The 286,414-nt window shown below is 39.6% G+C and overlaps 2 protein-coding genes across 11 annotated transcripts; both read right to left on the bottom strand.

Moving 5' to 3' along the window:
- Window positions 1-64,114: 64,114 nt before the first annotated feature.
- On the bottom strand, window positions 64,115-72,392 carry PRDM14 (PR/SET domain 14). Its single transcript, XM_061447582.1, has 7 exons — window positions 72,275-72,392; window positions 71,022-72,225; window positions 70,558-70,774; window positions 70,139-70,409; window positions 68,545-68,747; window positions 66,735-66,836; window positions 64,115-64,559 (listed from the first exon to the last, which is right to left on the bottom strand). Exons 1-7 carry the CDS (start codon window positions 72,390-72,392, stop codon window positions 64,335-64,337), a joined length of 2,340 nt encoding a protein of 779 aa, XP_061303566.1. The 3' UTR covers window positions 64,115-64,334.
- A 6,130-nt stretch (window positions 72,393-78,522) lies between these two features.
- NCOA2 (nuclear receptor coactivator 2) lies at window positions 78,523-272,338 on the bottom strand. 10 transcript variants are annotated; one of them, XM_061448305.1, is made up of 25 exons: window positions 272,032-272,338; window positions 262,334-262,413; window positions 200,628-200,872; window positions 171,256-171,353; window positions 155,899-156,000; window positions 154,886-155,058; window positions 132,610-132,713; window positions 128,015-128,192; window positions 126,442-126,627; window positions 125,435-125,536; window positions 125,205-125,345; window positions 121,670-121,817; window positions 118,258-119,527; window positions 109,179-109,388; window positions 105,908-106,118; window positions 103,629-103,844; window positions 102,941-103,070; window positions 100,341-100,506; window positions 98,137-98,415; window positions 97,200-97,277; window positions 96,438-96,672; window positions 94,891-95,068; window positions 92,444-92,642; window positions 86,816-86,905; window positions 78,523-82,333 (listed from the first exon to the last, which is right to left on the bottom strand). In XM_061448305.1, the coding sequence occupies exons 5-25, from the start codon at window positions 155,979-155,981 to the stop codon at window positions 82,322-82,324; spliced, it is 4,389 nt and encodes a 1,462-aa protein (XP_061304289.1). In that variant the 5' UTR covers window positions 155,982-156,000; window positions 171,256-171,353; window positions 200,628-200,872; window positions 262,334-262,413; window positions 272,032-272,338; the 3' UTR covers window positions 78,523-82,321. The 10 variants fall into 10 exon arrangements, with proteins under 10 accessions (XP_061304289.1, XP_061304290.1, XP_061304288.1 ...); XM_061448306.1 differs by having other exon boundaries at window positions 171,256-171,349; XM_061448304.1 differs by lacking the exon at window positions 171,256-171,353.
- Between the last annotated feature and the right edge of the window lie 14,076 nt (window positions 272,339-286,414).

Below are 286,414 nucleotides of genomic sequence, written 5' to 3'. Positions count from 1 at the left end.
ATTACTGTCTTCAGTTGACAGGTTAATTACAGAAGGTGCAATTATGGTACCCAACTTCACAATAAAATACAAATGTATAAGACTTATTATGCAAACTTTCTGCTTTTAAAATTTCACCATAGTGAATTCAAAATATATGGTATCACTCAAGCACAAAGCAATTAGTGTTGCAGAATGGTCTGTTTATGGCTACAACTGCAAAAGAACATAGCTCCCATTTTGCTAGATTAAGGACATGGGCTGACATCCAACTTTTGGTTTATATGTGTTAGCAAAAGACATTATTAAGTCAGGACTACTGGAAGACAGACCCTTCATCTTAACAGTTCCTATGTTCCCAGCTGACAACCTCCTTCCCACTTATGTGGGCTGCCCCTGCTGTGGTGGTGAGCACTTGCCCAGCACTCTCAGCTGCTCTTCTTTGAGGGACATGACCTCTCCTCAGAGGGATAGTAGCTGTGAGCAGAGGTTCCTTAATGCAGGCTGTCTTGGTCTCACAAGCTGTGTCAGTTTCAGAAGAGAAGAATGTATCTACAAAGGCACCATCTTTTTAAGGTCATGCTTCAGTTGTGACGAAATTGATGCTTTAAATGTCCTTGCTAATCCAGGGAGCTGTTGACACCCAACAAGGTGCCTCAGCCTGATCTGTTCCAGGCCACAAAGAGAGGGGAGAACTCAGCTGAAGGGGGGCCTGAGTTGATGGCTCTGCTTTTCCCTTAGTATTTCACATTTGCCAACAGATTTTCCACTCGATGCCACAGGTGCAATAAATCAACACACTAATCTTCCTTCCCCTTTTGCCTAACGCTGCTGCCATTTTTGGGCAACATCTGCTCTTCATTCCCAGCCTAATATTAATAAAGCAATAAGCAAAACAGGATGTGCATTAGGAGTTTAATGGGCTTTATGTCCTCCTGGAGCGTGAGCATTGGGAAGCATGAAGTGAAAGGACAAGTAACTTCACTCCTCAGGGACTCTCACCAAGCTAGTGTCCTAATGAACTCCTGAGGGCAGCTCACTGCTGGGAGGCAGCAGCTCATTAGTTTTATTTGGGCTGTCAGAGAGAGCACTCATAACAGCAGATCCTAAACTAAAGAGCTCATTTAGTATGAGAAATGAGCTTAACCACAGTCAGATACCGTTTAGATAAATTCACCTTAACGTTTGTTGCTCTCCAAAGAAGAGCTAGAGCTTCAGTTTCATGAATGAAATAAAGAAAACTTGAATGACAGGGAGGTGCAAAGCAATAGGGGAAAGGAAGAAAAGAAAAGGCAGAAATAATGGTTAGATTCAGGGGTGACAGCTGTCAGCATTGAAACTGTACATATCAGAGAAGAAAGGGCTACCTTTTCTCACTGAAGTTATTATTCTACATTATAGGTTGACCTGTGCCATGCCCTCCCACCCTGGGAGCAGCATCATGATCTACAGTGGGGCGGTGGGAGCAGAGTAGCAGGATAAAGGCCATGCCACCTGTATTAGTCATAGTGATGTTTCTTGGAAGCTTACGGTTATCTTTTAGAAGATAGCAAGTCTCAAGAGGTAAGTTACAGGGAATCTACTTGACATAACTGTGTAAGCAAAACCCCCAATGTTTAAGTGGGTTTGTCTGAAAAAGCTAGTTGAGCATTTGAAAAATGGGTCTAACTTGTGATTATTTATGTTTGTCTCCTATGCAAGTACACACAGAAAACCTCCTATTTTGAAAAATAAATTTAAGTGTAAAATGTCTCAGTTGTTCCTATACACAAGGAATAAAAAAAAAAAAAAAAGAGAGAGCATAGAAGAAACAAGGAGAGACTAAAGCATGTTTTCTTTCACTACATGCCGTTAACCTCTGGAGATCGTATCTAAGTGACAAACTAGGAGGCAAAATAATTCCCACTCCTGCAACATGTCAGACTGTGCTAGGAATTTGTCTAGTAGGGCAGAGGGAAGAGGGAGGATGCAGGAAGCTTTCAGAGTCAGCACAGGACCTCTGTATGAGCAGTCTCTCAGTTCCAAAGAGAGCTGTGAAGGCTCCCTCTGTCCTTGTGCTGAGAAGAGGAGCAGGCCCTTTCCTCCACTCTGGAGCAGGACTGGAGCCCCTCAGTCAAACGCCTCAGAGTGCTGAGGCTCTGGGCAGCTTTGAGCCACCTTTCACCCTGCAGCGCAGTGCTCTAAGTGCTGCACTCTTGCCCTAAGCAAGGAATATCTAAAGGCAGATAATCCACCAGCTAATCATCAAAGGTATTTTTTCCCCCAAGTTATTTACAAGTAAGATATACCAGATTATTAAACACCAGAGTATTTTGTTAGGAATGTATACAGGGCTGTCATAGCCCAGCGGCAGTAAAATGAGATATGCTATATGCTTTGAATGCAAAAGCCCTTTTAGTGCCTATAATTGTTTCCTAAGATCTATGCATATGGTTTTAAGTCTTTTTTGTTTTTTTTTCCCTACTGCCACAGCAGTATCAGGCATTAAGGACATATGAGATACTCACACAATCTACATGGGAGAGGAAGAAGGGAGTTGTACTGTGCCTTTCTATGCCATTTCTTTCTTTATGTTCACATTTTTTCCTCAAAAATCCCAGTTCCTCTACCACACCCTGCTTTTAAAATGATACAGGCATTCATCTGAAACTGTGGAAGCCTGTTTGAGCCCAGGATCAAAGCCATGAATAAAGACTAAACCAGATTTCACTCTCACTCTCATTCATAGAGATCTCATTTCTCAGCATCTGCTGATTTATTTCAATGTCATCTTTCAGTGGCCTTTTGGCAAGAATTCTGTATTCATGTATAAGCTAATGCATTTATATTTGGTTAATATATGCATTATGACCTTAACCAGCCTTAAACATCATTCTCCTCTCTACACTTACATGCCTTTAAGCGTGCTAGTTTTAAATGTAAAGTGACAAAGTCAAAATGCTTTGAAATAACAGTTTGAATCTGTATGAATTCCTTGCCCATATACAAATTCAAAATTATGAATTAAAATAGAACATTTGTTCATTGTTTTTTCCCCCACCTGATCATTAGTTTCTCTCAGGGGAAACACACTGGCAGAATCACAAAATATTAGTGCCACAATAGAATGGAAGAATGCCACTGAGTAAAAATATCCTCTCCAAAAGTCAGTAAACAGGAGCATAAAAATGTCTGGGAACTCCTGGGTCATCATCTCCCAATCCCAGTTACTGTGACTGCACAGACTTTTAGTCTGCTGTGTACCGCAGTGTGCCCTGACCACAAACACTACTAACTGCAGAATGTAGGGAGTTTAATACAAACCACCAAAAAACCCACAAAATCTATAATACACCATTAAACAGAGTACAAGAAAAAAAATCAATCTCATTGCAAGCTTCTAAGTAAATCACTGTGTGTCCAGAGGTAGTCACATTAAAATATACCTTTCTGGACTGTGCCAATGTCTCTGAATTGGTGCTCCAAGGTGTCACCTCTGCCAGTCACCTCTGCCAGTCACCTCAGATTGGAGTCAGTAATGTGCCACCTGCAACCAGCACTTGTGCCTTCACAGAAAGGGAAAGAGCATTTGTCCAGTGAAAGGGCATGTAATTCAGAACTGATGATTTTAAATAAAATCATGAGGAAGTGTAATTGGTAAATGGCAATAAAGTAATTGAACCTAGAGTAATATAGAGAAAGAAAGCACAAAATAAGAGTAACACAGGAAGGAGTGATGAGAATAGACTCTCATGAAGTACATTGCCATCTAAAATATGACAGTGTAATTGATTCAGTAAATCGGAAAATATTAAAAATGTTCTTCAATTGTGAGTACAGAGGCTAGGTTCCTCCTGTTTCAGTAGGCCTGAAAAGGGAGAAAACTGCTGAGGTGAGGAGAATTATACTCTGAGATAAGTCCGTAAGACTTCTACTCCCTACATCTGGAGTGGTAAAGCCAGTTCAAAGTCCTGGGGCTACTGTACATCTCCAGCACTTAAACCAAGTTCTCTACTTAGAATATGAAAACCAGAAAGGAATGTAGTGAGCTATTCACAATTGTCTGGTCTGAAGCAACACAGTGTAAAAATCAGAGATACAAAAAAGTAGTCAGGAAAGCAGCTGGTAAAGATGCACCAATGTTCAAAACAGATTCATACCAGATATGAGAGCAGGGCTTTGTTGGGTTTTAGGAATAAATATTTTGCTCATCAAGGCATGTTTTACAGCCTTAGGGTCCCTATACAAATAAAGCTTGCAGATCTCTTATAGGAATGCATGCAAAATTATCCTGAAGTTATGCATTTATTTTTATAAGGCTGAAAAAAGAACCAAAGGAAATGCTCTAAGAGGAACCATATGCTGCAACATTATTCACCTTTTATCCTTAAAAACATGTTTTTAATGTGGGCACTGTGAAAGCTTATTTCAGCAACCAATAGCCTCTGCAGCTGCTGACCCAAAGAAGCTTTCAGGCATGGCAGTCATAGAGGCTTATGTACAAAATCAAGTGATAAATTTCAGCCTCCTATTCCATGTTTAAGATCACCCTACTATTGCCCTGAGCAATAATCTCAGTGGCCAAATTCTTATCTGAGTTATAGGACAAAGTGATTCTCCATGTTCAGGACAATACTATTGGTTTGTTCTACCCATAGGATTGAGCTGCCACCAAGTATGAGCATTGACTCTGATCCAGTATCCGTTGTCTGGGCAATGGCAGCAGAGTGGAGATGTGGTGACCACTGACCTGGTGGGTCCTGTACACAGCAGGGTTGGTGTTTCTAGTATTTCCTGAGTGTCATCAGACAGGTGGAGAGGAGAGAAAGGCTGAGAGGACACCTTCTCAAAGGGGAAAAGCAAACTAGCACCATTTTTATCCCTCAGTCTCCTACTGCAGGCTCTACTGATGCCTCCAGATGTGATTCAAATGCCTTGCTGCTGTCAATAAGATGAAGGTGACTGTTGCAGTGCTTCTTTAAATTATGATATTCTCTATCAGATAAGCCAAGGCACCAGCCTGTGCAGCTCTTCATCTTAGGATAAGATACTTGGTGTCATGACATACTGAGGGAGACCTATTCTCATTTTAGCTTTAATTAGCAGGTAAAATCATAGCAGGAAGATGAGAAATTTTCATTAGAAATACTGGTTAGAATAGAGCAAGGCATTGCCAGAAATGGAATTGCAAGAGGGGCTCAGGGACTGAAGTTCCTTCTGCAAATGCAGTTTCCACTCTCCTGTGGAGGGAGAAGGCTCTATCTGGTCCTTTCCTCCACTCATCCTGGTTGGCAACATGGCCGTGTACTAAGTAGGTGCTATTTTGTCTGTTGTATCTCTGAACAATAATACAAGTTGCAAAAAAGTTAGGGACCCAGCAGGGTGGGTTGACCCAAGTGTGCTCTGGAGAATGAACCCATCTAGGCAAAGCCAGGCACTACAGTCCTCCTCTCACCCAGACAGTAATGTCTATATGGACCGTTAAGTCCTGGGTGTTGTGCAGTGCTCGAGGACACACTACTGCAGATTGTGACCTAGAGGCTCTCAGGGTGGGCTTGAAGTCATATAGGACATTGCTGGGACTGTGGCTCCCATTGTTAGCAGGAGCAAACACTGAGTTTCTTATTGCATTTACTAGTCCTCAGAAGCCTTTCTGATCCACAAGGACAGAGCTTGTGTTTGTATAAGAAAAGCTGCAGTGTGTTCACTTTCAATATATAATATTACCTATGGTGAATAGAATTAAATTATTTTACATATAAAATGGCTATGTAAAATTAATCCTAAATAAGGATTAATTAAAGGGAAATCCTGCTTAAAATGATGCTTCTAAAGCACATTTTCACTCAGATGTTTTTTGTCTGTCATTGCTGCAACTGCTGCTATTGTCAGTGGATCTGAAATGTCGGGAAATGGGCTTCCTATCTGTCACCTAAAGGAAGAGTTGCTCTCAGCATGAGAACAAGACGAAGTAAAGCTTCAAAGGCAGTATTAGCAGGCTTCTTTAAGTATTAAAACTCTTATTTAGAAGTAGAAATAATACTCAAGTGAAAGAGAAGACCATTAAAAACGCATGCACATGTGTGCACACACTTGGAGACTGCACTCACACTAGAATTAGATAAAGAGAGGGTTGAACTGAAGACTGAAAGAAAGGTTGTGAATTCAATGGAGCTGTATAAAACCACTGGAGAAAGCAATCCAAGCTGCAGAAGGCATTTCAATTCTCTCCTTATAAGGTCCCTAATGCTAGCTCTTTTACTGCTTATTGTGTAAGCAGAAATTACCACTGGCACATGTTTGTGTTCTGTGAATTAGCAGATGGGGGAAGTGGTGAATTCAACAAGGGGATTTTTTAAGTGTTAGCTACACCAAAGAGATGAAATGCTGTCCAAAGTCAGAGGGTACCCTCCAGGTTATTGCCTACTTCAATCCCCTTACTGTCTTCTGATAAACAAAAAACCTACATGCATCTGAAACCTCTTTAGGAGTGCCTTTGACTCTGTATCTGTGGAATCCTGAACACCTGGGCTAAAAATATATGGTCCAGACTTTTTAAAGGAGACCAGGCTGGAGAACTGGGAGGGCCAGTCCCATCCTCCCAAACATGACCTCCAGTTAGTGCCTCAGAAGTTAGTGCCAGCAAAGAACTTAACCCAGTGGTCTCAAAACATCAACCCCACTCAAACACATCATTGCCTCACTCTTCCCCACTGGCAAGAGCCAGGTCACAGTGTGTGGATGACAGAGCATATGTGCTGACCACCACTTGAGTTGCCTGTCCCTGACAGCAGGTCCTACAACAGGGACAAGTGGTGGCGGACAGCACCTTAGAAAATGTGATTTCCAAAGGACCCTGTTAAGAGGGGCCCTGTGCTGAGAAGTTCAACACCCCCATCCACCACTGTCCTTGGGTCAGCAATTATGTTTCAGCAACAAGCATATAATTCAAACATGAAGAGAAATATGGCTCCCAGAAGGATGACAGCAAAAAGCAAAAACACCTTTGCAGTTTTCAACTGTTTAAAGATGGTAGAAGTTAGGTTTTTGTGCAGGGGTTGTAGACTAAGAAATCACATTGTCCAGCAAGCCTTGAACAGGTGAAATCCTTGAATTTAGCAGTATTTTTGAATGTTTAATAGTGTTCAGGTATGTAAAGCAGAAAATTTCTGTCTCTCTTCACAGACAGCAGAGAGACAGCAGTAGACAGCAAAAAGCCATTCACACTCAGCTACCTCAGGGGACAAGTTTTGTGTGATGGGTCCTCAGAATTCAAAGTACAGTTTTCAGGTGCAAACAAATTCCTTCAACTGGCACTCTCTCAAGCTCCACTGCCATCATTTACAATTTGTCATGTCCTCCTGCATATTACCTACTTTCCTACCTTGCACTCATAAAAAAGGGAGGATGAGAGAAGTCCCCAGCTTTCAAATACTCTGTGGAAGACACTTCTGGAAAAGAAGACATGATAATATGCCCATCGTTCACAGTCTAAATGACAACATGCAGCATCAACTTATAAATGTCAAGGTCATTTGTGGTATTTCTATTTTGAGTAAAATGGCTCCTGCTGTTTCCATGGTTTCACCTGAAATATGTACTGAGCCTCATTGTTAAGAACCTTGAAACCCAATCATTCTAACAAAAAAGATAGCCATCCTCTTCTGTACATTTGAATTTAAATACAAAGCAGGCTGTATTTGCCCTAAATGGGTTTATGGATCTCTGCACTGCATTTGTGAACAAAACCAGATGTTTGAATTATCCAATTTACCCTTCTTTTTGGCATATTGTGCAATTATAGCTTTAATTATTTCTACAGCATAGATTGCTTCTGAAGCAGAAAGATCAGCTTCATTGTTTACTACACACAAAGAAATAGCAGCTTTATTAAAATAAACTATTGAGAAAACATAGCTCACAGTTATAATGAAAATGAAAAAGAAACACAATATTCTTTAGAGAGAGATTTTAAAAGGTGAGCTTTGCTTCAGATTGTATTCTGCATCTTCCCATTCAACTGTGGAAATACTAACAGTTATTAGGACTGCTGAATTTTGCAGGACAAAATGGTAATTTTCCCATCATTGCTGTTACTACTTAATAACTATTAATCAGAAACAGAATGCTGGAAGGAGGTTGAAGAATGACTCAAATGAATAAGGCAAAGAATAGTTTAATGAAATTTAAAACCTCAAAATGCAAAATTAAAACTGTGGATACTGAAAGACAGAAGATTTCCATATTAAGGCCTTCAGTACTGTTTATTTTGAGTTGCCAGTTTCAGTATACTCATATTTGCAGTATCACTGGCATAAACACTATATTTTGTCACCAAAATGAGGTTACAGAGATGTAGCTCCCCTCACTTAGAGAAGTTGGAGCAGCCACTGTATAGCGAAAAGCCCATTTGTTTCATTAAATGGACACCTTTACAGCCCAACTTTAAGCAGAATATAGGATATAATCAAGAGTTGAGCCAAATCATTATTTAAATTTTTTATTTCATCTCCTTTCCGTTCCTTTCCTGTTTTTTCCTGAAACGTATCTATCAGTAGACTGTCATCAGCTGAAGATGTCATCATTCATGTAACATCAGCCTGTGGTATTTTTCTCTTTTGCTAGTTAGTTACTCCTTTTGCAGCTCTAGAAGACAGAAAACATAAGCACATAGAGGAAAATTTCCATTTTATCTCTGATAAATATAGTAAAATCCCCACACACAATTTGTACATCTGTGCATTTTCCTACTCTTATTTAGCCAGCAATGTTGAAGAAAACTGGTGTCACCCTGGCTTACATTCTCCATTCCTCCTGTCTGTTTCCATCCTCTGCTTCATCCAGCCTTCCAAAAAGGTCTGTCCCATTGCTCTGCCAGCTATGCTAGAAGCCATAGGTTCTGGGGTCTGACCCACAACTCACCTTCTCCCTGCAGGTCCTGATCCCTCCTCATCCCAGAGGTACTTCCTGGCCCCACTCCCTGTTGCCTTCCTCCCACCTGGGACCACCACAACCACTGCCCCACAAGCAACAGAGTCTTGACCCAGAAGCACAGTTCTCATCTTGCAGCAGTAGAGCAGTCCCCCATTGCTCCTGAGCTGGTTTGTACCCATTTGCTAGAGGACTATTAGAAGAATAATAATTTTCTTTTTAATTTACCTGTTTCAGTGAAATATCAGGTTGTTTCTTAGATTTTATTGTTATCCAAATCCATGACATCTCTAAGCTTTTAACAACCATCAGTATAATTTTGCACTACATGTCTATTTTAAATCAGCAAAACACTGTTAATAAAACCCATAAATACACTATCAACTTAAGTGCAAAAGAACAAAAGCACCTGAGCAGCAGGAGCTAGTAGGACCCAAACACTGGTAATATCCAGTAAGGTTGAAATACCTAGTGGGAGCTTCTTACCTGTGCTGTGCTGTCTGCTGCATTTGATTATATCCTAGTCCTGGAGCTGTGGCTGTCATTTTCAAGCCAAATCCCCCATCAGTGTTAAAAAATTGGCCTCCCCATACAAACTAGCTAACAGTCTGACTCAAACTGATCCTACAAAAATATCCTACTGTTACTATTAGTAGCTGATCTATTTGAGGAAAGATGGACCGAGTGTGATGAAGAAGTTAAAAATAAGCTCAGAGATTTGTGTGCTTGGCCACCCTGCTTTCTGTCCCTGTTATCTAACGTGCTCACCTTGGAAGAAACCTCTAATTTAATTAGAAGTAGCAATCTGGGATTCATGCACTTACATAAAAAAAGCACCTTGGGAAAGAATTTTAAAAAGGCGTTTTTACCAAGAATGCTCTCCCCAGATATTAATTATTCATGCTTGTAATAATTACAGCATGGAACTGCACAACTAGCCAGCTCACAGCTTTGCATATGCTGAATTAAAATAGTTGCAGGCAGTGAAGGCCAGAACCTGTGTGATGCTGATCATCCTGCAGAAATATGATGGGTTTCCTCTAGCTTTCATTCTTCACTGATAAAATGGAACATTTTATTTTTTCTAAAATATATTCCTGCTAGAGTTGCTTGGGGGGGGGGGGGGTTGTATTATTATTTTTTATAGCCAGACTATCTGCCCTCCAGCCAAAAACTGGTTTAGCTTCTATTTTTAAATCTCTGCATTGAATGAGGTTTTGGGTGGTTTTGTGTTTGTCTTTTGTTTGGTTGTGGGTTTTTAAACTCACAACTGCCACTTAAAAGAAAAAAAAGGCAAGGGCCATGGTTCACTTCATTTCAGCGGATTTTTCTTAAATCCTGGCAGGTTGGCTTGGCATATTTTTGCAGAGCACATAGGACACTTGGGATTAAAATCACCCCTTGTAACCATGTCATTAGCATCATAGCAGCATGCAGGCACTGATTTTGTTCTCTCTGCCTTGCTCCCACACCTCTAATCTCAGAGCTGACCTGATTTATATCACTAGTTTTACATGGGCTTGTGTATATTGAAATCCAGGAGGGGAAAGGGCTGAGATTCCCTGAAAATAAACTCAGCTGGCAAAGAGATTAACCCATTTATAAATGCGTTTTTGTCTGTTGCTGAGTGTGCAGAGTTTCATCCATTTAAGGATCACAGACCTAAATCCAGATACTGACACTGCTTGGGAAGGGAGAAGAATGAAGCAGATGAAGTAGTAGTCCAAATGGAACAGTCACCAGCACAGCAATTTAAATTATTTGGGAGTCTTTTGGGAGGGAGGGAAGGAGAAGAGAACAACTTGCAGTAGTTGATGTAAGAAGCTATTCGTTTCCTTTCCAAGTATCACTCATTATAGGTTACTTTGGAAAACCTGATGTACCCTTAAAAGCATTCCCAAAGTAGATGCAATCAGTCATCACTGGCAGGGGTTTATGTAATTTCACATTTACAGTGGGGAAAACAATTTACAGAGGAGCATAAACATGAGACACAATGGCCCTCAGGCCTTTGTCAAAGGATTCCCAGCAAGCAACTCAGCTGACACAGAGATTAACTAGTTTCTAAGTGTACTCATATGTTTTTTAGCATGAAGAGTTTCACCTGTTCAGTGATCCTGGGTCTAAATCCAGGTTCTTCTAAGCTTGAAAATACATAACACAGCTTATTTCCGTCAAGACCATTTTTTTGCACTTCTATAAAAGCTGATGCTGAAACATCAAATACACAGGACTAGGTTTAAAAATAGTCCTTTGGGAATTATATTCACCCATAAGACTAGAATCAGCAAGATGTGTGTAGGGTATTCCCTGAGCTGTGTATGCCAGACACGAGTGGATGAGATGCGTGGATTCCAGATGTGTGAATGAGACCTTTTTGCGCATGGAGACCTCAATAATTGGGGAACCATGGCTGGGCAGGCAAAGCACCCATGGAGCTCAGCTGGACTGATGGGGACTCTGCTCACTCCCACATCTTGCTCTGCTTCCCTACTCTGGAAGAAGGCAAGTCAAGAACATTTATAGCTCTAAACTGTATTTTAGGCACTGTTACGTCAGTCCTAGCAGCACACCTGGCTGTAGACCTTGAAGGCTCTGCTAGTTGCCCAGGGTGCATCTTCCAGGCTTGTGGAGGAGAAGAGGGAAATATCCTTTCCTGGGACCCCAGGAAATCAGGCAGTAGCTGTGCCTGGAACAAGCACACCATGCTGATTTGGTGATTTCTTATAGTGACAGGACAGTACACATTATTTCACCAGAAATACTGGGGTTAGTCTCATTTTTCACCTATAAATATCTCGCAGTAAAATTTCCTGAAATTCCTGATAGTCCAAAGCAGGAGAATGACTTCTCCAAGAGATGACTCAGACCCTGAACATCGGTAGTTAGAATAATTTCCAATACCTTGAAATCAAATCAAAACTACATTAAAATTAATACAGGGTTAAGAAAAATTGACTGACCAAAATTCTTACCAGAATCAACTAAATAACCCATCCTGAGACTGTAAGAAGAACCATCCTGCCCTTGTCAGCCAGAAAAAAATGTGGTGGTTGCATTGTTATCAACTCTCTCCCTAAATAAAAAGCATCAGGTTTATTTTTGTACCCACTACTATTGCATGCCATATTAAATATGTGTAAAATTCCTTCTCAGGAGAAACATCAATTAAAAAAGGAATTAAAAAGCAAGACTAGTTTAGATGTGATGTAGTAAACGAAATGTAAAAAATGTAGGAGGAAGCCAGGTAACAATCTCATTTTAGATACTTTGTTATGTGTCCACAGTCAAGGTTTTCTTCAGACACTTACATAAATTTAAGTATGCAAATATTATATGGTCTCTGAAGGGTAATAAGAGAAACACATAAGACAGTATAACGATCACTTCAGAAATCTATTCTACATGTTAAGTAAATTTAAGGTTGAAAGCACTTGCCAATAATTCAAAGGTAAAATACATTAAGCAGCTACTGTAATCATCCAAAGCTCAAGCAATATAAACTGTGAAACAGAGTCAAGGAACTGATTATAAAAAAATCCAGCCATGAAATCATCGTTATTTTGTGGTTACTGTGTAGTGTTATGACAGGGTAGAGTTAAGGCCAGCTGACTGCCTCTGTTGTGCCTGCTTTGTCTACATATATGTTGACTATTTTAAATGTAAAATAACTATATATTTAAATGTAGCTATTTGTTGACCCTGGTGTCTCTCTAAGAGGCAATCAACCCCTCCAGAAAAACAGCACGACAGTCAGAACACAAATAAGGTTATTCCTCCATGCATGCAAACATAAACAACATACTTCAGTGAATTAGAGCAAGAAAGATTGAATTAAAAGACAACCCCTGGCCCCTGACAGCTGTGTTTCCCTTCCCACACGCAACCCAGAACAGGACATCTTGTGTGTTTGAAAACTGCCTAAAAGAAACTGATCTGTGTGTAAAATCATGGTAAACAGGCTGAAAGACCTCAGGAGTCCCACCTAACATATTGCTACACCCTAACTCCATGCAATGACTTTTTAGTAGGTCGCTGTCAAAGACAGCAGCAAAAGGCAATCAGTATTTAAAACAAATTACTGTCTCTGCCCTTGTTAATGTTTTGCCTTCTTAGCTATGACTAGACCTCTGAAGTAATAGATGTTCCTTTAGAAAAAATACCCTTTAAATATAAAGATGATGAAGTCCTCTAGGGAAAGTGCTGAAACTACAGATATCATAATCCAATGAAATAAAACCTGTGTGATGGGCATTGGTCACCCATTCTCATGTCCCCAAGCTGTTCAAAGTGACAGAGGACACCCCTGTCACACTTTGGCATTGGAAAAGAATTGTGATTTTGACTAGTTTTCCTAGTCTCCATACCATCAAACAAATCTGGGAAGCTGAAGAAAAAGGGAGAAATAATAGATGGCTTTTTGCTTGTCCAGCACCACCACTCACTGCTCATGACAAATCAAAGCTGATTAATTCTTGCAGCTTGTGTTTTCTTCCTAAAGAATATCCTGCTAATCAGATCACAACAAGGGAATAAAATCTCTCCACCTGAAATTCAGCCTCATTTAACCACCGCCAAAGATTGTCCCTGTAAGGTGACATGGCATCTATGTGCCTCATGCAGAGCACACAGCTGATGGCAAAACAGAAACAGGAGCAACAAAAATTGAAAACAATCCACTGCATTTATTCTGTGGTTTTATGGTTATAAGGATTTAAAAACATAGTCTGGATGCTTCTCTGTCTGCTATCTTCACCCAGGACCTTTGAACGATTGCCCTGAAGGAGGTTGTTGCAATAATGGATGCTTTCAGAGCTATCTACCTTCCAGGTTCTTGCTGATCACTGAAAAGCCAGTGCCTGATGCCAACTAAGGAAAGATTTGCTCTCAGCAGTGTGTGTGTGACCTTACTGGTCCCCAAGCCACCCTAGCAGCCTGACAAAGAGTATTTTCACTGTGTTCCTCTCTCTGTCCCAGGCTAGATGGTAGGAAGCTTAAGATAGGCCAGCTTGGAGGTAGATTTGCTGCTCCTAAAATGTTTGTTACATTGCGTTGAGAACATCTGCATTTATAGATATTTTTCTAGAAACAGACTTAATCAAACTTTATTCTAATCTAAGGGCTGGGCTGCAAAACTGGATGTTGAGATATAAAGAGGTCAAGCACACAAATTTCTAGCTAGTGTACTGGCTTCATCCCTGTCCCTTCACAAGCCACAGTAACGCTAGCGGACAGATCCTTGGTCAGCAAGTTCCTTGATTTTGGTCTTTTATTTTGTATTCCTCTTTACTTAGGAACACAATGAGGACAAAAAAAAGCATGGCAATAAATCTCAAAATCCTCCTGGTCCTTTGGGGATGGGGCAGCAGTCTAGCTTCATTTGTGTGTTCCTCCTTCCCTGCCCTTCTGCTCAAGGAGCTTGTAGTGTGCGTTAATAGGAATGGAAATGAAACAAAGTTTCCCTCCTAAATCAGGCAGTAATGCTTAGTCTTTAATATAAGTGCTAAGGAAGGATTCTTGATACTTCATTGTGCTTCTTACACTAATTAATTAACCAAAGGTCTTTATTTCGTTATAGAACATCAGAAAACACAAGCTTTGTCTGATCTTCCCCCACTGGGCTTTCCCATTGCAGTGGCACTCCACTTTGAGTCTCAGAGAAATGGTAATCAGGACAGCGGAAACTATGTTAATTGTCAGACCTCTTGAACAAAAGGGAAAGCAGTAGACCTGGAGTCAGATATGGAACAATATATGTTCAGTGTTGCCTCAAAAAGAATAATTTATTCTGTGCTTGCAGCAGTGACAATCTCCTCATTAGGTCTGATGATTAAAAATAGCATTTGTATTCATTGCAAGTAATGATCAAGATTACATTTCAAAAACATTCCTCAGTGTTTGACTGTCAGGTGGTACAAACTTGGCTGAGTTTATAGGAGCTGTGTCAATCAATTAAGCTATAAATCTGGCCGTTCAACTCTCAGCAGCCCAAATATTGAGTAAACACAGAAACTGTATTAACACAGTGGTAAACATTCAGAAATGCAGAGAAAGACCTTAATTAATTCAGCTGCAGCCAGTTTTCTCTTCTCTATAACCTCTCTAACATGCTCTGCTTTGTAGTTCTGCCATACACTGTTTTGAAGGTTGACCCAACACCCTTGGGTTTTGCTGCCCTATTTAGTACCACAGCTTCACCTCCAAGAATCAAGAGAAAATAGTTAAAAGAGGCTCCCTCTAATGTAGCCATTAAGGGTATTAGTCATACACTGTTTAATGGGCAGTGCATTTCAGCAATGCTGCAGTGAAAGCAACAAGGCAGATGCTATAAGTCGTTCTCATTTCCAAGAACAGCATTTGAGATAAGCTGTTCCTCCAGTGGCCAGAAAAGCTTTAGTAGCTGTGAATCCTTTTCGTGCTTGGCTGCAGGTATGTTACAAGAGCATGCAAGACTGATTCGGTGGTAGTGTCCTCAGGGATGATGCCTTCCAGAAAGCGTTCACCTGAGCTGTGATAATAAAGAAGGACACAAATAAGTCAGTGACTACATTACCCTGAACCTGCTCTAAAGACACAGAGGAACCAAATAAAGAAGAATTCACAGCTGAAAATAGCACAAACAGGGCCAACTGGCAAGTTTCAAATTGGGAATTTTCTTTGCAACTCCATGTCTTGATGCTAGATCCAAAGTCCCCAGGCCATAAGCTACACTGATAGAGTCGAACAGTCTGCAGCTTTGAGACAGGTTTGCCTGATCAGGTTTGATTGATTAACTGTCCCCACTTTTCTGTATGTGATTAAACCCTAAGAAATGAGACCTCATGCCCTGCAAGGCCTGTATCTTTCTTCCTCTCTTACTGTTTCTTGTCCTTTCTCTGCCAGCTGCTCTTTTAGCTTTTCCCTATGCAGAGTCCAATGTCACACTTGCAGTCACTCAGCCAGAGTGCCTTATCTCTAATAAACCCTGAGCCCAGGGGATCACGGGCACATTTGTGGGGGACATGGGAACTTTTTCTGCAGTTTGCCCAGCTTTATTCCCTTTTCTCTGGCGTCAGATAATATGAGCTTCCACTATGAGAAAGCAAGTGTTCTGCATTTTTAACTCATTGCTCACATAGGAATATATCACTTTTATACCAGTGAAAGTTATTCCTCAGACCTCTGAGCAGAGTTAGTCCCAGTGTTTACTCAAGGTTATGTAGCAGCCCTCTGTGGTGCTCTCTCATGTTTCATCAGCCATGTAACACAGGGTTGTCTAACTGTAATGGGTAAAGCAGGCTGAAGTGTGGCCTGTTAGTAGATCTGGTACAACCCCAAAATTCATAGGTCTGCTCTGCATGATGTGATTCTGCCTAGGGATGCTCAAACCAGATCCAACATCAAATGTCATTTATGATCTAAAGCAGGATGTTCTACCTTTGCTTGTCTATCTTAGTCCTCAGAGCAAAAATAACACCCAAAATTCCTTCAGAAGAAGTACGTGAAGAGGAAAGATATTTGGGAAATATTTGTTCATGTTTGGGTCGGCAGTACAGCAGTAACACAGTTAATGCTCCTACCACAGGCTCCTTGAGGATCACCTGTACCAATAAGACAATAAAGGATCTGGGCTCAGATCCAGCAACACCAGTGCCAAAAGTAAGCTCCTGCTCACCTCACTGAACTCTAAATTAAGCCCTCAGGCCCTGAGAGGCAGCTGCCCAGACAATTATGCTAGGCCATGGCTAGAGACTGGGCACTGCAGTCCTGGGGGTTACTGAATATTTTATAATTCAGTTGTTAAAAAAAGCGTGTATCAGACATCTATCAGTTTGTGTATCCATAACCCTGACTGCTCTTGGGGAATTGAGGGAGGACATTAGCAAAAGAGGTATTTCAGGACTACAGGAGTCTGCCTCCGAGAAGTCAATACTTCAGCGCAGCGAGGGACTTTGCTGGATATTCTTGTTGCTGTCAGTCAGGTGAGGGGCTGCCTCACACTCTGCTGCAGTAAACAGCCGTAACGGATTATTCAGCGGTGAGCTGCCCTGTCAATGTCCCTGTCCTCCTGGGGCAGAGCAGGGCAGGGCCAGGGCAGACACCTGCTAACAACCGCTTCCTCCCAGGCTTGTAGGTACACAGGGTCAGGGGCTTTTGCATGTGAAATAGGAGGAAAAAGCTTCTGGAAAGAGGCTGGATGCAGGCAACTGGACACAGTGAGGGCAGGTTCTGACAGGCAGCTCAGGGTACTCCTGTGATTTCAGCAATCAGTTCATCTAAACTGAATCAGGCTATTCCCAACACAGCCTTGGAGGTATTACTTTGAAAAATAGCATCAGCAATAACAGTTTCATAGTCATTTCTTCAAAACAATTGCAAATAAAACAAATCGTTGTTAATTAATTTTTATTAATGATTGTTAAAGACTGTTATGATATGAAATGCCAATAAATTCATTGTTTCTCAGATAAGAATAGCAATTCCTACTTGATTAATTCTAGTCTTAACCTAGCTGATCCAAGATGAATAGCGAAAGACATATGGGAAATGAAGTCTGTATCTAAAAAAAAAGAATAAAATAAAATTGTACAACCTTTAATTACAACAGCTGGTACTTTTTTACTGATTTAGTCTTTGTACCTATTATATCAATGTTTGTAAGACAATGGAATATTTCACACGTAGACAGAGTGGTCAAAGACAGTACCTATGTGCAAGTCCTGGATGTCAAAGCTCATCTTCTACAAAGCAATCCCTTAATGACCTCCCTCAGTACCGGTTACTGCCCTCACACAAGTTCTCTGGCTGTTCTAGCTGGCTGAGATGAGGCAGATAGCTCATCCATCTGGACACCATCTGCCTCACAGGAGTACCGAGTCATGCTAGTGACAGCTGAAGAGACCCCATACAAGCTGTAATGTGAATAACCCACACAGGCAAAGAAAATCCCTCTGCAATCCCTGCAAGGATGCCACAGATATTGCCCTTAATCTCTGCTGCAACTGGCAGAGTTACAGTGACGGGGCACCCATGGGGTCTTGCCTTGTGTTTGCAGTGCTAAAGGAACTCTACTTTTTCTGTGGTTTAGTTGGATGGCAGGCTGGTGACTGAAGCAGTTCCTGGTCTGCCTCACAGCTGACAGGCAGAAAGGAGATCTCATCATTTGAAAAAACAACAGTAAGCCTCTCTTGCGGTCTCTGAGGAGGTAAGGAGGCAGTGTGTGCTCGTAAGTATAGCCTCCAGACTGGATCATTACCTGGGAAGCAGAGAGCAGGAGCATACAATTGCATTTAATGTATATACATCTACATTTAAGAATTTCATAAGCCATTTTTAAAGTGATTCTGTGTGAGCCTCGTGTAGCAAAAAAAAAAAAAAAAAACAAAAAGAATACACTTGAGGACACTGTACATTTTACTCACTGCAACCTGCATTTCACTGCCCATCAGATGTGCAAGAGCCATGTGGAATGTGTTTCCAGCAAAACATCTCCCTCTCAACTAGCATTTGATGTCTCTTTTCCGCAATGCCTCTCACCATGTCATGCAGGAGGGAGACATCCCTGGCCACTCTACACAACACAAGTACTGGCCTAAGGTCTCAACCTGACCCAGCGAGGGGAGGAGAGGGAAATCAGAAATGAACGTGTTTGGAAAGTCTGGGTATTTTCAGCTGACTGCATTAAGGAAAATGAAATGTTCTCAGAGGATATTTTTAAAGCTTATTTTCATTAAAAATAAAACCTTCTGTGATCTTTTAAAGGGCAGTGGTAGTGTGGTAGACGTAACTGGTCAATAACTGCAATGACAAAACAGTCTTTGTAAATGATATGAATCATTTATATCAACATTAAAAAAACAGCATTATAGCAACACTTCCTACTTCTGAAATATTAATGAGGAAGGAACTTAAAGTGCAGTTAACTGTCTGCTGGATTGTAATCAGGGACCTGGTTCTGGCACAGGAATTGATCAAACTTTTGCTAGTACTTTCTGCAGGCTTTGCAATCTCTGCAAGAAAGGTCTGCACACCACAGTCACTCCCTGCTTTTGTCAGCCCAGACAGGACTAATTCAATTCATTTGTAAGTTAGGGTTGCAGCCCTAGCTACTGAACTTCCTTGTCAGTCAGTGGAAAGAAATAGGCACTTGAGGAAGGCACTTCATTTTACTTTAGGCGCTCAGTTTAAGATAGGATAACACATCCTGTGGAGATGCTTTCCTGCTTCTGACTAGGATCTAGGTGCCAAAACTGACTTTAAAAGGAAGAGATGAACTAAATAAGATGGGACTCTCGATAACCTTGCAAAATGGAAGGACAGGCACAAATGGACGGCAACATTGCCCAGCTGGACAAGTCGTACTTCAGTACCTTCTGCCTTGCTCTAGTCTCTCCTGCCAGCCCTGGGGTAAGCCCAAAAACTGAGCACCATCAGTGTTATTCCATGTTATTCTCCTATGGTTTCTGTCTTCTTGGCTGGCCTTTCCACTTATGGGTTCCCTGTGTACATGTGACACAGCCTAGCTTTGTCATGTTTAGGCTTCCCTATGCAACACCTGTCTTCATAATCTCTGAGATCACTACCTGGCCAAAATCACGACAGGTTTCAAAATCTGCTAGGGAGAACATGAGGGGAACATGAACACACACCCACATATGTATACTTCATTGATAGCAAGTCAGAAAAAAGATCCTGAACATGGCCCGAGCAGTCATGTCTCTTTACAGTGTACTGGTGGCATATATATTCTATCTGATCTCAGAGCTAAATGTAGGTATGTTCCTCACAATTGCTATCTTTTGCCTACTCACAGATATGCCCACAACCCATGTCAATTTTTTCATTATGCATACATTACATATGAATGGGCAAATTGTTGCCCATATTGTTTATATAAAAGTTTATAGCTAGATTGGAAAAATGTGCGTTTTCCTCATAAAAATTCCTCCTTTCTGTGCTTAGATGGTGGCTGACTTTCACTATTCTATCTGTAACCACATCTTAATTACTTCGACAGCTCTTTCCTATCAACACGTTACATTATTGTGCCATTTTTGCATGTGCTCTAAATCTATACCTTTCTGGATTCCAGAAACATGAGCACTTTTGCACTGTGTGCACTGCGCACTGAGTGTACCCTGAGTGTTCACTGTAGAGCAGGGCAGGATAGGAGGAAGTGAACCACCCCAATTTTCTGCTCTATTTCAGAAAGTGCTGTTGTCCTTTCATCCCCTTTTCTTGCTGACTGGTAAGAAACAATGATAACCTTCTTTAAATAGGTTGGGAAGTTGCTTGCGCTACGTTAAAATATATAGCCTTCCTACCCCAGCTACAATTGTACCTGCAGCTAAATACTTGAACCATCTGTCCTACAATTGACTAAGAAAATGAAGAGATGAAAAGATATGTTGACAAAATCAGCAGCTGCTCTTAGTAGGGCCATTTGTTTGCAATTGCTGACTGTTCTTGAAGGCTGTGCACTGGATTTTCACTAGTACAGACACCATTCAGGAATATGTACCAGACAAAATTCCAGTTATTATTAGATTTTGACATATATTAGATCTAGACTGTTGGGCATCTCATCCAGAAGTCTAGTCTTAGAAATCTGAAATATGTGGGTGCGAACTGCTAAATGTTATATTCACAGCCTGTGACACAATGGTAACACTGCTCTCAGCAAACCATTTGCACAACAGATTGCAGCTGTTGTGTTTGTTATATACAACTCACCTGCAAGCAATGCCCTCAGAAGATGGTATTTGCAGGGAGGATGTCATAAACAACAGCAAATAGGAACGATTACTGGGGAAATTGTTTCCATGTTCATACCTCTGACTTAAAAAAAATGAGGAATAATGCTGGAAATCATCAAGGGAGATCTTGGAGTAACAATCTAAAATCATAATAGCTATATGTTGTTCTGTTGTTTGAAGAATATGAACATCTTCCTGCATATCTTCTGCCTTACCTATGTGTGCTATTCATACCAGTGAGTCAACCCAAGCTAAAGTTATGCACCGAAGTTGTCCTTGGAGCCACACCAAGTGACTCAGCTGGAGTGAAAAGAAAAACTTCAGCTGGTTCTGGGGACAGCTTTAGACTCCTAATCTTCACAAAAAAAAAAAAAGGAATAAATAGAGCTGTGCAGTGACCCTATTTCACCTGCATAGAGAGGAGACCATTTGTGATTAACAAATAGTGCAGTCAGCAATAGTCACTTTGAAACTCAGTTTTTGAGACTTTAACAAAACATATACTGCAAATGAAGCATTTTACTTTATACCAAAAAGGCCAGCGAAGGCTGAATTATTTTTTAAAGGTGAACACCCCAAGAATGTCATACATTAAGCTCATGACTTAAAGCCCATTGACCTTTAAAACAAGTTTGCACATACCAGTTCAAACAGTGCTGCCAGGCTCATGGCCATCTTCAAAATAGTGGAGTTACAACAAAGTGTACCAGGGTTTCAGGATAAGCTAAAACTTCTGAAGAATCAGGGTGTTACATATTGTAGGCCCTATGACTTTAATCAGAGAAAGTTCAAAGAATCACAGAAGGGCTGAGGTGGGAAGGAACTTCTGAAGGTCATCTGGTCCGACCAGGGACAATCTAGAGTGAGTTGTCCAGGTGACTTCTGAGTATCTCCAAGGAGGGAGAATCCACAACCCCTCTGAACAACCTGTGTTGGTTGGGTGCTTGATCACCCTCACAGTAAAAAAGTGTTTCCTGATGTTCAGAGGGAACCTCCTGTGTTTCAGATTGTGCCCATTGCCTCTGGTCCTGTCACTGGGCACCACTGAAAAGGTTCCATCCTCTTTGCACCCACCCTTCAGGTATTTATAGACATTGACAAGATCTCCTGAGCCTTCTCTTCCCATGCAACCCCATGCAATGCTTCTAGATGGAGGAAGAGTGGCTGGAAAGCCCAGCGGAAAAGGACCTGGGGGCGTTGGTCGACAGAAAGCTGAATAGGAGCCACCAATACGCCCAGGCAGCCAAGAAGGCTAACGACATTCTGGGCTGTATCAGAAGGAGCACAGCCAGCAGGACCAGGGAATTGATTGTCAGCACTGGTGAGGCTGCACCTTGGATATTGTGTTCGGTTCTGAGCCCCTCAGTACAAGGAAGACAGTATGAGGTGCTGAAGCCTGTCCAAAGAAAGGCAACAAAGCTGGTGAAGGGTCTGGAGAACAAGTCTTATGAGGAGCAGCTGAGGGAACTGGGGTTATTTAGCCTGGAGAAAAAGAGTTTCAGGGGAGGATTTATCACTCCCTATAACTGCCTGAAAAGAGGATAGAGAGCTGGATGTCTGTGTATTCTCCCAAGTAACAAGTGATAGGATAAGGAAATGGCCTCACGTTGTGCTAGGAGAGGTTTAAATTGGATATTATGAATTTTTTTTTCACTGAAAGTTTTGTCACGCATTGGCACAGGCTGCCCAGGGAAGTAGTGGAGTCATCATCCCTGGAAGCATTTAAAAGATGTATATATATATGGCACTTAGGGACATGGTTTTGTGGAAGACTTGGTAGTGTTAACAGTTGAAGTCAATGATATTGAACCAAATATCTTCCAACCTAAACAATTCTATGATTCTGTGATTCTTCAGGCTGAACAATCCCAGCTGCTTCAGCCTTTCCTTCAGCCTTTCCTTACAGGAGAGATGCTCCATGCCCTTCATCACCTTAATTGTCCTTTGCTAGACTCTCTCCAGTATGTCCATACCTCTCTTGTGCTGAAGAGCCCAGACCTGGACCCAGCACTGCAGATGTGACCTCACCAGTACTGAGTAAAGGAGCAGGATCACTTCCCTCCATGACTGGCAACACTCCTTTGATGCAGACATTATATATATAGAATCATAGAATCATAGATATACCATTATATAGAGATACCATTAACCTCTTTGCTGCAAGGGCACATGGCTGGCTCGTGTTCAAGTTGGTGACCACCAGCTCTTTTTCTGTAAAACTGCTTTCCAGCTAGGTGGTCCCAAGCCTGTGCTGGTGCCAGGGGTTATGCAACACTTTGCAGTTCTCCTTACTGAATTTGATGAGGTCCATTTCTCCAGCATATCAATGTCCTTCTGGGTGGCAGCATGACCCTCTGTTGTTACTGATTTTCCTTCCCTCAGAAAAAAAGAACTCTGTCTCTGTTACCATGTCATCGCATGTAGCAGACATCTCTTTAACCTGCACATACAAATGCGTGGTGGGACACTTGTGTTTAAATGGAGCCTCACAAATTCTACCAGACTTGGTGCAAAGGTCTTTCCAGACAGGAATCTTTGAGATACAATTCTGCAGGACATCACCAGCCCAAAAAGCCTGTTAACATTAGTGGGAATTCTACACAATATATGCTTGAAGGCCAGGACTAATATAAATAAATATGAGCAAACCAATGACCTACATACAGACTCAGTGTTTGTCTTCAAGACTCTGCTTGGGTGGAGATGGCTGGATGAGTCCTGGCTCTGTGCTGTGTTTTGATCCCATGGAAATCAGAATTCGAGAGGAAAGATGCCAGATCTTGTCCTAGCTCCATAACAGGAGGGCTCAAAATAGATGTTCTCTCAGGTCTTGCTGTTTAATGTGCCTGCAGTGACCTCCATATGAACATTGTGATTTAAACCACCAAATAGCTTACTAATTCTGCATTTGGATTGTATATTTCACCCTAATGGTGAGAGCTTTACATCTTCTGACAGCTAACAAATAAAGTTCCACTATATTTAACACATTCACTGGCTCTGAACAAGTAATTCAGAGTCCCAAACAATTTCAAAGCTGGCTGAAAAAATGTCCTGCCCTGCACAACATAGCCCAGCTTCTGAACAGATGCAACGATGTCTGGCTTCTGCTTCAGGATTTTGGGAAGATGGGTGAAATGGCAAGCCAGTGCTATTCAGTAGCACACAGCAGACACAGATCAAGAAATCTGAACATATGCAACAGCATTATTTGCCCGAACAGTTATCCCAGCACTTCATTTTACACTGGGTGTAAAAGGACCTAAGCTGAATGCAAAGGGATAAGCTATTTGGTTGACACAGCAGTGGCAGGAGACCAGGTAAATCACTGGCTTCATCACACATGCCTGTAGGCTTCCTGTTTGCTCAGTGCACTGGGCACTGCGTATAATTTGGTGAACATATTTTTATCTAGCTGAAAAAAAAGGACAGCTCCAATTCTCAAGAGCTAAAACCTGAATGAACAATGCAAGAAAACCTTTCTGAAACCAAAGCCAGAGGAAGCCTGGTTTCTAGGGGAGTTGTAACAGCCATGAGCTTTTAAGGCTTCTGATGTCAGTGACATGGACAGTGGGATTGAGTGAGCCCTCAGCAAGTTTGCCAGTGACACCAAGCTGTGTGACTCAGTTGATACACTGGAGGAAAGGAATGCCATCCCGAGGGACCTCAACACGCTTGTGAGGTGGGCTGATGCCAACCTTATGAAGTTTAACCATGACAAATGCAAAGTCCTACACCTGGGTCAGAGCAATCCCAGGCACAGCTACAGGTTGGGCAGAGAAGAGATTCAGAGCAGCCCTGCGGAGAAGGACCTGGGGGTGTTGATTGATGAGAAAATGAACATGAGCCGGCAGTGTGCGCTTACAGCCCAGAAAGCCAACCGCATCCTGGGCTGCATCAAAGGAGTGTGACCAGCAGGTCGAAGGAGGTGATCCTGCCCTCTACTCTGCTCTTGTGAGACCTCACCTGGAGTATTGTGTGCAGTTCTGGTGTCCTCAGCATAAAAAGGACATGGAACTGTTGTAACAAGTCCAGAGAAGGGCCACGAGGATGATCATGGAGCTGGAGCACCTCCCATATGAAGGTAGGCTGAGAAAGTTGGTGCTGTTCAGCCTGGAGAAGAGAAGTCTGTGTGGAGACCTCATAGCAGCCTTCCAGTATCTGAAGGGGGCCTATAGGGATGCTGTGGTGAGGCACTGGAATGGGTTGCCCAGGGAAGTTGTGAATGATCCATCCCTGGCGGTGTTCAAGGCCTGGTTGGACAGAGCCTTGGGTGAGATGGTTTAGTGGGAGGTGTCCCAGCTGATGGCAGGGGGCTTGAACTAGATGATCTTAAGGTCCTTTCCAACCCTAACTATTCTGTGATTCTATGATTCTATATGTGTATTAATATTAATTTTCACAAAGCAATCTTCCTGTCAGATGCTGCTCACCCCGTGTTTCTGATAACTGAGCAGGTACAGTTGCAAAACAGTTACCGAGGAAATAGAAAAAGGCTGGATTTAAACCCTGTGGAATTTTAGCTGCAACTCAGTGGAAGTCGTTATTCATGCAGGACCTGCAGCCCACCTCAGCTGGGTGGTGAAAGTCTTGGCCACTCTAACACCCCAACTAAGGAGCTTGTGAAAGGCCTTGGCAACAGCAGAGCATCAGCCCTCTGTGAGAGACAAGAGCCTCAGCATCTCCTGGCAGCATCTTGGTGGCACTGTCTGTCTGACTGCGATAGCAGAAGAAATCCTAAATTTGGTCCCTTGCTAGGAGAGGACTTCCTTCCTCAGTTACTTGCAGAATGGCTGCAGACCAACAAACACCTCTGTTGCACCTGAGTTCTGTTTCCAAGATTTCCTCTGCTGCTGCTGTGAGAAAAACTGTCCTTTTTGTTACCAAACATTCAAATTATGCTGTGTACTCCAAAAGTGAGACACAAATCAGAAATTCATCTTCATCCACCCAAACTGGCATGTTCTACTATATGCAATGACAATTATTTTCCATGTAATATTTTCTCATAGACTTAGAAAAAACCCAAACAACAAAACAAACAAACAAACAAGGAGGAGGAATTTGGTTATGAGCTCTAATGGGCTCCAATGCATTTTGGAAATAGCCTGCAAATGGGTTGCGCATATTAAATGTAATCATAGGAGAGTACATTGAGCATTCTGTATCCAAAGGACAGACAATGGAACGGCCAGGGACAAACTGACCTCAAGTGTAAATGAATAGCTCAAGTTTTTCAAGTAGATGGTGCTGTCAATTTTCCCAATTTTAATGCAAGTCTCAAGATTTGATTTTAGTTATAAAAGGCACATCTCTGGAGAACAAGAAAATACACAGCATTGTGACCTTTTTTTTTTCTTATAAAAGTACAAGGTCTTTTCCCATGAAAAGATAGGAAGATTTTTTTATGAAAGAATACCTCAGAAAATTCATTTAAGAAAACACAGACAAAGAAAAAAAACCTTCTCTGTGTAAAACTGTCGCTGTCTTGATTTTGTGGAGCTTAACTTAGACTTCCCAGCACTTTCGTCTAGCAACATTAATTAGTGGTTATTTGCAACATGTGCTTGCATTTATGCATGCAGAAAGCATAGTGCAGTCATTTTTAGTTATCTACATCCCAGATTTGTGAGGTTGAGGAAAATCAGTGTCTCTGAGCTAAGGAACCACTAGTGCTTGATACTTTCAGCCACAGGGAGACACGGTGACCCCCGCCAGTGCATCTGCACGCAGGGTTGCAGAGCTTGCTGCCGTGGCTGCTGCTTGCTGCACTTTGCAATTATCACGGAGGTTTCTTAAGCCTCACTGAACATGACGCGTTCTGTAGCTGCTGTCCAAGCCACCTCGCGTTTTCTCGCAGGAGCAAGGCTTGACGCTTTGGCTGCGCTCTTTAACCTCAACCCAAAAAGTCATTTCCATATGTAGCCAGAAGAGGGCACTATTACGCCACATAAACCCCCCAAGGTCAAGCCAACTTCTTACAGGCCAGAAATCCGTGCTACGAAACGAAGGTGGAGAAGGAGATGAAGCTTTATGCCGATATAACATGGCATTTCTACTCCTTTTATAATTATATTGTTTTGCTCTTTGATATTATTCAGGTACGTGTCCTGTTAGAGCCCTGCTCGCCAGAAGAGCTTTCAGTCTTTCTGACTGCTGAAGCTTCCACGTGCAGGTCTGAAGTGATTTATCCTCAAACAGCAGGGGTTAATTTAAAGCATATGTGCAAATGCACTTGAAGAAGGGCAGAAACAAACAAAAAAAAATTATTTTAGGTTTTTGACAGTTCAGAGAAGTGAAAACAGTGGTCTGTGAAGAGGAGGTCAGTTCTCATACTACTGCACTGGCATTGAAGACCTGCATGTGTGTGAGGCAGTGGACATGGAGTGCACGCAGCCAGCACAGCCTCCATCCTCCCCACCTCTGCTTTCTGCCTTTTCATCTTTCTGCCTTCCATTTTTACCCAGTGTGTCCTGCTTGCCCTCCTGTCACAGACCTGTGCACCCTCTGGGTGCATCTGCTTCTGTGGTCCCCTCTGCACCCAGTTTAAGCACTTTCAGCAGTGCCACTCTGTGCTTTGCCACTTTCCCTGTGAATTTGAAGCCTGTGAAAGTAAAGTGCTTCTCACTGCCCCTTCTTCTGCCTCTCTGCTTCAAAGTTTATTGGGGAAATATCTCCCTCACTAATCCTGAGGAACAGGCTCTGAACCATAAGACATCCAGGGGGGTTAGGGGATGTCCCTCTTAAAGGTCTTTTTCAAACTCTCTGGGTGGTATCAATGCACCATTTTATGAGAACTTTTGGCAGATCAGAAAAATGTCCATTTACTGAACTAGGAAAGTGAGTAAAAGTCATTTCTATTCCTGATGTCAGTGCTTTTCACATGTAATGAGGGCCAAGGGGAGGTTCACACGGTGGAGCCAGGGATCAGGAGAGCAGCTGAATGGCAAAGAACCCTGTACCCAAGTGGTTTTTTGGAATTACCTCATATTCAAAGAACTTTTGCAGATCTGGGGCAAGTTTTCTGCAGACTGCCAGGATTTCTCTAACATTCACCCACCACAGATGATCTCTATCAACATTACCCCAGGGCAGTGCAGACAAACAGCACCCTACAAACAATTTACTGGTTTCAGTCTATTTTTTCATATCAAAAAGTCAAATCTTGCACAATTTGACATTTCTTTCAGAAACATTGCTTGCTGACTAACTACAAGCAAAATACCATGACTAGATTCTTCTAAAAGCTCTTTCATAGGATCTTTAGTTGTTCTGAGTAACAAGCAAGAAAGTAGCCTACTCCTGCAGAATCACTGGACACCATAACAACCATGCCTTGAGTAATTAGCAGCTTGTGTGCTTCAAAGAGCTGGAAAGAGCTTTACAAACACTAAATAATAAAGAGCATCAGCTCTACTGGCTAATATAACCAAGGAAAAAGAAGGCTCAGCTGATACACCATAGACATTCAGCTCTGGAGAGCACAGCAGCTGCACATTGGTTCAAGACAAAGAGTCAAAAAAAAAAAAAAACAACTATGACGTCTTAAAAATTAAGAGGGACTTTAATTTAGTCCAAATTAGGGATTTAGTCAGTCCAAATACATGCAGCTTGACCTAGATGTTCCTGTGAATAGCCCCTTGGAGTTTTAACTATTGTAAAACCAAGAACCTACTTGCATCCCATCAGCCCGACCAAAGGAATCATTGTGCAATAGTGGCTTACACGCAGGAGAGCTGCCTATTGTGTCACCAGCTGCCACAGCATCTCAGCAAACATACAGGGTCTAACTCGAACCAGCTCTGCTAATCCATGAGCTCTCACTAGTTCACTGCACAGGCAATAAGGCTGCTGCCTAACCTGAGAGAGAATTAGTGTCTGCTGACATTTCCTTGACCATAGTACTTGTCATAGAATAGTGCTACAGAATTTAAACTGTCAGCAAAGTCAGGTCACACCATCATCAGTTGTCCTGTTGTCCCTCCAGTACTCACGGGAATTCCTTCAAAGACAACAGTGATATTGCTGTATTTATGCATTTTCACCTCCATAAAAAAGGACTTGGGTAGTGTGGGCTGGTTATGAACCACACCAGTAGAAAGCAAGGTGTATCCTTGGCAAAGTCTGCACTACCAGAAACACAAAGTAATCTTGACAAGGCCTGGTCTTACCACTTACATGTAAGGAGGGGATGAGAGCTCTCACTAGGGTTTCTGAATGACAGCATTCTTGTGACAACACATCTGGAGCAGACAGCCCAAAAGGGGAGCTGTCAGCTGCAACAGAGCAGTGTCATGTGCTGGAGATAACTACTGAAGGTCCAACAGTCTGTTGGTCATTCTGTCAGAAAAGCCCACACAGCTTATACACATTGCATGTACCAAGAGTTACAGTTTCCTGGGTTCATGCTGTTGCTACACAGCCATATAAAAACGTTCAGTCTGTTGGTGAGAAAAAAAAAACATGATCACTGGGCAGAGCTAGTAAGTTGTTCTCTGATCTATTTTTTTACTTTCTTAGGAGCAGGAGGCATAATACAACTGCAGTGTCTTTACACCTGTCAGTCCTCTCGCTTCTAGGGATGTCTGAAATTCTTGGCCAGTTGTCCTCATAGACTGAGAGAGGTAAAGGACTCAAAGTTTTTGTGTTGCTGCAGTTTGCACAGGAACAGCAGTGTGGATAGAAATAAAACACCCCAGCCAACGCTTATGCAGAGGAAAAACAGCACCCAGCAACTTCTAACCAGGCAGAGCATGGACTCAGTGAATCAGCAATGTGGGGGGAGGTGGACAGTAGTGAAAGTAGAAAACCCACACCTACTTTACCTCCTTTTGAAAGCAAGCTTAATGGCATTTATAAAACTTTACTGTCCTTAGAGACACTGTCCTTTTTGCCTTTGACTAATGCAATTTATGTATTTTCACTGGTTTCTTGCATTTTGCTTTCCTTATCCTGACATCCAGCACCTGAAATATACTTTACTGTGTTTTATCTCCTAGCGCAATAAACCTCTATTCAATTCACTAGAATCATGAAAGTTAAGCTTGCCCAGAATATCTCAGCTCCGTTTTTCTTACTATTTTGAGGCTGGTTGATGCCTTTATAATGTTAGTTTTCCTCAAATGGCTCAATGATTTTGAGTCAGGCAAATCAAACATCGTAAAAACCCAGTATCCTGACCACAGTTCACTGGACTGCAACAGGGCCTCGGCTGCAGTTTATTGCCATGAAATGTCTGTCAATAGAGAGCTTCTGTGACTCACTCTTCTGTACATCATGATTTCTCTTTAAGGCTGTGTAGTGCCCACTTGAAGGCCCTGACAAAGCTTAAAGGAAAATTTCTTTGCACCTGATATACTATGGTCAGAATCTCCATACAGGGCTGTAGCTGAAAGCAAATCGGTTCACTGATAACAGGTAGTTATATGTATTATTAGGCAAAATCAATGAAACTTAAGTCCTTGCTTTTTTCCTTGTTTTTACCATTTTCTGCGTATTCACCAGTAAAGATGTAAAATTGACAGTTTATCATGACATAATAGCAATGACAGCTAATAAATTATTTCACAGGTTGAAAAAAAATATGAGAGGCTGTGGTGTAGTGGTTTGTGGGAGCCAGGAAAGTGCTAATTCCAATCACAAAGAGCCATTGACCAATGTCTGCGGTCAGATCACTTGACCTTCTTGTTCTTCAGTCATCCTAGCTGGAAAGTGTATTAAATGCATTGCCCCTGGAAAATGACAGTGTGCGTTCATGCATTAATGTGTGTTTTACCGCGTATAGGATATTGTACTTCTCCTTCCCCTTCAGTTTGTAGTTTCTGGTTTCCTAAAGTGTTATGCAGAATCCTGTGCAAGTGATGTTTTACATTTCCTAAACCTTTTACATCCTTGAAGTTTGAGAAATTAGATAGTATTAGCTTTCCTCTCTTGAATTTCTAAAGACATTTCAGGCTCTTCTTTTATCTAAATCATTTTATGGCCCATTAACTGAATAGATAACGTTTCTCAGTGAAGTCTGAAGAGTCACTTAACATTTTCATCATGACACAGAGTATTTTCAGGTGGTAGGATGAAAATTTTTACAGTTGTAACAACCAACAAGTGAGCAAGCCTTTGATACCCACTCTTCTGGATAAATGTAAACCTTTCCAGTGAAAATTAAGAAGAAAAAATAGGATTTTTGTTAAAATGGCATGAACTCTCATGAAAATTCTGAAAGGACAAGGAAGGCATGAATTACTGATTTTAATAAGACATAATAAAATCCCCCAAAGGCCTAGCTGCTGGCTCCCATGAAACTCAAAGAAAGTTTTCATACGTTAAGTAGTAAAAAATAAATTTTAAAGCAAAAATGTAGCTATAAGGTACAGTTCAACTCAAAATCAGTTTTGTAAGCCAGTTTAATCTCTGCTAAAGTGCTTTGTTAATCATCCAGTTAAAAGTGCTTCTTAAGGAATCACTGCCATTAGTGGTCTGATGGCACAAACAGCCTTAATGCCTTATGTTGGGTAGGCTCATATTAAGTCAAACAGATAAGACAAATTTCTTATAATTATTGGTAGTATATGTGCACTATTCAAACCAGTCAACCTAAGTTATGTTGAGTCTACTGAGACATTATGTTGCACCACATGCCAAGAAAAAGGAGCGTGCATCCTCCCTGGCATTCTTCAACCACTGCAAACTGGGACCTGGTCCTGTAATGTCTTGAAAATGTTCTGAGCTGACATGAATGGGATGATAAAATCCTCATGATTCTTTTAGGAAAATAGAAGGAAAACTAGGTTTAGGGGTCAAAAAAGTTCTGCAGGTCTAGCATTAGATCTTTGGCTAATGATCAGCTTTTCTAAAGCTAATGAAAATATTTACATTCTATAGTATTGGTTCTGTGGGCAATCTGCACCTGAGTTGGTGTAATTTGCAGTGGGTCTTTAATTTCTTGATTTTTAAGTAGCTACTACTTGTGTGGAAGATTTTTTTTAATGAGGTTGCACTGGGAAGGGAGAAAAGGTGTTGGCCATTCACCTGTACCTAATGATTAGCATGTACTTCAAATCCTTAGTGACCACATTCAACAACTACAGCAGGTGCTAATACAGGTTTAGAACCTCTGTGCAATGAGAATAGTAATTTACTGAGACAAAAGGTGTCTGATGTGCCAAAAGAAAATTCTGTAGACTTACAATCTTATAGAGAAAATGAGGGCACTCAAAAGAGCTAATTAGCTTTTAAAGTGATCTCTGATCATCTTCAAACTACTGCAGACCCAGAAAGGAGTTAAAAAAGAGTATTCCCTGCACACTTGTCTTTGAAAGCACCCACACAAAAGGAGAAGCAAATGAGCATTTACCCCATATGGTCAGAAAACTTTAGTATAGTAAATAGGCTTTGAAATGGTACAAAATACCAAGGAGACTACATGTGAATTAGGGCCTTGTGTAGTACTTTCTACTCTGAAAATACTACTTACAGAATCATAGAATCACAGAATAGGTAGGGTTGGAAAGGACCTTCAGATCATCTAGTTCCAACCCCTCTGCCATCGGCAGGGACACCTCACACTAAACCATATCACCCAAGGCTCTGCCCAACCTGCCTTTGAACACTGCCAGGGATGGAGCGTTCACAACTTCCCTGGGCAACCCATTCCAGTGCCTCACCACCCTTACAGTAAAGAACTTCTTCCTTATATCCAATCTAAACTTCCCCTGTTTAAGTTTTAACCCATTACCCCTTGTCCTGTCACTACAGTCCCTAAGGAAGAGTCCCTTCCCAGCATCCCTATAGGCCCCCTTCAGATACTGGAAGGCTGCTATGAGGTCTCCACGCAGCCTTCTCTTCTCCACGCTGAACAGCCGCGACTTTCACAGCCTGTCTTCATACAGGAGGTGCTCCAGTCCCCTGATCATCCTCGTGGCCCTCCTCTGGACTTGTTCCAACAGTTCCATGTCCTTTTTACGTTGGGGATATCAGAACTGCACACAGTACTCCAGGTGAGGTCTCACAAGAGCAGAGTAGAGGGCCAGGATCACCTCCTTCGACCTGCTGGTCACACTCCTTTTGATGCAGCCCAGGATACAGTTGGCTTTCTGGGCTGTGAGCACACAATGAAGCCGGCTCATGTTCATTTTCTCATCAACCAACACCCCCAAGTCCTTCTCCACAGGGCTGCTCTGAATCTCTTCTCTGCCCAACCTGTAGCTGTGCCTGGGATTGCTCCCACCTAGGTGTAGGACTTTGTACTTGGCATGGTTAAACTTCATGAGGCTGGCATCAGTCCACCTCACAGGTGTGTCAAGGTCCCTCTGGATGGCATTCCTTCCCTCCAGCGTATCAACCGAACCACACAGCTTGGTGTCATCAGCAAACTTGCTGAGGGCGCACTCAATCCCTTGTCCATGTCACCGACCAAGATGTTGAACAAGACTGGTCCCAGCACTGATCCCTGAGGGACACCACTCGTTACTGGTCTCCAGCTGGACATTGAGCCATTGACCACAACTCTTTGTGTGCGGCCATCCAGCCAGTTCTTTATCCACCATGTGGTCCATCTATGAAATTGATGTCTCTCCAATTTAGAGGCAAGGATGTAGTGCAGAACAGTGTTGAATGCTTTGCACAAGTCCAGGTAGATGACATCAACTGCTCTACCCCTGTCCATCAGTTCTGTAGCCCCACCATAGAAGCCCACCAAATGGTCAGCCAAGATTTCCCCTCAGTGAAGCCATGCTGGCTGTCACCAAGCATCTTGTTGTTTTTCCTGTGCCTTAGCATGCCTTCCAGGAGAATCTGCTCCAAGATTTTGTCAGGCACAGAGGTGAGACTGACTGGTCTGTAATTCCCTGGGACATCCATTTTCCCCTTTTTGAAAATGGGGGTTATATTTCCCTTTTTCCAGTCATTGGGAACTTCACCTGACTGCCATGATTTTTCAAATATGATGGACAGTGTCTCAGCAACTTCATTTGCCAGCTCCTTCAGGACCTGTGGATGGATTTCATCAGGTCCGACGGACTTGTGCATGTACTTACCTCCCAAGAGACTGGAAAGTCTCATATTTTTGAAATATTAGTTATATGACTCCATGCTGAAATGGGAAGCTGTGCAGTTCATTCTTGAACCATAAGCCAACAAAAAGAACTGTCTCTCCCTTGATTAACACACCAAACATAAAAGACCTTAGTAACAAGTTATAGAAGGGCAATTCAGGTTATTGTAGCAAACAGCTGCCTCAGCATGACATGGGACAGATTCTTGATAAAAAAATGCTCTATAGCCACCTGATTTTATGTATGATTTAATACTCAGGTGATAAAGAAACTTATAATCTGACACAAAGTAAATTAGTGCCTACGATAGTCCTTTTAGAGATGCGATTTCAGCAATGTAATCATTGAGAGAACTGAAAGACTGAATATGTCTTAGCTTTTTTTGTAAGACTATCAAATGGTACAATATTCTTTCTAAGAATCACCTGAACATCTTATCAACCACTGGGCAATAAATAAAAAAGACTTCAGGTATAATATAACTTAATATAATATAAGAAGAAGTAACAATGGTACCACAGAGACTACACAAAGTGCTGCCTGAATGAAAAGGCATGGCTTTCTGAACACAGGCTGTGGCCAAATGGCAAGCAGAAATATACATCCCAGGGGGGAACATAAAAAGTCAAAGAAAGGACTATTACAGTGGGAGGTGGAGGGTACAAAAAGAGCACTCACAGACTCCTGCACCCATTATACAAGCAGTAGAAAATGTGATGTCTTTTCCTTTACGTTGCATGATTTGGGGTAAAGCTAAGATTCAGGCAGTAGCAGGAATCTCAAAAGCAGCCAAAGTAGAAATTACTGAGTATCTAAACACATCTTTACAGCTGTGTGAATATTTTCACCTCTTTCTGCTCATTGGCTCTTTATTCTAATCCTCTTTCTTTTACTCCCCCAAGCTACTGTAACTAACAATGTTTGCTGCCATATCACAGCCAACTATGCTGTCTCATGACTTCCTTTTCCTCTTTCTGCACTTATCTCATCCATTTGCATTGAAAGGTCTCTGGGACAAGGGACACTCAAATACTGTGTTTTCTTAGCACCTCTAGGCCAACTCTGGTTCCTGAACTGATTTATAAGGCCCTAATCCACTCACTGTAAGAAGCCACAGAGTATCTTGACCAATAGCACTCTTAAAATAGATTATAGACTCTCACTGCTGAGTTTGAGACCAAAATAACACAATATATCAACTTTTTGTGACATTTGCAAAGTTTCTTCTAAATGCCAGAATAAAACAGGCTCTTTCTGATAATTTCTTATGTGCATGTCTTGATAGAATGCAAATCCTTTTTTACAGTGGGCACAGAGAACTGAAACCCTTGCAGGGAAATATTCTTTCTGTTCTGAAATGAAACTCCTCTCTGTTTTCCTCAGGCATGTTAGTAATGTGTCCACGTGTCCTTTCTCAAACATTAAACAGATTGATGATTCGTTGGTAGTGGGGTAAAGGCTTGCAACTGAAAAGCTGTGAGCTCCTGGTCTGGGTAGAGCTACTGTAAGTAAGTAAATTAAAATAGACGTGAACAGTAGATAAAATAGATGAGAGAGATGCAATCTGAGATTAGTGACTGAGGAAGCAAATACATCCCATTAAGACTGTGAAATAAAAATGTAGGGGCTCAAATACACCTTCTTTTCTAAGGATAAGTCTATGCTGCAGTCAGAATTGTGACCACAGCATGCATATAGAGCTTTACCTTTAAACTAGCCAATAGAGATGTTGATATCCATGGGGTCCAGTGAAAGCCACCAAATACCCAGAACAACACTGAGTGAGCAGCACTCATTCATTACACCAGTGGTCTAAGGTAAACACAACACTGAGTTCTCCATTCATTTGTTACACCAGAGGTCTAAGTTAACTCAGTTATCTATAGCCAAGAGATTTAACAAATGATTAGAAGATGATCCTTAGAGATTTTTCAGGTTATTCCATACAGCAACTTCTGCCCCTGAGAAGACAACAATGGAGAAGGAATGGATGGGGAGACCATTGCATAATTCATATGAAACTGAACGCAGTTATACTGCCATTTTCTCTGGGGCAAAAAGGTCTTGAGAAGTTCCTAATTCTCATTTTTCCCCCTTTCTTGCCTTCATGCAACTTGCTTCCCGTGATGAGGTTAGAGCCCACTATGCTGTGCTCATGCAACTATGTGGGACAGTGCTGCAAACAAAATCACCATGAGTAGGAATTTCAAAATCACACAAGGAAGGAACTTCCCAAACTGGCTTTGCCAGCAGAGAAAGCAGAGTACCTATACTGTATCATAATTTCTCCTACCAGAATTGTTGATTCATATAAATGGGACTTAAAATAGGTCAGCTTTTCTGTTACTGTGCAAGCCAGGGTATGAAATCTTGATCCCAAAATTAGACCACTGCTGTAGATGAACTTCTATAGTCTTATTTGTGCTTATCTTAACCAAATTATCAAGCTCAAGCTTGCCTGTCTTATTTTCTCCAATCTGTGAATGTGAATTAGAATTCTTCTAATACACAGAAGCATCAGTGTATTAGGAGAAATCAATGGAGACTTTGTAAAATGCAGTGTATTTGTACAGAGGCAGAGTTCTATACTAGGATTTTGCATCTTTTGGTTCATCAGAAAAATGTTAAATAAACAAGACCTCTGTACACACCCCCTTTATATATAAAATACATTCTTGTTATTTTTAATTGAATTTCTGTATTATTGTTAAACTATGTCTTCTAACTCCTAAAAGCTAGACTTGCATAAGCCTGTGTAACCAAAAAATTTTCTCAATGATATTTATATAGCTTTGATAATAAAGATTTTTTAAGGCATGTAAATAAGTATATTGTATAAAGCTAGGCCATACACCAGCTTTATGATGAAATCACTTCTGTTGTGTCCTTATCTGAATTTCCATATTTACTTAACAAAAGGTTTCGCTGGGGTTTTTCAGTCCATATTTACATAGATCCATCAAAGATGGCATAGTTAGACCCAGGATGTAGCTGAAACCAGACAATAGCACAGCATGGTTAAGGTATTGGGCTGCACCTAAAGCGTTTTGTTAGGAAGATCTGATAAGTGCTTAGACTTTTTGCTAAAATAAAGACCCTAACAACAGTGGGAATTCAACAAGGTAATCACACTTAATGCAGACTGTTTAGAGCAATTAGAGGTGATTGGCAGTGTCTTAAAGCCCTTAAACAGAAACAACATATAAAAGGACTGACCTCGATTGGATTTCAGCGTCGTTGACAATTTCAGACTAATGCATCATATCAACTGTTTTAATGCACGTAAGAGTATTTTTATTGCTGTTGTGGCCGTAAAGCATTGTTACTGAGACTTAGTCTGTTATAGAAATATTAAAATGCTTCATGTGTTACGCAGCCCTATCAGTAGACAGAATTCGTACTTGCCAAGGGATAAATCTCTCTTCCATGCTGTCCATGAGGTGTTTATCAGTGAATCAGAAGTGCCGCGGGGAAAGCAGGGAGACAGTGACAGATGATCCAATAGTAGAATGGACTACAGAGTGTGTTTTTAATGCAAAAGCAAAGTTTGTGCAGGCTTATTTTCGAACAACTCTGAATTTGTGCCTATAAATAACACACAGAGAGATATTTAAACTACAGTGGATGCAATACTCTGATTTAAATCAATGCAGGCATACTGAAGTCGCTGAAATACCGATGCCTTTTCCTTTCCCAAGGATTAAGCTCATAGCTCTGAGTGGAACTAGCTAATGTAATGAGTCACCAGGGCGGTTACACACACCTTAGGATCCTCGGCAGGGTACATTTCTTTGAGTGTCTTTTGGGCCCAAATTAGCTGAGGCACGATAACCACTGACATTACAAAATGCTGAGCAGTAGTCTGTCCTGGGTAAAAGAGCATTTTTGAAATTATGAGGTTGTGCTTATTCAGGTAGAGACAGGTTATGGCCCGAAAGACAAACCATCTACATGGAACAGTTTAAATTATGGTGGTCCAGGTCAAAATTGCAATACTCTCAGATGCAAGGCAAGAGTAGTTGTGTGCTCCTAAGTCATTGCAGTGAAGAACTTTGGTGGTTTAAAAGTTAAACGCTGCATTTAGGAGGCAATAAATCATTAAATCATGCTGTCCTGGTGACTTTTGAATCTCCAATACTACCCAAATTTTGTATGCATTTTTTATATTTCTATTTCAGCCTGTTTATAATTTTATTTTTTTTAATTAGGTTTTTTATTTTTATATATTAATATTTAGGTTTAGGTTTATATTCTTTATAGTTACACAATGCTTTTGTTTTGGTGTAAAGATGTCTTGTGTTGGTCCGACTTAGTCTGTTCTCAAAAGTTCTGTATTAGTATGTTACCACCACTGTAGCAGTATATCTCTTAACTATGGGTGTTGGAGCTGTTGTAAAGAGATGTAGGAAGGGAACAATCAGTCCACCATGACAGTCACCCCAGCGTGCTTCTTGGGCTCTAGGGGAAGGGGGCAATGCTGAAATGCACAGCTGGATACACTCCTTTGGCAGCAGAATTTACACAAGGTAGTTAATGTATATCTACAGGTTCAAAATAATGACCAAAAGGAATAATAATCCTCTGCCAGTTGGAATCCACAGTCAAGAGGCTTTCTCTGCATAAAATCTACATGCTGTGTAACATGTAGAGGGAGGCCAGTTGAGTGGGTCAGACCAGAAGTTTATCTGTTGGGCAGCTGAGCAGAGGTGATTCCCACCCTTATGTAGATGAGATTATGCTTGCTACACAAGCAACTTCACTCTAAATTTTGTTTGCATCTTTAAAGCATTAACTAGAGGCAGAGGTTTATAGCTACTTAGAATGTTACTTAATTAAAAAAGCGTTAAATTAACATCCTTTCCTTGCCACAGGGAGCAAATAGCCAGAGGATAATGAGTTTTATTAACTCTCATAATGTCAGTGTTGATTGCATCCAACTATTAGATCCATTATTTGTCAGTCCCCAAAGAACCACCTTGAAAAGCAAATGGGTCAAGGATTAATTGATTGGTGCAAGGTTCTCTCTGCCATGGTTTTTCTACTGTGCCATTTATTTGTGTATTTGCAAGATAGGAGAGTCAATGTGCTTCAAGACTAGGTTGTTTTTACACAGCACCTACCAGCATATCCCCCTCCTTTTTACTAGCTTCTGCATAGTCAGTGACATTACTGCAGCCTTTCAGCAGCTGGGAAATGCTGTTACAAAAAGCACTGGTCTCAACTGGGAACCATTGAGGAATTTTGTAACAAAAGGTTTGGATTTTTTTTTTGGTTTTGAGGTTTGTGTTTTTTTTAACCTCATGCTAATTTGTAGAGATGGAGACATTACCTGAGAATATACACCCCTCCAGGAAATTCTTACCAGGAAAGGAGCTATTCCTATAGCTCCTAGGCAGATTTTCCACAAATTCTTTCTTGTCTGCAACATCAATGACATTTTTCTGTCTTATGTTTATGGGTGAGACAGGAAGAATAATAAGTCTACCAAAAAAGGAGGAAACATTTCTGCTCCATCAATAGCTTCTTTGTGGAGGATCCAGGAAGCATCAGTATTAGCATAAAGGAAGCAAAGCACAATCAGGAATGAAGGAGCAAAACTGTGTTTAGTTGCAGGTAGCCAATAGTTCATGTGCATCAAGTCATAGCTTCACATCTCTCCCAACCTTGTTAGCCTGTTTTTTGAGGGGAAGGGAATTGGATTATGATTTCTTTATTCTTTTAAAAATACTTGGTTCCACCTCATTGAGGAATAGAAGGCTGGGAAGAAACATCACGCAGCAATTTTCCAGACAAGAGATTTTGGGGGATTTTATCCAGCTTTTATTACAAACAGCCCTGAGCTGGAAATGAAAGTGGCAAATCCCCGTGAAGATCCCATTGGTTTGGTGTCAGACATATTTTCTAACCTATAAAGAGCACGTACCCCTGCAAAGTCTAAAACCAGCACAGTTTTAAAGGACATAGATAAAAGCAGTTGCTTCCACTGTGCATTTCTGTCAGATGTGGGTAAATTTTCAGGGATTTGCCTCATTCCCCACATCAGGCCCAGTCATCTCTGTTGTATACATGTTGACTCACCTTTGACTCTTACCATGTACTGCACCAGTCAGCTCTGCAGCCAGGGCATGCAGTCTCAAGGAGGGACTCTCAGCTTTCTGAAATGAAACAGAAATGCAGTTTTTCCTACCCCTTAAACTGTCTGTAAAGTGCATTTTAGTTTTGTTTTAGCGCCTTTTCAAAGGAAAGTTGGGAAGCAGAACTGGTTGAATTGAAAAGAAAAAGATGTTTATATGGTATTTTTTTATATGGTATTTTTCAATTACAAGTTCACTTACGAGTCAGCATTTCCTAGCTCTTTGACAGAAAATGGTAAATATGATGTTGAAGCAGTTCAACACTTTGGATATGAAGAACTGAAATGCTCAGTTTCAAAATACACCATTATACTAAAAATAAGCAGTGAAATGTGAGTGTAAAAATATTTTTTTAAACTATGCGCAAAATCCTTCTGAATGAATTAAATAGGAGAAGCATTATAAATTATAGCACTTTGCAACTGTGTTCCAACAAAGTTTGTCCCATCTGCAAAACTCTAGTAACAGGTATAAACCTCATAGCAGCCTTCCAGTATCTGAAGGGGGCCTATAGGGATGATGGGGAGGGACTCTTCATTAGGGACTGTAGTGATAGGACAAGGGGTAACGGGTTAAAACTTAAACAAGGAAAGTTTAGATTGGATATAAGGAAGAAATCCTTTCCTGTGAGGATGGTGAGGCACTGGAATGGGTTGCCCAGGGAGGTTGTGAATGCTCCGTTCCTGGCAGTGTTCAAGACCAGGTTGGACAAGGCCTTGGGTGATATGGTTGTGTGAGGTGCCCCTGCCTATGGCAGGGGGGTTGGAACTTGATGATCTTAAGGTCCTTTCCAACCCTAACTATTCTATGATTCTATGATTCTATTCTATAAACACGGGTGTTCAATAAATATGTTTTAATTGTACATCTTCCCATGTTACTAAGAGCTGAACAATGTGATTATAAAATTACTGAAGTATCTTAAGCACAAACCTTTTAGCAGTGCATTTCCAAATGTCTTTTTTCCATTTCCATAACTATAGTTTAACACGGGCAATGTGAATGAGACATGCTCTGTGCCAGATTTGAAATCCAGTTTATTTAGTTTATACAGCTGATAAAGTAAATCCCCAATAGCAATGGTAAACTGTGACCCAGCAATGATCAGCACAAGCGTTCACTGAAAGGTAGTCATATGCCAGGCCAGTATGATATCCCCTTTTGTCCATTCATTCCGATTCTTTCTCAATGGCATGCTGCTCTCTGAGCTGATCTGATGCAGCTGCTCATAGGCACATCCTCTGCAACACACTGGAAAATTTACTCTAACAAATTAAAAATGCTTTAAAAAATAATCAAGAAAGCAGCCATAAACCAGCACCATGACTTCTATCAGCAACAGGAACACTATAAAAAGCAAGACAAAGGTGTTTTGTGCAGTCAGGGTAACAAACTTTGAGCTTGCTTATTCTCAAAAGGCTCAGCAAAGCTTCTACTTAATACAGTGAGCCAGCCTCTCCTTAAAATAGGTGATGTTACTGGATATTAACACTCACAGCAATCTGCAACTTGGAAAGCTGCATGTATTTTAGACAAGCCAAATCCTCCAGGGTGGCCTTGTTTTGTTAAAATGGATAGAGAAGCAGGTTAAAGGGTCTGAAGATAAATAATAAATGAGTGACAGCTCAAGACCACAATTAGGGCAAGTTAATAAGCATCAGTTCCAAAGGATAAGGAATTCATCTGTAAAAGTAACCACCACATGATAAATGTCCTACTACAGGCTTAATGGATAAACTCACTTGGTATTACAGTTGATTACAAAACAGAAAAAAGGTTCTACATAAGAAAAGCATAAGTAAAAGTCAGATGACTAGCATAACCTTTCATAAAGTCGTGCAGCAGTGTTTATTTACCTTCTTCACTGTATACAGTTGCAGTACACCCAGAGAATGCTATGAACAATTACAAGGCACATCTGCAAGCATTTTCTCCCTTACTTTTTCCCTTGTACTGCCTCAGCAACAGCATTATAGTCATTAACCAATGGGAAAAAATATAGCAGGGCATTTGTCTGTCCTCCTGTCACACAACCCGAATCCTCAAGAAGGGATCTTTCAGGCACAACTACCTTTGCTCTGTGTACCGCTGTCACCCCATTCTCAACTGAGAGGTGAAACACTTCTGTGGCAATTTAAAATTTGCTGATTAATAAGAAGTATATTAAATTCTGTTCCAGCTAGACTGGTAGGTCTTCTCAAGGCAGCTTGAGCAACCTGTAAAAAAAAATAACATTTCCAAAGCAAAAACGGTGAGTTAAATTAGATCTTTTTCTTTGCTTCTTTCTCTTCCCCTCTTCTATTCTTACTGTTTATTTGATCAAATTGTACTCAATGACAAAACATCCCTCTGATACGTCTGGCTCCTGCTGAGCATACTACCTTATCTGTCTTTTAATCCCATCTTTTACAAAATGGAACGCTGTGACAAATCACACCATTTCATACTGTTTTAAGTTCCTCAGCTCTAAATGACTTACTGTAATTCTACCTTTGTTAAAGGATGCAAGTCTTAGAGAAAAGATAAAGTATTACATGAGATCAAAATTATGACAAATTATGACTGGTAAGAAACAGAACTTTAATACGTGATTATAACACAAAGACAACAAAATGTCAGAAGAGACTTTCAGAAATTAAGATGTAAATCACACAATTAGTCAGGACTGACTTTATGCCTACAGCAGCGCTTTAGAACACTTCAACCAAGTGCAGGTTTTCACCATGCTGACTCCAAAAATGCTAATTCCATGGTCCTGCCATAATGATGGTTTATTGAAACTCACTAGAATTATCCTTCAAACTTACTCTCTGGGTCTAGCAGGTATTAAGCCAATTTTTTTACATGAAGCATTAGAGTTGGGAAGAATGGCCCATAAGTTACAACACAGCATATATGGGAACTTAGCAGCTCAACCATCTTTTTTTAATGATGGAACATAACACTGCTTAAGTAGCACAGATATTCTCCTACCTATCAGGTAGCCAGGAAGAGAGCTGGTCTCTAGCCATGAAGGTATCTTTGCCTAAAACATTTAGAATAAAAAGAATAAATAAGAGACTATATTATTGTTCTCTGAAGGAAAAGTAGTGCTAGGAGTGATACGTACATGCGATCAGGCATTTTAACAGAATGATATCCTCCAGCTAGTAAGAATTTAAGAGGCAAGCATTTTTCTTATTAAAAACAATTACTTCATGAAACTGCAAGCTCTATATCAGCCCCGGAGTATAATACTAACACTAATGCTAATAATGACAACAACAACTACTATCTGAGAGGTCATTCTACCAGCCACTGTTATTGCAGTCATAGTTTCTGCTGCTGAAGCAATGAAAAAGGTAGTGGATGAGGTAATACACCTCTTTCTGAGTGAAAATAGTCTTGTTAAGGACCTGGCACAATGCTGATATATACTGGCACCTCCAAAGAAATACCAGGTGGTATCAGCTCAGGTAACCAACTATCTCAGCTGGGTGATTAAATGGATTATAGCCTCATTTCACAAACATTTACCCAACACTCAGAGACTGTTAGAAGCCCAGTGATTCTAAAATACAAATTAATACTGGAAATAATAGATCTATTTTCTTACATATTTAAATGGAAAAGTCTTCACAAGGCAATAAATAATTGCAGCATTTGCAACTGCCCTTTTAAAATTTGGTGCAATCTCTCAAATATCACTTAAATGACAGTTTGTGCTGGGAACTGGAAGGAAGAAGTAGATATCACTAAACTAAGCATGAATAGAGAAAAAAACATGACCCCCCATGCTATGAGCACTGGATATTTCCAAAGCAACAGAGATAGTAGTAACTGGTTATAATTTTGAAAGGCTCTCAGACAGAGAGTGAATGGCAGTGAATGATTGACATGGTCCATTAAAAGCCTGCTTGATGTCAAACAGCTCTGCTTTTCACTGTTGTTACAGGTTTCCCATTTTCCCAGCTCACACCACTTCGCCCTGTCTGCCTGAGATAGAAGACTGTGGTAATCACTGGTGATTACCGTGATAAACTCAGCGTTAATGATATACGATGGTGTCAGCCCTTATGTTCATGTATCACCTACCTATAGACCTGCACACTCCCAACAATAGTGATTATGTTAATGATTGATACATTTACTTTGTGTCCTTTCAGATCAATCTAAAAGGCAAACACCTATCGGTCATCTTTATTATAAACCTGGATGACAAAAATCTTGTTTGTGCTATTAAAGCTTATATTTCCTCATTTTTATTTTTCTCCAAATCTTTGAGAATTGGTTTTGCATTAGGCCATATAGCCTACCTACCGGGAAGAATGAAAGTATGTATGGGCAGTACTTCCTCTATATACTAACAGCAGCCTGAAATTCAAGATTCTTTTACTCAGTCTCCATACAGTTTTTACACTATTGAAAATCTCATTAAATCAGTTAGAGTTTTGCCTCAATGAGGACATGACAGCTCCTGCAAGGATGATTTAGCCCCACTTGCGAGGTCATTTGAGTGATCATTGTATACAAAAGGATTACTCACCAGTGGGTGAAATAACTAGATAGATCAGGGACCACTATTGTTTTGTTAAGGTTTTCAGTTCTGGATTACTGCTGCCTAGAATATGACTGATAGTAGCACCAGGTGACAGCTCATCACAGACAGTGAGCCATGAAAAATGAGCTGGTAGTAGATGTCAAGTCCTTAGGGACCAGACATCCAAGTATGAAAGGAGAGTGGCAATGGTAGTAAACCCATCAGGGTCCAGCTGAGTGAACAGTAAGCATGAGCTCCCCAAGTGCTCACTTCCTGAGGCCAGGAGGGCCCTGGTACACTGCACATGAATTGCTCTACTTGCAGGTATAACTTTCATTTTCCATGTTGGTGGAAACCTGTGCTCTTAATTAACCTCTCATTTATAGCTGATGAAACTGCTTCTTTGCTGCTGTGGAGACATTCTACCCCTTCCTCATATGCAACCTGGTAAAGTAAAGCCAGACACATAAACTGTGGGATTACCTCTGTGTAACACATGTAACCTGAAGTAGATTCTTCTGTTTCTGTTAAAATTAAATTGTTAGGTTTAAAAAGCAGTGACAAGAAGAACCCTTCCTGCAGGGTACAATTACGCTCATTGCCATGGTTTTTTTTGGAGGGATGACAGCAGTAAAAGTTGTTCCAAAAACAATTTGATAAACTCATAGCAAAAATGTTACTCCAGGGATTGTGTCAGCAACAAGAGTGGAATGCAAACACAGCTCATGAAATTCCTAAAATGCAGGTGACAGGAAACTTGAAGAGTATATCAGGCATAGTCGTTTTCTATACTTGTCTTCTTTTCATATTTTCACAAAATTTAGAGCAATAACCACTCAGAGAAATAATTTCTTTAACCTCAGACCTGAACAAGTACTTACATTATCACCTCCCAAAAAAAGACAAAAATGGTCTTATGTTGTCTTTCTGCTTACGTGTAAAGGAAACTTGAATTATTTCTGGACATTGCATTTTTTTGAACTTTGAGATCTTATAAAAACATAGACTGTTTTCTGTCCTTTCCCCCCATAATTTTCAAGGGTATCAAGGATGATTTATGAAAGATGTAGCATTTCACAGGAAAGAGATGTGGATATATTTCCTACATTTCCTCCAAAATGTTAGCCAATAGACTTGGTGCATTTATTATGGTTTTTTTTTCCAAATAACAGAGCTGACTTATTTTCTATGGAATTTCTCCAAAGTGTTATCCTGCAGAGACACCTAAATGTTAGCAAACATAAGCAAATGTATGTAAAGATGTCTTTATATTTAGTCTTATTTTTCAGTATCTAGCCCTTTGAAGATACTGCTACTCTCTGCTTCATACTGTGGTTTTCCTAGACAATTAAGATCTGCAATGTATATGACTGTACATGTGAAGGACAGAAAGGGAGACCTTAAAGACAGTAACTTTATAGACAGACAGTAAAGACCATTGTGTTTTCCTGTTTGACTTCCGTAATATTTTATTAATTTCAGTGTTTGTGGATTAATAGGCTGATTTTCACTTTACAAATATTATTTAAACAAATTGATTTAATCCCCTACTACAGAGCTAGGTAAGGTCTGATTACGTCTCTCTCCAAAACTGAAAAAAAAAAAAAAAAAAAAAAAAAAAAGACAAAAAAACCCCGAGAAAACTATCTCAATCCCGTATTCAGGCCCACACATATGTATGAACAGAATTTAATTTCTCACACTGTACTATTCCAAAAATATATTTAAAGATGATTATCCCATTATTGCTGTATGGTTAATATGTACTTATTTTCTAGCTAACTAGTATTTCTTTTTTTGTTGTTATTATAAATGTTTTACTCCATTGTTTGGGTTGTTCGGGGTTTTTTGCTAGGCACTTGGGAAATCAAGATCCCCTCAGGTAAAGAGGTTGCATGAGAATGTCAGCTCATGAAAATTCAAATGCTTCACCTCCTCCTTTACTGAGCTCCTTTCTTCAGTGTCAGTTTCTTTAAATACTTACCTGCATTTTCCTCCAAAAGATTATTTTCTTTTTATAATAAAAAGATTAAAATGTGAGGATTTTAGTTTTGAATTGAATCAAGCATAAATTGCAGATTTTTTTTTCCTGAATTTACCAATAAAACAACACATAGTTGGACTCTGGATGTTAGTAAGCTTCTACTTCAGTTCACTGTGAATAGCTGGCATCAAATGTTAGATCCACCAGTGACTATAAACACGGAAGGCACATATTACATGCTATTTTTAGGCCATTAGTGGTTATTTCTTGTATGCTCTTTGCTGAAAAAACTCACCTTCATATTTGTTAATCTGAGAGCAATGAGCTGCAAAACACAACCAGAAAACCTATAAAACCTGCTTCTTAATGAAACCACTAAGGTTTTTTGTGTTACTGAGATTACTTTCAGCAAAGCAGTTAAGAAAGTTTGACATTAGGCCTTTTATAGTAGACACACAGTAGGCCACAAAACAATGCTTTCACATTAATCAATTTTGCCTTAACAAACATATTTGGTTTTCAAATTGGGTTTGTAAACCATGTTGCTTCATTCCATATCCTTGGGATAACAGCCCAAGGCAGTAAGAGAATGTGCTGTAGGCCCTGATGTTCCAAAAAAACCCAACCTCTACAAGTAAACATAGATTCCTTGGCAATTACACTTGGTGGACTGAATTCCTCTGACATGATTTACAAATTCATCCAACTTAATTTGCTGATAGGAAGCTGAGCACTGTACCTTGGTCATTTGGTTTGATTTATATCAGAAAAGTGTACAGAAGAAAATGGAGCTTCTCTATCTTGCTCTTGTCCTCTCCCAGACTCCTGTTACTATATAACAGGCATCCTTTTCCTTTAATTACCTTCTTCACGGCTTGAGAGTTTTGATGACTTGATTAAGCCTTGCAGTGTAGTTCCAGTCCCTACCCATCTGATTAATTAGCCCAAACCTTATTAACTTCCTAATTCTAATCAATAATGCACTGATGCTGAACTGTGCAAGGGCAAACTAAGAATAGCAATTTTATCTGAAGATACAGAGCCACGTGTGCTTTGTTCTTTTACCTGTAATTCTTCATAGCTGCAAAATTAAAACTACTCAAGAATATAAACAAGAATATATCTGTACAGGAATGCATCTTGTCGCACCTGTCCCACATTAACCACATCTGGAATAAAACTTATAGTGACGGATTCATATTGGTGGCACCTCTGTGCTGAGATGCCTTTTCCATGTATCTAACTGTTGCTGATGAAGAATGGTACCCAGTGTGTAGGGGTTGTAGTCTCCTGTGCAAAATGCTGATGGCACCAGGAAGGCATGGCAGACCCCTGTCCTTCCCTGCACACCCTCCCTTAGCATGTCTGGAGGCAGGGAGAACCAGCTGGTGTATTTTACTTCATTTTAATGATGCCAGTGGAGATATTTCAATGCCAAAGGGTTATTTCGGCAACTTCCAGCACAGCCAAAACAGCACCCAGCTAAGTCGATGCAAATTTCACAGTGGGTGGCTAAAATGGGGCTGGGAGGTGGTGGCACTTCTTTTGTGGCCCTCAGCTCCTCTATGCTAACTCTGTCACTGCACTGGTGATAGAGGTCTAAACACTACCCAAGTCTTGGCAAAAGGAAATCAGATGGGTTTTTTCCTTCCCAGCATGAATGTGATGCCAGAGAATTCAGCACAGCCGGAGCAGCTGTGAAATGTATCAGGCAATATTGTTTTTCAGGCTGCCACTTTCCCAGTCAATGACTGACCATTACCACCATTTCATACGTTTTCATCAAAAGCATTTGTTAGACCTAAACCCTGGTTGGTTTTGTTTGTTTTAATTTTCCCACAGCAGAGTTTACAGTGAACATGGCATTCAGAGGTCCCCAAAATTCAGCAGATTGCATATTAAAGTAGCAGTACCTGTTGTTATGAAAAACATTGCTCTTGTCTTCACTCAGTTCACTTCAGTTAGTCTAGCTTTCTTCAGCTACAAGGAGGGGGGGGGGAAGAAAAAGAATACCATTTTTTCCACCTGTAGTACATAGTCCTGGCAATAGCAAAGGTAATAAAAGATACAGCTTACAGTACACCTCTCAGCAATGCAAACCATGTCTGCTTTGCATCGTTGGAATTTAGGATAAGTGTTGGTGCCTAAGCCTGGTGCTTGCTGCTAACTATCCACCTTTTACTCTCCAAATGGAAACACACAACTTCCAGACTAAAAGCATCTGAATAGAAGACCTTAAAAGCACTGCATTGTGCTCAGAATGTTTGCAAGAAGAGAGCTGCACAGGTAGGATAGCCAGTGGCAGAACACCAGGGATTCTAATTAAATGTCATTGTTATTTTCACTGGGTTTTCATTTTCTGATCACATGAACAGCTTTTTCTCTTCTCATTAAGGTCTGCCTTTCTAAACAATCTATATACCAAGTACCTCCATTATGCTTTCCACAGGCCACTGACAACAAACCAGTTGTGTACAATACAATGTCTTGGAGGTAGTGGAGATCAAAGACTCTTAATAGTGCTATGGTGAGGATCAATTGTTCAGCTGTACAGTGCAGGAGTGTCTCCTGAGCCTTTCAGTGCCTGCCTTGCCTGCCTTTGTGTACAGTATCACTGATGGGGAGTGACACTGCTTTCTTAGGGAACCTTCCATTAGAGAGGCTGCTTCCAGGCAAATCCCATGGTGGAGTGTTTGGAAAACAAAGCATGGGAAGAAGTGGGCTTTTATCACATTTGGTCATGTGGTCTGATAAGGAATCAGACACTTTTCCTGGTACTCAGTAGAAACTCTACAAAAGTATTTTCTTTCCTGAAGTATTATTATTTCTCTGAAGTTTTAAATACAAATACCTGGCATCTCACTCCCAGGGTAAATTTCCTAATACAGAATTTAAGAAAAATTCCAAAAATTCCTTTGTGTCGCTGCATGTGCTAGAAGTTTTACATTAGCAACTGGTATTTGGGTATCAATGGCTTCAAGCTACCTCCTAGAGCTTTCTAAAGGTGTAAAATCACACTTTTTCATGTGTCTGTGCTGAGATTTATACAGTAGGCAGAGTTAGGCCAGGGTAGTAATTGTGTAAAGCTTATTTTGAAACAAAGCTGCAGATGAAGCTTCAGCCCCATGAAAAGTGTATCTATGCTGCAAGCAGATCTGGTTATGAACAACTCCTATTTGTACCTATGTATTCATACCCTTGTCAGTTTTGAGTCCAGCATCATGCTAGAGGTGTGAAGTAAGATTTGATCTTTACTGATGATGGTCTTTTACTGAATGTGGGCTTTTTTCTTTCATTAACACAGCCCTCCAAAGCCACCCCACAGATCCTTGGCTCCTAACCATCCTTGGAATATTAGGAGAAATGAAGCTGTAACTGAGGGACAGCAATGGATGCGTGAGACACAGGACTGCTCCTTTGTTAGTATTTTGAGTCACATTGCCCTGAAAGGAACTTATGAGAAGCTTAACATCATAATCTTTGTGGCTAAGCACCAGGGGATAGGAGGAAGCATCCATATAAGAGGCCATCCAGCCTCACTGTGCCTCAGCTTCCCGTCTACAAGCTGGGAAGAATGTGCTGATAAACCTGTGCTGACTATGAACTCCAAGAATGAGTGAGCAACATAACCTGGCTTCACTGGCAGGGGTTCCACATAGCTAGGGAAGATATGAGGAAATTATATTGTTGCAGAGTTGAGGTGCAAGTGGAATTCCAAGTTATCCAGATTGTGAACACTTTCTCTGTCCTGCTAAGGTTCACAAACAAGTGTCCCCAGGCAGGAAGATTTTAAGCCAGTTTTGCTGCTGACACCTGAGCTTTGTAGGGGAGTTTCATGCCCTGCTACTGCCAGCACAGGACCCTGAGGGTGTGCCAGGAAGCACTGTCAGCCCTGGCCGTTCTCCTAGGTCCTGCGCAGGGCAAAGAGTGTGCTTCACTGATTGAGATAAGCATTTAAGCAGCTTGTAAATCCTTTTATTCATTAAACCACAGTTCTGGCCTCTGAAACATTCTCTTCACCTTGTCCCTTCCTTCCTTCTCTCCTCCTGCCATTGTTTCCGTTTCCTCCCCACCCTCCATTACTCCCTTGACTTTTATACCTTGCTCTGATAGGATGCCTAAAAAACCCAGCTTCATTTTCATAGATATTCAGGTAGCACCTGATACCTTCTACATGTCTTTTTTTTTTTTTTGTCCATTACCTGTTCTTCCCCCTTTCCCAGTACCCTTCACTCAGAAACATGCAAGACAGATAACCATCACAGGACACAGACAGCAATCCTGCCAGCAGACAGCACTGAAAGAGCAATAAGCTCCCACTGCCAAGAACTCACATATGCCGTAAAGAGCTGTGGAGCTGAGTACAAGTGGCTACAGCAAGAAGAGAGGACAACAGGAGTTTGGGCAGGCATACAGAGACTGCCATTCCTTTCCCAGGGTCACTTGGTGAGAGCCTGGTTCATCATCTCCTTCCCTCCCTGCAGACACCAATTTGCAGGGCTGCCCTCTTTGTCCTGATACTGCCATGGAAGTGGTGGTCACCACTTCTGACATTGGGCCATACTGCTTCTTGTGGGAGCCATGTCCTCAGGAAGCCATGCCCTCAGGGAGTATATGTCAAGGCTCTTCCTAATCACTGACTGGGAATATGCTCCTTACACCATGAATGTCATTATCTGATCTGGTATGCATTTTCCTGCCATGTGACCAGACATGCCAGCATCAAGTGATCACAGCAAGGTTGTTATGTTAGGTCCTGCGAAAGATTTCTGTCTAGTGTAAGGAGGAAGGAACAGCTCAAGAGAAGGCTCCAAGGACAGCCAGAAGAGTCAGGATGGCAGGAGCCACAACATGGGGTTGATTCTTCCAGCCCAGACCTTCCTTTGAACACTCCCAGACTGTAAAACAGTCAAAGTAATTACCAATAATAATTACTTAGTAGTTATTCAGGAAAACTTGATATTACTCTATTACATTTGTTTTTTTCATTACTCTTCTAAAACCCTGTGTATCCCATTCCAATCCATGTTATCCTGTTTCAACAGTAGCTGCTGAAATTCCTTCTTCGTGCTCCTTGGGACTGCAACAACAAGCTAGTTAAAACCTACCTGGGCCTCTAATACTAAAGCTCCTTCTCAAATTATACGTTCTCATACCAGGTGGTTAGTTACCTGACAAAGCATTCAGAGCTTAAACAGGGTGAACTTGCTTATCAAGTATGGTAGCTCCATCACGCGTTAAAATCTTTTTCATTCCTCAGGTGTGTCAGGGTGGGAGGGGAGGAAACCCAGCACAACAAAATCCAGAAAAGCAGCAAAACAGCCGGCTATATGTAAAAGAAAGGAAAAAAACCCCAAACCTTTTCTGTTCATTTTCCCTCTATTCCTTCCTTCAAGTCTGTAGAAATATTGTTCTAAAGTACTTATAAGGGATGAGAATTAATAAAAAAAATTGCTACAAGATGGAAAGATCCAGTGAGCATGGATGTTACTACCCTATCAAAAAGTGACATATTTCAGGTTAGGATCCATCTCACTCAGCATTTATTTTAACAATTGGATTGAAGTGTATAAAGGGGCCTGAGCTATAGCTTTCATTCTAGGACACTAATGGAAGATTCCTAACCAGGCTGAGTTTACTAAAGCAAAAACAACTCAAGGTCACACTTCTCAGGATGAGATACGCTCAATAGGATCACTGAAAAGGGCACATATGTTCCATGCAGATGTACTTACAGATGTCAATCATATACGTTCTTACTTTTTGAAACCTGAAGTGTAATGAGAGTATATTTATGCTAAAAGGCATTAAAAAAAAATCAAGAAATCAATTTCTGGTAAGAAGCTTTAAGGAAGAGCAAATGTTCTTTCCAGCTCTTTGGGTCCCTTTTATTTCTTTCTTTCTTTTTTTTTTTTTTTTCTTACTTGGAGACATTGTGGTGAAGTACAGCAGGAGCTTTCTAACAGTTTATTGATGAGAAACAGCCAAGGACATCTGTGGTCTTGAAAACCCACCACCAAAGAAAATAAAAACCAACCTCAAAACCATGAAGTGAATTTTTAAAAAGACCACAAGAAGCTTGAGTTCACCCCTCCTGGGATCTCCCATGGGAATTCTTCAAAAAGTTGCCCCTTATTTTCTGCTGTGATTTTCTGTATCAGTAAGAAACCTGGGGTTTCTGATGCCCTGGGATGCAGAAGAATTCAGCCTATTCCTTAAAGTGAAACATGCCATGAGTGGAGGAAACAAAGTTCAAGTGCTATATCTGGAGCACTATATGTTTTCATAAGAGGAGTAAAATATTTTCAGATATGGAGATTCTGGTCTCTCATTTCAGTGCTGATCCATGAAATTCCCAAGACAAACTTCACAGACATTGGTTAAGTCCAGTCTGGAGGGCCAGTTCTAGGATTTACCCTTCATAGTACTGTTTTTCTCCAAAAAAACCCTGCACAGTCCAATCACTGACAGACAGAAGAGTTTTCTTGATTCATTGATAGAAAAAAATCAGAAACTGAAATGATCAATTAAAATGATTAGGATTAAGAGAGGTCAGAATGGCACCTGGACCTCTGGCTACAGGCTAGAGCATAATGGACTTTGAACTCCAACACTAGCAAAACCGTGCCAAAAAAAATGATTAAAATTGTATGTGTATACAGTCATACACACACCACCCCTCCAATCTTGTAACTGCAGACTCTATAATGGTGTCACAACAGCTTGCAAAGGCACTGGTATCACAGTTCTATTAGACTCCCTTTATTTTCTACTTCATTAGAAATATGAAATTGCTGAAAATTAATGCGCTAACATTATCTTTAGTTAATTAACACGTATCAAAATATGTATTAAAAACTATTAACGTGTCTATTTATTGAATAAAGTTCTGTGTAATGCAAAATATGAAGCGTGATGTCCATTTTGCCTCAGGTTTCACTTCAGACTTCAGTCATGTGGTTTGTTATGCTGGTTTTTGCAAGTTCAGGCTTTTAAATCAGGTTAAAAAAAAAAAAGGTATTTTTTTCAGCTCTGGTGAACTGCAAACCTGGAAATATATAACATTCCCACTGTAGTTTATATACTTTTACTGTCCCTACCTCAACATGCCATTCTAAATACACACATACACATTTACACACAAGAGAATTAAGAATCAAAATGGAAAGGAGCAAAGAAGAAGATTTTTGAGCTTAGCTGCTAGTGTGACAAGTATTTAATACAGGAATAAAGCAATGAGATAATGAAGTGTTCCTCTTTTAAGGAATGCTATCTATGTACCTTACACCACTGCTCTCAGGAGGCAGAGGAGTACTGACAAGGTTGTTGTCTCCCGTTGCACCATCCCTAGCTATCATACATAAAACAAGGCTAAAACTTTGGTGGTTCATTGGAATTAGAATTGTTTGTTTGTTTAATCTCTTTGGATTCTTACAGCACATCCACTGTGATACTCTCTGAGCATCCTTTAATATACACTAGCACACCAAAACGCTCAAGATGGAAACTTTCCTTACTTCGGACTGAGCCAATGAAGAAACGCTAAACAGTGGTTACAAATGTGTTGACCCGCTGCTTACAACACTGAGATTTAGAATAGCCGTCTTGTTCCTTTATTGCTCTCCTCCCCCACCCCACCCCCCGCCATGTGCTAGAAGGGGCTATGTATTGTAGAGCACATAAAGCAAAAGAGGGCCCCAAGCAGCCTATAGAAACGACAGGTGCTGCAGCTCCCTTCCAACCCATGTGCTGAGTGAGACTCCTTCCCTTGGAGAATGTGCCATAATTGGAAGAGAAAAAGCTGTCTGTGGAAAGTACATGTTTGTATCTCACTTCCGTACAGTACTTTTTTTTTAGGCCCATTAACATTCATTTGCGCTATACTTTTGGCATCAGTCTCTGCAGTGCAAGGAAAATAATTTAGCTGATCTATGGCTCTTTCTTCCCCCATTTCGAAAAATAAGTATTGCTATTTTCATCTGTCTTTACAAAAGCCTCTAAGGACAAAAGGTGTGAATTGTTATCACATTGGTACATTAAAATATACCTGTTGTAGCTCTCCCAGGTTTCTGATGGTGTCCATCAGCCCTGCTCCCACTTTTAGTGCCTTGAGATGACCATCTTTCAGCAGAGGAATGACTGAGTAACAGATTACCAGCATAGCACCAGCACAGCGCCAACACCTCCCTCTGTTACAGGTTTCTGCCTTGTCCTGGCTACTGTAACAGGGCTTTGGAGTAGGTGGCAGTCGAAGGCAGTAGGAAAGAGGTTTGGAAGAGACCAGCCTACACAAGAGCCTGCCCTGCACAGCTGGGAGCCAGAGGTGCTGCCAAGACCAGCCCAGTCTCATCAGAAATTCCAGGACTGGGGTCATTGTGCTGCAAAGAAGCCACTGTAGTGAAATCAATAGGGACGTTTAAAAATACCTTTACATGTCAATTCTGGTGTTAGAACAGAGCAGGTCAAAGAGGGTTGACCCTCATAGCAGGTTAAACTCCTGAGGGTGGAGATAATCTCACAGCAGGAAGGGAGGAAAGTGCTGTGCTTGCCTGGGCCAAGATACTTTCACACCCCCCATTGCCAGCTTTAGGCTACAGAGCCGGCCATTATCAGAGTCATTGTCATTATTATCTTCAAATCTGCTGCCTCACATTCAGTCATCTATCAGGATAAGACCCAAGACCCTATTAGTGCAGGCCCCCAGAAGGAGGGGAGGAAACTTGTTCATAGACAAATTAACATTCCTGCTGTTACATCAGCTTTGTTAATTCTGACATTTAATTGTAAATCAGACTTTACACCCTTTCCCATCAGTCAGTCAGGCAAGTCTCTTACCAGAGTTTGGTTTTTATTGCCACACACACACTAATCTGCCAGGCACAAACACCAGGGAAGCTGAGCATTAAGCCTGTCCTGCATGAAAACTGCGTGCCCAAAAGGCACAACCACCGATGTGTCCTGGATGGGTCTGCGATATGTGTCTTCCTGCTCTGAAGCTGCATTTCAGGAAGCTAGCACCTTCACAATAAAGTACGAACCATGTGGAATTGTGTGAAAGAATGTCACTCCCTCCCCAAATGATGCTTCCAAAGAACAGGATGCCTAAATAATAGAAAAATCCTTTACCTGGAGAAGCTTCCATTGCAAATGCATATTAGAGATTTGAAAACAGTGCTCAGAACAGTCTGTGTACTTTACTGATATAAAAGACACATTAGAAAAGCCGTAAGTGTTCATTCCTCACCTGAACATGTCAAGCCCCACTGGGAATCAAATTCCACAAGATATTTGCCCTGCTCTAGACGGATGGTCACAGAGTGCAGGTTGTCATTTGCAACTTTAAGTTAATTGAATATTTTTCCAGCAACTGCATAAACTACAAAAAGAAGTAATAAATAGAATTTGCCCTCTGCCACCTATTCTTTTTGAGAAAGGAAATATTTGACCTTGATAGAATCTTTGAGTCAATATATAGCAAAAGGAATGTCTCGGTGGTCAAAAATACCCCAAAGGACAAGAACATTCAGAGACTTACAAATTGTTTGAATCCTTATTCAAGACCCATACTAAAAACTTGTGATAGTCAAAAATCCACTTGAATCATGGCTGGGTATAAAAATCAGTTAGCTTCTTGATAGATTGTTATCCAAGTGAATAGAAACAGGTGGGTGCTCTCAATAGTCCTACAGCTGTTTAGAAAAAAAAATATCTCTAAATTAGATGCAGGATTAAGTAAAATAATCCAAACTCATAAAATTGAGTGTGAAAAGCATGGTCTTTAAGGTGATGAATAGTACTAAAAGAAGTCTTTACCCCTCAGACAGTTAACTGAGATCACTGCCTCAAGCTTTGACAGCTTTAAATGTCATGTTTAGGAAGGGAAAGATGGATTGAATTTTAAAAATCATTGCCCTTTTTTTCCAGCCATACACTAATCCACCGAACTGTGTAATTCTTTAGTTTTCTTTCATTTCACACTCTGCATGTGAAGTCAAAAAAAGAGCAGGGAAGAGGCTGACATTGAAGCAAAGTAAGTTTAATGCTGTCCCCCTGGCAGGTACGAAGGTGGGTAGGGGGCTGCTGGCCATCAGCCTCACATCAGAATAGTTACAAAAACAGGGTAAAAGCTCTTTCTTACAGCCCTCCAGGGACTGGTATGTATGCAGCAACATATAATGCCACTGAATCCCACTGAGGCACCGCTGAGGAAAGCCCAAAAAGTAGGAGAGATGGACAACTGCATCATGTTGAACTGTGCATGCAGTAGGGTTGAGGAGAGGCAGAGTAATTGGCCTGGTCTTATCAGTGGCCATGCTGACTCCACCATGGGGCCACCCAGCCATGGTGGGACTCGACCAGGCTGTGACTATGGCACCTCAGATTAGATTCCAACAGGTTAAACTCCTGACAAGTTTCTAATGACTGTAAAAACTCCCCTTTGGCTTTGGATGTTATAACTATTTATGAGGCTGACCTTTAATTACTCTCTCGTATAGAAATCTTTGATAATATGTCTTTGAGAGCTTGACAAATACGGACTACACAGCACAAATCAATACCAATAGAGTAACACTACAAAGCAGAGCAGCTTCCACAAAAGTAGGTGCTAAAATGTATTACCAGCAAAACTGCTCCAGAGGACTTACCCTTTCAGCTGTGCGCTGTCAACTCTTTCATATTACAGAAGGATCTAGGGAATGTAAAAAAAACAACATAAATGCAAGTGATGCCAAACAACAGTGCACCATAAATACAGGAAATGGTATAAACCACCATATCACTGGGGCTCAAGGGAACCATGGCTGTCATCAGTAGTAGGACAAGAAGAGTGGCTGCCATATGCCATTGCTGTAAAGTCTTCTGCTCATCCTTCATTCAGATGGGGCTGCAAAATAAAATGGTGGCACCGAGTACTTAGTTTGATAGTCATGACTTCTGGAAAAGAAGCTTTAGCAGGTTTATTATCTTTTGCAACATTAATACCATCCACATTAATGAATTATGAAACTGAGAGTGAGTGAATAGTTATTGGTTCTATATTCAGTTTACTGGAATATTTAGTATTGCTCGGTTTTTCAAAAGAACATTTTAAATAGCGGTTACACACATGTATGGGCATACCTACATGTACACAAAGAACATATAAGTGCATATACATACACACAAACACAAAACAAAGAGTCGGTGAGATTCTGTTAAGAATGGAGAATACTCTTGGAAAATACCTACACAGTGTAGAATAGGGGGTTATCAGTACAACCATATAGGTATATAAATCAGAAGCAGATACGAATCTTATAATTCAGAATACTTAATTTTTATTTTAACCCACCTAAGTATCAGTAAGTAAGTTTAATACCTTGTGTCATATGCATTATGGAAATAGGTGGGGATTTTTTGTATGACAATGATCAAATGCACAAACCTGTATAAACACAATATGCATCATCTTTAGCCATCACTCTACATTATATAGAACTGCCATTTGTTCCAACCTAGTGAAATTCTGCTGCAAGGAAAATGGGTTCCAAAGACATAGTCTGGGGGGAAAAAAAGAAAAAAAAGTGAAGATAAAATTTAAAGGATTTTCTAATAATTTTGATTTCCTTGCTGCTACTAGAAAAATAAGTGATCTATCTACCAGACAAATAGAATCAAAGAAAAGTGTCATGGACCTTTGATCTTTGGATTCTGGGGAATGTTTTAAATGGTACCAGTCTTGGCAATCAAATGGCTTTCTTATCTTCTGAATTTCCCCCGAGTTAAATTATTTTCTCTAATTCAGAAGAGGAACTCTCCGTTAGCCCTACCGTAGAACCTTTTATCATAACATGCTGCCAAAACAGCTCCCATGAGACAGAATCAAAGCCATAAAAGAAGAACATTTTTGTCATGCCAGGCCCTACTGCTCATGTCTTACAGTCACAAAACCAAGAGCAAACTAAACCGAGTTAGACAGACCATCTGACTGGATCTGGCCAGTTACTCTAACCAAAATCAACATACTTTTAAAATTTGAATATTATACAATTAAAAACCACCCCAACATACAGAAACAAGCTATGTTAACATACTGATAACAGTGTCATAATGGGATGGAAACACAGAAGTAGTTTTAAAAGCCCTCAATCTAGGCACCTTCCCCACACAGAGTTAAGCTCAGAGTGCTTTTTTCTGAGGCTGCCTCCCTGTCTGCAGACCTGGCACCTGAACCCTCTCCTGGACGGAAAGAAACTCAAAAAAATTATCTACCTGAAAGGCTCCCTCCCCATCTCTCCTTTCTCAACCCTCCAAAATATTAGGCTGAGTGCACCCTTGGGAAGGAGCTGGGGGAGGAGCACAGGTAAAGAACCTGGATGCTTGGGAAAACCACCAGATGTCTCTCTCTTTTTTTAGGAATTTTCCCTTTTGTTGGCATGCTTGTTTATGGTGAATTTTGTTTTGTGTGCACTAGAGTAACTGTGCATGGGATCTCTCTAGCTCTGAAACTAAGGCTTAGAAGAAGCATGTGTTAAATAGAAGCCTATGGTGATAGAAAGAGAAGTATAGTAAGATCCATACAAAGTTTCACACTGCTCTTGACCAAAGGTTAATCAATGTCAGAAGAAAAACTCATTTTGACTAGCAAAGCTTTGGATCAGCCTTGATACGCTGCGAAGGAGACACCCAGCAGAGGCCTGTCTCAGCTCCTCTGCCTTCAGAGACAATGTATGAAGGCTTCTTTTACTGCCAGCATGGGGAAGGAAGGAAGCCTTGGAGAAGGCAGTTCTACACACACCAGGAAATGAAGATCCAACCACTGCTGCCTTCCAGGGCAGAACTGTCTCTCTTTCAGCACTGCACATGGCTTATGGAGGGGAAAGCCCCCAAGCTCATCAGTGTCCTTCAGCACTATCTCCAGCACTGCTGTCTCCAGCACCCACTGTTCCTGTCTTACCCATCTCCAGTAGCATCAAGAGCATGATGTTGCCAGCCTGCATTCCCATTTGCTGATGGGTACATCAGTGGGAAACTGCCACATATCAGGTATGGGTTGGTTCAAGAAAGTGAATGGATTCCTCTTTGGTTATTTCCTTGGGGTTTTCACATCCCTGTAAAAAAAAGAAAGAAAAAAAAATCCACTTTTCATTAAAAGAGTCGTTTCAGTCTGATGGTGAAACTGATACTACAGAAATACATATTCTTGTGTGCTGCCTTCCTGCTCCGTAATGGCTCTTGCATTAGGGACTGGGGGTGGGGAGCTGTTGTCCATTTACTTGAGCAAAGATTGCTATTGAATGAAGCCTTTAATGGGGTGTTTATGCTCCCACTCAGCTAAGAGCTCCACTTGTGGCAGAGTAGTGTTTCCCTCCACCTTGACAGCTATTAGAGAATCGATACAGGTAATCCCTCGGCTGGCTGTCAGCACTCTCCAGCTGTGGGGCTACCCTGGCTACTGCCATGGGCTCACTTGTGGGAAAGCAAAACTCTGGAGAGCAGCCTGCCACCACATCTCCACCACCACTGTGCTGGATCAGTGCCCCGAAACCATGCAAGGCCAAGAGGGAATGTCACCGACTTCACCTGGATTAAGAAAAGGATGGACTTGACCATTTCTCCCTAAGAAGGGGCTCCACAGACTGATTTCACTTCAGGGATTACCTGTGAATTGCATTTTTGGCCAGTAGAACCCAAGAATTCATCCTTTTCCCCTTCTTTGATAGACAAAGGACATTTTCTCTGCTACTGCATTTCTATTAATGACCAAGGTGTCTCCTACTGGCATTCTCACACTAAGGCATGCAACAGTGCTCTCTACTAAATTGCTGGGCTAACCAGAAGTCAGTCCTGTGAATTTAAGCCTTGTTTGTCATTGCTGCAATGCAGCTAAACTGTGATTTCCAGAACAATCCCTACAGCAAGAGCTGCTGCAGAATGCCCTGCTGGGGATGGAGATGGAACAGAGCTGCTTGAGTTCTGCTGTAGGAGAGGCAGAGATGCCGTGATACTCTCTTCTGTCCCACATACCCCCCAGCTGCCAACACCCCACACCTTGGTGGGACTTGGCTTTTCAGAAAAAGTGGCATTAAGCCTTTTTAAAACTTGAGTTAAACACCATAAAAACAGAGGCAGCTGCTGGTCCCACTGAAGATCTGGATGTATTTTACATGAGGTCAGAAAAGAAGGAAAGCAGAGAGCAAATCCCACATCTCCTGATACCCTTCATATGCCCAAGGCCCTTACACTATGCACATTAGGGAAAGCCAGAACGGAGAAGATACAATGGGATATGTATGCATGAGGAAAGAAGGGCAAATTAATGTGAATGAGTCCATAAGGGTGAAACAAACACCAAAGCTTGCTGCAGAGGCATGTAGGAGACTGGGGGCCCCGAGAAATGGCTTTCTGAAGGAAGGGACAGCCAGTCAGGGCTTCCCTGGTGAATGATCTCTCTTGTTTAATGGACAGTTGGGCACTAATCAATAGATGTGTTTGTGGCATTATCTTCAACTCACTAAGTTCCTTGCTTTACCCTTCCCTCAGTGGTTAACCACCTCCCTCTTCCTCGAATCCCCGGGAGTACAGCAGGGACAGGGGTTGGGGTGGCAGAGGGATGGGGACCAGGTGTTTGAAGAGCTGGGAGATGCAGGAGATGCAGGGAGATGCTGGAGATGCAGGAGGCAGCAGATGTCAGTGGCCAGAACTTTTGTTCCCTCTAACTCCCCAGCCTGAGCTCTGGGACCACCCTTTTGTTTTTGTCTCGCCATTGTCATTCACTAAGGAGGGGCTTTTCAGGAGTTAGCCCCACAGAGGCTCATCTGTCTACCCAGCACCGAAATCAAACAGCAACTGCCCTCACCCTCTGGTTTCTATTTAGACCACTCTCCACTTCACATTTAAAAAACCCTGACACAGTTAATGCAAAGAATTCAAAAGTCAGCTAGTGTCTTACAGGACTGGTTTGTCCCAACAGACTTGACCTGCTGCTCCCCTTGGCAGCACCATGTTTAGTCCTAGTTAAGGGAAAGAAGAGCCAGGGTGCACAGCCAGGTAGTTTCTATAATCCTTTGCCTTGGAAAATGCAGTGATAATTGAGCCCTCAGCCAGGGAAGCCAATCTACAGCCAGTTTAAGCAAAACTGAGTGAGTAATATGGGTACCTATTTCACTTAGAGCGTTACTACAGTCACTGTCATGGAAAATAAATGGCCCATAGTTGATACTAAGAAATGCAAGAGGTGGATCTAGTACAGCCTGCAGAAAGCTGCAGGGATAGCCTGCTTTCTGCATCCTCAGCTCAGAAATGACCAGCAGGCACCATTACTGAGTATCATGGTGTCTGCTCAGGAGGAACCTACAGCTGGGGCTTCCCAGTGAAAGGACTGAGCCCTTACAGTTTACTTGGTCACAAATATTCTCCCTTTAGTGGAACTTGCAAGGCAGGCTCCTTAATGCACATGGCCTCCTGTGCTGTGCAGTCAGCCTAGGAACATGAATGATGGGAAAGCGCAGTGTGCACACACACCCCACCCCCTCTATTTTCTGTTTGTGAGTAAATGCCTGAAACCCTGCTCCTGGCTGAGCTGCTCATTCATGAGGCCGCTGCCAGCAGGGCCATAGAAGTGCAAGCAAATGTGCAAATCCCCGGAGGAAAACCTCAGTTTGTGGGCACACTCCGGGTTCGTGCACGCCACAGGAGCATTCCTTAATCTAAATCTAAACTCTCCTAAACCCTGCTCAGCAAGGGCAGCGATATGTTTTCACTGACAATCACTGCATTTTCCTCGCAGGAGACTAAAATCTGCTCCGGCTGGCAGAACTCAGCCTGCCCTCCCTCCCGCTTCCTGCTGCTAAATTTCTCCCCACCCCGCTGTGAAGTGTGCTGCTGGCCAAGTAGCAGCCCCAGGGCCCCGCAGCACAGCTGGGACTCGCTATTGAGAAGGGAGAGGATGGTGTTATAGGGTAGTTAAATGCTACAGGGTAGTTGAATGCCTTTTTTAGTGCTCAATCCGGATCCATCATCTTGCTTGCAAGTGGGAGTGAGCTCAATCCAGAGCTGAATGGCTTCAGCTTCCATGAACTATTGGAACACTTAAGGCCCAATCCATCAAGACACTGGGTGCCTTTGACTTCTAATGCAGTCAGCTGCTACACAGCGGGACAAGGGCTAGAATTCCCACTAAGAGACAGTTTGACTCTGTAATGACTTACAAATGATGCATAAAACACCCTTCATCCGTTTGCTACTATCTCAAATACACAACTCCAATACATCTGGCAGGAAACAACCTATAGCCCAATGACGTATGCTATAGCTTCCAATAATTTATTTTCAACTTTTGCATAAAGGTAATTGTAATAATCTTACAAAAAATCAAAATTTATATATACAGGTTTAATGTGCAAGATAACCAGTACCTTCAATCACATGTACAAGCAAAACCACATACTCTTTTTTTACAGGCAACTCATCAAATACTGAAGAAGGGTACTAATATTCTAGTACAAGATATCTGGAGTTCTTCAAGCAGAAGTAAATGCACTACAAAAGATACACCACTTAAATAACCCTCATTCGCAAGAAACAAGGAAATTACCTGCTTGGGAAGCTAACACTGCAATTCATAGCACCTTGAAGCCATTCCTTGCGCTCAGTATTTTACTTACAAGTAGGTGGTTCTGTAAATATTTTAATATTTTTACCAGGAAAACAATGAGGACAGAGAAACTTAAGTTACAATAAAAACTGCATAAGAAAGAGTGCAAATCAACATTATCTACACAGTACAATTAAATGCGCAGGTAACTTGTTTCCTAGTTCTATGCTGTATTCAAAGAGGTTGTTAAGGTTGGCACAAAATAAAATTTCTCTCTTATGTGCAAAGTCCTTGTTAAATCCTAGCAGATCTAGGATATTAAAAGGGAATCTCATTATCTCAGTAACATCAAGCTACCTGTGCTAATCAACCAACTCCAGCAAGGGCTTCCATTATCCCCCCTGGATGACACACAAAGTCCCACTGACACTGGGAGCCCCTCTTGAATGTACAGCCCCCTGCGAATTATGCTGGCCACTCAGTGATAAAGTAGACTTCTGCGCTAATTACAGCACACTCTATACTCAGTGATGCTTCCAGCTTTTTGCTAAGCCTCCGTCAAGTTCATATTTCACATTGCCAGGGAATGCTATTTTGTTAAAGATTTTTAACAAAGGCCCACATGGGCCCAGAATGAAACATTTCTATGAGGCCACTCAACTGCTTATGACCCACCTGAGCACTCATTGATGGTTGGGACTATCTTCACATTTGGTCCTCTCACCTGTGAGAAGGCAAAGCCAACCTGCAATATCTCTGCTAACTGGCAGCTACTCATCACACCCTGCTCCTCTCCCTCATGGCCAATCAACATCCTCTAGAAGAGGGGGTCTCAATGCCCTGGAGCTCCCAGTGTCCAGCAGCTGAATGAAGGAATTAAATACCCCTAATGCTGGTGTAGTAGTCAGTATCTTTGAAGCAGTTCACATTTAAATAGAGCAACATAAAAGACTTGCAGGTTAAGGTGAAGTAGACCCCATACTTGGTCATGCATCCTAACAAAACAAAGAGGTTAAATTGGCTTTGGGAAATGCACTCGTTAAAATCATCCCTCACACAAGTTTTGGTATGCATTGCACCAGGCAGTCCACAGATGTGGTACATTAGAGACATGGAAACACTCTCCACAGTGGTATTTGTGCACAAAAGGTTCGTGGGAGGTGAAATTCCTCCTCTCTGCGTTTCTCTGTTGAGAAAATTAATGTATGGGAGGAGAGAAGGGGAAGGTGGGGTAGCATGTCTTGGATTTTACCCCAGTCCAGGGTGGCATCAGTGCACCCAGGTGAGAAACTATGCCCAGGGTCCAGAGGACTGAATGTACCCAAAGAGTCACTATGAGGGTAAGGGTCACCTCCTGCGATGTGCACAAAACTATGAACAAACACATACACATATAGACAGATACACACATAAGCTGGCTCAAGACATGTCCACAGGGTTCTTGACTAATAAGCATCATGCATCTTCAGGTGGACTTGGTAATCCTCCTGCCCCAGGAAGTGCACGCCGCACACGGAGCAAGTGCACTCCTCCTTGCTGTGCATGCGCCTCACATGGCTGTCGTGGGCTGCGTGTGAGGCAAAGACTTTGCCGCAGTACTTGCACTTGAAGGGCTTCTCTCCTGAGTGCTGGCGGATGTGAGTGCGCAGGATGCTGGACGCCGTGAATGCCTGAAAAGGTAAGGAGTTGAAAGTAATCCATTTTCACATACGTATTTCCCAGGTTCAGCTAATCCAGGCCCATCAGAAGAACTGTACTCTGAAATTAAGTCCACAAATAACATTCTCAGATAACTTAAGGTAAAAAACCCAACCTCACAGCAACAAGGAACCAGAAGCCAACAGCTATCGCTATATAGATGTGGCTGAGTCCATGGAATTAGATGAATCTCAGAGAAAGATTTCTGACCAGATGCACCAATAAGTATCTTCTACATGTCAAGGGGTGAGAAGTCAATACTGTTCTAATTAGCTTTGCAGCTCCTTTATGTTTGGAGAAAATAATGCAGCTTTTCCTTCCAGTTTTTATTTTCAAAGTCAGATCTGTATTCACATACTCTGGGCACCTGGGGATTCAGGTGCCAGAATTCATTCATGCAATTCAGCATCCATCTTTTGAGGTTTCATTTTCCATCATACTCTGCTCTTCCTTCACTCAGGCCTTCCAGCCTGGTTCCCCACACACACCTGAGGAGCAAAGTGCGCACAGCTACACTCTGTTCCCCTTGTAAAGGCTCGTTTTCTATCTGGGGAGAAAACCCTCTCGCCAAGACTGGAGCAGGAATCCTGCAAAGTTTTGAGTGTTTCCCCCTGTTTTCCTCCAAGAGAGACACTTCCAGGCCCCTCACTGTTTGCAGACCACACAAAATAAATCCTCTTTAGTACCATTATGTTGCTGAACCATCACAAGTTTTCACAGCATAGAGCAATACATGTCAGATACTGTTTCACTAAGAACCTTAGAGCTCAAACAGATCTGTGATTCCTATATAAAAGTCCCTGAAGGTGTATATTGAGAGGGCCAAAGTATGCTTAAGGGACAGAATGGTGATATTTGCCTCAGACTTTTGCTTTAATCACAATGTCACCCAGGTAATGAATAATGAGCCCAGGAAAGCAAAGCAGTGCTGGAGTACAGCCATCATTAGAGGTAAAAGAGGCAAAGAGGAACCATGACTGCAATAGGAGGCACAGATGAAGATGCTTTAAAATAGCACCTGGCTTTCCAGTCACAGAAATGCTGGCTATGTCCCAGCATAGTTGCAGCATCCTGCAGCTGTAGGGCTAAAGGTTTAACTTGATCCAATATGCAACAGTCTACCAAAATGGCTGCACGCTGGTCAAGGGTCCCATGTGTCTTAAGGGATCTGTTCAGAGAGCAGTCTGTAAAGCTTTGCCACCTCTCCCTGTGATCAGAAGATTAAAGGATGACATTTAATCTTAAACTCTGCCTACAAGTGTTTAGGGTGTCTAGGAGAGAAAGAAATGCAATAGCTAAAGGGATCTTCTTTAAGTACAGGACACTTCTGCTCTGTGTTAGTCCAGCCAGTCATTAACAAAACTTCTCTTTCTCCAAGATCAGGAGGACCTTGCTACATGACAACAGTGCTTCTGCATTGCATGGACACTCCCATAGCACCTGGAGCCCTATCTATTTTCACCCTCAGCAGCATGTATGTTCATCCACCTTCTGTCTGTTGGGAAAGCTGTCACTTCTCACACTGGAAGAGCTCATCTGAATCATCCCTGCTGTGAGCATCACAGCTAGGCACATTTTTGATCAGTGCTTTATGACTTTACTCATGTTCTTTTTTAATCAAACCTCCATGTCCAGTTGCACATCAATGGCCCTGTTACTTCAAGCATACACAGTTGTATCATGCAGGTTCAGCTTATGGGGCAAATCTATTCACTGCACTCCAGAAACAATGCCAGTAATATCAAAACCTACCTATCTGATGAGAAAGGGGAATACTGCATCTATCTGTATGCCTTGGATGGCAATCGAAATGCTCTCAAGCTTTCCTACATCCTTTCCCACAGCAATTCTCTCAGCTAGAATGAAACACAAATTCCACAACAGAAGGAGACCAGAACATGTTTCTTCAGTCTGAGCCAGCCCTGTCACTTCAGCTCACAACTGTGCCCAGAATACAGTCAACTTATCTGGTTGTCAACTTAAATAGAAGACATTTTCTTGAAAGAAAACAGAAAATAAGCAGAAAAATAACCTGTAAAAAATGAAATTGAGCATGGAAAGAGTCACCTCCCTGCAGGTCCAGTGTGTTGCTAAGCATGGCAGAGGACAGGGGGATGCAGCAGAGCACAAATGGGGCTTTGCCTTACCTTGTTGCAGTACACACATTTGTAGGGGCGTTCCCCAGAGTGAACCCTCATGTGTTTGCTCAGGCTGGAGGACTGAGAAAAGCTCTTTCCACACTCTGAGCACTGGGAAAGAAAAAATGGATAATGTTAAAAAGAAGCACAAAACAGCATAGTTCAAAAGAAAAAATAGGTATATAGAGTATGTGCATGTATTTTCCTATATATTTTTATATGTATTTATCTATATACATATATCCATGTATATGGATGTATCCATATACACACACTAGTAATTTAAGCAGTAACAATTTCAAATACAGTCAGAATTTTTATCTGGTTCTAAGAACTTTTCTTTTTTTTTAAAAAAAAAAAGAAAAAAAACATGCAAAATGTCAAACCTTTTTTGTGCTATTAAAATGGTTTCATTTAAAATCGTGCTTCAGAACACAAACAAGACAATACTGACTTACAGTAATCAAAATCAAGCATTTCTGTAAAATCACTTTCTTCAGAATGTAAATCAAGCTCCAGCTGTTACTTTTAATTTTAAACTAAAAATATTAAAGTAATCTTATAATAAATCTTAGAACTAAATCTTAAAACAATACCATTTATTTTTCAGAAATGGGGAGTCGGTCACACTTAAGCCTACAGCTTGACCTGTCAGAAGTGCCTCTTGGCAGGAGTGAAACAAGTAGCATCCTCAAGCTGCTGCGCAGCAGCCAGCAGGGCAAAACCAATTCACAAGAGTCACTTGAGAGACTTGCACTGATTCAGTGCAATTTATAAGAGCCCCAAACCAATTTCTCCCTACAATAATTGGAAAGAAATTATCTTTCAGAAGTTCAAAGTAAACTAAGCTATGACTGATCTTGAAAGAAGGTGCTTATTTTTTACTGACATTTTCCATCTCTGCTTTTTTGAGTTGATCATTCTCATATAAATGTGATATATTCAGAGTAAGTTTTATCCTACTGCTGTTCTAAAGTATTTATTTCATATGCATTTCAAAACAAATGCTCTAGGAAATGAAATTAATAAGAATTAGATGGTATTCAATGCCTCATATTTAATAGAATATTTTTCACCTGTAACTAAATCATTCTGATGTTCTGACATTGTAATATTGTTGATTTAGTTGAAAAAAGTTTTCCCTGAAAAGTTTACATTACTGCAAGATTATCTAATAGGTATTTTGAGGATTTTTTCAGGCCCATTTCAAGCACTGGAACTTGATGTTCCTAGGCCTTCAGGAAGTCTGGTTTTCCACCCCCAGTGATCATAGAGAAAACTGATGCTGTAGAGAGGTGTTTGGCACCGATGAGGAAAGTATCTCAGCAATTATTTGTTTCCATAAATTGAAAATCTGCTCTCCATTGACTGTAAACCTTTTAGCTCCTGTTTTGTTTAACAGACACAGAAGTCTGTTGGTTCTCAGGCTGAACGGAGGGAATGAGGGATAGGAGACATCATCTCCTCAGATCCAGGACAAGTGGAGTACCTTCAAACACAAGTTAACACCACACCACGTCAGAAAAGTAGCAAAACCCACAGGCAAACATCCAAAGAGCTCAAAAGAAATAGTTTCTTTTAAAGGTCTCGCTGAGACTGTGGGGTTTATTTCCCCAATTTAAATCCATCAAATTTCTTTAACTAAGCTCTGCTGCACAGGATAAACTCCTCCTGTACAGGCAAAGTGGTCCTTCCAGAGAGCTGCCAGGGCAACTGGAGGAGGGAGACCACCAGCATCCTACCCTCAGCCAAAAAAGACTCCGTAATTAGTCCCCTCAAAAGAGCCAGTACCTGCGGAGTGACCCAGGGGCAGGCTCACCTTGTGAGGTCGATGTCTTTCATGAACGTGGAGAACATGGATCCTCAGCCTGTCTCTTTTTTCAAAGGATCGGTTGCAGAGGTTACAAGGAAATTTGCGGTCCCCCTGGTCCACACAGCGGGTGTACTTGAGGTGCTTGTCCCGGTAGTACTTGTAGGCAAAAACCTTGCCGCAGCGGTCGCACTTAAAGCTTTCCCCGGCTTCTGTACGGGAGAAGGGAAAGGGCCACCACGGAGTTACATCGCAGCACCAGGAGCTCCTTTCAAACCTGCTGCATTCCCAGAGCTGGTACCGAGTTGGGAATTATAAGTCCCAATTTAAAATTCCCAACTTATTGGGAGGACATTAAGGGTAAATGGATTCTGGCAAAACCATTAACAAAATACCCATCGGTTCTCACTGCTTCACTTGCCTATTACCTTTCTAACGGGGGGGAGTAAACTGCAGCCCACAGCCTGGTAAAATCACCGGGTTTAGCTACTGACTACAGCAAGGACAGGGGCTCATCCTTGGTTCTCCCAAAACAGGGAGAAAATGTGAAAAAACAACTCAAAGTCGCATGCAAAAGTATCTCCCCACACAGAAACACTGCCAGGTATCTCATACTAACATTGTCCGTAAATTTCAGGTCCTGTCCCCAAAAGAAAAATAAACTTGCACAGTTTTTCTAGATGGTTTTTAAAATGCTGCCGGACAAAACCACATTTATTTGGTTTTCTTTTGTATTTAACAATGTTCTCAACCACTGAATTTGGAACAACAGTGACAGGATATTTTTCAAACGCTCAAGCATCCTTTTCTGCCGTTAAAGCAGCTTTGGCTTAAGTCTTAAAATGAAACGAACGATTTACCTGAACCAGGCACCTGAAGACAACATTGCTGAATTCCCGTGCCAGTCTAGTTCTCTGCCTCACTGTGGCACCTCTCCCACTCCAGCCTGCCCTGCGCTGGCATACACCCGTTTTCCCCGTACATAAGCTTTGCTTATAAGAAGGACATTTATTTTTTTGCGCATTATAAACAGTTATTCCGGGAATAAGCGTGTTTGACATTTGATCTGCAAGCCATACCGGCATTATTGGATCTCAACGACTTCTGCCTGCCACATTTACTGAGTGTTAATTGCACGAAAAACATAATAAAAGCAGGCATGTGCGATCGTAAGATAAAACAGGACCAAAACCAGAATGCCGCTTAAAAGTCCCTCTCATCTCAAAACGCGTGCCCCCTTCCCTTATGCGGAGCCGAGGGCGGCCCAGCCCCGCACCACCCGGTGTTTTACAGGCGTCGGGCGAACAATTTCAGTTCCCCGAGGAAAGGCGAACGAGGAGAATTTTGCACCGAGCTGGCAGAAGCCGTCGGTGCGGTCCCCGGTGCCGAGGGGAAGCTGCTGCTCTGAGATACTGGGGTTGCAGGGAAGAGAAGGGGCAGGCAGGCCCGGGCACCCTGACACTGGCCCACCGCAAGGACTGGGGAGCGTTTGAAGTAAAACATAGATGGAAAAAGGTGGTGTCCCAGTTCCTTTACCTCCCTTCGTGCGAGCCTACCCCCGGCCAGACGCAGGACCATGGGCATGAGGGGCTGGCAGGCTCACCTTCAGGGTCCTCCGGATGCTTCTTCCGCTCCTCCCCGTCCTTCAGGCTGATCGGGATGCCCAGGAACTGCACGTAGCAATCTCCGTACCACACCAGGAGCTCCTGCTTCGGCAAGATTTCCTTGCAGCTCTCGTAGAATATTTGCCCCTCGCACTGGATAGCTGTCAAGTTCTGCTCCTCGGGGAACCTGGCACAGTTCACCAGAGACATCCAGTTGCCAGAGGCACCTTTCCCGTCTATGAAGTGGCTCAGGCGACCGCATTCAAAGATCTGGAGAGCAGGGAGAACCCGATCAAGTTTGACCGATCCTTCCTTCCCGCACATGTCCCGCTCGCACCGATCCACCCCCCGCACCGGGCCGAGCCCCTCTCGCAGGCTAAGGAAGTGGGGCGGCCGAGCCCAGAGGTGCCTCCACTACCTCCCACATCAGCGAGTTGTCGTCGTAAATCTTGATCTCGCTGATGCTGACCACTTTGCCTTGGAAAGGGCCGAAGCGGACTCCTTTAGGGATGGGGTCTGTGCAGAAGACTCCGACCTGAGACAAGTCCCCGTACTCCACCTGCAGCACCGAAAGCCCTGCGGGGAACAGGGCGCGCTGAGCGCGGCTTGGCCACTGCTGGGCGCGGAGCGGGGCGCTGGCAGCGCCGGGCCCCTACCTTCCGGCATCTGCAGCGAGTCCCTGTTGAGCAGCGGGGCGTAGGAGAACTGCGCAGCACCTCCAGAGAAGGAGTCCGCAGCACCTGCAGAAGAGGGACCCCTTCTTCAGCCGGCAGTGCAGCTGCAGAGGGGCAGGGGGAGTGGGTCCTGCTGGGCCCGACGGCGTCCGAAGCCCGAATCACTCCCGTTTTTTCCCGGCGTGGGCTCGTAATGCAAGAAAACTACGGGGAAATGAAGCCCGAGGTGCCCTCGGCGATGTCCGGTGGGCATGGCTCCGGCGGGACCACCCGCACCCCACTCTGGGGACTGTCCCCAGACCCCACCGTACACCCGGCCGCAAGGAACGACCTTCCGCCCTGTTGCTCCTCGGTGGCTCTCTTGCGCAGGCAGCCCCTTGCGCACAAGCCGGGGACCCCCTTACCCGTGCTGGCAGGGGGCAACCGGGGCCCCGAGATGGCGTGGATGCTCCCGGCCAGCTGACTGCTCCGGAGCGCCCCGTACAGCACCGTGTTGAGCTCCTCCTCGGTGAAGTGGTACCTGTGGTTCTGTCCCTCCGGCGCTCCGGCCTCCGGGCTGCGGGCAGCCTTGTGCGGGGGGCTCAGGTAGAGCTGTGCCGGCGAGCCAAGGGCCCCTGCCCCGACGAGCGAGTCTTCCTTGGGAGAGAAGGGGTCCTGCGGCTTGGTGTAGTGGGGCAAAGGGAGACCGGGAAAGGGCTCTGCGGGCAGGGGGGGCGGCTGGCTCAGAAAAGTGGGGGCCCTGCTGAAGCTGTACTGGGGCAAAGGCGGGGAGGCGGGGAGCATCCCACCCAGGGATTTTAGGGGCTGGAAGAAGTCGGGGGCCGTTTCGAAGTACTGGGCGGGAGGGTGGAAAGGGAGGTAGTAGGCAGTCCCGAGCTCGTCTCTGTAGTCTCCGGGGACAAGCTCGCCGGCCAGGTACAGAGCCATGTCGGGGCGGGGCGGGAAAGGAAGAAGGTAGGGAGCGAGCTGTCGGGAAGCGGAGAGGCAGACACCCGGGTGTATCTGGGGGTGCCGCTGCGGGGTGGGATAGAGGCGCAGGAGCAGCCGATCGGTACTGTCCGCCGCCCGGCGCCGTCGGGGAGAGTGGGCTGACCCCGCGGCTATATGCGCCGGGGAGGGGAGGGAGGATAAGGGGGGGCAGGCGCAGACGGCCCGCCCCGGGGGTCGCGCAGCCCTGGGAGTGGGCGAGGGGGGCTGCCCAGACCGGAGGCCCCTACTCCGGGGCGGAGTCGCGGCTTTTGCCGGAGCGGCCTGGCCGCCCTTCTCTAGGTCGAGGCCAGCGGTGTCGGAGGGACAGGGGGAAATACCCAACCTCCTGGACCCACCTCCCCTGCCGCCTGCTCTGCTCCCTGCCTCTCCAAGCCCAACCGCTGGACCCGGCCGGAGCGCCGGTGGCTCTGCCGCTTCCCAGACTAGGAGGCCGGTGTGCCGGAACGATGTTCTCTACGGATAAGCACCTACTGCCGTGGGTGAGCACCAGGCCCGGGGGCCGTCGTGCTCCCCAGACGGACCCACGGCTCCCGCGCACTATCTCGGGGGTTCCAGGCGTAGGGTTTGGATACAGAGAATCAAAACTCATCTCCGAAATTCCAGTGATACAGCAGCACACCCTCAGCCACTGTAGGTTTCACAGGCATTGCTGAGGTGAGTTTAGTTTACCTTGGGGCTGTCTGTTGGGTGCCTGGCAGGACATTGGGCTGTTGCTGGTGTTTTCCTGGTTCCATAACCAGGCCTACTCCAGGACCTGCTCAGAATCGGGCCAGAGGAAGACATCTGGCCCTTGCCCCCTGCAGAGGTGCTGGGTGATCCCCTTCTGCAGGGTTTCATCCTAGGTTTTGTGGGTTTCTCCTTCTTCTAATCTCCCCTTCCTCCCACATGGCTACATGCTACAACTGCTACAACAAGGTTACCTGGAAGGGGCTGCAGGATTCAAGGGGGCCAGGTGTGCACCTTGTCATTGGAGGATGTCATCCCTGCTGGTGCAGGGAGATGGAGAAATCTTCAGTCTAGGGCAAAACCCCATGGAGGGTGGGTTACTGCAGAGCCCCTGCCTGGGTGACACTGAACATGCAGGCATGGAGAAAAGGGCCAGGATGGGTTGAGCTGCACTGTAGAGAGCTTGGGGACTTGCACCCATAGGTCCTTCTCGGAGCAAAGCAGTGTAGGATTTCGTTGAGCACAGCACAGCACAAAGACAAACTGCACCAAACACAGCTGCAGAGGGGAACAAACACAGCCAGACCTGACTCCTGGAGGTTTATATGCCATTAGAGTGGTTATGGTTTAACCTTACCAGCAGCTGAGCCCACAGCCACTCACTCATTGCCCCTGCATTGAGATGAGGGAGAAAACTGAAGAGTAAAAGTGAGATTGAGATAAAGACAACAGGTAAAGCAAAAGCTATGTGTGCAAGCAAAGAAAACAAGGAATTCACTCACCACTTCCCATCACAGGCATGTGTTCAGCCATCTCCAGGAAAGCAGGACTCCATCACATGCAATGGTTACTTGGGAAGACAAAAGCCATCACTCTGAATGTTCCCCTGCTTTCTTATTCTTCCCCTAGTTTTATAAACGTGCTCCCCTTTTTCTTCTTCCCTCAGCTTTACATGATGCGCACAACATCATCTGGTATGGAATATCATTGTAGCCAGCTGGGGTCAGCTGTCCCAGCTGTGTTCCCTCCCAACTCCTTGTGCACCCCCAGCCTACTCACTGGTTGGGTGGTGTGAGGAGCAGAAAAGGCCTCGGCTCTGTGCAAGCACTGAATCATCAACACTGTTTTCAGCACAAATACAAACCCTAGCCCCAGACCAGTTACCTAACTCTACCTTAGCCAAAAGCAGCTATAAAGATGTGCTATAAAAATTTAGTCACATATAGCTCCATGTGATCCAGACATTGCCTTCAGCCCGAAGAAGGGGTGTATTAGGAATCACTTGAAGGAATCACTTGATTAGGAATTAGGAATCACTTGAATCTCAGACAGAGTCTGTGGCTCCAGAAGCAGTCACTGACTGCACTTGACCAGAGGTGAAACCTTCCCGCAGTCCTTATTTCTTATCTGGCCTGAGTGAAGTGCTCTGAAACAGAGTTTAAGAATCACTGGCTGCCCTCAGGGAATGAGGGTGTTCAGAGCACAGGACCTCAAGCATTGTAATTCCTCCTACCAAAAGCTTCGTCTTGGAACCTCCCCTTACTTTTTTTTAATCAGAACATAAACACAGAGGCAGCAACACAAGCACACAAACACTACTGAGGGGGACGCAGAATTCATTCAGGCTCCCCTATCTCCAAAGACCCCTTCTACAGTCAGCCCAGCACAGCTGTGTCCCCAGACTTGGTGCGTTTGTGTAATTTGCATTAAATGTACTGGTCTAATTCTCCTACCTACAAACTCATTCTCCATCCTAGGCCAAGGCAAAAGTACAGACTACATCAGGGACAGCCAATACACACACAAGGCTCAGGGAGCAGGTAGGAATACAGCCTTCTGAAACTTGCTTGAGATAGTCCCTTGGCTTCATTTCTTTGTTACCTGTTTATTTTTTTACTTTCTCTGCGTTGTTCCAAACCTGTTACTTGCAAGGCAGAATTGATGCTCTATTGCTTTAGTAAACAGTTTCAGGCAGGCAGTTTAGTATGGCTTTAGTGGTGCAGCATCAGTAGCATAAAAGTAGTACCAGCATTAACCAGATTTACAGGAATAAGCCTTTGAGTTCTGATTGCAGAGCAAAATTTGAATTACCCGTAGAAATTAAGTTTTGCCAGATAATCTGGAATCCTTTGGCTAGCCCATGTCCAGATATCACAACACAGGATGAGGAAAAACAGCTTGTGAGGGAAACATGCTCATGTTTGATTCAAAGAAATCACACCACAGTGCATACTGTAAAGCAAAGCACAAACCGTTCTTGGTGCTGGGAGCACATGGGGGTTCAAACCTCCATACACGTGTCCAAAGAGCAGTACATCTTAGGGGTTCTTTCATACCTACTTTTCTTCTTGATACAATTTTATCTAAAGCATACATTCGTACAATTTGGTAAGTTACATAACTTGCGGTTTTCTTATCCTATTGTGTACTTGGTTAGGGCTAAAATGATAGTCTATAGATTGGTATTAATCAGGATTCTTACAGCTGTTTACCTTTTAGCTTAGTGTTATTGATTAACTGCTAATGCCTGTGAGCTACATGCTTGGTTCTTCGTTCAAATTATTATATTTTGCCAATAGGGATGTCCCTGCTTATAAGCAGATGCAAGCAGATGAAAGGCTGCCTATGTACCTGCGTTCTAACTTATTGCATATGAGGCCCTAGCAGGAGGGCAGGGCCTTACTTGCAGATGGGTTTCTATTAAGCATGTGCAGTAGTGTTTTTAATGCTGAGTCATACTCACGCTAAATAGCAAAGTTACGTCAACTAAGGTCTAATGCCTTGGTCTTAATAGGAGATTCAGAAGAGATGAAGACAAACAAATACAAGGTGAGATTTTTTTAATTCTCCCCATTAGTTAAGTTGAAGACATGCCCAAAAATTAAAACACTCATTTTTTTTTTTAGAAGCCTGATAACACATAGCCCAGGATAAGAATAGGGCTTCAGGCACTGTTTTCACTGTGTTACAGATAATCTTTAGAGGCTTTCATCCCCTAAGGTGTTAAAGGCATTTATTGCACTAAAAAATTCCCATCCTCGGGGAGATATGTGGGGTGGGAGGAGCAGAAGGACAGCTGTGCAGAGTCGCCCCCAGCAGACAGGCCAGCCCCAGCCACGGGGATGCTCCTGCTTTTTCTTGTGAATGACTGGGAATTCATCTGCCAAAACAAGCCAGGGGTTGGTTTTGCTCCGTGTGACAGGGGAGCAGCACTATAAAAGTAAAATCAGCTCAGAGGTGCTAGCCCTGATGTGTTTTCAGCCTGGCCAGGGAGAGCCTACCTCTTCTGCCTGTGGATAAAAGGGGCAAGCGGAAATGCAGATTTACTTTGAGGAGAAATCTCTGGCTCACACACACTCTACTTGATCCATTTGTTCCCCCTCCCTGGGAGTCTCTCAGACTTCTGGTTTGGGATTCTGTTTTTCTTTTGTGGCCTCCTCACACCAATCAAGAAATGAATCCCACTAAAACTGGAGCACCTTAGGTCCTCTGGACTCCAGGGCATTCCCTAAGCTTAAAGCCTTCAATACAATCAACCATGTTTTTTTCTTGGTCATAACATCTGGCATGAGCCCGCCATGCTGGCCAAAGTCAGGGTCATTAGCAGCAGTAACAAAGAAGGACCTCAATGCCCAGCTCTGAAGGACTACCATTCATACAGATTCATTCGCACTGTAATTCCAACCTGACCTACCTCTCCTAGGGACTTTATCAATCTGTGATCATTCTTCCCTCTTTTAGATGGCTAGAGTGGGAATTCTCGGCAGGACTCTGGACTGATCTGTATCAAAAGCTGGGATTTAGCAGCTCCTGCACACTGCAGGAGCCAACAGACAACCCTTGGCTGAAGCCCCAGCAAGGAATTTCTAAAAGGTAAGAGGAAACAAAGTCACCTATACCTGTATACCTGTTACACCTACAAGGCCACAGGAATGCTCAAGGCTGCTCTGGGTTCTGCTTTCTTCAGTGCAAAACCTTACTTTTTGTGAAGGCTGCACTGTGATTATTGTTTCAGGAAACAGGGTGGCAGTTAAGTCAAGAGACCTACTCACGTTCGACTTAGCTACACTTCGCAGCCCAAAAGCCAAGGCAGAGGGCAGATACCCCTGGCAGCATTCTTCCCTTGCCATAGCCTGAGCCCAAGCGCAGTGACATGCAGTCCTCCTCCCACACAGGGTACAACACAAGAAGAACCATGATAAGCAGCGAGCAACAAGCTGGGGAGTAATTCAAAGGCTGCGGGCATCCCTGTTCCATCCCTGTGAAAAGTCTGGTCTCCAAGACTTTTCATGGTGAACATATGGATTACCATAAGAAGGACCTGTCACTTTTTGTCTCTTTTGTTGTGATGTCAGGTTAGAACAACATGTCTGTGTCATATGCATTGGCCTTTGTCAACAAAGCTTGATCCAGAAGGGAAAGGTAGCACTTTTCTTCCATTCAGTTACCTCGGGGGTCATCATTAACTCACCATATTTAGAATGATGACAGGACTTTTAGCTAAAACTATTGTTTTTTCTTTTCAACATGCATAAATTATAAAGGGATAATTGTGCCTAAAGTTCCAATAGGAAACATTTTTCGTCTTAGTATAAAGATGCTTTCTCTACTTGTTTCTGACCTCACACTGGGAAGAAACCTCCTCCTTCCTTGCTTTCCTCAACGTGGAAATATTTTCCTCCTGTCCAAGGATCACCATAATTTTGCAAAAGTCAAAGGAACTGTAGGATAACAATCATAGAATACTTAGGGTTGGAAAGGACCTTAAGATCATCAAGTTCCAACCCATAGGCAGGGACACCTCACACTAAACCACCTAACTGAAGGCTCTGTCCAACCTGCCCTTGACCACCACCGGGGATGGAGCATTCACAACCTCCCTGGGCAACCCATTCCAGTGCTTTACCACCCTTACAGTAAAGAACTCCCTCCTTATATCCAATCTAAATTTCCTCTGTTTAAGTTTTAACCCATTACCCCTTGTCCTATCACTACAGTCCCTAAGGAAGAGTCCCTCTCCAGCATCCTTACAGGCCCCCTTCAGATACTGGAAGGCTGCTATGAGGTCTCCACACAGACTTCTCCAGGCTGAGCAGCCCCAGCTTTCTCAGCCTGTCTTCATATGGGAGGTGCTCCAGTCCCCTGATCATCCTCATGGCCCTCCTCTGGACTTGTTCCAACAGTTCCATGTCCTTTTTATGTTGAGGACACCAGAACTGCACATGATACTCCAGGTGAGGTCTCACGAGAGCAGAGTAGAGAAGCAGGATCACCTCCTTCGACCTGCTGGTCACGCTCCTTTTGATGCAGCCCAGGATATGGTTGGCTTTCTGGGCTGCAAATGCACACTGCAGCTGGCTCATTTTCTCATTGATCAGCACCCCCAAGTCCTTCTCCACAGGGCTGCTCTGAATCTCTTCTCTGCCTAACCTGTACCTGTGCCTAGGATTGCTCTGACCCATGTGTAGGACCTTGCACTTGGCATGGTTAAGCCTTGTTTTGGTAGCAATGGTGAATAGTGAAAGGTTAACAGTAGTTGGAGGTCTTCAAAATAACTCTTCTAAAATTTTTAATATGAATAGCTTTTCTCCCACATCCATTTCCCAGAGAGAGCAGAAGATCATTCTGACAAACAAGCATTCTTGTAACAGCTTTTAGTTTTATTTCTTTTTTTAAATTGACCAATCAAACATTCCCAACTATTTTAAATTAACCATTTGGCATAGCATGGGGAACCAGCCCTTAACTCTGCTCAGTCCTGCTTCAAACCACCTGAGGTCTGCCTCTGTTGAAACTGTCAAGACAGACACCCATTTCGCCCTACAATATAAAAAAAGTACTCTTAATAAACTGTTAACCTATGTGACAAACACTATATATATAGCTCTATAAAGATAAAAGGACTTGAGAGTAACAACTAGTTGGAATATATAAAAGCCTTCAATACAGAAAGCCCACTGGCTTTTTAAGACCTGCCTATTCATCTACCCTCTAGTGCTTTAATAGTAAATCTTAGACCCTTCTAGGATAAAAGAAGACACAACAGAAACACGTTGAAATCTCTAAAGCCATGTAAAACCCGAAGGCATTAAAATTTATTAAATGATGCAATAACAACAGAATTCTTTATTTACAATAGCATTATTTAACATCAAATAAGCAAATAGCATCAGCAAAGCAATATTAACTTGCATAAATGTATTTAAAATTTCTCTGAATATATCTACCTTTGCATAAACTGCTCACACTAGAAATACAAACATCAATGCAGGTGAACAAAGTGATGTTCAGAGTCAACTCCGTTTTGAAAATAAATCACAACCTGAAACACTGTAAGCTTTCTCCTGAAGAACCATAGTTTATATATTGCTTAATTTTACCCTTGTATAATCTTTTCATATACACACATCTCAGATGCAACTTCATGATGAACTGTACAAATAAAACCCACAAATGACATAAAAGGAAAAAAAATTAAATGACAGTAAATGTTTGAAGAAATGTGTCCATCATCTCTATTGAACAACATAAAGATTAAGTGATGATGCACTTATTCCAAAATTGTACACAATTCACTATACAAATATAATACATCAGACAGCTATGTAGGAATATACAAGACTTAAAAACAGATCTAAGGCATTATGCTAGATTTTAGCATTTTGAGGTTCTTGCACATAGCTTTTACCTGTAGTAAGAAACTGAAAAGATTTTGTTTTAGTCTACAAAGAAACACCAGGGAGAAAATTCTAATTAAAATCAAAGCCACTACAGTAAATTTTCTTTTGTGCAGAGAATGCTTTTGCTCTTAGGCAGCATACTACCATACAAATACTAGAAAACTTTTAAATTCACACCAACAATTAATGGCTTAAGTTGCATTTCAAAACTGATTGTGTATCTTTGGGTTCTGCAAGTGGAGCTGTGCCACCCATTTCATCTGTTAAGCCCATATGAATTCTGCTTTTAAACAAAGATTAAAAAATGTATTGTATAAACTGCAAAAACATTGCTTTTAATTAATACAGGCCCAAAGGGATACCGGTGTGGGACAATATTTTAAGATTGAGTACAAATTAATTCATTGTAGCAAAACAGCTCACTTCACTTTTTAAACTTACCACATTACATGAACACTTAAACAGGTCATATGACCGTGGATATATGCTTATTTTTCACATTATGCGCCTTTCACATTTAGTAATGTAAGTAGAACACTGATTAATTGTTCTGTTAAACAAAATCCAAGTACTTTCTCCGACAAGTTTACTGTATACAGGATGAAAAATACTGATAATGAAGGGAATTGATTTGGCTTTTTTGTTTCTATAGTGATCAATATGATCAGAAGATTCCTTCACTCACTTTTCTCTTTCATTAGTTAGAAGATGACTAAAGTCATGATGAACCCAAACAGAGCCAAAGTGATAGGTACAATCTCCTTTCTTTCAAAATGGCAATGGATGATGAAGTATCATAATTACTACAGATGATCAGGGTTTGCAGGTCTGTTGTGAAATGGGACAAATTCTAACTATTTTGTCCACTGTGAAAAAGAATAATCTATCTGCAGAGGTTACAGTTAAGAACTGAAAAAGAATGGAGTAAACCAAAATTATTTTAAAACTCATTTACACTTTGTGATGCATAAGGTTAATTCCCTCAAATTTATAAATTTCTTATATAAATACTTTTCTGTCAGCTATATAATGCAAGTTGAACACAGATGTCATTGTAGCAATGAGGCTGTGGAGCTCAGAACTGACAGTTATTTGGGTTCCCATCAGCAGCTGAAGAGGATGTTAGCTGACTAAACATTCTGCTTAGGTTTGGTAACAGAATGGTGGCAGCTGAAAAATGTTGTTTCTCCAGAGAGGTGGCACAGCCTTCCTTAGGGACAAACCCAACTGTACATTTCCTGGGCTTTCACCAAAAGCCTTCTACAGAAACAGCCTATTTCAAACCACTTTTATAGTGTTTTCCTCAGCCTTAATAAGAGGAGAGCTGCTATTTAATTTGAACTCCCATCTGAAAACCACAACAAATTAAATGGCAACAGAACAAACCTTTCAGCCCCCAAAGGCATAGCTGAGGAGATATTATAAAATGCACTGCATTTTATCTGACATCAAAAAAATTGTGTTCAGGTTAGAAAGTTTGTAGATCAGGGGTCAGCAGAAAAAAAACAAACAGACGTCAAAAACATCAATTTCTTAATATTTCAAGTCCTCAGAAACTGACACTGGTTTAGTAAAAGATTATTCCAACCACAGTGGGCAAGAAAAAAAACCCACCCCCTAACAGTGGCCTGCTTAGTAACAGTTAAGTTTCACTAAGATTTGTTACGAAAGGATATAAACATACAAAAATCAAGAACTGGTTCCTACAGTGGCTGCATATAATATAGGTTAGTTAAATGACATTATGAGCAGAATCACAAGGTTTAGAAAATGAGAAGTCTCAAGCCTACAAATTAGGTCTAATCAAGGCATTGTGATCCTTTACAAAACACTTTTCCAGGAGACACACACGGCTAAGAAGATATCTAATTTAATACTGAAGTACCTCATTTGGAATCAACTTCACAACATGTATATCTCACAAAAATTATACAAGTAAAACACTTAAGTTTTCAACTTAAATTATTGCTTGTTTACATATAAACTGGATTTTATGTACCTTACAAAACATCCTCGTAGTCCACACTGCTTTAAAATAATCAGAAACACACGATAGTGGTGAAGTCTGTAGTGATATATGCTATAGGTATTACAGGAATTGAATTGTTATTTTCCCAGCTAAGGGGATGGGAACCAGAAATTCTCATGCTTTAAAGCAGGTATCTTGAGCTCTTTGATATTATGCACCAATTCTGCCACTACCATAACCAGTACATGCATTACCATTGAACTTTGCTGTTCAGCATCCAGAAACTGGCTGTCCAGATTGCTGGAAACACACGTCGGGAAATAAAGGAATAACCTGTTCTTTTACTCTATTAGGAAGAAAAGGAAGATGACAGAGGTCAGCAGAGCCAGGTAAAAAAAAAAAAAAATAATCAGTATTTGCTGATTGTTAGGAATTTAATTAAATAAGAAAGTAACCAACTTGTATTTTTGGATTCATGACTTGCATTATAAACATTACCACAAAACCCAACCGAAACGCCCCTTATAAACAGCCCTCTCACAGGGTAATTTTCATCTGTTTTACAACTTTAACCCCATTCAAAATTGGTCTGTATAGTTTTCTGCATCGGTTCATCTTCTCTGACTTGTCAGTGGAACCTGCTCATTGGAGATTTCTATATGTACCAGACGTTGCCTCTACACCCTCCTCCACGCCTCCTCTCCGCCACAAAATGCAGGCCTCAGCCTAAAACACCAGTTTTCAGATGGAACTGAATCCTTTGCACCAGACTGAGTAAGCCAGGGAAAACAAAGCAAAAAAAACCTCAAGGTCTAGAACTAAACAGAAACAGAAGAAGAGCATGGTTGGTTTTCCTTAAATACATACATTTAAATACATTCAATCTGACATGGTTTATGAAAATTGCCTGTCAACATTTACTTCGCAGGAGAGATCTAAGTTGCACTAAGGTGAATGCAGTGAACAGACTGAGCAACTGTCTGTACGCTAGCTTCAGACTGTCAAAGAGGCTGCTCTTCGGCAACAACCGCCCTGGCTCCCCTCGGGAAGGTAGGGCTGAGTCCTGTTGGCAGCAGGCAGCTGCCACTGGCGCTGGCAGCTCAGTTGGGTCATGACAAACAGACGCAGCTCTTCAAACCAGTAAGGATTTGGGGCTGTAAGCCCAGTCAGCTGAAGAAAGGAGCAACCAAACCACCCTCAGGGTCAGCAATATTTCTGCAAAAAAGAGAAATTGGAGAAAAACAAATGAATTTTTCCTTCTGGGGTAGTGAAGATGGATTGTAGCAGCCACCATCAACCATACATTGGTTGTGTTACTTTAAACCTGAAATTTAATTGGAATTTATAAAGCTAGATTATTCTTTCTGTACAGTGTTACAACTGACCTGCGATTTAACTCCAGGGATATCAGTGGGAGGTTAATTTTCCTGCATTCTTAGGTCCTTAATTCATTCCAATTATCATGGATAACACCTTGGGCTCATTTACCTTTGCAGACTCCAGCTAAAGCCACAGCAATATGGTTTAAGAGTAATCTCAATCTTTGAGTATATGCAAAAGCGCTCTGTGTTACTGCTGTATCACCCTTATGGGAAACAACTACCTTGGTTCACTTTCACCTCCAAGAATCATAGTGAAAAATGGAATAAAGAAGTAAGAAAAGCTACAGCTCCTGATCCCTAGAGATGCTCTTTACATCATACTTAACTATGTATACATACCCTACTATCTACCTACTAGCAGTGCCTTCACAGGCAGTACAAACTATTTTCAGACAAGTTGATTATCTTGTACTTCCTTATTTAAAAACAACCCCTCAGGATGTGGTTTTCACAGCTGTTTTAAGACTGTCCCTTCCAGTGACTGCAATCTGTGTCTCTTTGCCTTCCTCCCCTTGCAAAGTCTTGATCCCATGGGGTGCTGTGGTCAGTCAGGTCAGAGAGCAAATTCAGCCAAACCCCATTTTTCTCCTCCCCTGGGGCTGCTCTTCCCTGGTATCCTGTGGCTCCAGCAGTGGAGTGGCTCTTTGCACTCAGCCTCCTGCTGTGCATGAGGAAGGCCCCATTTCCTCTGGGACAGCACAAGAGTAGGCAGCTTTCTCACTGTTCCACAACACCAGCTACTTGGCTGCCTTCTGGAAGCTGTCTATATCACACTTCCCTTTGCAGCCACACAAGGACCAGAAATCTATCTTTATTGACAAATAAAGTCAGTGTCAGGAACCATGCCATGATTCAGGAAAGCAAGGTCTTATATTTTGTATATCTGCTGCTCCCAGCCCAGCTGGTACAGGTGGAGGTTTTTGGGGCAGCCACGAGCATGGTCCAGAGGCCAACCCAGTGAATCCTGCTCCTGCTCCCTCTTGCTTCATCACAGCACAGAGACACCACGCTTGCATCCTTCATGCCCTGACTCATATGGACATATGGTTCCTCTTCCTAACACATTGAGAAGCAGTTCAGGGACCCTGCTAGTGCTTTTTGATCATAAAGTGTAGAACAGAAGTGAAAGTCCGAAGATGTACTTATTTTCAAAGTGAACACTTAGCACACAGTATCTCTATAGAGAGGCTAAATAAATGCTTCTATCAATGACCTGAACCCCTTTTTAGTCAGATATAACCAAAGCAAATGGGACTTTAAAGAAGTGTGTCAAATTATTATTTCCAGACTGATAGCAAATACGGGAAAAATTGCTCAGAATAACCTCCATGACTCATGTATGCACCTTCAGAGCAGAAAAAGAATCTGAAAAGCCCAATGATCATTGACTATAAGATTATTGCTATACTGTATGAAGTGGGATGCCACATAAAAGCCTAAGCTAACAAACAGTATTCTTCAGATATTTACTTTTAAACAGGAGCAGGATCAAAATTGTCTTTTGCCATGTGAAATTAGTTAATATAAATTTGTTCAAACAATGGCAAAATAATACAATTCCAGTTGCAATTATTTTTAGCTCTGCAAGTGAAGGGCACGTTGTGCCTTGAAAGAGACAGAAAATCCTCTGTCTTCTGCTTACTTTTAAAACAGCTTCTGTTAAATATTAATATCATCCTTGTAAATCTTAAGCTGTAGAAGTTTTATCCTTAATGTGTTAAAACAAAGTTAAACAGTACTAAGTGAACAAACTAAACCAGGAAATGTAGAGATCTGACATCCATAGTTGTACTGGTTTCAGCAACAGCATGTTATTTCCAGGTTACTCAACTCTGAAGAGAATCGATCCGTTTCAATGATACAGTTGTTGAGATCAACTTTATGACACACTGAAAAAACCCTCGAATTTGTCATAGAATCATAGAAAAGTTAGGGTTGGAAAGGACTTTCAGATCATCTAGTTCCATAGGCAGGGACACCTCACACTAAATCATCTCACCCAAGGCTCTGTCCAACCTGCCTTTGAACACTGCCAGGGATGGAGCAGTCACAACTTCCCTGGGCAACCCATTCCAGTGCCTCACCACCCTAATGGTAGAGAGTTTCTTCCTTACATCCAATCTAAACTTCCCCTGTTTAAGTTTTAACCCGTTACCCCTTGTCCTATCACTACAGTCCGTAATGAAGAGTCCCTCCCCAGCATTCTTACAGGCCCCCTTCAGATACTGGAAGGCTGCTATGAGGTCTCCACACAGCCTTCTCTTCTCCAGGCTGAACAGCCCCAACTTTCTCAGCCTATCTTCATACGGGAAGTGCTCCAGTCCCCTGACCATCCTCGTGGCCCTCCTCTGGACTTGTTTCAACAGTTCCATGTCCTTTTTAAGTTGATGACACCAGAATTGCAAACAATACTCCAAGTGAGGTCTCATGAGATCAGAGCAGAGGGGCAGGATCACCTCCTTTGACCTGATGGTCATGCTCCTTTTGATGCAGCCCAAGATACAGTTGGCCTTTTGGGCTGCAATGTCAGATGAGCTTCTCAGCGTCTACAGTTTCCTTGAGTCAGTGCTATGTTATAGAATAAGAGTAAAATCAGAGTGCAGTGCACTGTGTCTTTACAAAATAATTAAAGAGGTTTTAAGAAGTTACTTTTCTCTAGGTGAAACAAAACTCACCAGTGGCTATCATGCATGGCCACTGTCTCACTGTCATGACAGTGATTCCACTATTTCAATATCAAACCTCACAGATTCCCTGTCCAATTTCTTTTCACCTGCTCCCTGTTCCCTGGCTTCTCCCTGCCCTCTCTCACACCTCTTCTGTCCCATCCACTCTCTTTTCCTTCTTTCTTCAATCATTCTTTAAAATCTACCTCTTCCTTCTTTTTCTCTAGTCTCCTTCACCCTCAACAGCCTTATGTCCTTTCTTTCCTCAGTGGTACCTGACATTTTCTTCTCCAACAGCCCAGCTTCTCTTAGCATATGAAATTTAACTGGTTAGGGAATGCACTAAGTAGGAAGATAAAGCCTTGGTATTTGACAGGTTCTGCTAAAGCAGAACAAACATACTGCATCTTCTTATTCATCATCAAAGTGACTATGTAAGGGTTGCAGAAGAGACACACACATGATAGAATGGTTTGGATTGGAAGGAAACAAAGACCATTTAGTTCCAACCTCTCTGCCATGGGCAAGGACACCTTCCCCTTGAACAGGTGGTCCACTTGACCAGCTTGCTCCAAGCCCTGTCCAGCTTGGCCTTGAACACTGCCAGGGATGGGGCAGCCACAGCTTCTGGGTAACCTGTGCCAGTGCCTCACCAACCCTCACAGTGAAGAATTTCTTCATAATATCTAATCCTGCCTTCTTTCAGTTTAAAGCCGTTACCCCTTTTTCTATCACTACATTGCCCTTGTAAAAAGATCCTCCACTCACTGAGACAAGCACTTGTATTTTAATGTGAACCTTGAAGGTGTAAAAGGAATTGCCTCCAGGAAGTTTTAAACACACAGGTGTGCAAAAGAAAAGGGGGGTACAATAAAATAAATGTATGGTTACTTTTTCCTCTGTACTTCTGCATTTTTCATTTTCTTGACTAAGCAAGAAAAATGTATCATTAATCTTGATACATTTGCAGTAAAATTTTCTTAATTTACCCTGATATGAATTTTTCTTTTCCCTAACAGTAAAAAACTTTAAATTTCGCTATGGAATTCAGAGTGAGAAGAGAATTTGTTTAGCTCCATCTTTCCAATTTCAACACCGCACACAAGGAACCAACAGGAAACAGCGGTGCAAGGTGCAGACGGCAGGCAGCTTACAAAATGGGAGCTCCTGTAGGCACAACCGTCTGATCACCGCAGAGACCTCAGGAAACCGACTGCGTGAATCCTTCCCACCATGAGACTGGGAGGGAGGGAGGGAGAGAGGGAGAGAGAGAGACGGCGGCCGCTAGATGGCGCTTCGCCAGCGCCGCTCACGCTCCCCTCCCGGTAGCTGCTGTCTAAAAGCCTGAGCTTACAGGCCTTTTCCAGCCTCGTTGATTCTATGGTTCTATACATAAGTCTGTTGAATGTGACTATTAATTCAGTACTGTGTTCTGTATTATTCGCTTCAGCGGTGCTAGTGGGATTTAAACAAGGAACTTAATACAGATGTTACCAAAGGCAGAATTAAGAAAATTCATAGCAACAAACTTAATTACTATTAGCCTGGGTACTTGTAACTTTGTAAGTAAAAAGATACTGTATCCATTCTAGATCACAGCGTATTCACTGTTCTGTTGCCTCTGTACGCCTCTGTGTGCAATTTCTTACCCGTGCTGCATCTCCGTCTTGCTTTATCATATCCATTCCAGGCAGCTGGTTTGGAAAAAGATTGCCTCCCCTCATAGCAGGATCATTAACCTATTGGTCACAAGATATTAAAGGAGAATGAATTAAAAAGTACATCGGGAAGAGGGCTGGGAATGAAAAAGCAGCATTACAAACCACTTTGCTACTTGCATATACCAGCATTTACTTTTGAGATGATGTTCAATCAGGGAAGTGACTGTATAGCTGAGTACCCTTCTTACGCAGCATGTGTTTGACTCATATTATTCTGCTTCACAGACAACAACAAAGATTTCATTCCTGATACTATGACCCTTGTGCATATTTTACAAAGCAGGCTCCATAAATTAGGTCAGTATTACCTGAAGAGGACATGTCTGCCGTGAAAAGTCCTGAAAGCAGAAACACGTAACTACTTTCCTAACCTCAACACACGCAGCTTTTCTGCTTGCAAACCACGACACAATCTTTTCAAACCCTGATGAGATAACATGCAAGCTGAAATACACCAACTATTGACTTAGTTTTAATGACACTTATTTTTCTGCTTGTAAGCAATGGGAGAAAGACAGCATTAAATGGTAAAACGTGCAGCAGCATGCTTTCCTAAAGTATGATCTCAACAATTTTCTGAATGCAACCACAGGAAAGTATTGAAGCTGTGTATTTCTGCACAACCAAAGGGTCTGTCATGCTTAGTTATGTGGAAAGTGTGATTTGCCAAATTTACAGCATTGCTTTCTTAATCAAAGGATTAATCTCACCATGTAGGAACTGGTACAAAATACAAAACGCAGCCCTTCAGCAAGGTTCTGAAATACTAGAAAATCCAGCTTTGCTTAGCAGTTTTACAGGGAAAGAAACCTCTGCCTAGGGAGTCTTTGTTGACTCAGTTCTCTCTGTTACTTCCCTCACACTACATGCATACTAATAGTAAAGATTTGCCCTTACAGATTTATTTGGAAGAAGAAAGATGTTTTCTGTGTCACCTGCCCTTTATGAGACTTATGTTGTAAATAAGAGGAGATTCTGCAACTGCACTACCTTGCTTCAGCTACAACAACCTGCTGCAACAAGGTGGGGAGACAGTCTTGAATTTACCACACCAAAGTCTTCTCCTTTCAGGTCCTCCTGACTTGTTTCTGTTGATATTCACCGATTTTGCAAAATGTCATAAAGCGAAACGCAATCACATGCAACCACCTAAAGTGCTGGTTTCAAACACCGCCAGAGACAAGACTGCAGTTCAACAGGAAAGGTTCAAAAGTTCAAATATTTTTGCCACGGGAACTTTCAACTCTGAAAAAATTGATTAAATTCTGCAAGACTCTGAGTGATGCTTTCTGATTCTTAATAAAAATGGGCAGATTTTTAAACCTAAATGTGAAAATTCAAATCGGAAAGGAAGAGAACCACACTAATTTGCTCAGAAAGCAAGCAAGCAGACAGCTTTGCAGCTTTATTACATGCATTTGACTAAGCAACAGAATCCATGTCTGGAAAGTGTTTTCTGCTATTATTCAGCATTCATCAGAATGCACAGGCACAAATACCTTTTCTATTTGCTCAGTAGACAAAGGAAGATAAAAACAAAAAGCATAAATAAAAAGACTGCATACTAAGTCATCAGCAGTTTTGGAACAAAAAGATGACTGCACGATTTGCATGGTGGCAGTTAGGACAGGTATGGGTAAAGAAGATGGTTCCAGGATGCATGCCACAAAAGCAGCAAAGGCATCAGTGAAGTTCCTATCACAGGATCCCTTTACCAGTAACAATGCAATAATCCTGACTGGCATGGTATCAGATACAAAAAAAAAAAAAATCAAGAAAAAAATTTACTGTTTTATTACATTTACCTCAGAACTCCTTGAAACAAAACACCCCACATTCACACATTAACTGTGCTGACTGCAATAACAATGCAATTAGAAAAGTAGGGAAAAAGAGAAACAGAAGAAACAGAAGGGGTTTTATCGTTTTCTGAAGACAAATCAACTGGCGTTATCAGATATGAAATCTGACTAAAACAAGACAGTAGAAGTTTTGCAATTCCTGTGCGATTAACACATCAATACACTTTCCTGATAACAAAGCAAAAGTATATACAAGGTGTCTAATAAGAAAAGTTTGCTACCACTCCAGGGCTCCTCTCATCCATGCTGAACAAAATCAAAATTCTGTTTCAAACTAACTCTTTGTAGATGCCTGGGAAATACTACTCTGTGCAAATTAATAAACATCTGCTTGGAGTGGACATCTAGAGAGGGGTTTATTTCATATACTGAAAAGCCTCTTGCATGGGTTTCAACCTTTTTCTCTGATAGTTCAGTCAACAACACAGATCCGTGATGCAAAATAAACAACAGGAACAAACATGGCAACAGTCCCTTGTGCGAACAAGAAAATGAGAATAAGGAAACAATAAGTTGTGTGAACGGTGTAACACCAGGAGGGTTTAAACTTCCTCAATGCCTGGGGAAGCTGTTTTGGAAAGAGGGGACCTGCAGACCTGACAGGGTTCCTGATAACAGCTTCCTACAAGACACACTAGTAAGAACAGCTTGAAGAACTTTTGTACCATTATAGGGAAGAAGATGATAACGAGACAAGGTCTGATCCCCGTAGCACATAAAAGATTCTGTTAGCATCATAATTAGCAAGTAAATTTTGGGCATAATCTTAATTTTTTTACTTGGTGATGCTGGGAGCCTATGTAGTAAACTAGGTATGTTGGAGATACACAAGTATGAGCAGATAAACAACAAACTTAGTATTTCTGAACTCTGGGTATGTCTGTGTGATGCAGTATAGTGTCACAAAGAGACAGGAGACAAAGCCAAACCAACCTGCTTGGTACTAAAAGTAATACACCTACTTCTTACTAGGTAAATAAACCCAGGCATAGCTTTTTACTAACAGGTAATACATATGACTTCCAAAACCACCCAATAACATGTGAAGTGTTAAATTGTTTTCAAAAGCTAGTACACATTTTTTGTGTACTACCGTTACTCACTGTGGTCAGAAAGAGATGAGCATTTAAAGTTAAAATTATGTATTATGGAACAAAAACTGGCATTGAATAAGTAAGTAAAAGTGTAGGTGACAGTGTAAAAAAAACCTAGAGAATGAGTGAAATAGCAACAGTCAGCAGAAAATGTAGTCATTTTGAAAATCATCTTACAAGAAAAAGTTTGGCACAGCCTAAGTTAATTGCTAAATAAATGTGCCAAATTGTAAACCACTGTGCCCTGAAAACAGAAAAATATTATCAATTTAATATTTAAATATACATTCTTTTTACTGAGGCCTCTCAGAAAGCAGAATATAAAGCAGCACAGCAGACATTCCTAAGGACTAAAAAGTATTGTCTTGTGGCCCAGAAATGGCCCCTCAGCTGTCAGTTGGCCACCTCTGACCTAGATGGAGCATGAAACATTTGCTTGCAGAGTTTGCAGATGACACAGTGCTGTGGTGGTAAATCAGGAAGAGAACAGGTTACTGATACAGAACGAGCCAGAGCGCTTTGGTTAAACAGACTCAATCTAGAGAAATTCAATTTGATGTAGACAAAAGGAAGGCAATACATTTGGGAACAAAGAATGCAGGTTTCATCTATGTCGAATGTGCTGAGGATTTAGGGATCATTATAAGGGTTTCAGTATGTGCTCCCCAGTACAACTTTGTCACCAACAGAGCCAAGGCATCCCATACATTGAAACAGAAATTACAAGCAGAACTTGACTGTACACAGCACTCACAGTTAAATCACTGTCTCTGGTTATTCTGTTCATACTCCTAGAAGAGGTTACAACAGTGGAGTTTGAAGTAGATCTACAAAAGGGAGGGACAGCCTGAAAAACACATGTTGAGTTGGATGAAGAACTTCAGACTATTCACTTACTGGAAGTTAGATAAACGCTGTCTTGAAACAAGATCTTGTACATAACAGGAAGGAAAAGCAGTGCGACAGCTGTGCCAGTGGAAACAGTAGTCTGCATGGACATCTTTGAAATAAAACCAGATCTCTTCCTACATTGTATGTTTCTCAATTTGGGTTCCTGGGAAAAACTATGTATGGGCATGCTGAGAAGTCAGACTGGGTTGTTACCTTCAAATCCCCACTCTTTTCTTTTTTGGTTTTACTACTGTTTTACTACATTAAATGTGTGCAATAGCATGCACTTGAGAACAATAATAATAATAATAATAAAGTTGGCTACAATTGGGCTTAGCAACTGGGAATACTGGAGAAGGTGACAGATCTGTGAGTATCAAAATTACTTCAGGTCACCAGTATGTGGCAGCTGTAAAAGACAAATGTGATCTGGGGCTATATCTGTCTGGAGTATTCCAAGAGAACTGGGGAAGAACTAGTGTTACGCACATGGCTCTGCACTTAGGAAATACTGATTCAAACTGCAACAGGTGCAGAAAAGAAAAGGGAATTTGAAGCCTACAGGAAGAGACTGAAACACTGTGGCTTGTTTAACTTACAAGAAAAACTTCAAGAAACCCAAAACAAAACAATCCAACAATCTCAAACCACAACAAAATCATTTTAATTGAATGGCTCTTTTTAAAATACAAGAAGAGAAAAGAACTATTTAAGCTAAAGGACAATATTGGAAGAGTAAATACTATTATCTAATTTAGGCTAGAAAAAGGACACACATTAATAAGCTAATAATATAATCAGCTTTAAGCTGGAATGTTATGGTCTCAGAAAAAAGGTTTACAGTATTGTCCACTGTAGCAGCAGAGGCTGCCTGAAGACACAAGAGATACTTTCCTACCAACATTTCTAAGAAAAGTCCATAATTTCAAGCCTGTGTTTTGAACAAATGGGAATTCAGTTCTGAACCTGTTAATTAAGAGGACTTGTTTGTCATACACTCGTTAATGCACTGTGTGAGTTTAATTGCAGGTCAACAAATGGAAATGCTATTTTCCTTATTTCTGATACCCTAAGCAACAATCTCAAACAAAACAGAGTATGTAAACCTCTCAGCAGAAAAGAACAGGTTACTTACCTATTGATACAACAAACTATTCTATATGCACCACATTACAAAAAGCGTGGATCTTGTCCTCATGCCAGCCTGACAGTTCTTGAAGTTGACTGCCTATTTTCTGGTACTACACACACAGCGGCTAGAGAAGCACCTTTCACACACTGGAAGGATCATTCACTCTTACCTCTGGGAAACAGCTGCCTGCCATTCAGTCCTAGCCTCTACTGCTGAGAATATTAGCAAGGCCACTGGTAACCTACAGCTGCGCTACGGAAACTTACCTACTGAGGACAGGAGCTAGATCAGCACACACTTTCCATGAAAGTCCAGGAGCAACTACATGTGCTATCTACAGTGGTTCTAGGTCAAAACGGGAGATCTAGATGTAAAAGTGCTCTCTATCTCATTGGTCACGTTGGTTATCTGAGTGCAGAGCTAAAACCAAAGCCTTTTTATCAGCATCATTTCTCAAGAAAACTAGTATAAGAAATGTAATGGCTTACAGGAGTTACAGCCCAACACAGCAGACCTGAAAAACTGTCGAAGTCAAAGCAAATCCTCTGGCTGTCATCTCACATCCTTAAATTCTCACCTGCTCAGGACCCATGGAGGACAACCCTGATGTAGGCACAGAGGTCGCTGAGGTCATGCTGATCTGCCCTGTCATCTGGTTCATGTTGTTCATACCACTTGTGTTGGTTGCCATGGATACACTGATGTTCATGTTATTGTTGTACATGCTGGTGCTTGCTTGCTGCCCAAAATGTGGTGGGGACTGTTGTGAAAACATGCTACAGCAAGGAATGGAAAAAGCAGTGTGTCAGACTTAGAATGCTGAAGCCACTAAGAAACTATTTTCTTTTTAATATATCTTAAGCTAGAATTGATATATACTGTCATTTATTCCAACTTCAAAGGAAAAACTAGGCTTTGGCTACATTAATATCTACTAGATTTTCAAAATTTAAGGTTCCATGTCTGTGCACAAAAATGCATGCCTTTGTGTGTGAAACTATGACAGTACAAATCTGTTATGCATGTGCAATAACAGCCAATTAGCTGTCTAAATGGGCTGTGTATGTATTCTAAATACATTTGGGAAAGTAATTTTTGGAGAGAAAGGAAACACCTTTTTCTCCCCTCAGTGTCAGCACAGCACAGGACTGTTGAGCTGAAATTGGACCTGGCCTAATAACCGTCTTTTTGCAAAGGAGGTATTTGCACATACGAATATCAGATTTGTACATACAATTATGGGAAGTGGGCTCACAAATAGAGACATGCAATTGTGCAGAAATCTATTTACAAAATCTTAGCATCAGGTTTTGAAAATGTGACACTGTAAGAAACAACGTAAAGTCTAAGATAATTACCCTCTGTGTTACTTTAAGGCCATTTCAGAACAACTTAAGGAGGAGTAACTGGGGAAGAACTCATCCCAGGTTTTATTCAAAGTGAAGTGCTTTCTGGATAGTATATTCCTTCTCATTAGGTCAGAAGTCATATGAGAGATTTTTACATTTCCTAAAACAATCTTCACTGTTTATATATCAGTCTTCTCTATGAGCATAATTCAACAGTCAGTGAAGGAATTATTACTGACAATTTATCAGCTTAGAGGATCTGCATTAGACTGCAATATTGTGGAAGGGATGTGTGTCAGATGGCATGCAGTAACCACCTCTGTATCAGTGTTTGACTTCTACTTCCCTGTGAAGCACTTCTTCCACAGCTCAGGAAATCTTTCAGGGTTAACACTCAGCCTTGCACTTGGGTAGTCCATTAGGTTATTGCTGTGCACTGTGAGACTTAGTGGAGTGCAGTGACATTCTGGGCACAGGACCAAACTTGGAGAATCCCACCATTCTCTTCCTTCCAACTCCATGTCTTTTCAGGCCACCTAACCCCATTTTTAAGTTGTTATCTGGATGGCTGAAACAGTACACTACGGATCATTGTGAATACTCAGTGGCTTGTGTAAACGCATCTGACATGTCTCCGCAGTAGAGCTGCAGATCAGCAAGCCAGCCTTTAGTCTTACCGAGCTACCCCTGCTGCCACTTCAGCAGAAGCCATGACAGTGTGAGCTATGCCTCCTGCAGATGCTTCAGGAAGACAATGAGGAAGAGGCATGGACAAGGATGATGATAAGAGATAAATCAGTTGCTTTAAGGGGAACTTCATTTGGATCAGCCTCATCACTGAAGCACTGGTACTTTGGGTTTATTAAATCTTTATCAACCAGCAGGAAAAATATTTGTTGCTGGGCTGGGATAGTAAAAGCAGCCTGAGAACTTCAGGATGACAAAAGCACTATGCTAGAGACAACTGTGTGCACCTCAGTGTCAAGTGATAGAGGCTGTACACCAACCTGATAGCTCCTCCTGTCTTCCACTGAAAAGCGCAGATCATTGCCATCTGGAACCTTGTTGCTGCCTACTGACAGTGTTCAACATCCAACCCATTTAATGTGGAGAGTCTGATTATTAGAGCTATACCAACTGGGGCATGGGCCTCAACTGAAAAGGTGACTGCATGCATCAGGCATGCTATGATGCTCTCAGAGAATGACAGTTATATGCTGACCCCCCCCAGTATGTGCAAGCACTAACGGACTGAACCTGGTTGCACTCCAGCACTTAAAGTGGGAGGTAATCCAATCACCCCAATTCTGGAGCAGTAGGGAATGTATAGGCTCTGGCTCAGCTGATCCAGCCTTGTGGAAAGCAGTGTGGGAGCATAACATGAAAGTCATTTGCAGAAGAATTGCATCTACACAAATGTTAGGGACTGGAGTTCACTGTGCAGCAGAGGTGCTTCTCAAGGACACAGTGTTTTACCAGTTATCACAGACAAAGCGATGCATTGTGTGGATGCAGGTCTTTTAGGTATGCACTCACTTTGCCTTGTATGAAGACAGAATTTATACCAATTCGTCAAGCCAAATTGAAAAAAAATCTTTTTTAGTATAGCCAGTTAAAACCAACCAACCAACCAAGCAAACAATTACATAAAACATAGGGTTTGGACTAGATTTACCTGTTTCCACCCATATTCCCTTGTGCCCACCCGTTCATCTCCGTAGAGGACTGATAGGCAGGATTAGCCTGAGACTGCTGAATCATGGGGCTTTGAGTATGAGCCAGTCTTGGGGACATCAATGGACTCTGAGGAGTGGTGGCCCCTGTGAAGCCTGGATCAGGCTGCTGACTAATACCTGAAAAAATTCAATGAAAAATTTAGCCACTGTACGTTCAAAGTTAAAAGAAGCAAGAGCTCATACCTCCAGACATGTCTTTACACAGTTCTACTTATGTCATCTGGAACCTATAACCTTGTGTCTTAATCTGGCATCTAGATTACAAGCAAGACATAATCAACTAATACTGTACGTATAACCTTAAAAATATAATTTTGCATGAGTATGTTGGCTACCTGTGTGCTCTAATCAATCACACAAGTGGTCTGTCCCCTCTACAGACCAGAGGAAAAACGCTGGCGACTTTTTTTTTAGTTTAGTCTGTTTTAAATTCATCACAAACAGCATACTCAAGAGAAATAAGTCACTCAATGCTGGAGTAAGAATCAGGTGGTATGAAGGCTATCCTTATGTTCACTGTCTGTGTGAGTTAACTTCCCTGTATCTCTGTCTATATCATAAAATGATAATTCATTTTCATAAAGTAACTACAAATACATGGAGGGAAATCATTATTATGATTTAGAAACTGGTGTAAAGGATAAAAGATCAGTAAGAGTAGATAGCAAATTCAGAACTGGATGGACATGATTTGCTATAACAGCAGAACCTGCATATAACATTATTTAACTGTAATATAGCTCATACAATACTTATAAATAAAGAAGCTATATAACAGTAACTGTGTGGAGGTAAATGCCACATGCATCCCCAGAACAAAGTGGTGTGCAGCTTTGTAAAACACACAAACAAAATGGTATTTACTACTGTATTACACACAGGTATAGGGACATGGAAAAAAATGCTTTATCCGAAATAGAATTTTTAATATTGAAATTCAATAGTTGTTAATTTTACATTATAATGTACACATGAAGAATTATATTTCTTGGGGAGGAATCTGATATTTAAGCAATATTAAAATTAATAATAAAAATAAATGATAAAATTTAAAAAGATTAGGTACAGCTTTGCTTCTGGTCACTTTATGCTTCCAGCCAACAACAACTGGTATCTTTATCTTCATTTGCACTTTTACCATATAAAGTGGTTTAATTTAGTCTAAATTCAGAGTCTCCCAAGCCAACACATACATGTGTGTTGATGTGGGCATACACATTTTTATCTGCATATAACAATAAACAAACACACACATCACACTTCTGCTATCCCTCAAAAAAGAGTGGTGCTTGGAGAATATGTGGTACTAGAGCTAGGAAAAGTGGAAAGGCACTATACTGTGGTCCAAGGGGTCCAACCCTCCGTGTTTCCCATCATTCTCAGGGAACCAGGCAAGAGGATGTGTGAGGGTAGCTTGGACCCAGCGCTGGGTAGGACATGGAGGAGCAAGGACTGCTGACATGCCCCTGGGGGGTGGAACCAGTACCGTAGTTTGGAGGAAACGGAAACTGCTGTGTGTTTGCCTGCGGGATCCGTGGATTGCTCATGGTTGCTGGTATGCCACCGGCGGCCACCATGCTGGGGGTCATGCTCAAGCCCTGCCCTCGCATCATCAGCGTCCGCTGCTGCTGCACCTGCTGCTGCTGCATCTGCCGCTGCCGCAAGTGCTGGCTCAGGATCTCCCGCTGCCTCTGTGCCAGCATCTGCGCGTTGATTGGGCCCTGGAGGGAGAACCACCAACACCTATCAATAACCCCTCCTAAGGCCAGCTGACCAGTGGAGGCATCTCCACTACGGCAATCTGGAAGATTCCAGCTCTTTTTACCCCCACCATGCAAGTAACAATAACATAGAGTGGGAGAAAATAATCCTATTAATACTTCTCCTGGGAAAGACTTCCAACAGTGCAAGAGTCAAGAAGTGAAAAAATAACAGTGTTTAATGTTGCAGTGATTTGTAATTGCAAATTTAATAGCTCACTTAAAAAACCCACATCTTTAGGAAATGAGAAGTTTGGTTAAAAACGCAGTTATATCTCTAGTAAATAACTAGCCACCCCATGTAAATATAGGAAAGATTCTTGGAAATAAAAGAGCAAAATACTTCTTATCATACAGACTGCATTATTTGTATTAAAGCTTTAGAACTGGTTGGCATGGATTTAGTACATAGCATTATTACTGTATTTAACGGGGGGGGGGAGAAAGAAGAAAACAAAATATTTTTTTGTAAGTGCTATTTCTTTTACCTGTGTTGGCACTCCAGGTCTCAAAGACAGATTCATATTGGAGACACTGCTGATCTGATTTATCAGTGGCTGCCGATTCTAAAGGAAGAAAACAACCCAACACCAAACCCCAAAAGTTTTTAGAAGGAAAACAAGAAAAGGGAAGTTTTATATACAGAGGTATATGCATTTACTTTCCCATCAGCTGGTTTGAGTACTTAGTTTTACATATTTAAGCTGGGTGTAGTTTTCCTACTCAAGTCCTACTGTTATTCATAGAATCCTCTTTCTTAAGGAGATAACACCCTATACAAGTAACAACACGGGCACTAAGCTGTTTACCAAACATGTTACCTTTACAGTTCCTGTTCCTTTTGAGTTTGGACTGGACTGTTGAGGTTTACTCTGAATTAGACCCTATCCTGATGACTGAAGGTAGAAATGATCTTTCTTCCTCCACTAGAAAAGCACTGATATTTTATTTACAGCACTATAAACCTATTTATATAAAAATGAAACAAGAAACAACAACTTAAAATGATCCTCAAAAGTAGATCAAGGCCAAGTGAAAAAGAAAGGATGTAGGTAACGGGCAGCAATAAAAGCATTTAGATTGCTGGAAAAGCCAAGATATAACCAACAGAAAGAGTTGTATAACAAAAAAGCATCACTGTAGCCTTGCTCAAAGAATTAGTGCGACTAGGCTTAACTACTGGGCATATTTTTGCACAGTATTATAGAAAAAATAACAGAAAGATGCAAAAAAAATCAAAAAAGAGGATGGGTAAGGTACCACCTCAGCAAAACACATGATGGCTAGTGTTCAGAAGTGGAATTAGGCTGTAACTAAACAGGGTATGCACTTAAGACCTTGTCTACCTGTAGGCAAGCTGACAGTAAGTGCCACTCAGGAGAGGCATCTGTGCTGGTGTGGAACCAGGCATGGAAGAGGCCGTACCTGCTGCGCCTGGAGCCTGTGCTGCAGCTGGAGCCGCAGCTGGTTTGGCTGGTTCTGCACGATGCTGGTGGGCCGCAGGCCAGGCCGGGGCTGCATGCGCAGGGCTGCATACCCCGGGCGCTGCCCCATGGCATGGAAGCTCGGGTCCTGCATGGGCACATAGCTGCCCTGCGCCATCTGCGCCTGCGCCGCGTACTGCTGGGAGAACACCGGAGCCTTCTGCTCCATCAGCATGCTCGACTCTTGGCTGGAGAAGGTCTCGGGGTCAACAGCTTGGCTCTGCAGAAATACGTGAACAACAGAAATAGTTGGTGGGATATGGCTTTTCACAAGATTTTATGAGACTAATACAGCCACCCTGCAACACCAGCCTTCTAGGATGTGAATGTTTTGAAGCAGAAAATTACATAAATTATCTTTACCTAAATATAAAACTTACAAATAAATAGCATTGTATTTTTTGAGTGTCAAAACATATTCATGGGGACAAATTCCTTCTCTCCTTTTATTTTCCCTTTATTTTTTTTTAACAAAGACCTATAATCTTTGTCATGTTCTTAACATAGCCTTTGTATCATTCTGCTAACAAATGAAAACCTGAAATGAGAAATGCTATATCAAAATCTGTAAATGAAATGATGGCAGCGTATTTTGTCACTGATTCTGAGATAAATTCAAAGACGTTACAAATGAACAAGTAAATTTTTATCAGTATCTTTAAACAAAATAATGGCTTCAAATAAAGATGCCTGAAACTATTACAGAAGCTAATGTGAACAGAATGCCTAATTCTTTCAGGGCACCTTAGCACAAACTGATTACCCATTAGCATAAAAAGGCTAACACAATTCTAAACTCCATTCTAGATACTCCCCTAATATTTGTTCTAGCCAGAATAGTTTTATAGCTTATTCCATGCTGACCTTGGAAATCAAGTTACTCTAAATTTCAGCACTCTTATGAAAGAAAGACTGTAAGCTCCTACAAAATGTTTTATGGTTATTTTAAAAAACATGTTCTAAAATGTGACAGTTCTCTTATTTGCAAAATTCTTCAACTGTTTCCACTGAGATTCTAATTAAATAGAAATATATTTACCTCTTAGTTTGAAATAAAGCAGTATTTGTATCTTTTTGGTGGTAATGCTTCAAAAGCTATGTAATATTGCATGAAAGTTTCACACTGCAATTGAATTTCACCAATGAATTTTATCTCCCTCTTAACACCTCACTGAGTTCTGTGTTGTACCAAATAGGCTTGGAGATAGCTCTCTCATGTTCAAGGTAGGACTTCATTGGTCCTATTTCATATCTAAAATGCAAACCTAGTTCAGAAGTTACACTCAGGGTGCTGATGAGTGCTGGGAAATGAAATGGGTATTCTAGGCTCTGAGAATATTAAATCATTATAGAGACATGTACAGATGATTTTGGAAACAAAATTTTGATGCCAGAAACATCAAAAACCGATTTTTCCCTAAAATCTTTTTTACTACATTTTTCTTGTACCATTGCAAACTGAAATGGACAAGAACCGACTGGAAGCCAACAAAAATAGCTGTGAGGAGAAAAAAGAAAGGATGAAAAAGAACAGAATCATTTCATGCTAGGAAGTTTAGGAAGCATGTCTGTTATTAAAAAGAAATTCAGTTTTAAGTGCTTAAGCTTCTTCAGGTGGAATTCATCCCTTAACACACACTAATCAACTAAGGGAAAAAACTATGGGTGAAATGACATGTTACAGGTGTGCTCATCCAAAAGCTGGTTGCCCCCATCGCACAAAGGTCTTGATCTTGTGCCTCTGCTCCTAGGTCTTCATATTCCTTGCTTTTCACCTTTCCTATACCTTGTTGCTGACTGCAGTCTTGCCTTTCTCCCACACGGCTGTTCCTCTGACCACCACGTAAGCAGAAACCTGTTAGGTTTTTTGGTTTTGGTCAGGTTTGTCGCATGAAGCCTAGTGGCTCAGCACAAGTCAGGAGGAAAGGTAGCTGACGGTGGCAAGGGAAAGACTAAACCTGGAGCTGAAGGAAGCTTTTCAGGTTACACTAAGCCATTAGACAGAGTCCCACCAAAATATGTAACTCCATACTAGCTTGCAAGAAGTTTTTTATTCCCCTTCTTCAACACACATTTTACCTCCACCTTGACAACATATTGTTTAAACACAACAACCTAACACATGCAATGCAATGTCCAATATACCTGGCTGACTAGTTCTGGTATTCCTAGAGCCCTGTCGATTTCTTCTAAACCATCAAAATTCCTTAATGCCATGTAAAGCTGATCCAGGAGAGCACCCTCATCACTTGGTGACTCTGATGAAGGATGATTACACAAGAGATCATCTGGTGAGCTGCCAAATGGTTGCCTGTGAAAACATGAACACAGCATTGGTAAACAGCTGCTGAAACCCATGAAATAGTATCAGAGGATTAGTATTCAAACTGAACTAACAAGTGGAGACAGAAATTGTTTTAATCTCTGCCAGTTTTGTTCAGCAAATTGTTCTGGATGAAAGTTATGTTACCCAAAGAAATAACTAAATTCCATGGTTAATGCCTGTCAAGACCCTACAAGCACGGTGTATCCAACAAGTAAACAAGCACACCAAAGGTACACTCAAGTGGCTTTTTCATATTGCAGGGTCAGCAGAGGAACAAAGTCAGTATATAGTCACTGAACATGGAAGATTAAAGAATTTTTAACTAATTGTAACTTTAAATTTCAGATGTTAGGTTAAGTATCACAAGGAGAAGAATTTATTTCCTCTGACGCTTTTCTTAACCGGTTTTCTATCAGACTAAGCAGGGCAAAGAGATCACACAAAGGTCCCAAGGATTCAGCTTGCACAAACCAAACATCTGGAAGAGCTAGCCAGAAGCATGAGGGAGCAGGAAGAAAAGGACATTCCCCTTTTTGTTTGCAGCAAAACACTGCATCAGCTCAACCCATCTTATGGAACTGCACACTTGGGTACCAGTTTATGCACTTGGTTATGTGCCTCAGAAGGGTGTCAGCAAGAATTTGGATACTGTCAAGCAAAGTGTGCTGGCTCTATAAATCCTGCTTACCTCACCCCTGAATTTGTATGCAAAGCACACTCTCAGTTACAAAGGCAGAACAGAGGTTTATCCCGAACCTAAAGGACCAAACTTACCAAAAAACAAACTAAATCTGAAACAACACCTTATCTGCAGTCAAATTTCATGTTTTTGCGTTGCAGTTCACACAAGCCCTACTTCATGCACAAGACTACAAGAGAAAATATAAAGAGCAAAGCATTTTGCAAGCAAGAGCAGCTACTATATGCATATCGTGGAAGAATCTCATCCCAGATAATTACTGAGAGACAACAAAAGCTGTTATACATGGAGGGAGGAAACAGCACTATATGTGAACCCTTTTTACATGTCTGTTTGGAAAAACAAAGAAACATGTTTGTGTATTTAGTTTCCATAATGAGATATATGGTTGCCATGGAAGTCTAATCTCTATGCTAAAGCTAAGCAGAAGGAAAAAGCTGCATCGTCAGGCTATACACTTAAAAAAGCAAAGGATGGCAGGGAAGAAAACAAAAACATATTCTTTTTAATTACATCCTGGACTGTAAAAGATAAAAATAAGGATATATATGATGCACCTTTAAAATGTCACAAAGTATTCATCAATCTCATGTATCTATCAGATTCTATAAATCTCACAGATGGATTTATAAATCAGTAAATCACAGGATCATAGAAAAGTAAATCAGTAAAAGGGAAGAGCAACAAAAAAATCCTTTGAATAAAATTGTTTTCAAACTTTAAAGATGTCTTATAAGATCGGATCTATGATCTGGAAAAATTATTGATGAGGCTAGCCAAAAAACCTCCCTTGAATCGTAAATGGACATGAGTACATGTAATAAGAAAAAGTTTAAAACATTTGCCAAATTTCTGTATGCTACATAATGACAATTACTTTGTTTTTTCCTCTATTTCTTTTATATACCACAATGATGTTTAATATTTCTATAAAAGAATTATTTTTACTCACAATTTAATCAAACTTAATACTCATACCGATAATCAGATTATAAAAATACAAATCCCAGATATTACTAAAACTGGAAATGGCAGCACTGAGCAATTTGTCATCTCTGGGTGTAAAATGATCAAAATATGGTTAATTTCAGATGCAACACAATGCGAATTCTTTTCACCAACTTCAGCTACAAGGAAATACTGAGAAATGCAAAGTGAGAAATGCAGAGATATGCATTTGGAAGAATTCTCTGCCTATTATTTGCTGATCAAATGTGGCCCTGTATTTTATTTTATGGCATCACTTTTTAAGTGGACGATTAAGTTATGCAAAAAAGTGCTTTTGTCATATGGACACCATAACTAGGGGAGAATTAGCACCAGGAAACATCTTGAAAAGCATGAAAAGTAGCAGAGAAAATTAAAAACTTACTGATAGTAGTTTTGGACATCCTTTCATAATGAAAAATAAGCAAATTTAGTCAGAAGATTAACCTTTCTTCACTTTTTTCCAACTGCTTCCTTTAAATTTTCTTTTCAATGCTCGCCCCATTTACTACTGAAAAATATCCAAACTTCAGTGTGATACAGAACTTCCAACTCTTCCATCACATTACATGGCAAAGAGAGCATTTATAAGTATTACTGGAACATGTATACATTTTCTGAGCATAAAATACTGCAGGCATTAAAATGGTATGTAGACCTTTGTTTCCCTGAGGTGTATAAATTAAAGGCCTGGGAAATCTTTCCAAGTTTTGATGTGACACTAAGACTCACCTGTTCTGATTACCAAAAGTTGCCTGATCTATAGGCAAGATGCTGTCTGGCCATGGTGCAGTCTGATTTGGAGGTGCCTGTTGTTGGCTATACTGAGGTCCTCCTATATTCATCTCTAATTCAGATGGCCCTAATCAAGGAAAAATAGCCATATAACTTTTGTGACAAGAACCTACTTTCATGTTAACGCTTTCCATTAAATTATCTATGTTACAGTAAAAGCATACAAAACCACCAAGACATCAGTAACATCACTATTAAAAGTATTACAAATTTTTGTGAAAAACTGCTCTTAAAATTTGAGAAAATAGCATGAGAGCTCTGAAAGTGGTTGAAAACCATAAAATAGCAGATACAACACCATAGATGCAAAAATTAGTAAGATAAGCATGAAAAAAAGAGCATATAAAGTCAGTATCATAATGTACTTGCTTTATGATATCCCCTTTCTTTGGCCACACCACTGTGGAGCCACAGAGTAGCAGAAATTTTTCATATAAATACATGTATTAAAAGTCAGTGTTACATGCCTTCCTCCCCACTTCCACAGGAAAGTTTCACTGTGGAATACAGTTCTCATCAAGTCTATAACTGAATGATTTTAGTTTGTTTTTTCATTTTTCTATTTTCTGCTTCTGAGAATCCAGTGCATGCCAAAAAATCCAACTCCACACACGCCTTGACATACCCATATTCATGACCTGAGATGGAAGCATTTGCCTTGGGCCAGGCTGGTTGCTGGGTCTCAAGGGGATGCTGGCCGTGGGGTTGCGGATCATGCCTGCTTGCACTGGCCTATTCATGGCACCAGCTGTGGGCGCACAGGTTACCCTCACAGCAGGAGCCTGGCTTCCCCAATCTCCAGATGACATGGCAGGCCGAGGGGTATTGCCACTGATCATTCCTGCACAAAAGCCAAAAAAACTTGGGTGCCGGCACATGGTTCAGAACATTGCAGCATAGTACTGTAGCATTACCACTGCCTGATGAGCTGCATTTTTAGCAACAAAAATGTAGCAGTTTCACTCAAAGCACATTGTACCACCACTGCCCGTCCAGATGTGCAACACTATAGAATGATGCCTTATGCTGCTTAGTCAAGGGACTGGAGATTATTATACATTTTACAAGAGGAAGATCCTTTTATCATTTCCGAAACGCTGTTCAGAGTAAGTGTTCCCACATGCAGTCTGCAACAGGTGCTGAGGGTGTGTGGATAAGCCTAACTTCCTTCCTCAGGAAATGAATCACGTTTGCTGATGTGTCTGTCAATGCTTTACTTTCCAAGCGCTAAGTGAGAATGAAGAATTGAGTAACAACATGTTATCGCTACACACACTTACAAATTAGGAGGATTGAATTTTTAATTCGCATTCTGCAAACATCTTTTGGTGAGTCCTTTCATTCAGGACCTAGACTTCTTGGCTTCAAGGCTCACCCAGACAATCTTGAACCAATATACAGTGCAGTGAAATTACTCACAGGAACTTTCCGATAGATGCTGAAGTTCATTACCGTTATTTTAGGGGAAGTCCTCCTACATCTACTGTAAACAGCTGATACAGTTTATTTACACTTGGAATATATAGAGTACTATATTCTGACAGTAGCCAAAAAACCCCAACCAAACCCTAACACAAAACCCCCCAAAACTATCAATGCAAGTCAAAAAGACTTACATTCACAGTATTTAAACATTTCAATTTTATACAGTTAAGACAGCAGATAACACACTGATTTCAGATTGGACTACCAATCTCCTCAGTTGCATTTTGCAACATCCTTAAATCAATACTAAAGGCCACACAACAATTATTACTCATCAGTTCAATTATTTGGTGACAAATGATCAAGGAGAAAAAACTCTCTGAAGAGGGTCGTTTTTTTCAGCTGCTGTACAAAATTTGCTTCAGTGTTACATCCTCAGGTTTGTTCTATTTGTGTATGCACTCTATCAGATGAAATATGTCGTGTGCTACAGCAAATGGCAGGAACACAGATAATACTCTAACTTGTATACATAAGATGAATAACATCCTCTAATATGTATACAGAACATGAAAGTAATAGGGCACTTGAAAGACTACAAGTTGACCTCTAAACTGCTTAAATAGGATATTTCAGTGTCTGGCAGCACGTCTTTTTTAAGACTGATGAAAGCTAAACATAAAATGTTCACAGTGAACAGCCATCTGAAAGGACTTAAAAACACCCATTTATTCACTCAGTTCTTTGCAGTTGTTGCACACTTGGACAGACTCAGACTATGCACTCGTTGAAGTAAGTCAATCAGCCAGACTTCTTTTGTGAAATCCCCTGTGGTACCCTTTGTACAGTATTAGGGTAACATGAAGAAATCAATGCACCGCAGATCAGGCATACTCCATGACAAGTTGTAATAACACTGTAACATCTGATGGCTCCCAAAAAGTTTACGTTTCAAAAAATGATGAAAATATTAGCATTTCTTTAATTTAACATGAAAATTAAGGCTAATAAATAAAGGACAAAACCAAGGCCTGTGGAGATACACATCATAAGGGCAACTGTATTGCACATAATTTTGTTTTCAAAGAACTACCTCTAGAGACAAGTGGTTCTTTTATTTGCTTTTCTGAGGCAGAAAGATTGGATTTTTAGTTATGTAAGCCTCAGATGAATCTGGAACATTGATGGGAACCAACTATAATTGCCAATATGCTGTTTCATCTAGAAGATTTCAGGTAGGTGGAAAGCAGTGCATAAAGAGCAGGACCAAAAATATGCAGAAACAGAAATTCAAAATAATATGCCAGTACATAACAACCCATGATTTTTCCCCAGACTTTTTGGAAAGTACTTAGAATAACCTGCACTTGTAATAACCCCAATTTATAACATTATATAACCCCAATATATAACATTAAGTTAAGCATGCTATACGCTGTTACTCAAGTATATTTGAAAAAAAAAGGAAAGTCATCTTACCTGTGCTGCTGTTGCCTAAAGTTCCTTGATTCCCTATCATCCCTTCATTCCTGCCCATCAGTCCCGGCTGAGGTATCACTGAATAGGGGCTGCTCGTTCTTATGGGTGGGAAAGTTCCTGCACCTGTTGGATTCTGCAGTGTGATGTCAAGTGGTAAGTTCTGGTTTGGTAATAACCTGCCCAGTTGCCCTGCTCGTGGGTTATTAAAAGTTAGACAGGAGGAGCAAAGAAAAAAAGCAAAGTTACAAGAATGGAAACTTGTTAAAGAAAAAAAGAACCCAAACACACTTGAAGCTCTTAGGTTGAGCTATTTAATGCTGGATGATTTACCCACTCTATATCTGTCTGAGAAACATCCCTTGACATTTTTATGTAAATTTCAAAATGGAACATTCTGACACTAAACCAGACAAAACATAGATTTTTAAAACTTTAAATGATGCAATTTAACTGACAGAAGAGCCAGGACAGCAAAATATACCATTATGTGATATGCATACTAGTGCCAGCTAATCTCATACCTAGTAGGACTGTAATTGCATGCAGATGTCATCCTGCAGCAGAGTGTTAGGAAATATCTCTATTTTGAAGTTTTCCAGCATAAGATGTGCCCCTGAAGAAGTTATCAAATTTAAGGACAGATTGAATCTATATTGGATCCTGTAACCCTATTTCTGCATCTCCCTCTTTTTTTTTTTTTTTTACATTTTTTTTAAATAAAAATAAATACTTCAATGATTCAGCAATCACAAGGAAGTGGTACGGAATTAGAGCTGTGCCACCATAATATTCTGGTAAACAGAACCATACATGATGGCTACTGTCACCTTTATGTGACTATTTTCTTCTCTTGAAGTGTTTCGTGCTCTTAAAATCAGCCTCTACGAAGAAAACTGCACAGTGTCTCAGAACAGTGAGCTTCAGACCATGAGTGGCAAGCATCTCGCTCTGCGGTCTTTGGGCAATGTTCCAATGTATGAAAGCACCCCCTATGTGCACAATTAGTTCTCAAACATGAATCAAACCCTGACCTTGTACCTATAATTCCATTTCCAAATCACACCAACAAGGTACATACAAGTAAATTAAGATTTTTTTTGTGAAATGATTATTTGCAATACTTCCTGATAGCTTCATCTAGGAGAGTGTCTGATATAATAGCATCCTTTACATATTCACCACATTACAAAGAAGTTAAAAGAAATTCTCTCATTTTAGATCAAAGTTCCAATACTTTCAAAATTGATAACCTCGATGAGGTTCACTAAGCTTGTTAAAAAGTACAGACACATCTTGCTACAAACATCACTGACTTTTCTTCTAATTTTATAAAACCAGACTACAAGAACTCACTGTTCTTGTAGTGTAAATAAAAATATTTATTTATTTTTAATGTAAGTTCTCTGCCTGGAGAATTTGCTTATATGCATATATAGGAAATATATCACATCACATACACCTAACCATAAAATTAAGATTTTGTCTTGGATGTCTGTTGAAACAAGCAAAAAAAACCTTAGGAGACAAAAAATTACTTTCCCAAGCTGAGTGGCATAATAAAGTCTAAGGATTGAACCAAAACTGAGCTTCAGTGACAGTTCCAGAACAGTTTGCCCCAGAAGTTTAAAAAAAAAATCACATAGATGAGTAAATTATCATATGGGTATTCTTTTGCCAGCATCCACTGATCCTACAAAAGGAAAGCTGGAAATGCAGCACAAAAACAAACAACACAGTTGATGAGATGTGTTGGTCTTCTCTTGGTCAGGATGGGACATGTAAAAATACTTCTATATATTAACAGATAAAAATATTTTATGCATTTTTCATGTAAAACCTATACAATGAAAGCTGGTTATTTCTTCAGGAAAAAAAAAACAACACCCCTCCTTAAACCTCTTTTGGAATTATGTCTGATGTGACATTCATTTTACATTGCTTTTCTGTGAGCATGTGAAAAGCTACTCACAATTTCTGTGCACCTGTTTTCTGTATGCTCTTCTACTGAAAACAAGGCAGAAGTTTGCAAGGGGAATTAGGCACAGACACAAGACTAAGCTTTAGGAAAAAAGTTTTAGTGTTTTAATTTACACTGGAAACAGGATGCTGCTTTTACAGAACTGCTGCTAACCACACCACGACAACTCTCACGATCACATTATTACTGTACTGCCAATAGCTTTGAAAGCAGGTTTAAAGCTGGCTTAACTATGGAAAGCCAAAAGGCTACAGTGGAAGAAACCAGGAAATACTGCTTTAGAAAGAATATGCCAAATATTTCAGATGTACAGAGATTTCCTTTTGACTTATGTGCTGCTGCTGTTAGAACCCCCATACTCACAAAAATGAGTACATTAAATCACAGCATCTCTCTCTGAGCAACACTGGTAACAAATGATAATTTAAGGATCTGTAGTGGTTTAAATATGAATTTAAACATTAATATTTGTTATTAATAGTAATATTAATATTTATTTAAACATTGCTAAGTAATAATTTGAGTTCATTTGAAAGTGGCATGGTGTTATTTTAATATCAACAGAATTGCTAAACATATTATCTAAGCCCTATGTTTTATTAGAAAAACACCAGCATACATTTAAGAAAGTAAATAGCTGCTGCCATCCTAGCCAACAGGAGAAAAAAATGAAGCAGTGGCTTTTTATGCTTCAGTATTCATAGCTGATAAGACTACTGTTTTGCTTGCTTTCCATTATTCTATGGTGGTAGACCAACATTTCAACACTGATTTGTAAGTTAATTCATCAACTTAACAAACACTGTCAGTTTGAAGTGACTCAAAAGCCACATTTTCAAATTAAATTTGGGCATTCCTCTTAATCATATGTCTTTCTATTAATCTTGTGGGGTTAGAAGATGAGTCTCCTTCACACTTAGAAAAGCCTCTCTTCTCCCTTTTACTGAAAGAGCTGCTGGAAATAAGAGATCAGCATCTAAATGCACATGTTCTCCATGCCAATGTTCTTGCAACAGCAGCACCACCTATAACCACAGCAGGGGACATTTCATTTAGTTTGAGGGTACCCCTTAACACTCCTCAGAGGGCTTCCAGGGTGCTGCTGTGGGAATTAGACATAACCTCCCCGTGTGTTACGAAATGGGATGACCGCAGATGGCGCTATGCCATCGCGCAAGACCAGACCAGGACCAAGAGCTGCCCGGTTCCTCCCCAGGCAACCCATGGGCAACCACGACCGCTGCTTTGGGGGTTCACAAGCTTGGTGACACATGCGAGGAAGGTGGACTCACTGCTCTGTGAAATCCTCATTGCTGGTTTCTGGGTGGCCACAGCCGCACCGGGGCTGCTGTCACTGGTGAGCTGCATGAGGTCATTGATGATGGCTTGCTTGTCAACCGAGCCTGCTGGAGCGCCTGGGCGGCTATCTGGGAAAAGCTGCGGTAACTGGCTGTTCTGTAGGTCATCCAGAATCTCCTCCAAGTTATCCAGTTCACTGCCTGGCTGCAATTAAAAAAACACAGACCCATAGTACATGTCGCTGCTCGCTTGCTGTTGGCATCCTGCTTGTGCTGAGCCAGGCAGCCCGCAACCATTACACCTGCACTGGCTTTGAAGGCTTCCTGCAAAAAGCCTGATTGTGAGGCAGCTCACAAAGTTGTTGAAAAGGGACTGTGTAGGCTCCCCAGGGCTCATCTGCCTTGCATTAGGGAAGTGCGGTGTGGCACTGGCACCCCTTTCCTGACACCCTAGCATCAGGTTATACAAATCTGTATGATCTGTATCCTTTGGGCAAAGGGGAGATGGTCCTATGCACTCTGTGATCAGTGCAGACAGCAGGGCTAATTTGGTAGGGACAAAGATCCAACAGTGATGAAATTGGGGTTTATGTAGGTATACCCAATATTCCTTTCAGCACCACTGTATTTCTAGTCTCTTTATGACTTGATTAAAAGCATATGATGGAAAAGTTGCTCCATAGCTAAAACAATTCTCCATACACATTTTCTTTGTTATATTCAAAGCCTTAACACTGAATAACTCTATATGGGTTAACTGGCAAGAAATAGACATTTAAATGAAATTCTATAAATTACAACCTGTCAACTAGTAACTTAGGAATTTATTTTGCTTACGACTTCCCAAATCATTGAAAATAACTTCCCTATGGTAAGAAAAAAAAAGAAGAGAGAAATCTAGTTATATTCAACTTGGTAGAAGACTATCATGAAGTAAAGATAAGGAAACAATTAAGTTCATCCTACACTAAACACTGACCTGCATGTTTTCCTTTAAAATGCTGATTTTCACCTCCTCTTCTTTTTTTTTTTTTTTTGTCAGATTGTTTTTCTATAAGCCCTCAGAATCTTTTTCTGACTGAAATCTGGAAATTCCACAAACATATTCTCCAATCCTAAATCTTTAATGGGATAAAACTCTTTTGGGTAATAAGTACCAACAGGGAGTCCAGTCTTAGTTACCACCAGGTTACACAGCAAACATTTCATGACAGTATTTATAATAAAAAACACACTCAAAATCAATGTCTGCATTAATAAATGTGCAATGATGGAAGAGAGGCAGAGAATGAGCAGGCAGCCATAAAGGATGGGAAACTGAGGACACCACAAACATGCACACAACTGAAATACAATTCTTCCTGTGTTTTTCTGTCCTTGTTACTTATTGAGAGCAAGCTTACACCGCAGATCACAGGATAACGTAGAGATACCTGAGATGGCTTTAACCTACCTACTGAGGCTCTCTCAGCCTTGCTAGGAAGCACTGCACATTAGTCTGTGCTAAACTCCTGCTGCCACAGCTAACCTGCTCCTGGGGATGCCCAGCTATTTTATTCAAAGGTAGCCAAGATGCCTCAAGGTTACATCTCTACATACCTTTTTTTGGATGACTGACTGCAGACAAACACAGTATTACTCTTTAGTCCTTCCACATCACCTAGTCTTACAGATCAGAACGCACAGTGCAAAAGAGGAAGGAGTTTACTATGCTAAAAGGCAGCATGTGGGCTATCTGGAGGCTGGTGTTATTGGCAAAATGGTAGAAAATCACAGAATCAGAGGGCTGGAAGAAATTCAAAGCCTCAAGGCAAAAATCAGTGTATGTCACTGCCTACAGAAGTTCATATAGCCATATAGCTGCTTGTTAAAGACATCCAGTTACAGAAAATCCACAGCTTCCCCAGGGGATTGCTATCCCAATAATTCAAGTGTTTTTTTTTTCATTTATGTCAAGGCAAAAACTCCCTCACTGAAATTTAGGCCCTTCCTCCCAGTTACATTTTGAATTTGGAGAACAAATTGTGTTCCCCTTTCTTTTTCTAACCTTTTCTGTATTTAAAACAAATGCCTTTTTGGGTTTTAAGCTGAAGTTAATACGCAATCTAAACTTCTTGAAATCTCGTCAGCATATAACCTGTTTTCTAAACCTCTCATTACTCTTGTTTTTCCTGTGGACCGTCTTCAATTGACCCACACTTTTGCTGAAGTGCTGTGTCCATAACAGGACTTAAGATAAAGCCTTACAACTGCTGAGTAAAGCGGAATATTTACACATAGTACGCTCGGATGACATAATCACAGTACACCGTGTTTTTTTTTTAATTACATGACATTACTGACTCTCACTCACCTTGCACTCAGTATGATCCCTAGACACGGCTCTGAAAATGTCCTATCCATTTGCAGGCACTCAAGTATCACATGCAGCTTTACAGATCATACACTCTATTCTCCCATCAGGTCATTTAGGTTAACTAGAATACTGAGCAGCTGTAGATCACAGAATAGTTTGGGTTGGAAGGGACCTTCAAAGACCATCTAGTCCAACCCCCCTGCAATGAGCAGGGATATCTTCAACTAGATCACGCTGCCCAGAACTACATCCAGCCTGCACTAGGTCCTGCAGCACCTCCATTCTGACAGTGAATCCTTCAATAATTATCCTTCAATAACTATAAGGATTTCCAAAGTTTCCTAACTGCTCACAACAGTTTCATCTTAACCAACATTTCTAACCTGCTTACAAGAATACCATGTGTAAGAGGGCCAAAGAGACTTACTCAAAACAAGACACATAGCATACGCTGTTTCTCTTACTACAGAAATCCTGCTACTCTCTTGCAAAAGGAAAATGGGTTGGTCCAACATTACCTACTCTTGACAAATCCCCCTGCTGACTTGCTGCCTTCAGGCACTTACATGCAGCTGGATGGACACAGCACACCAACAGAAAAGGCAGAGCCATCAAATGTGATGATAAGAAACCTAAATCATTGTGTGGACAGGCGGTAAACAGATTCAAGAAGACACTCTCTCTGAGAGACAGTAATGAACAATTTTTATAGGAGCCACATTTTCAGCACTGGGAGATCTGGTACAAGAACACTGCAGAAGTCAGGAGCAGAGACTCAAAAGAGTATCAAAAATTATAGACTGATGATTCTGTGCTGTTTGGGGGAATTAAGACATGATTAAACATATTTGAGACAACAGCAGACAAAAGCATTATATGTTGCAGGGTTATTTTTGTGTGGTTTTCTGCAGGATTTTTTGTCTTTTATTTCTTTTATTTTTTTTTTTTTAAACATTCTGGCTATTGCAATTCTTTGTTTAAACATTAGATGTAAAAAAAAAACAACCCCAACCAGAACACAAACCCAAAATAAAGCTGGAGAAGAACATATTGATCCAAATGTGTCAGAAGACTGCACTCCCTAAGATGCTTTTAATTCCCCCCAGGAGGTGGCAAAGAAAGGCCAAATACAACAGATGTATTATAACACAGTACATAACCTTCCCTCTTTTTGCTTAACATAATCAATCTCAAGTATTTCTTCTTTATTTTTTGATGATGGTTCTCAACTGCTGCAAAAGCTCAAAAATGGATTTAAAATTAACACCAAGGTATGATGTTAGCCTAAGTCTTTCCAGACTCACCCTAAAATGGCACCATATGCAGAAACTAGCATTAAAATATTTACTTGGTTACTTTAATGGCATATTTCTTTTCTTTATATTCTGTATTTATTTTGTTAATGGTCTAAATTGCACTTTTTGCAAACAGAAGGCACACCTTAACCTCCCTGTAAAACAATTATTTGCCATGGATTATAAAAATAAAATATGCCTGATAAAGTGCCAGTCATCACAAGAAAGTTCTCATGCACATATTTTCACTATCTCTGAGCAATGCAATTACAACAATCTCCATAGAACTTGGACACCAAGTGCCAGAAAACATAAGACAAATTATGCTTAGTAATATTTTTGCATTTCAAAAGTACCTGCTTTCAAAGTACTTATTTGTCATGTAGAGAAAGGCAGATTAAAGTGTTAATTGCTTACAGAGTTTTTTCAGCTCTACTGAAAAGCAGTTACTCCTCAACATGAAGTTTGGTTTACAAAAGTTGCTATGTTAAAGTCTAGCTTCCATGGATTGTAAAGGACTGGATAAGATCTTAAACTCTCTGGAGATCTCTTCCAACACAGGGAATGCCCATGGCTTGCACTAAGACCCTGTATTCCAAACTTCATACATGTATACATTTCCTTTAAAACCAAGTGTGACAGCAGCACCTGGGACTTCTTCCTTACAACAGGATGTCTTTTGGTGGGGGCACAACTTGAAACTATACCTAGCCTTATATAAACCCCAAGTTTATTAGTTACCTCTCTAGCATGGCTAAGCATCTGACCATAAAACATAATCAAATTCCTGCTCCAAACTGGCAATAAATTAAAGGATTATAAGAAGAAGAAAAATGTAAATCAGAGGGGGCATTCATAAAGTCTTTTATCCCTGGTAACTGCAATAAACATGAAATTGGCTATAAATCCTGTAATATTATCAGGCTAATCTACAATTAACTTTTGGAAACAGAATTCTAATTGAAAGAGATTCAGAAAATTGAATCCCCATTTTAAGGTTTTGATAGAATTTCAAGAAGAAGCCAATGGCCTTCATGAATTTAATGGAGTTTGAACATCAGGAAATAGGTTTTTGGAAGATGAGTGGTGTGTGTAAAGAGAGTATGTTAGTATGGGGAAGATACTGGTTTCCACATAAAGCAAGAGGACACCAGAGTTGATAGTGTGTGAGGAATACTCAAACAATTTCTGAGCTTTAGGACAAAAAGATACATGCTTAAGAGGACTTCTGGGGCAGCACTGGTGGTGACTGTGGCATTGCAAAGCCCCCGTCAAACAGGCTGTCTATACTGTCTACTGGTTGAAAAAGAGGAGAGCACACTTAGAAGGATTTTATTCCACACTATGCGAAGTTTTTTCACAGAAAATAATCTACTTCATATTTCTACATCTTGGTTTCTTCATCTGTAATTTGAATATAATATTCCGTACCCAATTTTACAGAAGAGTTTTGCAGTGCAAAACAATGACTAAACAAAATGTTTCTTTAGCAAGGTAATACCTGACATTGTTCAGTGCATGATATTTCTCTGACATCCCCCTACACTTTCACTCTCCTTCCCCTGAGCTGTTAGCTGGTCCTTGTCATATTTGGCCATCTGCTGACCACTACATGGGCAGCTCCCAACCAGCATCACCATAAGATGGCTGCAGCCAGAAGCACAATGGAGGTTTTTGAGGGGCAGCAGAAGCAGCGGTGCACAGGGAAGGAAGGTGCAGGATGAATTCCCACCACGCAGCCCTGCAGTAGCTGGTGGGCTGGCAGGGAGAGTGGGAGAAGGCAAGGCTTACTGCTGAGGGAACAGCCTACAAAACAGATCTGTGGCAAATCGGGACTCATGTTCCCACTGTCTTCCCTTTTAATAGTGGAGAATAGTATGAGCACTTGTGGTGATTGATAGCAACAGTCCTACTACTGTTGGTGCTATAGGAAGAGCTCCGCTGGGCCTCCCGAGCAGGTCTCTCTTTCATCCTCTCCCCCACAGCTGCCTTAACGGGAATAGCAATCAGCCCAACAAAGCTTGATAACCATTGTCCCACCAAGGAAGGGAAAAAGGTACGGTGGCACTGGAAATATTCTCTGCCATTTGAGAAAGGCTTCCTGTCAGTTGCTGCTCTCTGCAGAAGTATATGTTTAAACACACTACCTAGAAGAAGGCTATTTTTAGTACAGTGGCGCACTTCAAAGCATTTCCTGCTCAGAAAGTCAGACCAAAAGTAAAAGGACAAAACGTAATGGCTCTGCTGCCTCCCAGCACCCTGATCCCCCTTGCAGAGGCCATTCTGCTGTCACTCCACTGCAGTTTCCAGAGAAACTGCACACTTCAGTGACTAATTACTTAAAAATACAACATTCCTCAGGGAAAAGAAGTTTTAAATAAGCCTGCAAAATAGGTAACAAGCACATGGCTAATTTTTACATACGGAAGAAGGAGGGGGGAAGGACACAGGAGGATGTAAGAATTTAGCACAAGAATCTGTGTTCTAGTCTTTTACTAAATAGTTCCAGCTTTGATCTAAATTTAGGCAATGAGCACTTCCTGTGGGAGACCATCTTCCAAAGCTGAAGAGTTTTTGATGCTAAATATTTTCACGATTTTATAATTGAGGTAAAGTGGTTATTTGTTTAAAGGCCCGGCCTTCAGCTAGATAAACGCCTACATTATTTTATATTCCCCACCACTTCCTCTCTTACTCCACGCTGGACTTCTGTTTACTCAGCTCCAGGTTTCACTGCATTTTAAGCAGGTTTTAAAACTATTTACAACCAACAGGAGCAACAAAAGCGCTTCTGTCATAATCCAGCAGCCTTCCATCAGAGCTGTGGGGCTGTCTTCTCCTTAACTCAGTGCTGAGGAAGCCTAAGCACTTCAGCCCTTACCACTTCATCATAACTCCGACAGTGCTTTGCGGCTTTCTGAACAGCCTCAGCTCCTGGACCTTCTTGCATCTCTTGTTCCCTCTTTCCTGGGAGATAATCTCCACCTTCAAATTGTAAGAAAAGGCAATACATCCACAGTCCATACTCCAAACCACTCAAATCCCTCCTCTGACCTCAGAAACATGAAGCCTAAAAATAAAAAGTGAATAGACTATTCACTTTACATAAAGTTCGTAATACTGGGGGCCTGATTTTTTAATGCTTGAGGTTGGCAATGCTTGGAGACACTGAAGTCTCTTTCTTTAAAGTTAGTCTTATAGTTACATGTTTACACCTAGGGTGAGATGCAACTTGCCTATCTTTAGTCATAAAAAAATAAGGCAACTAGTTTAAACTAGGACCTAGGCTACAGTTAGTCAATGGGAACATCTTACTTTCCCTATTTCAGACACACATGAGGATAAGAAAAAAACAACAACCCTGAAGTATTTTTCTATTTTTCCCATCAATGATAAAATGAGTTCTTAGGACTACCTTGGACTAGAGAACTAACTTCTAGAAGGGACAAAACCTGCTCTTTGTAAATGGGTCCACAAGCTAAGTCACGGTCTACTCCACAGAGATCATGACAGAGGAAATTTCAGTTCTTTTAGAAACGTAATTCTTGGGGAATAAACCATCTGAAGGTCATAATTTTGGTCTACTTAGATGGACATAATTGTTTCGGCAATTACCAAAGCTGAAGGACCCCTGCCTTCAACCCAGTATTGACTTCTGTGTGCGTAGGATCTGAACTAGGAATTGAAATCTATTAGATATTTTTACAATAGCTTACTCTTGCCAGTTTAGCTGTGGATTTCTCGATAGCTGTGTTTTCCTAGCCTAACAAACCGTGAGTCCTCCCTCTACAGGCACTATTAAATAGCAGCTGCATTCAGAACTAAACCAACATCCACAGTTGAGGATAAATCCCTGTAGAAATTAGTGTAATTTGGCTCAGTTTTCCCCCTAAAGCATGGGAAGAATTGAAAACCACAATTGCTCCTACATAATGGCAATAGCTGTCAAATTCTGTTGAAACAGAAGTAGTGAAGTGACCTTAGGAGATGCCTGGATAACTGAGATTTTAACAATGCTGCATCTACAGTGTAGTGGCATGTTTGGCCTCTATGTTTTGTGGTTATAACCACTGTTGAAAGAACTGTCTACTGGTTTGAGACTGCTGAAAGGGCAAAAAAAAAAAAAAAAAAAATCCAGTACTGTGACTAGGGCTAAGAAAATGTTATCCATCCCTCCTCAGTCTCAAAATACAAAATAGAAAATATAAAACCCGATGTATTTACACATACACAGTAATAGACTTTCAACAGATTCACAGAAATAAACAAGTTTAAACCCAGTCCACACATTAAAAATACACAATATTTTAAAAGTGAAGGATATGCCTGTGAATGAGGGAGTCATGATCATTTGCAGTGTAAGATCTGGTTATGATTTACAAACTAAGGCTTAATGCACAAGGCACTGTCTAGGGATTAATGACCAGCTGGGAGAGTTGATAGTGTAGGACAAAGCTAAGGATCATTAACTCCAGCTAGTTATAAACTCCCTTAGAAAAGAAAATGCCTTAAACTAAAATTGATATTGTAATTACCCATTTTATAAATAAAATAAACAGTAATATTGAAGTAGCAAATTGCTTTTGCTGCGTCCCTTTTCCTTGCAAAGATCTGAAAACTGGAGCATTCTGGGTGATGTGAATCTGCTTTTAGAAAGTAAATTCTGCATGAAAGCCAGTGAAAGAACACTTTTTAGCACAGGTCCTGACAACATACAGCTTATTTGTAAGCTGGGCAGCAGAGCAACAAGAAGTCACACAGAACACAAAGAAATTCTGAATGTAAAATTCAATATAGATAACCTTGCACAGGGAGAAATGATCTCTGCACTTAACAATTAATCATCCATGGGAACTTAGGGTTGAATATAAAATGCTTTTAAGTAAAAAAGAAAAAAATAACAACAAAACCCCTAATTAGCAGAAAACCCATGGGAGTTGATTTGCCTTAATTTTAATTTGCAGATCAAGCACGGCACAAAGATCAGTAACAAAGTTGGTATTGATTCTTTGAAACAACTCCCGTCCTTGAGCATGGACCTGTCTTCCCCTGGAGAAGTGTAGTTGCTATTTTAGCCTAGGTCAGGAGCCCATCTAACCCACAGCAATTCAACAACAGCCTATAGGAAAAGCTGTCAGTAAGAGAGCATTAATCAAAGTATTTTCTCCTTCTCTGACTACCATCTGGGAAAGGTTCCCCAGTGTTCAGTCCCTCCGTAATCCATCTCCTTCCAGGAAGATTCTGTTCTTTTAGACAGAGTGATTATCACAACTTAGTAACACCAACTGGGAAACTGGGTGAAGACTGGATTTCAAAAGACAGGTAACAGCCTACTAGAGTGTCAAGAAATTACTCTCACAGGATGTCAGATGGCAGGAATGCAGGTTTAGAACATTTCACACATAATGCAAAGATTTGCTTACCTGTTCGTTAGGCTCAAAGCTTATCTCTTCTTTTTCGGTTCTCATAGGTATTAACTTTGTGCTACCAGAAGGGTCTGTCTTACTGTCCAACCGCTCCAGTTTTGGGGGTATGTCTGGTAAACCAATATCTTTAGTATCATCTTTATCTAGCAAGTAGCGAAGTAGTGCATTATTATTCTTCTTAGGACTCGCTGGCTCCTGTTTAACAGTCAGGTCTGAACCAGGAGCTGTGCTACTGGACTCCTGGCTTAGTTCTTTCCCTGTGGCCTCTGCTGTGAGCTTGGCCAAATCTACAGGAGAACTACTGTCCTGCAATAGTCTGTGCAAAATTTTATGCTTCTCCTTGAGCGAGGTTCCATGTGCCGAACTAGACCCAGGCAACCCTCCCGTGGAGTCCTTGCTAACATCTCCCATGGTACTGGACAATGGCGAAGGCTCCATCTGATCTGATTTGGTGGTCAGCAATTGCAAGAGCTTTGTCTGGCTTTTTCCATCATGCAGTTTATTCTGTCCATCAGGTCTCTCGCCACTGACAACTGGTGGCATGCTGTTATCGCTATTATCTTTCTGTTCTCCTGAATGGCAGTTGCTCTCTGTTTGTCCAGTTGTACCTTCTGATTGCTCCCCATATAGTCCAAAGCAGTCTTTAGAGTCCAGGCTTCCCATCTTGCTTAGCTGGGGAGGATTCATATTCACAGGGGAATTTTGTAAATTTCCCATTTTTAGGTCAGGTGAAGCCAACGACGAACCCAGAGAAACGCCATGGCCCTCGCTGAGGGCCTGAAGTGCGTTCAGGGAACTGTTGGTGTAGTTATGGCTATTTCCTGTGCTGCTGCAGACTCCCACGGGTGAATGTAAGCTCCCTGCAGGGGAGAACTGACTGGGTGGGATGCGAGGACTTCCTGCCACTCCAGGGCTCACACGATGCCTTGGGGAAAGCATAGAGTTTGGCTGCCCTGGGTTCATGCCAGGGCTACTTTGTGAGGGGCTATTCATTTTTAGTGCATAGTTACTACCCTGAGGAGTGGATGCTTGTATGCTCGACACATGGTTCATTCCCCCTGAACCACCAAACCTGCCTGCTGGCATGCCCATTTGTTCTTTTGGGCCATTTATGGCAAAATTTATATTGCTACTGATGGTCATATCCTGACCTGGGTTCCCACTGCACATGGCCTGATGGGCAGGGCTGCTGGAGCTAATTGGGTTCAATATCTTCCCCATTCCTTGTCCAGTCAAATCCTGATTCATTCCACAGACATTCTGCTCTCTGTGTGGCAAAGGGAAGAAAAACAACCCATTAGCTAAAATGACAGTGGCCAACTTGCAATTACCTTACAGAAAAAGAAGCAAAACCCCAAACCTCGCTTTAAAATAACACAACAAGCCTACAATTAAAACCAAATCAACAATTTGACAAAAGTGATATGCAATGCTCAACATGGCTGCACATTAACAGAATGGTTTTTCAGTAGTTCATTAACAGATCAGTGGAAGAGCGGAAAAACAAAATTATACCTCATTTAAATGACAGTCATTAGAAATGCAGATAGGTTACAATTTCAGACTCCCTCCCTTTAATGTGTATCTCTTCTCTACAAGTCAGCAAGAGCTAACCACTAGAACTGACAGAAATCTCATCTGAAACATATGACCTGAACAAATCCATGCTTTACAAGACAGCTGTGGACAGCTGTTTTCTGGAGTTTTGAATTTCTATGAGTTAGCCCCACCACAAGGCTGGAGTGGGCTATTTTCTTACTGAAAAGAAAGTTGAAAAAGTCGCATTTCTACACTGCCAGAGTATTTCGATACTGCTCCAAAACAGCATGTGAGCCAAAAGAACTACTGGATATTGCTTCAGAATGGGAACAGACTGTTAGCAATCCAGTCCGACACAGGCATTTAGGAAGAGGAGAAGAAAGAGAAAACCCACATATTTTAGAGATGTAGACTGTAAGACGGAGGAAATAGAGGAGACACACAGAGAAAAACCTCTTGTGAGGACACTTGATGGTCACTTCTCTTTTCCTAGGTAGATTTCAATTAGGTTATGGGAGGATGCAATATGCTTTTTACTTCTGTGCTAAAACTTAAATCAGGAAAATCAGACATATTCCCAAATGCGAAAAGCTACAAAACAGACAGAGTCAAGTAAATTAGGAAGAAAAAAACAATGAGATTTTGAGAAAAATCAAATCAACTCTGGACTTCCAAAAACAAATACTAAGAATAAACATTCTTCATATGTACTTTTGATGAGACAAAACCCATTCCGACTTGCAGAGGATAAACTCAGACAAACCTCTGCGTTTTGCTAAGGCATGAAAAGTGAAAGAACTGAAGCACACAAGGTAGTGGAAGTTGTTACTCTAAATTTGTTACCTTAGGTGTAAAGGCAAAGGTGAACAACACTAACCATAAAGAGAGAGGTGGATTTTAAGACCGTTATTACAAATACAATAGTACCAGTGTTCTGCTGAAAAAACAACCCAAGTATATTGGCAAATACCGGTTTTACCTTAGTGGTGCTTTTTTAAAATTTAAAATCTAGCACTTCATGAAATATCAAGTATATTCAGCAATCCAACAAAAATAAATTTCAGACAGCTTTTACTCAGTCATTTTCTAAATCCACCATCTCTGTAAAATGATTTCAGTTTTAATTATGTTTACAGCTATTTTACTCCTTACAAAAAAGTGGTATTGTGGATACAGGGAAATAGCATTTTCAGTATAATCAGCAAATAAAACCTGAAACAAAATTTATTACAAATATCCTAGGACATGCAATGACTTAATTCAAATTTTATTGAAACTCTGAAGTCAGAGATTACTTGTCCTTGACTTCAAACATATTATTGTCTGTGCCTTTTTAAAGAAAGGCTAATAGTTCTCAGGACTGGACATATGAAAGCCACTATTCCAGCCACCAGAAAAGACAAGGAATGGAGACAGACAAGGAGTTAAAATATGCATCTGCCTAAACTGCAGTTCTACTAATCATAACATTCTTTAAGGAAGACCCGGGCCCAACATAAGACTGACTGTGAACTACAGGAATTTAATCCTTCAAAGTTTTTTAGATTTAATTACACTTGGAAAGTTTCTTGTGTCTACTATGTAAAATACAGGAAATTAAAATACTCAAGAACATGAGATTAAAGGAAATTTTGTATGTTTAATAGAAGATCTTGATATGAAAATCCTGCATGCCATTTTTAAGTCCTGAAATGACATTATAGCCTTTTCCTGCTGTAAGCATTGATTTCAAAAACTTACTTTGTTTTTATGCTATCAGTTCTAAGACAACTGAACATCTACCAGCCTTAAACAATCTATTTGCTCTGGCAGCTTTGTACTTTTCCTGTCCCGTTGCAGTGTGTGGATGTAATAAACTGGTCAGGATTACCTGTGAAGCATATGCAAGGAGATTACGAGCTGAGGTTCACTGGTCGTCTGAGAACGGATGAGCTTGCTTTTTGTTTGGGCAGAAACGATGGTGCCATCAGACAAGGAGAACCGGTAAACAGGACTAAACGCTAGTCCCTGCCTCAGCACTGCAAGCAAGCAAAAGAACAGAATTAAACTAATGAGAAACTACACAGGTAGCTTGGCGGCTCAACATCTGATGTTCTGATTTTGAATTGATTTTGATGTTCTGATTTTGATTGATTTTATCAGCACTGGTACTGCAGACACTGTGTTAATTTAAAGAGTGAAACAAAACCAACCCAGAAGAATAAATAAATAGATGGAATGCTTATAAAATAAAAGATCCCACATACCATAGGGTGATCAAAAAAACCCAACTCATAAGGAGTGACAACAGCAACAGAGACTACAAAATACAGAGTAATTCAGGAGTGGACCAAGAAGACCTTGATGTCCCTTTCACTTTTCATCAAACATGTGTCTAACTCCTTTTGTTCCTTGTACATTTTTTTCATCTGTATCATCTGTATCACAATGATTAATATAAATGCCTTTAGTTTCTACATTATCTGTTTCCACTAGCCTGTATCTTTCCTTCCTTACTGCCTGCTGAAATTCTCTTGTAACAGTAACTCTCATTAACTTAAAAAGTACATAAATCTCTTACATGGGAAAGATCAGAAATAAGAACTGGAATAAGAAATCATTACTTTTTAAAGAACAAATACAATATACAACTCAAGCAAATGATAAATACAATTACCTAAACCAAAAATGGGGCTGTGATATCCTTCCCCAGTGTTGATATGTCTGCACTTCAGGTTTGGGGTTTACTTCACTGAACATAATCTGCAGCCGTTAAGTTTTCAGTGTAAATCTGAACTTGAACAAATTCAATTCTCTAACCTCTGAAGACCTCTATGACATTTCTTTAATTAAAAATTAAAATGATGTTACAGAAATGCAAATCTCCAAACATTTATTGTACCATTCAGTCTTTGTCATCAGTGAAACAAGTCTGAACATTTTCAATTCCTAGTCCAAAAGCTATCATATTAGGATTGCAGATATGGCAGGAGGGAAATACTTATCTTCAGAACTTTCATATAATGGTTTAGGGAAAAAATAGGAATGAAGCACTACAAATACTTTTTCATTTCCTGTTTTTCCATATATACACATTTTCTGTGGTTTTGGTTTCCTTTCCTTCCCCCCCCAGTTAATAGTATCATCTGATCTGCATTTTATTGCTTGCTTTTCAATATTTCCTCTTGCAATGAAATGACATGGTTTTCCAAGTGTGGTGTTATTAAATAGTCTCCTCTACAGAGCTACCAGATTTTCAGCCTTGTAGAACTGGTGAGGATTGCTTTCCTTCCGTGTCCCCCCACTGCTATATATTGTTCTGCAAGGTTTTAAAGTATTATTTAGGCAGTGAGAAAACAGGAAGCACAATTTAAACAACCAGAAGGGTTTTTTCAGAGTAAAGATGTAAAGAAAAACAAAAAGCTACAACTGTGAAACAATACAAAGCAAAATTTCACTGTTAGGTGTGTCATTGTTTCAGTTTAACCTTTGGGCACCAGAAGGTCCGAAACTCTTAACTTTAGCATATACCACATCAGGAAATTCCAGGACTCAATGCCAACAGGATACAAGTGAAATCTCTACTTAAATCATTTTCCAAACTACTTCTTTAAGCAAACAAGAATGTTTCCGTATTCCTTTTCAGGAAATGCTATTTTTCTGACTGCGGCCAATAAAAACTTACCATATATTTTGCACTTTACACTGAGAGTTAACTTGAAAGCTTTGTGGGTTTTGTTGTTTATTAAGCTAATGCTGGGGTTCAGTTTGGTTATTTTTCCACACTGGAACTCTGAATTACATGTAGAAGACCATTACTTTCTTTGCTGCTATTGTCAAGCATAATGACTTAAAAAATGCAAGGGGCTCCTCAGTCAAGTACAAAGACGCTAAGACCCAAGATATGCTTTGTTTTCTTCTCCAAGCTGCAGGGCAGGGGAAGGAAACATTTCAGCCATTACTCCTCTCTAGTGCTGGATCCTTTGCCACAAAGCAACTCCAGAGGTTTTTCCTCCTCCTCTTATCACTCACTTTCTTCACTTCCACAAGAAGAGCCCCCTCATTTACACTAATTCTACAGTTTACATGATGATCCTAACCCTCCCCTGCAAAATGATACAGTGTAAACTCCAAATCACATATATTTTTATCACTTCACAGACAGCTTAGAGAGGACCCACTCAAACCTCAGCACTGGATGCAGGAGCTGCTAATTTGGCAGCGAATCGTTTGAAGAGGTCTGAAGTAACAAGTGGCTGGATGCCATAACAGAAACTCCTAAATTACCTTTGGCACAGACAAGTCTTACCTGAAAATGCTCTCTAAACCCCTACTGTAACTTTAATTTCATTCCACCTTCTTCAGTTCTGTCTGAAATCACAGCATAAGGCTGTGAACTTTCAGCACACCCACTGTACATAACCAAGAAGCTGTTATCACAGAATTTCTGTGCCCCCACATTCCCAAAATGAAACCTGAAGGTTTCATGAAAGCAGAACATATTATTTAACTAATGCTGCATGACTAAAGCTTTTTGTATGTGTGTGTACTTGGTGGAATAATTTGAGATTCCAGTTACAATTTAGTTTCCAAACCGGCATACCCATTGACTAATGACCCTGGCAACTGCTTGCTACAGGAGAGCTGTAAACCCTGTTCTACAAACATGAACCCGAAGTATGATGCTCCTGCACTGGAAATGTTCAGTTATTCCCAATTGGTTTTGAAAAGACTTTCCTGTGGACTATAAAGGGTTATTTGGTTTTAGCCATTTTGATCTGTGTTACTAGAATTAGCAGTATCAGGCTTTTATGTGAAGAAAAAATTCCCCCCCCAGTCACTACCACAGAAATCTCATGGGGAACTTTTCACAGTGCAGGTATTCTCCTACATCTTACCTACCATAATCTTGACTGGTAGATGTGCTTGTGGTGTATCCTATAATACTTATCAGCTAGACACAGTACAACAGCATGAGTGCTGCATCACATAGTATGTGTGCTGCAACACACAGAAACACTCTGTGTTTCTCACAGGAAATGTGGCAGCAAAAGTCCACTTTTGTAGAGAAAAGAAATACAGGTCAATGAACTGCCACGTGTGAGCTGAGGTTGTGAAGAATAATGAATAGTTAATGTTTTGAGAAGGAACATATAAGGGTCTTTCTTTCTAAAATTACTGCAACAATTTAAAGATTTAAAGTATCCTCCAATATGGCACAGCTATAAGAAGCAGGCTAAAACAAACAGGGAGAAAGGTAAAAACCTCTCTAGAGAGAGCCATCAGCCTGCCAGGCAAATCAGCTTGAAAAACATACGGTTGGTAGCCCTTGATTGTTTGATGTAAACATAACAAAGAGAACAGAACCAAGAGATACAAATGACAAACAGTTTAATATAGAAAGTGCTAAAAATATGAATCCTAACCTTCCTGGTGATGCCTCTTGGCAAAAGATATTTCTCCCTCATGCTGTGAATGGAACCTCTGAATGCATCTTCTCACCAAATCCTCCCAGCCAGGTTTCATAGCTGCTCGCATGGTACTTGTGTCCAGTGAAGTTATTTTGCCTGATATTAGATAAAACATTTGTTACAGCAATTTCCCCTTTGAGATTAAAAAACCCAAACCACAATGAAGATCTCCTATTTCACAATACCTTGAAGATCCTGGCGAGTAGTAAAGCTCTCTGATGAAGGAAGAAGTGGTCTTTCCTTCACTGGAGCTCTTCTTGCAACACAAATCAAGCAAGACTGCAAATCTTAAAGAAAAATGTTACTTCAGTAATTTGCACACAAGAGAAGATTCTGTTTCCACAAAGAATTAAGAAATATTAAAAAAAAAAAGAAAAAAGTACTTAAAAACTTTTTGGACCAAAAGAATAGATTTTGTGCCAATAAAAGGACAGACAGAACTCAGTGGTTTTACATCTTCATTGTTTCACACAAAATTAAACAACACAGGATTTGTTGTTTTTTGTTTTTTTTTTAGAAGACAAATTATCAAGAACTCCACCACAGTCCATAATTATTGGCACATGTTTATGCATATACCTGTACAGCAACCACTCAGAAAATAAGTAATAAAAAGAATATACTGCATGCACAGAGAGCACATTTCTTAAACACTCACCATTTCATACCTTCTAAGCCACATTTCTTAAACATGCCCCAAATGCTTGCTGTCCCTTGAGAAAGCAGCTTCATAATAAACCATTTTTACTTATCTGAATAGTTAAAATACAATCTGAGGAAATTTACCTGCTGAAGTAGTAAATGGTAAAGGAAATGGTGAACCACAATTGTTTTCAAATTCTAAGAACTCAAAAAATTGCCCATTGAAACTTTCCTCCCAGTCAGCTACATTCTTCTTACAATTGCAGTGGTACAAAACTAGGACACTCCTTTAAGGTAAATGCAGTTTCTCTCAAATTCAGTTGTATTCTTTTAACAAACAGGTGCATGCAAGTGTATACACTCATAATCTGAGATGGAAGTACACTTCTACAGTTAAATGAAAAAGGAAAATTCCTGAAAACTCTTCCATTTTTCAGGATTTAGAAGCCCCTTTATCAACTCTACCTCACTTTATCAACTGAACCAAAACTGCTGACCCACAATGGCACAGAAAGAGAAAATACTAAGACAAACTGAATGCAGTAATTACCTTCACCGTCCTCCTTGAATGAATTTGGTTGAGAAACAGCAAAGCACTGCATAGTTTCATATTTTTGATGTGCTTCCTGGTTATCATGGCCTTCTTCAGCATCAGCAAGAGGTTTTACCAGCATCCGACAATTGAAGGTATGGCTATTACGCCTAGGAGTGTCACCAGACCAAGATCCCCCGTTCACTAAGCAAAGCAAAGATCATATAGTGAGATAAAACCTGGTAGCAAGCATTTCTGATGCTTATCCACAGGAAATTAATCAAGGTGTTTTGCAGACTGGTTGGGAAATAAGTTCATTTAACAACAACAATAACCTATTATTAATATTAGAGCCCAGAACAGCACATAACAAGGTAATTTATAAAACTAACAAATGTTAAGAACACTGTTAATTTGTTCATGTATCATGTTTTTTTTCAGGTGACTTTATAACAACATAGTAGAAAAGCAGGATAAAAGTCTAGATACTGGTGTGTGTGTATGTTACACAGCTCAGTGAAAAGCCTACTGGACGAAGAGTTTATTTGTGTTCCTGGAAGAAATAAGGTGATATGTAGGATCTGCCCAGTGAATTTAAAAGTGGTTAATACAAAAGAGATGGCAGCATTGTTTAAAATCTGTGCCCAGATTAGAAATAGAAAGAAAAACTAACATGCATTTATAAACCCAGGAAGCAATACAACCGGGAATATATTAAAACATAGTGTCAGCTACAACAGGAAAGACTGAAAGGATCAGAATGACCTGGGTGCAGCAATGGATAAAAGTGAAGCCTGACACAGTGCTTAAGGCAAGTAAAAAAGGAAACAAAATCCTGAGATGCACAAATATAGGTACTGGACATCCGAGTGAATTAATGTAACACCACATAAGGAAATAGCAGGGTCATATTTAAAATACTCTTCACTTGCCCTCTTCAATCATAAAATGCAATAAAGGCAGTAATTTATGGGGTTTGGTCATTTACATTTTTGATTCTTCAGGGTTTAGAAGTATAGTCATAAATGCTAAAGTGAAATGCATAATACTTTTTAAACATCTGTAACTGAAGCACTCAGTATTGACTTTATTTTTACCTCCTCCAAAACCCAATAACATTAAAACCAATACTAATATGAATATGAAAATGGTTGCAATTAACAAAAACATTTTTGAAAGGCAAGGGTAAATACTGGTTAGACTAAAACCATTGAAAAAAATAATTCTAGCATAAGGCATTTTCTAAATTTTCTTTTATATTCCTGCTATCTTGGGCTGTTCTTAGCACAACCAGCCTAGACAGAGAACTATCAGAGTTCTCATAGCTGCCTTTTAGTGATTCACTCTGGAGATCCGTTAAAAATAATCAGCTAACATAAGTTACTGAGAGCAATTTTAACAAATAAGAATCTGAAGAGAGCAGAGGATGCTTTTGAGAATAATATTAATCATTTATACGGCCTATATATACATTAAAGATAGTGTATATGATGAAACTGTAAGTAGTGAAAGGACATTAAGTTACTGAAATACTGATTTATGAAACCAAAGTTAAATAAGTAATGGTATGATATGAGGAAAAGATAAATACCTAAAGATTTTGGCAGCAGGATTTTGACAAATTCATTGTGGTCCCCTACATGCAAGATGCTATATATGCTTGTGTTCATTAGCTCTTCTTGGTTGTACCTCAGGTACTGTGTCACATTCTCAGAAACAAACACAACGTTACCTTCTGGGTTCACTACAAAGAAGAACCCATCTAGGGCCTAAACGAAAAAAAAGAAAGGCACACAGGGAGAGAAAGGGAATGAGGGACAAAAACACAATTAATAACATATTAATAACAAAATAAACAGAAAGTAAATATTCCCTTCTGATGACATAGCTGAATCTTTCTGCATCCATCCCAGTTCTTATATTCTTGTCTGCAATAGCGAAAGACACATTTCAGTCTGAGCATCTAATCTTACTTATATCAGACCAGTGTAAAAGCACTGAAAGGTGCACACCTTGCAAAATCATGAAACCTGCTCATGAAAACAAACCAAATCACCCACCCTAAACAAACAAGCAAGCAAAAATAATGGAAAAAGAGGTTGCTATCTATCTGCCTGCCTATGAAGTAAGAGACCTGGTCCAGAAGCTGGTTCTGCTAAACCTAGAGCCTGTTTGCTCCTCTATGCAGCACAAGGTGACTGATTCCAGTAAAACACATTGCAAAATGGACAAGGCAAGAAAAACTGGGAGAAAAAAAGAGAGAGGCTTTTCCCACACCCAGCAGTGCATCTTCAGAGAAGTGATGCCCATGCAGCCAGGAACACAAGGGATTAAAAGAAGAGCAAATGAGCAGTGAAGCAACTTTAGTCTACTCCCAGAACTGCTTTCATTTTTTTGTGTGACACCAGTTTAGTTCAGTCCACACATGATCCAGGGAACAGGAACCAGACTTTTACCTCTTCAACTCAGCTCCATGATATTCCAAAGGACTTTAAAGTTTCTGTGAGGAAGTGCCTAAATGAATCAGTTCTGCTGACTGGTTTTCCCCTCCCTCCCCTTATCTCTTGTGACAGTGACAACCTAGCTGCAGCATTCTTGCCAGGATATCTGCTGTATGTTATCTGAAGCCTAAGCCAAATACCACAGTACTGCTACCTGATGAGGATAAGCAAAAATTTCAGTATCAGTAAGAACTTCTCTTGCAAACTTCCTTAAGATGCAAGCATGACTGTGGATTGTATAAGTACTTCAGAATACATCCCTCTTAGCTTTATGTTATATGAGCAAATAAACGAGGATACATTTAAACATGAAGCACCAAAGCTTTCGGTCTAAGCATCCAATTAACAGTTAACCCATACAGACTTTGGCAGCTTTGCTTGATTTATTCACCTCTCGATGGACTTTAGATGAATTTAGAGAAGGAACTAAGAATGATCAGAAACAAGAAGAAGGCAATGAAAGAAAAACAGGCAACCCATGATCCATTATGGCTTAATTAAAACTGAGTGGATCCATACTAAACCTGAACTCAACTCACTGCAAAACAGTCTAACAAGGAGGAGCTGCCATAACAAGTGTATACAGGCATATGGCATTTTTGATAGATATTCAGACCTTGGCTGGACTGGGACCTGAGCCACCTGCTCTAGTCAGAACTGCTTTCAGAAGGAGGTAGGACTACACAAGCTCCAGAGATCCTTCCCTGGAGCTTGTGTTCATGATTTTGCTAAAGGGGAGGGATAGTGAAAGCACAATAAGCAGAGTGGCTGAGCCAATGGTTGCCAAATGCTTTGTTTGTTCTATTTTTAAATTACAGAATAATAAACCCCACAAATAAATATTTCAGTATATACCTTTCCTGATTGCCTCTCAGATAAACTAGGTCTTTTTTTTTCCTCTGTTAATCGTCACAAATTCTGATCTCTAACTTCATTTTTTTTTCATTGCCTTCTTCTTGTTTCTGATCATTCTTGGTTCCTTCTCTAAATTCACTTTCTTTGGAGAGCTCCCTCCTTTCCACATACCTTCATAATATTCATGACATTTTCCTGCTGGCTATTTAGTTTAACCAGCAATGATTTAGAAGATTTAATTAATTGAGGCTCTAATACAATTTCTAACACCATCTCTGCAATGGATTATTACTGTCTGAGACTGCATTTCACCACTGCTCAAAGCCAATGAAAGCACGACCTGTTTGGTTAAGTCCTTTCTACATCATGACAGCTCCCTGTCCTGTCTGAGGATATAAAGAGCTGGACCAGAGAGAACTGAGTTAGCTGAAAACTAATGCAAGAAAAAAAAGAGGAATGAAAAAAAAAAATGCTAGCAACATCAGTCCCTGAGCTGGCCCATCATGAAACCACATTGCGTTTAGAGCTGGCAGAAGGGTGTGGGTTTGGCTGAACCACTCTGCTTGGCAGCAGTCAGCACTTACAATGGTTCAAAGGGATCGCAAAACCAAAGCCATAGCAGAAAACTTTCAAAGGCAGGGATGGCAAGCAAGAGATTATGACAGTTACTGGCATCCCACAATAGCCTTCAGTTTTCCCTATTTCCTACTATGGCAACATATTTGGCAAGGAGATGCTCTATATTGCTACCTTACGATGCTTCTTGGTTTGACCACAGAAGTGGTCATCTAAGCCTAGAGTAACACAGGGCCTTATATGCTAATCTCCCATTTCTTTCTGTTCTGTTAATAAAATAATCGTGTAGGTAAGCAGCTACAAGCTTTTGAGCAAGATAATGCATGGAGACACTTAAATATTTTAGAAGCTTCCAGTTCTGCAATAATTTCTTAATTCTGCCCCAGATGTATGCCACCACAATAAGCAACTTATCTTCAGAGCTACTGGGATAATGGGGGAACAATTAATGGACAACATGCTGGAAGAGAAAACAAGATAACAGATATTATTTTAGATAATATACTGAAGGGAAATAGATTTGTGCTCTTTGAGATGTTGTCAGCTCTCTCTTAACTGTTTTTTCATCCTCTCTTCCTATCTACTTTATGCTTTAACCAAGAAATATGCTAAAAATTCCTCAGGTGCAGCAGCTGCATGATGAATTTTACTCACTTTCTTCAGCTGGAAAGAGTATTCTGAGGGTTCTTCATTTTTAGTCTTTAATAAAACCAGACAATTATATTTTTAAACCAAATCAAGTAATACATTGTTCATTAGGTTTTGGAAGAGCTTGTATAAAGGGGTTCTGTAAAGATGAAATAAACTTAATTGCATTTCCTTAAGGAGATAAAGACACAAAGAAAGTATTTGTACTCTTTTCACAGCAAACATATAGCAACTTTCAGTCCTTTTAAGTTTCTTGGTGCAAAAGGACTCTGGTTTATTAATTTATTTCCACAATCTTTCATTGTTAATATGCAATGGTTTTACTGCAAAGGAAAACTAAATTAAATGGAATAACGGAACAGACGGGTGATTTTACATGTCATGTTTGCTGCAATAGCCAATCATGTAAGATAAGCTGGGGAAAAAAACCCACCTTATCCTTATTTTCCCTCTGATTAAAACAGGTCCTTACAATTAAATTAATAGAAAATTAGAGATAAATTTTAACATAGCAATGTAAGAGATGAATGTTTAACTTTGTTTAATAGCAAAGCCAACAACATTTGATCCAGTGAGCATGTATAATAAATATTAAATTAATTTCTTACCCCTATTTTTCAAAGAATATTTTCACTCCAACCTGTCTACTAATCTGCTTAGTACTGTAATTTTGCAGCCTTTATTTTGCACAGAGTACAGAAAAAAGGGCTTTCATCTAACAAATCATGAAAAATAATGCAAATACCTAAAAATGTTATAACTGCATTTTGTTCCTGCAACATTCAGAAATGATGGAATAATTATGCTTCTGCCAAAGTTGGTTCCTTCAGCCCAATTCAGAGTTTGTGTTTTATCTACAGTAACATTTATTCTCCCTTACAGATAAAGTCGAGTCAGAACAGGACTAAACAGTTTGCAAGTGAGCTTAAGCAGATAAAGCAGTGGCGCCAAAGGACAGCAGCATATAACATTAGGATCCCAGGTAACATACCTATCCAACATTATTAGCAATACATTTAGAAGCTAGGTTTTAACCATGCAGCCTTTTGGGATATCAAAATAACAGCTAAAATCAGGCAGAAAGCTTAACTGAACAAACTAAAATGCATGTCTTGAAAAGCTTTCCTAAATTACTTTCATATTCTAGAGGAAAAGAGACATGCTGTAAATGCTGAAATGATAAACCATTAAAACAGTATAGCAATGATATGTAATTTTAGAGAAAGGATCATTCATGTCTATACTACTGTATATGCAGGTCAATGTTTATGTAAAATATGTCTTCCAAATCTGTGGCTTAGAACAAATAAAGACACTGAAGACTTGCAACCAGCTGAAGCCTCCCACATCTTCTGCATTACACAGAAGCAGAATTACCTCTTTCTCTGCCTCTCCCCACCCCAAGTTACGGAGAGTTTCATCACTGAATCCAATAGAAATATGCTGCCTGCTCTTAAATGACATAATCCTAAATAGCCAGGATGGTTTGTTTCCCTTCAACATTCCTTTACAACGATCTCTGACTGCACTTTTCTGTTTTATTACACTGCTCTTCATCCTAGGGGTAGCAGAACTGGTGGAAATAAAGGAATTTTGTGCTCTTCACCTCAAGCATCATTGGTCCAAGTGCATCCTTGTCGATGACACTCTGACCCGTAGATGATACATCTGCTTTTTGCACTTCATCTTCATTAGCTGCTGCTGCTTTTTCTGCAATAAAGAAAACTGTGTTAAATGACAGAGAAGTGCTAAGTGATACAAAAGAGCCCACAGAGCACTGAGAATAGGTATGAAATGGTTACAGTGCATCAATTCCGAAAATGAGATTAAATAGTCTCCCATAATGACTCAACAGAAGCATAACTAGTATATTTGCCTCTTAGTTTTGAAGTTTCATGACACAAATGATTCCTGCTGTTTCTATGATAGACATTTTACTAAACTACAAAACATATCACTGGGCAAAGACAAGGCTCCTTATGAAGGTGTGATGAGTAAAAGGCAGGATCAAGGTGTATTAAAAGGCTGATCTACAAGAGCATGCAAAGCTCACAGCTGAACAACTTTTCCACAATTGCTATATATAGAAGGGAATTGCTATATATAGAAGGGATTGCAGACATATATATATTGCAGACTATATATAGAAGGGAATTGCTATATATAGAAGGGATTGCAGACATAAGTCTGCAATCTACTGTTTCAGTACTGAGAAACAGCAGCCTCCTTTCTATTCCCATGCCTCCACCCACATTTTTACTATCACATAATTTTCATACTGCCTTATTGACAATATGTTATTAAAACTACATACAATTTCAAGTGCTGTATTTGAAAATTACAGGCAAGAAAATAATGATTTAAGGTTTCTGGAACATAATGCCACATACTGCAATATGTTATATACAGAGAAACACATCATGCCCCACTCCAAATGTAACCAATAGTCATACACACTGGAACTTTCAAATCAAAAGAGTTTATAGTTCCTATAAAGTAATGGATTGCATTAATTTTTCTATTTCAAGTATGATATTGGTTTTAAGAGAGAAATAATAAAAATACCAAATCACTACACAAAATACATATTCTACATTGTGACTTAATGTTGCTAGTTCTATATTTAAAAGTCTTTTTTCAAGCAATTATGTAAAAGCTAGTGCTATATTACAATCTAGGATATTACAAATAATCAAAGATATTTTTAATAGTATGCATTAGATTATTTTAATAAACATGAAAGCACACTGAAATTATGATAACAGGAATTTCTGCCTTCTACAACAAAAAACCAGAAGATTCACTGTACGAATTACTGAAAGTACCATGTGCAGATGGAGTAAAGGACCTTTGGAAAATAAGCCTCAGTGAAAATTAAAGCATCAGTCTTACAAATTGAAATGTATCCAAATGTACAGGATTTTCTACTATCTGTAGATCTGCAATACTGCAGCCAAAGTTCCTCTGAACAATTTCCTTGGCAGAGGTTATAAGGTCAGTGTGAATATATGCTGCTTAGACATACAATAAAGGAACTGCTTCTGAGAACCCCTGTGAGTTCTTCTATCAGTGCTCACCTGCTGGCAATAAGGCTTTGGTCATTTGGGCTGTCTCTTCCCAGATTTCTACTGTTTCTCACGTTCACGAATAAAGATCCACTAAAATCTTACCTGTCTTCTTAAGGTATGTTCATACACATTATAACACCATTGTGAATAATGATAAAATAAAATTGTTCTGGAGATGGACTGCTGCAACTAATGGAAAGATTTTAAATCACTTTGATTAGCATAATCTGATAGAAATAACTATTAACCTTTCCTCTGCCACTTAAGCGCACCAGGATACAAAATTAGTATTTCTGGGTTTGATTGATGACTGCAGTGGGATTTTTTAATTCCTTTTCTTTTTTCTTTTTTTCTCCTCTTTTATTTCTTCTTCTTTTGGCAAAAAGCAGAGATTAGGTGTAACAGAGAAAAACTGAACAATCCTTCCCATACTACAATATAGCAGAAGTGGCACCATATGATGATGCGATTCTGAAAACATGTTCTAAAAATTGTGAAAGAATTCTAAAAGATGCTAAAAATAGGGTTGAGCTTTTAATAAAGTCAGTGATGATATTGTTTCCCATCTGTTCCTGGTAGCATAAAGTGATCTCTGGTTTCACACTGCAAAATATTATAATGGGTACAGATACCAGTTTCCTGCTTTCATTCCCTTACTGCCTCAGCCATTGATACCATCTTGAGTATCAGAGAACATGTGATTATTCTCTGTGTGCTAGAAATGGAGGGGCAGCAGATATTGTCCAGCAATGGTGTGCAAGCACATTCATTACAGTGTTCCTTCATTTCACAAAGACTACTTTTACTGACTATTTTTAACCTAACACAAAACATTTGCTGAAGATTTTTTTTACTCTTAAAACCAGGAGTTCATACAAACCACCCATAACATATCTATCAGAACAACTGTTCTCATTCAAGCACACATCTGAGGTTTTATACAGAGAAAAAGAAAAAGTTTTCAATTACTATGATGGCAATCAACACAGAAGCTGCAATAGTGAGTAAGACCAAGGGCCTCTCAAGCCTCAAGTCTCACATACAGTCCCTGACAAGAGCATGGAAATGGTTCCCTGTTTCTCCATTTCAACCCTTTGATCCACAACTGCTCCTGTTCCATTATCACAACCATTCAACCTCTCCATTTTCTTTTCCCTTAGACATGCCTTTCCTCAGAGGGCCCAACACCTTTCTGGGATCAATAAACGCAGTACTTGCTCAAGAAAAGGGTGTTACGAATAGAGAAAATATGAAAATACTATTTAGACACAAACGTTGTTTACCCGCCTCTCCCAGTGACGGTGACAACGTACACTACACTACTCATGATGTCTGGCTAGGCATTCTGAAATACTAATAAATCACTAGTGCTTCAAAATGCTGGACTTCATAATGGGATCTGTAACTTAATTGTATAAGAAGTTAAGTGTCTGGAGAGCTTAGAAGAGCCTACACATTCAGGCCACAGGTCCCTATACATTTATTTTAGTGGCACTGTATAGTAAACCAATGGCCTCAGACAACCTCTGAGTAGGACCATCAGTAGTTTCTGTTGATGTTATAAACTGTACCTACTGATAATGTTCAACTACAGAATAAATGATCCATTTTTGACAGAACCACAAAGCCACTTGTGAAGACTCTATCAGCACATACAGGAAAAGTAAGTGCAAACCCTGTCAGCAGTGTCATCCTGACAGCCAGGCATGGGGAGCGTCTTGAAATGCAAATCTTTTCTTCAGCAATGCAGCACATAGGACTAATTGAGGACAAAAATTTATTGCAGGAACGTTGGAAAAGAAACAACTGATACACGAATTTCTAGTGCCGACAACACTCACACATTTCTCACAAGTCAGTATTTTTTGTTTTTCTTAACAGTTCCAGCTTCTGGTGTTAAGAACTGGTGCAAAAACGTAAAGTTTACTTTTCCTTTTTTTTACTTCTCCTTTTTTTAGGTTCACTGGGGGCCGTACAAACAAATCAAAAGCACAGAGAGTTTATTATTTCTACACTAGAGTAATGATTTTTGAATGCTAGGGGTTAGGAAAATAACTGCAGAGGCCCAATCTTGCAAAGCCTCTCAGAGGCCTTTTTTCCAGCCCCATGGGAATTGCTGGTATTACCCTGTGACTAACCACAGCCGCTAGGCTTTTCCAATGCAGCCACTAACAGGAGAGGGAGAGCCGGTTCCCTGATCTCACCTTTCAGTGATGCTGCCTCTTAGAACAGCGATGCCCCTGTTCAAATGTAAAGCACTGGGAAATTGCTACCAGGCATCCTACAGGCACAGCGGCTAAAGCAGAGCAGAGGTTTAGCATGGAAAAAGAAATACAGCCTTGTGCCAGCAGAGGAAGTGAGCAGGGTGGAAAGGGGCTTCCCGTGGCTTCACCTTCACACAGGGAATTCTCTGCCGGAGAAGGAGCATTATATTAGAAACTGGTCCCATCCTTATGAATACGGCTACCAAGGATTAAGTGTATTTTATCTAAATTACAGCGGAACAAACTTCACACACATGAAATAATTATTAGCTCTGCTCAATTAAGAGTTTAGCCTAGAGAGAGAGAAAAAAATTCAAATAGAATAGAAGTACTCCTGAGAGACACACTACAAAGGATATATACATCCAATTATGTAGCATTTTAGTGATGTATGTAATTTAAACTGTGGATATTTTTATAACTGCATCAGAAGTAATACTAAAATACTTCTTAATATTTTCAATTGAGCATCTTCCTAGTGTTCATAAATTGTATTTACGTTTCTATAATAATATACAGATGAAAGAAGGGGAAAAAAAAGCCCTCACAAATATTTTCTGACAAATTTATCAGTGGGAAAGCCTCGAGCTTTATTTGCAGCTCATTCCAGATTCTGAAAGCAAACCTTTGTGAAATCACATTAGTTTAACAGAAATCCGTAAGTCAGAGAAGAGAAGCCAAAAGCAATAGTTTGAAGTCTCCTGCTACATTTTAACTTAGGAGGCCTTCTTGGTTTTCCATCCTCCCAACTCAAGCTATGTCAGTTCTCTGGATTTCTGACAGCAGCCTCAGAAGGTGCTACTGATGGGCATCGCCTTCTCTTGGCTGTGTTTCAAATCCTCCCTTCCTACAGGTGGGAAGGCAGGACCAGTTGAACCACCCCAAAACTTTTCTTTATATTCAAGCTCTACTCCAACTTCCTTTGAAACCAGCTACAGAACTATTTCCCCCTTGATGCTCTCTGTAAAACCAAAATGTATTTTCAAAGTAAAGAACGAAACTGTAGCCTCTGTTGGGATTGCAAAAAGATGAGGCATAATCTAAAAGAGAAAATTTACATCAAGACACATTTAGTTTAGTTCTCAGAAAAAGAGGAGCAAAAAAGAGATTCTGGCAAAACCCTGGACAGGGCTCTACAAATTGCTGAGGAAAGAGATCAAGAGAAGAAAAAAAAAACAACTGTAACAGGCAGAATGAAATTTATGATCCAATACTGTTTAAAACAGGTTTTCTCAGGTGCCACATATAATTATTGTTCTTCATAAATTTCTGAAATTGCTACTGAAATGCCACATCCATCTCAAATCATATACCCTCATTTATATAATAATAGGTAAAAGTATGAGTTTTATTATAAGGGATACTAGAAAACTCAACTCTGCACATTAGAAAAATCACATGAATCAAGAAAAAAATCCTTATGACAGTAACTGCAACATCACTTGAAAGTGATTGTAAATGCTGTATGTTTAAACATGCAATGAAATTTTACACTGCAACTGCCTTGAAAACAACTTATCTTCTTTCTTTTGCATGCATTACTTTTGTCTTGCCTCATTCATATTTGTAATTTTACCCTGTGTGATACTTCTGATCTCTCCTGAATTGCCATGCAAAAATAAAATCTAAGCAAACAGCTAAGGAAGCAGTAAAAGCATGTAACTGGCCAAAGATAAGGGTACAGTATAAAAAACTAATGTTAACATATAATAGAAAGTATACTTAGCAAACTGCTAAATTTTAGTTGCCATTACAGTTTTAGATATTTGATGTAATAGCATTTGAAATATTAGATTTAATAACATTTGTGTATGACTATTGCTAAGTAATAATATTGACTAATGATATTGCTAAGTCGTGATATTTCAAGGCCAAGTTGGAAAGGGCTTTGAGTAACCTAGTCTAGTGGAAGGTATTCCTGCCCATGGCAAGGGCTTGAAACTAGATGATGTTTAGGGTCCCTTCCAACAGAAACCATTGTGGTAACGTACAGGAGGCTTCTAACATGAGTAAGGCTATACAAGAACTACCTTCAGAGGTATCAACTTGAATAAAACCACCTCTAATCCCCTCCAATTCCCCCCCCCCCCCCCCCCCAAAAAAAACCACAAACAAATGCACACTTGTGTTTGGTAACATGAGTAGTTTTGGATCACTACACATAATGAAGCAAAGCAGTAAAGAACGTGTAAGTTATTTTGATACTGGTCAACCACAGGCAGGGAAAGCAGCTCTGCCTTGGAGCTGTGCAATTCCAAGCACTATGATCCATGGCTCATATGGAATTTGATACCCACATTCACGTTCCTTACCTAGTTCCCACTGACTTGACGCAAGTTGTTTTCATTCCCTGAAAGCAAGCAATTTTTCAAAAGACCAGTGCCTAAGAAACAGTAACTATTTCAGCAATCAATTTTAAGACCAGATTATCCCATCCCTGTGAGTAAAGTTAGCTACTATTTTAAGGAAGTGATTATGTAGTGAGGTTGCTCTTTCATCATACAGCATGAATCTGTCCAGAGCAAAGAAGCTATTAGACTCTTGAATACAGTTTTTTCCCTCCAGAAACTACAGATCAAGTCTTACAGGAAGAACTATGCAACATCTCAGGAAGGTTTTAGGAGGTAAAACAAGGGAGAATTATGCATCTGCACCGAACTAAAATTAGAAAAGCTGCCATATGGCTCTGCGAAGCCAGCAGCATGTTCTTATTCATTAGGAAGCATTCTGCTAACATAAAAACACAAGGCCTTCCTGTGCTCTCCAAATGTGTTTATCTTTTCAACATTAATGCACGATATATCATCAGGCTGCTGAAATCTCCTGCAGTGCATATTAAAAAAGCACAGCTGCACTTTTTCTCAGCACGTTTATTCACTGCGAGCAATCTAAGAGGATGGCTTTGCCTACCTCCCCGACACACAGCCCTCTTGTTAGCACAACCTGGATCACCTTCATCTGGAAAGGACCCCATGCCCACCCACCTGCTCTCCCACCCAGCCCAGCAGCACCCCATGCCTCCATTCATCACACCCACATGGTTCAGCTTCACATTTACTACTGCTGATGGAAGCACACTTAAATGGTAAATGACCCCAGGGCTTAAGCTAAAAGCCCTTGGAAAGCTGTAAGCTCAATTACTCGCTCAGGAGTAATAGCACTTAAAACGCTGAGAGTCCTTCCTTGCAAATCCTTCCTTGTGGTGTTTTCAACTTTTAATTGGCACAGCTGCTTTCCTGTCCCACACATGCTCATCCCACCTTCCCACTGTAAAGAAGCATCAGTAAGAAATAAGCTCCACAAAAAGTTTTGCATTCTCTCAAAACCATCAAATACAAGCAGCAAACTTCCAGTGGAGCTTTTCAAACTTTGAGCGATGTCTGCTCCTAGAAACTTCAGTAACAGTATCCAGTGTACAAAATTTTCATGGACACTGAAAGTAAAACAAGCACTGGAAAACCATGATGGATTCAGGAATATCAATAAACGGAAGTAATAATACATAAAATTAATACTAGTTTCATTTCTCTTAATGATTTTTACATGTCTCCATCATTCTTTTTTCTACATCACCCCATGCAACTTCTATAAGAAGTACCGTCTGAGAAATAATTGCCCCCAGCTCAGTTAAACTGGAACAAGGACAAAACAAATGAAATTCAACTCGCAAGAATATTTAACTGCTGGACAGAAAGAAGTCTAGTATCTCTGTATGTATTCTTTGCTAAATACTTTAATAGGCATGCTACTACCTTTTCCTTGGGTTCTTCTCTTCCCCATTCTCTTTTTGCCGGTCTTTTCTGTCACCACATGTATGATCCTTTTTTTTTCTCTCATTATTACAGAACTCAATGGTCTGCGTCTTGGAAGTGAGGAAGAAGACATGCAACAGCAATGGAAATGCCCCCTCCCTCCTCTCCTCACCCCAGGAGCCAGTTGGCTCTAAGCCCCGTGAGCTGGAGGATTTCTGTCCCCCGCTCCTGGCACATGGTTCCATTCAGAGAACTGAGGGTGAGTCTCACCCTTTATAAACACACTTAAATATCTTCTCCAGAGATTTCTATCTCTTGATTTTAACAGTGGCAACTAGAAGTGACAATGTTATTTACAAAAATAGCATTATCTGCAGAAATATCATAGAATCATAGAATCGTTAGGGTTGGAAAGGACCTTAAGATCATCTAGTTCCAACCCCCCTGCCGTGGGCAGGGACACCTTACGCTAAATCATATCACCCAAGGCCTCGTCCAACCTGGTCTTGAACACTGCCAGGGATGTACTTACTGTTCCCAGATTTGTCTATCAAATGCACTGGCAGAGATTATTCACATCTGAAATTACTTCAGAAGGTCACCAGTTTCTGGTAAATTAAGGACTGGGGAACTGAAGTAAAACCCAGAATTACAACACACTTGCTTCTACTTAACTGAAGAATAAAGTGTCCTGTCTGGGACCGCAAGTCCTCAATGGTGTGATCCATCCCCAGCACACAATAAGAATACAAAACACCACATCCAGTAAAATAATTTTCCTGTTGAGATGACTGATAAATAAAAATACTAGAAATAAAGGTGCAAAAGGACAACTGTCATCCTACCATTTCAGTGGAATCTTAAGTGAGTCTAAAAGAAGCCCTGGATCCAGAACCTATTTCTCACCCCATCCCTCATTTTAAACTGTGAGGATATGTTAAACTACCACATTGTGAGTGGAAAGTTATTTTTCATCTCCTGAATGTAGAATTAAGCTTCCATTACAAACCTGAACTGCTGGACGTGCTGCAACACTGACCTTTTCCACTAAGGTTTTAAAAAAAGTGGAAAAGAATCTAACTGGGTGTAGTTTTCCTCCTGTAGAATTTTTAGACAGGTCTTAACTTATTAAAATATTTGAGTACATTCAACATACACTTTTATATAAAACAAAAGGGTGTGCTTAACATGCAAGTTGACAAATTGAATGTGTGTGTATATATTGATGTTTTTAAGCTATATTCTTTCCCTTTTCTCCAAAAAGACCATATCTTTCCAGTTATAATGACTGACTAGAGAAAGAGCATAAATAAATTCCTCAAAGGTGCTACCTGCGCAGGAGACTTCCTTAGCAAAAGGCCAAAATCCAGGATGGTGCTGAGAATTTGTAATTTTCATTGGTTTAAATGTTTTTTTTTTAAATGCTGGGGGGTCGGTTTTGTTTGGTTGGGTTTTGTTAGTTTCTTTTTCTTTTTTTTTTTTCCACTTATGTTTCCTAGGAATGCGTAGCAACCAGTATAATCTCCAATCTCTGACTGGTTGAGGTGTAATTTAGACTATTTTATAACTGCCTAAAATACAGTACTTAGACAACAAAGGAAAACACATGGCAGATTAAACACATTGCCTATCCCTACTGGTGCCTTACCCCAAAATACCCTCAACTTTATCAGTCACTTACTATTCTATTCTGAAATCAGATAAGCAGATTGAAACATATGTATCTGTAGCTGTATACACAAACATATATCCACGAAACACTTTTACCTCTGTTGGTATTTAGATGACTTCAAAACACTCATGTAAACTACTCAGCTGTACCTGATTAACAAACACCATGCATCCATCAGCACTGACTTAAAATGTGGCACGGTAATATGGCAGAATTTCTAATAAAAGAACCAAGCTAACTGACCTCTCCACTGAAATATTAGACACAAATATTTGGCATCACTCAGTTTAGAAAAGTAATTATTTTCTTTGGTATGTACTGAATTAGGACAGAAAATTTGACTGTATTTTTTGGCATTTACAATTTTATAAGTGTTAGATATTTACTCAGTGAGTAACCTCATCTTGTTTTGATAATTCATCTCTAAAAACATTATTAATGTTTTCAAAGACAAGAAATATGGCAGGATCTGATAAGTTTTTTCAAAGCAGGGCTCCATTGCTATCTTAGAAACAATATATCGCTTTCATGAAAGTTAACAGCTCTCCAGTTGGTTCTTTGACGCGCAAAAACACAGGCAAGATTTTGAAAATAAAGATACAAGGGTTAACACTCTTTAGGCTAGAATCTGCAGATGCAATTGCCAAGCTAATTAAACTTATAGGTTTCCAAAACTTAGGCCAAAATAACAAACTGGAAAGGAATATTAATCTAGACAGACTCCGTTTCTTGAAGCCTTACTCTTACATACTCAACCAACTGTTAAAAGGAAACAGATGACTCCCTTTCTTCGAATGCCACATCGTCGTGATTACAAAATCTCTTATTTATTTTAGGATGCTGAAGATAAATCTTTCTGACACACCAACAGGCAAAGATCTTTCTGCTTTTATAAGTTGCCATCAACGACTGCAAAAGTTTTCAAGAGATCTAATATGGCATATCAACAAGAAATATGATGGATCATGGGCTACCCATGAGCCCAGGAAAGAAAGTTTCCATAATAAAGCTTAGGCCAAATTGGAGCACAGATGACTGAAGACAGCTAAGGAAGAACAGAACAAGTTTAATTTAATGTGTCCATGCTAATATGTCTAACAGGGCTCCTACAGCTTCTAATATTTCAGGTTATAGCAGATCTTCTATAAAAAAGCTCTAAATCATTAAGGACAAGTAAAGTTTTCTTCCTATAATAACCCAGTGTTCAGAAATAGATGCTGAAGCCCCTCTTCTTGCTTGTCTAACCCACCATCACAGGCCACAGCAAACATTTAAGTCAATTTAGAAACAGAAATGTTCCTATTACTGCAAGGAAACACGAAGGAAAAACAAAAGCTTCCTAAAAGAATCTGTTTACTACTTCCCAACAATAACTATTCTATGATTCTATAATTCCTACTTAAAGGAATGTTTTAATCCAAATCCTTTGTGAAACAGTGTTTCAGATTCATTTCATATATTTCAGCAGTGCCTACCTTACTTTAGGTACATGGCTCTTGGAAGGATGGTAATGACTACTAACACCTATCATTTAAGATATTCTCTAAAATTAAAAGATCTCTTTTTAGTACCCCAGAAAAGCTTGGCTTATCTTGTTGCTAAGATTTACATCCAGACAAAGTTACTTACCTCAATTACATTAATTTGTTCTGTCACATCTTAAAATGCCTACTAATAGAACTGATAGGTACAAATAGGCTCCCTTCAATAGACTGAACCATACTTACAACATAATTATTTAAGCATTACCATTTTTTGTTCTCTATTTCAGAGTCATGAAGTTGGGATCAGCACCTAGTCTTAAACAAGTCAGTATTATTCATAAACAGAAAAATAATTAAACCCAAACGGCACTGCTTTCTCTATTTTCTCAGTTCTCCTGAGAAGAAAATTTGACCTGCCCTAAAAACAGTTCCCTTAACCATGGATGACAAGCAGCTCACTGGAAAGGATGCTCCATGTCCCCTTGGCACAAAAGCTGGTAATGCAGGTCTGCAGCCAAGCCCATTCATCAGATCAGATCAAAAGTGATAATTCATAAGTTTCTCAAGTCTGCAATTTACTTATTTGCTTGCAAAAAGGAACATGGATGCCTGCTTCTCACTTCATCCATTAAAGCACTAACAGGTGAGACCTTTTAAATAACAGTTATTTCCACAGGATTATGGGCCCACTTGAGCCTAAACATTTAAAGATACAGGGATTTGAGCTAAGGAGCTAAATTCTATGCCATTTGTCGATCTGGGAAAAGTCCTTATTTTAAAAAACCACCACCCCCTCCCCCCAAAAAAAAACCACAAAACAACAAAAAAACAAAAAAACAACCCAAGAACAACTACCCTCCATCCCTCAAGCAAACAACACAAAAGAAACTACCCCCCCCACCTTTGGAAAGGGTTTGAGCTGTTGATGTAAAGGATATATACCCCTTGTCTGAGCTTCTAAGAACAAATGACAACTCCCAGGATCATTACAGAGCTCGGGGAAAGGAAGAAGATTCTTGCACCATAACTCACTATGACCCTGAGAAAACCAATATCCTCCCTCAGTTATATTTAATACAGGTTTTATGGACTGGGTTCTCTGCCTGTATCACTGCCACAAAAAAGCAAACAAACAAAAAAGCTTACTGAGCATATTTACATTTTAGATTGCTAATTGCAAACACATAATTATAATTTGAACATTAAGTACAATGGCCTGACAAGCTGTATTACAATGTTCAGTTCAAATCAGCATCTCTAGCAGCTACACAGATGGAGCCTCAACTTTCAAGCTTAACAGTAATCACAATAAACCTTGATATCAATCAGTGTAACACTCAACGACTCATCAGTAAGTTTTGTCACATACCCTAGAACTATTTAATGATTTCTTACTGCAGCACTAAGAGAAATAACAATATCAGAAAGACAGCAAATTGAATAAAACTGTCACAGGTATGGTGATGCTGGTCCCAAAATTATGGCTAAAGCACACTGAAGGCAAGAGAGAGCATAACCGGGAAAGAAGTGAAAAACAAAATGCAGGACAATTATTAAAAAGGAGAGAAAACAGAAAGGGCTGGAAAATAAAGACCTTCAAGAGAAGAGGAAGAAATAGCGGAAAGAAAATTCATTCTACGTAAAATACCATTTTTGACAGCTAGAGACATTCAAAAAAGTCAAGAGGGATACTAAGAAATAACTAAAGATAGAAAAATAAACATTCAACTATTTCCTCCTAGCTAGAGGGGAAAGGTTTTGTACAAAAGAAGGAAGACAGGAAGAATTTTATGCTATTGGCACAAAATACCTCAACATTTTTCCACCAAAAACCAAAGCAAACAAACCAAGAAAAATCTAAATGAGGATCCTCTGAGTTTTCTGATCTATGTTTAGAACTTACAACCTTGGTATCTCTTCCTCTTCTTTCTTATTTTTTTTTTTTTATTTCCAAGTGAATCAATTGTTATATTAAAGCACACTTCCTCTTCTATGTTGAACATAGGCCCAGACCTAATTTGACATAGAATAACCTGTCTCTGGAAGACATCTCCTTCAGAAGGATCATGGGAATTGCAGATTGTTCCAAGTCTTTCTAGGAAATTGTGCCTCAGAAGGAAAAGTACCAGTAAAAAGCTACTGCTCTTCACGCTCACAAAGCTTAAGACGACAAAGGACTGTCTACACAGATCTCTATAACACATCCCAAAATGTTTCACCAAATGACTCCTGCATGATGCCAAGAACCTTCTCTGAGTTACAATACATATTTTGAAGGGCATTCAAATCTGTTTGGGAGGGCTGATAAAAACTACCAATGTCTTCATTAAGTTGCTTCAAATTTCAATTAACTTTCCACTAAGAATCTACACCTTACATACGAGTTGGCTTTGGCCACAGATTCCAGCTGTTAGGCTGCATCCTGCCTTCGTGTGTTAAGGAGTCTTCTGTGGTGGGCACGCTGCATAGCTCCATTTTGCTCTGCATCAGTAAGCAAAGCAAGGTTAGCAGGGATGTGCCTTTCTGCTTCAAGATGAATAGAGCCTCAGTGAGTAGAGGTACCACACTGCTGTTTCTTCCAAAGGGGCACATGGGTATTATTTCAAATAACATGGCAATACCTGGAGCACCTCCAGTTACAGAGTATCTACTTTGAAAGATTTCTACTTTAGCAGAACTTAAATTTATGTACTTCTGACATTTGCTCTGATCTTGTGTGAGCTAAAGAATGGCTTGCTTTCAGAGGGAAGATGGAGAGCATGTGTGTCTTTAAGAGTGTGGCACACACACTAGAAGTACCCATTGTCTTGCAAAATACATACACATGTGCCAAACACTTCCAGTGATGAAAGGGAACAGAAGGCATGTATGTCTTGGCTTTCTAACCATCTGTCTGAGGACATTCAACAGTGTACAAGCAGAGCAAGTAACTGATCATTTGCCACATCACCCTTCAAACTTCAGTATATGTTTTATTCCCCATTTGTACACTGTGGGCTTTCATAAAAGAAACTGAAACATGAACAGTAATTGTTTTTTTATGTCCTCAGTCATTCTACATTCAAGGACCCCTATTTCTAACTAACTTTCCATATGCAGAATCTTCGACAAAAATAACAAAATGCATGACTTAGAACAGATGCAATTATCTTGGTTCTAGTTTGAACACAGAGGAGTCTTTGATCAATACCTCTTTTAATGTGCTGTGCATCCACAGGTTTTCAGAATTCAAACATGGTATGAAAAGCATTGCACCCTATTATGAGTAAATATTATATTATCACTTTTCAGGATGCAGTCTTTAAAAAGAAAAGATAAAAGCTTTGTAACAAAAGCTAGGTTTCTTATAATAGATGATGTTATTTTGACTGAAGTATCATCACTACTCCCAGCAAATTAATTTGCTATTCCATAAATTAAGCTCCACAGAGACAGTTAAGGTAACATGAAGTCTCCTTCCTCATTTACTTGCTTTACATACTGCTGAGATTAGTACACTGCATTCACTAATCTAAAGTGCACAGCAAGCAGCACTAGTGTTCTATAGTCAGCACCTTTTACACTGCATACCTTCTAATAATAAGTGACTACAAACACAAACACTAAGACCCAAATCAGAAGCTCCCAATTCTTCTTTAGCACCTAAAATCAGTGTTTGTTATTGACCAGACACCTCTGAAGACAGAGCAGCTGGTGAGAAACACTAGGCTTGAGAGCTTAGTTCATACTGTGGAAGGCTAGATGTCAGCCCATATTTCTGTATTTTATTTTTTCCCACAATTTAGAATTCTAAATGCATTTATAATGTTTATAGTTCATAAGAGATTACACGATAAACTGCGGGAGAAAAATGTTAAAGTGTGCAATAACAGTTTTAAGTGCAACCTGAGAACAGCACACTATCTGCCATGAGATAGCCTCCAAAATCCTAACTTGCAAGAAGAGATGTCTCCATCTTTCCTATACAAGACACAAGTATACAGACCATTCTATGATCATTAAATTTTAAAATAACAAAAACAAAACTTCAGTGAAAATATTTCTGCAAAGAACAAAGAGGGAACACTTGAGATATATCCCCCAAACTATGTTAAATACAGGAGAGGATGCTCAATTCGTTATAGCTTTCCTCAACATTGGTATTACAGACCTCTTAGATTGCAACCATTCTTGCAGCAACAGAACATAAAATAAACAACCAAGCTCCACTCCCTTGCATTATTTTCTCTTTTGATGTTTTAGAAGTTATGAAAGAAAACAAAGTATAGATCAAAGAAAAGCAAAATACAGGTAAGATGAAAACAAACAAGCAACTTTTCCCCTAACAGCTGCCCATTATTACTATTTCTGCTTGAAAAAGACCACTATCTTAACAGTTAGAAGTGAACACTTAGTTTCTTTTCAACTTTGAGCCAAAACTTGGAATCAAAGCTTAGCTTTCTGCTCTAAAACTTCAAGCTAATTAGAACTGTCAACCGTCATGACTAGAGTCAATCATCATTGACAAAGTTGAAGCCCACAGACAAGAGACACATTAAGTGACAGTCATTGCCTGAAACTCAGCAATGCCAACAGTACCAAGACAGCTGTGGGCAATAGCCCATGGCTCAGTCATTGCTGGCACACTTGGAGCCATGTTGGAAGGGGCGCCAAGGACCTTTGTGGAGACTGATCTTCTCCTCCCGGTCAAATAAAAGAACCTGCTCCGGCTCACCACTCAAACTCACAAATGCTCCTGTCAGGGTAAGGAAGGGAATGGAAACTCATGTCCAGGAGGAGGGCAGGGATGGTTGAACCAGGGATTTTCAACAGCTGCCTCATTTCCCGCAGGTTAGTCTGTAGCCTGCACATCAACATCTTTAGGACCACTCTATTACTGCTTTTATTCAAAACAAATAGTAACAAAATTGACCTAAATCTCCTAATCAGATGATGAGTAAAGAGTCTCATTAACTTTGTGGAACAAGGCTACATTTATTCTAAAACGGCAGATAGGATTTAAACCGTGATTAGGAAGAAAAAATTACAACAATCCATTAAATCCTATTAAGTGCTGGTCTCACAATTTTGATTACCAGTTTGATGATTATTTTTGTCTGTTTTCTTGAAGCAGGAAAATCACAGAATCACAGAATGGTTTGGGTTGGAAAGAACCTTTAAAGATTCATTTAGTCCACTCCCCCTGTCATGTGCAGGGTTATCTTCCCTTAGACCAGGTTGCTCAAAGCCTCATCCAACCTGGCCTTGAGCACGTCCAATGATAAGGCATCCACAACTTCTCTGGAAAACCTGTTTGATTGCCTCACCACCCTCACAGTAAAAAATTTCTTCCAATGTCCAATCAAAATTTACTCTCTTTCATCTTAAAACCATTGCCCCTTGTCCTGTCACTACAGGCCTCAGTAAAAAGTCTCTCTTGATCTTTCATATAAGACCCTTTTGTATACTTTTGTATACTGAAAGAGCCTTCTCCTCTCCAGGCTCTCTCAATAGTTTGAGCCAAGTGTGGACACAGTTTTATGTCATAAAGGCATCCTCAGCTACTCCTCTCATAAATCATATTAATCAGATTATAACATTGCTTCAAAAAAAATATCGGTATAGCTAAACCACCATAACTTACATGTAGATAAGGCCTAAGTCTTATCCTGCATGTTACACTACTCTGGTAGAAGAAGCAAACCCTGGGAAGTTCCACACTTGGTGAGTCTTGATGGCTAATTATCACTTTTCATCAGAGCCAAAAAAGAAACTGATGGTCTGCATTACCTAAAACCAGTTTAAATTGTTCCGTGAATCAGTAGTTCTCTGGAGGCATGCAAGTAGTAAAGTCAACACAACTGGATATTTAGCCAAGGTGCTTTACAACGTACAGAGGAAGATCAAAGCCATTTTAAATGCATCAAATTCAGCTGTAGGCAGAGGAGACACTAAAGCAAAATCAGTAATAGATTTTTTTTTTGGTAAATGTCTGTATAAATTGTTTGACTTCACAGCACAATTTCCTCTGACACTTAATTCAGTCTTAAAATCTTATCAGGCTGAAAGTACAGAAGATAGAAATAATAATGGCATGCAGAACTCCTTCAAAAATAAGATTCAAAAATTGGCATCAACTTTAAATCTCCTGCTATCTCAAATACGATTAACATAAAAAATATAATTACAGTTAAATTGACCAACTAGAATATTTGCAACACAAAAATGAACAAACAACGCCCAAGTCTACATATGCTCGCCTGTCTTAATATCCTGATTTGCTAAGATATTTATGCACATAAGTTTAAACCTTTAAGTAGTTCCACTGATTTAACAGGGATTACTCATCTGCTGAAAGTTAGTCAGTTGCTTAAATACTTCGTGAAATATGAATCTAAATTCAGATCTGATAAATTCAAAGTAGCAGCAGCCAAAGTAACACCTCATTACAGTTTTAAGACCATGCTGTTTTCCTTTAGCAAGCAATTTTACTTGCAGACTGGTGCTGGAGGCAACAATAGACTATCTGCTGGAGTGACCGTGTGATTACAAAGTAGTACTGCTACAGGGAAGCAAAAACTGGTTTTGCTATCAAATGTGAAACCAGAAAAAGATGATATATATAATTAAGAACAAGTCTTCTTTTTAAATTCATACCGGTTCCATAGCTCTTGCATGTCTCTCTTCACTAAGTACTTCTCCCTCTGTTTAGCTTTCATATGGTGATTCATTCTGTCCAAGGTCTGTCTTGTAAGGCTGTTCTAAAAACAAGATCTGACAACTCAAAAGTGTACCTTAACAGCTACACTGATAATCACCACCCTACCTAAAGAAGTTGAGTTTGAGAGATGTACCTCTCTTCCTGTTTAGTTGTGGTATCGTCATGCTTGATTGACTGAACGTGGCCTGGACTGGGAGTTGGAGTCAATGATCCTTATGGGCCCCTTTCAACTTGAGATATTCTATGATTTGGGGATTCTCTGGCACAGTAGGTTATATCCCACAGTATGTAAATCTAAATAATACCGGCGGATGCCATCCTAAAAAAAGGCTACAGGAAACAGAAAGGCATGGAGAATAGGAGGAGAGAAATAAAAGAGATGCAGACCTGGAGTTTAATAAAAGGTATTCAGGGGACTTGAGGGGTTAGAAAAAAAAATATAAATAAAAAGAAGTCTTGTACTTGATGTCAGGACACATTCTTCAGCATTCATACTGAAGGGGTCAGAGGAGACTGTTTAGCTAGAGAAACTGCTAAAGAAGCTTAAGGTGATCTACAGTATCCTCTGTACCCACTGCATTGTTGATATCCAGAGAAGAGGGTAAAAGCACAATGAAATAATGAAAGAGGTTTCAAGGCCTGAACCAATAGATGGTCAAGCAGTGAAATGTAATAAATAATCTCTGCTTTAAAATGTGAGCTATTTACCTGCATGAGGTTAGCATAATGGAAAAAAAAGAGCTTTAAACTAAGGGTAAAGGTTTAATTTTTATATCCTGCTTAATACATAGAAGTAAAAAATATCAGCTAAAGGGGGACACAGCAACCAAAACCAATAATAAGAAACAAAGCCACTGACATAATAAGGAGTCAGGCAGATGACAAGATTCAAGGCAAATGACCACCTTAGGTATGAAATCAAATGAGACTGATGTGAAACAGTTCAACTGACTGTAAACAAAGGAAGAAAAGAATCCAGACTCCTTTTATTCGTTCTCAGAATTTTGTTGTCTTCAGAGATGAGGAAACATTTTCATCAGTACTTGTACAACTGAAATGAATCTGTCTTAAGTGCTGAAGTGTTTTCGTAAAAATAAGGTAGGATCCTAAAATCGGACACTATTTTACTAAATACATTACTTAAATACAACCAAATGGCTTTATAGCTTCTTGGCTGTCTGGCATATAAAGGAACATTTATCCCCAGTGGTCTTTACAGTAGTCTAAAACTAGCTTCTTTTTAATTAAACACTTGCAAATCAGAACTTATTGTGTTTGTACACATCTGTGTACATTATGAACACATCTGCAACATGTATGACTAACAACCATTCAAAGTAATTTAACAAAGCTGCAAATAATAGGAAACCTTACACTTTCATGACCATGTAACACAATCATAAACCCACCATTTCATATCACTTTTGTGCTAGAAATAAAAAAATTGAGTGATTTTTTTTTTCCCAAGTGTTCGAAATACAAGTCTCAAATCCCCAGCAGAAATGCCCACTTAAGATTTACATGAATACAATGTCTGTTTCATCTTCATGCTAAATTCATGGATTTTCATCTCCTCTGGACATCCACAGATCTCTATCCAATCAGTGTAAGATAATAAGAGAAAAGTCTTCAATAGAAAATTCAGCTTTTGTAAAGAAACTTGTCTTCATTTTTCCCAAGTGCAGAAAACATTTCAAAACCCAGATTAAAACTACACGTTTATATCTTCCAAATACCTTTAATTCTTCTGATTAATTCAGTTCTATGCATACAGTTATAACTTGCTTTCAAATTGTAATAAACCAAATCTCCAACCTACCACAACTAAAGAATCTTTGAAGTATATACAATGAGAAATGACATAAAGATAACAAATATAGTATTGCAAATATATATTTGCATATGAAATAGATCAGGATAACATTATATTAAATTACATAGCATTAATATGGCAAAAAAATCTATTTTCCAGTTACCAGCCCAGGAAGTTTGACATGGGAAATGAGTATTAATCTCTATTTCTTCCTTCCTTGTTTCCACTCCTAGAACCTAGAATAAAGTCTCCTTCTCAAATCTCAGTAGCAGCTATAAAACTTGTTGCTCTCACTGGCTTTACAAGGTATTTATAACTGACTGCACTTCTGTAAGTAATTAGACATTGATGTGCGATTTTATTTATAGATGAAAAAGAAAAATTGGGAAGAACTTTTAGTATTTATTTAAAAAATCCAGCCTCTTTACTAAAACTAAATAACAAAACTGTAAAACCAGCTTTCACTAATTTAATCCAGTTTTGAAGAAAACCAAAGCATATCCACTACACAACAACTGAGCCATCTTAATTTGTCTGTGTAAATGTAGAATCACTCAGGAATTTCAGGACTTTCATTTAGTTTTCTTCTACAGTTACCTAGTGCTACACTAAAAAACAATGACACAACTCTAAGAAAAGGCAATTTTAACCTGAATCTCATGGCACTGTATGCAAGTATAGTATTATTTTCATGATTTTGTTTTAGAAAAAATATTGTTAAGATTAAGATAATGCAAGTGTTTTGCCATTATAAAGGTCTTCTAACATGACTTGGCAGTGGAAAAGCCATCATAAAGATTTGGAACAACCAGCACAGATAAATACATATGTGCCAAATTCCCAATGTGAAGTGATAACTACCTAAAAACCATAAGACAACAATAGTCACTCTAGGTCTTCAATCTGTTTGCCTTGCTTAGGTCAGAGTTTTTGTGGCACTCGACAGAAGTATAGGTGTACTGTACTGGGTGTGCAGTTTGAATGTTTACTATATGTGAGACCTATTTCTTAATGAAATGCCTGTTCCAAACCAATGCTGCATTTGAATTTTTCTTAAAAGGAAAACCTTTTAAATTTGCCATTACAAAACCAGGTGTAGCTTCTATGCAGAAATCGGTATCGAACTTTTAATTAGTTTAAAGGAATAATTTCAAGTATCCTAATCTTTGTTGCTAGATACTGAGATGCTATTAATGTCTACCTTGAGGGTCTCCAGTGTTTTGCAATGGCCCTTTGAGAGACTTAAAGTCTAGTCTGTACCAGCTATAAGTTTTATGCAAAGACCCAAGCAGTTGTCAGACAATCTAACTGTTCTCAGCTGAAGAACCTTGTGCAACAAATCAACATCATAAAGAGTGATTTAGTATCTTTATTGTTCAAGGGTTGCAAACTACTTCTACTTGTTGAAATGAACAGTATTCATAGCACTTCAGTCTGTCTTTAAAATTGCATTTCTGGTTGTTTTTGCAATAAAACTTTATGAGGCTAGAAAATTAAGTGCACATTCAGCTTTGGTACAATTCTGGCCCATTATGACTTAAATAATTTACATGTAACCTGGTCTGATGAGTGAGAACATTTTACAACAATATGAAAAATGTTTTTATGATATTGGTCCTGAATAACAAAACCCTGGATGTGCCAAAGTTGCCATTAGTTAGAGCCAGATTTTCAGACTGATTTTCTAGAGCTGCTGAGAGAATTACCAAATGGACTAACAGACTTTCCTCTGTGCACCCACTTCCTAGGAAAACATATTCTTTTTGTCTTTATTCCTTCCCAGGTAATGGTAAGGAAAATGTATCTCCTGGTGACAGCAAAACAAAAGTGCAAAACTGAATGTAAGAAAAGGAAGAAGAACCAAACATAAGGAAATAAAAATAAAATCTCAAAAAGCCAGCAAGAAATGACGATGAGCACCGTGCAGCATTAAGAGGTATACTTCCAATATGGGTCACAGCAACTTCACTAGAATATCCGTGTAAAAAATTACTGCAACCGAATAGCAATAAGAAGAGAACAGGCTAAGAAACACGAACATTCCTCCAAATGAATCAATTGGAGCCACTCTGGTGGCAGTTAATACTATTTGACACTGTCCACTTTACATTTAGCTTTGAATAGGCTGATGCCTGAAACAGCAGATCTACTTGTTTTAGAAATAAACCTGTATCTAAATTATCCAACATTAATCTCCACATCTGTAATTTCACACATACAGTATGGAAAAGGAAGCATTACTTTCCACAGAAATCACAGAATACTGAAAAGTGAAAAATGTTAACATGTTCAAAAAGCAAAGGAATCTCTCTAAACACAGTCTATAAAGAGATTGAAATCTTTCATATTAAAAGAAAAATGATACACACCTACTTTAAGAATTTGAATCTGCCCCAAACACCTGCAGTGCTATTCATGCCTGCCCAGACAGACCTGTGCCACAAAACCAACTTCCAAAAATTTCTAGTTTCTAAACGATTTCGTTTTTTTTTCTTTAAATAGGACATATATGTAAAGAAAAGAAATACAAAACTAATCTTCTAGACAAAGAACAGGAAGAAAACTGTCACGTTCTCTGGTTTGCATTTATAACAAGACCCTATCTAGAGATTAGAATAGTTTCAAACCTATTGTAGTTGAGGATATGATGTCAGCATTTAAGGGACACAGATAATTTAGTCCACAATATCTATTCATACGAACAAAAGAAAGCAAAAGGGGGAACGAAGAATACTTTCATACCCCCCTCTCCTGGATCATTCCTATTTTGCATGGATTCATCATCCATGTAAGAGTATGCAAGTATTCTTTCTTTCCCGCCAATGCCATCCGCTAGTTAACTTTTGTAAAAGCACAGGTCATTTTAGTTCCATTATATGCACGCCTCGGACTGACCGATTTTTTTCTCTCTCTCTCTGCAAGTTCTGAATTTTCTGTGAGACTTACTCTTAAAATAGTGATAAGATACTTACCACACTCTCTTCACATGAACTACAGCACTTTTCAATACTGATTAATGAAAAACCTGGGAATTTGCTAAAGAAAAGCTGAAGAGACCATCAGGTTTGCCAAAAATAAAGCAATAATCAACACAGAAAATATTCAAAGTCAATTAATTAGTCTTCTTACCTTGTTCTTTTATCTGACGAATTTGCTTCACAGTTTCTTTCAAGATTGCACATTTGTCAGGTTTAAAGTTAAAGTTGTCAATATCATTAAAATTTGCAAAAATCAGCTCTGCAAGTTCTTCTATGTATTTATTCTCTTGCTCACGATTGCGTTTCTCAGTGCTTCTTTTAGGGCTGGAAAAGGATTTTATTTAATGTCACTTTGCCTGCCTTCTGCCCAGCGCAAAGATGATTTCAAATGGTTTGAGAGCAGTTTAACAAAACCAGAGACAACTGTCTCCTCTCACTTCAAAAGTCTAACTTACAAGTTTCTCAAGCAAAGAAGGAAAGGAGCATTAAAAAACACTACTTCCCCCCTGCTCCACTCCCAGCAGTTACATTTTTGTTTAAAAGAGGTTTGAGATTTGAAATTCAAAACCAAAGATTAACTGGGGGAATGGGATTTGAACATTTAACAAACATCCCTCCACATGGTGTTGAGAATCCAGGGAGTATTATATAGTGACAGTGTAAGAGAAAATAAAACAGCTTCAGAAGCTAAACCAAACAACTCATACTCTCTGCCTCCTTGCGAAATTATGACAGACAGTTGCAAGAAGAAATGGTAAATGAGTGGATATGCTTTAAAATCTATTTGCGTTGGTAATGTAACTGCCATAAAACTTAAAAATATTTTTCAAGTCCCTGATTATGATGAACAAGAACTGCTGGAATGAGTGACTGAATAAGACTCCTTGCAATGATTACCCAAAAAACATTTTTACATAGCTCCTAAATTGTCACCTAAATTTTGTATTTTGGCACTACACTGGATTCAAACCAACCAACCAAATAATAATAGAAGACATAAGCCCCCACCCCAAAGCCACAATACAAAATTACCGCATCAGAATAGTTTGGTATTGACTTTTCTTAGCAAGAATGTAAGTTTGTAATTTTCTAACTGAAAAATGTGTGCACGTGTAACAATTTCAGTGTTGCTTTTTCAGTATCCTCAGAAATAAATGGTCTAACCTGGGTCCAAGCTGATCGGGATCCTTGCGCTTTCTTGACTCTGCTCTGGTTGGGTCAGAGGTATTTTCTCCCATCCCACTCATCTTGAACACATATCAGCAACTAAAAAGAAGAAAGGGCAAGAAAAGGTTATGGCGGAAGAATCATGAGCTCTCTGTTCTCAAGTTTCTCATTCCATGCTCAACTCAGTTTTTACTTGGCAAATCTATCATTTAAAATAGAGGGGTTTTTTGAGAGGTACCAATAAAAACTCTGTGTTTATGACACCACAAAATGCTACACAAAACTCCTTCAGAAGGAAATTTGTGGTGGGCAAGCAAAGTGTTCTCATCTCTGCCTGCTACCAGATAAGTACGTTTTGTGCCTGGGTTGCTGAATTTTCATGGCAATTTTGCAAGGTTGAATAAGGAAAGACAAAAGAAAAGCCATAGGGCCACACAACAAGAAAAACACAACAGAATTGATATACATTAAATGAAATGTGTATCCCAGCTACATGAAAAGGTAGCACATGCAGCTTTAGTTAAAAATCAAAAGATAATACTTGCACAAGAACATGTGCAATACTGTAGAAACAGAACATCTGTCAACACTAGAGATCACTGAGGAACTGATAAATATTTTGTGCATATAATCTACCTCATAAGGAAAACAACTTGTCAAGCTATCATGTGTTAAAACAACACAAGCTTATTACAATTTGTGCAATAAACAGCCCATGGAAATCCTGCCCTGCTCCTGGCTGTCTGCTGTCCTGTGCACCATAGGAATAAACAAAACTCGCCTGCCCCAGGTTACATACTCCTTAAAAAATGCCAATATTCTGGAGGCAGAAAGCACTACTACGAAGGACATAGGGAAGTGATTCATACCATGCTAAAGTAAGAGCTGGAGCCTGTAATTCTATGATCACTTCACATCAGCATAAAATGGAAATCAGGTATCAAAACAAGGGGGTTTACCAGCTTCTTCAAGCCCTTCACTTCTGTCCCACCAGTTCTCTTCCCTCTGCTGGCCCGGTCAGGATGCACTGAATTTAATGAGGGAACTGCTGCGGGTTAAAACTGCAGTGCTCTTTTGCTTTTTCCTTTTTGACACTTTATAAAATCTAGCAGCTGTGGATGTTCACAGGTAATAGGTGTGCTGGTAACAGGATGTTCTGGAAATCTAGGTTTTCCCAATGAACTGGCTGAATCAAGATATCAGCAAAAACAGCCTGAAGACTATGATCCAAGCAGTTCTGCAGGGATGCTGAGAAAGGCTACTTACTGAAACCTGAACAGGCAAACAAAGACTCCAAGCCATCTCAGATTCAGAACTGAGCACCAGCTAATTTTTCCCTAAACCAAGTGGCGGTTTTGTTTTGTTATATTTGTTTTTGTTTTTTTAAATACTGCTCAGGTTTCATGGAAAAGATGGGATCATGCCTGAAACACAGCTCCCACCTGGTCATTGAATGGATGGTATCAGATTCTATTTGAAAATATCTTTTCTCTACTGAGTTTACCCACAGAATGGTTTGTGTTGGAAAGGACCTTAAAGATTGTAGTTCCAAATACCCTGCCATGGGCAGGGAGACTTTCCACTAGACCAGGTTGCTTGAAGCCCATCCAGTCTGGCCATGTATATCCATATGCATATACACACTGCCAACCTTTTGAGAACAACCCACTGCAAGAAGAAGAAGGGAACACTGATTCCACAGTAAAGCAGAGCTGAGCTCTCAAAGGGAAGACACGCCATCACAAACTCCATCACTGTGTACTTGCTGGAGAACTCTGCAATTCTCCAGTGATGCAGTCAGGGCATTCATACTGCCACACCAACACTGACCTTACTGCAGAGCATGAAACATCTACTGCAGTCTCCAGTGTGGCCTGTGAAACTGGTTGTTCCTTAAATCAGTATCTTCACTTATTTCCAGCCCCAGCAGTCATTCACGTCTATTCAAATACAAAAGTAGAAATATACATCCATCTGATGTGTTTCACTTCTGTGAAAATATGCAGTATCACAAGTATGACAAGCAGAGCTCCAAGGAAGGAGCAAGATACTATTAAGAAAACTGTCAGTAATTAAGAGAAGTTATCAGGAGACAACAGTTCCACATATCTGTCAGTGGAAAGCTGGAAGTGTCCTTAGGGCTCTGTTCAAATGACTGAATTTTTTACTGACCACGGTGAGAAAAATTCAGCATAAAGAAGCTGTACATGCCTGAGATCATCTGACCTCTGAGAAGGACTCAGATGGTGACCTAAAGTTCAGGTGGCCTAAAGGCTGGGGAATCCCTTAATTTCTCACGTTTCCCAAGTAATACCTGAGAAATGTAAACCAATTCACTATTATTCTTCAGAAAAACAAGCACCACAATTCATGAAAATCAGTCGAACATTCAAATTCCATCTTCTTCCCCTGAGTAGTAAGAATTAAAGCCAGAGAAAAGCATTTGGGGGGAACAACCCCTCCACACCCCATTCCTCTACAAGAAAGCAATAGGAACAATCATTGACAAGTTTTCCCAGCTACTCTGTCAGGATTACTGCAAAGGGAAGTGCCTTTTTGCAGTAACCAAAGTTTCATGGGTAGCTCCACCATAGAATCATAGAATGGTTTCGGTTGCAAGAGACTTTAAAGCTCATGTAGTTCCATCCAACCACCCTACCTCAGGCAGAGCACTTTCCACTAGATGAGGTTGATCAAAGCCCCATCCAGCCTGGCCCCTAACAGTTCCAGGAATGGGTCATCCGCAGCTTCTTGAGGCAACCTTTTCCAGTGTCTCACCACCATCACAGTTAAGAACATTTTCCTAATATCTAATCTAAATCTACCCTCCTTCTGTTTAAAGCAATTCCCCCTCGTCCTATCATTACATGTCCTTGTAAGAAGTCCTTCTCCAGCATATGCCACCAATGCATGTATCAATTCTTTTCATTCACACTGATGCTATTCTGTAGGAATGCCACTAGATCTACAGTATCTGCCTTCAGAAGACATAATAAAACTATCCTCCCACCACAAACATCTTCAGCCTTTTGTATTTAAGGGAACAAAAGTGGTATCATGAAACTAGTACCTTCTCTATTAAACATAGTAAATGGTTCTAGACAAATAAATTATTTATTTTGTTTGCACTTACAGGCCATTACATCTTTTCCTCCGCAGCCTTATCAGCTTGTTCTTAGAATGAGTTACCCGTTTCTTTTTACTCATCATAAATTTTTCTGGAAATCTACCACCTACTACCATGTTTGCTTTCTGCTCTCCCCTATGTCTTCATTAGAAATTACATTCTATACCTCAAAGATCTGTACAGGCTCTGCAGCTCCTATGCTGTCCATGACCTGGTGCTCCAGAGCAGATGTAAAATCCAGTGTCAGTAGCTAGACAGACAATACTAATACAATCTAAAAAAAATCTCAGGGGCTGAAACGAAAGTCACTAAGCGGTATCTAGTACACAGTACTAAAATCAAGAGGATGTACCCACAAACTCTATCTCCCTAGGGATTATGTGGCTGACTAGGACAGGTTAAATTCTGCTGTTCTTTGGGGATTAAGAAACTAAAATATTCTCCTGAGTTAGAAGAAATGAGGAGAAATCAACTTTTATAAGATGGGCATAGATAATCTGCTGCCCTGCTCCTCCATAATGCTACGTACCAAATACAATAGCCAGAAACTGGGCAATTGATTCAGTTCCCTCTTGCAGAAGGATTTCAAGCCTGTATTTTTCACCAGGCAGGACAGCCTCCTAGGTGGTAGGCTATCTGCTTGTGAAACCTGGATGTTCATGAAGTTAAGAGGGCATAGTTAACTCCTGCAGTGCAGTAGGAATCTTCAGGTTTGTAGACCACACTACTAAATTCACAGGTAAGTACTTCAAACACTGTCTTAAGAGAAGGGTAGCTTCTGCTGAGAAGGGTAGCAAACATGTACTTCCCATTTCTCAGCACTGACTCTTAACAAGTAGAGTCAAAGAGATAAGCACCCTCCAGCTTCCTCATGTCTCTTAAAAAGAAAGCAGCTTTTGTTTTGAAGCAATGTGGTGGTGTTTGTTTTTTTTTTTTGTATAAGCTAATTCACATTCAAGATCTATGAATACCAGTAGATGAAGATGTCTGGGGGATTTAGGTACCTCCACAAATTTAATGTGGCAGCAAGGAACTAAAACCACATTTTTCAGAAGAAAGTACCTCTGGGCACGTGTAGTACCTAAGATTAGGCACCTAGGAAACTTTGAAATGAGAAGGGGAAAATCTTATGAATTTAGATTGAATTGATAGATGAATTGTAGACATACAAACATCTGTGGGTCAGGAGCAGCCACACTGCATATTTTTAGGTTCTGCCCTAAGTCCCTCCATAGATATTAATTTATCAACCCCAAAACGTCTTGGTTATTCATTATTACTAATAGTTTCATAATATAAAAAATCCATAACATTAAATAGATTAATATTTTAACAGGACAATCTAGGGACTTCTAAAGTTGCTCCAGAACCACACAGACAGCTTCTCAGACCAGAAAACACATCTCCCAAACCTGAAGTGTGAAATTTTCCAGGAAACATGACAATTCAAAACTGATGCCACTAAGAGTAGGATGACAAGTCAGAGGCTCAAAGTTTTACTTCAATAAACCTCCCCTATAGGGAACTACCTTAGATTAGAAAGCAGCATTCATCCTGCTCCTCTGATCTTTTTATACATCTCTGCAGGAATTCCCAGAAAAAAAAAAACAAAGATAAAGAAATTGCACAGTTTGGTTCATTTAGTGTTTTAGAAGAAATGGAAATGTAGTATCAGCTCTACCATATGTCTTCTGAAACAAGCTGGCAAGGCTTATTAGTATGGTAAAGAATAGGAAAAGGATTAACCAAATTGGGAATTAGTAAAAAACAAAACGAGGAGTAATCACTGCATTGAGGAGAGACAAACAGAGACATATGTTTGTTAATGAAAAAAATAGCACCATGATATGTCAGATGCTGAACCAAACCAATTTTTATTTCAAAGAAAATGTCTTACAAAGCTGAATTTGAATGCATGTCTTGCAGAATGAAGTGTCATGCAAGTCCAGGCACTCCCTTTTTCATTGTGTAAGTTGTCTGGGAGCTGTACTGCGCTCCAAAATACAAATGTAATATCCCAATGTGGGATTAGTATTTTGCCTTCACTGCTGGTAGCAGATTTTTCTACTCAATATATATTTAGTTTTTGTTTCATTTGTCCTACAAAAAAAAACCCCTACAACAATAACTAAGAGCCAAATTTCTAATGCCGATTCAGATGACCCTCAAGCTTCAATTCCACTGGGCATCAAATGAGGAGCAATAGAGCAACGGAAAGATAAATACACCCACCACAGGGTTTTCGCATAAGGAAGGAGATAATTAGAGAAGTAGAATTACTATTACTAAAAATACCCAAAGAACTAATTTTAGGCTCCAACAGATGACCTGTACCAACAGGTAGTCTCAGGTAAGTAAATACTTTCTTTGTATTTAGATTTAACGCTGTAAGTGCATTATACCACTTTCTCCATTTTGCTACCAGAGGTCTAATCATCCAAAATACTTGTAGACAAAATCACTGTCTATTTTTTCCAATAATTAAATGTAAATTGCAAACACTGAAATATTAAATCAATAAACTCTTCGACACTATATGATTGCAATTACAGTAATTGAGACCTAACCAGTTTCTACCAGATGCTGGGATACTGAAACAATTGAGCCTGAAAGAGGCTTACATTCATTTTTTCTTGTTATCAGTAATAAAACAATAGTTTCTGCTTTCGTTGTGACAGCACATCCTCCTTCACATCCTCTACCAGCAACCTCTCAGAGTTAGAGTACACAGACTTAACCTAATTATAAAGCAATAGTAAACATTCATCTTTCAAAGGGAAAAAAATAAAACAATGCAAACCCAAAAATAAAACACATGGGAGAAAAAAAAGAAAAACAGAGTCCCCATGAAGGAGGAGATAGAAAAAAATCTAGCACAAATCCATTGCATGAATTTGTAACATCTCCTCCATTCCTCAAATGCCACACAGGAACATGGGCATGCAGAGTAAATGTTCCAGCACTGATCCTCAGCATCAGTGAAAGCAGCTAATCATCCAGAGTCAATGCAGAAGAATATAATGTGCATTTTATCTCTTATCAGGGCAGGCCATCTTCCAAACAAGGCCTGTTAAACTGTCAGATTTATTATAAGCCTAACAAATGCAGTTAAAGAATAAATGAGGATTACACCTTCAAAGCTGCTATTTCAACCTGAAAAGTAACAAACAAAAGGTAAAATACCATATAGCAGGCAATCAGGTAGCAATACTATACTATCAACCTTCCAGCACACCAATACCTCCTGCATTTGGTGTAGCCTCAGCTGATATAGAAGTGATTTATTAAAGTCACTGTTTTATGGAGTAACAAACAGTAAAAAAGCTGTTTACTGACCAAAAATATAGTAAATTAATGAAAAAATTGGCAAAAATTTTCTCTAATAACCCAATTTAAAAATATAAACAGCTCATATTCCTTTGGTTAATTATACATTAAACATGCAGCCATTATAATTCATAGTCTTTTCCTGTGAAGTTCTCATGACTAGAAGCTTTCAGTCTCAGTTTCAAAATTACTGATGTACATCAATATAGCATTTATTCTGGTAGAAGCCAGAGGAAAGTTGGAAGTCACAAGCAACTTCTGATTCTTCACATTTTTTCCTGCTCATGAACTCTTTTTTTCACTGGCTCCACTTCTGAACTGGAAAATATTTAATATTGATATACACTGCAGTCTTTAATCCTTTTGAAGAAGGCAATATTTGCCAGCCACTTTCTCAGGCCTCAGAAGGAAATCGCTGTCAGAGGCAAGATAAGATGCTAGATCAGAGGCTGGAGCCACTGGAGCATAGGGCCAACCTTTCATTGTTCAGCCACAGCAGTTCAGGAGGAAGGGTTGCTTTGTCTCACAGCACTTTTCATTGTAGACCCGTTAGACTCCCAATCAGTTAATTGAGCCCACCCACCCAACACACCACATTGCTATCGAAAAAGCTCAGCCTCGTCATGTGCAAACTTTCTCTTGCATGGGTATTTCAACAAATCCAGAGAAAATGGATCAAAGTCTGGAAAGGAGTAGTAAAATAGAGGTGAAGAGCAAGGGAAATGAAAGAAGCAGGAAAAAAAGACTTTGTGTCTGGTAAAATTAAATCAAAGCAAGAATCCACTGCTAAAAAGTCTGTCAGGAAAGAAAGTTAAAGATATAGTAAACCATCCTCCTGCACACTTTGCATACATAAGCTATACGTTCTACAACTGACTTACTATGCCCATTCTTCATCACTGAACACCTGGAATTGGGATATACCACAAACTACCAGTCTGCCAAAAAAACAAGATGCCGAATACCTTGGTTGCTGATGGTAACTTCAAATTACAAATATAAATTAACTTCTTCAAGGATATGCTTTTTCTCTGAAACAGCACAAGCACTTTCACTACAGAGGAAACTGCCTCAAATCTTTGCCACCCTACAACAGTCATTTAGTGTAACGCAAACAGAAAACAGAGTTTCTATGAGGAAGGTAGTAGCAGCAAGCTGAAGAACTAGTTACCTTTAAAGGATTTACACTAAAATCTGACATGCACCTGTAGCCTTTTCTATCTGAAAATAACACTTGTCACTTAGAAGATATGATTTCGTTTGAAAGAGAGTCTATTATAGGTAATGTTAAAATGAGATTCATGGTAATATTTACTAAATTCTCTTTTATTCTTGAAATCCAGAAACTAGAACTAAGAAGATAATTTAGTAGCAGATGCCATTGAGCCCATGTATAAAACTGGCTCCAACATCTACTACTCACATTTTTGCTCAGTCTACAAAGCTATAACAGACTATAAACAAATGTTTAAGCCAAAGCCTTCTTCCTCAACAATATCTTTTTCCATACTACTGTATAATGGCTTTAGAGTGGTGTATTAGATAGTAAGAAGATGACATATTCCATTTGCAGACTGAAAGCCAATAATGCTCATGAATTTTTTACCTGAAAAACACTTCAAGATGCCACCGGGAAGACCGTCTAATAAACACATTAGGCTGCAAAAGGGCGGCAGCAACTCTTTTAACACATGTTGTAACAATCAAATAAATGGCTAACATTAATGCCCAGTGTTACGGAGTGGTATTTAATAGGATTTTCTTTAATATCTACCTAAATCTTGAAGGAGAAAAAGGTTTTTCTCAACTACTCAAAACCACAAGTCTGAGAAACCCTCGGTCCTGCTTGAGACTTTGCAAAACACCCTCCAGGCTGATCCAGCACTGTAAGATGGCTCCTACCTTCTGTATTCCCATAGGCAAAGGCTCTTAAGATAGCCATTCAGCTGCTTACGGATTAGGCTATGTCAGCCACCTCTAATATGCCCAGGAATAGTAAGATTAGGCTTTAAGAAGAAAACAGAGAAAAAATATCAGAGGAAGAAAGTAGCTTTTTGTTTTTTTTACATAACATATACCAGGTATGCTCAATTCCCACTTTTAAAGAGGAAAAAGTCTGTTTTCATCAAAACACTGTCAAAGAGGAGGTAGGCTGTACCCACCACAAAAAACTGTTCAAGACTGTATCATAATTTCAGGTTTGGGATTCTACCTCTCTCTTGTTATTGAGATTCTTAATACTCAAAGACAAGAGAATCGCAGCTTAATACCACTAAAGCTCCCCTTAAAACACCAGACTAAAACACCAAAATACAGTGCCAAAACATTATCCATAAATATGACAGTCATTATTGTGTCATTTTGTTTGTGGTGCATAGATAAATTAGAAAACAATAAAAAACAGAAAAACAAAAGTAATTCTAAACCCATTTAACCTTCTAGGTTACATTTGATAAGTATCAGATTATGGCTGCAAAACTATTAAGCCTGCAAACATTTTCACTGGAAAAGGAAGAGCTCAAATTCCACCCCCCCACCCCCCCAATGTTTATTTAATCTAGAATTTTTCTTACAGTTCACAATTATTAACAACTTAGTGAGACTGATTTAGAAGCCTAGTATGTCAAATCTAGTGTGATTTAAAGTAAAACTTTGTGAAAAGCACAGCTGACGAAGCAAATCTAACAACACAGGAAAGGGTAATACTACAGGAAAATTTGTACTTAAATAGCTTTTATTTCCAGTTGATGATACTTCTGGAACAGTGAGTTAAGCATATTTTAACTTCTACTGAATCCTCTGTGCCAATATCAGTTTCAAAACTTATTTGTCCACTAAAATTCCCACACCAGTTTTCCCCTCTAGAGACCACCAAAAAGCATGGGGAAAACCAGATCAGAGAGAGGGGAAGACTGAAAACTGCTCTCACAAGAGTAAGGCACCATGGAGAAACTCAAATCCGGGAATACTTTCTAATCTCATAAACATAACTGATACAATTCCATAGATTACCAAGAATACCAGTAATCTTGTACAGTTCAGTGTGATTTTCAAGATGTCTATTTTGGCAGCGAGAAAAACACGACCAATCACAATAGATAAAGGCATTTATACATCTCTGTTGCATGGGTACGCCTACGTTAGGATTTAATACCAGTTAAATGCCTGTCAAATAACAGTCTGGTTACTTTAGATAAAATATATTCCATTAATAAAAATATCATGAAACTGCAATCCATAAAGCTAAAAAGTAAAAAGCAGAGGGTGAGTCAGAAAGAATAGCATGTTTCTGTATCAGCTGTATTCTGTAACACAGTTATCAAACCTATGCATGCAGATATCAAACCTATCGTATTTAAATTGCCTTCTATCACTTAACAATTTTGATTTCAATGACTTCACACACCTTGAGAGGTGTCCGTCTTCCTGGTTACGAAGATCAACTTAGCATCTCTACATGCACAGGTGCAGTATGATGTGCAATCAAGCCTCCACTGGAACCTCAGCAAGAGATGTTTATGTTGCATGCTACCTTTCATAGCTCTAATCTGGTCATCAAAACAAAGTTCCTTCAGTTCTGGAGTAGGTGCTGTTACTGAAAACATGATTTTACCGAAATTTTTGCTGCCGTTCAGAAAACCCAGCTTTGTGTATCTCCTCTGGTGCCTCATTAAAAACTGAACCCGTTTTTCTGACTTTCACATAGCTGCAGCCCTAACAGGGTTTATTTTTCTCTTCTACCCAACCACCTATTACTAGGAAGTATGTTGAAACTTCAGGCCATTCTTTTGAATGCCAAGCATTGAATTAAAACTCTGACTTGCAGGAAGCGTACCTAAATATTATCTAAAGCATTTCTACATATTTTGACATTGTTCTTGTGTCAAATGAATAGCCTACTCCACACATACCTGCAAGATACACTTATATACTCCACACTTCATTCTAAAATACTGAGATACTCTCATAAGCACGCATTTTGTTTAACAGTGTCTAACAATAAAGTTTCTGTTTAAGAACCCAGAATTCAAGCTTCTTTGTTCCAAAAGGTTGCAAGTTAACGGTAGACCAAACATACCTATATACAAGTTAAATAAATGATAGCACTCAGTTTCACAAATGGCCATGTTCATAGTAAAGGAAAAATTCAGCTTCATGTTGACATCCTCTGTCAGTCAGGGATGTGGCTGGTGCCTACATGAGGTCAGAACCCTGCACCACTTCTTGAAATTGTACACCCAAATCACCCTCTTTGGCACAGTACCTGGCTTACCCATCCACTCTGCTTCTGAGATGCATTTAGAGCATTTCACACAGAAAATTCCATGTTCTCCTCAGCCTAAGATGGCTTGCCTCAGCCTTGCTCCTACAGGGTGTGCTGGTGAGAAGGACATAGTCCCGTCTGTTGTGGGAGAGACTAGATGGGGTTTGGCTCCTATCCCTATTCTGTGTTTGCATGAGCAAGTAGTTTCCCCCAGCAGGTGCTTCCTGCTGATTCTGGTACCTCTGCCAGTATCATCCATTTATACTGGAACAGCAGCATAAGAGCTGGGAAGTGAAAAAAAAATTATATATTTTTTTATTAAAGTTTGAAGAACAATCAGTCTAACATGTGCTTTTTGAGGGAATACAGCTATATGCATAAACTACTATACTTGTATCATCTCCCAACATGCAGAATTACAGTTTTGTACTTAATACAGGTGCATGTTAGATGTATGTTAAACTCTTGGCAAAGCGATTGAGAGTACTGTCTGTACATTGTTACTAAGTACAAAAATCAAAACTAATAGAGTAAATTATGTCAGAGACCACATAAGTGTCTTGCAAACACTCACGAAGTACCATTAACTTGATAAAAATTAAATGTCCACAGTAGCCTGTACACCCTAATCAAATACATTCTTAATACATCCGTGAGATTAAAAAATGATCTGCGTACATAAACACCCATTACTAATTACTTCAGATTTCATGTCAGTCTTCATTCTATTTGCTGAAACCAGCAGCAAGAAAGTTGAAGTTTAATTATATTTTTAACACATCTTAAAGGAAAACAACTGCCAAGGAATAAAACCTTGTGGACACAAGCTTTGCATCCACAAGAGTGTGTGTATATAGACACATACAAATATAAATATAGACTATTACCAGATAAAACATATATAGGAGTGGCTATATGAGTCAAATGAAAGAGGCAGTCACTAATCTGTCATTAAAGCTAATAGCAGATGCCTCAGGAAAAAGTACAAGGCAGATGCAGAATGATCCTTCTCTCTGGTATCTCCTTTCTCTATCTCTGACAATCAGTGGTTCAAGCTTAGCTGTGGTGTTGCTGTCCCTCCTCCTCCCTATGAACCTATCTTCAGTTGTGCCTAATTCCTTCTTAAATCCATATATACCTTTGGCCTCCACAGTGCTTACAGGCAACACCCTACAAGCTTTACCAGAGCTCCTTTAACAGCAGAAAGGACATTCTGGAAAAAATTGAGGAGTTCTAAGGGGAAGTCAGGACTCAACTGAAATAAATCAGAATTTTGTCACTGACTTCACCAAAGCTTCTATTTTTTTTCTTCCTAGACTACAAGATGTCAAACTGTTACTTCTCTCTTTTCCAGGACATAAATCATTCCATGAGCCTGACACACCTATGCTTGTATCCTACAGCCCAATGAAAACAAAGTTACTCTACTATTAAAGCTGAATATTCTTTATAAGCCATTTTATTTTCTTTGGAAAAATAAACTGAAAATAATATGCTAATGATAAAAACATTTATGGTAAAGAAGACTCACAAATGCTAAGAAGGAATTAGCATACATTCCAAGTATTTTTAATTTTGAAATACAATTACTAAAGAGGGGATGAAATAGCCACTCCACTCATAGAATAAGTTGACCAGAAACCTGCAGTACACTGCCCCAATGTCAAAAATAACACACATTTAAACTAGTTGGACTAAATACCTGGAAAAACATTCAGTTCTAACAGAAGCGTCTTCATAAGCATCTTGTGTTAGATGGTTGCTCAATCACAACAGTCTATGCTATTAGGAATGGAAAATCAGAGCATTACAGTATCATGATGAAGTTTCTTTGGGGACAGAATGCATGGGAGAAAAGGAAATGGGAACAAAGAAAAAGCAAAGAGGAGACTCGGGTACAACACACTGCAAATTAGGTGCATTTATCATAAACTTTTGGTTTAATTCTTCATTTAGGATTTTCAGCAAATTCCTCTCATCTTCCTTACGTTCTGTATCCTCATATTCCAACCAGCCCTTCCCAATCCATTACTGTTCAACTCCGGCTACCAGGGAAATTACCCACAGGGTCAGGCACAGACTCCTGCATACTGAGAGTTGCCTACTTCTGAAAGACATAGGTTTTCAAATCAAACCTTCAGAGACTAAAGTTTCACCTGCTCATTGTAAGTAAATGATTTTTAGTCCAATTCAGGCATCCTTCTAGGCCTACCATAGGTGAAGGTAAGGAAGTAAGGAAAGCTAAGGAGGAATGCAGGCAGTAAAACAACTCCACCAGGATTTCCTCTCACGTACAGTGATTATCAACAGTCTTTTCATTTGGTCATCTCAAATAGCTTGGCTTGTAGACCCACTCCTTAGCCCCTCTTATTACAATTATGAGGTAACTCTATAGTACTTATTTCATTTATTAATGAAGTAGATTCTGAGAATTAGGGTTGTTTCCACAACTTTCCTCAGTTTTTTCCCTAAGTAAATAAATAAAATGGCACTAAATGAAATGCAAAATCTAACCAGCCAGTTGACTTCCTAATGACATTTGTTATTAAATATCATGCTAAGAACTCTGGAGTGAAATGAAATATTTCAAAGCTAGCTCAGATTTTCCAAGACTGTTTTTTATTTCTTACACCATGGTATATTTTGCAATGCAGTCATGTCTTCCCTCCTTGCACGAGAAATTCATCTTACCGAAGTAATAACAAAAAATTTATATGAAAAAAAGCACAACAACTTTTGAACATTACCAGTGTCATTTGTTGACTACAGTAGCATACAGGATTTAGAAGAGTGGTCAAAGATAGTGCTTGAAGTTTTATACTTGCTATATACTGTACTTTTGTAAGAAAATATTTATGAAAGAAAACACCTCAATTTCAGTTTTGTGAGCACACAGAGTCACCTGAAGAACACAGGCTGCACAAAATGAAGATTTTGTTCAAATCTCCCCCCTTAATGCATCCTAAAAGGCATCAGGCAAATCATAATGACTTTACAAGCAGCAAAAATCTGTTTTTTTTACAAACATAGGTACCAGCATTGGAGCAAGCACTACTCTGCCTCCACTATCTTGTTAGATCTTCTGTAATGAAATAAAGGAAGAAAACACAAGAAGCAGAGAGGAAGTTTCATTGTTCTTGTGACTTCGACATTTGGTGCCGCAAACGTGACAGGCTCTCAAGCTTCTACTCAATGGCACTGCCTGCCCCCGGCCTCTGTATCAAAATGTAGGTATTTTGCAATTAAAATAATCAAACCTAGACAAAAGGGAACAAGCAAATAAATAGCGCTAACTTGTTTACAGTTCTGGCTCTGCCCTCACAGTATGAAATAAAGTCTCTTCAAACACATACTGCATTAATTTGAAAAACAATAATATTTTCCTTCCCCCCTCCTATCTCAAAGTAGCACAAGTTTTTCAAAGTCCTAAATAAAATAAGCTATGGCATTTCCTGTATGTATTTAGTTAATTATTAAATGGATTCTAAGCATGATAGTCACCACTGCTATTTCAATATGAATCTGGGAAAACATGCTTTAAGCAAACTGACAATGTACCGCAGTAATGATCCGGCTTATGCATCTTCTCAATCCTGCCCTTAAATTTGAAGGCAAAATTCTAACAAAGTGACAATGAGCACTCCTATGCAAAACCAAACACTTCATTTTATCTTTTTATTTTGGTGGCCTGGGATTAGTATTATTGCTGTGAGGTGAAGAGCAATGCTGGGCTTAATGCTGTGTACAACAGGAAAATAAAGCCAACAAGCCTGCAATAACTTCCCGAGCAGGGGAGACGGCATACTATCTTCACTGACTAAAAGTAACTATCTATACCCTTTTTTCAGGGGATATTACTATTTAATTAATATGCAATATTAAATGTTGCTCTCCCAAGGTTAAAAGAAAGGTAAACGTGCCAAGATACTTAATGACATCAGCATGCATAACCATGAGATAAATACAAGGTCTGAAGATTAACTGAATGTCATTCTGTTTACAGGATCACATACCTGTAAAGAAAACTATTAAGACTGGGGATAGAGAAAGTTATATAATGACTACAAATGTTTCAGTGTGCTTTGTCTACTTAAGCTCTTGGTCAGAAAGAGAAATCTTTATTGCAAAAATGTCTCAGTTTGACTTACTCTGTACTTTTTCATATGCATAGAAATTACTGAATATTTAACAGTAATTACTGCAATGAAAAAGGCACTCGCAGGCTCCACCTCCTCTTGACAATGGGAAAATATAGATGGGCTTGTGTGTTATTCTGGATGCCAGAAAACTTGCTCACAAAAATATTACCTGTGCACAGACTCAGATATATTTAGCCTCATAAACCCATAAAGCTGTCACAGGCAACCACAAGTACACCTGTAGCCACAAAAAAGGGGGAACTACAGAAACCAGAAAATTCAATTTACATTGTTTCTTTGTATTTATTGTTTAGAAAGATTATCTTTAAACTATCTTGCTCAAAAGAAATCAGCTCTTCCTCCCACTCCTCCAAACCAACAATCCCTCCTTGTCCATCCCCTCCCTGCCCCCCCATCCAGACACCTACGATGCACACACAGGAGCACACGCAAAAAGAGAGCACTAACAATGAAGCCACAGCACTTCAGAAACACACCTTGTCGTCTTCCAGCCTTTGCAGTTGAAGGCAGATCTCACTAGTTTTTCTGTGTCTTCAGATCAAGATGTAGATAAATTCCCCATCCATCACACTGGCTTTTTATTAGAAGCAAGGGGGGGGGGGGAGGAAAAATTTAAAAAAAAAAAAAGAAGGAAGAAGAAAAATAAAAAAAGAGACAATTACCAGTAAATTTACAGTCTTAAAAATATCAGCTCTCCATTATCCCAAACCAGTGTTATGTCTTGATGTAAACCAAAGCACATGCTGAGTGAGGACGTGCGCACCAGCAGCTTATCATCTCTGTCATCTGCTTCTAATGACAGCTGACAAACTGGCCACGTTAATCCTTCCCTAACTGCTGATCAGAGAGATCCCCCTTTGACAATCCAGCATGGTGGAGTACTCGAAAATTCCTCCTGCTTCTGTTCTGTTGCTGCTCTAAAAAGCAGTTTCCTTTTCATTGAGATAATAGCCTTTTCTGCAGTCACGTGGTGCCCGGGCTACATTAGCAGAGCTTGATGATAATAGACAGAGTACCTCCCCTCCCTCCCTTCTGCTGATTTTAAGGGTATGACTCCAGGAGAAACCCAAATCCGGCACACTTGAAATCATTCTGCATGTTCCTCTATCGAGAAGCAAACTCTGCAGCCGGTGAAGAAGAGGAATACATGTGCTCTCACTACTTCTTGCACCAAAACTAATTATCAAATACATTTTTAGGCAGTGCCTTTATTGGGGCACACACACTGATCATAAACATGTCATGAGACTAAACTGAATATTAAGCATGCCCAGTACAGAATAGCTGGCATGCTAGAATTACTCTTTTTCCCCTATAGTACTTTCTTTTTTTTATTTTTGCCTGTAATTTTAGTTCTGCTGCAATAGATACTCTTCTCTCAACAACATCCTACGGTTCAACCCCTCCCAGCACTCAACTCTCCTGTAAATACAGTAAAAACACAAATAACAAATTACCTGCACCGCAACCTCCAGTGAGACTGCCTTTTTGAAATAACATCGTTTATCTTGCTTGAACTCAGTATCCTGACAAACATCTCAAGCATTTTTTAAATACATTCCCTAGTGGGGAAACCTACCTAAGCTTCAGCTTCAGAGTTCCCATCCTTCCTGAGTGCCAAGCCCTGTACAGAAGGTTTGCTGCTTCTAAAAGGCAAAGTATACAGACAGACATTCTGCTCTGTCCTTCCTTCACTGAAGTATTCCATAGACTGAAAGCAGAACAAACCTTTCTCCTTCTGGGCTGCCACACCATTTCCCTGACACCTTGGCACACAGTGCAGCCTTCTACCTGACATTTCAGCACTGGGCTTTGCAAACTGTTTCAGCAAGCTGCGGATGAAATATTCTAAAGTAATTTTCAAGCCCACAAAAACAACTTTGTACCTACTCTTTTAAATCTGAGAAAGAAAAATAATTATCTTCTTTTCTTCATCTACTTCCATCTTTTCCCAGTACACCACGCTATTCTCCTTAAAAACAATGTTGATTATAAACTCACAGTTTATCCAGACACTGAAAAAGTTAGAGACCGTGGGTTTACTTATACGAAGATAAAGTGGAAATTATGAGGAAACTGTGACTGTCCTGTACACACCATCTTTGCCAATGTTGCCCCATCACCATCTCTGTTTACTCCTCTCCCTAGGGACAGCTTTACTCTGGAAAGTGGCCCTGTCCAAGGCTTTGGGGGAATCCCTGCTCCAAGGCTACAATCGAAGCTGAGACACAATCTTTCTGCTGAAGGGAAGCTGGAATGGGGCTCCTTCTGCAGCACCATGAATCCTCTTTTCCACTTCTCTCTTTTCCATGCTTTAGAGAGAATCTGTGAGAAAGATCCTCAGTCCAGGAGGAAGTAATATGGTTCCATAAAGACACCATTGCAATACACTATATTCATTAGTAAAGTATACAAACATAAACACTACTCTTTTTTTTTGCCAGTCCCAAGTATGTCCTTCCATTTCAAAGCTACAGAGCAAAATGAACATTATTCAGAGCTACACATAACTTTAAGCCTAGTAGCACATGAACTGCTTTGTTATCTTTTTATTAAAACACATTGTCAATTCCATTTTCCATATTAATTCCTTAGCTGAAGGAAGGTACATCAAGTGTACTATTTAAATTGGAAAATTACATAAATGTGGGAAAACCTGTGAAGATTACAGAGAGCATCTTTGATATTCAAAAAATATATTAATAGACAAACACCAGAAGGAAAATGAGCTTTTACAAGAACACACACACACAAATTACATCACTTGTGAAGTACAACTCTAAGGAAAACATAAAAAATGGGAACACAGAAGTCAGATACCATAGCTAGAACTGTACTGCTGATATTTACAGGAATCATGAGAAATGCAAAGACCACACAATATGGTGAGCACAAATACAGTAATTACAGTGTTAGAAAGGAATTATGTGTAAGTAAAAAGGAGGTAACAGAAAAGGGTCCTTGTATGTAAACTGAAATATGAACGGAAGACTGAAAGCAGTGTAAGTACACAGATGTTGTTAAGTTGATTGCTTAGTGAAGAACAGAGAACAGATAAAGCAAATGGAGAAGAGGGAACATACTACTGCAGTGCACAGACTGATCCTACACAAAAAAAATAGGAAAGGAGAAATGAGTGGAAAAAATATTCCTGGTAGAAATCACTAGTCTGAATATAAATAAGGAAATCTGCAACTGCAAAGGAGGAAAGGCTATTTGCTTTTACCAGGGAGAGGATACAGGCTTCCAATGGTAATGACAGAATTGTTTTCTTCTAAATAGAGTTTCATGGGAATTGTACACAGAATTTGGGGATGAGCAGGTGACCTTTAAAACTAAATCTGACAATGCAAAGTTTTTCCTATTACAAACATCTTACACAACAGAAGAGGTTCATCCCAGTTTTCTCTCAGAAATATATTTCATTGATGCTTCCCATTGTTTACCCAGCCACAGGTGGCTTTGCAGTAGGCAAGAGGGAAGCTGTACCTTCACTACAACATTCACAATCTGTATTTTAACATGATCAAATAACTGAAATTGATAAAGCCGAAAACTGCTTTCACTGCATGCATTTCACAGTTCTCTGGAGCCTGTGTTTTATTCTTCTTTATTTTTTCTTAGGAAAGAGTGAATTGGGCAGAGGCAAGGACATACCACACACATCATCATGTTGATTGCTCTTCTTCTAACACACCTGCACCTGAGGCAAGGACTGGTAGAGGAATCCCAACCTATCTTTTCAGTTGTCTTAATACCAAAGCATGATTTTTCAGTCCCTTCCCTCACCCTTTATACCATATCCATGATGATCAAATTCTACCTTCATAATCCTTCAGTCCTCTCAGTTTGGAGTATTCAAAGGGGTACCGTAACTGCTAGCTATAGTGCTGGCCCTTGTTTACAATGCAGACAAGTAAGACACTTCAAGATGTATTTGAAAGATTACAAAGCTGACTCACCAGGCTTTATTCAAGGCAAGAGGCCACTGACTTTTAGGAAAGCTGACTAGGCAGCCTTAAGTACTGCTTGTGAGAAAGACTGGAAAGGCAAAGCCCCACACCGGCACAGAGAACAACAAGCAGAAACTACTAGGACTGACTGCCAAGAAGCACAATGAGGATATTGCCGCTGAGACAATACTCAGACAGTACAATTATTTTTCATGCGTTACATTTCAATAATGTAGAAGCAAGCATACAATTTTCAAATATTACGTCAATTAAAAAAAATTCCTTTATCTGAACACTAACAAAACTGTTTGGGTTTTCACATCAAAACTGTAAACCTCTTGACTTTTCACCACTTCAGGAACTCCTAATTGACCACTACTTAAAAACCAAGCAGATTATTCTTTTTCTGTCGCCAGTTGAGGAAAAACAAATACAACAGATAGGTAAGTATACAATTCTTGGTTTTCTGACCTTTGCATCTTCTCTTGAGGGACACAAGAATGGTACCAAATGTACTTTCACTGGAATTTGGAGGACTGGGCATTTCTCACAATCAGATTCTGTCTTAACAGTACATACACCTACAGTGCTAAGTACCTTGTGATTTCTGTCCGTTGAGGGCAATGAAAACGTTCCCCCTCCTTTCCCAATCTCTCAAGATTTTACAGCTGACTTCTCCTTGTAGTATGAAAACATCCATGCTTCTTGAATACAGTTTAAAAAGGCTCTCATAACTTCATGAGGGTGCATCCAGCCACCCACTTGAAGTATTCTGTGTGCAAGTTTCTGCAATATCTGACTGGAGAATTCAATACTGCGGTTTGAGCTATATATAGCAATTAAGTTCTGTGTGGACATGTCCACTGACAACTGAGCTCTTTTTTCTTTCTTTTTTTTTTAATACGGGTTTGATGACTACGGTTAACTGAGATTTTTGAGTAATGGTTGGCTGTGATTCCTTCCTTTTGTTTTTTGGGGTTTTTTTTTGTTGTTTTTTTTTTTTTTTTTTTAATATCTACTGCTTCACTCCCTTACCTTCACTGAAAAAGGTGTATGAGAAAAGAAAAAGGAGTTCTTTCAGTGCAATTTGGAAATGGTCAGCTCCATTAGCTTAACTGAAATAGCTCAACTATTTTTCCTCTTGCAAACTAAAAAAGTGTCAGATCCCCTGCTCAGAGCCTCTGCCTTGGGGTGCTTGGTAATGCGCTCTATAGGTTATATGCAGAAAGGTGCCTTCTGGTGGAGATGGGCCTCAGCCCACAGAAAGACAAGTTCAAGATAGTGCATTGCTTCCATCTGCACTGAGAGCACACAAGAGGAACCCAACACAGGAAGTTGAGCAACCAGAGAAAACCATAATGGAAATACTACAGAAATAAATGCTGTATTAACAAAACACATTACATAAATGTAGTAACATCTACTGCTTACCATCCATTTTTAACAGAATGCAGCTAAATTATGAAAAGTGCAGGTTTTGGTGGTTTGGTTTGGTTTTTTGGTAGGTTTTTTTTTTTTTACAAGAAATTGCTTTCAGCTCTACAGAATGTGCCTTTCAATGAATATATTTTTAAAATCAGCTCGAACTCATTATTTCACCTCATTCCACCCCAGAAAAACTGACATGGGAAAAGGCTTCTGACAATAAAAGGTTCCCAAAATCTGCAGACCAACAGCTGGCAAGATTTGATGGCTGAGATACAAATTAGACAGGAGTTCAGACTAGAAAATATTTATTATTAACAGCAAAACCAAATCATACTAATTCATTCAAGGATAAGGTAGGTTTTCTCTCATGTAGTCTCAGCTAGAAACAAATATATTTCTCCATGACAGCGTATGACTCAATCAAGGTAGAGGATTAAGGAAGAAATCATTTAGTGAAATTTCATGGTCTCTGGTAACCAGGGAGGGCAGCACAGTGTAACACTCCATCTAGCCATAACAGCAACGCTGTGTGAACTCAGCAAGATTTGATAAGTTGCCTGTGGTTTTCCTTGAAACAGAAAGTTGCTGTTGTGTTTAATGCAAGTAGGACCTCTACCTTTAGTTCAGGATACAGCAAATTACCATACCTGATGACAAATACGTGGGTCTCTTCTCCTAGACCTCTCTGAAGAGGAAATTAATATTTCCAGTAAGTCAGAAAAATCTCATGTCTCGTTTATGTTCAGTAGTTGTCTTCTAACTGCCAGTGCCTTGCAGACACTGCTGTGCATTTGGAAAGCCAATTAGCATGAGGAAACAAGAGACTGTATCTTGCAGACCCTGAAATTCTGGGGTTTCACATGCCTCCAAGAGACCTCACTGAAGAGGGAAGATGCTACCCATTACAACTAGCTTCACATGTGAAAACTGAAACAGGGACAGTTGCTCTTTATAAATTTGAGAATAAATAATAAGCTAATTTAATGCTGCATCATCCACTCTAGCCAAATCTTACTAACATGTCAAACAGCAGTAAGTCAGTGGAAATTCTGAACAGCAAACAGTGATAAAGGTAAACACTGATGAACAGTAAACATAGAGGACTGACCTCTTGCTTTAACCATTCAGAATTTAATACACAGTAAAGCAGGGTCATGCTCCAGATTTTAGTATTATTAAACATCTATAATATCAGTGGATGATACGAGGTACGGAAGAGAAACTAAAGAAAGTTAGCTTTTCTACTAAGAGTTTTTAAGTGTTCTAGTGATAATTTTTGTCAGTATCAGGCAGAACCATGAAAAAATCCCTGTTTAACTGAGCCAGAGCACAAATATTCCTGGAAAACTATAACGGCTGTCAAGAGATAACACTATTTGAGGAGGCAGAGACTGCAGCCGACCAAATAAAACAAAAGTGAAAGAAGAAGCGGCAGCAGCTGGAATTAATCTGATTTAAAATAAAATAATTAAATACACTGATATGAAATAAAAAGCAACTTCAGGACAATTATGTGTGATCCTTTTTATAATGAGGTTGATGCAATAAAACAGATTTAACTGAAGGACTGTGAAAATCAAAGAGCTTAAAATTTTACTTGGTGAGGTAAAAGATAAAAAACCTTGTGCTAATAAAATGGCAATCACTGAATATAGGATATTAAGGAATATTTAAACCAATGACAGTTATTTGTTCAACATAAACCTGACCTGTTCAATTCTAACTAAAGTGCAGGTTTGCTACTAGTGCCAGTAATAACAAATGACAGCTCTAAAACATGGAAGACAATGAATACACAATCTAAATAGAGAAAAAGCAAAATTTAGGTATATAGGTAATTTGCAGCAGAAACAATATGTAATATTCTAACAGAAACCTAATTCTGAGCAGAAATGCTACACTATCTCAAATAACCCCCAATGTGGTTATCATTGAATATTAAAGTCTGTGATAAAAGAGGAAACATGTCAGGACTTGGGTCTATTGCTAACTCTTAAGAGAAAAGTTCAACACACTAAATTCCAAAACAGAAACCTATGTTTCAACTTCTCCTTGTTATAGATTTTCCCTAAAATGAACTGCAAAGTAGGTGCACATGTAGAACTGAAGGGAAAGGCTCAGAAAGAGCATACAGCGCAATCATTTTAATCTGAAATTTTTAACACATATAGCAAATCCTGTCCCGTCCCAACAACTCCTACACACACACATATTGATATTATATTGTACATCAATATGAAAAGTTAAAGTCAGACTCAATCTTTGTAAATAGATGGCAGATGCTTTACAATTGCTACCAACTGAAAGATCTTCCCGCAGCATAAAATTAGTGGCCTGTGCCATGTTTAAACATTTTGAATTTTCCACAAAAACATTAACTCAATCCAAAAATATCAACAATATGGACTTCAGCGTGTTGTACTGAAGCACAAGATAATACAAGGTCACTTAAATGGGGGAGAAAAGTCAAGTTTAGAAGAACACATTGCTGTGCTTTGCTTTTGGCAAGGAGACTCCCATCTTCGTCTTTCAAACACATGGTTGTCATGACTCTCTCATCTTGATCTGCAGTACTTCACAGTTCACAGGACTATTTCTTAAAACCCTTAGCAAATCATCCTTAATATGCGATTTATGAGTTATTTAGATTTTTACAAATTGCCTGTCCTAGGTTCTTAAAAACCCACATTTTCTAAGCTGCAAGTTAATAACGTGATAATACTAACATTGTGTAAGCCATTTACCTTGAGTGAAGACGGTATCCTTCTGAGAAGAGATCGGCCAAGTCCTGGAATTAACTGTCCTTTCTGCTGTGCAATTACTTTCCCAAAACTACAGGGAAAATAGGCAGGGCATGCAACACATCAAGACAAAGAGGCCTCATAGCGAATATTCAACAGCAGCATAGCAAAAGAAGAGAGAGATGATCTGTAAAATAATCTGGTCATAAAGTCTTATATGGCTTTCAAAATCAGAAAGCCAACCACAAGCCAACAGACACCCAAAGCAACGGGGAGAAAACTGACGTTTGGAGGCTCTGTGCCTCCAAACTGCACCTCCCTCTGAGAGGCAGGACGCCCCACAGGGCCACCTTCAGGACCAAGTGCACAGCCAATATCATTGTCCAAGTGGAATCCAGCCAGCCTTAATTGCTGAGCAACATTTCAAGACCATCTTGCGGATTTGTTCTAGGACATGCATTTTTATCAGCTGATTTAGATATGACACTGCAGTGCTAACTCTGACTGCTAAGGCTGTCTATGGCCCTGGACATTGAAGGTTGATTTTCTCTTTAATGCATGTGCTGGGAGTTGTGGATTTGGAATGCTGTTGTTTTGGAACATCTACCCAGACATTCTGATAGCTACTCAGATTTTGGAAATTCCTTCTAACTTAGCTCAGCAGAGACAAGGTTCAGGGACAGTCACTTATTCTCCCAGACAACAGCTTACCAGGGGAGGTTACAATAAAATTTAAGTGAACAAAAGCCATTAATTAATATTAAAAGGAGTTTTGTTCTCAAACTGGAGTTTATAAGCATGTTTGCCACTGCAAGTGTTTGTTGATGTTACTGTTCAAACAAAAATAAGGTATTAGAGGGCAGCTGAAGGATGCTATTTTTCTCGAAAGGCCTTTGAAAAAAAACAACAAATCCCTTTTTCATTCTTTTACATGGGAGTGGGTGCAACAGAGTGATGACCATCCAGAAATGTAAGCCCTTCCAGATCAGTAGGTAGATACATCTAAAGTAAAAGAAATTTCAAAAAGCATGGAAAGAAGCCAATAAAGGATGGCAAATCTATGTCCCTATTAGCAAAGAGAGATGCAATTTCTTAAACTACCTGCTGCCTGGAGACTCTGGATTTAACACAATTCTGAATATGCTAGCTGTCCATACTATGTATAGGCATATACTAATTGGCACTGAGAAGGGGTATACCGGAGAACACTTTTTGAGAGAGAAGCAACAGGGCAGAGCCACAAGTAATGACTGATACATTGGGGACTAAGTAAGAGGATCACTTAAAATGCCTCAACTTTAGAAAACCAGGCCATACAAGAGAGATTACAGCTCCTGGATGCAGTGTTGCTCTTCTCTATTAAACCAGGGTTTAAAAAAAAACCTTCTGTGATGGCAATATTATTTTATGAGTTCAAATATTTCATAATACAAGAGGGAAAAGCAGCAAAGGGAATATTGAGACAGTTATACCCCTACATAATACTGACACTAATATTTGTATTTACAATGGAGATTACTGAGAAGGATAAGGAGAAAGAAGAGGACGTGATAAAGTACCTATTTAGGTTTTAAGTACTTAGGAAGCCTCCATGACACAGGGTCCCTGCAATCTTTAATACGTCTCACTCACTTAATATCTATGCTATAATGTAAGTTCGTATAGAGGAATTATCTTTATTAATATTTAGCCTGCAGTACCTCAGCCATTGTCAGAATTGGAGCATTGGGCAGATAAGAAAAATCAGAGCAGCAAGGTCCTTAGACTTCATAGCTGTGAAAAGTGCTAGATGAAAGTATCAAATAAATACATAGAACAAGCAAAATGATGCCTAAAGAATAATGGAAGAGAACCAAGATGGAGGGCAACATGAAGGGAAATATTTCCAAGAAGATGTCTCCTTTTAACCAGACAACGTACAAGGGCCTTAAAGTACAATCCTCTAAACCAACTGTATTAAGACATGTAGAAATAATTTTTCTTTGATCAATTTTCTCAAAAATCTCTTACTTGGGCATAGCACTGCTTCCCTTTTCCATCACAATTTCCTTTCCAGTAACATCTCCCCAGTCTTTCCAACCAGACGTGACTTCAGCTGTAAAACTGCACTTCATCCACTAGTGCAGTAGAAAACCAAAGTTATCCAGGAGTCTGTTACCCCCCAAGGGAGTTGTAAAAACTGCACAAGAACCCTCTTGCCTCTACTGTCAGTACTAGAAAGTCTGGGCCCATCCCAAATAGTTAAAGGCTTTTTTTGGATATAGCTGAATATAATTCTGACCTAATATTTGGACTTGGATTAAAAGCCAAGCACTTCAATTTTATGCTAATGTCATGGATTTTGGATTTCAATGCCTCTGCTGAAGACCATCCCTTAAACTCTTTCAGAGGCCAAAACTGTTACTGAGAAACCCAATTACTGAAGTAGCATATCTCAGCTTGTATACCAGCTCTTCAAAATCTGTGCTGGTTGCATACTGATTTCAAAGTACAGTTGAAGATGTTCACAATGAAGTATAAAGTCCTAACTGTCTTGCATCATGGCTATTCTTGCTTTCCATAATTTTGTTTCTACCTATATGTGTATGTATATATATATATGTGTGTGTGCACATACGTGTGTATATATATCTTATCTTGAATAATACAAACCTAAATTAGTAAAATAAATACTAGAAATAGTAAGCAGAGAAGAGGGGTTTTTTGCTTTACATACTTGGATGACAAATAGGGCCTACAATAAACCCTAGGAAACATACTAAAAGAAAAATCAGTTTCTTTCAAAGCATATGGCTGGCATTTCAATTATCAGTAAATGGATAATAGTGAGCATTAGTAATTATCTGGAAGTCAAGTGATCTGTTACCCTGTAGTAACCCTACAACAATTTTGATGTTATGAAATTCTAATTCCCTGATTCAAAAGCCAGTATTCCCCCCACCTCTGATTATTCTTTCTAACCTTCTCATATTCATTCTTTATTTTAAAAATGTTTATTACTTTGAAAACTGCATTTGCACTTGTCAGAGGAAGCTGGGTATCAACACTTGAAACCAGCTCCTTGGAGATACCGAAGTTTCAATGCTGTCACACACTCATACACATAAAGGTTATATCAGATTTCATACGACAAATACTTCTTCTCTAAGGAGAGCTCTGAAGGTATGACTTCTATTCTCAGGGGGGAAAGGAACGGACAGGATTTCTATAACCCCACGGTCTGCATGCTGTGCATGTCATGTAGCAATAAATAATTCATATTTTGACCTTATGGGACACCTTTTACTCATGGATTTCAAAGAGCTTTTGCAAAGGTGGATATATGTTTTATTATCAGAGACATAAAATGACCTATTCAAGGTCATTCAGTAAGCCAGGTGTATATAAGTGGGTAATACCAGGCATGCTACCTTTTTAACTCAGGTTTCAATTTACAGTCAGATACTGCCTTGAACTTCAACAAGACAGATGAGAAAGCACAATGGATGTTAGCTCTTTTTCAAATACAAAGTCTAAACATATTCATGAAGAGAAAAAAAAATAAATAACTAATTCTAGGAATGTGGTACCAGGACGGTACAGAAATGCTCCATAATCAACTTCTGCAAACATCCTGGAGAGGGTACTGGCTCCATGGGCAGAGCTGTCAGGATCTGCTAAACAGGGATCAAATCCGTCCTCTTTGACACTCGGAATTTCCTGGAGACCACATCAGATACCAGACTGAGCCTGAAGAAAGTAGTAGCAGTTGTAGTATACTACTACACGAATTGCACAGAGAGGTACTTCAGCAGATTATTTTCTAATATTGATTTTATGGTACCTTGTAGACACTTCAACCAGAAAATTATTCATTTTAGAAAGAGTGATTCTACTTACAGCAACTTAACCAGAATAAGATACACTATTAGGACTAAATCTATATGAACCAGAACTGAGCCACATCAAAAATTCTAGGCAATCTCAGATACTCTTTCATAATTCCACAAGCTAAGAAGTGGCTGAAAAATACTTTAATAAAACACAAACGTGCAAAAATTTTGCATGGAAAACCATTTAATTGCAACCCGAAACTGATACATAAATGTGAGAGTATTTATGAGAATGCACCACAGTGGGAAGACAGTTTGCTAGTTAACACCACAGTAATAATGCTTCGGATTAAAGAGTTAATCTTGCAGTTCTCTGAACTGTCTTACCTAATGTTAAATCCAAGGCTCCATTCATGTCCTTAACTATAAAGATTATATGTAAAAGCTTTCTTGGAGTAAGATCAGAATGTTCTTTACTTTCCAGATGGAGTCTTTATGTTGTCTCAGACTGCTGAGAATTTACAAGCATACAGCACATAAAATAATCTGTTCAACTGCCCTGTGAAGTGTAGCAGTAGTAGGAACCAAGGTCCTTCTGTGTTAGCCAAGAAAGATAACAAAGAAATAAGCCTTGGGTTGCTTCTTTGCTTTGCTTTGTTTCTTTTTCCTTTTCCCCAAAGAAAGAGCATACTATAATCTGCCACAGGAGCTTACTCTGTTCGAATAACATGATGCTTAAACAAACCAAAGATTTATATTTTAAAAGGGAAAAAAAATATCACTACTGTTATCACCACTGGCTTACAACAATTGGTAGTAAAACACTATTTCATAAAAGGTCAGCACTTCAAAGCTAGATTTAACTAACACCACCATTGGAATGTTTCCTTTAGAAAAAACAAGGTTTTAATAAAAAAAAAATAAAATCCACAAACCACAACACTCCTTATTGTGCATGTACTAAAATGAGATAAACCCAAAACCTGGCTATTGACAAACCAAAGTATCACTGTGGAAAAAAGACTCAACACCAAACAACAAGCTTTTTGTCTATGCTTTTGGAAGGAAATGGAATTAAAAGACATACAGCAATGCACTGAGAAGACAGATTTGCCAGAATTTTCCTGGGATTAACTAGAAGGGAATAATTTTAAATCCTTTTCTTCTTCCAAGCCTCTCCAAGCTGAATTTACACAATTTAGGTAACAAACACAAAGTAGGCAGGGAGGCATGTGCTATTTTCCAATCAAGTCAACCACAGTAAAGCAGTCTAGTTTAGAGAAGAGAATTTTTTAAGATTTCAAAAATAAAAAACTCATTTGGAAGACCAAATTGAATCTATTCCTCTGCACAAATGGTGTCCTTCAGCCAGTAAAATGAAATGTGCATATGTCATCAAAAAAATTCCAACGCAGGATTCACAAGAAGCTGTCGAAAGTCTTGATTTTTATGCCATACTGCAAAAATATTTTAATGTAATGGAGAGATAAGTAATGTTTCTTGGTGGAGTTCAGTCTCTGATATCCCTACAGCTGATGTGTAAACAGGAATATCAGCAGCAAGGGCTGGGATGAACACAACCCCCCTTGCAGAAGGAGCTGGACAATCACAGTTACAACACACAGCACAGGTTTCACTACCATTTGCCCCATACCTTCCCTGTATTTAAGCTCCTTACCTATTTATTTAGGGTTTTTTGCTACTATTACTTTCACCACCTGTGCTTAAGCAGAAATTATTATAAGCTTATTAGCTGTAAGTGGTCACGTCTACAAACACGGGAAGGGCTGGTGCTTGGTGCCAATCAGCTTTCACTAATCTGCACCCTACCAGTGCTCCCGCTGCTCCTTGGGATTGACTGTCAGGAGGTCAAAACCTCCCCTGCATCAACGGGGGGGCACAAAAATCACGTTCATGCCTCCCTCTCTTCAGTTAAAAGCAGATATCAATCCAATTCCTGTGTCTACAGAAAATGAATGTGCCTGGTTGCTGTCCTCTCCCCGCCTGCCCCAAGGTATTTGTTATGTCATGTACATTGTGCAAAGTACAATGGCTTAGCTGGGTACACATTTGAAGAGAAAATCTCTCTCAGAAGATCACACACCTCGGGAGCAGTGATCTTCATAAGATCCTAACTCCTACAGAGTTCCCAACTCCTTTGCAAATGAAGCAAGCCAGATTCAACACTTTCTTGTAATAAATATTTCACCTTAATTTTGGTACTCTGTTGTGTAAATCTGCACCTTGTCTACTCTTCCAGTAGCAACTTAAATATCAGGGAAAACCGTTATTTTATCTAGATCAGCATGAGAAAATTATTACTTTTACCATCCAGTTACACAGCCAGCACTTAAGAGTTTGCTGAGCAGCATGCAAATACCTGTGTTATAGTATAACTCTAATCTATGTATTAATTTATTTTTAATGATTATGCAATGGTTTAATGACAAGTTAAGAACTTCTCAACATCCAGAACATTCCTGTGACAATAATTCACTTGTAGCAAGCTGAATATTACTGGTATAGAGGTGATGGTTCACTCTTGCCACACTAATTTCAAACTCAAATTAGACCAGATAAGTACTGCCACAGGTGAGCAGTGATTTGATCTAGGGAAAGGAAAGATTTCAGCAGGCATTGAAAGTTGTCTTCTGGGAGCAGAAAAAGCACACAATGCTTTACTTACGTCTGTATGTGAAATGCAGTCTAAGAAATGGTAGCTTCTGTCAGTTACTCTTTCAGGGCACATACATAGGAAAACTAATTAGGTATTTAGATAACACTGAAAGGAAACTAAGCTTACATGTATTGCACACAGGCGTTTCACCCACTTACCAGAGGGTAGATAAGAACTTTTTGTGCAACTTATAATGGAAACTTCGTACTTAGCTTTAAGTGATACTAGAACAGTCATTATAACTATTTTATTTCCAGCAATGATTAGGAAACACGATAGTCTCTGCTATACTGTGAAAAGAAATAATGATCAGAATTAAAAGAACATGCAGGGACTATAAAGCATGTGTCACTGGTTAAAGTTTTAATATATCTCTCAGTTTGGTTGATGTGTTAAAATGCTTTATGTTTTAAAGACGCATACAGGGTATTTATTGAGTAGCTGTAATTGTTGGAGGCATTTCAGTTACTGGCATATAAAACTAGTTAGTATATTATTTACAAAAGAGCTGTGAAAAGTACATGTCCCACAAATAGATTTCCATTTTAATCAGTGAAACTATGAGAATAATCCCATAATATTTCAATAATGTTTCACTAATATTTCAGTAATAACATTTCAATACCTTTTGTACTTCAATAAGAATTTGGAAGAACGTAACTGGATAAAACTGCTATCTTTCTAAAGTATGAAACCAATCTCTTTAATTCCTTTTCCTTTCTACTCCATATATTAAGAACTTTTTTTTTTTTTCCTCTACAGAGTTATTTTTGCTTTTGCATCTCCCAACTACAACAAATCCAGAATACCTCTATGGAGTTGATTACTATCAGGCAGAAAGCTGACAATAACTGCCCCTACTTCCAGGTGGAGTAGTTGACATGCATACAGCCCTAATTCATACGAATCATTAACACAACAGACAACCACCTCACATTAAAGAACTACACTATTACCTTTAGATTAAGATTACTCAATTATGTTTTATCAAGATCTGCCAGGTAACTGCCAACCCACTATCTCTGGAAGGCTGGCTGTAACACCTGCAGCCCGGCCTCAGCAGGGAGCACAGGGCAGCACCAGGACTCATGAGCCTCCTCTGAAAAGCTGGGGCTTCAACAGGTCCAGGCAAATTTTGACTGTGGCTCAAACCTGGATATCTGCAGGCTGATCATCAGCAAAAAGAGGGGGCAGCATGGGTTGTATTTTAAAATTGCTTGAAGTTTGGGGTTTTGGTAGGTTTTCTTATTTTGTGTGAGGGGGATTGGAAAACTGTAGAAGGAATTACTCTAGCACAGGGTGTGTTGTTTGGCATCTGAGAAGAGTAGTTTTCATTTCACTGTATTTTAACACCCAGGAAGGTTTCAAAATCTTGTGTGACCGGATTAAACTCCTGTGGAAGCAGTCACTGAGCTGTTTAAGTGCCTTTAAGCTTTCATCAGCAGCTCTTTACTGCAGGTATGGGCATGGCTAAAATGAATACAATTTGTCTCCAAAAAGAAATGGAATTAAACCCAGCAGACTATGTACAGTGCAAGCTTCAGCATGATTTAGAGAAAAAAAAAAAAAAACAAACCAACCAACCACACTTTATTTTATCAGTATTTGAAAATGCTCTCTGCCTCCAAAAAACATTTTTCAGTATCTTATTTAGCTTATTACCATATGCTTGCAATTTCTACTCTCGGTAGAAGCCAGTCTGGAAAACCAAAGGAAAATTTTTGTGAACCACAGATATAATAAAATAACCTCCTCCATGAAATGGTCTAAAAGCTTGGATTGCTTCTGCTCCACCTCCCCACATCTGGCACACGCATCAGATTACAGGCCAGAAGGCAAAGCGAAGAGACGGAAAGGGAGATAGTGGCTGGATCACAACTAGAAGGAAGCATGCCTTCTATAATTCAGGCTTTTTTCTCCAGATGCCAACACGTCAAAGTGTGATAAATAAAACTCAACATGGGAGAAGTCCACATGCATGCACAGCCACACAAACACCCGAAAGGCAGTGAATTACATGAAATGTGCTTGGATGACTTTGAAACTATCACCCTGTGCCAAAACTGCAACTGGGCTTCTGATTTTGTTAACTGACAAAGTTCACAGGAAAACAGCAATCATTCATCTTTTATTCACAAGACTCTTTCACTTTTTCTAATTTGTCAAGTATTTCACAGGTACAAACAAAACTGAAAGCCCCTGAATTGTCTAAATGCCACAGTATTATCAAATAAATAGTTTACTGATTGGTCTTTTTTGTTATTAAATTTTGCAAACTCAGAACTTGACTAGAAAAATGCATGTGTCTACATACGGATGTAAGGAGCTTGTTGGGAGCATCATTTCCCAGACCTCTCTCTGAAGCCATATTCTCCTTGTCCCTTCAGTTGCACATCAGCAGCACAACAGCATAAAACTTTCACGGAATCTTTCAAGCTCAGCAATAAATCTGCTGCAGTCTGAATTATGAAAATTATTCAGACCATTTAAAACATTTTTCTTTTTTTGTTCCAAATGGACTTGGCACGCTGCTCAGGAACTCAACAAGTCAAACACAAGCAACAAAAGTGGAATTCTTCTTGCTAAGCTAATTGATGGTCCTACAAAAACGAAACGGGCAACTGCATATTCAAAACTTTCAAAGACACGCTGTATTACAGTTACGGAGCTCCTTCCCCTCTGTGCCTGGTGTAATATGATCATAATTGCTGTGAAAGGGCGAGAGACCAACTATATGTTAAATCCTGCCATCTGTAGGTGCTTTACACAGCTCCATTTGCTGCTGTCGGGTCAAAAGTTTACCCTATTTTTGCTTGTTCATAACCAATCACACAAGTCTCTGCTACGTGTAATCTTTGACCCACTCTCAAAGCAATTTTTCTATTACACAGTCATATGATTACATTGAAAAAAAACCCACACATTTTATTAAGAATACTGTTCTTGTTGGTTAGCTTATAATTATTATTATTTCCATATTCAGTAAGCATACTGAGCCAACCTTGTTCTTCCCAGTTAACTCCCTTGGAGCACAACTGTAGTGCTATGAATTCTCGCCACAAAATGCTCCAGCATTTCTAGCTAGTTGCAATCCAGAACCACAAAAACAGGTCTGGAAAGCATTCACTGTACCTGTCATTTTAAAAGGGGGGAAGCAACTGCTCAGTTCGTCCTGATAGCAAGAGAAGATGTTCTGTAAACATTTAAATTAATGTTCACAGTGAAAACAAAAGTTGCCTCTGAAAATTAGGATTGTCATAAGAATATTCCTACATATTTACTTTTAAAATTAAATATGCAAAAATATATTACATGGAAACATTTATGCTACCGATATTATGATTATTAAAATATCGAAGGAACAAGTAGTCCCATGAACAAAAGAATTAATTAAGACTCATCTCCCACAGTTTTATACCCTCTGGTTGGTTGACTTTGGTGCTTAGAAAGGTGAAAGCTTTGAACAAAGCTTTTCCCACAGTTGGAACATTTGTTTAAAGTATTTCTTTTCCCATCACTAGGATTCCCAGGCAACTAGTAAGATTATTTTATACTGTAACCTTTTCCTCTGTCAGGGCACCTTTAGGTGCTTCCACCTCATACACTCATACACTCATGTACTCAGCTACTTATTTTCACAGAACTTGTGGGATCTGAATTATGAGACCTCCACTATGCCAAAAAACATGATCAAACCCACTAACATGTTCAAAAGCTACTAAGAGGAGATGAAGGGGCATGTGTGCATGTGCACAAGTGCAGGGTCCAACCTCATGAGCCTTGCTTCCTTAGGAAATTAGGCTAACAATAAAGGAGACGATTTGACCTTATTATAATTTCACAGAAGGCTAATTTCCATGGACCAAAGTAACCAGCTGGCTATACTAACAGAACACCTGAAAATATTATCACAATATTTAAATCCATCTCGTAGATTTTGCTAGACAGTTTTCAAAGGAAAACAGACACACAGGCCCTGCAGCATCTGTAAAGAAAGAGGCTAAACACACACACACACACACACACACACACACACACATACACACACTGCTTTCACAACTAGTTCCACTTTATTCACTCAAGCATTTTAATATATAGCATACAGATACAGGTCCGAGTCATGAAGCCAAACGGCAACTACATCATTCCCAGTGACTGTTTTCAGTCACTGTAAATTCCATTCTATAAACAATCACTCCCCAGGCTGCTTCCCAGCCCGACCTTGCACCCAAACACTCCCTGGCTTACTCAAGACCCAGGTGCACTATCAGCAATTATTATTCTTCTTCTTTAATTATCCACATAGCGGGAACAGGACACCTTGCAGTTCCCACAGGCCCCATTTATCTTCTAATAGGAGATATACAGAGATACTTTTCTATAGACATGTATTTCACTGTAATTAATGAAATGTGATAATAATTTTTTTTAATCCAGCATTTATGCAAGTGTGTTCTGTCTCCAAGAATATAAACACAAGTCATCACTCACATGAAAAGTTGTTCCATTTCATGTTTGACTCTTAAATTCTTTATAAATGTAACAGAGAACAAAAGCAAGTTCATGCCACTGAGAACAGTTAAGTAATATATATACCAGAAAATAATCAAATAACAGCATTTATAAACAGGTAATAAAATTTGTTCACATACAAAATTCAGTTACAAAATCAAATAATATACTGAAAAACAGAATAAAAACTATGCCAAGGAAATAAATCAAAATATAGATTCAAAGGTCAAAATTGTCCATATCATCTCACCTCTTGTACAAGAAAGAACATAGGATTTTACTTATCAGCTCCTAAAGCAAGTCTGATACTCTGGTATCCACCAGCGAAGTTTATTGCATTTATGAACTACTACCCACTCCACTCAGCTTATCAGCAACAAAATGGGTGAAGAAAAGTGAAAAAGACTGGTGTAAAAGAAGAAACAGAGAAAAGAAGGCAACAGAACTGATCCTCAAGAACACAAACAGGAAGGCTGAAGGTACACAAAGGTACCTACGTGTCTGAACATGGGAATTTTTCACCTTGGCAGAAAAGTTTCATCAGGAGCAGACCTCAAACAACTGCAAGAGACAGTAAGGCTGAATGAGTGAAGCTGAGAACTCAGGAAACCTGACTCAAACCCCAAGGTGATCCAGTAGCATGGAAACGTTATAAGGGCATTTGCTACTTTGCCTAACTTTGTCCAAGAAATCTGAAAAGGGGCTTTTTACAAGGGCATGTAGTGACAGGACAAAGAGGAATGGCTTTAAACTGAAAGAAGGTAGATTTAGATTACATATAAGGAAAAATTCTTTACTATGAGGGTGAAGACACTGGAAGAGGTTGCCTCAAGAAGTTGTGGCAGCCCCATCCCTGGTAGTGTTCAAGGCCAGTGTTGTGGTTTAAGCTGGTAACTCAGAATCATGCAGCCGCTTGCTCACTCCCCCCTCTTCTTCCCTCCCCACTCCCCCCGCTCCCAGACGGATGGGGAGGAGAATCAAAAGAATGTAAATACCACAGGTTGAGATAAGAACAGTCTGGTAACTAAGGTACAATACAAAACTACTACTGCTACCACCAATAATAATGATGATGATAATAATAATAATTAATAATAATAATGGAAATAACAAGGGAAGAGAATATAAAACTAAACGGGGAAAGGGAAAAAAAAAAAGCCACCAATAAACACAAGTGATGCATAATATGATTGCTCACCACACGCCAACTGATATCCAGCTTGACCCGAGCAGTGATCTGCCCTTCTGGGTAACTCCCCCCAGTTTATATAGTGGGCATGACGTGCTCTGGTATGGAATACCTCTTTGGCTAGTTTGGGTCAGGTGTCCTGTCTCTGCTTCCTCCCAGCTTCTTGTGCCCCTCCTCACTGGCAGAGCATGAGACTGAAAAGTCCTTGATTGGAGTAAGCGCCGCTGAGCAACAACTAAAAACATTGGTGTGTTATCAGTGTTGTTCCCAGACTAAAGTTGAAAACACAGCACTGCACCAGCTACTAAGAAGGAGAAAAATAACTGCTATTGCTGAACCCAGGACAGACAGGTTGGATGGGGCTTTGAGCAACCTGTTCTAGTGGAAAGTGTCCCTGCCAACGGCAGGGGAGTTGGAACCAGATGGTCTTTAAGGTCCCTTCCAACCCAAACCACTGTTATTCTCTGATCTCTTCACATTTTTCCCAATGAAAAGAAGTGATTTTAGAAAGTTTACAAATAGTTGTGAATTTATACTATTCTTTATATTAATGTAGTGATTTGGAGAGTTCAACACTGATCTTTGCAACTGGTTAGCTGACTCACGTGGGCCCCACTCCTGATAAGGAGAAACAATCTGTCCCTAGCAAACAGATCCGTTATGCTACAGCCAGAAACCTTACAGGATATCCAATGAGGCTCAAGGGAATTTGCAAGTACCTTGATCTCATGTAGGTCCACAGAGAGATTATATGAGGGAATTGCGATGCAGGAGAATTGGTTTCATTCAGTTTTAAGAACAATTCTGCTGTACATGCTAGAGGCCAGGCTAATTGCAGTAACTCTTTACAGCAATGCATATATTCCTCTATTCAACTGTATTTGAATTAAGTCATCCAGATTATTTGTATAAATACACATACATAAAAGTAATAAGATTCTTCTATCATCAACTGAAAGAGAAATACAGTAAATCGAGATCTTAAAGCTAGCACCCTCTTCATGCACAATTTTTCTATTATTTCATTTTCACCCAAACCGTCTTCATTATCACAAGAGCTTAACAGTTTCCTAAGTGTGAAAATTCTTAAAACAGTGAAACTGAAAAAATACAAAAGCTAAAAATCATAAATCATCCAAAAATTTACATCTTATTTAACCTTATGATGATAAAAATACACAACCAAGTGTGGAGATAACTGTTAGAGGCACTTGTTTTGGATGACCTGTATAGATAAAAAGGTATTCATGTAATGAGTATGCATATTAACTCACATAATAAAAACTTTATCACTGCAAGCCAATGAAGAGTACATGCACATTTTTATTTTTTCATTATCTTTTTTGGTATACATACATACATAGAGAGAAACACACACACACACACACACACACACACACACACACACACAGAGCTTTCCAGCTTCCCATGCTTTTTTTAGGGTTAACAGTTACAGTCTCAAACTAATTTCAAAATTCTTCTAAAAGGCAATATAAAACTATAATATCAAAATCCACTCAAAAAGTAGTATTTGACTTCTCAAATGACAATTAGAAGTTTGAATCTGTATTACTTCATATGCAAATAAGATGCTTTTTATATGGCATGGTAGCTTGTAATTTATAAGAGCATTTTAAATGATTTTAAAGGATGTGGTTTTCTGTTAAAAGAGGTCACTTACTACAAGGGGTTTGCAATCATATTTGTGTGGTTGGATGCAGAACCTCCCCACCAGCTAATTCTCACAGACTCACTTCCTAGTCTTCAGGATAGTCACCAACCTGACCAGACTGCACATGCCACAGGTAGCTATCCTAGAAATACTATCAAGAAGTCATCACGGAAGTAAGACTGGACTACGAGACAAGGAAGGCTTTTCTACCTGGCCCCTTCCATCTTCCTCCACTACCCTGGAGGCAGCCCCCTAAATTGGATTGTGGCAAGCCCCCAGTACAGTCCAGTTGCTGAGCAGCGCTGGCTGCTGCAAAGCTGCCCTCCTCCTCCTTTCATAAAAAGCAGAGCAGATGGAAATTTCCTGTAGGCTGGTCTTGGCCCACAGACCAGTGTTTGGACCATACTCCTCCATGAATAAGAGCAATCTATTCATTGCATCGAACTGACTGGCCCTACTGTCCTCTTTTACAACACAACCCCATCCAATCCCTTAACTCAGTGATAAAACAGTGCAATGTGAGCACATTTCATCGCCTGTGCTTGGGCTAGGAACTAAGCCATGGAGGAAAATATGGCCATGTCACGCTAAGCAAAGAAACACATGAGTAACTCTGGCAAGCACCTAAGATAAGTCTTTTCTGAATGACTGAAGGCAATGTTATATTGATGTTTTAATAAATTATCATCCACACACAGAGACAGAGTATGCAGAAGCAGCAGCAGAAACTGTGCAACCAACCTCTTCAGAGTGGAAGCTCTATATTCTCTTAAAACACTGGAAGACATGGATAGGAAAGAATCCTTCACACAGTTAAAAATGTTACAAACCTTGCTGTGTCCAAAAATTTCCAAATTTTATTTAGGGTGAACCTCCTCAGTATATCAAACCACCATTGTTTTTTTACAGGACACAAAGGAGTTCTCACTTCCATTAGTCTTCCCTTGTCTCCCCTGCTAAATTACAGCTAAAAGCACTAGAGAGCTTGAAGTAGAACTCTGTCCTGATTTCTGTTCCCTTCATAATCACTGTCAGATGTATCTTGTTTTTTCTAGAGCAGCTTTTCAGACTGCTTTTGCTTTTAAAACTCAGAAAGATGAGTTAAGGTTCTGGTCATCAGTGTAGCTCTTCTGGTTGTTCCAGTGACAACAAAGCAGGTTAGCCAGCTTTTCCTGAAGACAGAAAAACTTTTGGTAACACAGGATGAAACAGTCCCTTTAAGGTTTATTAACTTTATTGCATAAAGTCAAAAGATAGTAACTATGAATGTATGATATTTCATAACGTCTTAAGTAAGTATTCTCCACTATTTATTTGTTAGTTTAAACAGAAAGCTAGGAAAGGGAAGGGAAATGTTTCATATTATGTATAGGACAGAGTAAGGTCTTTGCAAAATGCTGTGCTACCTCTCACATGAAAAAAAGCCTCTCTCCAAGGATCTGACACAAAGAAGAAAACACCCACCATTGATAACCATATGCAGCAGGTGCTGCAGCTTCAGTAACCAAGCAGAGCTTCCCAGGAGAAACTCCCCTGGAGATCTCCTTTTCTATGGAAAGGCTCCTCACCGGCTCTTCGTAGCAAGCAGAGTAGGTATTCAAGGCCAGGCTGGACAGGGCCTTGAGCAACCTAGTCTAGTGGGAGGAGTGGCTGGAACTAGATGATCTTAAGATGCTTTCCAACCCAGCCCACTTTATGATTCTGTGATTCTATGATTTGCTGCCCGTGCCTGCTATCAGCAGAGCCAGAGAAGTGATGACAGGCTTTTTGTGGATGAAATGTATATGTCTCTCCTCAAAGGCCCCAAGCAGCCTAAAACATATTTGAATCAACGTGAGAATGGACAGGAGAGGAAGAGGAATGCTTTCTTATCCTTTGTACTCATGCTTTTCTGCCATAGTAAGTGCATGAGGAGACTCAGAGGCAGGATGGGTGAATTAACTTGGAAAAAAAGCTGTCCAAAAAAGCTGAGCAATCAGTCCTCAAAAAATTAACGATAAAAGACTTTGAATAAAGCCAATTTGCAATGGAATGTAAGAAGGGAAGTCCCTAAAGAGAAGAACTGTCTACCAGCTCTGCAGCAGGTTTTGCTGCCCCATGCAGTTTACCATGGCAAGAAGCCAACTTGGCAAGGCTCGCTCTTCTCCAAGGAGCCTGGCAGTGCGCCAGCCACACTCACAGGTCTTATTGTTGCTGCCAAGTTCGAGGAGCAATCAAAGATCCTGTTTTGTGAATCTGCAGATCTGGTTATGACCCAGAATATGTGTGTTTTAAAATGCTCTTAAGCAAGTCAAGTTCCCTCTGTTTATATGGTGACTGAACAGGCGAAACAGAATACTTAACCCAGCTAGAGAAAATGAGCCACAGATTGTTAATTATATGGCTATTTGCACTTTGACTGGAAGAGGAAGTAAGCTGGTTATAGCTACTTTGGGCTTTACTCCTGCAACTGCATTGAAACCACATTTATGACAGCTGAAACTACGCAATTTTATATAAATGTGGGCACTTCCTGTTTTTGAAACAAGTCCTCGGCTGCTTGCCCTTACTTCATGGTAACATTGCTAGAACCAGAATGCATTAAATGTGCTCAGTTTTGAAGACCAGTCTTAAGATCTTATTTTGCTATTTTTAAACATATAGATAAACCGCATATATTGGACTGCTGCTGTCAAGCACCTCTATTTCTAGGACCTAACCATACTCCTTAGGCGTTAGGAAACACATATGTTTACCATGTGTGAGACTGAAATGCCCAGCTGTCACCCAGGGCATGCTCAGTCCCTGGTGACATGGCCACGGTCACGCTCGGACAGGGTGGCAGGCGCATCACATTCCGCTGAGCAGGAATTACACACATCGTCAGATCTATCTTTTTCCACTCAATATGCAGGATTTCAAGTAATCTGTAATAGCAGGTTTGTTACTTTGCACAGTACAGTATTAATTCTTCATTGTGGCATGTATATGTTCAATTTTATAGACAATGAGTCCAGGGAGTAACACAGTCCTCCTGGCATAAATCGAAGAAAAACATTATTTAACTAGAAATAATTTTGAAAATAACATTTAACACCCTAATAAGCAGCATAAGTTTCCCGTGCCTTTTCTCTTACTTTGCTACTTATGTTAATTGGATCTCGCACACCAACTTCTGCAATGAGTACAGTTACATAAATCAGCCCTCTGCTTTTCCATTGACAGTCATTTTCCTCAAAGATTACAGCATGAAGACTGATCATATTGTTCAACTGAAAAGCAAATGCATATCCAGTAATTCCTAATGATAAAATGTGATAATTCTTACTTACCAAAAAACCCAACCACATTTAATTTACAATGTATTCCTCCAGATTTAGTTCATGACACACTGCTTGACCGTCAAGTACCCCCTATAAATGCAGGATATTTACAATCAAGATCACCAAAACCACAGACAAATGACAGCATTTCTGCTACCTTTGTTTTGCTCTCCAAGACCACAACCTCTTATTTCTGACCATTAGATCCCACCCTTTAACTATAAGAACTTGCCAGCTTTGCCGTGCTATCAGGGAGTGAACAATTACAAACCTCTTAGTCTCAAATTAGAAGAACATAAAATATAGATTCAGTTTAAAAGTCCTTATGCAAAAACCTCCAACTAAAAGAAATGCTAAAGCTAAAACTTCAAATTCAATTACATGCGATTTGATTTCTTTCACTTAACTTTCAAAGTAACACAGTATACAGTGTAAGTCATGCCCTTCTTAAAAAAACTTCCCTTGGTTGCCTTCTTCCTGCCTCAAGTCAAGGCACGGTTTTGAAGTGGCAGACAAGCTGATTTGCAACTAGAAGAGGCTGGCCCTTTTCTAGGTCATCTTCAGCACAGACATTTGTCTAATTCTGCAGTTAGCAAGTTCAAAGAGTTAAAAAGCCAGCCAAGTAACCCAAACAAAAATGCAGTTAGCTGACCACTGGTTTGGATTCTTGAGCCAACTCACCCCAGAGTCACGACTGCAGTGACACTGGCACCAGGGAGAGGGGGCAATACCTCAGCAAGGGAGGCTGCAACCCATTAGACCAAAGTTAGCTGCAATGATGCCACATTTGTGACATCCCCACAAAAACTGGCCCCATGTTCAGCCCCTGCCCTCCAAACAAGGGAGGACAAATTAAAATCCTAATGGGGTGCAGTCTAAAGTTCCCCAAGAGCCTCACTGAGCTATATAAAGATCAACTCATCTTTTGACTTTTTTGTAGAAACAGTCTTACTGTTTCTACACAGAAGCACTCAAGTCCAGATCTTTGCAAAGTTGTTCCTAAAAGGAATGTGAGCATTTCTAATTAAGAAGGGGGGAAAAAACAAAACAGAAAAAAGACTTAATGAAAGCAACCCAGATTAGCTAAACGATACATCATAGTGGAACAATTCTGCTGTTAAAGATCATGCAGATGTTAGGATGGAGGCAAAGAAAGCCTTTCTTTAGCTACAGCACAGCTGCTGCATTAGACTTCAAAAAGACTTGGCACAGAACTTCAGCCACAAAACTTCCCCCCCCGCTTCATTTCATGCACGTCATCTGAAACTTCAGCAAGCTACACCAAGGACAAAGCTGACATAAGGGGAGTCTGGAACATCTTATCAGCAGTGGGGCAGCTCCTTGTGCTCCCAGTATTCACATGCACCTTCACGAAACTCGGCTATACATCTCCATTTCTCCTCAACCCAGCAATCCCTCAAAAGCAATGATATTCCTCACTGATGTCCCTCTTATTTATTCTTGCATTACCTTCTACTTAAAGGAAGACAGATGAATTACCACATAGTTAACATATATTAAACCTTCAAAAAGAGCCATAATAAAAAGTAATTTATCTATTAAGGCAACACCAGAAAGTATTATCAACTTCTGTTTACATCTTTCATACACAGAACTACTCTAAACAGACACACTGACTACGAAGCTGAAAATGCCATAGCTTATAATCACATTAAATGTACATCTTTAATGCCAGTCTTGTATTTGCTACATTATTTATGCACTACAAAGAAAATATATATTATCTGTCAAAATTAAACATTCAGCTTTTCCCTTTAAATGTCCCTTCAAATGTATTACAGCTCAGTACAGAAGAACATGCATTGATTTTACATGTTTAACAGTAAAGCACACAGAACTTAATTTGATTTGCATATTAACATTACACTTACTTGTGATTTCCTTTCAGTGATGATATTGATAGGAGATGTACCTGAGAAACCTGAACTGCTTTAAAATGCATGTATATGTATGAGATTAAATTAAGGCATTCCTGACGCATGGGAACAGAATCTTAGAAACTGTTTTTAATTTCTCCCTTTTTCTTCTATTAATTCATATGACATCATCTCGTTGACTCTTATGACATTCTTAGTTTCCACCATGTGAAGCCATAAACCAATTTGTCACCTCCAATACTCTTCCCACAGCTGTGCAGTTATAGCCAAAGAATATTTAGTCCAAATGAGAAAACAGGAATAAGGACAACTCAAATTCTATTAACATTCAAACTTGTAAGTAGAACAGAGGAGAAAAAACTGCAGAAACATGGAAATACACACAGAAATGCACCAAAAGAGGTGTTTGTTTTTTTTTTTAAATTATTCAGTCACTTCACTGGTAAAAGGCTGGAAACCCACAATTTTAAAGAATATTAATAATGTTGATTAAAAGCAGTGAAGAAAACTCATTAAAATGAAAGTAAAGCTTGAAATACCAGAAATATTAACCACAGTATTACTGTATTCATGAAAACATAACACTTCAAAATGACCTACTTTAATAATAGCAAAAAAAAAAAGAAAATAAATATGGGCACTAACCCCCCAACTCTACAGGTTTTTTAAAACACCATCTACTTCTCAGAATTAGTAACAGACTCATGAAACTGAACCAATTTGTTCAACAGATGTTTCAGTTAACGCAAAGGAATTTTACTTTTCTATTGTAGAAATAGAGCATGCTGAATAAAATTCCACTATTATTAGCAGCTTTCCAAATGTATTAGCTCAAAATTAGCTTCCATTTCCATTTTTTCCTTCTTTCACGTAACAGAAAACATTTTCCTTGCCACATTAGATGTGCTACCGAAATAAAGTAGGCGCATTGATAAAACAAGTCGTCCTCCTCCCCCTGGCCCCCCATTTTATGGGATACGCAGGAAGGGCAGAGTTTGTATTTTTCTTGGCTTTCCTCTCTCTATATTACCCGATAATATTCACAGCATAGGTCTGCCAGTGAGCTGCCCTGCAGGCCCATGACACCCTGCTGTTCCAGTCCCGTGCTCTTCTCCAGCAGGCTCTGCGAATTGTGCCATCCTTTCCTAATGCGTGCTATTGCATCAGTCTAATGGCAACAGAATTTTCAATGCTCTAGGTAAAGCAAATAATTCAGTTTTGAACTTCTGCTTGTAAAATGCAGATTGTTTCCCCCATGCCCCCTCCTGCCTTTTTTGTTTATGTTGAAAGATTTAAAGCACGACTCACACTGCACAGCAGTAGTCAAACAAAAATAACTCAGGTTTTCTTAGAAAGCAGCACTTAAAAATACTGCTTGGCTCCTCAAGCATTACTGCAGCCTTTCAAAGAGCCATATGTAGTAGATCCCCTACAAGCAGGCTGGAAGGGGAACATGCATTCTTACTCTGTGTATTTAATATAATATTTAGCCATTATCAAAGCTTCATAGCTTTTACTGTCTCTCTCTCCTGCAATTGAGTGTAACAGCTTATCTGGCAAACATGCTCACCATGTTTCTAGGCACCAAAGACATGCTCTTGGTTAATTCATAAAACCTGATCTAATGTGAGATATTTTGCACTCAGGTTAGCTAAGTTAAAACAATATTTAGCTTAACTGTGCCTTTGCCAAAAAATTCTCTGTTATCTACTGATTACAACAGCATTGTAGCTAGCTACGGACATCACACTGGGAAAATACAAATCCTGAGCCTGAAGAACTGCAGATGAAATTCTGACCGCAAGCCATTCTGATAGTGGGCATTACAAACACTGTCTACTTTGTATCTGATACAGTAACCAGGCACAAGAGGCATGTGCCTGCAACAAATGATGAATTTACATGTTATTTTGGTTTTATGTATATATATTATCTGAGCTCACAGTATCAAAAAATGCTGTGCTTCGTGCACCCCAAATCAGATAACATGATACAAACATCTACACTAAAACCAATCTGCAGAGGCAAGCATTCACAGAAGGAAATATCAGAAGTACATTTTAGAGAAACCTAAACTTCACCTTTGTTTGCTTCTTTGGCACAGTATACCTGCAGTTATGTCATACCATTTCCACAGCACCTCTGCTTCACTCAGCATACAGAATTACCACTAATCAAAACAGTAATCTGTTTTACCTTTGGTATTTGGTGTATGGTCCAATACCTTATTTACTGCAAGCTAGTCAAATTTTCTTTGGAAGATGGAACAAGTAATTTCTTTGTGAATTCAATGCTGCAGCTGAGTGCTTCATCAACATAATGGTTAGTCCTACTGTTACTCTGTTACTTCTTAGAATAACTATTCCTATTATTCCTGAATTCTTAAGGAAAGCAGTGACAGCTTTAAGGTCAAAATGATTCTCCTGTTCTGAAGACAACTTTGTCTCCAGTTTGGCGTAACTCAGACCTAATTTTTTCAACAGCACTTAGCATTGCATTGTGCTTTATATAGCACTTTCAAACCTCAACCCCCACTGCCTCACTCGCAATTGTCAGTGCTCAGCACTTTTCCAAATCAGATCCAAAAATCTCAAGTCACCCACAAGAAAGCAAGACATATCCAGTTAGCAAAGACATGAGAAAAGCCAGGATTGAGGAACTTACCTAGCATCACCTAGGAAGTCTGCAGCACAGCCAGGAAGAGAGTCCTGTTTGCCAGGGCAGCATGCAGCTGCACAGAGCACCCGAGCGGCTTCTGCCTCCTGCAATCCCCTGCCTCGCCTGCCACACGTGTCCCGACTTCTGCTGGAAGTGAGGCAGGGGTGCTACAGAGAACAGCTCTCTCCACCGCATCAACCAGATTCATTCCCAGAGCAAGTCCATCCTGTGCAGGGAACAAGGCAGGGGTCCTGTGGGAAAAAAAAGCCCAGCACGTCAGCAGGAGGTAGATACCATTAAATTGTAAGGCTTCCTCATGAGGGGCCAAAAAAATTGCTCTGCAAGGACAATCTCAGTATTGACATTCTGTGACTTGGACACTTGTACACCGCAAAAAGTTTTCATTCACCACTTCTAGAAAAAGAAATTCACACCTCACACCTTGTATGATGCAGTCACAGACACCTACAAGTAACAGCAGTGGGACCGAAATCTTTAGAAATACCATGCGGCTCTTGTGGCAAGGGAGTAAACCAGTTGCAAATGCAAAACAGTTTTCTGCATGGGGACTAGCCATAGGTGATGGTTAAAAACATATTTTCAAGGATCTTTTACTGAAATCAAAGAGTATTTATTTATATTCTAAGATCTCTATAGAAAAAGACTTTCCAGAAGAAACTCCTCTGCCCATTTTCCTCAAGCCATATCCTCCAGCCCATGTTGATTCAAGCCCTAGTACTTCTTCATTCCTACCTTCAGCACCCATGCCAAGTCTCTCCTCATCCCCATCCCAAGGGTTTTCATCTCTCCTGGCTCTGTCAATTCCAGGCTTAGCTGGCAGTGCCACAGTCTTCCCTTGACTCTCATTTCTTCTTCTCTCCTTTGTTCCCAAGCACACCGTCATATTAACTCTCACTCTTACCCCATGTCCATCTCCCCTGTTCACAGTCTACAGTATTTTGGGACTGGGACCATGCCAGGGACCTGTGCATGCCAGTGCCCCACCAGTCTTCTTCTGGCTCTCAGGTGCTGGGGTACAAGGCATTAGTTTCATCCCTCAGCTCAACCTTCCCCTCCCCTTCCAGGCCATACAGTGCTCACATGCTCAAGACAGCACGTGACAACGGTGCTTTCTTTAAAAGGTTACAGTTTGGTTAGATCTGAGATTTTCACAGTGCTGACAAAGGCAAAGCCATGACTCATAAGTCACTCTTCTTCCTCAGTGCCTATCTCCAGTGCTTCCCACACTGCCATCAAACTCCTAGGCTCTGCTTCAAAGGGAGGGACACGGAGCATTTCCAAAAAAGGTTCTTTAAAAGAAGAGAAATAACTTTTTCTACATATTCTTACAGATAGCTAAATAATTTTGGCAGGGAAACAAATTAAACTACACGCAACTGCCTACCCCAGAGGCTTTGCAGAGTTATAAAAAAACTCCAACCAACATCCTATGCTGGGAAGTATCAGGCATCCTTCCTTACTGCAATTTCTGGCACTTGCCTTTCAGCCCATAATATCCTAAGTCACTCAGTATACTGAAATGAGAACTGTGCAAATATTAACACCTGAGACCAGTGGTCAAACTGAGGAGCATTGGCTGCAGACGGACAGTGCCAGAGTGAACGCCATGGAAGTTGTCTTTGTCTTCACTGCCAGTTTTATTGCATGCCTACAAGCAATGCTCAAACAGCATAAAATCATAGAACGGTTTGGGTTGGAAGGGACCTTAAAGTTCAACTAGCTCCAACCCCTGTATCGTAGGCAGGGACACCTTCCATTTGCTCAAAGCTCCGTCCAACCTGGCCTTGAACGCTGCCAGGGATGGGGCATCCACAGCTTCTCTGGGCAATCTGTGCCAGTGCCTCACCACCCTCACAGCAAAGAATTTCTTCCTAATATCTAACCTACCCTTGTTCATTTTAAAGCCATTTCCCATTGTCTTGTCACTAATCTGGAAATGCCATTATAAAAAGTCACTTCTTACAGCTCCCCTTTAGGTACTGGAAGACTGTTATAAGGTTTCCCGGAGCCTCCTCCAGGCTGAACAAACCCAACTCTCTCAGCCTGTCTTCATAGGAGAGGTGCTCAAGCCCTCTGATCATCTTTGTGGCTTCCTCTGGACTTGTTCTAACATTAGGTGACAGCACACAGTCCAGCTAGCATTCCTTCAGGTGCCACCATTTTAATCCTAGAGGTACTAATGCTTGCCTGAAACTCTACAGCTGCTCAGGAAACACTTCTAGGTCACGAAAACCTGAAGTAAAATAGGTTAGCTTCATTCCCAATAAAGGCCACACACAGCTAACAGAGCTAATTTAAGCACATCCATTTGACTTCCCATTTCCACTAAATGAGGAGCAGTCATGTATCAGTTACAAAGAGGGAGGGTAACTTCTTACAAGACTACTGCTTGTGGATCATCTGCCCCTGCCCAGAGAGGAAAAAATCTTCTTGTATGAAACCCTGGGAAAATTTTTCTTTCCTTTTCTCCATTTAGTTACTTACCTCAGCATGAAAAACACACTGTCAAGTAATATACAGAAAGAAGAAAACCTCTCAAAACAAACACATTCTTTTAGAACAAAATCCAATTTACAGGGTTTTTTTACTGATCTCTTAATAGCAAACAACAACAATTTCCCAATGGCTATTATAAATACTTCTGTACAGGCATGGTCCAGAAGAGGAGACCAAGAAAAGAGAAAAGCAGTATCACATGCTCATGGATGGATCCAAATTATTATTATTACTGGATTAAATGCACTATGATGTTTATTTTTCAATAAGAAATAATTATTTCCAAGGAATGGCTAACTATTCCTGTGAGATCATATTTTGTCTAGAGACATCTGATGTACCTAATTTTCAAAAAGCAGTTACTAACTATGGCAAAAGATGTATGCGACCCACATGCTAACTCCTAGAACATCCATGTTTATTTTTACAAAAATAAATTGAGAAGCTTCAAATCCAGTGTGTAAAACTAACAAAGCATTAAAAGCACATTTCCTATTTCAAAAATTACTAAGAAATAATTTTATCATACCTTCAATTAAATTTAAGTAGAGAGACTGGCTATCAAGCATCTATAATAGCTAGATTATTTTCTTTGAGGTCAGAATAATTTTCTGATCACTAGTTCCAGTAAAGATGAAAAATATAATTAGGTTGAATGAAACTTCAGTACTTTAACATTCAATCATGGAAACCACATGAAACTTCTTCTTTAAAAAAGAGAGCAGAATTTCATGCACTATTTCACTTGGCAGAGTATAACATATTTGCTGTCAGCAAAGGACTTTTTTCAATGAAGGAAAAGGAAAAGAAACTATTTCCATTCATACAGCATTGCCCAACTGATCAGAAGTATGAGACACTGGCAGCTCTCTTTAGACTGTAAGCAACTGATAGATTCAGTTCCTAAAGACTGCTATATAGTGTTCCTAAAAACTCATGTGAAATCCAGCAGATCTCCAAAAATTATATCTGTTTGTTTCACATTACCTAATCTGATTATTTTGTCATCACAATTAATACTTATGGGCTAAAACTACATCGAGTAGGAAAGCTTTAATGTAAAGTAAGTCATAAAACACTGATAATGGGAACGCTTGAAAAGGCTCTAGGACTGCATGTATTTATATAAGATTTGTGAATATATAAGCACCCTGTTATATACATCAGGAAAAAGGTGAGGCTCAATGCAAAGAACTAATCATCAAAAAGACTAATCATCCTTAGGACAAGTGTATTCTCACAAGGACTTAAGCCAGCTAGCTGAAATGTATTGAACATCTTACCCAACAGCAAAGATTCATCCAAGACCATTAATTCATTGATTCATTGTAAGAAGATTCCTTTTTTTTTGTTTCCCTAAGTTGTATTTTTCAAGTAAGAATTATACCCTGAACACCTTCAGGAAATTTTTATTTCTAATACAGTTATCACAAAAGCCACACCAAAGACTGAATATGCTATGACCAGTGTACTGGCATAATTTGATGAGGGATTCTTCTCTACATAGTAAAATTAATTCTGTTATTAATAAGTTTGTCTAGGGATGTTCTTTAAATCATCACAAGGAACATAATTTCCTACAAAACTAGAACTTCCAATCATCAAAATCTCCAAATCATAGAATACTTAGGGTTGGAAACAACCTTCAGATCATCTAGTTCCAACCCCCCTGCCATAGACAGGGACACACTTCACTAAGTGACACCCAAGGCTTTGTCTAACCTGGCCTTGAACACCACCAGGGATGGAGCATTCACAACTTCCCTGGGTAACCCATTCCAGTGCCTCACCACCCTTATAGTAAAGAACTTCTTCCTTATATCCAATCTAAACTTCCCCTGTTTAAGTTTTAACCCGTTACCCCTTGTCCTATCACTACAGTCTCTAATGCAGAGTCCCTTCCCAGCATCATTAAAGGGCCCCCCTTCAGATACTGGAAGGCTGCTATGAGGTCTCCACGCAGCCTTCTCTTCTCCAAGCTGAACAGCCCCAACTTTCTCAGCCTGTCCTAATACGGGAGGTGCTCCAGTCCCCTGATCATCCTCGTGGCACCCCTCTGGACTTGTTCCAACAGTTCCATGTCCTTTTTATGTTGAGGACACCAGAATTGCACACAATACTCCAAGTGAGGTCTCATGAGAGCAGAGTAGAGGGGCAGGATCATCTCCTTTGACCTGCTGGTCATGCTCCTTTTGGTGCAGCCCAGGATACGGTTGGCTTTCTGGGCTGCGAGCGCACACTGCCGGCTCATGTTCATTTTCTCGTCGACCAACACCCCCAAGTCCTCCTCTGCAGGGCTGCTCTGAATCTCTTCTATGCCCAACCTGAAGCTGTGCCTGGGATTGCTCCCACCCAGGTGTAGGACTTTGTACTTGGCATGGTTAAACTCCATCATTGGCATCATTAAACTTCATCAGCCCACCTTACAAGTGTGTCGAGGTCCCTCTGGATGGCATTCCTTCCTTCCAGCATATCAACTGAACCACACAGCTTGGTGTCGTCGGCAAACTTGCTGAGGGCGCACTCAATCCCATTGTCCATGTCAGCCACGAAGATGTTAAACAAGACCGGTCCCAACACCGATCCCTGAGGGACACCACTCATTACTGGTCTCCAGCTGGACATTGAGCCATTGACTACAACTCTTTGCGTGCGGCCATCCAGCCAGTTCTTTATCCACCGAGTGGTCCATCCATCAAATTGATGTCGCTCCAATTTAGAGACAAGGATGTTGTGTGGGACAGTGTCAAATGCTTTACACAAGTCCAGGTAGATGACATCAACTGCTCTGCCCCTGTCCACCAGTTCTGTAGCCCCATCACAGAAGGCCACCAAATTGGTCAGGCAGGATTTCCCCTTTGTGAAGCCATGCTGGCTGTCACCAAGCACCTTGTTGTTTTTCATGTGCCTTAGCATGCCTTCCAGCAGAATCTGCTCCAAGATTTTGCCAGGCACAGAGGTGAGACTGACTGGTCTGTAATTCCCCGGGTCATCCATTTTCCCCTTCTTGAAAATGGGGGTTATATTTCCCTTTTTTCATTTGTCGGGAACTTCACCTGACTGCCACGATTTTTCAAATATGATGGACAGTGGCTTAGCAACTTCATTTGCCAGCTCCTTCAGGACTCGCAGATGGATTTCATCAGGTCCCAGGTTCTTAAGATGGTCTCTAACCAGATCCTCTCCTACAGTGGGCCTAGGGTCTTCATTCTCACAGTCCCTGCGCCTGCTTTCCAGGACTTGGGTGGTGTGGTCAGAGCCTTTGCCAGTGAAGACTGAGGCAAAGAAGTCATTCAGAACCTCAGCCTTCTCCAAATCCTGTGTAGCCAGTTCTCCTGAGAGCTTCTGGAGAGGGTCTACGTTGTCCCTAGTCTGTCTTTTATTCCTTATGCACCTATAGAATCCCTTTCTGTTATCCTTAACATCCCTAGTCAAGTTTAATACTAACTGGGCCTTAGCTTTCCTAACCTGGTCCCTAGCTTCCCAGACAACATCCCTGTATTCTTACGAAGCCGCCTGTCCTTGCTTCCACCTTTTATAAGCCTCTTTTTTTCCTTCGAAGTTTCCTCAGGAGCTCCTTATCCATCCAAGGAGCTCTCCTGGCCCTCCTGCTGCACTTCCTTCTAGTTGAGATGCAACACTCCTGAGCTTGCAGTAGTTGATCCTTGAATATCAACCAAGAGTCTTGGGCCTCCCTGCCCTCTAGGGCTATATCCCATGGAACCTTCCTAAGCAGGTTCCTGAAGAGACCAAATTCTGCTCTCTTGAAGTCCAGCGCAGTGAGCTTGCTGCACACTTTTCTCACTGTCCTGAGGATCTCAAATTCGACCATATCATTATCTCTGCAACCAAGGCTGCCCTGGAGCGTCACATTTCCAACAAGCCCTTCCCTGTTGGGGAACATGAGGTCAAGCATGGCACCTCTCCTTGTTGGCTCCTCTATTACTTTCTCGTTCTGATTTCAAGAAGTATCTGAAAGAATTGCAGAGTACAACTACTGCTACATTAGCATCAACACAAAAACTAGTTCAGGCACTGATCAACATGTATAGTGTAGTTTACTCTTTTATTTCAATCTGCTCAAATAATATAATACAACGAGTTCAGTATAAAACATTATGGTTCTTAGGCAAATAAACAGACTCCCACACTCAGGTTACTGCTCCACAATACATTGAACACAGCTGCTCACAGCTTGTCCTCACACTGAAAAGTAGATTGAAATGGAATTAAAAACCTTATACCTGTACCCCATTGATTTTATTGACTTGGGGCATAATATAAAAAAAATAAATTTAAAGAAATCTTGAGTTACCAATACTGACAACAGCACCTACAACTTCCTACTGCTGGGGCACAGCATCCTTAATTTTATGGCTCATCATCGTATAAAAAGAAGCCTGTGTTTTGTAAGCCAAGTCTGATGCAATAAACACGCACAACACCAACTCTCTACTGCTAACCCATTCCTCATTGCAAGTCCAAGGGAATTTAGCTTCAGTTAAATATTTTTAAGGTTGAAAGCATCTTCCATTCTTTACCAAGCACCTAGGGAAACACTTGAGTACAAAATGAGTCAAAGTATCACAGCTTTATGGGCATCAGCTACTGTGCCCCACTGACTTTCTTAGGTCAGTTTCCAGCACCTTAAGCGCTGTTGTGACTGACCTGAAGTTGGTCATTTCATAAGCACTTATTTTAGACCAGTATTTAAACTCACCCCACTTCATGCACTTTAAGAATGTTTATCTTAGTTTATGAATGACAATGCCAAAAATAGCTACAAAGCTAGTAAAGGTTATATAGTAGTACGTTATCCATATGGTATCAACTAAACTAAATACAGTTATAGTCTGTTAAGTGCACTCGAGTCTCAGATTTGTGAAAAACTGAAGTTATATACTTATGTGTGGGTTTGTTGTTTGGTGTTTCTTTTAATTAAATCACAGAGTTATAAAATCAAAACTGAGTAACAGCACATACATAAGGATATATTGCATAAAAGCTAACAGAAAGTCCTTTGAATAAATGCAAATACACCTGTAGTATTTTCTGGCCACTGAACTAGCTCTTAGGACATATGTCAGAGTGAAGATGACTCCTGGCACACATTTGGCAGTACTGTACCAAAGCAAACCCTTTAAAGTTATCCCACTCTTATTATCATGGCCAGGAATACGCTGTGTCCATTTGTTTTTGTGAGCTAACCCCCTCTTGCTATAGGGTTTTATGACTAGTTTTAAATTATGCTTTAGTTTTCATCTAGGTAACTTTCAGAAATCCAAAAATACATGATGAAATTCATACATTTGCCAAAGACATAAGACAGTTCTCCAGAGAGCATAGGATTAAAATAAATTAAAACTGACAAATTTTATTGCTCCCAAACATACAAAATGTATGTGATGCACAGGTTCCTTAGTATAATAATGATCATTAAATTTTATTATAGTTTGTGCCTCATTTGTGAGACTCTTTGAATAAAATGTCCTCTTTTTTTACACCATCTTGCTACTCCAGTAGTGTGCTTAGCTTTAGAAATTGTAGGTTTTGAGCCCAAAATCCATGATGAGAAGGAGTAGAGCATATTTTCTGACAGATACTATGTGAGCAAATGAGGGTTTGGTGCCTCAAAGCTTGACAGCTCTGATCTAATATGCTGATTTCTCCTCTGCTCCCTGGGCTACATTTGTAAAACTTAATAATCTGCTTTTTGAGATCTCGTGTTTGAACCCACAAATCTTTCCTCTCATGGAAATACCCCAAACACCACCACGTTATTCTGGACAGAAGTGTCTAAAGTGTGCTGTTACGCCAGGGTGCTAAGCCAACCTAACAGCTAACTATTAAAAGGTTTTTGTGTTCCAATCCCTTCCCTTGCATCCATCCTATCGTTTAGTAAACCTGCTCAGTTCACTAATTTAGCATAAAACCATTTACTTTTTTCCTAAAATTAATGAATTAAACCAGTTCATAAAGGGGTGAGAAAAGTTTTACAGCCAGCAACATGGAGGAACAACCTGGCCAACAACCTGGCCAAGACTGTGGACGAGATAACAAGAAAAAAGACTTTGATTTCCAGAAGTAACCAGTTTTCTTCCTCTACCAGATTATGTTAATTTATCCTGCACACCAAACCTTCTCATTCAACTGTTGATGCTTCTCCAGTTTGCATAGATAGATCAATACTTGCTAGCCCAAAGACTATGTTTGCTGTCAGGTGAGTGCACCTGACTAACCTGAACAGCCCCTCTAAAACAGATATCTCTACTGCCCAATAACTACTGCCATCTCCTGCTTCCCTCCTACTGAGTGTGAAGAATCTCTGAATACCCCAAACAGCAGTTTCCAAACCATAATCCATGGTTGATAGCCATAGTAAGTGGTCTATAGCTAGTCTGGCAGAACTGTATCATACACCATAAACATAAATTCCTAAAATTCACCAGGTTATAGCAGCAGCCAGCAAGAAAGTTTTGGAGGGGAGAGGACGGGGGAGGACGACAACACCCTCAGAAACTTATGGATGCACCTAGTGATAAAGCTTGCCTGGTCTGTGTCCTTGTTCATGAACTGAAAAAAAAACCCAGTACAGCTGATGGCCAGAGCAATCCTCAATCTATGGCCTCAGTGGTACTGCTCTCCTCTTCAGACAGTGAGGCTGGTCACCATGAACACCACACACTTAATACACTTCAAACTAGATAGTGCAGCAGTTCTGGAAGTATTTGTAAGTCTTTCAGCAAAGAGGAAAAAACTACAGTAACTTCAGTATTTTGGTTTAAACTGGGCTGCCTGGTTTCTATTATTTTTGGATTTCTTGCCAAGCATCTTTTTTCCTTCCTTTACGCCAACTCACCAGCAACTCACTGTGTAATTCATGAAGCAACAGCTTCTTTATCACATAATCTCTCCAAACGTGAAATGGTTTTAATACTTACCTTCAGTGGCAGTTACAACACAGAAACAGAGAATTATTATACATTAATCCCCTGAATTTCTGAATCAAAAAGAATGTACAGATCTAAATACAAGGTTAAAATTAAATAATTCTACTCAGTTTACTAAAAAGGTAGCCCATACTATGTATATGCATTTATATAGATATACACACATGCGTATATATATAAAACTACAAAATATAGCTATATATTTACATCTGTTATACAATAGATAGCATACATATATGTATATATATATATATATATATATAAAATTTCTACTTCTGGCTAAGAAAAAAGAAAAAAAAAAAAAAGCCCCACAATTGCTACTGGTTTGTTCAAAAAATCAAGCCAGCTCTGATTTTATGACTAAATTTCATGACTCATTTTCTTCTTTGGTGCTAGGATCTTTCTGCAGACACCCCCAAAAATGAGGGAACTGCTTTTGTTTCTGCTGAATACAAATGGAATAAACTGCATCTCTCACAAGAGAGAGAATATTTTGTTTCAAGTGCTCCTGAAGCGCAAGTGGAAGCAAATGGAAAAGCTGCCGTATCTACAGCCTAGTGCAACTGCAGTCCACAGCTTTCACCAAGTTAAAGTAATGCTCTCATGCAAGGTAGGGTGCAAAGAAACCATCGCACCTCTTCAGAGCACCCTGAACACCCCCACACCACATTTCCGTCCTCCTCTATTTCCCAGACTCTTGACCCACCTCATCCGCTCCTTGAGTCACATGAGCACTCCTCCTCCCTTCAGCCACTCTTTGGGAAGCTAAGGGCCTTTTACCTGACTGCTACGCAACTGGTTTGTAACCAGGCAGGCCAGTTTTACTGCTGCCTTAATGACTGCAAACAAGATGACTGAATTTTCCAGTTTTCCAAGTGGCCGCTCCACCAGGGGCTGCGCGGAAACACGGATGCACATGCCTGGCCACAGCCCTACAGGCCTGCAACCCTTGCACCACATCTGTGCAGTACCCTTGGCATGGCTCATGCCACTGCACGCACACAGAGCATCTGAGCATGCAACCAGTAATCTTCAGATGCGTTTTTCTTTTTAATAACTGGCCAGTTGGCATGCCTAACTATCTATTTTTCTCCTCTTGCAGGATGATCAGCCTCCCATTCCTACCAATAGCCTGCAAGAGGTTTTGTAAATCATCCTTTGGTAACACTAGGGCTCCCCACACCAAATTTCTTCTATGTCCTCTTTCATCCCACTTCCCATGCACCCCAAATCCTCATTCCAATATATCTTTCTTCTGTGCAGGAGGCAGATCTTTCAAAGTGCCAACTTTTTGAGCTGCTCTAGGGAGGATGGTAGAGAGGGAGCTGAGGATATTATCCTGGAAGGTGTTAATGGCCACCATCAAATGATTCTTTGATCTCCAAGCAATTACAGAGCTGGGCCTGCTAACCAGATGCAAAGGGCTCTCCTCTTTCCCCTGTTCTTCCTTCTGCATCCCAGACGGAGAGAAACGCCATCAACTTGAGAGCAAGGCCCTATAAACCAATTACAGGTTTATTTTGAGTTTAAAAAGAAGAAAAGGACTATTTTGCTTTCATAAGAGATGTCAGAAATGAGTCTGCAAACTCTGAAAGAGACTTTGGTAACAACTCCTGTCTGCTTAAAAGCTGCCTGAATATATGCAATTTGACTGCAGAAGTTTAACAACCTTTAAGGTTCTTAGAAGTTCTTATCACAATCATATATAATAATAAAGAATTCTTTTAAAGCGTATGAGATTGTTTTACAGCTTTCTACTAATTAGTACTGCTTTTATTATATAGGGCAAGAAAATGACAATTTTTTCCTACACTGGCAGTGAACAGCCAATTCAGTAAGCTGCATTTTTGTTTTCTGTGACAGGACAGTGGAAAAATCTCTTTCATTTATTAGGTCTACAGAGAACAAAGCTGGCCGGGTGTCAAACCTGCTTTGTAAAAGCCCAGATCCGTTCACCCATGTGTAGATTCCACAATTCTTTACAACCTGTTACCAGTATCAACTTCACAAGAGATGAACCTTTGGTGTCTTCCAGTTAAGTGCTACTGCAACCCTTTTTAAAAGAGAGCAAAAACCTGAACTGACAGTTCAATACAGGGGAAAGAACAACCAAGCAGTGGCAGTGCCAAATTAAATTCTTCTTAAAATCAAAGATATCTTCCCCCCGCCTCCCCACCTCCAGATGAGCTTTGCATAAAGATATAAAACAAGATCTCCTACAATGGTGGATGAACAAGCTGGATAACTATTTAAATTTTAATAACTCTTCTCCATGCCTCACTGTTGTGCACCCATGCTACTTAAAGTGCCAGTTTCACCACCTCACTCGTGATTGCAGGGTAGCCAGAACTTGTCGTGGGGCAGACAGAGCAAGGCCTTAAGCTGAAAGGGTGCTGATGGCAACCTGATATAGAAGAATGATTTTTTTCTCCAGAAGGACAGGGCTTTCAGGAAGGAAAAAAACCCTACCATGGTGAAGTGATTGACTTGCTTTTAACTGCAACAAAGGTGGGTTCCTAGATGGCTTTGATGAAATGATTAAAATGTTCTGCCTTGGTAAAAAGGTACTTTGCACATTAAAATCAGGTGCACGCTGTATTACAACCAGGGAAAAATATTAAACTTCAGTTTTCAGTAAACACACCCAACATCACATTCTTACATTTTCTAGAGCAGAAGTTATGAATAACAGCACCCACAACACTTCTTTATTTCAGACTTTAAAATTGAAAAAATTAATAATTCTGTTCAACTGAAATATTCCTGCTAAACTCCTGGCCCTGTATCTGTCTGTACTGAGAGCACTTGGCTTTAATTGTCCCATTTTTTTACCAATGGATTCTATTGCATTCTTTACGATAAAAAGAACTGCAAACTAACTCACATATGTTTCCCACATTACTAAGTGCTGTAAATAATTAGTTACAACTAATTCTTATGAAACATTCAGTACAATTCGCATAAGCTAAAGGTCTAGTGTCCTCACTCAGTACTAAGTTTGCAATGCTGCAAAAGTGCATCTGACACACACATGAACATCAACAGTCTTAACAACATCCTTCCATGCAAGTTACATATACTTATCAATTCAGATAAGCATGCAAACATGCACATGATTTTCTTCAAAGTTTAATAAAATCTGCAGGGTCTTTAGGTCTCCTGAAAGTAGGTGTGATTTTTATCACCACCACATAAACAGTCCTCTTTAATACTCCTCTCCTCACCATGCAGTCTGCAGATCACACGAGCGCAGAGACTCTGAACTTAGTTTTATTTGCACAAAAGCACAGGGAACATTACACAGCACTGTTTCTCGTATGGAGGAGAGCAAATCTGTACTCCTCACAAACAGATCTGCCACAATTCAAACTTCAATCATAATTTGCAGATAGCTTGAGGGCCAGGATTAAAAATTTTAGCAGTAAACAAAGCCAACATTTCTGAATACAACATAGAAATATTTTAGCATCATTTTAGGAGTACAATGTACAAAACCGGCTCATCGGCCTTTTAGAAATCTGCTGCAAAACATTCAAACTCTCCTAATCTTTGTCCCTCATTTGAAGCAAAACAGCTTTGTGTTGCCTCTAAAAATAGGGAGGGAGTAGAGGGGGATGGGAAGGGGAGAGAATAAAGAGGATAAGTGGGAGTAAGAACTGATGCACCACACTGGCATTGATTTACAAAAAGACCAGTGAATCGTATTCTTAGACTATGGCTTTCCTATCAAAGTCAAGCACATATGCAATTATCAAATAAAAAGGTCATCCTGTACTTTTTATTTTGTACATGCACATGCAAAGGAAAAAAAGGAAAAGTTTTGTTTCATCTGTTACCAAAACCATCATTCTGCAGTCAACACTTTTAATGAAATACAGGCCAAAGGATTAGTCAGAACAGATTCATGGAAAAACAAAGGAAATCTGTATGCAAATACAAGCCTACCACATAACTAAACCCAGGAATGAATCCTGCTTGATTGAGTACCTCTGAATACTGTCCTGTAAGGGTCCCTGAAATGGCTCGCACTCATACCCACTCCAGAGCGACTAGCAGCAACTTTAGTAGCCACTGCCCTGGAGAAAACAAACGATACTAATATCATCATTAAAGCAGTGACAAGTATTCTTATTAATAAATGTGTCAGAAATATAGTCCGTGTGTGTTCAAAGTCTTAAGAAGATTATGTTCATATTTTTTTAGGGAAGAAGCAGACATGGACCCAGCAGGGAAAGCTATAGGGAAAGCTACAGGAGAGGTTATGGGGCTCAAGGAAAGGCTGCTGCACAGCTATCGCCCAGCTGGGAAAGACAAGTTATTTGAAAGCTATGGTGTAACAGACAAGGCAAGAGAGTCAGCCAGTCATGCTTGTTGCAGGAACATTCTGGTGTCGTGATGAGCCAGAGGCTGGCTGATGGACAGGCATGAGAACAGAGCATCACCAATGCAGCGTCGCAGGCCTCGCCCAGAGAGGCGGAAGCAGCAACCCAATGCTTTCCATGGCTTAACATTAGTCTAATCTCAGCTGGGTCTTTGCATGAGTAAATGACTCTAGGAGTTTTTCTCAGAGGGTTATTTTTAAATACCTGACCATATGAGCTTCCTTGGAATAGGAAAAAAGGGGAGGCAAAACTAAATAGTCATTACATGTATGTTTAAATATAACATTAAAAAACCCACAAGACATTTAAACTGACTAGAAATGTTCACTTTCATTTTAATTTTAAAGCTGGCAATGGACCCGGACCCAGAAAAGGTTATACTCTGACTGAGATGCAGCAGTGTGGAGTTTCTAAACCAGTCTTTAAAACAGTTCAGAAGAGGGAGAAAAAAAACTTTGCTCAAAATCTCTCACATAGAAAAGTAGCAATTTGGGTTTGAGTCCTCATTCAGAGATGTGCTAAAGACACCCAGAGCTAGAAGAGAAATCTCAAGTAGGAATGGCAACAGTAGTAAGCGCACAAGAGAATGTGGCTGTACAGAGTTCAGTTAACAGCAGCAACATTAACAAATAAGGTCAGGGAGTTTGACCTTGAGTTTTCTCAATAGTGCTTTCTCTGCAAGAAGCATCTGCACTAATGCCAAAATGTCACTTGTAAGTCTTTATCTATTTCTGCTTCAAAATATAGACATAAACACACCTAGTTTTAAGTAAATAATCTCAAAAGAGGCAGTGGGATGCTCAGAGAACACCTGGTCACAAGCATCAAAGATTATCAAGAGACGAGGCTGAGACCCTGAATGAAAACACACCTAAAGCGACATTTTGGAAATACTGATCTAACAACTGTATTTTTCATGCAGCAATTGTTAACATATTTAGAATTAAATTCTAAAACACTACCTAAAATTACAAAGCAAGCAGCTGCTTGAAAACATGCTTTCAACATATAAAGTATTTGTATATCAATTAATCTCAAATCAGCTGTCCCTTACTGTTTACTTGTGATTTTTTTGGCTGTCACTATCAATAATGCATGCAAAAATTTTCATAGTTCTTCCATCATGCTGATTAATTACCCATTTGCTGAAGTTGTTCTGAGCAAAATTAGTTCATTTATTAAACAAAATTGTCTTTTTAATAGAGTGTTTTGGCAATGGAGCTGTAAAATTTGACAATGGAACAGCAAAGTTTAAATATTAAAATTACATTATATGGTCTCTGTATATGACAGTATTAGCCATTGAAAGCATAGCATTTCTTCCAGTGTGCACATTATCTTTCATGGTCACTGCAATTGCTTACTCCCTCATCTTCTCTTGGCTGTCCACCTTTGGACTTTTAGATCATCAGAACAAACTGATAATTTTATTTCAAGGAGAAAAACACCAGAAAGAGCCAACCCCAAGTGATACTGGTTAATACTTACTTATTTACTAATTTTAATCTTGGATATTCGATACATTTTAATTTACTATGAACACATCTAGATTTCTGGAACTGCAGAGCTTCCCTTCACACGGCAGAGCACAACAAAAAAACTGCGCGATCTGTCTTAGACTGGTTTCCTTTCTGCTACATGCACACCATCTACTTAAGATGATCTGATAACTCACTTCTGGGTGTGCACAAGTACTGCAGCTAATGAAGATTTTGGTGGTTTATTAGAGGGGGAAGGAAAAGGTACACGGTACATAGACTTCTAACCAAACTCTGTTGCCATACAAATCTTTTCTACTATGGCCATTCTGAACTGTTCATTTCAGTTCCAAAGCAGCAATTTTCTTTCTGAGCTTGTAAGATTTTTCTCAAAGGACATAAATAAAAAAAATAAAATAAAATAAAATAAAATAAAATAAAAATAAAATAAAATAAAAAATCACAGCCACCAACAAAACAAAAACCAGCATGAGCACTCACACGAGATGTGTAAGTGTGTGCACTTAGCTACAGAGATAGAATAAACCTCTCTATACCCACATTTTTGAGTATCAACAAGTTCTGTACTTAGTTGCATTGATAGGTCCTCATCGTGCCCCAGAACCCTTCTTCTCAGACAATGAATGTATTTTGGGTTCCATCACCCAAAAGAGCTGACAAAATGCTGAAGGCAATGAACTGAGACTGACAGGGGAATGAAATTAAGCATTTAATATTTACAGTTGAGGACTTGGGGTTCCAACCATAAATGAGTTTCTTTGGAGTTGTTTTATCCCTTGGTATTTATAACCAGTTACAAGATAATAGTTAATTTGCCAAGAGTGTAACTGAGTATCTGCAGGAGACTAATGCCATTAAAACCATCTGCAGACAGCAAGTGGAAGTCAGCGATCCTAGGGCTACAGCTTTCTGCTGTTAACTTCGTATCTTGAAAGAGACACTGCTTCCTTTCCAGCCACATAAAACTTTTCAGCATTCAACAGAGTCCAGTTATAAAACCACAAGAAGAAAAAGCATGAAAAACCCTCACAAAATTGCTTAGCACCATCAAAAACAGGTTTCATGTGATAATAAGGATTATCATATTATTCACTTTGTTTCCATGTTAGTATACTACCCCAAAAAAGTACACTAGAAAACCAAGCTCTTCAGTTAGGACCTAACTTAACTTGCCTGATCACATCAAGTGTCCTCACATGAATGAATTATAATGCATTTAACCACATATGTGCCTTTTTCCAACTGTGCTACCCTCTGTGCTTCAGTACAATATTCACTCTGTTCAATGTTTTGTCTCATTTTCATTGCCCAGCGCATGACTACGCACACCATTTATTGCTGTAGTCAGAAGTATTCGGTATTGAGTATTACTTTCACAAGAGAACTTTCTATTAAGCTCATCAGTAAGTTGACCTGTTTCACTTACAGCGTCATTTGCATTTAGGATAAGCATTATGCCTGCTTCCAGCATGAGCAACAGGCAGTATATAAATGTAGGTGGCTATTATGGAAACTTAGGCCCTTATTTTCCACAGTACTTAGGAAATTAGTTTATTTAAATATTCAAAGCACATCATCTCCTGACTCAAAGCACAGCTTCTCCTTGAGAAGACTGAGTGCTCAGCATCTTTGCAAATCAGCCCAGAGCTGAGCACATGCAAGAAAGATGCATATTTAGTACCGACCAACTAAAAAGCTGAGTGACATGCGAGCATCACATGGGAAGTGGGTGGTAGAGCCCAAGGGCAGAATTCAGCTCTTTGTAGCTGCCTTGGCCAGGAAACTATTTTCTGACTGCCATCCTTGCCCTGTTGCATTCTCACCATCCATTTTCTCCTACCAGCAACACAGCAATCCAACAGCACCTCTATGAAGAATCCATCATCTGAGTTAATTAAAATAAGGGTCCAGTAGTAAAACTGTAGGCAGTGGCAAAGCTGAAGCCCATGGTATGATGCATACACAGCCAGGGAACAGAGCTACGCTTGCCCAAATAACCTGAATATTGGCATTTCTAACTTCTGCACCATACCTTTTGCACCTGTAAGTAACCTTTCAGGGGTTTTTAGTATGTCGTTTATTGTGATTTGGAAAAAGCAACAGCAACAATAACAAATCATCACTTGGCATCATGACTGCACGCATGATGAAGAGAGGGCAAGCAAACACTTTGCAGGCCCAGAACAGATCTGCAGCACCTTGAGCTCACAAAGCAAGCAAAACCAACATTGAGATCTGCTGGCATAAATTACAAATGTTACCCTAACAATTCATTTTAAAATATTACCTTCTCCCATTCTTTCCCCTTTTATGTGGGTTGTCAGCTTTACAGGTCACAATTTTTATGCATTCAGATTTATTTATATATATATATATATATGTATAAGTACATGTTTCTACATGTTTATCTATCTTATATATAAATAGTTTCTAATGTTATATCTATAAAAATATAAAATACTTTAGCCAAAATTTCATTAAAATATTAATAAATCAGACTTTGGGGAGGGGGAACAGGGAAGACAATATTTTATAATTTACGTAAATGAAGCATCCATTTTGGATGCTTTGGAAAAGAATAAAGCAGCCATTTTTGGAAAACGGGCATTTGATGAAAAACTTCTCAACTAAATGTGAAATACATTAAAAATATACTGCAACGGCAACCTCTGATTCTTTGGCACCATATTTCCTGCTGAACTGCTCATTTATGGACTACTAGCATAAGCTTCAATACAAATGGAATGTAATTAAACATCCCCAATTCAAGATGCCTGTGAACTAAAAATAATAAACTCATTCAGGTCTCAAATGAAAAGCCAGATGTTATGAACTGGGGATTTCATAACGATGATGCTTCCCACCTTCCCTTTTGGGTTCCCTTCATGCTATTAAGACGTGTAGTAAGCAAATACCTGATCACATTACAGAGCAGAGATTAGTAAACCAGATCTACTGTGATTCAACCATCTTACTACAGGCAATAAAACTAAATGATTTTTTTAATTAATCTTTGAAGTAGAGCTTTTCTTCATAGACAGACACCTGATCTTGATTGAAAGTTGCTGTGAAATCAACTGTATATGGCAGTGCAATGTTCTGCTGTTGTTATCCTTCCTGTAAAAATTTGCACCTTTAGTTTTGAATTAAGTTTATCTAACCTTCCTGCCCCCAGATCTGCTTATGGATTTGTTTGCTTAACCTATGGGCCTGCTATTGCAGAACTGTTCATTGTGTAGGAGCACAGAGGCAGAAGAAGGTCATGTCTTCCAACTCTGGCCTTGTCTTTTTGAAGAGAAGCGCACCCAGCTTTCTCAGCTCTTCTCTGATTTTTTTAATCAGAAGATCTACTTGGAGTAGTTCCAATTTATGAACCCAACTTGTGGGTGCCAAACTAAATAATTACTGTAGCTTAATACAGAAATTATACAACATCTTGACTGTTGCAATACATCTTTCCTCTGCTCTATGCTTCCTGTTTATATAATCACATTTGTATTAGTTCTTTTCACCAGGAGTATTTGGGAACTCCTGGATTCAAGAGCCACCCATCATAATTTTGTTTCTGGATGTAAGACTTCATATTTGACTGTATTCAAATGCACATTTTGTTAGCTTGCTACCACTTGTCAAGTGACCCATATGGCTCTGTAGTACTTGCTTGTGCTCTTCACTGTTCATAATTTCAAACACTTGTATATCATTTGCAGACTTTTTCCATACAAAGTTTAATTTCATGTCACAAAACACCAAAGAGCATATGACCAAATAAGTAACTCTGTTCTATGTGAAACTGCTGCTCAGTAATTCCACATTTAGAATGCATTAATTAGCCAGTGTTAACATAGCAGGTATGTATCACTGAGTTTGCCTTGTTACATATTTTTAAATTCTGTGCAAAACAAGCCCCAACTGTTTGGTCCATGGGACCATCTAAAAACTTTTCCAGAATGAATGACCGTCATGGCTCCAATTACACCTTCAATACCACAGTACTCAAATCCTCATCATTTGCTCTCTCTGCATATGGATTTCACTGTGCAGAATGACTGGAAGAAACATGCACAAATTGTGACAGCAAATGTGTTTTTATTTAGACTACAGTTAGAGAGCTCTTTCAAGGAGAAGAAAGTACTAATTCCTACCCTTTGTTCCCAAGTCTGTTTCTGTTTGGGTTTGGTTTTTTTCTTTTAATGGGTCTGGGTTAAAAGAACAAAACCAAAAAATACTCTTCAAAAAGATAAGGGAAGATTGTTCTGTCCTTGCACAGCTACTTCTGGGGAGGAGGAGCTGGACAGCAACCTCTGCACTTAGTCACCCAAGGTTTATCTGAGCTCTGTTCTGGAACATACTGTATCTTAGCATATAACATGAAAACTACTAATTGCTCCTCCAGATAAAATCAGAGATGATCATGTCAAATAAACTGTATTTTCTAGCATTAATTATATTGCACTGTTTTTAATTCCTGGTTAACCAAGTCCTTGGTCAGCCTTTTCAAGATTTTATCTAAATTTAGAGTCAGGCTGTTAAGTCTAGAATAAGCAGCTCATCCTGCCCAAGACAATATTAAATTTCTTCCAAGTGTATCTTGATTTTCCACATGTGACAAGTTTGGGGGTAGTGGTGGAATAACAGAAAAATCAAGATAACTCTGCAGAAAATACCATGAAGTTTTAGACAGAATTTGGAAAACTAACCCTGTATGCCTAATGACTCTGCTGTTTCATAGCCTGATGAGCCAGGAAAGGCAAGTGGTTCAGCATCAGTTCAGGATATCAAAACACAGTGAGTTGTTGTTTTGGGGGGTTTTTTTTGGTTAAAAAAAAAAAAAAGCAGCAAAATACATTCCTCATTTTCTGTATTGTTAATTGTTAAGTTAACTTTCTTTGTGGGTTGCTTTGCTCCTTCTTTTCTTACAATCACAAGCTTCCAATTATAGATTTGTCTTTTCCTCCCCACCTTTGATTTGTTACACACCATTTCCAAACTGGCTTAATACTTTCCATAATATTAAAACTTTTAAACTATCACTTTCCTCTGTGGGATGTTGGTTTGTTGTTGTGGGCTTTTTTTAAGCCATTCTTTGTCAAAGCATGTGACTTATCATTTGTATATTTCACACTTTCTGCAGTGTAAAATACATAGGTATTTCACATATAGGTAAACATAAATCCGTGTAGACAGGGAGGAGGAAAAAAATAAAAAGTACCTAACTGGTTCAGACTTGATCATGACTTGAAACTTTGAGTACTTCCAGTTGTGTGTTTCTTTATTTCACACAGTGGGATGTAATGCCTTTTATTCAGAGCTGGTTGCAAAATGTAAGGAAGTTGCCATCTCTGTGTTTAGAACACTCAAAGTTACAGTACAACCAGAGGGAGACGTGGTATGTACTCCTCAGCTTGAAATCTCCCACAATATCCTCCTCTCCGCTTGCTCATCTCTTGGACGGTCAATCGTTCTCATCTGTAGTGTGACTTTCATCTTACACTCTGTCATAAACATTTAAAATCATTTCCCTGAGGGTTATCTTAAAAAAAATCACAGATAATTAATAACACCATTGCTGACAACATCAGATGTCCTCAATACGCTTAGGTCTGTTTCAGTTTTCTAATCATAAATCTACATGTGAGGTGGAGGGATTTTCTGGTGGTGGTGGTGGTGTTTGGGGGGTTTGTGTTGTTTTGGCTGTTTTTCAAAGCTTACCTTATGGAAGCAAATGTTCCTCAGAGTAGACTTTGGGGTAAAATATTATGATGTTTTCACTCACATTTTTCACACAAAATATTCACTGAATTTGCACACTACCTTCCAATTCTCTTACAGCAAGAGATGAATCTTAAAAGTCTCTTTTCACCAAGGAACTGAAAAGAATAGGACAAAAATCTCTGATGATTTTTTGGTGTTTTTTTTTGTTTGTTTTTTTTTTATTGTTTGTTGTTTTTTTTTTTAACTAACTCCCACAGCTTCCCCACCTAACATACTATCAGTCATCAAGTGTTTTCTTTTAAATCTCATCAAGTGCTTTTTGATCTTTGGATTGTTTTGTGTTATACAAGCTGTTCACTTTTTCAGCACAGGAAAAAACCTAATCCGTGATTGTATACATAGTTGCTTTTTTTTCCTCCCTTCTTTGCTATATATTTATAACCGGGATCAGATGTCCACACTGGAAACAGAACTCTAAAAAGTCCACAGTGATTTCACAAGAGACGCCTTAACTTGATCCTTGGCTCATTTCCATCTAGCTGCCTTTTGGAGAAGAAAGTTCACTTCCTTCACCACCCTTCATTTTATTGGAATGGAAAGTGAACCAAAGGGAAACAGTAAGATTCCAACCACAACACAAAGGAAAAACTAAAAATTCATCTCCAAATGAGAAGCAGAGAATGGCGAAACTGAGGACTACTACTTCAGGGGGTTTTCTTCTGCACAAGTTAATCACAGCTGTACTCAAATTAGTGCAATTACAGAATTAACATCTGCATACCAACACGCAGGGACTGAGGACTCCATCACTGCTCAAAATTGAAGATGAGCATCACTAAAGCCCTCCAAAATAATTTTGTTTTCAAAGAATCACTGAATCCCTAAATGTTGTCAGCATCTTCTGTGTAACATGGTCATAATTCCATAAAAATGTGGACGGTTTGATTTGCTGATGGCATTAGTTAAGAACAAAAATGCTTTGGCTTGGAATGGCTGGCACCCTGCAGCCCTGCTCATCAACTCCAGTGTATCTTACCCACCCCAGCCTGTTCCCATTATTACTCATGTACTAAAGATCTGCCATGCATAAAAAAACCTAAAAGGTGTTATTAAATTAGCATCCTAATCTGTAAAGAAAAAAAAAAAAAACAAAAAAAAACCCCACCAAAACATATAAACCCATTAAACTTTATTTTCCTTATTAATAAACTGAATAAAACAGCAAAGCAGGACAATGGAATAATATCAGTCCACAGAGATATAAACAACAGAAGCCAGGCTGATCCTTTTCATTAAGGAGACAGAAGAAACAAGGAAAAAATGAAGCTATGCTCTCAAAGTAGAAAAAGACTGATTTAAAAAAGATGTTTTATTATAAAGTTTTAAGACATTTTATACATTTTCAATTTTTTTTAGAATTTAACAAAATTTTAACTAAAAGCAATAAATATCAGATTATCACATTTGCAATTTGACTGACATAAGGAATGCTTTAAATGAAAACCTTTCCAAGGCAGTGACAACGTTAGAAACGGATATCAGATACTTCTAAGATTTGCCAAAGAGGCTTCATCTCATCATGCAACAAACAAGTTTCTGAGTTAACAGAAAATACAACACATTCACAGGCAAAGAAAATTCCATTTCTTCCCAATTATCTAAACAAACAGATAACATTACAAATACGAAGCAGTAGTCCTATGGGAAAAAGCAAACAAACTCCTCATTAAAAAATGTCCTTTGCTAAGCACTTCTATATACACTGGAAAAGTGACCAGCCTACTGATGCTGTTATGCAACCCTTATATACATATATGCATGTTGATTTTCATATACAGTGAGGAGTGATGAGACGCAATCAATGATCTAATTAGTATCAAGACTCGAGTCTTACACAATTTCCCAGATAGAGAAAATCAAGACATCATGTCACTCTACAAAACAAAAGGGATACGAAAGATTTAGATGAGCCTAGTTTCATATACCAACTCTGACTGTGACGGCAGACTGATGCTTCCCAGAAAGCTTGAAGCGTCTTTGCCCTGCAATTGCACCGGAATATTTTTTCCCCATTATTGTATATGGAAAGAAAACTTCTTTGCTCTAACACCTGGACACAAACTACTTGAAAAGTCTTATGAGCACAAAAAAATAAAAACATTTACATGGAGGATTACACCCAAATAAGACACACCTACAGAACACCTTGGAAAGAGCCTACAAAGTAACATTAACAAATAAATGAATTTGCAAGCCTGTTCTGAATTAACTTTTGTTCTGAAGCAACTTTAGTCCATCATCTCAGACTAGGCTTTGACTTTACTAGTGACAATGTCATGAACCTTTGAAATCTAAATTTATCAGTTAATTCAACAGGAAAACAACAAATTGCTGACTTCAAACAGCCACCCTGTTTAATGCAGATTGCTGAAGGTAAATCTAATTGTAAAATAGTATGTGCTTGCTAAACAGTCATTCAACAAACACTATGACTAACACAAATCCCACTTTCCTACATGTTTGTGCCATGAGGCTGACTGACCTTGTAAAGCTCTTTCCATGCTCAAGACATTTATGAAATCACCCTAACTTACGCCAGCTCCTTAGAGTCTCACACTTTTTCTTCTTCAGTTAAAGTACTAATAAAGTCTCTCTCCTTTACTTGACCTTTTTATAAATGTCTTTGAGACATTTATTCCTCCTCTCTTCGAGATATTTGCCAATATATATTAAAAGGGCTAATAATTCAAAACTAACAAGTGATGAAGCCCTAAGACAGGCAGAGAGCCTAATCATAATCATTTCTTCTAATGCAAAACAAATTTAATCATTGAACTCTTGAGTTTTATATGGTCATTATTAGATCCTTCCTAGGAGAAAGGTATTCTTGGTAGATAGGCAAAGCATGGCAACTTTCATCACATTTGTGTGGTACTACCTGCAACTCTCAAAAGCTGATGAGAACAGAGAAATTGCACTGAATCACAGAAAGCCTGAAATTCTGGAAGCACCCAGTTGAAGTTCTGCCTTGCCTGGAAATTGAGAGTGATGTTGGAACTGTTACCTATTTTGACCTAATTAACTCCTAAAACTCTAGTGAAGACAAAGCAATTGTTCTTCCAAAAGTGCTAAACCTCACAAGTTAATGCTTAAGCTTCCCCCTAGGCTTTAACTCATTAACTAGAGGTGTTAATTAGATCGAGCTAGGTAAATCAGTCAGGATCACACCTTTAAAGCCTGGACTAGACAAGGCCTAACCCTCATATATATTGAGTGGATAGATTTATTAGCATGCTTATTAGCACAACTGCCTAGAAAATATCCCACCAGGCTTGTAAGCATCAACGCCTGTAAGGTGCAAGAATATAAACAGATTAAAGGTTTATTGCAACAAAAAGAAGTGATGACTCTTACCTTGGGCTAAGTGAATACACACCAGTTAAACTGAACATACACTTTTGCTTTAACTGGACACAGGCTACCATCTTTCAGTATTACATAAACAATAAAGCTCTAGCTGTAATATCTCTAAATGACACCTTCAGCAGGGTATTATTTGGTACTGGGTTTGGCTTCTGAACTCAATGATAATTCCAAACACAGTCCTGGTATATGGAATTACATCCATAGCACTGTGCATTTGTTGCAAGATCAGCTAGACTTTTACTGAGGGATAATCTATTCTGTACACTTGACAAAAATAATGGCAAAGGGGAATACATTTAACAGGTTAAGAGTATGCACAGAAATCTCAGGTTTAACTGACAAAAACTTGCTTGCACTCTACGAACATGATTTCCCTTACTCCAGACTAAATAAGACTCTAAAGATTCTAACTGAGAAGAAAGGGCAGCTCATTACTTCCTGAACATTTTAGTAACGTGAGTGAGTGACTCTGGGGAGGGGCAGAGTAGGGGCCATGCAGGCAAAAACCTGTGTTTTCCTTTTACTACAGCTTCAGGTGAAAAAATCCCAGAACAGCACCATGTAAGAGCATCGAGAGCACAGACTACTTCAGAGATAATACAAGAGGGATTTATCAATTTAGTATTTCTATTTTTAAAAAAATATAGAACTCCAGATTACCTTCCGCACCAGTAGTTCTCCAGCTTTTTGAAGTTGAGCAGTTTTATTTGAGGTTAGCACACAACTGGGAAATCTTGCTGCAAAAACTTTGACAGATTACAATACTGTGGTTTTTCTAGAGCTATCTTGCTGGAAACAGTCCTTACATTCATAGCCCTCTGAAGATGTTAAGCATGTGCCAAGACTCCTATTTTAGGCTCATCTTCCATCTATCTCCCTTATAAGGACAAATTTTTCCAAGTTTGAATCAATCCAAAGCACTGATTATATATGAAAAATATCATGCTGAAAGCCTAATTACTGAATAACTATTAAATTAGTTTTCCTTAACTTTTGCAAAATAATATAGACTATTAAAAATATAAAAGCAAAATCCTAAATTCAGTTTCTCTCAACCAGTGCTACCTCCTTTCAGAGTCTGAACCCAGGACCAAGTGCAATAACCATTCTTCACAGAGCTTAAGAAGTGCATACTTTAATAGTTTTCTAATTTCTTCCCTTATCCAGCAAGTAGTCCAAATATAGGTTTTATAGAAGGAGATTTTTTCACTGTACTGCTGTAAAATTACATTCTTATAGTTCTAAACTGATTGTTCTAAAATGTTGCATATACAATTATGTTTCTTTAAATCTGCTTCACATTAAACAGAAAAGACATAGCAGTGCTCTAGCCAAAAATATAAAAGAGTATTTCTACAAACTGTCCATCTCTTAGGTGAGTTAAGGCAATATACCAAGTGTACACATGTAGCGCCTCACAAATGATGTAATCAGCAGCAGAATTCCAGTCTTATCAGAGATTGGAATGCTTTCCTGAAGACAATGTACTCAATTTTTCTTCCTACTGAATCTTTCTTGCCTTGGCAAGTCATGAAACTTTGGCTCCAATCTCATTAATGCCTAGATTTGATCTGATAATATTTGAAAATATCTAGATTTTCTAATATCGGCTATAACTTCACCATTCCGATTCATGAAGCAAAATAAAACAGGATAAAAAGAGGAAAATAAAAACATTTAAAAGGTATTGTATTCACCACCTTGTTATATCTTTGCAGATTTAATATCACTTTAGGAAAAAAAAAAAAAGAAGAGATGCTAACTATGCATATCTCATTCAATTAGCAAGAGTTACCTATTTGTAACTCTAAATTATAATCTGAAGCCTGGAAGATTTTGGGGTAGGGGCAAGGTGATCTGATATTTTGGTTTGGTTTTTAATATATCGGTCTACAAAGTAAAACACAAACCAGAAACATCACCCTCCCTCTCACACACACACACCAAAAAACCAAACCCAAACTCAAAACAAGATCCTAAAACAGTAACCATTTTCCATCCCTGCCTACAGCTGAAAGATCCAACCCTTATAGCTTCCTCCTCTTCAATATGCAGAAATTGTGGCTGTAGCTATAGTCAACTGAAAACAAAAAAGCATCCCACTGTATTTTTACTTTGGCTGTATCTTTATGGCCAAACTTTGTTTGCAACCTTTACAAGTCAACTGCTTCAAGCAGATGGGAAACCAACATGGTATTCAATGGAAGGCCAAAAAAACTGTTTTAAGGCAACAAAATGAAGAAAGCATTAGTCTACTGAATCACAATTATGATAGCGAGCACTTTCTAAAGATCATGTCCAACATAACTGAAAGACTTGAAAACTGAATAAACAATTACAGACTATAAGGATAGGCATCTTGCCATTCTGCAGAACAATTAGGAATATTAATTTTTCCAATCTACTTCCAAAAATCCAAATGTTGCATTCTAACTCACCCACTTTTCTAGTTTTTATCTGTGATGAATTCACCCTTTCAACACTTGTCGCCTTCTCCCCAAATAATAACTCTACTTAACTATTTAATGTACTCTTTAATATGCAAAGTGTTGTTACATATTTTATAGAAGAAAAAATTCGAGTTTGGATGTTGGGGGCATCACTACCTCTACAGGTAAATGTAACTGGGAGAGCTATAAATCCTAGGATTTTTGCATCATTCAGGGAAGGTGAGGATACTAAAGTTCCAAAGTCTTTCTTATATTAAAAATTTATTTGAAAGGTTATTTTACAACTGCTATATCACTACATAATTCCTCAAACCTCACTGTTGTCTAGTAAACCTGCAGAAAACAATGAAATTTTGCCATGTATGCCTAAAGTAGACAGGTATACATTTCTGGTCTGTTCTCAGTTCTTTGCAGGATGATTCACTATCTCGAGGAAGGCCAGAGGGGATAGGCATGTTACAAGGGGATGCCATTGCCTATTGCTCCTCCTTAGTACATTCTCTTTTTATTTCAGTCTTCATGAAAACTAAAAATCAGGAGGCTTTCTCAGTAAGTTAATCCTGCTACGACTAGATCAACTTTTCGTGTGAAGAAATAAGAAACACAGAAGAGGCACCCTATGGAATTGACTGTACACACACCATAACAACAATCTGTTCAGGCACGCTTGAAACCCTACAGGTTTTGATCTTTCTGTTTACATTTTTAAACGAAAGGACATGGCTTAGAACATGGAAGTGCACAACAACTATTTAAGAGTCAACATGGGGAGGCAGGAGTTAAATTGCAACCTCTATCATACAAACAACTACTGTGTCCTTGGACCAGATGAAATTCATTTCTGCAGAACTGAACTATCTATCTTGTCCTCTATGATCATGGTTGAGGAGCTGGTCCTTAACAAAGCTAGATAAAACAGGTCAGTACATAATAAAGTTTCCAAGGTATGTGATACTTGGTAGAGAGACCAGAGGTTAAGGAGGAGACTAAATTGGGCTCTCAACCCAATCAGCAACCCAAAGAGATCCTTCCACAAGGCCTGTATTTCCACAGACTTTTTCTCTGGACAGAGAAAGAGTAAACCTGGGACCTTCCATAAAAATCTAGCATGCTACACAGGTATTTGATTTAGGAAGACATGTCAACATCACTACAGTAAAATAACCTTGCTTTTCAGTAATCACAGTCAAAATGAAATTTCTAAGACATACAAGGACTCCAATATTTCAGTTAATCACAAATCCAGAAACCTTTCTCGACTTCCCAAAGCCAATTTTGCCCCACGTCACTGAAAACTTAGGAAAATGAGCCAAATTGGCAAGAAAGTCTCACAGCCTCTTCTTGCTCACAGTAAGAGCATCTGAGCTTGGCATACATCAACTGTACTTTATGGCAAGCATTCTATTGTGTAAACATTTATGAATAATTTCTTTGTATTTAAATTAAAAATTCAAATCAAAATACAAGGCTGCATACCAAAAGGGTTATTTTAATTAGTGTAATGAAATTAATTCATGTTAAATGTCAGTCCATTTAACCCAACCAGAACCTGTGTGTCCAACAGATTTTGAATAAAAATGCCATCAGACCGTATTAGTGACAGAAGCCAAACCAAGCACCCTAGAAAATAGAGAGAGGTCTTATTACAAAAAGATAGGTTTAGTTTTAGAAGTCGCATTTTGACATGGGTAGGAGTGAATTAGCATTACAGCAAGTGAACAAATTCATCTGAAAAACAAAAACTACAGCCATGTATTATTAGCAATGCTACATACCAAGTCGTTCCAGCAAGACAGTGCCACTTAAGACATAATCTTTTCATAATTCAGCCACAGAGATCCCAGAGGCTCAACCCACATTTCCTGACTTCTATAACAAAGAGTGTCATTAGCTACCAGCATCATCAGGAATGCAGTACTACAGTAACCATCCTTACAGAAACCTTTCATCTAGTTTGAGAAAAACAACAGCATGGTGAGACTGGTATGACAAGTTAATCAACTTTTAAGCTATTAACCATTAGCTTCAAACAAGACAGCTCAACTAGTAAGCACAGTCATATATGTATAGAACCCTTGATGAACTCAAGTTAATATGAGTATTAAATGTTCAGTTTAGTCTGCTTATTCAGATTCTTGACTTCAGTTTCGTCTGCTTATTCTAATTCTCTACTTCCTTTTGTTTTCATTTGATTCATATATCAAGTAATGCATAATTTTGTATGATTTAGCTGCTAAACTAAAGTCTCAAATGAGGTTTTCCGTGCTACACAACTCTACCACTGGATTTTTACATAGACATGGATTCAAAATTCGTTTTACTAATAAACTGCCGCTCAAACAAATCTGTGCTGTTGGGTTGGGGTTTGACTTTTCTAGGTCTTATCTTGCTCTGCATCTTGTGTTTAGCTGTTGATTTTACTAAAGCATTAAAATGTTCTTCTATACTTAGAGTCAGTTGAGTCCTACAACTCTTACTAATCTCCTTTAATTCCTTACATTCCTGTATGTAATTCTGCTATGCCTCAGCCAGTCTAGCTGCAATGAGAACCAAGAGCTCTGTATACAGACCCTCTGACTGTGTCTCTTCTTGTTCCATCCTCTGCCATCTTAATATGTTCTATTAAAACAATACTTCTGCTTATACTATTACCTTAGCTTCTCCTTACATCACCTTTTTCATAAGGTAGATATCTAGAACAACATGCATGGATGAGGAACACTGATTGATACAAACAAATGAAGTCCCTTAAGCTCCTCATGTAAAACACACAAAAATTGTACGGTATTAAAAAGAAAATGGGAAAAATTAAAAACACAGCTGCTGAAGAATACTGTTCCTGCTTCACCTGACTGGATGCAATATAGGTGGGGGGATTCAAGAAATGTCTTCCAGCAACCCCACAGTTAACTTGCCTGGAACATAACCTCCACTTCCGACACCACTCAGACGACTAACACTTCTCATTACGTACCCAAACTGGCTTGTGGTATTGCCATCGATTTCTTTACAACACATGTGCACTGAGTTTCTAGAGATCACAGGTTAAATAATAGAGATAATCCTGTTGCAGTTATCTGTAATTTGTTCACATATATGTTGATTATATTGGCCAGGCTGGTGGAGTAAAACCACTTGCTATTCCACTGCATGATTGAGAAGCCCTGGGTGCAGTTCAGCCAAATAAAAGCATTGAAGGTAGTACTGCTGACAAAGAACTTGATCTTTTTTACCTGCAATTCCTTCTCTATTTTGTTTACCAGCAGTGTTGATATGAATGGCTGCATCAGTAAAATCTGCAACCTTCGGAAATTACCTTCTAAAACCCTTTTGTTTAAATAGTTAAGATTGATTACAAACATTTATCTCTGCTTGTTTAACTTCACAGAAAGAAAATTACCTGAAAATAATTTAAATATTATTTTCAGAAATCCTGATTATTTTTATTTTTATGCATTTTTAAATGAAAACCAGAAAGCTCCTCAGCCTCCAGTGGTACTCTTCTCATTACCTTGCTTTCTTTTTTTTCCCTTTAACTGATTCTTCAGTCTCTGAACAACAACTATGCTTTGTCACTGAAGGTGTCTACTAGAGGAGATTAAGACAGTTTCAGTCATACCCTGATTAAATCTACACACACCAAACAAATTAACTTTAATTACAAAGTTATCAAATGTATTTGCCTTTACAATTTTTATAAACTTCTTGGGTTTCAATATGGATACCCAGGGAAGCAACACATGCAAAACTGCAACATACCTCCCAGTTGCAAATTTTGACCGAACTGGCCCGTGTCCATCATGGCTGAAAATGAGAGAACGTCATACCAGGTATCCACAAAATGAAAACCAGGAGCAGGCAACTCAGACATCCTAAAGCTCCCTCTTTCAATACATGTCTCAATTGCTCTCAAAGACCCTGTTTAAAGCCTTGCTGTTCTGCGAGCTACATGAACATAAGGTGACAGCTTCTCTCTTGCAAGGTTTGCCAGGAAAGCTAATGGCACCCTGTAGGGGTTTCCCATTATTCTCAAGACTGCTGTTTGCAGGGTAATAAGAATCTGGTTAGAATTTCTGTAGGTTTGGAAAATACTATAATCTTCTAGTATATCTCACCATAACTCTTTGTCCAGCAGTTAAGTACATAATACACACACACTAGAATGAAGACCTCTAACTACCAACAAATGCACTATGCCTAAAAGCTTCAGAAACTGTGATATTTGAACCCTGTAATTTCAAGACTTGCTTTTAAAAGACTGAAGTTTCTAGCAACTTCAGGACATTTGTTTGCCAAAGTTGAATTTGGCCCAGTGTGAGCCAGGCCACTGAGATGAAAATGACAGGCATACCCAAAAACATCAAATCACAGTATCTTTTCAACACAGTCTCAATGTCAAACAGCAACAATGAAAAAAAGACATAATACAAAGACCTATTGAGGTCAATGGAACATTTCAAATAACACTGCTATGTACTTTCTAATGAGACTTGTAGTAACCCTTATATTCAACTGCTTAACTCCTTTCATCATAAAGGATCTTGAAACCTTTTCAAGCAGAAGTGCTTACACCTCAGTGGTTTACAGTATACCTTTGATATTCAGCAAAGGAAATCCCCATGGGCTACATAACTGTTTTCATTTTGTCCCATGAAATTCCTTTCACTTTTGAATGATGTATAAGCTGTTAAACTCCAAATTTTTCTCCTCTCTTGCATTCCTGCAAATTTTTTGGCAGCACACCATAGTCATAACCAGCGGTTATAAAGCTGGGCTCACTTCACCACCAAAGCAGCAATGGAATTACCAGAATCATTTTAACTGGTCAGCAGGAAACTCTTTCCTCCTGCATCTTCTCAATTTGCCTTCCAAAAGTCACTATGTAGGTCAGAAGATCTCTTACCTCCAAATTATAACAAGTGATCCTAAAAACCCAGGTACAGTGCATAGCTACAGCAGCCAATATTCCGCAAGGTGGTAACAAAGAATCATTTCCTTAAGTCCTGAACAAGGCAAAGGACTGCATGTCCAGTCATGACCAGAATTTTTCTTGCCCATCTGTCCTACCGAAGACTGATGTTAGACAATTATGTAGTTCAGTTGAATACTCTAAGACATCAATGCTGCTGTTCAAAATTACAACCTTATTGTTTCCCCAAAATTAAGCCCAGGAATGTTCCTGCACAAGTTATCAGAGAACGTAATTTAGGTTACGCACTCAAGACTTTGAAACATGGGAAATGGTAGCTTGACAATCATCAGTGTTGCTCTGGATATTCTACAGTGTCATGCAAACCCATTCTGATTGAGCTTTTTTACTCATGTAATACCATTCTTTCATTATCATCTTTACCATGTAGAAAAACAATATACAAATGTCTGAAAAGGGCAAGTGAGTACAGTAAGCAAATACAAGCAGACCAGGACACTCCCACTGTAACAACTTCCAGATGAAGAACATACTCTCATTCAAAAACTCTCAATTCATTACCATAGGAAGATTTCTCCTGGTAATATGTTGTTTTTCCTCAAGACGTCAAACACTTTTTTGGTATTAATGAGAAAAAGCAGCTTTGCTCTGGGGAACCTTGAACTCTGAATTCCTTTTCCCCCTGCCCTCCTGCTTCAGAACAGAGAAGCATAGAACAAAGGTTTATGCTACAAGAGAGCTCATAAATGACAGTATCACCAGGATACAAACTACATTCTTCTGCCTCAAAAGGAAGGACATAGATTGCTTCACCACACTTCGAATTAAGAATAAGACACAGCCCACATCCACAGCTGAAGATTTCAACTGATCCTACCTCAGAAAATCTCAGAGCTGCAGCCTGCAGCTGCTACCCAAACCAGAGAGAGAATCTCAAAGGGGCACATAGCCTGCAATTTTCTTCTTGTTGCTTCCAATTGCATGGAGTTATATCTGTTGTCTAACCTTTACCCCCAAACTGGGGAAATTTACACTGCAATACTACCAAAGAATCACAGAATGACTGAGGTTGGAAAGGACCTCTCGAGGTCATCTAAGTCTAACCCCCTCCTCAAAGCAGGTCAGCTAGAGTGGGCTGCACAAGACTATGTTCAAGTGGGTCTTGAATATCTCCAGGGATGGAGACTCCACATCCTTTCAGGGCAATAACCAAATTGTATGCCGTTTTTCATTTATGATGAGCCCATTCAAACACTGTGTTTGGGCATTCCTGCCCTGCTGCACTTTGGAACATGAAAGATTCGTCCAACTTTAGAATTATACATTAGTCAAAGCCACTTGAAAGAAACCATCTTTCTTGAGCACAGTCACCAGACTCTTCAAGCAAGACTTCTTCCCAACTCTACTTATATTCATATAATCTATCTACAGGCTAGAGCTCAGCGGCTCTGTATGGTTTCATTAAAGCATTCAAAATGTTTACACTTTTAAAAGAAAAACTGGTAACTGCTATGTGTCCTTCTATGCAATTCTAGAAGGCAGACAGACCTGATACGGTTCATAGCATGCACATTAATAAGAACAGCTGAACAAGACTTGAGTAGCTCACTTGCGGAATATCAAAGAAAATGAAGATCTTCCCGCATGATACCCATGGTATCTCAACAAGAACTTCCAGAAAGCTTGAGGAAGTCCTGGCTAAAGTAGTGAGACATAGCCTTAGCAAATGAGATGCTGGAATCTTCACAGACCTCTCAAAGATAACCGATTTTGCATCAAATGGAACTGACAAGAGGACAAGGAAAAAGACATTATTTGCAAGGCAGACCAATTCAGTCCTGTGCTCCATCAGAATTTCTTAATAAGAAAAAAAAGGAAACCAGGAAGACTTCTCAAAGTAACTTATACAAGGATATTTCTTCAAGGGATGCCTAAGTGAAGGAAGAAATCTACCAAGATGAAAAAGTAGCGCTTTTCTATTATGACAGAGACTTAAGATACATGGAGAAAAAATAACCCTGGTGAAGATTTCAGCCCTGCATCAGACATCAAGCAGTCCTGGTAGAAGAAAGCAACATCTTCACCAAGAAGTACCTGCATGTCAACACTAACACTGCAGGAACAGTCATACTTTGACTCACTCAAAGATGAAGGATTCAGTACTGACTCCAAGATATGTAAACCTCCAGCCTTAACCTCACAGAACTGATGTAACCAACACAAGAGGTGTGCCTGCTTACAGAAACCCGCATGAAATCTCTTATCCCCCTGTTTAGCCAGCTCTGTGAAAGCAAATAATGTTGGGCCACACCTGGGAATCTTTGATCTTTCCTGCTTCAGGGAGGAGTAACCACCAGCCCAGACAGATGGATGAAGTGGGTCAGAGCATTTCTTCATGGCATGAAGTTTCTTTCAGTCAATAGATCTCCTGTCTTCTGGAGCTGGTTCTCGTAACCAGAACTTGTGACAGAGCCAACTTCAAAGCAGGAGTCCGCTACTGAGACAGTAACTACAAGTCACAGCAGCTCTTCATGAACTTTTCCATTCAGAATCATCTTAGATAGGTATCACAGACTTCCCACAAAATCCCCATTGAGAGTTTAGAAAAGGGGAGTTGGGGGGAGTGGAATGCTAGAAACCAGGCCCCCTGAATGACTGTCATACACCAAAAGGCATTTCAAAGACCAAATACTTTGTTTTGACTACCCTGCTTCATTAGGGTTTCCCCAAGGCCACCAACAAGACAGGACCTGCTCAGTCTGCTGATAATGAGATACAAAAATCAGGTGCAGTCAGAGAGCACCCTCCAGCACACACACAGCCTCAAGCACCTCAGAAGCACACAACTTCTTCACACAGCAAGACATAGGGCCTGGGCAGCTCAAGAGACAGCATTTGCTAGAAACAGGGAGTCTAAGGGGCAAAATGTACATATATGGGCATTCTCAGGCTAAGTACCTCCTGATTGCCATCAAACACAGATGGTACCAAGAAACAAAAACCCCAATGCCTCACATCTTGATAAAAACCAGCTAGAACTTCCCTAGCAAAAGTAACTCCTAACTCCCTTCAGGTAAAAAGGAGAGCACAGCTGTGACAAGGACAGCTGATGCTGCTTCATCTGCTGTATCTTTGTTGAAAGGCAAAGCACACACACTCTGGGCAGCTGCACACATCTGGTATTCTGCATGTGCAGCTACCATGGGCAATCTGGGCACGCACCCAGCATGCAAGGTTTCAACTCAACAAAAACACAATGAAATAATTACATAACAAGAAACGGCCTTTTAAAAATCAAAGCCAAAAGCCACTAGATTCAAGAGGTCTGCTAATGTCACAGAAACAGCACCACAGTTACACTGAAAAATCCCAGTTTTAATTCATTGCTGCTGTTTTCAAGTATTTATAGACCTCTCGATGAAACACATGTAAGAAACTATCAACCAAAACCTGAAAGCTGTCAGTATAAAAGCAACTCGGACTTCTTTCAACCCCTTTTCAGCAGAAGGGTTAGAACTAGGTAACCTTTAAGGTCCATTCCATTCCCAAACCATTCTATGATTCCATAAATTTAACCATATTAACCTTTTTTCAGTTATGGCTTGCAGTTCTGCAATTGTACTTTGATAATATCTCAGTTGGTATGTCCATAATAATCAGTTACAAAAGCTGGGCTTGCTCAGATTCCTTAAGGACTGAAATCAAGGAAAAAAAAAAAAAAAGCAACATTAATTTCCAACTCAGGAGATAGCCCTATTTAACAAAGTGGTAGGTACTCAGTTAAACGTTACGTAAATATTTTCTTTAAAAAAAAAGAGCATATATTTAATCACTGTTCTCAAAATCAGTGCCACAAAAAGTCCGTATGTGGAAATCTATTTATTGTTATTTTCAAATGATTCCGCATGTACACTTAATCAAGTGTAAAAACTTAAGTTTTTCAATACAGCAGATCAAACATGAAAAAAGCTGGTGAAAAAAATGCAGTAATAGTGGAAGATTTATCTAAGAAGAAAATCATGACAGTCAGTGTTAAGATTTTTACAGTACTAACACTATTAAAATGCATGTTCATGTTGTGGCCAAAAGAATTATATTATACGCCTACAAATAAATGTAAAAAGGCAGCAGTTTCCCAAATGGTGGTCCAAAAGGACATAGAATCATAGAATAGTTAGGGCTGGAAAGGACCTTAAAATCATCTAGTTCCAACCCCCCTGCCAAGGGCAGGGACACCTCACACTAAACCATGACACCCAAGGCTTTGTCCAACCTGGCCTTGAACACTGCCAGGGATGGAGCATTCACAACCTCCCTGGGCAATCCATTCCAGCACCTCACCACTCTAACAGAAAGAATTTCTTCCTTATATCCAATTTAAAATCCCCCTCTTTAAGTTGGTCTTATTTAGAGTATTTTTCCTGTAAGTCTCCATTAAAAGCGCAACGTGGTCTTGAATATATTGACAGAGCAAAGCTTTTCCACTGCTAAAAACTTCTGGAAAAAAAAACCAGCTCAGTTTAGGTTAAAAAAAAGTACATTTAAGTCAAACAGTTAACCTTTCCTTTCATACCTATTTAATACCCATTAGAGGTTCTATAGAAACGGCACTTAAGTCAAAACTAGTAATTATTTAATAGTGTTTTCAAACATATTGAAGTTATTCTAGCAAATTGGTGTGTTTGGAGCCATGCTCCTTATTTATAGTGTGAAATGCAGAGGCTGCTAACACTAATCAATTATATAGCCCTTTTTTACACCTGAAAAGCAAATATAAATTCTCCAGTTTTTCAAGACCTGAAGGCCCTCTCATTAATTAGCCTTATAAGCCAATTAAAAGATGTTTTTTAAGCATCACTCAGACAATGTTTTGTTTAAATAAATGTAAGGAAATACCACTCTATTCAATATTTAAATTTATAGTTTCAATGACTCACTGGAACTTTACAGCAGTATTTACTATCCTTGGCAAGCAAATCAGAAGCATCATTTTGTTCCTTAAGTAGAGTTAAACTCTATACCAAAGTGAGCATATAACGCAAGATTTGTGAGAAACAGACCAGCTTTCATCCATCTAAAGTCAAATATGACACACAAGTCCAGGAACTAAGTGGGAAGTTATCGTTCACTTGAGCTAAGCCCATGCACAGGAGCAGTTTCTGCCCACTGCAGAAATCGAAGAAACCTCAACTCAAAATCTGTACCATAACACGTATTTTTGCACTAAGCTGACACGACAGCCTTTCAGGTTGACATAACACTCTTTTGAATGTGGCATGGATCTATATGTGTACTGGACCACAATATTATGCATGGCTGATAAATAAACCCATGTTAAAGGGTCCATCTTCAGAAACAGCAAAACAAAAATACCTCAAATACAACATACACCACTAGTATTTCACATTCAGAACCTATCAATAGCTAAAGTGAAGTCAAGGCATGCTTGTTACAAAGATACAGAGCTGTAAGGAGAAGAAAGGATGCTGTTTGTTCAGTCTCACCCACCTCCAGATGGGATTACAGGACTTCAAATTGCTAAGAATTTCACTATTATTATTATTAAACTTACTAGGTCCTCATAATAACTACATCCTGGCAATAATAATGCTGCTCCAGGACTGAGCTTCTCATCTTCTTGATACCTACTAAGTTTACTTTTTACTCTGTCCACCTGATAAAAAGCCAACGCACTTTGCCAAAACACACATATAAGATTGGCAGCAAGTAGGTATGTATGTTCCAGACTGTATTTTCTACAAAATAGTCAGATTTACACTGTACTGTAAAAAGTCTGATTTTTCTTCTTAACTCAGCTGTATTGCAACCTTTTTTGCTGTTTATAGGTTGATTGGCATTTATGTAGTTTTATGACATAAAAAATGTTGCTGCATACCATCATGCATCAACCTTTGCACACACGCATAGTCTACTCAGAACTAAAGCCACAAAATAGGAATAAAGCTGTACTTTTTCCTAACAAGTTTCAGAAATTATTTATTCAAGGTTAAAATATTTTTTTTTTCTCTTAATGGCAACTTTTTTAAAGTTGGTTAAAATGTTTGCTGTTATCATCTCTACAGATTGCTAAACACTTTCAGGGTACAAAGTCACAAGTTCTGTGGAATGGTGCTCTGTGTACTCTGCCACTGCCAACACAACTTCCCTAGGTAACACATGTACCATACAAACATCAGCTGTAACTGCAGTCACAGGTCTGTGCTTTTAAGTTTTGTTAGCAGAACACACAGTAGATTCCACTTTACCATGCAAAGCACCTTCTGGGTTTCCTACAACCACAGCATGTGCTGTCAGTGCATCCCTTCCATGCAGCCAAGAAGGTTTAAAGTGAAGAAGCATGTCAACAGTCCCTCAGTTTTAGTATTCAAAAGTCTTCATAAAAAATTATAAAGAAAATCTTTTCCCCAAAAAATATTCTTCCAAGTAGTATTATTCTACATGAACATTGTACTCCCACTGATTTATCCTATTAGTAAACAAATATATATGGTAGCACATTTACTTCTATTCCTTGGCACACACATGCAATAAATTGGTTCTTGAAACAAGTCGCCTTGTTAAGTAGGATTTCAAATAATAGCTGGAAACATTCAGGTTTGTCTTCTATGTTAAAAAGTTAATACAACATATGTTAAAATGAGAGAGTACTGGCTGAACATCCCTGCAAAACTCAAAATGTGCTTCATAACATACAGAAAAGCCTCAAACGGGAGAACAAACCGCCTCCTGACAAATGAGCCCTCTTCCAGGGCAACATACCCCATATCTGACAAAATCTGCAATGTACACAGGGGAAACTGGCAAAGATTGCTTAACACCCTAAAGATCAATACCTTTGCACAAGCAGCATGACCTAGGAAACTAAACATGGAAATGGAATTCAGCAACTCTTCAGTTTAATGCTGGTGCAGAAAAAAACATGTATCGTCCTGGTTTCTTAAATGAAAAGGACTGATGCAGAGCTGTAATTACAAGTGTTGCAAAGTTCTCTGAAGAAATATATATGTCCCAGTAAAGCATGGAAGTTTCTCAAGTAACAAACCATTGCTGCCTCCAGTTTTAGGAATTTTGGCAGAGTAAGGAAAATAAAAAAATTGGATACTGTGTCTCTTTCAAAAAAGAAAGCATTTCTCTAGTGCTTCAATTAGCTCAGCAAAGAGAACACATCTCCAAAGGGACAATCTTCCAAGAAAAAAAATGCATTAATGAATACGCCAAAACAAATAAAAGCTCACACAAAATGACACTGAATGATAGGGGCATTACAAACATGGGCAACTAGAGCAACAGCTCCAACTATCAAACTTACCATTCATATTTAAAAGATGGCATGATTGTTTTCCTTCTATAAAGCAACAATATAAAACATATACTGAAGTCCTCTAAAAAGCTAACTCCACAAAGCAAAATTTAAGTTACAGACCATGATCAGATTTTTTTTCCTTCTGGCTTATCTTGCAACAACTAATGAGAGATTTTAGGAAACACCATGTGCAAACATCATGAGAGAAGAACTATACAAACAAATTTGAAGAAAATTTCTTCTTGCAATCATTCAGAACACAAAAAAAAAACCACACCAAACACACAGATAACTTCATATCTGGCCTAAAAATGTCTTGCATATATACTGGAGGTACCCTTGGAATTCATTAATTCTTCTAATTTCCTCATTAATTTTAAGGGGATTGAAAAAAGTCTTAATTGGCTGACAAGTTTAATTTTTTGTTTTCTAGTCATAGCACAGTATCTTAGTGTCACAAAAATTCTAACTTATGCTTTAACAAAAAAGCTCAAGTATAACCTTATATCAGTAGGTGTGCTCAAAATGGCACCAGAAACAAACACTATCACCCCCACGATTTATAATTAAAGAAAATACTCTTCACATCTAGTTCACTGCTAGAAAGAATTGAACTGCTAGAACAGGCAGTTCTGCAGCAAAGCTGAGTACCATCCTGACCTCTCAACTGTAGAAGATTCATTCATTAAGGTTTTCTACAGGAACATACAAAACCAATAGTAATTAAATAAAAAGGAGAAGTTAAAAAAATAAAACAGCAAGTATCCAAAGCTGCAGCCTTAAACCTAGTTTTAATGTGAAAGCAAGTTAAAATAGTTCCAAAGTACTTCTGACAGTAAGCACAAAATGTTAACCACACGATCTGTTGGAATATATACCTGGTTTGGCTGAGGTCTTTCCTTCTCAGTATTGTTGACTTCTGCCCAAGAGTTAATTAAAATAAGCTGGCCATACCTATCAAAATTACAAAAAAAAAATGTAGCAACTATAGCTTAAGCTGAAGACAGGTAAATTTGTATTGATTTATAGAAGTAGGTCTTCTTTTCAACCCTGCAAACAAATTAAATGTTCTAATCAGAAAGCAAAAGTAGATAACTTTCAAACCTGCATATACCCAAACACACAAATAGAAAGAAAGGAAATGCAGTAAAACCTGTTCCAACACGCTGTACATTAGAAATCTGATTCTCATATTTCATATGAGCCAAACTAAAAGAAAGATGCAATGAAAAGCAAGTTAAGAACAAGGTAGAACAAAAACCATACAAAGCTTCCACACACCATGGTACTGAGGGAACACATTAAAGCACATTTTTGTAGTTTAAAAAGGTCAAAAGAAAATTCCTAGAGGATTTATTCTTAATTCTGCCTTTGAATACACACACACACACACACACACACACACGTGTGCTTTTCACATGCATCCTTGGATTTTAAATTAAACATATCTTCCCTACAGATCGTGAAATTGGCAGTATCAGACAAATGTTTGGCTGAAGCAAGATAACTAAACCAAACATCCATAATCTAAAAAAATAAAAAGTTAAAATATTAGAAAATAAATGGACTCACGAATACTAATAGTTCACCACGAGGATTTGAACTTTATATATGGCAATCTTCTGAAATTACAGAGCTGAAGAGCGACAGCATAATGAAAAATTCCAACAAAAAGTAATTTCGAATGAAACCGAATGCACAGAAAAACTGCTTGTCCTTTTGTGTACAGCCCATTCAAAGCTGGCTTTGCAATCACAGCTATTTGTAGGATGACAGGTAATTATTTACACACAAGTTTCAGGAGCGAAGATGGACATAATATACAGTTAAGGTTGGCGAATGAAAGGCAGCTGAAGCCTGTGCAGATACTCTCCAAAGCATTTCCTATGCGGAAAGCTACTTTCACAAGAATTCCCACTAATTTACAACAGCGGAGGAATCATCCCTGACAGCTGGGCTGAGATTTTACACTGCTGTTGGTTATATTACATTCCTAGTGACAAAACTTGTTGACATTAAGGTTGGATAGTAAAACCGGCACTAGAATAAAGACCATCCTGCATATCCTTCCAACATTTTTTCACTACTGACAGCACTTGAATGGCCCAAGAACTTTGTTTAGAAGTTTAAGGACAAAAAAAATTTCATAAAATGTGATCAAGGAAAGAAGTCTTGTACTCTGCCTTACAGAAAGTTGATGCTTTATTTGCTTTTCACTGGCATAAGCCAGTGGTACTCTGTCACTGCTTTTGAAGTTGTTCACCCATTTCTCCTTTACTTTCCAGTTCCTAGAAAATGTATAAATGCCAGGCCCAAATGTTTCAGGACTCATTCTACCCGAAGGCCATTCCTTAACGGGACGAGCTCACACATGTGGCTAACTGCTATATTAAGGAACAGGATTAGTATCTGAAAACCGATCAACATCTACATCGCCATTGAATGGAGTAACTGAAATTACTGCACCATCATTCATCGATAGGCCCACAATCAACTCCGAGCATCACTCACGTGGTACATGAGAACAAAAACGAGGCTTTAAAAACTCAGTTGTTTTCCTAACAGGGCTGTCACTGTTGCAAGACGTGACCTGGAAAGCTTATGAGGTGCAACTGAGTACTTACTCAGCTGGAAGTAATAGAGTGATACTTTCACAAGAGCCTTTAAAGACCAAGTGTGCAAGTGATGTAACACCATAAGATAGAAAAAGGACAGGAAAACAATGTGTAGAGCAGAGGAATTAAACACACTTACATAAAAAGTAAAACTGCTACTTTGAAGGGTTTTTCTTATTTTCTCATTTTTTGCATGGTAATAACAGTGCATATTTTAGTAACATCCATTTATGTATTACACTTGGGAGACAGAGAAACATTTAATTTGTAGAACAGCACTAGATGCAATAGCGCTATCTTTCCACTTCTGCCAGAGTTTATGACACTTTATTTGCTTGGTTATTTGAACCATGAGAGGCTGGACTTTTAGCTTCTTCTACTGACCAAATCCCGAGATATACGGAATGTGTATAAACACCTAATTCACATAATTATGTTGAAACAAGGCCATACATGTTCATACTAAAACAACACAGACATTCATGAGTATTGAAATCACCATTTAGCTCTCAACTTTGGAGATTTGGGAGCAGAAACCTCAGGATATACTAGCACATGAAAAATAAAGAGTATGTGTTAATTTAGATTTTCCTGGCTATTACTGATGTATACAGTGCAATACAAATTTATGTACTTTGAGATTGCAATATGTTAACATAAAACATGTTCTTAAAGGATGGTTATAAAAATATCCATCATCGTATTTGTAGTCAAATATACAAATTAATATATTTACAAATGAGCCAACATACCATAACAGTTTCTTTGCCAAAAACATTCATCACTTGAGTAGAATAAACAAGTAACTTAAGTTTTTAAAGCTTTCTGCAGTTTAAATGTCTCAATTTTATTTCCCTTCCCCATCCACTTGTTTCTTGGCATTTATCTCCATGATTATGTTATATTAAAATGCACATAAGTTCTGCATTTGGTAAATGGGAGATAAGATATTTTTCATAAAACCAGAATTCTGAATGGTGTTCAAATGTATGCAGATAATATTACTGGGTTTGTAATGCTGGCACAAATTAGGTCCTATTCATTTTTATGGTTTCTCTTACCAAAGGGAAACAAAGAATGAAAATGCTCCATTTGGTTTCTTTAATGCAGAAAAATGAAAAGTATCAGAAGTACAATTCAAAGTGATGCTCATTTGAAAGCTAAGGAAAAATATTTGTGAAAAAGAGAAGTGTTAACATTTCAAGCTATTAGTTGAAAGCTCTTAAGAGAGAAATTGGGAGAGGGAAGGACAGGATTACAGCGATGACGTTACAAACATAGTCTTATAAAATATAGTGGAGCAAAACAAGTGCGAGTGGAGGGTAGGACATTATGTAAAAGGAAATGCATAAATGAGTCAACAATTACATTTATTGTTTTAAAAATACCCATGAAATTTTGTTTCATCACCTAAAGCAGACTTTAGTGGATTCCCTCATCATTTCATTGCTGTAACCACAGGTCTTTTTCCAACCATTTTGTTTTCTCCAGAATTGAATCTCATTTGGAAGAAGATAGTAAACTTGACAGGGCAAAAGCAATGGCACCTGGTTTCTGTTCCTTTCCATGCATCTTGTCACCACAAGGAAGTTAGAAGGGGGCACCACTGACACTGCAGACTGCTCAATACTGGACTAGCAGCACTCTGATTTTCTAAAAGACAGCATTCATCAAAATCAAAAACCACTAATTTATCAAAACCAGTTCCTTTGCAAGAACATTCCAGTTTGAAAAGAGTCTTGTTGAGGAGCAGTCAGGATGAACCTGGGCGTGGGTGAGAGTATCACCCCAAGACAACCCACTGAACACTCCCTAGTACTTACTACAGATGTTTAAAACCCCAAGTTGAATTGGACAAGTTGGCAATTTTACAACTGGAGTCCCTGTCACGACAGGAGAAAAGCATAACACTGGCTATTTGTTATTTCAGAATCTCTTCCAAGCAGCCTGTGAAAAACTTCCGAAACCATAATCTCATCCTCACATGTAATAAGTGTATATCAAATGTCTTGTGATTTGTTGAGAAAGGGAAAATAATCTGTCTTAGCCCTGCTTAACTTCTGACACTTGTTAAAGTCTTAAACCATGTTTCTTACCCTTCACTCCCATTTCCTAAAATAATCCCATGAATAGGGGCTGACAGCTGGTGTGAGTATACAGCAGGAGCTACAGGACCATCAAGACTCTGTTTTTTAGTTCCTCCTTTGGAGACACTTCCCAGAAGCATTAGGAAACCAAGTGGCAGAAGGGCCAAACCCAAGAGACAACTCAAGCTTCAGGAGTACTTCAACTTGTTTGTCAAGGATTCAGAGACTGGCATAAAGTAACATATATCATGAGAAACTAGTTGAGTCAGTGCAAAAACTTAAATTATACACTTGATTATGGATAACAGGACTCCGTCTGCTCCTTAAAGCCCCATTACAAGAGCTTCTCAAGAGCCATCATAAGGCAATGAAAGAAAAATACAGCATTAAGCTCCTCAGGTGGTCAAAAGCTTCTCTATTAGAGTAAGATACTTTCAACTCCTTTCTGTAAAGCCTAAAGATTGGTTGAACATTTTTAGGTTATGTTTTTGGTAAGCTTTTACTTTCTCCACAGCAATTTAAATTACAAGTACATTTTGTGGTAAAATTTTAATCTACTGAAATGTAAATGTCCATAAAAGAAAGACAATTAAGCTTCATCTGCAAAAAAATATTAAAGCTGCCAATATAAAATACACACATGAAAAATTAAGCCTATAAAAATATATAATGAAAGACATCTGGCACAAATGTCAGTTTTTGCATGCTTGTTTTGTCAGCTGTCAAATCATGGTAATACACGATGGTAAAAGGCAGGCTGACAGCAACATTCTGGTATTTCAGAGAACAATCATAAAATGTACGCAGCTATAAGAAAATATCTGCATTGCTACCAAAGTAACTGAACAGGGCTGGTGGTCTTCAGAAAAACTAGTAACACTTAATGCTTCTGACTCTCAAACGGGAGTCTGTGTAGGACAGGTCCCAAATCATTTCTTTCCTACATAGTGAAAAGTTACCTGGATTTCTGAGCAATTGCACATTCAATCCTTTATAGAGTTACTGTAACTAAATACTGTTCCAATAGAGCAAATTACATAGCATCAAGAAATGCTACTCATTATTTGCTTACTCTTGTCAATAAAAAAGTCTTAAAATATATGCAAGATAAAAAAAAAATTGTCCAATAACTTTCTCTTGATTTCATCTAAAATAAGTCAATTATTTTGGTATGTTTTACTGATTTAAAAAGCCAGTGTTTTTCCTCTATGTAAAACACAAGTTACAGATACACTTTGCATTTGTACATATGAAGCACCAAAACCCAAAGCACTTCAAGATGTGGTCCCGTTATTGACCTCCTATGATCCACACAGACCAACAAGAAGGAGTTAGAAGGAAAACTAAAACAATATATTGATATAGGTTTTGAATTTAATACATTTCTTTACCAAGCAGGAACTGAGCAGTAATACCATGGGATGAAAAAAAGCTAATTGTCTGAGATGATGCTACGTACCTGAAGATCTTATATAGCATTATAGTCATTATCTCCTGGAAACTAAGGGAGCAGTAGTAATAAGAGTTAGTCATAAAAACTGCAACCTAGTTTCCTGTTAAATATATAATCATGCTGCAACAAAAACACATTTAAATAACCATTCCTTAAAAAGCATGCCTGAATTTTTTCTGCTGTAGTCAGGAAGCTAAATCAGGCTCGCATTTATTCACATACCAGGCACACTGTGCCATTTTACTTTTAAAGCTGAGGAAGGTGAATGAAGAAAGTTTCCACTGGAAAGAAAGTTTATTTCCCATTCAATTGGCATTTGTTTGTTGCCTTTTGTTTCTTCCTTTGTAAAGTTGATTTCTTCCTTGATGTTATGAAGAAGAAAAGTTTTAGCCTTTCTTACACTAACTCTGCAGTGAAAAAGAGAGAAGACAGATGAAACAACAGGGATGAAACTAAGACTCCTGGCTAGCAGAGACACTGCAGCAGCCACGGGACTTGGTGGGTTCTGGTAGTAGCTGGCTGGGCTTTTGTGGGGAAACCCCAGTATGAAAAATTTATTAGGTGTCATTTTTGCAAGATAAACTGAAGTAAAGCCATCCAACTATCACACAGTTTAGAACTAAAGAAACCTAGGTTAAAGCTGGCTTGCAATCATGCTGAAGAACCTCTGGGGCAAGTAAGAAGACATTGTGTTTTCCTGAAGTACAGCTGGCCTCACCAGAGGCATAAGACCTGATCAACAGCATCTTCTACCTCATAGAAATCTCTGATGAACACAAAGGTGGACAGTAACAACTTGAGTTTGGGACATTTCTCTAAACCGTGTTACCATTCAGAGAACTTTTTCTTCAACCCTTTTATTGAGTAGCACTTAAAATAGACTACCTACATAAATATCACTGCTTTCATTCATCCAAATAGGAATGAAGCACATAAGAAAAAGTTCTCATAGTGGTTTATGTCTACAATCACTGATGCCAAAAGATATATACATACATATATACCTCACTCTTTCCAGTGAGTTTTTGTTATCACCAAGACTATTAAAATGGAGCTTTCCACATGAGCAGTAGCTCAGTGAAATATCACTGCCATTTCAAATGCTTTCTGTATAATATCAAATACTGCCAAGATACTTAATCAGATTGATTATCTGAGGCTGAAACAAACAACTTGCAGCACTGACAGGCAAAAACATTATGCTAGACATGAGGAAGGATAAATGAAGGCCTGCAGTGCCCCACTGCCAGAGAACACTGTAGATTTTCTTACTGCCTCTACCTTGAAAATCAATGGAGACTTATAAAAAAGAATGGATGTTAAGATATGGCATTATGGCTAGCCCATAGATGAAAAAATAAGACTACAACTATCAGTAATTACTTTAGTACAATGAAAGGATCTGTAATCTGCATATTCAACTAAATTTCTCTATGTAAGGCTTTTCACACTTTAAAGGAGTTTTAAATTTTAATTACTCATGTATCTCAGGATTATACTAATATTGTACATTACTTCTATCAATACATTTTTAATATATGTCTTGATACAATGTATCTAATGATTTTTAATATAAAAGACTGAAGCCTCACAGTTTCTCTGCATCAAGAAGTGTTTCAATCTCCAGCTGACAAGCAGAAAGAGTAAGGCACATGGAAATCCAGGCTGACAAACACGCCAACACCTCTGCACTTGACCGACTTTGTGCCCTCAGTCATCCATAATTTTGCTCTCCCACAATGATTTTCCAATGCCAAGTCAGGGTTGTCAACAGGTTAAGTTCATTCTTTCACTAACAGTGAAAGAAGTCATCTACTTGACCATGTATTTTCTTGCAACCTGTAGAAAAGCAGTTTCTTTGGGGCAGTGGAAGGAAACAGCAAACACACACACTACCCCACAAATACATATAGAATCATAACGTTTTGTCTCTGTCACGATCACGAGTTTCATTTCCTTTGGAAACCAGACTGAAAACAAGGAGGGTAGAGAAGATGCATAAATACATAGCTATAGGATTTATTCTCACACCATTTTATCTCTCCTACTCTCTTCTCTGTAATTTTTGGTCAGCCTTCCCTGTTTCACTGTACCGACCATCAAAGAGAAGCTCGGGAAACATTTTGGCATCCATGTAATTCTTGTAAAAACACCAGGAAGTATAATCCTCTCAAAACAAGGATCCTCGGGAACTAGGGAAGCAGTATTTTGGCTTTTTACCAACATTTTACAGCAAAGGTAATTAGTAAGTTACATACCATTGTAAGCACACCAGCACAAATCCAGCTTTCCTCACCGCTTGCTCTCTTCTAATGATGCCAAGATCGTGACAGGCTTACTTAGCATGGTTATTGTTTCCAATTTCAAACCCTTACACTTAATTAAGTTTCAGATCTAGATGATCTATCTTAAACAGCCAAACAAACCAAAAATACTCCAAACCCCATTACTTCACCCTTTTTTCCCCCCTTCACTATAGCAACAACACATGAGAAACACTTCAGGAGGATTTTGCTTGTGTTGAATGGCTAAGATTTGGTTAAGTGCATGTGATAAGCTACTTTTGAAATAAATTACACAGAATAACATACATATCAGTAACGGAAAGTACCTAGATCCTAGTCAGTCTTTTCATATCAAGAGAGAATTACATATATCAGGAGCAAAAGCCTGTGGCAGAAGTCATACAAAAAAATAAAAGATGACTAATCAGTTGTTTAATGCATCCACCACCTGACAAACTGGAAGATCTGCCTCTCTCTCCTGCACAAAAACCTATTGCCTTTTTGTATTAAGAAGTATCTGATGTTTGCAACTGCTTTTAAAGTTTTATATAATACATCATAACACATGTCTGTCCCTCCCTCCCCCATGGAATTCCAAGATTTCCATTCAAATGCAGAAAGAAGAGCTGAAAAGATTGGGACAGTGATCAGCATCTCAATACTCCTTTCAAAAACCAACAGGAAATGATAACTATTGAAAAATTCCAAATATTATTAATACAGGAAAATATGTCCAGCTTTGACAACCAACTCAGTCACGGAATAAACACTTCCATCTTCAGTAGCCGCTAAAACAAACACTCTTTTACAGGCTTTGACAGAGAACAGAATTCATTTCCCCTTTACAGCTGTGCTGCTTCAAAGTCAGTTAAACATCAATGTGACAGCCTTACTTGTGAGAGCTCAGACATTTACTATAATATCCTAGCCGGACATGAGCAGAAAGCAGAGACTGTGAAGGCAAAGAAGCAGGGCGGGGAGAGAGGGAAATCAAGACTGTTTTTCTTAAACACCTTATGAAGTGTTCACCTTAGTTGTTGCCAGAGAGTTATTTTTTTCTTGTTCATTTATTCTGTCAAGACCCTGCTAACACAAACCGCACAGGTCTGAAGGCGAAAAGTTCACTAGGATAGAGCTTGACTGCCCAGATACTGCATGGTTACCAACTTCTCACTCTGCAATACAGTATGCTTCAACCAATGAAACTCAGTTGACTGAACTATTATTGATGTTTACAAATTAAACTACTTTTTTTTGCAGCTAGCCATCACCCTATGATTTTCTTATTAATATCTAGAAGACACACAGCTAAAGTCCTTACCCTAATTTCTGCAAAGAACCTTCCTGTACAATCTCTACCTCAAGACCATTGTGAAGCTAAACATATCTTAATTTCACACACAGTAACAAGCACAGTAGTAAGTACTTAACAGTAAGCAGGAAGGAATATTGGCCAGATGTCAAGCTGACCCTAACAATGTGTACAGGCCACTAAATTGAGTATCTTGAACAAAAAATAGTCACCAGATAACTGCAGGAGCCATTTGCAAAAAGCGGTCAAGAGTATTTCCTGACATTCTGTAGAAAGCTGGCTGCTCATCTGATGATGGCTCTGCTTACTTCCAGATGTTTAATTGCATTAAAGAAAACTAAAAATACAGCAATCCATGCTTTTACTACTGGTTTCCCATGAAAGCAATTGTTGCTGCTGTTGGGGAAGATGACATGATCACAAAGATATCTTATGAATTACCTACCCAAACTGTTAATGGAAGATTTGCTGAGTGCCATGTTCTTTCATGGCAAATGATCCCTCAAAATCACAACTGAGAAAAAATTCCCTACAATACTGAAGAAGTTTTCCACTAGGACTTCGAAAATATTTATTGCTTCTCTATGCATGCAAAAACCAAAAACCAAAACCAAGAAACACCACCAAAAAAAAAAAACAACAAACAAACAAAAAAACAACCCAAAAGCAAAAAAAAAAACCAAACACAACAAACAAACAAAAAAGAATCTGTATCTCTTCCTTTATTCTTAGTGGTATCTTGTACATAAATGCAGAAAAGAAAATATATTTGGAATACAGCCCAAACCAACAATCTACTATAAATATATATATATAAAACAGTAGCTATAAAAAAAAAAAAAAAAAGATACTGCCCCATGAAACAGCCTGCATAAATTAAGTTTTTAAGTGCTACCCTTATTTTATTTGAACCCCAGTTTTGGGCAGGCCAAGTTAAAATTCTAGAGAAAGCCTGATGATTTCTGGCCATATCATTTGGCAACACAGGTAAGTTTACATTCAGGAAATCTCCAGATCCTGGGTAGTTAAGAGTTTGAGCTACCTTTAACCTACTGAAGGGTCACCTCAGGGTTAAGGAAAAGACAAATCAAGATGCACTTCACCTACCAATAATAAAATCACTCTTCTTCACACCTGATAGCAGCCATGATATAAAGATTTCTCTTGCACAGTAACATTATGTACCTAAGGTTTCTCTCTGGAAGTTGTCTGTGTGAACTCCCATACCCCATACTCCCCCAACTACTGCAGCTGGAGTCAGAAAAGACACTTCATTTTATATTCCCCCTCTAGGAAAAAGAAAAGAAGCAATCAAGCATTCCCTATGAAAGCTTTTTTACCTCCACATCCTCTTTCCAAATAGCTCAAACAAATGACCTTCAGGGAATGCTACAGAAGCTACCCAGTTGGACTCAGGGGATGAGCTGGCCTACAACTCTGCCAACATGGGGAGATGGTGTGTTTAGTTTAAGTGTTTACTTGCTAAAATCTTAGTGTTTAGTTTGTTTACTTGTTAAAATCTTACTGTTTGGAGGATTGAGGAGGTTTGTTTGGTGCTATGCTGCTGTACTCTCCCTTACTCCAGCACTACTATTTTTAGTAACCAGCAAACGGGTAGCTGTAGGACTTCTCCTATCACCAGAAAGCTATCCAGCTTGAAGTGGCAAAGCAGCCTAACTCATGCATGCTAGTAATTCTTCAGATAGAGGCTTGTGAGCCCAGCCCCGCTTGCTCCTGCTGCAACCAGCACTTTGTTATATGCACTTTAATGCAGTAGGCAGAAGGGCTTTTTTGCCTTTGTAAGCAAACCTCTGATGGAAATCTTGTAAAATAAATCTGAATATTTTCTCTCTTTATAATCCTTATTGCACCATGTTATTTACATCTCTGTCAGCTCCTAGGAAGCACAGGAAAACTTCCATATCCTAAAAAATTTCCCTCCCCCACACGTGTGCAAAACTGGTGATTATGTTGTTTTACCCAGTATTTGTCCCAAAATCACAAGCCCTCAGACCTGGTCAAGATTTGCATTTCCATAGCTATTACCAGTTTCAAAACCATGACACAACATAGTGATATGCAAAAATTAAAAACTGATTAAAAATCGATACACATGGAACTATAAAAGAATCAACATATTTGTGTTCTTAAAGAAAAAAATTCTCAGAAGCAACAGTAGGTCAATTCTGTTAAATATGCAATTCAAACGATGTACAACCACAGTTATTCAAATCAGAAACCTTGGGTGAAATACATGCACGTGGTACGTGACACACTGGCAGTGGAAAGTTCTGCAGGACAGGCTACACTCAGAGCAGCGCTGGAGCTGGGCCCATGGCTCATTTCAAAACTGATGTCAAAAAGTCTTGTGAGATTTCTCAGCATATGCAGTGCACACTGCACAGCTTGTCTTCATTCAGTACTCCTGGAGAGACACTAAGTGCCATTAAAATGATGTATTATTCTAAGCTTTTCATTGCATGAATTTATACCCTATGACATCATAAACTATAGATATTTAAAAATTCAATTTAATTTGTAAGATAGAGAAATATGTAATCTGCTAAAATATGCCTGGGTATGTTATATGGCTTTTAAAGGTGAAAAAATTATAACAGCAATATGCACAGAATATCCAACATAAAATAGAGTGAAAGTAACATGTCGGAGTGAATTCATTATTAACTGAAATCCTGCCTTTACACCACCACCCCCTCTTCAAGTTAATTAGTAACTGCCAAATACTCTCTTTATGTATGACACAGCATAAAATATTTCAGTGTTTGTATTTCAATACTTGGGAAATTAATTTTAAAGGTATTGGCAGGATAAACTTTACGTGCATAAACTTGCAAAATATTCAAGCTGCTGTTTTGTCTACTTACAAAAAGCAGAACTTCTCCCTTTGGTTCCACAGTCACATGAATGTCATTCAATAATCTATTATGAAAAAAATGGCCGTGGTTTAACCAGGGCAAAAATAAAGATTCTTCTTGCTGGGGCATAAAATATTTATGCAAATAAAATAAGCACAAAAGAGAAACTTCTCCTTGCATAAGTAACACTGAAGACAAGACACTAAAACCTTAACCCCATTCCCCCCCCCCCATTAAAGGAGATGTTTTCCCCTTATCCCTGTATTATATTAATCTCCAATTGTACAATGATGGTAAATAAAAGGATGGAAAAAAAACACGCAACTTTTAACCTCAAGGCAGATCCTAAAAATAAGCCCCATTCATATGATCTCTTAGTCATCAGGTGACAATCCTAATTTAAAACAACAAATTCTCCATTATAAGGTGATAGCTAGCACCTCTAGTAATTTAAAGACATCCCATTTTCCTTGAGGTTAACCAGACAGCAAATCAAATAATCCCACAGAGGATTCAGAGCAGGCTTGACCCATTACTGAAGTGTTAAATTAGAATTTCAAAGAGTAACTCCATAGTCACCCTTCACGGAGATAATTTTTAATTCTTCCTCTGTGAAATGTGAAGTTAAGTCAATACTCAATGTTTTATCTCTTAATAAAAGCAGACAAAAATACCGCTAACTGGAAACAATCTAGGTTTATTCTTGTTTAATCAAATAGCAAAAAGGCCATTTCTCCAACAGTTTAACAGGCGACTTCTCTCTGGCATTTTCTACAGTTTCAGTATTAATTCACAACTCTGATAAAAGCAGCCATTTTGTTTACATTTGATGAAGTTAAATACATAAGTATGTTTTTATTTATTTTCCCTACACAATCCACAAACACTAGTGAATCTAAATTCTGCACATGGAGAAAGTAACATGGGTTGACCCCATTTTACAGCTAAGAAAGTGAGGGACACACAGCTCAGGTGACTCGTTTAGTACACCTCTGGTAAACCTGGCACTGAAGAATAAGATCCTGATGCTCTAGCAGAAGGACTAGCTCCATCCATGTCATTACCCATGTAAGATTATTCCTGCAGGTATAATTATAGGGAAATTCCTATCACATGCTGGGGCAAACACTGACAGCCCCCAAATTCTACAAATGCTTCCTGCCACAGCTAAATTATCTGTTGATTAAACAAAAGTTGTCCAATATGTTTGATTTTCATAGCTGAACCTCAGCCAGCCTGAATAAATTGTTTCAACTGCCTGTTCCACTTCAGAACAGCAGAAGCTTGGCACAATAAGTGCCATAGAGCCCATCACTGGCATGGCATAAGAGTGACTAATATTACCCAGTACCGCTAGCAAAGCAAAGGGACAGAACTAAAAACCAACAATACAATCAGTACAAACTACAACACAGAAATAAACATATACACAGAGAAAAAAAAACTACACATTTTAAACTATTAAAATATTAAATAAAAAATTATGTTGTTGCAACATAAATTATGTTGTATGCACCCCCACAGAAAACCACATTATATTAATTTATTCAGCTCCTCATGACATTGCCTGTGTAAGAGAATACCAGTTCCTTTTTACTGACTTCCTTCCCTGCTAGTGATAAGCAAAATGAGTTAAAAACCAGTAAAACAGTGTTGCCTTTACATTCAACTAATGCCAGCAAGAAATATTTTTAACTAGCAGAAAAAGGGTTGACCCAATATTGGATTTTACATTTTCATCTTTCTTGTATTGCTAGTTAGCTCAACCTTTCAGCAAGAAACTCTCCTATCTCCCTTCTCAGAATCTTGTCTCTCTAAAAAAGTCCCTCCTCCCCTGAGGAAATACTAAGGGCAGGCTCACAGTCTTCCTTTCTCAGCTTCTGCAACACAACTTGAGTAAAAATGATTTACACAAGTGTAACAGAACAGAGTACAGCTCATTATGAAAAAGTTACTGCTGTGCTCATACAACAGTATTTCCACACAATCAGAACAGTAAGAACAGTCCCCAGATCATGTCAACAGCAAGAATTCATGGCATATGGCCTTTCTCACCCTAGCAGAAAATACCCACTAGTGGGTTTAAATTTTTAAAGGTTTATTTCTACCTTTGCCAGACATGTTAGATACAGTTCACATTTTTACTTCTCATTTGCTCTGAGAGCTAATATGCCTCGATTTGATCTTCTCAGGGTCTTCAGAATTCATCAGTTTTAAATGGTAAAATACTTCACACTGACCTTATCAAAGGATTTTGGGAAAAAGATGGCATATACAGTGGCAACCATGTGAAACTTTAATCTGTATTGTATCTCTGTAGTCAAATGTACCCATTTAATTATGGACAATGATACCTCTGATACAAGGAACAGAGCTGTGCCTATAATGGATTTTTCATTTCAGCCACTGAACAGGAAAAAAAACAGCATACATACTTTAAACTGTTTCAAGTTGTGCAAATACTCAATTCACCAGGAAAAATGCCCTTGTTTCAGATAGCTCACTTCACGTCAAAGTAGGGTAAGCCATCTCAAAGCATTAAGAGCATTCACTAGGGGATTTAATTGCTAAAAATATCTGTGAATGTATACCTTAGCTTTCTTTGCAGTCTGAGAAGACAAACCTATGTATAGGTAGCAGACAAAAAAAATATATCTTAAAAGTGGGCAAGTGAATAACTACTGTCCCTTACTGTAGGGGACACACAACAGATAGGGCGATCACAGCGGTGTGTGGCAATCTGCCCTCCTGTAAAATGGGCATACCCCCATTTCCATATGCTGGTGCCCATGTAGGTATAGGAAAGGGCTCCCCAGCCCCTGCAGTCATCCCAGGTGAAGTAGGTGACTTTGGGAGCCGCTCTCCACTGTAGCAACTGCCCAGTGAGAGCCCTCACCTTGCACACTTGCAGCTACCCTCTATGAGCAGTACCCAATAGCCAGGCCATTTCCCTATGGTTATTGAGTGTTTCTGTGAATCTAGCCTCAAAATCCAAAACTTTTAAATTCAGAATTTCATAAGCAAGCTATTATAGCATTTCTAATTAGTAGGGAATTTCCCCCCCTTCCTCAACAAAGCTCCTTAAGAAATTCAAGCCATTCAACTCATTCATAGCTTCAAGCTAACCGAAAGTACATTTTCAGGATGTAATTCCCCCTCAAAACAAAAACACACAAATACGTCCAACTCATAAGAGTCTCACAACCATGGATCAAACTGTCCTGACCCAAAACATCCCCCCTCCTACATATGCTGCCTGGGGGCTGACTGATGGCAAAGGTGGAGGAGAATGGACTATCCCAAAGCTTTATCAGATTGTATCAGAAGACCACAACACACAAAACACCTCTCCTGGAAGCTGGGGGTGGAAGGAAATAGCTCAGAAATTGAGTGATGAAGCAAATAAGAGGAAGACGAAGTAGGAGGCAACTTTGATAACTGTTACTGGAACCAAGCTCAGCAGCAGCAAGCTGTTACTTTTTTTGTTTTTTCCCTCTCTTTCATTTAAGAAGTGCCCACAGTACCTAAAGCAGGACCAAAGCACCATATGGATGGTTCCATGCCAACATTTAGAAATAAACACATACTATTGTGTTCCAGATGTGCTATACACACAATATATTTGACTAACCAACAAAAGTAGAAAATTAAAAGAACAAATCCATTTCACTGTTTAGGTTGTGGCACAAAGCCTGTGCTGTACAGTAGTGGCAGTAGTGTGTTCAGGGTGTGACAGTGGTAGAATAGCATTTCATATAAAATGGCCCAATTTGAGGTAATTTGAGGGTTTTTTGCTTCTGTACATTTGTCTTGAGTATGTTTTAAGTCTGGAACCATAGTGCTATACAACAGAGTCACAGGTATTGTTTCCTTAAATATTTCTGCATTGATTAACAGCTTAGAACTTGGACAATGACGGAGAGCGAGCTCATGAGGAAGGGAAGACTAAAATCACGACGGGACAAGGAATATTCTAAACATCAGTAGTCACACATCAAGCTTCATATATCATCAGCTGTACATAAACCCTATGCCACTGCAGGATACATTCTGGAACTTATATACTGTAACTCCAGACAGAAGAAGTTTTACATGAGTCTGTTCAGCAGGACTGAGCAATAAAAACACAGTTAACCAGGACCTGTGAAGAGAAGCCAAGCAAAAAACCACAACTGAAAACTGAAAGGCCATAAAAATTAACCCAAGTGAAATTTCATATGTGTTGCCATCTACTTTTAGAGAAATGTAGATGTTTTTATCCCATTCTAAAATACTACTGAACTGTGGCATCAGACAGTAATTTCAAGCTTAATCCCGGAAGAAATGGAAGAGACATCTCGCTTTTATAGCGGTAAAACAGGTTCCTAGAGATCGAAGGACGAAGGAATCTAATGTAAAAAGGGATCTTCAATTCCATGTTACTTGCAAGGATGATGATTCAAAGTTTAAGTGAGAATATCCAAACATAAGGAAAACATGCTAAAAAATATGAATGGAAATATTTTAACTCCCTCTGACACAACTCGTGTTTTCCCTCAAGGATAAACTGACTTGCAATGCCTACTATAAGGCTAATTCTTTTCTCAGTTCTAATTTCAGATATCCCTAGATAGCCTACTGTTGTCATTTGAAATATAGAGTTTGGTGTATGCAGAATGCTGTAGTTTATTGAACTGGGATTGCTGAAGGAACAAAAGTACTGATAATGAAAAAAGGGAAGAGCCTAGACCATAAAACCAGGGATGCTGGAACAGGAGAAGAGAGCATATTCTTAATTTGTCACGGCCAGAGTTGTAAATAGTTTTACCAACACATTTACACACTGTCAGATACTGTGTATGTAGTAGGAGTGTCAGAACCCTTTTTTGCTTGTGGCGAGATGACTAGAAAGGACTTTGTGAAATATTTTGAATAGTTAAAGCTCACCAATATTTCTAAATCATTTTAAAACTTTCATGACTTATCCAAGAGCTTTCATGCAAATTTTTCAACATCCAAAGTTTGTTTTAAAAAGAAAACCTGTAGTTTCTTCCCAGCCCAGTTAATATAAAGGTAAATTAATCAGATGGAAACACACTGTGCCAAACTTTATACTAATCAGCTGCAAATTCACTTATTATTCTCGTCACATAAGTCTTCTGAGCCTAACATCCCAGCATTGTGACATTATAAAAATTCACCCACTTTAATGTACAGAAATATCCATGGACTTCAAATTATTGTACTATAATACTGTCAAATAAACAGACTATGGGAATTTGATTTCCAGAAAGCCAAGGCTAAATTTACTGGCCTTAATCTGAAATACCAGTGTCATTTTCAAGCCCTGTATTTAATTAATACTATTTACTGTCAAGAGCCAAGCTGGGTAAATATTTCACTCTTCCCAATTCAGAGGCTAAAGGCAGGCCCAGAGGAAAATCTGCCCAAGTAAATGCATCTCATCTTCTTTGATGATGCAAGTGCTCAGTTGTCCTGTTCTTGACCTCTCTAGAATTCCCAGGTTCCAATACTGATGGTACAATGTCATCAATCTATATTTAAAATATATATTGATTTTCCGTTAACGATAATGACAGCTATTTCTCTGCAAATGCCTATATACTATACCTTTGATCATATAAAAAAAGGTTCCTATCAAGGTAAGAAATGAAAAAATCTTAGGAAAGCCCATTACTAAGTCAAAAGCAATATTTAAGAAGTGAATAAAATCAAGTTAGCAATCTCATTTCCTAAATATTTTTTATCTCACTGAAACCAAAATGTTAAAAATAATCTTCCAGAATATAGCTACATACAAAAGGCAAGCTTCAATCAATTGAACGACAGTGTTTTCACCAGTTCTGGATACACATGAAGTTTGGTTCCACCAATTTAGTCAAAAAGTTCACTGACAGAGCTCTCCATTTAAATCAATTCACAGTAATTAATGAGCTTTACATATTTAAGAACAGTTTACTCCACATTTATAATGAAATTGAACATCCTGGCCTCAAAACTAAAGTACTTTAAAACTGCTTTCATTATTAGTAAATCTAGTTCTGCTAGCTGCAAGCATGATGAGGTTTCTCTTTACAATACTCTTAATTTTCATCAATTTTTAAGTAAGTGCAACTTATTACCTTTGTGTAAATTTCAGCTTTTCTCACAAATATAAATCAAAGATTTACATAAGCTCCCTTTTCCAATTTTGGACACACACACATGAAAGAAAAAAAAAATTAAATACAAAAAAAAACAAACCACCAACTGTGGGGTGCGATTTTATAAATCTTAATAGATGCTCATTTCTCAATACTTCTGTTCTCATTGAACCACCCACACAGAACTTCACTCTCAGATTAAGAGTATCATTTTAACACTGATTGCATTAAATTCACTGTAATCAAGCATCCACTTTTACAGGCATCTTTATAGGCAATTCATGTTAACTGGCGTCGCTACTGGAGTGACTGAAAACAGAAAAATCTCATCATATTTCATGCAAAACAACTCCCCAGTTTCAAGGTCTAGGAATGGGAACACATTCCCTTTATTTATTACAAACCACTTCAACATAAATATCTCTCTCAGATGCCTCTGCAAATGAGATGACCTGATTCAGTAAAGATTATCCATACCTGTGATCAATTCCTGCATTTTATTTCAGGTATTTCAGAAACACAGCTCCTGTGGGAATTAAGGTCTCTGAAGTGACTCTCCAGAAATCTAGATTGGCACCATCCCAGTTTGGCTTTGCATGCTGATAGAAGTGAGCTCTCTCTTATTCAGGTTTGATATTTGGAACCTACCATAGGTCCCTCGCTTGCATCCTTAAGCTAATACTGAAGGCTCTTAAAACTCATTTCAGTAAGGCACTCTATTTTCAGTACTGCACTTTATTTTCTGACAGCATTCTTTTTACACACAGATGTATGAGGAGGACACAGTCAAAAAAGAGACATCTGTCAGAATTTTCTTTATCTACTACTGCTGTAAACAACAATAAGGAGCACTATAACTCAGAACAAAGAGACACACAAATATTTTCTATCTATCATACTTGACACTAACTACAACACAAACGCCAATGAAATCACTACAAAGTTAGATTGAAACAGACTCTCCAGATCGAGAGTGACAGAAAACTGAGATTTCTCTAATCTATGCTGCTTTTTTTGCTGCACCGTGTTCCTTACAAAGCAAGCCATTTCATGAAAAAAGAAAAGGAGAAAGGAAGCGGGGTAATGTTTTCTGACTGAAAACTTCAGACTAGGAACTAAAATTAGTATTGTTAACTGTTTGGGGGTTTGTTTTGTTTTAAGTCTAAACTTCTCACCATCCTAATTGCATGGCTTTTTGGTAGCATACAGCAGCTACTTCCCACCATGTCAACTAATAACATTCCAAGGGAGCAGCCACAAATTCTGTCATTTCTATTATTTCTTATCAGTTCATACACACATATTCTAAAGACATTTAACCAGTCCAAGATTCACACTCTTATCTGTTACACCATATAAAAATAGATCCAGTTAAGTATTAGGAGTGATTTCACTCTCCAAAGAACTCCATACAGTAGACAGAATGAACACACACAAGTTCAGTCACAGTGATGGTACAGTCTCACAAGACAAACACAACATCTTTTATTCCACAAGCAGCTTCAGTCAAAAGTCAAGGCCCAGATTTCTTAAATAAAACTCCAACTGATACAGCCTTCAGACAGAAGTATAATTTCAGATGGGTGTACTGGTCAAAATATCTGATAACACATCTGATCTTGTGATGGAGGTGAACATCTGAGTATCTCCTCATACTCAACAAGACTGACATCCTGTACTGTACATTCTGAAACCAATGGAAGAATTTCAAATGACTCAAAGGAACCAATATTTTAAACTATTCCTTGTCTTAGGCAACCTGCTTTTCCTGAACTAGCACATGAACACATGGTTAACTACCCACTTCACAGCAAAAGGCTATTTCAAGTGGAGAACTACCTCTCTACGTCACCCTTGTCTTTCATGGGTTCCATTTTTTACAGTGGTTTCTTCCTTACTGTCATCACCAAAGACTTTATATATAAATATTCATCTATTTGTTCTTATTAAAGGTTCTGAACTTACCAAAACAGCAACTATGTTTTTTAGACAGTAGCTATAGAGGCAGTGCATTACTTTTTGGCACAGTTACAATGAAATTTATAATTTTGGTGCAGAATGTGGCAAGACTAAGGAAAAGAAAGGGCTTTTTTACCCCCTTTTTACCCCCACATAGATACATGTATTAATTAGGAAAAAAAAAGCAACTATATGCAAATTGCATTTTATTTGAATATTTACCAATTCAATCTTTACCTAATGCATTTCTTTTTTTTTAATGAAAAATTACAATTGAGAGTTGAAAACAAGCATGCTATCACCTTGTCAACAAGATTTCCTGTTCTCTTCGGAGGATATTGGCAGTTACATTTGTGTCTGTGTGTATTACAGATACCTAGCTCATTCTGAGTCCTATTTACTAGAATAATTAAAAAAGAAAAAAGCAGATTCCTCCTATTTCCTTTTTTTTTTTTTTTAAGTAATTTGCTTCAATGATCTCAAAACCAGCTTATTATGGAGAAGACCTGCACACTCACATTATGATCATTATGCAGCCCAGATAAGCAGTGTAAATAAATAATAAGTACTATAGTGTAAGTAATAAGTGTAAATAAGTAATAACATCTATGTGGGTGAGCATTTTCAAGTTAATATAATACATAAACAAACTATTAACCAGCATTATAAACTCCATTGAATGCAATGAACTACGAACAGCCAAGGGAAAAGGCAGAAAAGCACTGGAAAGCTTCCTAATCTGTTCTCATGCACTGATGCTAGAAAAATCAGTAAGTTTAAAGAAAAGCACTGTTAGCTTGCAAAAACTTCTCAACATAATGAGCAAAAGAGGAAATGATACTTCATGTGGACATACATAATTTTTCCCATAAGCGGTTGGCATTTTGTAAACAGTTATACCCCAAATAACTAAAAACCTTTTCAGCAGGCTCATTTCCCACCTCTATATTTAGCATGCAAGCCTCAAAAATACATATTTCTGACCTTAATAAGTCACTCTGTGTTAAAAGACAACATTTATTCATGAAACGCTGAAAAGGTTCTCACATAAAACCTCAAATGCCTATTTGTAAAAACTTTATACCAAGTGAGTATGATGATATATTAAACATACCTAAAATAAGACCATGGCATTTATAGTCTACTTTCTTTCACAGCACTAACAAACTACTATTAGTCTGCATTTAAATCCGCAGGGGTCCCTTTTCCTAATTCTCAGTGGTATTATCCCTTCTTGTGAGCAGAGTTAAACAGGCACAGCACTGCCTGATGGAGTCATCAGACAGTAATTCTTGAGCAACAAGCAGTTTAAGTCATCAGTGTCATTATACTGATTTCAACCCTCAATTTAAGTAATTTATTAGTGCAGATAGTTGGATGGAAAAGCTTGTATTATTTCATACTCAACCTTTGCCGTAAGACAGACCATAATCAGCACCTTTGAAAAATGTCAATTCCTTAGTTACAGTATAAAATATCAAACAAACTTAAGGTGAAAGAACATCGCATGTTGATCCCTTCAGCCCTTCTCAGCAGAAAGTCCCATTCCTGGTTTTGGCACTAAGCCAAGGTCCCTGCTTCCATAACCAGTCTGGGCATTATTTTTTAAAATCTCTAAAATGCTGATATTTCGACTCACTATATAGTATCATAAATTACTTAAAACCAAGGCTTGCTCTGCCTTGGTACCCACACAATCAATTGAAGACATCCCTCAGCAAATTTCCCAATGAAGAAGACAAAACTGTAACACAAACCAATTAAACACAATAGGATACAGACAACTCACCAAGACTCAGCAAGGCAGGCAATGAATTCTAGGGGCTGTGCATGCGGGGGGCCTCACTGCTCAGATACATCTCAAGCATGCTAGGAACAAAATTGGTAGAAATATATTAGTCATTTTTTTAAGGAAGACACAGAAAAACAAAAATACAAGACTTAGCACATGGCACTTTTAAGCATAACACAAGGAGGGAAACAAACTCTGCAGAGAATTATCTGCTTTTCCAGACATAACTGCAACCCCCTTCCAGTTGCACAATCACTCCAGGCACACAACTTCCTCTCTACCTGCTGCCTGCTGCAAATTCACAGTGATAGCAACTAAGATGTTTACATTAACTTACACAGTACGCAGCCTGTATTTTCACAAAAGAATCTGTGGGAACTCTCTGTAAAAGCAGCTGGTTCCTTTTTTTGGCTGACTGCTTGGCTGGTTGACTTTATAGCACATCAGTTTCAAATCTCTAAAAAGGAGAAACGGGTGTTCTTATAAAATGTCTTTCAACCATTATTAAAAGTTGTACATACAGAAGCATGTTTCTTCTCTGAATCTGCACTTAACAACACTCCTGACCCAAGTGACAAGTATCAGAGGACAAATAAACAGAAAGCTTTTCATTAGTATAGAGCTGAAGAGTCCAGTAGAGCAGAACACATACTCTGCACAGGAATACAAATTTCTTCAGAAAGAGGAGCCTGCCATTACCCACGTAAATATTACACCTGCATTTTTGTTTGCAGGTAAAACAATATTTTATGTCAAATGTATCCAAACAATATACTAAAGAGTTTTCTACCTTCTTATTCTGACAAGCAAAAAGGCAGATCATAAAGAAAATGGAAGATACACTATAAAAGTTATCAACAGGAAAAAAAAGTACATTGATTATGCCTCAAAAGAAGTGGAATTTAGAAACAACTTCATTCTTTCTGTCATCTCTGCCATCTCACAGAAACCTTCTTCAAACAAACTCTGCTTAAGTTCTTTCAGTCACAGGCAGGTTACCAGTATAGTACCAGGCTATTCAGAGGTGCCACTAACAAAGAAATATTCTTATAAATACAGAGCAGATATAACTACATTATTTCCTCAGGAATTCCCAAAAAGCACACAAGCCCTACAGATCATAAACATGGAGTTTCAAGAGGGTCCTCCCTGACAGAAAACATCATCTCATAGAAGAATAAAATTTAAAGTAAACCACTACTAGATCTTCTGATGATTTAGCAAGACTTACAGTGTCTGTCAGACACCTGCAGTTCAGAAACACACCAAAGGGAAACTGCTGCCAGACCAGAAGATGCGAGCTGAAGCCCCAGTCCATACTAGGGAAACCTTTCCCACAGAGGAGCAGTGGTGGTTAAGAGTGCCTGTGGAGAGAGAAGCATTTCCCCTGCTGCATACCAGTGAGAATGACTATTCTATTACAATTTTGTTTCTTGACAACTAGTGTGGCTGCTCACCATTATTTTCCTTCTGCTGATTTTTTTTTTTTTGGGGGGGGGGGGGGGGGACAGGCAGCTCCTGATCTACAGGGCCTCCAGTACTGTGATTCTAAGGGTCTGCACACAAAATAACCTGGCTCCTGACCATTATGCCGCAGCCCACAGAGTGCCATGTGGCAATGATTGAAGTGACAAGTTTTGCTGATTCTCATTTGTTCTATTCATAAGGTTTAATAATAATACTGTCTGAAAACAAAGACCACATATTTTCAGAATAGAAGCACTGCCTTCGGAATACTACTAATGAGATCTTTCTTTCCAAACAAAACTCTTGAATTATACAGCAACTAGTGACAAGCTTATGTACCCAAATAGATGTACAACCCGAGATATTCCAGATGTATTCCTCCAACTGAACTAGACTGTCAAGAGAAAAGTGATGAACATGAAGTGATAGACAATGAAATGATCTATTATTTCTTTGCCTTCTCAAGCCCTTTCTGAAGCTTGAAATAAAGGAAAGCCAACTCTTGTAGCAGCAGGCAATTCTGGTAGCCATGCAAATTCCCACCCACTTCCACAAGAATCAGGAGGTTCTTGGGATGCCTCTCAAAACTTAAAAAAAAAAGCCACTTTTGCATAAATAAAACCATCATTCTACACACTTGCTATTTTCCAGCACCACCATTCAATGCTTCATCACACAAACACCAAAGGAAATTTTTAAATGTCAAATAATAACTAAAAGCAAATTATATAGCTCAGAGTAACAACCATCCTCTAACTTCAGACCACCTTACATCTTTATTTTCCATTCATGCACAGTCATTTCTTTCTTTTCAAGTGCAAAGGGACATCTGTATCCCTGGTACCAAAGATGTGTTCTCTCTTTGTCCCATGAAAACTGTGAGTTTTGAACAAAACACAGTAACAACTTTACAAACTACAGTTTAGCTAAAAGGGAGTGACCAACTACCACTTTCAGACATACTTGGAAGATACTATCATCTACAGTGTGCAAGCTTAGTGACCATATTTTTTCATCTATATGAAGTCTTCGGGTTCCCTTATACTAAGAAAAGGTGCCACAAATAATCTCACCATTACGTAGCTAACACTAGCTTCACACAGAAGTGTAGCAAGAAAGGAGTTTGAGGCCTCATTAAAAATGCAGTATCTTTGTATCAAAGCAACCCATGATTCTTAAGAAAAAAAAAGCTAACCAAGCAAAAGTATGTTTGCACTGCAAATGCAAACACAAATTGGCAAGCAATTTAAAAAGAAAAAAAAAAAGCTTTAAACTGTGTTATTAAAGCTACATTTTATAGCCAGTAAGGTATCGACAGGTCAACTTTTAAGATGAATCATCAAGTATTCTGGACACACTGAAAAAAAAAAATATTATATTTGTAGTTGTAAATTTTTATTTTGGAAAAAATAAAAAAAAAAGATTTGAAGAAAAGCTTTTCTCCTTGAGAATATAATTTAAATCTGCCAAAATGAATCATGTATTTATCTATACACACTCATCTTCCTCCACTAAGAATCTACTTTAGGAAATTGATAGAACAGGAGGGCAACATTGCTTGAGTCTCTAGAGACCAAGGTACAAATTTGTGTAATGGTAACAAGTGAAATTAGTCGACAATAATCACATTTATTCCTGAGAATAACATAAGGGGTTGGTCAGCAGGTCCTGACATTAACTTTTAAATAGTAAAGAATAAAGACTCAAGAGCTGCCTTGTGAACTCAAAGCATGGTGGAAGAAGTATGAAGAAGAGTTATCTCCACTGTAGACTGAATGATAGCTAACTCTAAACTTGCCCAAGTATTATAACTTATGACCTTGGTATTGGGTTGGTTTATTTTTTAAATTTGATTCCATCACACAGGCATATGATGAATTTGTAAATTCATGAAAACACCTGGAATGAAAGTGTCAGTATATACTATTAGATTTAGATTTATTCATAGACAGACTTTCCTTCATTCTCATAAAAGTTTTCTTTCTAAATGCAATTTAGTACCTCCTACATGATCTGCAAGATACAAATAGATGACATACTGCATTGTTTTTAATTTGAGTGATTTTCTTCAAAATCCATGGGGCAAGGCTCATTAGAGATCAATACTGACAGCAATGGAAAACTAAATCTGTTCACACACAGATGAATTACAGCATAGGCAGAGTAAGAGTGAAATTCCATAATAATTCTGACCTAACAAGTAAAATGTTATTTCACTTTCCATGCCCATTCTTCAATCCCAGATTTTTCCACTGAGGCAGCCAATAAAGCAGCCAATTGTGATATGCCCACTATAAATCCTACCAAAGAGCAACAATATGTCTTACATAGCTCACTAAAAAAGCATCAAAATAGCAATTCTTAGTCATCACTACATCAGATATATGGTCTCACTATGTCCAAGTATCCCCACACACAGAAGCTCACTGTGATCCATACTACCCAAGATTTATGGTTAAGTCAACACATTCAGTCGATATTTTAATTAATTTGTCACCTATACTTTCTGTCCTTTCATTAATACATTAATGGCTTCCACACAATGTGGACTATATTAGCAAAACACAAGTTACCCTTTCCAAACAGTAAGTAACTTCTTGAAGCTTAAAGACAAACAGAAAAATGTAATTAGGCTTTACAGAGAGCCTTGCATCTTAGCTGCAAAAAGCAAATGCACATTACAAAGAGGCTTCTAAATATCTAAGTAATGGGAGCACACAGAAAGAGTGAGATTTACTATCAGTTATAACTGCTAAAATGACAGCAAAGCAAGAATAATATGTGCCAGTAACTGTATTAATGGGAGATTGTTATGGAAGCCATTTAAGGAAATGCAAGACTTAGAATCATAGAATGATGCAGCTGCAGAAGAAAAAAATGTGTGCATTGTTATATGTTGTTGCATGGCTTCAGACATGTACATTAATGAACTAATTTCAAACTTCAAAATGCCAAGCACCCCAGTGACCATACACTTTCCATAGGAATTGCGCCTATTTTATTTCCATAAAGCTCTTCAGTAAAATTTCCATGACTATTTAACTTGAATAACCTGCAATTTCCACAGAGCAAGATTGAAAAATCATAACCAATAACAAAATGCAGTGCAGTAAATTCACCACATTCAAGACATATTTTTCAAACTATTCATCAACCCAAAGTAATTGTAGAAAATCAGCAGAAGTATTCCAAACACTCAGGAGAGGAAATGCTGTTCTAGGTAATAAGTAAATACAGGGAAAATTCATTTCTTCCACTCAGTTTTTTCATCATGTAAATACAATTTCTGAATACCCACAACACTGACAAAATAGCTTTAATTAAAAATCTTGGTTTAAAAAAATCCCTGTCTGGGGGGAGGAGGAGGGGTCTATTTGGTTGGGTTATTTTAATTTTGCATCCAAATTGATCAGACTATACAAGCTGTCATTTTTCATGTCACACTTCTACTTGTTATGTTTTGAAAAGGCTAAGACATTGAATCATTAAAAATAGGGAGTGTTTGCATAATGTAAATACTGCTGACAAACTACTAACCGTAGAACTGGTAAGATGCCTTAGTAATATGTAACCACTGATGTAATATTACAAATTATTCTTACTATTCAAAATTGCCATTTCACCAGTACGTATGCCTGTGCAAGATGCTATTCCAACATAGAGCAGGAGTCCTGGCAACTGTATTTATTCCCTGAAATCTTAAAATATTATCATAATATAATCTATAATAAGTATGTGAAATACACATTATCTCGGCTCAATTATCATGATCAGTAAAAGCCAAAGAATACTTCTATAAGGCTTAAAATTCCCAGGAGAAGAAGAGCTCAGACCCTGTCTGCAAGCACACAATGGAATCACAGCTGACGATGCACATCTTTTTCTGGATGTCTCCATATGCTCAGGAGGGTATTCCCCCCCCCCCCTTTTCTTCCTCCCTGTTTCTCCCTCTCCGCCTCCCCTGCTCCCAGCATTACATTGAAGAATTTGTTATTATCTGCTGCCAGGAGTACGAGAATGTTTTAACAACTAACAAAAAGTAGTGCAATGAACTTCACCTCATTTAAAAATAAAAATAAGGGATCCTGCCAGAGTAGCCATCTGTAACCAAGTTAAGCAAGAGTAGAAAATGGGTGGATGAATGGGATGCTGTAATACCGCCTTCTACAAACTAAATATCAATGTTACTGTTCTTAGTTTAAAATGTGTCACACAACAGCGTATACTGTAGCAACACACCTAACCTCTGACCTCCAAAGCCAAACACAGAAATAAGTGAATACTGAGCATTTTAATGCCTGCAAGAATACAGGAGAAACGTGTGGAATTTGTTAAATACTTTATACCTAACTTGCATACAGGCTGTATTGTTTAGACAGGACAAGCAAACACACAAAAAAATGAACGTGGCAAGAACAGTTTTAGCTCAGTGCTCTTTCTCCAGCACAAATTAGCACACGGCAGACAAAGAGAGTTATGTTTATACCTGAATGTGGTACCAGTCTTTAGTTCAGCTTTTTCTTTTCAATGAACTGACAGCATCGTCGAGGCTTAGAGCTCATAAGCCCCACCAATTCTGGTGTCAGGTGCTAGAGAAACTCTAGCTGAGTGAAAAAGCCCAGATTTTGCCAGTGAGACAGTGACATCAGCAACAAAGGCAAGGAGCAGAAGACAGTGGGCACTGGAGCAGCAGCTGGCTTGCTTGCTGACTTTGTTCTTCCTGCTGCAAAACCTGGGCTCCCTGCAGATGGGCTAGCTCTTACTGGCTTTTCTGAAGACAGAGGGAAAAGCTGGGAATGTCTCTTCCGACAGAGCCCTTCAGCCTTAGAATGAGCAAGTTATATCCTAAAGGATTATAAACCATAAACATTCTTAAATAAGTAATTTTAATTCAGAGCTTCAGTTTAGCGCAATACACTACACGTGAGTAAATCCCTTGCATTTTCTAATCTTTCCACCAGAAATCACCTTTATTTTCACTCTCTCTCACGTAACAGTTCCAGTATAAAAACGTAAACACAACTGACTTATTCCAAAAGTATCATTCTTGATAGCAATAAAATATTCCTTCCCCAAATGCCTCGAGTTTCAAATCTAGCACTGACAGCAGCAGGACAGAAAACAAGGAACATAAGGAGATGTACAAGTTTAGTAAAGAAGTGCTTTCAGACATTGCAGAGATACTGATGAAGCCAGTCATACATGGATCCTCTCCCTAGTAAAGACCAAAAGCTCAAGAAAAGTTGAGAAATCACCCGGGTTCATGTGCAATAAAAAGACTATGCTGGCTGAAAAACAACAAAAAATAAAAATAAAAATTACAAGCACCTTTGTCAGGCATTTAGTGCACAGCACTCATCAAACCAAGATACAAACATCTTAAAAGTTGCATGATTCTTCAAATATTTGCACCATGTTAAAAAGATCAGCTGTTCTTCTTAAAGTTGTTTTCAATCTTTCTGAAGGTTGAGTCCCTAACAAAGTATTTTCTTCAAGACTGTAGACAATGAAGACTAGCTACAAACATCAAGCTTATCACAGCACTTCTCATCAATTTAGGGATTAACCATTTGGGGAAAATTTACATCTTTCTTTACCTCGTGTGGTACAGCAGAGCTGACTTCTATGTTCCAATCCTCAAGTAGCCATATCATAAATGCAAAAGGAAGAGACACAAATGTCAGCGTCCATACATGCCTGCATACATGTCTGTACATGCAGATACGCACAAGCCTGGTATATCCTATGTGTGCCACCACCGCTGACATGAATAAGGATATGTCCTAAAAAACACAAAGGAGGTATAGTGCCTACACTGAATGGGATGAAACAACTGGTTTCCATTCACAGCGGCCTTAAGCCTCATGTAAGCAAACATGAGCCCTACTTTGGGGAGTGAGAGTTTTGGTGTCACATTAACAACAGCGTGCAACACTGTCATTTCTCCAAGAGTATTTGACAAGCAGAGCAGCAGCTCTTTCCCTCTGGTCGCTCCCAGAGGATTCCTGCAAGAGTGGAGCCCACCAGGTGGCCAAACGCAGCTCTCTGGTTGTAAAGAGCCAGGAAATTAACTGGCTAGAGTTGATTTTATAGTTCAGTACATAAAACCCAAAGGGATAAAAAAACAAACGACTGCGTTCAGCCACAATGGCAGCAAACTATGAACACTACCAACAAAAAATAATACTTTAAGTAAAAAGACTGGCAGTCTTAAACTACTTACTTATTTACAGCAGCAATAGAGCTCTGCTCTGTCATAGCCAGACACTATATGCTTAGCTCAAACTATACTTAAATGCCATAAAAATATTATTGGTTCAGTTCTAAAGCCTATTCACCTGCTTCCTACTACGCTGAAAGAAAAGAGGTGGAGGAAAAGATGAGGATAAATACAAAAATAATTGATTATTACAGCATGAGCAGGCTGTTCTCCTTTTACAAGAAGACTCTTTCCTGGCTAAATTACAAGTGTATTTAGCCAGTGGGCCCCCACGTATGCACACTTCAGACTAACACAAACTCAGGCTAATACAAACTTAAGATTCAGATATCATTATTTCCCAGCAACTACCAGAAACCTCCTTGCCTTTTCTATTTTTATTATTATTTTATTTTTCCTTTTTTTATTTTTTTTTTCCTCTCCTTTCTCCCTCCTTCCCAACCCCTTTTTGCCAGGTTCTCGGGCAGGTTTCCTGCAGCCAAACTACGCGGCCTGAACGCCCCTCTCTGGAAGGAGAGGCACGTGATTCCCGGCCTGGGAAGAAACGCTCAGGCCCGAGCGGAGGCGAAGGAGCGAGGGGCAGCGAGGGAAGAGGGGACGAGGCGGCTCCGGTTACACCTCGCCCCGGGGCCACCGACGAGCGCAGCGGCGACGGCAGCGAGCACACACCGCCCCCCGCGGCGGCGGGAGGGGCTCAGCACCCGCCCTTCGAGGAGGCGGCGGACACAGACCCACCCCTCCCCCGCTCCCGCGGAGCTGCCCCATTGCGGCCGCCGCCGCCTTTGCGCGCAGCCCCGCGGCAGGAGAGCGGGAGCGAGCGGAGCGGCACCCGCCCAAAGACCCCGCGCACAGCCGGCTGCAATCCCCCCTTCGCCGCCTCCTCCTCCTCTCCCCGCTGCTCCCCGCCCCGCGCACACACACGCAGACACACGGCACTGCGGCGGCCGGGCCCCCACCCCTCCCCGGGCAGTGGGGAGGCGGCAGCCGGGCGCCCCGGGCTGCGCTCGCACGCAGCTGTGCCGCCGCGGCCTGCCCCCTCCCCACGGCACGGCGCGGCGCGGCCCGGAGCTGCGCGCACACGCAGGCGCAGCCCCCGCGCAGAAAGTTAAGAGAAGTTGCCCGCTTTGCCCCCTCCTTCCCCGCGCGGCTCCAGCGGGCGCACCGGCGCAGGGGGAAGGAAGAGGACAGGGCACCGGCCACCGCGGCCCCTGCCTGACGCGGGTAAAGGGGCAGCCGGCTCGGCCCCGCGGAGGGAAAACGGAGCGGCTCGCACACTTGCGCACCAAGTCGTTGTCAGCCAGGGGAGAGGAGGGGATGAACACCGCCCTGCTCCGCAAGTAACCCCTTCAGTCACCGGGGGAAACCCTCCCTCAAGTTTTCCTGTTGCTGTGTGCTCGGGAATGAGGAGGAAACGTCCTGAACAATCCCTTGAAAATTGCCCTCCTTGCACCCCAGCTGCCCCATCCTTCCCTCAGCACGGGCAGGGCAGCCCCTGCCCTCGGACCAGCCGCAGTACCCCGCGCCTCCCCTGCTCCACGCACTTTCGCCCCGCCGTCCTCAGCCAGGGACGCGGAGAGGCGGCACCCGACCTCCGCCTGGCCTGAGAGCAGGAAAACGGCCCCTCGGCTCGGCAGGGTGGGGTGCCCTACCACACCACCCCCAATCCCCCGCTTCATCGAAGCGGAGGACGTCCCGGGGAAGTAAACCCGCGCACCCCCCACCCCCTCTTCTCTAAGCCCGGGGGTGCGAGCACGATGCCCCGGCAAGGGGCGGCCCCGCGGTCACTTGCCCCCGGCTCCCCCCCGAGGGGCCGCAGCCCCCGTCCCACTCCCCCCCCAGGGAAGCCTCCTTGCCGCGGCCGCGGTGCCGCCCGCCAACGCCGCCCTTCCGCGCACCGGCGCGGCCCCGGGCGTCCCCCCGGCATTACACAAGGCGGCCGGGGAGGCGCGGGGGGCTCAGGCACACCCCCCGCCGCACCGAGGCCGAGGGGGCGTGCGGGAGCCGTTACCGGGGTCAGTGCCGTCTCCCGCCGCTGCTGCTGCGGCTGCCGCCGGCGCTGACCTTCGCTTTGTAAGATGAAGCTGAAGCTGGGGCTGCGGCCGCCATGTTCCCGTTTTAATAACTGCCTGCTTGTTTATTTCAATGGAGACCCTCCCACCACTCGCCCTCCTCCTCCTCCCCTTCTACCCAGAGGAGGGCTGGACGGGGAGGAGGCGGGGGGAGACACAAGTCACTCCCCCCTGCCCCCGGGCACGGCGGCAGTGGCCGGGCCCCGAGCTGGGGTAGACCGGGCCGGACCGGGCGGGCTGCGGCGGGCGGACTGGGGCTCCGCTGTCCCTCGCTGATGCCGGCGGCCGGAGCGTGGGGTGCTTCGCTCCCCTCCCTCTCCTCCTCTCCCCTCCCCGCCGGCGGGGACAATGGCAGCCGCCCCGCTGCTCGCAGCCCTGCGCGGCGCCCCCGGGTGCCTCCTCCGCGGCGCCCGAACTGGGGAGAAAAGGGAAGGGAAAGGAAAAAAAGTCCTTCGCCCTCGGAGGGCGAGACTTTAAATGTGTCCCTTTGCGGTCCGCCCTCGGAGGAACCTCGCAGTGAAGTGGGACTGGGGCAATCGGCCCTGGTACGGCTTCCAGTGGCCCGTATTCACAAAAACAGGGAGGCGGGGGGGGGGGGGGGGGGAAGGCGGCACAGTCTTATTTCCTTTCTTCGCCCCCTAAAAATAAATAAATAAGTAAACATAGACATGATGAAAATCGTGTCACAAATACACAGCATCAGCCGTATGTCCCTCGCAGGAACGGGGGGATGAAGATGGATGCAGGCTTTTCCTAGGCTAGAGGAGTGAATACATGAGTTAAAAATTATTAAGGGCTGTAGGGCGATTGTTAAACATTGCCCTTTAGTTCAAGAAGCAGTCCACGGTGCAGAAATCCTGTCTCAAAGGAAAAGCTTTACATTTGTACACGTGTCGATAATGGCGAGCTATGATCCGCATGCACTAACAATAGTTATTTTTGACGTTTTCTCACGGGTATGCAGCTCCAAGTTTTTCTGCAGCTATCCACAGATTATGTACATTGTTATGGATGGTATGGCTAACTGCTTGCAATTAGGCTGGTCCAATACTTTTTTGATCATAATCGTTTTTTCTCAGATGGTTGCATTTTGCCCTACTGTGCAGCATACAATTTCCCATACTTGTGTCTGACTCAAATATTTTTTAACTTTTTTCTTTCACTGGGCAAAAATAGTTCAATTGTTTCTCCAAACAAATTAAAGGAAAACTGTCTTTCCCACTGTCCTCCCCCATATTAAAAGAAACTTTGCAACCAAGTCACTGAAAACTTGTAATATTTTCTTCTTCTGGAGAAAGATCTCAGGTATGGAGGGATGGCCATCAGAAATCTATTTACATGCAATCCCGTTAGGAAATGGGGGTGGAGGGACTGTAGTTTGTATATGCTCAATTAGTACTTTGCCGGTAAAGTAACCCGAGATCCTATCTACATTAAATGCCACTGGTTTAGGGGGAGTACTTTTGGCATCGTCTCCAGGAGACAAGTGGGCGTGCTCCAGCACTGGGCTGCCGCAGCTGGAAAAGACAACCTTTCTGAGGTTGTCCCCACCAGTCCTACTCAGCAGAGAAATTGCTTAATGTTCATGAAGCTCTTCCACCCTGCCCACACACCAGCAGGCAGCAAAGAGATTAAAGGTTAATTCTGTCTGGAAAGCAGAGAAATCACAGAGAATTACCTTGTAATCAGATGGCAAATGAGAGTAGTTTGTATGTAAAGAAAAAAAAAAAACAAAACAACAACCTGGGGCAGAGTTGTGGAGAGACAGAGCTTTTCCTCCAGCCTCATTTGTTATATCTGTGCAAAACTCTGTAGCAAATAAACTAACAGTTATATGGGCAATAATCTCATTTACCTCACAGTTGTGATTCATTCGCTCTCCTACGCTAAGTGAAACAGTGGCCTGCTAAAAAACATATCTATTTTTTTAATTTTACTACCATAAGCAGTCCAGTTTAGAATTGCACAGGTAATTTTAATTCCAGTATTTATTTATGAAAGCTTGTTTTTTTCTAACTTCACATTCCTTTAAAGTAACCAACAGTCTTAAACTAGCATGTAAGTACACCAGGGAAGGCAAGGAAGACCTTTTAACTGGCTGCAGAACCAACATAAAAGATAGCCCATGTAACACAAAGTTTATGATCTCAACACTGACAAAACTCCTTGACTCTGATGTGGCTGAGTGTCCTCCTCAAACTGGGTGAGGGAGGGGGTTCAGCTACATACCTAGACTGAGATCCACTGACATTTGTTACAAACTTCTAATTCAGGAGCCAACACATTTTGTTATCTAAGGCCAAAACCCTGGTTACAAATGTCACTGTGTGCAAAGACCAGTAATTATGTTATTCCTAACTGCTATTCTTTAAAGGCAAAGCAGCATTTTCCAGATAGGAAATAGATTTGATAAACACACTTCAGTGCCGGCTTTTATTCAGCATTACAGCTCTTCTCTGAACCTTCTCCAGTGTCACCATTGCTGCATTATGCTGACTAGAGCTGGCCTTAGTTTTTAAACAGAAGATTCTTTGGTTCTAAACAAGAGTAATGTAAATTTTCTGTCATCCTCTCATTTTCATCCTCCTCGCATTTATACTTCTGCTGGCTATTTTGCTCACAGCATCACTTTATCCATTCACTTAATAATTCACTGTGATCTGCAGATCTTTCCTGGTATGAAATTTAACACAGAGAGAAGGCTTTAATTATTTGAATGTCAGTGGAGTTTGCTTAAATTTCCTCTAATAGCTTTTTTTTTTTTCCCTAAATCAACAGGAAAAAATCAAAATCTGAATGCAACCATGTTTTCCTGATCAGTATAGCCATATATTTTCAATGTTCTTTCGTCTTACTTAATTTTTCTTACGTAACATACTAAGTAAAAAAAATGCTACACAGGGTACTGTGAGTAAAACTAACATGTGCAGGTGTATTTCTAACTGATTTTCAAAAAAGTTAAAGCTATCTATCTTTCCATAAGGTGAAAGGTTATGAACAAATTGTTGAGTGCTTGTGAACTTGGTGGGCTGCTCAGGTACGGTTGCTGTCTCATAAAGTTCTATCTGCAGCATTAATGCATAAGGAAGAAGGGTTTATGTGCATCTGCTGACACCAGGGCTATATGGAATGCAGCTGTTGGTGCACAAAACCTTTTTCATGAGCAGTTGCATTTACCCTGTAGAATCACCCTGACCACCTTTATGGGGAATTGAGTCCCCACTTACCCAGTAACCTTTCCAAGTCGATTTAAATATGATTGATATGAAACCAATAAGGTTTTTGTTGACAGAGTATACACCTAACTCAAACCCACAAAGAAACAAAATTAAATTTAAAACTCTTTAAATCTACTATACCATCTTCACCCTCTTTGGCATGGGGGGGTACTTGTCAAGGTCTTCTGGTTGAACCCCCAGCTCCATGTAGGGGCAGTTTTCAAGTTATACCAGGTCTTCTAGTGTCATATCCAGCTTTTTACTACCTCCAAGGATGAGAGTCCACGGCCTTTGTAGATGACCCATTTCAGTGTTTGACCACATTTGTGGATTTTCCTTCTCCCCTGATATCTAACAGGTCTGTTCTAGCTTGTGCCTGTTTCCTCTCACAGTGAGAAAACCACTGTGGCCCTCAAAGAAGGCTCCATCTTCTCTATACCTGCCCACTGGGTGGCTAAAAAGAACAGTAAAATTCGCACCAGCCTTTTCAAGACTAGTGGCCTGACCTTCTCAGCATCTTCTTGTACATCATGTGCTCCAGCACCCTCACCACTCTGGTGACCTTCCTCTGGATTTGCTTTTTAATGTCCAAGTCTTTCATGTACTGGGGAGCTCAAAACTGCACACAGTAATCCAGATGCGATCTCAACATATTCCATGGGTGTGAGTAACCACTTTACCCGCCGGACATTCTTTTGCTATTGTGGCCCAGGATGCTGTTGACCTTCTTTGTTGCAAGATCACTGCTGACTTATTGTTGCTCACCAGGACTCCCGGATTCTTTTTTGCAAAGCTCTTTTCTATCCCTCAGGTCACAAAGTAGATGGCTGATCTGTCCGAGATGTGAGATGCTGCACCACCACTTATGGAACTTCACATGAGATTCCTGCCAGCCTGTTTCTCCAGCCTGCTGAAGTTCCCCCATTGCAATGCACTAATCACTCCTTCCCAATTTAGGGTCATCTGCCTGTCTTACCACTGAAGTCACTGACAAAGGTGTTACACAGTATCAGCCCCAGTATCCACCACTGGAGCACACTGGCTACCAGCCAGACCTGCTACTGCTGGCTGCAGCCCTTCGGCCCAATGGTCCAGCCAATTTCCCACCTAATTTACCTTCTACTTAACCCAGCTCATAGCTCTCCAGTGTGGTTAAAGGCGGTCCCTGGGTGATTTTGTCAAAAGCTTTGCTGAAGTCAAGGTAAATTACATCCCCTGCTCTCCCCTTCTCCACAGACTCAGTTATTCTGTTATGAAAAGCAGTCATGTTGGTCAAGCAGTCCCTTTGTAAACCCTTATTGCCTGTCCCCAGTCACCTTCTTGTCTTTCAAACACCTAGACATGGCATCCAGGAGGATTTACTACTCAATCCTCCCACAGACTGAGGTCAGGCCTGGAGTTCCCTGGATCTCCCTTCTTGAAGACCGACAGAACATTTATCTTTTTCCAGTCACCATCACCATCCCACAACACACACCTGTCATGGTACACATACTTTATCATTACACTTACTGTGCCCCTCTGACCTCACATTACATCTCCAAACTATTGCTGGTTATCTTCCTTCCGTTAGGCCTTTGCCATATTCTGCTCACCCAAAATAAAAGATTGACTTACGTAGCACTATGTTCTTTTAAATCTTCTAGTATCTGGCTCAGCTTCTGTGGCACTTTGGATTTACTGCTATTTGATACAGTGATACACTGGCCTCATTAAGAGCTTGCAGTGAAGAGAATATCCTAGGAGTACTGTGCTTATTCACTAAAACTAAAAAATCTTTTTTTTTTTTGTCCTGGGCAAACTTTAAACACACAAAGAATGGGTTTTTTACACCTCAAATAACAAATTTATAAATTAAAAACTGGTTAATCAAACATCTCATTGCATGTTGATGTCTTATTAATTTAATAAATTGCTTCACATTCATTTTTCTTTAAATCAGATAACCTTGAAAAGCTCCACACTTTTTAAATACAAGAAATCGATCACAATCAACTTCAGCTTAAAAAAAGTTTTGAAGAAAGTTATAAATGTGTAGAGTAAGAATTAGAGTTCTAATCAATATTTGTGCAAATATTTTTCTGCTAGAATAAATGATCTGTTTTACTCATGCTACTTTGGTAGCAGTTCATGGTAAGGCAAAATAATGTTCAGGTGAGGTAAAGATATCTGTAGAAATAAAGCACAGCTGCTATACAAGTTCCAAAAGGGTATATATTTTTCTTACATTGTAGTATCATACCAAAGCATTTGCATTTTTACCTTGCTGGACCTGCTGGACCTGGACCAGCCCACTTGCTTCTGCCACTTTCCTTTACCTATCTATGCCTGTATCTGCCCCTAAAGTTCTTCTCACACACTGTGATGGGTCTGCTGACCAATTCCAATCAAGAGGAAAAGAGCAGTGCCTGCTGGGCAGTTCTGGGCAGCCTGCTGGACATGATCCTGCTCATGCAGGGGCCTGGACAAGATTACCTCCAGAGGTCCCTTCCAGCCTCAGAAATTCTGTGTCTCTGTGATACTTTTTGTGTAAAACAGATTTCTGCTGCTCTGCTTTATTTCACACTGCTCTTCCAATGTCTCCAATAGTTCTCTTTAACCATTTTTTTCCTTTTGTCCTTATTTTCCTTCTTTTTTTCTTTTTTCCTTTTTTTTTTTTTTGCTAGCCTTTTATTCTCAGTCTCTTCCATACTCTCATCCTGCAGCACATACTCAACAATAGCTGTCCTAGGACATATTCTGCGTATTTATGCAGTCTATTTGAAAGAATTGCCATTCTTCCTACTGAGGGTGAAAAAAGCCCAGCTCACCCCTATACTCCAACTTTAACCAAAAATGTAAACAGCCCTCAATCATTAAGGGGTATAAGTGAGCTACATATAAGAAATAGAGCTGGAAGTGTTTCATTATGGTTTTGCTGTTTAAGGGGCAATGTTGTCTTCCCTTTGTAATTACCCTGTTGAATATGTTAACTTACCTATTGTTTAAAAATGTGTAACACTGTCTTCTTCCCTTGATTTCCTGCACTTGAATACACAAAACTTTGTACCTTCTTAAGGCTTTCATAATAAAAAGCATTGCTGAGGAAGGGCAGAATTAAAGCCAGCCCACCACTAGCAAGCAGAGATGTACACTTTTACAGGCCCTCTAGACACACCTTCATGCTGCTCTTTTGGGGATGTCCTCTGAAAAATTATTATAAGGCAGCTTTATTAATTCATATTTAATAATTACTTCTCATCATTGACCACATTAGAATGCTCTCCTCCTAAATCATAATTGTGCAACCCTCAGCCTATGTGACCCTTCATTTTTGAATGCAGTTCCCAAATTCACTGTTAAGCTGATCACACCTTGAAGATGACCAATCTATGTTCTCCACTGGCCACTTACTCTGCAAATCTAGAGTTATGTACTTACAGCTCATGTAATTAGAGCACAGAAGATATAAAAAATCAGAGTGGTGGTGAAGCATTGCTTTTAACCGTCAAAAACTCAGCATGTCTGTACAAGTAGAACATTTCATGCAGCAGACTGAAGATCTGCCACTCTGCTGCAGTTCTTAATGCCATTATGAAAGACATGAAAACAAGATGGAAGTATGACAGTGATTTAGTCACAGAACCAGTTAAATGGCTTTCCAAACTTGAGGTCACAGATAGATAGCTTTTTTGATTTACAGATAGCACAGAAGCTTGATTGAAGTAAATAAAGTTCAGAAAATCCGAAAAGGAAAGACAAGGAGCCTGGCTTCACTTTAGGATAAAATTGAGAGTTTTAAGTTCAAATTCTGGAAATTCTGATATTCAGCTGCTTGCTGACTTTTTATATGTATTTTTTAATTATATTTTTAATTTAATTTAGTTTTATTATTAAATCAATTGCATTTTCATTAAGAAAATAGAGTTTCTTAAGCTCATGTTTCTGGTTTGACTTCTAACCCTAAGCTCTAGAATAACCAAATTTTTGTATGGAATTATTTTAATCTAACAAATTACAGAAAAATTTATTGTCCCTGAGCTTTTTGGGCTATGCAGCAGGGCAGAAGTTTTCCATTTCTGGAAATATGAGATGGCAAACCTATTTCACCCTAGTAGCATGCCTTCTGAAAGCTCCTTAGCATCACCTTCATCTGACTCACCAGACAAGGGCAACAGGGATGGGGAACAGTCATTCTTGAGGACTGAGCTAGAGAATGCAGAGCAACCAGGAGAATGGAAGAACTTCCCCTTATCAGTTTTGGACGTTTGTAGTTTCCTTCCCCATCTCACTTCTTGGATTTGCAGGCAGTCTCCGTGAACTGGCTTCACCCCCTTTTAGACTTTAGGAGCAGCTACTATTACTATATGAACTATATGAAGGATTAAGATGACACATTGCTCACAATACAGCAAGAAACTTGGTGGTTTTCTTTCTCCTATCTTGTATCAGGTAGGAAAGGTAATGGTGTTGACTTTTAAATAGTCACTGGGCATCAGAATTAACACCTCACCAAAATGACTGTTCAGTGTCCTTGCATACTCATGGAGACAGCTCTGTATCAGCAAAAAGTAGTTCGCATTTCTGAAGTTGTGATCCCACCATAGTACACTCTCACCTCTCTGTTTTTTGTAGAAAGAGATTCTGGTTTTGATTTTTCTACATGTGCCTGTTATATAGCCATTAAATATGGCTCATCAGGAAATGGCAAGGTTAGCAAAGCCGGGACTGAAAGAAAAAGAGACTACAATTGTATTAAATGTTGGTATTTTTTTCTGATGCCATCCCATTCCAGCCATTCCGCTTTTAAGTTCTGAAATACATTTGTAATAATTATCATAATATTTGAAAAGAAAAATAACCTGGAAAGCTGTTTCATAAAACCAAAAAATTATGAAGATGAAAGTGTAAGAGCTTAGGGCTTGTATTTGCAGTAAGATAATACATGCTTTAATTGGTGCTTGAAAGATGATGCAAATGCACTGAATGGTTTGGAAAAGCACAATTTGTAACCATGTGTGTAGTTAAACATAACTTAACCAACTCAACCTTACCATTGTGTGATGAATCCAGCCTGACAGCTAAGGTAATGGGCTCTGTCAATAGTTCTGCTTGCACAGTTTAAATCAACAAGTGTTTTGCAAGAGCCACTGTAGTCCCAACGTTTGGAAGCAAGTGGTATAAAGCCATCCCTCCCCCAACACCTCTGCAGTCCTTTACAGGCTGTCCCTCTCAGAAGACAAGTTGCAGCCTAAGCTTCCCCCCCCCCCCATTTTGACTCTCACAATTAAGAAAGATCCTGCATTTTACAATTCAGTGATGAGATAGTTGCAGATCCTCGGCTAGCCTTCCAAACCCAGTTCTCCTTTGTATACTCCTTTATCCAGTCTCAGCCTTATGGTTACCAAACAAAAAACCCAAAAGGTCCTATGAAGGGCAAACTGAGCTGAGACAAAGGTGTCCATTTTTTACATCAAAGAGTGCCAAAATACGAGGAGGACTTTAATTCGTATATAGAAAACTATCACATTCTCTCTTAGTTTAAATACTGCTGGATTGTCTAAATATGTACCCTGAATCTAGAAAAAAAGAAATAAGATCATGAGGCTGAAAGAGGTCAGGAGACCATCTGTGTCCACCCCCTCCTTTAATGCGGGATGATCAACGCCTATCTCACTCCTAAAGCATTGGTCTAACCTGTTCTTAATGACCTGTGATGAAGCCATCTCAGCCTCCCAGGCTACTGAATTGCTCTACAATTTTCACCATTAGTTTTTCTAATGCTTAAACATGGTTTCTTTTGTTGTATTTTAGGCCTTTATCTTCCCCAAACTACTTTAGAAAAGGAGATTCCTCCCACCCTCCCCTTTTTTTATCAGTTCTCACCCTTAAGCAGAGCTGCTACAGGGTTTCTCCTCAGTCTTTTTCTAACTTGAGCAACCCCAATTCCTTTCAGCTCTTGTTTTAGGGCACATTATGCCAGTCCCTGCTCATTCAGGCTGTTATGGACTTTCTCCAGTTGGTGCAGAGAAGAGAATGTATTTTTGGTACTGAGCATACTGCTTGGTTTGGGACCTTAGTGGTGCTGGAAGCATTACTTCATTTGCCACACAAGCTGTGTTTCTTTTCCGTATCTCAATAACCACTTTATTCCTTCCCCACACCCCTAACAACACGGCATTGATCACTACTGGTCAGAGATCAGATCTACCCTCCTAACCCTCAAATTTAGAAATGCAGTTTAATATGTTATTACAGACATTATATTGATGCAAAGACTTAGACAACTTCAACTGTAGGCCTCACCGAGTCATTGTTTAAAAAAGTGTATTAAAGAAAGAAACCCAAGAGGTGTTTAGAACATGGTTTGCACATATTTTTTCAGAATCAAAACTCTAAATCAAAGCATAATCAACAAAGAATGCTGCTACTAATTGTGTGTAGATCTGCCTGATCTTTTAAAAGATAATGTGACATATGTCGTTTTCCATATTTCATTGTATTGCTACAAATCAGGATCAGGACTATCAGAGAAGCACTATTTTAACTACAGAAAAGGTAATAATATCATCTCATTACAGTCCTAAGCCAAACTGTCTGATTTGCAGAAAAAAAACTCCAATGATGGAGAAAGTTACTATTTATGTCTATGAAACTGACGATCACATTTGCTCAGGTATTCCATTGATACCTATGCATTTTTTGAAATAGGTCACGTAACTAAAGGTTCAAAGAGGGAACTACACTTCTGCTGTTCCAGTGATTAGTTGTTGAACAGGATCCTGTTTTGCTAAGGACTGTACAAGTTTATTGCATAAAGATTTTTCTTGGCCAAACTTTACAAGCTAAATACCAGATAAGGATTGGGCAGATTGAAACAAACCCCACCAAACCAAACCCCAGCCTACAACCCCCATCCCCACCCTGCAACTAGAGACTGGAGTCAAAAGGAACAAGGAAAAACTGGCCAAGTGCAGGACTTGGTATGATAGAGAGGTGTCCTACTCGAGCAGCTGCTTAACTGTTGTTGAGTCACTTGGTAGAAACTAGAGCAGGGTAAACAATGCAACAATTCAAAAAATTCAGGAGACACCCTTAGGTAAGTGATTTGGCAAATATATTTAGCTTTGCTGGGGATACTCACTGAGGCTACTTACATGCCTGAGTACCTTGCTAATCAGGAGGCTATTTAAGCTATTTGGAGTCAGAAATTGAAATGTGTTTGTTTGTGTGAAGTTGGCCTGGTTTTAGCTAGTTCTTGCGAGACAGAATCATGCACAATAGAATATACCTTCCAAACATGCCTTTAGTTGAGTTTATTTGCTTCATATGCATTTTCAAAGGTATTTTTTCATACTCATTATAGACCCATGTGTTCCTTTTTCCCATTAAAATTAAATCAATGAAAGAAATGAATCAATCCAACACTTCAGTATTCATAAAACACAGTTTTGAGGCAAAGCATGTTTGCAAACAAAAAACAAAGCTTTTTTTAACAATTACTTAAATTTCATCCCCTACTGCTTTGATAAAATCTTTCATTTTCTTTTAATGACAATGATAAAGAAGGAACTCTGGATTGTGACATGTAAAATGAGTGCTATCCAAGAAAAGCATTGTATAATCGTTTATAACTTGTGTATAATTTTGAATTTGTCAATATTCATTAATACAACATATTTTGTTTTGCTGTATAACAAAACACATGGTTCAGTTTTCCATACTGACTGTCCTACATGCAATTTTATGACAAAATGCATTTCAGTTTCTAATCTATCCATAAGAACCAAATAAATGTTACATATTACTATTAAGTGAATTATATTCCTTTTCTCTGGAGGAACTGCTAATGATATTATTCAAGAATTCTATTAGATTCATTAGTTTAAAGTATGTTAAATCCCTCAGTGACTGTTTCTTAGCATCCTCTTCACTGACACATTGTTTGTGAGTACTTGTAAATTTTGGTAGAGTAAGAAAATATGCTGTTTCAAGAAGTCATGTATTGTATTCCTGTTTAACCATCAGATGACTTATGCAACTATGTAGTAATAAATTGCAATTTACTCACTGCGCAAGCTTATTTCCCAAGTACTTTCCCACTATTCTGCCAGAAACTAGAAACAGTAAATTATAACCACTGGTACCAGGGAGAGCATGAGCAAAGAGTAAGTGGTAGACTTGCTTACATCAAGTAAGCCTTCCTAATTCACATGACTCAAACAAGAAAATCAAGTGAGCTGGCAAACCCAAAACAATGGAATGACGAAGTAATGCAAGAGTAATTCCTAATTAATGCTATTTATTCTGTAGAAGCAGAGTATTTAAACATTTGGAATTTCATCTTAACACCACCATTCGGAATATGTTGCTTTTAAAATACTTATTTATAATTTGTAATATAATACATTGTATCTCAAAATATGCCTATATACACATTATAGGCATAAAATGGCATCTTTAAAATCACCAGATGTAATTATTCAAAGCAAAGAGACAAAGTAATAGAAGCTAAAAGAGGAAAAGGTAAAACTATGCTTATTTCTGGGCAGGTAAAGTTCCAGTAAACAAGAATACTTTCAAGAGATAATTTCTCCTCTTTACATGCAAAATGCCTGTTTAGTGACTGGAGTAAGAAATTCTGGATATTAAATGCAAATTAGGGTGAAACTGAAAACCAAGTTGTTTCTTAAACAAGGAAATGTGCATACATATTAGATATCCCATAATCCATAACCAAATCATGACTGAATTGCTACTTCAGAGCAAGTGAAAAGATTTATTGCAAAAAAATAAATTAAGTTGCTGAATAGTCAAGCTATGGAAATATCTCTGTATTTGTACCTGAAGCAATCCCAAACTTCATGTGTTCCTTTACCTACCTATAATCCAGATAGGAAAATCATGAGAAAATACTGTACAGATTGCAATAAGGATAGGATCTACATTGAAATGTAGCATGATTTTGTTGAAAAAAGGCTGCCAAGAGAGATAATGTGCAGATTCAACCCTGTACTGTGTTCTGTAAATGCACATATTATTCTAAATACAAGCAGAAAAGAACCTCGCCCTACCTCAAATCATAGTGCCTGCAACTGCCACTTACTAAAAAAAAAAGAAAAGAGCACTTTGTAGTTCTCGTGTAACTGGTTCATACAAAGGTAGGTAGAAATCTGCATCAAACCCCTGCGTCAGCTCTTTTTTATATGAATGCCGCTCGTTACCCTTACCTTGCCTCATGCATTGGGATGGAACTGCAGCACTGACATCACTTGCAGAAAGCTAAATTAGTTGTACAGCATTAAAACCAGAACCACAGGCAACCTTTCTCGAGCTATACCCTGTGCTTTTCTCCAGGTATTAGCAATCCTCTCTCCACATTGCAAACTCTTCCTATCGATACTGCTCCTTATTGCCTGGTTTAAGTGGAAATAATACTCTAGACAAAAACACTCCTACAAGGAAGGCAATAGAAACCAAACAGCTCACTGTGTATATGCTCCAAACCGAAGGCTAAAATTCCCTAAACATACTATTTTTAAAACTCTATTAAAAAGCATGGTGTATCTGTACTATTTTACAACTGATTGCATAGTGTGTTTTATGCATCTGAAATTAAGCCCTACCCTCACGTCCAAACCCCTGTGTGTTTGGGGGTTCCAGATGCACAAGATGCTCAAGCAAATCTTTAGGTGCAGAAGAATGCACTTGGAAAACTTCTGAATAAAACCACTGTGGAAACCAACAAAGTTGACATAAAGTAGCAATCCCAGCATGGTTTTAACTGTGAAAAAAGCAATGTAAGCATTTGACCTTTAGAAGTAAATCAACTACTTTGGACTTCTCAGGAGAATAATGAGAGGTTTTGGAGGGGAAAGCTGTGCTGCCAGGGGTGGCTGGGACTGGGGGCTTGTGCCTTGCTGGGTGCTGGCAAGTGCAACATGATCCGCAGCCATGGTCCAAAGCAAGTGCTTGACCTCAACAGTCCCTCACAGGCACCAGAAAAAAAGCCCAAATCATTGCACTACTGGCAGTTTGAAGCAATATTTGGGTTAAGAAACAATACAGTAAAAATTCTGAGGTTTATTTGTTTCCTGCTTTTAAAAAAAACAAAACCCAGATGTTGCCTTTCTGTGAAACTTCTTTTCTTGAAACTTGGGCATCTGGGAGATATGGGGAAAATAAAAATTAAAATAAAATAACATAAAATAAAATAATATTAAATAATATAATATAAAATAAAATACCCCCCCTACATGAATGTAACAAACAACAACACCCTCCCCTTGCTTCTAATAGGCAGTGCGTCTCATCAGAAGCCACACAGCTTCAGGTACCAGGCAGCATGCCTAGGAAGAGCAGCCCCAAGAGTCAGTACCACCATGTCCCTCCTTTGATCTTCCATAGAGAGAGAGAATAGGCCCAAAATGAGTATAAGGAAAACAAATTTGATGCTGAGAGGCCTGAGGCACAGGTCTGGGGCTCGTAGCAGCAAAGCCCATTTTGTAATTTCCTTGTATCTCCACAGAATAGCTTCCCTAAGCAATTAATTCACACACAAACTAATTAGAAGAAGTTCAGCACCTTTAAAACTTAGGCCCTCATTGTTCTGAAAAAAAAAAAAAGGAGAGAAAATGTTTATTCTGTTTGTAGAAGTGAATTTCTCATAAAGTTGTAAGTGTTTTCTCTGGGCTTCAATTCCTTAATTAATTTTGATTGTATGAATTAAGGCCTAGAAGATTCACCAAAAATATAGTTAGTTGAAGTCTCCATTTTTTATTTTAAGGGATACAAAACTTTGTGTTTATGTAGCTTTGCCTGGGAACCTAACATTTACTAAGATAAATGGTAAGGTAATTATATTCAATGTTACTGAAAGAAAATGACAGATAACCTTACGTAATCGATCTACTTCTGCAAATCCACATTTTTTTAGCTGCTAGTCTGCAATTTGTATTTTACCCAGTAATATCCCAATTTCCTCCCTAAGACAAGCTGCAAATTGAGTTTATAGTTTATTTTAATATTTCCTGCCATCAAATTACATGGATAAGAAATCCTGTGTGCTTGTGCCATAATCCCATTTCTGATGAAGAAAAGAATATACAGGCCTGTAGTATAATAC

Source organism: Pezoporus flaviventris, unplaced genomic scaffold, assembly GCF_033815535.1.
Source record: "Pezoporus flaviventris isolate CSIRO_AGI_PZ_B2104156 unplaced genomic scaffold, CSIRO_AGI_Pfla_v1 ptg000007l, whole genome shotgun sequence".
Taxonomy (NCBI): Eukaryota; Metazoa; Chordata; class Aves; order Psittaciformes; family Psittacidae; genus Pezoporus; species Pezoporus flaviventris.
This window is presented reverse-complemented; position numbering and strand designations above follow the sequence as displayed.

Bases quoted from the DNA above. Each gene is read 5' to 3' on its own strand.
- PRDM14 (XM_061447582.1), bottom strand. From the start codon at position 72,392: ATGAGTTTTGATTCTCTGTATCCAAACCCTACGCCTGGAACCCCCGAG. The intron at 70,410-70,557 runs GTAGTGGAGGCA...CCTGCTCTCCAG, and splicing joins ACAACTCGCTGATGTGGGAG to ATCTTTGAATGCGGTCGCCT. The intron at 64,560-66,734 runs GTAAGGCAAAGC...TTACCTTTTCAG, and splicing joins AATGTGTGTACTGCAACAAG to GCATTCACGGCGTCCAGCAT.
- NCOA2 (XM_061448305.1), bottom strand. From the start codon at position 155,981: ATGAGTGGGATGGGAGAAAATACCTCTGACCCAACCAGAGCAGAGTCA. The intron at 125,346-125,434 runs GTATTGTGAAAT...ATCTAATATCAG, and splicing joins TACTCGCCAGGATCTTCAAG to GCAAAATAACTTCACTGGAC. The intron at 98,416-100,340 runs GTATATTGGACA...GTATTTCTGCAG, and splicing joins TACCAGAACTAGTCAGCCAG to AGCCAAGCTGTTGACCCCGA.